Source organism: Perca fluviatilis, chromosome 7, assembly GCF_010015445.1.
Source record: "Perca fluviatilis chromosome 7, GENO_Pfluv_1.0, whole genome shotgun sequence".
NCBI lineage: Eukaryota > Metazoa > Chordata > Actinopteri > Perciformes > Percidae > Perca > Perca fluviatilis.
The window spans coordinates 31,610,941-31,862,743 of record NC_053118.1 but is presented as its reverse complement, the minus strand read 5'-3'; the positions used below and the strand labels follow the sequence as shown (position 1 = coordinate 31,862,743).

The 251,803-nt window shown below is 41.0% G+C and overlaps 4 protein-coding genes across 7 annotated transcripts; all 4 read left to right on the top strand.

The window, feature by feature from the left end:
• Positions 1-41,854: 41,854 nt before the first annotated feature.
• Positions 41,855-53,017, top strand: meox2a (mesenchyme homeobox 2a). The gene is made up of 3 exons (XM_039806452.1): positions 41,855-42,836; positions 48,332-48,504; positions 51,373-53,017. Exons 1-3 carry the CDS (start codon positions 42,272-42,274, stop codon positions 51,589-51,591), a joined length of 957 nt encoding a protein of 318 aa, XP_039662386.1. The 5' UTR covers positions 41,855-42,271; the 3' UTR covers positions 51,592-53,017.
• A 2,311-nt stretch (positions 53,018-55,328) lies between these two features.
• On the top strand, positions 55,329-132,710 carry agmo (alkylglycerol monooxygenase). The gene is made up of 13 exons (XM_039807065.1): positions 55,329-55,770; positions 61,379-61,509; positions 62,337-62,488; positions 82,841-82,944; positions 84,693-84,788; positions 94,647-94,713; positions 95,033-95,098; positions 97,332-97,411; positions 97,830-97,964; positions 102,428-102,544; positions 105,910-105,992; positions 107,852-107,957; positions 132,223-132,710. The coding sequence occupies exons 1-13, from the start codon at positions 55,651-55,653 to the stop codon at positions 132,301-132,303; spliced, it is 1,338 nt and encodes a 445-aa protein (XP_039662999.1). The 5' UTR covers positions 55,329-55,650; the 3' UTR covers positions 132,304-132,710.
• A 5,418-nt stretch (positions 132,711-138,128) lies between these two features.
• LOC120562591 (diacylglycerol kinase beta-like) lies at positions 138,129-199,759 on the top strand. 4 transcript variants are annotated; one of them, XM_039806383.1, is made up of 20 exons: positions 138,129-138,297; positions 152,153-152,274; positions 154,983-155,122; positions 165,082-165,158; positions 165,926-165,946; positions 166,657-166,804; positions 171,769-171,906; positions 181,047-181,096; positions 182,712-182,786; positions 183,020-183,139; positions 184,773-184,890; positions 186,099-186,187; positions 186,540-186,656; positions 186,945-187,043; positions 188,063-188,164; positions 193,177-193,250; positions 193,871-193,945; positions 198,086-198,171; positions 198,837-198,926; positions 199,453-199,758. In XM_039806383.1, the coding sequence occupies exons 3-20, from the start codon at positions 155,053-155,055 to the stop codon at positions 199,650-199,652; spliced, it is 1,749 nt and encodes a 582-aa protein (XP_039662317.1). In that variant the 5' UTR covers positions 138,129-138,297; positions 152,153-152,274; positions 154,983-155,052; the 3' UTR covers positions 199,653-199,758. The 4 variants fall into 4 exon arrangements, with proteins under 4 accessions (XP_039662317.1, XP_039662318.1, XP_039662316.1 ...); XM_039806384.1 differs by lacking the exon at positions 138,129-138,297 and having other exon boundaries at positions 151,927-152,274; positions 165,932-165,946; positions 199,453-199,759; XM_039806382.1 differs by lacking the exon at positions 138,129-138,297 and having other exon boundaries at positions 151,927-152,274.
• A 36,103-nt stretch (positions 199,760-235,862) lies between these two features.
• LOC120562592 (diacylglycerol kinase beta-like) lies at positions 235,863-250,308 on the top strand. The gene is made up of 5 exons (XM_039806387.1): positions 235,863-236,590; positions 237,628-237,823; positions 243,495-243,615; positions 243,953-244,013; positions 248,429-250,308. The coding sequence occupies exons 1-5, from the start codon at positions 236,402-236,404 to the stop codon at positions 248,534-248,536; spliced, it is 675 nt and encodes a 224-aa protein (XP_039662321.1). The 5' UTR covers positions 235,863-236,401; the 3' UTR covers positions 248,537-250,308.
• Positions 250,309-251,803: the final 1,495 nt, after the last annotated feature.

Here is a 251,803-nt window from a genome sequence, read left to right as displayed (position 1 = left end):
ACTAATATGTAATAAGAGGGTGCTTATATTTTTGTACTCCATTAAAACTGCTCATTTAAAACCAATATGGCATAATAAAGATGTTCTTTCCACTATATACCTTATTTCTGAAAATAACCTTAAAAAATATTCCAATTTTACCATTGACCAGATTAGACCAGATGGGTTGGAAGAAATCAATTCGTAATCAATGTTTGGTTACGCTTTACTTGAAGGTATCTACATAAGAGTGACATGACACTGTCATGAACGTGTTATAAACATTATAAACAAGTCAAACATTTATGACATAACTTTTTTTTTTACTAAGTGTCATTCGGTTTTTGTCATGACAAGTTAGGGTTAGGGTTAGGGTTCATGTGTCATGACAGTGTTCATAACAGTGTCATGTCACTCTTATGTAGATACCTTCAAGTAAAGTGTTACCCAATGTTTTAATAAAAGAATGTGACTAAAGTTGATCTGCAGGTCTGGCTGTCTGTCTGCGAGCTCACGCGTCAGTGAAGCAGCTCTAATACCACCAGACCCTGTGACGCTTTGCAGAGGAGAGAAAGCGACGGTGTCTCCTGGGTACATGTGTGTCATGCTTTTATATTCCAGAAGTTAAAATGTGAAGCTCCAACTGTCAAACACATAGAGAGGTTGGATCACTGGAGGCCGTCAGGCTTTAATCTGAGGAGGCTTCAGGGGGCACTTTATCCCTCCTCCTAGTTAAAAATGGCCACTGTTTGGTTTGGTTGATAAGAACATATCACTTGTTTGTTTTTTCTCAAATGTGTTTAATGCTGATATGTTTTTAAACTCAAATTATTTTTGCTGTTTTCAGAAGCTTATTTAACATTTTTAAATTTTAACTCTTTTGATTAAGTTGACTACCCTGGAAATCCAGAGTTCTCACGAGAGCACAATTTGAATTTGCTCAGCGAGTCACTCTGGCATTCAGTAATGATGCTCATTAACTATGCCCTTGTAGCCGAGCTGCACCAATCACATCGGATTATGTGATACAGGCGGGCCAGAGGCGAGCTAAACAGATGACGACAGTTTAATCTACCAGTTAGCTCCTCTAGTAGCTAACCGTGCGTTCATGGACATCGGAAAAACGTTTTTCCGAGTGAAAACGTCACCATTCACGTAACTTCCTTTGGGAATCAGAGGTGGGTGTCGTGAATGTCATGGCATACGTGTCATCTTGCACATGCTCAGAACGGATCGTGCCGGTGGACAAATGCCTCTGCCAATAAACATACACAGACATAACATGTTTAAAATTATTCATAAATAGGCCCATGTATAAAAAAAAAAAAACACATTATCCATGTCTTTTCCCGTTCATTGTCCTGCAGATAACACCAACAAACACCTGGCGATGTGCTGTTTGGATGCTCGCATAAGAAAACAGCAGAAAATATTTTGTTATTGTGGCCTCCATGTTTTCACACACCTGATGCTCTAGGCTACGGCCAACCGTTGGTGGCAGTCATGCAAAAAGTTGTTATGCCAAACGCCAATATAACAGAAGAAGAAGAACACGCATCCCGACCATGTGAACGGTACCAGTCGGAAAAACAACGTAACCACGGGGGCGTTATTCCGAGGTGGCATGAACGCGCCATAAACGTATGGGGCTCTGGATACGTCACCCCGTGTATTGTTGTGATTGGTCGTAGTGTTATCCAATTGCGTGCAGTGAGATTTTCAAATGCGTGGTTGGTGCCGCCCCTCGAGTTGGGCCGTTTTCATTACTCAATGCCAGACACTTGGGATTTGGGTCTGGATTTCCAGGCTGTAGACGTTTTTTAGGGTAGACATCTTGACATGTCATAGTAGGAAAAGCACAGGTGTATTTAAAACCATTACTGATGGCTGCATTCCACTTAGAGGTCCTGGTATTGTGCATGCTGACTCACTGAAATAGCTTACTGGGACACTTGATGGAATTGAGCCATCGTTAAGGTTATCAATTTCAGCTGTGCTTTTCCTACTATGAAAAGTCAACATGTCTGCTGTGAAAAAGGTCAATAAATTGACAAGAGTCCACAATAAAACGAGTCCATTGACAGACGATTCATTTCTAACCTGTTTTAACTGCTTACCTTATTTAAAATGTGATTTCTGTTTGAGTCTCTCATAAACATTTTGTCAAAAAAAAAAAAATAGAATTCACAGCCTTTTTTTCTTTGCTCTGGGCTTGATATACACTTCTTAAGCTTAAGAGGTTAGCAAGATGGATTTTCCAATTATTCTTAACTTGAGGTGCTTTTCGGAAACAAGACTCAGGACTTTTTCCAGTCATTCTCTCCTCTGGAGATCACCTGTCTGCACAGCTGACCCCCATTTACCTCAATCAGCCTCGTTCCATAAATCCAGAGGGCAGCTGTCAGCCCCTCTCGGCCAGATCGTTCATGCTGCCATCCTGTCAGAGTGCTCCAGCCATTCAGTTATTACCTGACCTGTGAAACGCCTGGCCTATACACTTCTATACAGTATATCTACTTAGAAATCTTCTTGGATTTGGCTCTTGCTTTAATTTTTTGGTTAAAATCTAATTTAGATCATGCCCAAAATGCACCAACAATAGCGACATTAATCTCATGTCTTAATTTGCAGAATAGCTATTGATTGCAGCTGTCAGAGAGATAGCTGAGTAAAAGGTGCAATATATATCTCTGTAATGTAAAGGGGGAGTTAAATTACTACACAAGTGCACTCTGTAATGTTGTATCTCTGATGAAGCACAAGTAAATGACTGTGAATATTATAAGACATTAAACTTTGCGTTGAGTGTGTCCGTACAGGTGATCATGTATTTGTCACAGGAAATGGAGGGGGGGAAGCAGTCGTGCACATCAAAGAGTCTTTAAAAGTGTTGATGCCGGAACATTCCTAAGATGGCCACAAAGGCCTCGTCGCTTTGTGTACACCTCTCACACTTCCAGGGCATCTCCAGTTTCCTGCGTTTCTCTGTCCTCTGCAGCTCAGTGGAATTCCAACTGTTGATAGAGAGCCGCCTCGGGCATCTCCAGATTCCTCTAATGAACTCCTCACAGCATACGCTTATATTTCAGGGATTGTAACCCACAGTGGCATAGGATGTGCGCTACAACAAACTAATAGTGTAAAATGTATGCAAGCATTTACATTCGTTGTGTTTTTATTCATTAATTCAGGATTTCCTTTTTAATTTGTTACCCAACTAAATGCTTCCTCCACCTTCTCTACCTTTTTATTTTTTTTTCTTCTCTTTACCTCTGGCTATGCTTTTTTTTTTTTTTAAAGGATAAAGCTGCTTTATTATTTTTCTTAGTGTCAACAAATCCCATGAAAACGTTTCAGTGTGGCCGGGTTGGTTCAGCGGGCGCACATATGCTGAGAGGTTTATGCCTCGACGCAGAGGTCCAGGGTTCGAGTCCGACCTGTGACGATTTCCTGTATGTCTTCCCCCCCCTTTCTCACATAGCTGTCCTGTCAAAAATTAAAAGGTGGAAAAGCCCCAAAAAAATAATCTTAAAAAAAAAAACATTGTCAGTCTGTCTTCAAATACCTCCTGACTCTCCTATCCTTTCTATGCCAATTCTACACACTTCTAAATCTGTAAAATTTGGGCCAAAAAGATTTTTTTTTTAAAGGGTTCAGTAATTTCCTGTAACAGCTGGTCATTGTAGTTTTTTTAGCAAAAAAGAGGAAATAGAGGCATTTGTTGGGGACTATTTTAGATCGTGGATTCATCCACGTGTGGTGCTCTAGTGAGAATTTGTGGCAGCAGGAAAAATTGATGTTTCCTTTTTGTTTTCTAAAGACAGGAACACCTGAGAGCAAGAGGAAGAAACTGAGGGAGGCTCATGTGATTCAGGTGTTTTCGACCGGCACATAAACTCATGAAAAGACCGGTTTCAGGTTACCATGGAGACTGTAACTGTTGGAGAGTCGGCCAAATCACTGATAACCTGGAGGACAGAAAAGTCTGGATGGAAGACCTTTATCAATATACTAACTGATGTCTGGATTAATGAGATAATGCATGGTGTATTTCTTTGAGTACAGGGACACCTGGTGGACATCACGGTTAATGCATCTGGTATGATGAGGAGTACATTCTTTCTCCACTAGAGGGCCATATTGGATTTGTCTATACAAGGGCTTTACCTGCTAAGTGTACCTGCTACTTTGGCAGATTTTGGATAGTGTTTTGGTAAGATGGAAGCTTCTTATGATGCTGAAACAGCCATTTTCTTTTACTTTGTCGGGGTGATATGTGGTGTAACTACACTGATTATTGTGTTAGTGAAAGGATGTAAAATACAAATCATTAACTGTCCTTTAAATATTTCGGTAGGGCAGTGGGGCTAGAAACAATAGCCCAAATTAGGCTTTATCTATTCTATTTTTCATGTATGGAAGTAAGTTTAGTTCTCAATACACTTTAAAAGACATAAGACAATCACAGAAAGAGAAATATTATATATATATATATATATATATATATATATATATATATATATGTGTGTATATATATATATATATGTGTGTATATATATATATATATATGTGTGTGTATATATATATATATATATGTGTGTATGTATATATATATATATATATATATATATATATATATATATATGTGTGTGTGTACATATATTTTTTGCTTTTTTGCAAAAATACACGTTCAAACAACAATTAAAGTTGTATTGCTTATTTAACAGCTGTTAATAAGGAACAAAAACTAGAACAAGGTAGCAATTATAGTTTTCATTTGTAAGTTGTAATTGTTATATAGGCTATGCACTCACATACCAATGCATATTTATATTTATACTACTGCCCACACTGTATATATCTGACCTATATACACTGTATTTATATCATACCTCCAGCTGTTTATATTCTCACCATTGCCTTGATTGTACTTATCTGGACTATTTAGCAGACCTATATATTGTATCGATTCATATCTGCCCATAACAGTTTATTCTACATTATTTATATATATATAATATTACTTTATTCTGCATCTTACTCTGCACTTTCACTGCTTTTTGCACTTCTGGTTAGATGCTAAACTGCATTTCATTTTCTCTGTAATCTGTGCAATGACAATACCGTTGAATGTGATCTAAGCGAGGGAAAATAAAGTAGGTAGACAAAGGTTATCCACATGATGTCTTTTTTTTAAGATAATTATTTTTTTATTGGTTTTAAATGTTAAACATACAGAACAATCACAATTGAACAAGAACAACAACCCTCTCCCACCCCCACCCTCTGTGGTCTCGAGGAAAACAAAAACAGAAATCCCACCTTGCCTAGTCGCCCTCCTCTACTTCTGGTGATGCAGAGGTCATTAGGACTGATACCTGTGCTGCTGCACCTTTCCATAGGTCTATAGTAGATGACTTGGCTTTGTTAATCCTTGCTGTAGAGAGCTCAAGCAGAACTATGTCCAGAAAATACACCAACCACTGTTTTATACAAAGTGAGTAGGGGGGGAGCCAGCGTTGAGGTATGATTTTCTTGGTCGCAGTTGAGCCGGCTAGCCAACTTTTCTTCTGTCTCCCAAGCAGGTGTAATTTAGAGTCGTCATTAAGTAAAAAAACAATCAGGTCAGGAGGAATTCGACATCCTATCGCATCAGATATTATTGATGTTGTTTTATTCCAAAACTCCTGCACCTGTTCACACTCCCAGACCATGTGCAGGAAAGTTCCAGTTTGTTCAGGTTGACAGAACGTGCAATAGGGAGTAGGAATGCCTTTGGAGATGTATCTCTTCTGAGGAGTCCAATATGTCCTGTGGCATGTTGAAGTGGATCTGCTGGTGATTTGGATTCTTGGGGGGGAAACGGTGGGAAATGTTGTCCCAAACTGTCTCCCAATTAATTACGTTCCCCTCTGGGCTCAGCTCTGGCTCCCATTTCTTTACTATTGATCTACATTAAGTCTTTTGAAGACATTCTCCCAAATGATTAGGCCAGGGTTTAATGCACTGATCCTCGATGTCTGCACATTTGAGTCTGGATGGAGACCTTTGTTGTTCTCTCTCTCTCTCTCTCTCTCTCTCTCTCTCTCTCTCTCTCTCTCTTTCTCTCTCTCTTTCTCTCGCTCTCTTCCTGTCATCTCTCCACTGTCAAATCTCTAATAAAAGCATACAAAACCCTCTGACCTATGATTGTCATCCTTCCAAGACAAAGCAACAATTTGAAATTCTCGTGAAAGTACAAATGTATTACCTTTTTCATTTCCTAAACCTGTGATTAACCCTGAAATGCTGTGGTTGTAGGTGCTGCCAGATGGTTCAATCCTGGTTGTTGTAGCTGCTGTAATGTCTTCTGTCTGAGGGCCAAGCTAGCTTAAAGCTAACCAGAGCCACGGGCCTTGGCTGATACCTCAGACCCAGGTCCTGTTTAGATAGCGCCACAGCTGGTGCTGCAGGCACAGACCAAAGCCAGATGCCACAGTTTGACTGTCTGTAGGTCTGCCAGGCTCAGACGGCACGTCGTCACCCTGGCCAGCCTGCCACAGCTCTGATTACAGCCTTAGAGTGTGTGTGTGTGTGTGTGTGTGTGTGTGTGTGTGTGTGTGTGTGTGTGTGTGTGTGTGTGTGTTTGCCTTTCCATAGATACACATTAAATGCACTTTTCCTGGGTTTTGAATGAATGTGACAACCCTAAATTTAGATTCCAGCGTCCAAGTTCATCCTGACCGAAGGATTTCCGAATCTGGATCACAATAAAAGCGGCACGTCCACGCCAGCAACGCCTAACACACTGAGAGAAACCAAAAGAAAGCACTTCTTCCTGGAGACTACAAAACAAACACAGCCTGGAGGTTAAAAAGAGCAGACGAAGAATATGAGGACTTTGGATGGGTCAGGAAGCTCCGTGAGGTGGGAATGCCAAGTACAATAAGGTAGCCCATGAATACAGGAGGGAAGGTGTTCAGGAATGTGACCCTCATGAAGTCATCGCGAGCCCACATTATCTGGTATCCTGCAGCATGAAGCTCACTCTGATTTTGTTGGACATCAATGGGATTGAGAGTCTGTTTGTGTTGCTGTAGCACAAATGATGTCAGGGTTGGATTTCCATGGATTCCCACCAGTGCTAACAATGAAAACATAAATGTTTGCAGCACTGGAAGTCTCTCGGGATTAGAGCGTCCAACAAATGGCACCTGAATTCAGACTGGAACATATAGTGCCATCTGGTGGACATTACTTTTGGATTTAAAACAAATGCTCAACAGTCTTAACCACTAAAATCTAACTAAGTGTATGCACATTTGGTGTCTCACATACAGCCACAATTGCTGCAATAAAGGGTGCTGTAAAATTCAGATTAAGCATCTACCCTAAAGCTTCATCAGACTACGACAACAGATGGATGTTGGAACGGTCATAGTGCAGAGAAGCTGCAGTGTAAACATGTTGGGAATGATGTCAGTTTGTGGAGAAATTAGTTTATACAGAATTTGGGGGGGTTAAGCTGTGATTTTGGTGGTCTGGAGGAGGTTTAGAGACCAAGTCAGTGTGGGAAAATCCAAGATGGGTAATTTAATGACACATGCTCCTCTTGCTGAGCATCCAACACTATGACAAAAGCACCTAAATTGCTGGAAAAGTGAAGAACCTCAGTGGTCTATGATAGATGGGTACATTTACTGACCAGATCAGGTTTTATGCTGCCTTCATGTGCTCTCTAACATCCCGGTGTGAGTTTAGCTTGGACTTATGTCTCAGCAGAATTTGGAAAAACTTGTCCATGCTTTTATCTTCAGTAGACTACTACTACTACTACTGTAACGGTGTCTTTACAGGTCTCCCTAAAAAAATCAATCGGACAGCTGCAGCTCGAGTCCTCACTAAAGACCAAGAGAGTGGATCACATCACTCCTGTTCTGAAGTCTTTATACTGGCTTCCTGTCCCTCAAAGAATTGATTTCAAAATACCCTTGCTGGTTTATAAATCACTAAACTGTTTAGGGCCAAAATACATTTCTGGTCTGCTGCTACATTATGAACCACCCAGACCTCTCAGGTCACCTGGGACAGGTCTACTTGTTGTCCCCAGAGTCAGAACTAAACGGGGAAACAGCGCTCAGTTTTTATGCTCCACATATCTGGAACAAACTCCCAGAAAACTGCAGGTCCGCTACAACTCTCAGTTTTTAACTGCTCTTTAATGTTTTATGTAAAGCACTTTGAATTGCCCTGTTGCTGAAATGTACTTTACAAACAAAGCTGCCTTGCCTTGCCTTGTCTTGTCTTGTGTCACTACCTGATGTGAGTCAAGTGCAGATGTGAGTTGCGCATGCGTCACTTTGCGACAGACGCAGATCTGTTTTGCTGTTAGCCACAGAATAATGACATAGGTACATTCCATTAGCCTGACAAGCCAGACCCACATCAAGATGTTGGGTCTGGGAACTCACCATTGGCAGGACTCAATCCGAGGGGCGGGATAAACGGTTGTCTTTCAAATTCCCTCTGCACGCAATAGGATAGCGCTACAACCAGGCAGAGCAACGAAGAAGGTAGAGAAGCTAGTTGAGAGATTCAACTTTTGCCGTATCAGGTCGGCAAAACTCCGAACACATCTTCCTTTTTTAAGAACAACTTCAGTGCCGTTCTTTGTTCTTTTCTCAAATAAAATCTTAACTCCAAGTCTTCCAGAAAACCGCTGTTTGGCAGCAGCAGCAGCAGCCATAAGCCTGCCCACCGACTCTATACACGATGTGATTGGCCTGACCAGAGTTTGGTTTTTCCAGCTTGCAAGCCAACGGAGAGTGCCTAGACCCCCCTGGCTGCAAAATAAATTTGCTGCCGCTAGGGTGCGTCTAGATTTCTAGGCTAACATTACATAGCAGTAATTTATTATTTAGCGTAAGGCATCACATTTTCACGGCATGATCCCTGATGTCAGTTCTAGATTAGAAGCTGAAATAGCCTACAAGAACCTGCTAATGAGAGACTTCTGTCATGTCAATACAATAAAAATGTACCTACATAACGAAGTTCGTTCACTGTTGGCTACAAGTTAGCAATCAAACACAACAAAGGCTGTCACTTGAAAGGCGTTTTGTGCTAACAATCAAACAATCATAGATAGCTAAAACGTTAGCAATCAAACAATCCTAGATAGCTAAAACATTTTTTTTTAAATGATTTCCATCTTCTGTTATTGTTTGTAATGACAAAAGTTGATTATTTTATGGATTTCACAATGCAGCCGGATCCGGATCCCTTGGCGTTATGCCGTAAACCGTTTAAATCTGAGCATGCGCAAGTCACATCTGCACTCGACTCACATCGGGTAGTGACATCTTGTCTTAGAAAAGTGTACAGTACATGCAAAATTACTTTTCAGGTCCTATAAATTGGGTGCAAATTAAAGCCTCTGAACACCCACACAGGTATTTTCAGTTATTCTGGCTGATTAGACTCTGCTCAGGTTGTATAAGTGGGCCGGAGCTTGAATGGGATTTTATTAGATCACAAATATTTCCTACCAATAAGAATAATAAAGCTGCCATTTGTCCTTCCCTAACAGGAACAACCAAGCTAACAGAGACTCAGGAAGATGTCAATCAATCAGTCTATACACACCCACACAGTCGAGGGAAGAGGGCTAATCAGATAGATTAACTGGAAACACCTGTGGTTGTTCAGGGCCTTTAACAATATTTGTGCACCCACTAAGCAATGTTTATGTCTATCATATATCTTTTTTTGTTAATGTCATCTTATAAAAAGCTGATGGAACACACACTCCTGTTGCTGCAAGCTGCTAGATTGCAGACATGAAAAAAAAGAAAGGGAGGGGAGAAAATGGGAGATTTCAACTAATTAATGCTGCGGCAGTCAAACCCATAAGTTACTACTTGTGAACTCGTACCATATCATTGTACTCCCAGTTCCAGTTTTGACGTCACACACACATAAACAACAATGTCAACCCCTGTTGATGATGTAGAGACGTCACTGATTAACAATGAGAAATAGAAATAGGCAACGTAAAGTAATTCCGCACATTGTAATCAAAACAATACACATATGATTGTGTACTACTACAGGTTATGTTTATTAAATGAAGCCCAAAATATGTCGCCGACTAGAAACGTCAACGTTAGGTAACCGCTAGCTAATGCTAGCTGACGCTAGCTAGAAGGGTTTGTTGTGACTTTGCCTGGAATGCTACCAAGTCGTGAGTCGTGACTTGAAGTCGTAACTTACGGGCTAAAAATTGTGTCTGGAACGCAGCATTAGATCAAGTTTCAGGAATCTGCCTTCTTTAGGATAAAATACAGCAGTCATCTGATCAACCGGTACAAACCATAAAAAAATACCAGAGAAATGGAAAACAACTTACATTCAAATAAGAACAATGTGTGTATTATTTGTAACACCTGTCATAAAGTTGATCTTTTCTCTTAAGAAAAAAATCTGTTTAGGAATTTGTCGACTGCTGCTTCTTGACATATAATCAGATTTTATGGGTTTTCAGTATCAGGTGTCAGTCAATATCAAAGCAACCGATCCATCTCACGTTGGGTCACATTCTGCACACATGAGCATGAGACTATTTGCTTCTCTGCTGCTGGTGTGTGTGTGTGTGTGTTTGCCTTTCCATAGATACACATGTGTGTGTGTGTGTGTGCAGTAAACCCGTTTAGGTCAAAGAAATCAAACAGTACACATTAAGTTATTAAAGTAAAGAAATGTTTAATGTTTGGTATACTGATATTGATCATTGTGGTCCTGTTACTACTTGGTATTAAATCAACAAAACATTTTTTTTGTGGAATCTTCCCTTAATTGATTTAGCCTTTTTGTAAGCTGATCAAATATAATTTGATGTTTTGTGGAGCTTTGTGAGGACTCTTACATTGCAGTGGAAGTTACTTCACATTTAAACTTTTGTTTTCAATGTCTTGGTTTTTAATGTAGGGGTTATGGAGATAAAACTGGTTGTGTGGTGAACTATTTGGAAATTTACAATAAAACAAAGTATTATAGAGCGGAAACGAGAGAAAATTAAGAAATGATCATGTCATGATTCAAATTTATTTACTGAAACTGAAATAGCAGTGGAACATAGAAATGTAAACAAAATACAGATTCTTGACACAGAATGTCAGTATACAGGTATACCTGCAATACTACTATACCTCTCATGTATTATTCATATAGTCCCAAAATCCAAAATTATCTCCACCGTTGTTTTCAAAACACCAGTAGGTAAGCTGGAGGGAAATTTGGGGATTGGGATCATATATTTTCCCACAGCACTTGAAGGCAACAGAAAAATACTGAGTGGAAAAGAGGCAGATGTTAGAAAAATGTGCCAGGGATCAACACTGTTGGGGGGAAAACTTTCATTCAGTCTTGCATGGTTGTGTTCAAATACCAAACAACTGTAGAAATTATTTACTTCTTATTGTCCTGTCTTCTCCGGCCCCCGTACCCACTCCCACATATTTCCTCCGTCCTCAACGGGCCAAATGAATTCCACATTTCTCCCCTCCTGAGCTGTCACTGGTACACACACAGCTGAGGCTCGCCTTATAAATGAGCCTCAGCAGGGCTCTCGCTGACAGCTAGGTCTGAAACAACCTGCTGAAAATGGAGATCCAGGCGGTCGACTAGCCAGCCAGGGTGAAGCCTCTTGTGCCCGCTGCAGTCTGGGAAGGGCCCCGGGGCCCATGGTGTGGGGCTGTGGTGGGCCTCAACTGTGTGGCGAGCAACTGGTGTTGAGTGGCAAAGTTGTGAAGATGTGCCGCCCACTGCTCACTGCAGACGAAGATAGGGTTTTCATTCAAATTAAGGTTTGTCTGGCCTGTGAGCAGCAGCAACACTCAGATCCACTATAGTAAAGACAAAGAGTGAGCCTTGAGACTGGCATTTATGGTTTTACATATGTTAAAGTGAACCAATATTCACAGTAACATGCATGCACTTCCAAAATCTACAGTAAAAGTTTTCATTTTGAAGATGAGTAGTTTTTTAGAGTTGGAGCAAACCTTATGTCCACTTTAATTCTTCCAGATCAGGTAAAGAATGAAAGAAAGAAAACAAGAAAAGAAAGACATTGGAAATATTTACACACATATACAACTACAGCGCCAGACAAAGTAATAAGGATGCATAGTATGTAGAAAGTAAAAAGGATTTCCCTGTGACATATAATGGAGGAAGTAGGAAGCAGAAGTCTCTTAAATTATAAATGCCAAATTAAAATACCTCAATACTGCACTTAAAGCTGCATTCATTGATTTTTGGCCACTAGAGGCTGCAATCACCTTCTAGTCTAATGTGTCAAATATAATATCTATCGAATGATAACACCTGGATACCGCGTTCGAGGCGGAGCCCCGTTCATTCCTATGAGAGTTGCTCTGTGGCGCATGAAGCCAAAAACGTTTAACATCCACATGTAAAACTACCCAGATGATCGGCGCTTCTTCCGCATTATGGGGCCCATAGAGCAGGTGCACTAGAGATGGATTTACAGACGTCTCTTTGGCCAAGTAAGTCAATGGAAAAAAAGTCTTTTTGGGCCCCATGGCATCAGGTGACGGACACGGAAGTCGCAATTCCACTGTTTGAACAGTAAATGTACAATAAAACCAATATAATGAGCTAAAAGAGGCTAAATTATTCAGTACAGTAGATTCATCTCCTTTAACATTACATGTAATACTGATATGACAATAGCCTCCTAAAAAACTGATTTTTTTAAATAAACCTCAATAATGTACCCAATTACAGTACTTTTCGCCTCTACATAAAAAAAAGTCTAACATCAGAAGCTTTCTGGTGTTGTAATCTCTGCAAACTCCTTCACTCAACAGCACTGAGATCCAAACCTTGTCTACATTACCGCTGCCAAAGAAGTGGATTAGATGTAATAGAGAGTTTAGTACAAGGGTGAGTTGGTCCAAATTAGGTCCAACAATTATCTACAATTATGGCGCGGGGAGGACACATCACAGCTGATTATTTGTGTTTGGAGGCGACCGGGTGCTGTGGGTTAATGGGTGCTCCATCATCGGTGGAGAACAGGAGGGAATGATTCATCTGAATTTGAATGTGTGTCTGTTTGAGTTTTCGACTTTGTGCTTTTTGCTGTAATAGTCTTTATAAATGGAGGATGTTCCAAAAGCACATAACTCAAGACAATTTGGAGCGTTAAGGTGAAGAAAGACTGTGGAAAACATTTATTATGTATGAGGAAAGGAAGAAGGGATCAAAAACAATGGAAGTGAGGGATGGAAAGAAGATAGGAAGGAAGGAAGGAAGGAAGGAAGGAATTAGATAACAAAGGAAAGGGTTGAGGAAAGAGAAAGAAAGGAAACAAACAAGTGAGAAACAGGCTGAAAGAAAGAAGGACATATAGAAATGAATGGAGCATAAAAATAAGAAAGAAGTTAACAAGCAAAAAAAATTGAAGGAAATGAACAAGGGAGGATGAAGCAAATAAATGGAATGGAAACGAAGGAAGGAAGACATTGAAAGAGAGAAGAAGGGAATAAAATAATCATACATACAGAAGAAAGGTAGCAGAAAATGGAAGGAAGGAAGGAGGAAAGAAGAAGGATGGAAGTGAGGGAGAAGCATAAAAATGGAAAGAAAAAAAGAAAAGTTGGATAGAGCAAGAAAGAAAGAAAAAAAAGAAAGAAAAGAGAAAAAAAGAAGCACGGTTCAGCTGCTGAACCCCTCGCTGATAGAAGCTGATAAAAAAAGGAAAATGAGATTTAGTACTAAAACACTGATGTCTTATCTTGAATTGTGAAATATGACTCTTTGTTGCCAATAAAGTTCATTGAATCGAGCTGAAACTGAGAAAGAGGAGTTAGTTGGAAGCAGCTGTGGAGTTGGCCGTCGGTGCAACATGTTGCAGCTCTGTCGGTGATTCAGACGCTGACATGTCAGCAGAGCTCAGCGTCTCCTCTCTGCATCCAGCCTGGCTGCTTTCCTCCACTCCTCCACTCCTCCACTCCTCCGCTCCTCCACTCCTCTGGCGCCGATCAATCAAAGGCCAGCTCCAGCGGGCCAGACAGGACGTCCATCCATTACAGCTCACAGCCACACAGTGAGGCACACACTAGTGAACACACACTTCTGTAAAGTAATGATCTACACCATTTCTTCATTAATAAATGTTTGATTAGCAATTCTCTGTCAGTGGTGGTCAGTCTAGTGTTCACAGTTAGGCACAAACCGTAGAAGTAGCCTATTAGCTTTTAAAAATTCAGGTTTGAAGTTTTGGAGGACATGTTCGACAGTGCAAACACCTCACCTCCCTCTTTCAATCCTTCAACCACCTTCTTAAAGAGACTGCCCCGAAAGATGACTTCTTAAAGGTACAATATGTAACATTTCTGCATTAAAATGTCTAAAAACGACCATACCTATGTTATATATTTTTATGAGTTGTGTTCTTACACTATCCCAAATGTTTCCACCAAATTTCAAACCCAGAGAAATCTGTTATTTTATTTTCATACACGGGTCGTTTCCTCTAGTCGCCCATCAGTGGCGTCAAATAACCTCTCACCCTGTAGTTACTCGTAACATCCGTCAGAACACGGTCATCCAGATGATACGTTCAGGAGTAATTGTAAATCATACAATGTCACAGAAGAAAATACTCGTAACCATAATACTGCTTTTTTTTTTTTACACACAGCATCATTTTGTGATTGATTACATGCCACTTTTTAACACTGTAATACAACAGAGACCTTATTTATTGATACATTTCAATATCGATCCAGCTTAACGTTACTACAATGTGCTGGTTGACAAGTAGCTAACGTTAATGCTAATGCTTGGTGGGTAACATTATGGGGTTACAACATCGTTCAACACGCTCATAAAGCTATTTTTAGTATGATTGTTTTGACCACGGTTAACAGCACTGGGCTAACCCACAAATAAGTTCACTAGTAACGTTAACATTAGCTTTATAGATAGACGATTAATCTAATGCTAATTTAGCCAGCTAGCACACCCCAGTCTGTCTGCCTCAATCTCCCGGCGCAGAGAGACTCAGTCGGGATGACAGCTGACAACAGCCCTGGGACATATAGCTGGCTAGTTACCGTTAGCCCCCAGTCAGCTAGCAGCCAGCCACTTTAATTACAGCAATCCACCCGGCCAGCACTTAACTCCAGTGTCTGGTGCTTACGACGCTAACGGCAGTTTAATGAAGCGTCGGGAAACAGACCATATCAGACCCAGGCACCCGAGTCACAACAGCAGCCGTCCAACATTAGCTACGTCTCCGTTAGCACTACCGGTGACTGTGCCGAAAATCTCCTCCCTGCCGGGCAATGTTTTTATCTTTGTAAACTTAAAACGGCACTGGGGCACAGGCCCCCCCTAGGGGGTACATGGGCATGCTCCCCTGTAAGAAAATGTTGGTCTGTATTTCGTGCCACTGCTAGGGGCGTTAATTTATGAACACTCCTTTGGGTCGTAAAAAATAAATAAAATAAAACAGTTTTAGAGGGTAGGAATAAACAACTTATATCGTCATATGATTTGGAGGACTTGTTGTCTTGAAAAGGGCAGCTTTGCAATAAAAAATTCTGGAATATTTTGGTTTTGAATCCGATCGTTGGTCAACATGCGCAAGTTTTGGTTTCCGTAGCGGCCAGGCGCTTGTTGTGTTGCAGCCATGGAGCACAGTAAGCGGCTCTCTAAAGTATGGCTGAAGAAGCCTGGTAAAACTGTAAATCACCACTGAATCAAAATAAAATGTTCCTCTTATTTGCGCATGTGACCCGTTTCAACTCCACCCCTCACAGAATGGGAAACAAGAATCGATAAGAAACGAAATCAGAACTGGAATCAGAATTGATCAAATCAAAACGATGCCCAACCCTAGATACAAGCGTTCTCTGTGTTTTCTTAGAATATTAGAGATCTGAGTGCTGTAGTGTGTGCACAGGGAACAGAACAACCTCTGTAAGTTTGTGCAACTGCATGCTGTGTTCACTGTTGTTGGTTGAACGTGAGCCAGGAAATGTAATACTTTCAGAATTAAAACATTGCAGGACTGCAATGGGGCAAAAACAACCATACAAATTCAAATAATACAAATTCAAATGGAATAAAATACCCAGCAATGATATAAGATAAAACAATATAATAAAACTGATAAGACATGTTGGAAATGTGTGCTAGAAGTGATTCAAAAGATGTCACTGATCCTGCACTGAATTAGCTTCTTCAGGGAATCCAATCACCCCCCCCCCCAGTCCCCATGAAAGTACTTGAGTTTGAAGGTTGACAATTATATCAGTGTTTAAAAAAACAAACAAAAAACACGTGACCAACTTCTTCAATGAGATAATATTTCGAAAAGATCAGTTTATGGGAGCAGAAATGGAAGCTGAGTGTAAATGTGAATGCCAAAATAAATGATCTGAATTACTGTGAATACATGCTGAAACTCAGCTGCCTCTCTCTCTCTCTCTCACACACACACACACACACACACACACACACACACACACACACACACACACACACACACACACACACACACACACCATAAGTACACCGTAGAGACAAATCCCCAGTTGATCTTTCCCATGAACATGTCTCCCTGACTCAGGACTCTCCCCCTTCAGCAGGCCCGAGCCTCAGCTCCCTCTGGGCCACGGTGAAGCATTGTAACTATTTTCTCCGCAACGAAAACCTCAAACACAACAACAGCAAGTTAGTCATCGCGACCTGCCATAACATCTTGATTTGTGTTATAGTGTGGGAGCTGCGATGCGTGCACACACACACACACACACACACACACACACACACACACACACACACACACACACACACACACACACACACACAGCTCTCAGCAGCACCCTTTGAGGGATCAACTCATCAGTTGTGCATGAAAAAGACTCCGGGTTCTGGAAGCTCCCTGCGTCTTTCCCCCGAAAATGATTTATGAGGCCGAATCATTCACCGCGCTCACTTCCTGTCAGTGAAATCTCCAGACGTCCTCCTCTGTTTTATACTGTCACGTCCCATCTAGATGGCTGGCTGTGGAATTTAGTGCATGGCTGGATTACTCTTGTCTGCACATGTGTTTCGCTGCGGGAAGCTCTGTACCATTTGACTGTCCTCGTTCAGTTTTAACGCCTTTTTTCCTCCCCTTCTCTTTTTTACGCACACACTCACTTTGTGTTTTCTTTATATTTCTTAATCATCTCTTTGGCAGTCAGTTAAGCATCCGTACTGACAGAAATACGGTGTCCTGTAAGACTCTCAGGCTCCTAAACTGTTCAAAACTTTGGCTTTGAATTCATGGCTTCATGGGTTGGCTTGACGACTTCCTGTGATTTCTTTTTTTTTTACAGCCTTCTGCTGAGACACTTGAAGATGCTGAAACACTTGTACAGAAGTAGACAGAGGAGAGAGAAAGTGGCCGGTAATATTTCAGTGACTTCAGCATTTATCCTGAATGACATGATCCACTTTTGCCTTTTTTTTATTGCAAATTAAGCGTTGGCCTCTAGGTAGCGACATGCTCGGGTGATATTTATTGATATGCAACAGCCCCCGAGCGCCTAATTGGCTGTTTTGGAACTGACCCGACCTGCGATGGCTCCCTCAGCTGCCAGCTCTCCTCCCAAAATGGCTGCCCCCGACCACAAGCCTTCGGTCGGCCCGGCACTTTTCATAGAGCTCAGCTGTAAATTTTCTTTTCCCGTCTCTCTCCTCTTTCGCCTCGAACGTCTTCATTACCCAAGTCGTTTTGTCAGCACACCATTGAGCGTAACAGAATACCATACTGACCAACATTTAGGTCATTTCCTGCTCTTAAGAACAGATATTGCGCTGCCGCAAAGGTAGCCATGTTGCCAGATTGGAGGCCTGGGTTGCCAGATTGGGGACCCGGCTAATCTAATTAGAGAGTGAGGGAAAGAGGCCCGAGGGGCCCGCAGGAGTGGGACTGTGGTGGAGCCAGGACTGGTTCCCCCTTTTGAAAAACTATGCACCGCAAAATACAATGTGGTAATGTCTGCGGGCCTAATTCTTCCGGAGGGGAGAGAGCCGGACTCTGTCCTGCAGACAGCCACATCCCTCGCTTCAGAGGGGGAGAAAAAGAGGAAGGAGGGGGGCAGAAAAAGAAAGACGGAGCAGAAGAAAGCAAGTCCGAGGATGATTTATGTCCTGCTGTGCAAAGGCAGAAATAAATCCAGCGACCTAGCGCAGAAGGGGGAAGCAGGCCATAAAGCACAGGATCAATTCAGAACTGGTTCCCATTTTTTTTTTTATTATTTTTTTTTTAAACCCCAAATGAGCTAAAAATCTCCTCCCACGTCAAAGCCAATAGCTTTGTTTTATGTCATCAAGGCCTTTTATGATAGTGTTGCCATTCTTACGAAGGAGGCGTGGCTGTCTGTCCTGCCGATGACATACGAGGTTCAGTCTTTGGAGTGAACTCGTGGCTCTCGGAGCTGATAATTAGGGTCTTCGGTGGCAAACGTGGCGATAGCTGTGTGGGAGGCCTCTTTTTAAAACGCACTGCTAATTTGAGCCGTAGAAGTTATTGGGGTTATTGCTCCTCCAGCTCTCAGTGGTGCGTGGGACCTGCACGGCGTCTGAGATGTCACAGTGCACCTCCAGGTGGCCCAGAGCCGTGCGTATATTTCACACCCACTCTGCTACGATCCATTTCACCTCCTCGCATGCGTCCAGTTAAGTGTGCAACTTTTACAAGGGAGAGAGGGATCAGTTTCAAACTCCCACCGAATTCCCAGCTTCTCTATTAAATGGACCTGATGTTGACCAGTAAAATGATCACTATGCTGTTTGACCTCCTAAATCTGCTCGGAGGAAACACAGGGGCAACATTTATTTGTTATAAGTTGTCTGACCGAAGTTAAACTTCAGTTATGTAGCACGTTTAAAACAATAGTTACAGAGTGACGGACAAAAGGACGTAAAGATAGAGAGAAAAACAGGGGAGTGACAATATTTTATTATAAAATTATAAAACTACAAAATATGAGTGTTAAAGTTATGCGATCTTTGAAAAACTGAAGAAAACAAGTGAATGTTAAGAGGCTTTTTAAAAATTGGAAGTTCTTTTGAAGAAGAGCAATGAGAGCAAAAACACAAACACGATTACTGTATATCTGAAACCACACCGTGAATACAGTCATCGTCCAAAGTCCCAAAAAAACATGGCTTATTTTGCCTAGTTTTACAAGAAAATGATTCACATTGTTTTATATTGTTTGCAAACTATGTAGGGAGAAAATTCATTAATGAATAATAATTATTTTGTTTCATTTTCTAAAATGCACAATTCTGGAAATTCTAAAGCACATTTGAACTTTCTTAGTATCATAGACACAGTGGAAGTAGCCTCCGTGACGTCACCCATTAGTTTGTAGAATGCCACTTTGAAGCCTCGAGTTTAGCGATACGGGCGTGACGTCGCCATCTTATTTTTTTGCAACCGGATGTGACGATTTTTGACGTGAGGTTGGAGCTGGGGGAGGATGATGTTTATGGTTGCAATGGCGCTGCTAAAGCGCTTAGTATCACTTGGAGAGCAAAAACAGAGCTAAAAGGAGCAGGCAAGGAGAGTAAATATTGGAGAAACGGTAGCCTCGCATTGCCAGACCTTCCTCCACTGCGCTGCGGAGGAGGGTCCGGCTAGTCCACACAGCATTCCGGGATGGGAGAAAAACATACTCTGGTTAATTGGCATTTTCTTTAAACCAATCACAATCGTGTTGGGCGGCGCTAAGCCCCGAACAGAATGACGGTGCCTCTGCAAAATAGCCTCTGGAAGGAACTTGTTTTGGTGGAACGTGTACGTTCAAAGGTTGTTTAGTCGTGCAACAGAAAATCAGATTGGACAGATAGTCTAGCAAGCTGTCTGGATTTACCCTGCAGAGATCTGAGGAGCAGTTAACCAGAGTCCTCAGAAATCCACCAGAGTTTAAAATGCCAACACAAAGAAAGTGGAAGGTGAAGGACATCCGGCCTAAAAAGAGGGACATTCGGCATAATTTCCAGCGGCACCCTGAACAATCCCGTAAGTGGAACGTCATCGATATAGACTAGAGAAATGGTATCAATAATGTTTCATATTGCACATGGTCCCTTACAAAATAATAAAATGCAACCTTCTGCTAATACAACTTCATAAAGTGTCAGATTTGATCTTTTCCGCTTGTTTCTGGTGCCCCCTCGCTGACAAGATCAATGAATGCAGCTTTGATAGGAACATAATATATTTGCATGTTTTATTGTTTGAAAAATTACAAGTTTTTGGTTAAGTTCAACAACTGCATCCAGTTGCATTATCTTCAGGAAAAAATCCCATAAAGAAATGAGAAAAGGGAAGATTAAACCAGGGAAGGTCCATTAGTTTGCCAAAAAATTCATTCCCCTTCAACACTGATTTCAACACCACGGAGGGGAAAACATTTCACAGACTTTGATTAAAGTGACTCCTGTAGATTCTACTTTTTTAAATTTTAAACCACACACATCCGTTGTTTTTGTCAGAAAATTGTCAGTTTGTAGTGTTGTGGATATTAATTTACTCATTATAATTTCATTAAACAGGGCCCAAAGGGAAACACATTTTCAGCAGGATACAAACACCCGCTCTTTCTCTCTCTGTCTTTCTCACACATTGTAAGTCCTGCACAAAACCCTCCATCTCCTCTGACGTTGACTAATTGTGCTTTGTTGTGATTAAAGCCACCAGATGCTCCGAAAGGAACCAGCCAAAACTTGCAGCTCTTTTTCTATGGCCTGCTCTTTCTTGTGGAGAGCAGCAGGAATGTCGGCCATCTTCCCATCCTCACGGGACGCCACATCGTGCTCCTTTTTAAAAGAGCGTGTTTACAGTGAAACGTTCCGCTGATGTGGGATAGATTTATTACTTATTTACTCTCCGGCTTGGCCCGGGCCTTTTGTTGGTCCGATTTCTGATCACTTTCGATGCCTCACGCCAGACCACGAAGTGATGGTGGCATGTAAACACACTCGACACGAGCTGGAATCCAGGAATGTGTGTGTTAGTGTTTGTGTGGGCGTGAGAACGAGGCAGGGAATCTGTGTATTTATACCCACGCCTGAGTGTGTGTAAATACTTTGTGTGTATCTTTGCAAGGGTGTGTTTTGGTGTGTGTTCATGCATTTTACAGAATGCACGTGTGTGTTACCTTTTTAGGCTATTATGTGAACAAATGTGTGTGTGTGTGTGTGTGTGTGTGTGTGTGTGTGTGTGTGTGTGTGTGTGTGTGTGTGTGTGTGTTGTGTCCAGTGGTGGGACGTAACTAAGTACATTTACTTAAGTATTTGAGTAACTTTATTTTAATTTCAAGCTACTTTATACTTTTTACTGCACTACATTTATTTGACAGCTAGAGTTATTGTACAGAACAATATTTTACAAACAAAACATATGATCAATTTATAAAATATGATACTTTGTTCAAAGAATAATCTAATAATAATAATAATAATAATAATAATAATAATATAACTCTCTGAAAGGGACCATTCTGCCCAACAAGTAATTTTACTACTTTAAGTACATTTAGCTGTTAATAATTTTTATACTTTTACTTATATATGCACTTTTTTTAAGTTTTTTTTTTTATTTGACAAAGTAGTATTGCTACTTTTACTTCAGTAAAAGATCGGAGTACTGCTTCCAACACTGTCCTTGTGTGTCTTAGTTGTGTGTGTCTTTTAATTGTGTTCCTACAAGTGTGTGTGTGTGTGTGTGTGTGTGTGTGTGTGTGTGTGTGTGTGTGTGTGTGTGTTCTGCCTCCCCCTCAGCATCGTGTAATTAGTCGGTTGTAATCAGCGCCTTATAAAGGCTCAATCAGGTGGAAGATAAACACGGCCCGGTTGTGTAACACACTCCATTAACAAGGAAAATGGAGCTGTGTGATCACAGAACATCGTTACAGTATTTACACTAACGTCTGCACTGTTTTAACACTTCTAATGTCGGAATCAAAGATCATTCTACTTTTACACTCTTTAGTTTAATCAATTTTCCAATTGGATTGTCTTAAAGTATAACTTTGATTTATTACAAATTCAAATTTGGCTCACATTTTCATAGTTTTGGCAACACAGTCTGGCAGGACAAGAAATTACTTAATTTATATTTTATTGGTCTATATTTTAGCCCTATATCTTAGCTTGCACTATTTGTTTTGTATAACTCCGATTCTCCACTGGGCACGTCTGTGCTGCGTTCCGGTTTTGTTCCGTTCTCCGCCACGCGCCATTCCACACCGGGAGCATCTCAGAAGTGGAGCGTCTTGCTGCCCGACTCGTCTCTACAAGCACTTTACAGAAAATTAAGTACTTAAGCTATAGTATCTACCTTCCACTCCAAGCACTCCTACAGTTACGCTCCATGCCCTCTCTTTTCTGGCGTTGTCCTGATAAAAAAAATCTGTGATATCGTCATATGTTATGATATGTTTTTCCACCTCCAAGATGAATCTCTCGTCATCCGTGGTGTTGTAGAGGAGTAGACCTGGGGCGTATCTTAGGCCCGTTTCACACTGGCTGCGTGGCGTGAGCGTGTCAGCTGCGTGGCGTGTCCGTTTTTATTTTGGCCGCCATGTTAACAGGCTCCAGCCGCGCCGAAAACACGTGCATGCTAGAAATAGAACCGACGCCTATTTTTTCAGGCAAAATGGAATACGAAAGATGTTCATGTTTATATGACACAAATACATTTAATAAATGACACGTTGATGTTTGAAAGTCTAAATGCAGACATAAATGTAATGTAAAAAAAATAGTAATAAATAATTATCGATTTTCAAATATTGCACCTGTCAATACAGAACGAAATATTCTGGAGCCTATTTTGCCGTCAATACTGCCGACGTTGTCTTTGCTGTAATCAAATCAGTATATATTTATGTTTAACATGAAGTATACTACTGCTGGAGTGCAGTAAAACGCGCTATTATTTCATTTTATCAATGGGAAACATACAGGTGTACAGACAAGGCTAGCAGCAGCAGCGCCGCGTCAGACATGTTTCTGGTGTGCAAAGACATAGAAAATGCAGCCGCCACGCAACAGAAACGCCACGCTCACGCCACGCAGGCAGTGTGCTTCCGGGACGCGCCGTAGCGTGGCTGGTGGATTATCAAACCTTGACTTGAATGGCTGCGCTTGCTCGTGGGGGTCACGACGCCTCCGGAACGCAGCGCGGACACGACCGGTGGTAAATAGGGGTTAGATTCAGATTTAACTTTGACTTGTGTAATTTTCTTTTTAGTTATTTAATAAGCATTGTTGGAGTTGCTTGAAGCCTACGATTTTCATTGCCAACGACTTTGTTATTGTTGTGCACATGACCAATAAAGAACCTTGAATTTTATTTTATGACCTTATAGCCATTTTATATGATGCTATTTTTTATTTGAGAATATTTCCTGCTCACATAAGACATTTAAAGAAAAGCCCAGGTGTAAATAATATAATTAATGACTCATTGTCCCGGTATTGTGCATGCAGGCTCACTGTCAATGTCATGGCTCACTGGGACGCTTAAATAGAACAGAGCCACCTTTAATGTTATTACATGTCTAAATGTCTGCTGTGGAAAAAAAAAAAAAAAAGGTCTATTTGAAAGAATATTTTTTAAAAGTTGCCCATACCAGGCTCACTGCAGATCAGTCAAGACAAGAAGAAAAGTTTCACTGCTGTCTGTAAACCTTCAGCTGTCGGCACACTGCAGTTTATGTTAGGGGAAGGATTCCAAAAAGCAGTCCATAAAAATCCCCTTTTTTGAAATGTTTATTCTCTCTTGTAAAATTCAAAGAACATGTGCGGGGACAATCGCATGTTCAAAAGCAACAAAGAGCAAAAAAAGGTTCATGGTGAATGTGTTCTTACATCACGCAAACATGTGGTGTACAGTAGAGCCTCACAATCATCTGAGACAACAGGGTTTTGTAATCAACCCTGTCTCCTACAAAGTTACGTTCCATTCAACTAAACTGCATTCTAGATTACGTTTTTATCTGGATTACAGGTCCCTGTACCAACGACAGGTGCACGTTGTGAAATGTCATAGTTTTTAAACACATGACGTGAACTGAAACAAAACTACTTGGTTTGGTTTAGAAAAAGATTGTGGTTTGGTTTAAAACAAGTTTGATTGTTACATAAATTAAAAGTCCAGTGTGTAGGAATTTCTCCCATATAGCGTTGAGATCATATATCGCAATCAACTCTCTCGCACCACGCAGTTCAAAGTACGTATTACTAGCCTTCACACTTCAAAAAGTCGGTCTCTTGCTCTTTTCAATATCCTTTTTCTTTTTCTGGACGAAGAAGAAGACTCCTGTTCCTGAAATTTGAATACGTGTGGTCGTCCATGTTTCCTTCTTCAAACTTGCCGGGGCCAGGGAAGCTACGATACCCGTTAGCAGCGTTAGCAGCGTTAGCAGCACCTGTGAGTTTATCATATGACAGCGAAAACACGAAAGGCGGAGCAGTATGTCCTGTATGTCCCTTACCGGCTAACGTATTTCAAGATGGCACATGAATATGGAGCGTCTACCCCAGTTCATGTGAATGCAAATGTAAAATTTCAAGCCAAAAGGAATACTTGGAATTGATGGTGGAGGTAAATATTCATGAAAAAGGACAAGTTTGTGAACGGGCAACACAGATTTTGATAATGAAGAACTAAACACGTTACACACTGGACCTTTAAGTTTCGTACGTCATTTAAGTACGTTACTAATGTGGCGCAAATGAAGTAGGCCTATGCTACATACGTTAAGTACGTTAGGTAAGTTAACTTACATGCGTAAGTTAAAATAAGTCAAAGTTGACTTTTGGTTTTACACAGGACACGAACAGCCGTCTGGTTGAAAGTCGCCTTTTTGTTTGACCCATCCATCCACTCCAAACTCATCCGTATGGGAACTTTAAACCCGGACTATGATTAGAAACTAATTTGTGATTTGTCAAAAACAAATGTAATCCGGGACAATTCTCAATTACGTTTCCTCGAAACATTTAGTTGTATGGGAACATGATTTTTAGGAGATAGGGCTTTTGTAATTATACAAAGATATCCACAATTTATTAAATAATGACACATTGGATTGTAAAATATCACTTTCTTTTCTAAAACAGTTAATCACCAACGTGTAGTCTGTATCAACGACGTTTCATCAACGGGATAGTTCAGGTGCTGCCGGAGATTCAGCCGGATGTCCCTTATTTTCGGTGGGATGTCCGAACCTTCCGCTTTCTTTGTGTTGGCATTTTAAACTCCGGTGGATTTCTGAGGACTATGGTTAACTGCTCCTCAGATCTCTGCAGGGTAAATCCAGACAGCTAGCTAGACTATCTGTCCAATCTGAGTTTTCTGTTGCACGACTAAAACAACTTTTGAACGTACACCAAACAAGTTCTTTCCCGAGGCTATTTTGTAGCGGCACCGTTGCTCCGTCCGGAGCTTAGCGCCCCCCAAGACGATTGTGATTGGTTTAAAGAAATGCCAATAAACCAGCGAGTTTTTCTCCCATCCCAGAATGCTGTGTGGACTCACCAGACCCTCCTCTGCAGCACTATGGAGGAAAGTCTGGCAATGCGAGAATACTATAATCACTGTGTCATAAAGAAAACTCTTCTAATAAGACACTATTATATCTGAGGCCATGTGTCATGTGCACCAACATATAACTTCTCTCTGTATTTAGTATTTGTACAGTGTAATTTTGGACAAATGGCCTGGAATATTCTTGATTTGATAAACAATCAAAATAAGCAGCTGCAGCTGTTGTTTGTACACTTGGCAAATAGCTGTGACATACGCTGCAAAAACATCCAACTGAATTTAAGCCATGGAGTTTATTTATTTAGAGTTTATTTATTCAGTTCACAGAACATTGATAACGAAGCCAAGATCGCAATAACCCAAATTTTTGTTCAACAAGATCGTACTCTTTGTCCAAAGGTGCATTATTTTCTTCAAAACACAATGATTTTACAGCTGATTTCTTATTCAATTCCGTTCCCTTACTTCTAATAAGTCTTTCGAACAGTTACGTTTGGACATCAGAGAATGACTCCACATGTGGTGTGATCTGACAGTTTCGTAGCGAAAAATCATTATCATTTTTTTTTTCCTTGGGATTATTCTCTGTTCACAGGAACATTATCTGTTTTTTTCTTTGCACAGGAAAATGTAAATATAAATCAGTTTTATGGAAAACTGTCTCTGGTCCAAGTGGCCGTCGTCCCACACCGGTTCCTGAGTGAGTCTGTTGCTTCAGACCGACAACATCCCTATTGTTTCCTGCTGGATGATGAACTGCACTAATGCAACTGTGAGCTCCCAGGTGTTGTTCTCCTCTTCGCTCTTTGTATCTTAATACCGAGTCATGTTGTGCGATCGCTCCTGAATTTCATTTTTATCTAACAAAATAACTGCAAGAGAAGGGAGTTGATGCGATTGTCTATCATCACCAATGACTCACGGATTTAGTTTCCCGTGTTGATGTTTCTGGCTCTCCCTTTCTGGCCAGCAGCATCGAGATGATATCCAACACCCTCGCAAGCTACTCATTATCCAGTTGTCATGCTCGGCGGTGCTACATATAAGCAATCACTGTTGCAACCGTAGATTGTAGAACGAATGTTCACGTAGCAATTGCCATGTCACTCTGACATAAAAACATGGACGCCTGCGGTAAAGAGTATCTTTGGCTTTCCACGAGCACCAGAAACATTAAAGTGCACCAGTTTAACCATCTAAAATAAACATGACACATCAACAGGACATATCAAATTCACAGTAAGAGAACTCGTTCTTCTCAATGTGGAGCATTTTAGCCCCTTTCAGTTAATTGTTTTGGTTTTCGGCTCTTATCAATGTTGTTTCCAGCAGCAGTTTCAGCTAACAGCTCTTATAAACCTACTCTGCACTACCTGCTCAGCAGCAGCAGGCAGACAGACAAAGTTAGAGACTACAGCTGGTAAATTGAATGAAGCATTTAGCAGCTAAAGAGACAGATATTGTTCTGGTGTTGGTGCAGGCAAAGACAGAGCTAAAAGAACTGTCTTTGTCTTCGTCACCCAATGGGTTTCTAAAAGAGCCAAAATAAAAGCTCAAAGTGGGCGACTTCGGCCGTCGCCATCTTGGTAGTGCCTAGTCTATGTCGAACGACGTTCCACTTCCGGGATTGTTCAGTTGCCGCTGGAAATTTGCAGAGCCACCGTCGCTGCATCCGGAGCTTAGCGCCGCCCAAGATGATTTTGATTGGTTTAAAGAAATGCAAACAACCCGGAGCGTTTTTTTCCCCCCTCCTATTCTGGAATGTATGTGTGGTGTAGCCAGAGCTTACTCCACAGCGCCGTGGAGATAGGTCTGGCAATGCGAGACTACTTCTGCATTTGCTTAATTTTTCAGCACCAGAGGTTGCCGCTTGCTGGAAACCTGGCTAATGGGATGTTGTTGCAGTTCCAATCGGTCACCAATAGAGGTCGGTAACGGTCACAGGTTACTTGAGGAGAGAATCATCTGGCAACCCTCTGACAGCAGGTTTAAATTGCAGTAAATTGCTCAGAATAGACGAGACAGGCTGTTACAGCACTGCTGCGTGATGGAGAACCTCTGTAATAGATACACATGATATTGCTATAATGCGACTGTAGACCTTCTGTCCACAATAAAAGTTGCAGTTCCTATGGGGTCACGGTTGGTCTGTAACGTTCCAACAGGAAGTCCCACCTCCTCCTCCTCCTTTTGTTTTAATGAAGCCCCTGGGAGGTTCTGGAAAGCCCTGGAACTGAATACGGTCCATCCCGTCCAAACCGCCGCCTCCTCTTCAGTCCCAGCGAGCTTGGACCAAACCCTTCTCTGCCTCCTGCACACGGACCCGTCGCCACGGCAACTGCAAACAGGGCGGGACAGGGTCCTGCTTAAAAAACAGGGCTATGATTTCAACAGATGTCACGACACACAGGCAGCAGAGACGCTCAGCTGTGGTCAGCTTATAGCGTGACTCTGCGTGGATCTGATCCACAGGCAACACATTTTATATATTATCAGGGTTAGGGCTCCAGATTTGGGTCATCGTTTATAGTAGCTGGCCAAAGGTGTCACAACATCAAATTCAGGATATCGACACTACACTGTATAACAACTTATCTAACCCTGTCGGCATGACAAAGGGGGGTATTTGCATCCATACAGCATGCGCCTGTATCCTCCTATTGTCCCGGCCATGCGTCATGATGTCCCGTCTCCTGATTGGGCGATGACTTGGGATTGTTCTAAACCACAGTCGGGGGAAATGCTTGGGAACTCCACTTCCCAGCGTGAGAGGAGACGGAGAGCAGAACGGTTCCCCGGAGGCGCAGCCGATGACCCCGCTGAGTGCAAAATATGCAGAGGTCACCGGATTCCTATTGGGCAAGAGCTAAATATGACTGACACCGAGCAGCAATAACCCTTGACTCCAGAGCTGCTGGGGAGACACGCTATTTATTTGCAGGCAGAAAAATGTCAAGCAAACGGTTCGGGATTTCAAACATGCCTTCAGTAGAAAACAATCTGGGATGTAAACTGAGGGAAGAGAAGAATTTCAGCTCAATCAGAGCAGCAAGTAAAAACAAACAATAAAAGAAGTTGTGGAGGAACTCATTGTAGCTCTTCAGCCATCTTTAGCTGGACATATTTATTAAAATAACTAATACATCATCACTGTATCCTCCACTTTTGGAGTTAGTTTACTTTTCTAAGTGGTGGAAAGTAACTAAGTACATTTATAAGTACTGCACTTTTACTTGAATATTTAAATATAATGCTACTATACTTGCACTCCACTACATTTATCTGAATCTGGAGTTACCAGTTACTTTACAGATTAAGATTTTACAAATGAAATCTATGATCAATTTATAAAACAATGATACTGTGCTATAGATAAAACTATCCAACAGTATATGAAAGTAGTTAAAATATGCTCCACTTTCACCAGCTGTAACATTAAAATACTGCTTACATGTTCATCAGTATAAATATTCCAATAATATAATTTATCGAAGAATACAACTCTCTGAAAGGGACCACACTGTCCAGGTACTTTAACTTGAAATACATTTTGATGTTAATACTTTTGTGCTCACTTATCTGGTGCAATAAATGTAATGTAAAATAATAGATGGATAAATAAATAAATAAATAAATAAATACATGATCTCAGATGAGGATTGAATCCAACCTCGGTATGTATATCCTGTTAGGAGACAGAAATGACACAGTGCAAACAGAAGATTACACATTCAAGTTTCAAGATAATGGAAAATAAAGACTTAAAGCCAGATTTTAATCTTGTACTTCAGTCATGTAAATACTTAACAAGTCTACAACATCTTGGCATGAGTTGAGACCATTTGACAACCTCACAAGATTATCTACAAACCTTTAGGATAATGACAAAACTGAAGCACGAAACATTCCTGAAAAGTTGACATTTGTGAGCTAAAAGTTGTTCACCTGGGAAAGATTAATACTGCATCCTTCCATTACTGCTGGCTTCTGTCACCTGTTTGGTGAAATCTTTACTGAGGACCTTGTGTCATGATATTCATAATGATTTTAAACTTAAGCAAGGAGCAGATTTTGTATCTGGAGATAAATGAGAAGTTGACGATGAACCAGTACTTCTTTTTGATTGTATCCACGTTTAACAGGTCACAGGTCGAGCAACAAAAATCTCTTGCTGCATTAGCTGTTCTTACAGGCTTGTACACATGCACGCACACAAACACACACGCACACGCACGCACGCACACAAGCAGTGTTGTATAAAGTACTAGAAAGCAATACTTGAGTAAAAGTACAAGTATCGTACTAGAAAAAGACTTTGGTAGAAGTGAAAGTTACCTTTTAGAATATTACTTAAGTAAAAGTCTTAAAGTATCTGATATATACTGTACTTAAGTATCAAAAGTAATTTTCTGATATTTAATGTACTTAAGTATTTGAAGTAAAAGTAAAAGTTTTTTTTTTTTAAAAGCAAGCGGTTAGAACTTTTATTGTGTCTTTCTTATAGTAAAGCATAAAGCATATTCAGGGTTCCCATAGCTTCTTAATCTCACTCATCAAATCAAAATCACATTCTTTTCTAGGACTTTTCAGGCACAATTCTCTGAAGTTCAAAGAACAAACAGCATATTTTTAGAGCTGACATCAATGTACAGAAACATTTCTTGCAACGCGGGTGTATGACGTTATCTTCACCACTACCCTGTTCACCGAGTTCACCACTATCGTCGGGGTGGTCGCAGGGCTCAACATTAAAAAAAAATCCCCACTGGCCCCCGGGGCCAGTCGATCAGAGTTTTGCTGGCCCCTTCTACATTTTTACTGGCCCTGAAAGAAATATCATAGGTGTGATTGTAAAAGGACAAAAAAGCAGGAAAATATACGCCGCACCTATGCTTTAGAAAATGGTTCTAACCCAGCTAGCCACTGCCACTGGATGTTGTGCCATTAGCAGCAAAGCTAGACCAGGGGTCATCAACTACATTTTTCCAAGGGCCAGAATTTTTTTAAGCAGACACTCCAGGGGCCTGACTTTCAAATAAAGAAAATAAAATTATACTTAATAGCATCATCTTGTTTGATATTTTCACTTTCTTACTAAATTAATGCTATATTTAGTTACTTAACTAGAAAATGATCTCAGATTAGTCCTGTATGCCCAATTTGAAATAAGACAATTCTGTTGCTAAATAATACAACCGGCAACATCATCAAGAATGAAGAACGCGTCATTCACGTGCATATTAAGTAGCCACATGTATTTGTTTTGGTCTTATAATACATCCATAGGTTTACCGCTCCAGCGGAGAGGATGGCTCATTTAGACAGCAGCTACGTTTACAAGAGTTTGTCCAAAGTTCAAGATTGGTCGCAAATTAAGACAAACAGTTAGACTACAAACTGACATCTTTCATTTTAAGTCGTTTGTAAAGTCGCTATTTGCAGAGTAGAGCTGTGTTTGCACAGCGCGGTGGACGAGAGTGGACAGCGCAGACTGAGATATGGTTTCTACGTGTTTCTGCCTGTAGAACAGGTACGTGGGTTATTGATAAGTATTGACTCTTTAATCATGGAGGTTTTATTGTAGGCTACCTACTTACAGTAACGAGTGTAGCGTTAGTTCATCTGCGCCATCGGCGGTAAATAATCCTCGGTAACGTTTCCAGTCAGTAGGCTACATGTGCTGCGTGAAGTAACGCACACACCAGTGACTGTGGCTGCAACTAGCCCGACATACGTTTTTACTGGCCCCGGGCCATCGGGCCATTGCTTGTGTCGAGCCTGGTCGTCTACGATAACGGGAGGTCCTCCAGTAGGTGCTCATGCTTCCATGGCGGTTTCAGTTGTGCGTCCTCCTCCTCCTTTAGCAACAAACAAGCGCTGAAATAGAGCGCGTGGCGTGCGGAGCGTGCGTAATGCAATCTAGGAGCAGTGATTCGCCAAACCTCCCTTATTGCAGTCGCACACATTTCTTCTAATTTTATTTTTTAGTAACGAGTAACGAAGATGCTTAGTGGAAATATAACGGAGTAAAAGTATACATTTTATCTAGGAAATGTAGTGGAGTAAAAGTGAAAGTTGACATAAATAGCATTTAAATAGCGAAGTAAAGTACAGATACGTGAAATTTCTACTTAAGTACAGTAACGAAGTATTTGTACTCCGTTACATTACAACACTGCACACAAGCACACACACACACACACACACACACACACACACACACACACACACACACACACACACACACACACACACACACACACAATCACACATCCCTCTCATCGCCTACCAGTGGAGGTCACTGTTCTCCTGCTGCACACTGCACCTCCTGTGACCTCAGAAAGGGTGGTAGCAGCACCTTTAGGTGCTCAGGTCACAGTGTGGAGAGCTTCAGCAGCAGAGATAACAGATCACTGCCACAACTTCAGAAAACACCACAAGATTATACAGCTGGTCATACAATGAACACCTAGATAGAACCAGAGCGGGCAGAGGAACAACATACGGCTAAATCCAAAGCGACAGACAATGAAGCTTTAACGCAGTTATGTTAACAGTGAAATTCAATTATAGTACATAGAATTAATTGAATTTCAGTATTTTTTAAGTTTGAGAAAATGCTAAGTGAGCATTTCATTGGGTTGGGAAAGGCTTCATGTGTCAACATTTCTACCAAAGTCATTGATGGATCGTGCCAATAAATCAAGAGGTTTTCAATTTTTTTTACATCAAATATTTTCCCAATGAGGTTGAGTTTGTCGTAGTGAAAGAAGACCTTTTTCAGCAGGACGGCATCACAGAGAACAAGCTTATCACAATCTGCCAAATCAAAAAATTATCCGATCCAGAATACAACAAAACAAAGCACAAGGGAAGAAAGCTTAGGACGAGGCACACAATCCCACCCACCTATTAAATGTTAGCCAGCAATGCTCTCAGTATCTCTAAAATGTTGGTTGTCCAAAACTTACCACCAGCTAATCATGATAAATAATAATGGGTTCTGTTTTGGAGAGAAAATTAGAAAGTTTGTGGAGTCACGTTTTTAAGTAAAAATACAATCTCTTAGTATCCTGATCTGACTTCAGAAAGGTTGAATTTAAAATGAAATCCTGCAGACAGGCTAAATACTGTATATCAAGGTACCAGAGATATTCTTAAATCCTAAACACATTATTTCTAATAAAATGACTTTCTAATAATTTCAAAGTTTTGTGTCATCTGATATTCTGGGGGGTAATTTCAGTTTAGTTGCTCTATTAATTCATTATTATTAGTGGTAAGTGGTGAGTAGTTGTGGTAATAATACAGAAGCAACACAAAAAAATCTTAACAAGACAAAAAGAAAAAAAGAAAGAAATGCAGGTGGGCCTATAAAGGAGTAAAGGTCGAATCACAATCAAAACAGGTACAAAACAATTATCAACACATATTGGATTAAAAAGTACTAATAACTGTGGTTACGGACGAACATTTTATGAAATTAAATGTAATGCTCCTCACGCCCACACAGGTATTTCCAGTTACTCTCTGATTGGACATCCGCTCAGGCTGAGATCATGTGAGGGTCGTGTGCTAATAACAATGATAAAGGCGTGATTTTATTTGTTGGCCACAAAGCCAACAGGAAATCGAGGGAGGTGTCAAACAAGCACAGTCCCGCCCACACAGTCTTTAAAAGAGATTTCAATCAGGTGCAATAAGTGGAAACACCTGTGGAGGTGAACTGTGGCTGTGCAGAGCCGTTAATAAAACCCTGGTGGATATTGGCCTCACAGACAGACAGACAAACAATACAAGTGGTCTACTGAAGACTTCTGCAGGATAACAAGAAAGTTGCTTGAACCAAAGCACAGACATTACAAATTACAACCAGATATTAGATAGTATGGTTATAAATTACTAAACAGTTTTCCCAATTTTATTGTGATGAGAAAAGTAGTTGCTGGATTATGTGTAGAGGCAATGTTTTCTTTGAGTGAATGAAACGCTATATTCACAGTATATGTGTGGGAACTCTGACACCAGAGTCTGGGGTTTCGCGTGCTGAGTCCCACGTGTGGTTAAGTTTAAGCACCAAAAGCACTTTGGTTAGCAAAAGCTTGTGTTTTCGGGTTAGATAAGCAAGTTGTGTCTGAAGTCTCTACAGACTTCTTCTGTATTAAACCAGACCACAATCGAGTGCTGCTAGTGCCTATACATAAGCATGCAAAAGTTTAAAGGTGCACTATGAGTTCCTGCATGGTTTCAGAGCGATTTCATTTTTGTCTCAAATCGTAGGCATCTCTCCTTGATCCGATAGCTGCCTGCCCCCTGAATACACTGTGAAAAAGCCCGGTCTCGGGAGACAACACAGGGGTCGTAAACGTCAAACAAACACTAGGGGCACAGGCTGTGCACCTATTTACAACAAACCACGTTCCAGCCAATCACTGACAAGATGGTTGGGGGAGGGGGTGGGGGGTTAGTGACAATTAGTCAGTTAGTCATGACAGTTACGGAAACATGGGGGGAGGGGCGAGCTTGCTCTGTTTTGTTTGAAATTTACTTGGAACGTCAAAAGAAGTGACCATGCAGGAACTCATAGTGCACCTTTAATAATGCCATGGCCATTACGGGCAGATATTGTTTTGTAAGACATTTTGCAACTTGCCAGATATGTTATTACCATTTCCTCATTGTGTGAATGCTGATTCAACAGCATTCACATTATTGTAATCCGATTCTTTATTCTTCAAAATTCTTTGGTCACCTTTAACTTCAGTTACAAAAACCATTGAAATATCAAAATGATTAGCCTTTTAAGCACATGGTGGGACTTCTTCAAGTTCTTCCCGCTATTTATACTACTACTACTAAATATTAAGCTTTTTTCAATACTTCAGCTTTTCAGCATTCACAAGCATTTTCTGCAGGAAATGCATTTTCTAGATACAGTATGTTGATAGAAAACGTAAAGTGGGTGACATTACTTCAAAACATATTTGCTGCATATGAACATCATTTCTAGGGGACTGGTCTGCAAATTCAAACATCACTGACCCACAGTGGTATAACTGCATGACGACGCTAAGCAGAAATCAAACTGATGACGCTGAGTCTGAATTAAGTGTTAATGAGATTCACCAGCCCCAACACATTGACTTAACATTAGTCAGAAAGCAGACCGGTCCCCTGCACAGTAACCCAATGGAATAAATGCTCTGGGAATCATCCAGAAAACTCCCAGGGACCTAAAGAGAGAAGGAAACCGTAAAATCATAAAAGGTTGACTTCACTCTTCTGAATGATTCGCCTTATTGGAACAGCATGTTGAAGCTGGACCATCAGAGTGATGCAATATGGTCAGAGCTCCTCCAAAGCTATTGGACGGAGCCGGCAAAGTTAAGTGTTGTGGAGCAGGAAGTTCAGCGTGCACGGTGGGTCTGGTTGGATGGTCGGTGGGCGGGCGATCCAATCGAACAAATAAAAATCACTAATGGTGCCGTTCACAAATTGAGAAGTCTGGAGTTGTTCCCCCCGCCTGGCACCCAGAAGGGGGCAAAGTGAAGGAGGGCGTTCACAAATTTAATCTGGAAAGGAAACGGGCTTAGCACTGTGGCTGGCTGGAGCCAGTGCCGCTTTTGGTTTTTTGGCGGTTGTACCAGGTCCAGATCTAAATGGAGGTTTTAGTGTGGCGACCCCGGGCTGTTTGAGGTGTGGTCTGACTCGGTGCGAGGCCCTGCAAAGCATCAACACTCGTCTACTCAGGCTCCAATGTCTTCAAGCTGGAGGCGGAGGGGAACCATCACACCAGGCAGCTCCAACCGCCCCCCATTATAGATGATGATCTCACCCAGCTGTCCGTGGCCATTACAGACACAGAAAATGGCCACCTAAGAGCTGTACTGCCGGCTCAATGTATTAAATGACTCTATTAGAGTGGGAAATGAGGCTGTTAAGACACTGATTTTTACGAAGATATCATGAGATGAGAGCTTTCATAGCTCTGAAATATCAGCTTTTTAGAGAGAAAAACAGCTTGTTTTTGGCTTGCTGTAGATGAATATTTCTACTTTTCTCAATCCAGCCGGATAATCCTTAAATTTACACAGCAAATTACAAATATTGTACTGCAAGGTTTTTAATGATAAGTTAAAAATGGCAGCTTGTACACAAATAAAAGAAGCCAAGTGCAATTAAAAAAGAATCTTATTCTCAATTTGAATGTTTAACTGCATTTAAAAGCAAGCCACACTTTAAGGAAGACAAACTTTTCTCACAATTTTAACAACTTTAACAACATTTTTTTACTCTTATGCAAACAGCAAATAGTTGAGTCTTGTGCAATTCCCAGCAGAGTAAACACACACATGGTTTTGTCCATCTCAGGCTGCATGAAGTGAGTTTAAAAATAACAAATGCATTCAAATCTGTCAACCCTTTCCTTTATGCTTTCATGCTGACACTCCCAGTTCTCCTCATGTAATCGGGACGCAACCAGAGACAACGTTTACTGTCTCACTTCGTCATACATCACTGACATCCCACTATCGTTCATACGGACAATTTTCCTGACAACTGCTGTAAATCTGTGGCTGAAGCCTGAAAGGAAACAAGCAGTGACGACAGTTTCCTCACCGCCTGCAGATGTTCATCTCAACACTGCAACACTGTCACTGTTATTAGTCGCAGGATCGAACCAAGGAAACATGTCATTTATCTCTGGAGCTGGTGTGCACGCTCGCATATTCCAGAATAGTCACATTATAAAGAATCCCAATTAAAAAGAGTTTGTTTTTATTAATCAGTCAAATGTTGAAATTCCCTTTTGCTGCTGTCCAACAGTCCAAATATTTCCTGTTTGTATATTTCCTGTGTATTTTCCTGTAAAATGTGTCTATTCCAGTAAAAAAAAAGCAGATTACAGATATACTTTTGTCCTCAAATGCATTACTTGTAGGCAATGCTCTTTAGATGATATCCTCTATAATTTAATTCTAACTTTCACGCCAGCAATTGTTTTATTAGAGCAGACATTTGGGTTTTTCAAAAGGTGGAAATATTATATCTGAAGAGAATTTCCTTCACTTAATTGAAAATCAAATCTCTGCTGTTAAAGGTTTTGGTGCAGGTTTCTGTTTATTTACCAGAATGACATTTGCTATTATGCCGGCCATCTAATTTAGGAAATACTGGGTTTCTAATTCTAATCTTACTGTACTTGGCTACATTCTTTATATATCATGAGAGAGGCTCGCTGAGTGTTATACGCTCTGAAATGTTTCCATATTAGCAAAGAGAGAATTTAAATTTAAAAAAAAAAGAAGGAAAAAGTCTAGTAATGATTATACACACACACACACACACACACACACACACACACACACACTCTGGGCCTTTTTAAAAGCTCATATTATAGTCAGAGGCCCAGAGCTACATCAAAGCTTTCTGCTATAAAGCATAAAACACATCGGCGGCTGTTAAATTTAGGGAAGTGAGTGCACTGTGATTGGCAATGAAATGTCATCATACAGTTTGTCCAAGACTGAACATATTGTGCTATTATGCTGGTGTGATTTTATTTTTTTTATTTTGTTACTTATTATGGTTATTAATGCTTCTACTTTACTTATCAGATGCTGTTTTTTAAATGTAATATCTATGGTCTCTTTGGGTAACACTTTACTATAACCTCTTGTAAATAGTATATAAACAGTTAATATATCATTTATAACACGCTATAATGTAGTTGGAATATTAGGACATTTTAAGTGTTTATTAATACACAATATTTGTTGACAATGATAACTTCTCCCATGAAGGCATAATTGATATTTTCACAACTGTTTTACTATTGTATTAACTGTTTATGCACCAGCCTTCACTTACTGGTGCCCACAGGAGTTATAGCTGTTTAAAGATAATTTTTTGGGCATTTTCAGGCCTTTATTCGACAGGACAGCTGAAGACATGAAAGGGGAGAGAGAGAGAGAGAGAGAGGGGGAATGACATGCAGCAAAGGGCCGCAGGTTGGCGTCGAAGGAGTAAACCTCTATATATGGGCGCCCGCTCTACCAACTGAGCTGTCCGAGTGCCCATGGAGTTATAGCTGTTTAACCCTCTGAGGACAAAAGACGCACCGGCGCGTCCGAACAATGTTTGACAAAACTCCTACTCAAAAAAAGCGATATAACAAAATTTCATTTCAGACATTTATTTACTATTTGAATCATATATAACCTAAGACTTTTGGGAAACTCATTTCAAGCACAGACAACAATTCGTACAACACAGCATAAGTTAAGGGTTGTTTTCAAATGAGAGTTGAGAAAATTTCAAAAAGCCAACATCAACGTTTCAGCTTTAGCGGCAAATTATCTCTTTTTTTTACACACGGCTCGAGAAAAAAAATGTGGGCCTCACTGTATGGAAAGCTGAGTTTGTTCTGAACATTTTGATATGAAATACATGGGGATCGGTTTTATGCAAATACCTTAAAAAGGTCAATTTAAGAAGATGTGTGCAAATGCCCTTAGACCTCAGAGGGTTAATAAACACACTTACATACTCACATACATTCTAATGCATTATAAACCATTCATAAATGTTTATAGTCTGCTTATGAATGCAAAATGAAGGGACTTAAAGTAAAGTGTTGCTGTTTGTTTCATGTTTTAGGAGCTTTTCAATACTCCTGTGACACATTAAAGCCAAGGCCGCACTACTTTTTCTGTGGTTTTATCTTTTTCTTAAGCTCTATCGCTGCTGTAAAAGGATTACATCTCCGCAAAAAAAAAAACTAAATCCAGGAGTGCATGTTGCTTATTTTCCAAAGAAATCCAAAGCGTGCAGTAAATGACAGTGTAAACTTGATCTTCATGTGAGAAACAGACTAAAGTGGCAGTTGCGTGTTTGTTTTGGTGACAGTGGCACTGAGCTGTGTTCGCTGTAACCCTTCCTGCCTGTGTGACTGACAGCCACAGGTTGAGCAGCAGGTCTACCTTCAGTTTCTGTCTACTGCGGTGAAAAACGCGCCGGCCCGTCCTCGCCATCAGAAACACATAGACACCGGGCGGCCTCTCCTCTCCACTAACTCCTCTTTCATGAGTTACGCCTACTCGCCGCTATAACCTCTCCTCTTCATATGACATGCCATTTACATCACACTTTTAACACTCAAGTTGTCCTCGGGTCAAATTTGACCTGTTTTCATAGTTTCCATTTCAGAAATATGGGATTCCTTCGACCACACTGCCCAAAAATAACATTAAAACTAATCAAATGTATCCTGACAAAACTTGTCTGCGATAATCCATCAACATATATTCCTCTTATCTTGACTACTACTTTTTTTCTTAACTCAGAATTAGGTATGATTTCATATAAATGAGGTTTGGTGACCATGAATTCCAAAAATAAGTGTGAAACTAGTGGTACAAAGTTGGAATGAAGTTGGCTTAGGAGATGTTACACAGAATTGGGTGATAATTTATACTTTATGAACAGACAAAACAGACATTTTGGGCATTTGGAGGACAACAAGTGCATGGTCGAAGGAAAGACAACACAAGGGTTAACAAAGATGTTCTTTTTAGGCCAATACTGTACATGTAGAATTATGTCATTGATGATTAGTTCACATTGATAAGATATTCACAACATCTTCAAATTCGACCATTTTAATGTCCAAATAAACTGTTTCCGAATGGATTCTATTCAATCCAGACTGTGAAAAGCTTCTGAAACAGCATTTACACCGTAGAGGGACCGTGAAACTCTTCACTGAATCTGAAGTAATGACGTTTATTTTGGGATTAGCAGCTCTTAAAGGAACCACTTGTATTCAGTGGTAGGGAAGACATACAAGGATTCACTAACATGACAAATAAATATCCCAAATTAAATTAATAAAATGTGTAAAGAAAATAAAATGTAATTGTTGGATGTTATGTGCAACTTCAAAATGACTGAGTGACACCGTGTTTTTTCACAATAAAAGTCCAGTTTCGGCCCCATATATGTAGTGTAAGCCACACAAACACATGCACACACACGCACACACTTATTCACACAGTGGGATATTTTGCCTCATATAGCCCACGAGGGGCGAAGACTAGGATTGACTGAAAACACCCACCCCACAGGCCATCACTGCTGCGAGACCAGCGACAGAATTGGAAACACGTGTGTATTAATACCTGCTCAAGGCCCTGAGAAATATATAGCCTCGGCTAACCTGCTAATAGCCTTAATTTGTAAGGTAAACAGTAGAAGAGTTTGACACTCACTCACCTAAGGTGGCTTTCCTCTGCTGCGCTGCCTCTGCTGCCTTCGGAGGCTTTGGAGGGACTGGGGGTGGGGGGTGGGGGGCGGCAAAGTTACAGCCTGCCTCCACCATGATATCTGTTAAAGTCATTTTCTCTCAAAGAGGAATTAATTTCCTTTCTCAGGCGGCCCACGCCTGTGGCACAGCCTGTCGTCCCCCCCCCCCCACCCCGGATCCCCAGAGTGTGGAGTTATTGTGACTGTCCATTTGTAAAAACCTGCCTTGAGCCACGAAAACGCTGCAACGGCTACACATTTATATTTTGAGGATATATTTGATATGTTTGATTTTAAACCTGAACTGTTTGCACTTTTAAATCTGTGCCATACACACTGTACAGTATTAGTCACATTGTTGTTTGGGATTTTAGAGGAATTGAAGGAAGAAAATGTGCGCGTGAATGCATATTTACCTTTTAAATTTGAAAGGAAATATGTATTTACATTACCTTAATTATGTTGTCTGTATAAATAAAATAAATGAGATATTTTAATTGCAAAGACAAAACAAATGTCCTCATAATTTTCCCATTAAATGCCACAGACCATGATCATTTCTCATATTTCATGAGAAGATCAGAAGATATATAACTGAGTTTAAGGGAAAATACATCTTTAGTTTTATTTGAGCTCATAATAATAATAATAGTAGTAGTAATAATAATAACAATAATAGCAATAACAAAATTAACAATAATAATAATAATATTAATAATAATAACAATAACAATAATAGAAGCAGAAGCAAAGATGACTCCCTTCTTTCACTCCCGGCTGTTTATAGCTTTTTTTTTTATTCCTACTTCACTTCTGGAAAATTACACTTTTATGGCCAAAATGATTTAGTGAGACAGTGACAATGTGTGATCAGTGTTTGATGTATGTGGAGGTTGAAGAAGGTTGAAATATTTCATATTATACAAACTCATAATCCATTTCCGGGGGTTCATTTCTGGTCACTCTCGAGGCTGCCTAAGATATACTGTTTTCGGTCTTGTTTTCTTATTTTCAATAATGATAAAGATTAGCCAAAGGTTTTGGTTCCCTTAAAGTATTATGCGTGTTGAATGCACTGCTCCGGTAATTCATGTTCATTTTAAATTAAAGGGGACGCTGTTCTGAACCAAAATGAGTTAGTTAGTTCAGCTTCATGACCTCGTATTAAGGGTCAAACTCGCGTCGGCGTATTTGGATTTGACGATGTGAGGTGTTTCATTTCAAAATGAGATAAAATCACATGCACAAAAAGAACCCCCCGCTCCTAAAAAAAAAAAAAAGATTGGTTAAATTAAATGAAAGTGTGGTTGTATTTTTTTTAAGAGTAGTAGGTAACTTTCTCGGAGGATAAAATGTACAGACTTGAATCCTTTATGCATTGCAATTAATGCTTTTTTTTAAAAGTTTCTGATGGTTATTTCGTAATAAAACTTGTCCTTTAGAAGTGGCGGAGAGTCAAAGACGTCGAAGTAAAGCTGAGGCCGACGAAAACAATGTGCAAAGGAAACCATTAGAAGCATTCTTTCAGAAGACAAGCATTTAACAATAACAGTATTTTAAAGGGTCAGAACTGGCAAAGACAGGGTGACACGCTGAGTTAACCCCTAACACCTCGCCCACGTATCTCTCCACACTCCCACACTACCCCTAATACCCCCCCACGCCCCCCCACCCACCCACCCACCCTAGCCCCACCCATGAACCATTAGAGCTGTTTTCTTGCAGGGGGAAAAAAAAAAAAAGATGGCCACCGGAGGTCAGATCCAAGTCCAAAATAAATTGCCCCTCTTTCCTGAGGCTCAGCCATTTTAATAGTACAGATTTATTGTGCTGTGCTTTTTGGAGGGTGATCATATGTATGTGGTCAGTAGCGCGTATGCAGTCTGTGACCCAGCCTCCCTCTCACGTTACACCCTATTTATAACATCCCCTCCGCCGGCTCCCCTCGTTCTGCAGTTCCTAGGAACCACCTCCTGCTTCCAGCCTCGAGCTCCGGTCCTCTGCTCCTCCTGACATCTGAGAGGCTCTGCTGCAGCTTATCCTGGGCTAACTGTTTATCCTGTATAGCCTGGCAACTGGCCGCACGCTCCGGATTACCACAGGACACCCATTTCAAAACACACTTTTGCTTTCTGCTCTGACTAATCGAGAGTAGACTATTTGCATTTTCCTTTAAACTGGAGGCAAAAGTTTTGGGATAGTCACAGGAAAAGAGAGAAAGCATCTTGGATATGTGCTTGTGATCTTTTTTTTATTTTTTTTTCCTTCTTTTTTTTGGGGGGGGGTTGATTTAGTAACTTTACCCTCTTTTACTTGCCCTTCTCACCTTTCCTGGAGGGCCGTGTGTGCTTGCACGCGATGGATCACACACTGTTCGGCTGCCTGCGGAGCCCCCACGCCCCGGCGCAGGCCCTGCATCCTGCCTTCACCCAGTCCCCCCTGACTCTGCACGGACGCTCCGACCACGTCTCCTACCCTGACCTGGCCTCTTCGTCCTCCTCCTCCTCCACCTCCTCCCCTTCTCCCTGCATCATCTCCAGCTACCCGGTCGACGACGGCCTGTTTCCCGGGCAGCACCACCACCATCACCACCACCCTCACCGCGGCCACCTGCCCTCCCAGCAGCATCACCACCCGCCTCAGCACCATGCATCTTGGCATATCCCACAGATGCCGTCGCCTGGCGGTAGCACACGCCACAACCTATGCCACCCGCACTCCCACTCGTCATCCCATGACAGCGGGACAACACCCCCGGACCTGGGCCACCCTGGTGGGCCAAGCGTGTGCGCCAGCACCCCCAGTCTGGGCATCGGCAGCACCCCTACAGGGGCCTCTTGTGTGCCTGCCGACTTTGGCAGACAGACTCTGTCACCTGCTGAGGCTGAGAAGAGGAACGGCAAAAGGAAAAGTGACAGTTCAGGTAAGAGGCACTGAGATCAGAGATTTTTTTTACTTCAGTTTCTAGAGCCACTACTCTCTAAATGGCAGAGATTTTATCCCTGAGATATTACTTTCACACATATTATGAATAAATAAGCCGTGTGTGACTAAAAAAACGTCATGTAACATTCTGTGGAGACCTTTCCAATGTCTCTTTGTTCAGTCGTTTTGTAAGATAAATATCAGCGTTTGAAGGAATTCCACGCAGGAGCTCTAGAATTACACAAACATCTGAACGTGTCATTCTGAATCTTTCAACAGCTCATAAGTGTTGAGATTTGTGCAGCTCTGATAGGAAAACAAAAAAGTGTCCGAGAAGCAGTTTGTAGGTGTCGGCTGACACGCGGGGAGGCTGCTGCAGCGGGCGAAATGAAGCGTGGAGCAAAGGCCACATCGTAACCAGTGTGGGCACATCTGACTACTGCCATGTTTTGTTTAAAAATCACATCTGGTTTGTTGCGACGCTCTTCAGAGGGCAGAAAATGAGGCACACAGTAAAGAATTAATGTCATGGATTGTAAAAGCCTACACCGGCGCCTCGCGCCACACTAAACACCCGACAGACGCAGGCTTTTCAGCCTTTTTTCTTAGTCTAAATCTGGTAGGAAAAATAAATCAGTCAGGTTTCCTGAAATAAAACAAAGTGATTGCAAAGGTCCATTTCAAGTATCTGTGTACTAATAGGATGTGATATTGATTTTATTGATTTATTTTATCTATAGAATAAATGCATCTTTTTTTATTACAAATTATTTTATTACCACAAGTAAACCCTAATTATGCCATGTTTACTTGTTGCTCTGAAATACAGATTCATACAATGGATTTATATTTGCATAAATAGTCAACAGTTGTACTGTATGCTCTGTACAGCGAAGTGCACCAGAGCTGTAGGCTTCAAGGCCACTTTCTTTTTTTTTAGGAAATTTGTGACTTTGTAAAATTTGTGACTCGGCACTTTGAGGCGGGTGCTGGTGTTCTGATCGTAACCTCTTAAAAGTCACTGACCACTGTGTAAGGTTTTTGAAGATAAACTGTAAAGTATGAAGCTATATTTAAGGCTTTACACTGCCCTCAAATTATATAACCTGTAAATGAATGATGTAGCCTACACACATTCGAACCAACAGAGAAAACTTTATTTTTTTGCACATTTATGAACAAATCCCTTATTTTTCTGACTGTACTCAAATAGGTAACACCTTCCTGATGACCTGCGGGACATTTCCAACCTGCAGTCACCACAATAATCAATCACGCCGTGACAAACTGCCGGGGTCGGGTCGTGGGAGTTCTCGCAGGGAACGTGATATTAGTGAGAGTTCTAAGTTTTCCAGGGAAAGTGTGCCCGCCGTTCTCTCTGTCCATTTGAGGATTGTGGGCCCTCAGCGACGCTCCCGTCTTCCCTTTAAAGGCCTCTTTGTATGCACAGCGTACCACCTGCACTTGACCACTGACTGATATTCCTGCATGTGATTAGTTTTCGCTCAGGATGCTGGTGGTCGCCTCAGAGAGCGTCTATCCCCTCTGACAGGCCGGCTGTTGCTGCAGTTTACAGCCACAGTGTGCACAATATTCAAGGACTGTCTGTAATTAATAGACAGTGTAACTGCACTGGAAACATGTATTTGTAATAATTCATGTTATGATACCAAATACTGGAAAGCGCAGTTCAAATTTACATTACTCACTGATTTAGCAGGAACTCCAGATGTCGTGGTTAAATTAAAGATTCCTCCAACACCGTATATGCCAAAATGGTGTAACACATCGAGCCTTTCAAGAGCTCTTCTTTGTTTGTTTTATAGTTCTGTCTGCGCTAAATGACTAATATGGCTAATATTATCCTCATGCAAAATGTTGCGAATAGTATATTTAAAGGAGAATTCCGGTCGGTTTTAACACGTAGCTCTGTTGTTTGTAAATTTGGAGTGCTGTCAGTAGCGAGAAAAAACGAAAACAATCGGTGCTGCCTACACCGTGTTTATCCTCCTGCTACAGTTTGAACCCAGGAGACTGAAACCAGCTTTTAGCCTCTTAACAAGTTTAAAATGTCATTAAAAGTGCCTGTCCATGTGAAGGGATTCCTTCCTAGTGAACACAGTGAATCTGACTGCAGTAGATGTGAAAGAAATGCATAAAAGTCGTGCTTATTCAGCTCTGATTTGTTCCGGTGTTGAGACGGCAGTAAGAGAGTGCTTAGGGACCGTCTACAAACTACAACACCGAAAAGAGATACAACAATAATATGTATTCATTTAATGATTAAATAAGGTGTCTCCAAACTTGCCTCAATTATAACTTGTCTCCTGCTAATTGTACTACAACACTTACTTAAAAAAAATAAGCAAATGCGTATTTTTGAAAACATTTTTGTATCTCTTTTCGGTGTTGTGGCTTGTAGACGGTCCCAAAGCGCTCGTCTTATCCGTCTCAACACCGGAACTAAACAGAGCTGAATAAGCACGACTTTCATGCATTTCTTTCACATCTACTGCAGTCAGATTCACTGTGTTCACTTGGAAGGAATCACTTCACATGGCCAGGCACTTTTAATGACATTTTGAACATGTTAAGAGGCTTAAAGCACGTTTAAAACTTGCCCGGTTTCAGCCTCCTGGGTGCAAACTGTAGCAGGAGGATAACACGGTGTAGGCAACACCGATTATTTTCGTTTTTCTCGCTACTGACAGCACTCCAAATTTACAAACAACAGAGCTACATGTTGAAATCGACCGGAATTCCCCTTTAAGCCACAAATTCAACGCACCACCTCCTATTTCCTTTCCTCCTTTGTCAAATCATTTGGAAACCGAAGCCTCTGTCTCCAAATCCCATTTCCCCTGTAACAATACTTTACTGCATACTCATTACATATGTGCCGTGCATTCCCTCCACGCTAACACCAATCATGCTGATTATTGGGCCTAACTATGTTGCTGACTCAATCAGCTGTCTAAATATCACACCGCTGCCAGTTGCATGTGATATAGAGCCCCGATCAGGTTTCAACCATCTGGACCAGAAAGTTGAGCGAAACCTGCATTCAGATACAGAAATAATAACAAAACCTGAGAGCTCATTTCCATGCTAGGTTTAGCTCAAATATGAAGCATCTCAACTTTCTGTGTCTAATACTCGGTTGTGATTGTTTCCTCAAGGAAGGCCGCAGGGTGGGCTAATGAGATGAGCCAGCTCCTTGGTATTTCGGGTGTCTGGTTTCTGGAACCGGCTCATTTTTTGTGGTCAAGCCGGAGAGTTTTAGTCCTATACAGTGTCGGTTGGTGCACTTTGGCTGAGTTCACGGGTTATATTTGCATATACTAATGCTGTCAAGGGAGCGGTCGTCCTTTTAAAAAGTTACTAGGTTTTCTGCGTGGAACAATAAAAGGTGCTTGAAGTCTTATTTTGTTGAGGCAGTGTTGTAAAAAAGGAGGAGCGAGGTGCTGAAGGCCTCTCGCTGGCAGACACTTTTTTTTCCTAAAAGAAGCTTTAGAAAAACATTGCGGATGTGTCGGTGGATTTGACTTCATCCTTGTGTGCGCCGCCGCGATATTATTTTACCAAAGGAAAATAAAAGAATCACAACTTTCACTGAGGGAAAACAACTAGCACGCAATTTTTCCACCATGAGGGGAAGAAGAAAAAAAAAAAGAAGTCCCATTTCTTTCCGTCCATTCTTACTTTCTTAAGAAGAAGACATCATTTTTGACAGGGTCCCGTTCGCACAGAGCTCAGTTCATTTGGGCAAGCCTTAAATGACGTGCCCCGTCTGGCTGCGTGTATTTTTCTCATATTATTCCTCCTTTTTTGTGGAGAGATGAAAGTTACAGCGGGGACCTAATTGCTGTGGTGTAGTGGCTGTGTCATAAAAGCCTGCCGCTCGTTTTAACTTCAGGCCTGCTGCTCTGAACCAGCTGGTTGTGTTATTCTTTTATTTCTCTCTACACAATGTCTGTGTTTACCAGAGAGAGAGAGAGAGAGAGAGAGCGGATAAATACGTCTTAAGGCCCGCTTCAATCAGCCACACTCTGTTTGGAGCACTCGGTTTGAAATTACAGGGAGGGAGGGAAAGGCAAGGTCAAGGGGGAGCTGGACACAGGCTGCGGGTCAAGCAATGATCTGTTTCATTTCATAAAATTCATGTGGGAATTCTTGCAGTTTATATACCCGTTTGTCTTTGGCTCTACAACGGCGCAAGTGCCACACAAATATAACTTTTGTAGAGCAGTTTCAGTTCACCCCTCATCTTCTCATCAGCCTCTCAAGGGAGCCATTTTGTTCAGAAAAAAACACACACTTAATTAGAAGGAAGATCCCCTTTCTGGTAGAAAAACAGAACTGACAGGGGTCCCCTGCCTGCGGGGTGGAAATCTTAGGTGAAGAGATAGTTGTTTCTCTGACGTGGCTTCAGGCTTCGCACCATTTGTGAGTCTGGCTCTGGGCTGCAGGACTATTTACAGTTTGGCTTGACGCAGGCCTGCTGGATTAACACACACTACGGAACAGGACCACAGATGAATTAGCATGCAATCGCTGCTGCCTTCAAGTGCAATGTGCAAGTGAGGCGAGTCCAACAGAGAAACCACAAAGGCTGCTCACAATAGGAACGTTTCGGAGGGCGAATTAACCGTGCGTGTTTACTTCGGAAAGTTTGTGGAAATAACAAAACTAAAAGTACTTTTTTCTGGGGTGATGAGCAGAAGTGGAGACAACACATGCTGGGGATTTTTATTAACTTTATTTTTCCAATATGCATTTACCACATTTCTGTGAAGAAAATGCACAATATGTTGCAAGTACCAGCCTTGCATTTGATGCTCACACGGTTTTTTAAATGGTAATACATCATTAGATTTTCCCCAGCATTCTATCTATGACCCTATTATCACATTTAATGTTATGTAGGCATAGCTCTTTCTTTTCCTGCAATTTCCCCATTTAAAAAATGACTGTACGAAATGTATAATTTTACTGGCGTTCCGACATCTGCAGCGAAAATGTGAATCAGAAGACACAAAGCTGAAAAAGGAAAGAAAAAATAGTGGTACTTTTGCCACCAAATGAGGAGCAGCCTGTGAGTTCTAAAATAAAAAGAAACTAGGATATATATCATGTATCCTGCAAAGCTGCTTTGTTCCATTTGCTTGGTTGCAGCAGCAGATTCCTTCAAGACAAATTAAACCCATGCTGGCAGTATAAGGGCCAGCCTATTGTAACAGCACAGCTGCCACAAAGTCAGACACACATGTGTGTAGCCGCCCGTGAGTCCTTCCAGCCACTTAAAGTGTTCATAAACAATGAGTGAACAATAAAGTGTGATTGACAGCTCCCATTGTTTCTCTTACCTCGCCTCTTTTTTTCCCCTGCTGACTTGCACCTGCCACATAACATTCGCTTTAATTTAATTTTTATTTTTTTTCTTTGCATATAAATCTGAGTGGAAACAGAAACCTGTGTGGTGTTTGGTTTCAGAGTCCCAGGATGGGAATTACAAGTCAGACGTGAGCAGCAAGCCCAGGAAGGATAGGACGGCGTTCACCAAGGAGCAGATCCGGGAGCTGGAGGCCGAGTTTGCCCACCACAACTACCTAACCAGACTAAGGCGCTACGAGATCGCCGTCAACCTCGACCTCACTGAAAGACAAGTATGTTCCTACCCTCCGCAGCTTTGTTTCCCCCTGGGTTCAGATAATATAACCCCCATTAGCACATTAATGCCATGTTGTGAAAACAGAGGCGGCCTCGGGACGACAAGGAGGCTTTTCAGCTCGCTACTGTGTTTTTGTAATTTCGGTGCGAGGCCTATTGTGCTCCAGATGTGGCTGTGTGACGGGACTATCATATTCCAGATGTGCCTGTCTATTCTTTCAAGCAGGCCACAGCCGAGGCAGGGAGAAGGGTTTGAGGAAGTGCTGTCTAGCAAGGCACTTCCTCTCTCCCACTACCCCTGCGTGCATAAATTGGTCTCTGAGCGTGGGCCGGTTGCTGTAAAATGCAGGCACATGAAATAAATAACAGGAGACAAATGGTTGGGGGAAGGAAACGGATTACAGCCTGTTGTTCTCTGACACCCGTTTGGAAGCTGTAAGTCACACTTAGTTGACACCTTGCCAGTGATATTTGCAGTGTGATACAGTGTGGATTGAATGTAAAGTACAGACGGGAGTGAGAAACGCATAGAGAGCTCCAGGTGGTGCCACAGATGTAAATCACAACTTAAGATCCCAAAGATATACATGTGTGAGCCTTAAAGATCATGTTTATGTAGATCTATGTATCTTATGTCACGCTAAACAAAAAACTATACAGATTGCATGAGTACAATATATGCAAAACTACAAAATGTGCTGATGACCTTTCTCACTGTGGACATTTTTGATTTAAAAAGAAGAAAAAAGAACAGGCTCCATCCCATTTAGTACCAGGGCCCTGTTTTTCATTGTGCATGCTGGTTCTTACTGGGACACCTAAATGGAACAGAGCCATCATTTATTATTTTGTTATTAGCTACACCTGCTTTTATGGCAATCACATACAATGTCTGCCATGAGAAAGGTCAACAGGCCTTAAATGTCTCAAAATAAAATCTGTGGTATCTCAGAAACTAAAACCATTCTGCTGAAGCTGAGAACGTCAGTAATGTTGCCAGGACCTGGTTCAATTCCCACTCGGCTACCCATGCTAAAATTGTTTAGTACCGTCTAAGGGGTTTCAGATAAAAGTGTCCATCTAAGGAATTCTTCCCAGTAAATAAAAATGTCTGCAAGTGTCTTTTGAGAGCCTCTCAAAGTAATGCGAGTTGTAAACCCACACAGTCACATTTAGGTTCTTACTCAATCTGAGAGCAACTGGAAACGTGTGACATGTAAAGTGATAAATGTGTCAGAAATTGTGTAAGTAATGCTCTGCTTTTGCTTCATATTACAAAAGGTGTAAAAAAACCCAAAAAAAACATTGAAGGGCTCGTTCTAAATTCCCCCATGTCAGGCAAAAGCCCATTTAACTCCACAGAACCACCAAACACAGAGTTTGCCATCGTAATTCCACTTCAGCCTTCTCCCAGACTGTTGCACTTAATCTTTTTGTGCCTTGAAGCGGCATAAAATGTGCATGAAATTTCTTCGGCTCATGCAGCATTAGTGTGACCTCAGTTTTGTCAGGGAAAATATACAGCAGGAGATACTGAGGCAAATATTGGCAATACAAACACTTGGCCACAGCCCTTGATTTATGCTGCATGAGCTGTTTGGAGAAATGCGATGGGTGTTTTATGTCTTTGTGGGCCTTGACACCTGGAATAGGTTCAAAGATGGCAGAGTTGGAGCTACAGGGCCGAAACTTTTTGAACGTTTGGAGTTTACAAAAGCATAGGAAAGGAAACAATTCTTTTTTTGGGGGGGAGGGGGGATGAACAGATCGGTAAGCAATCATTTTACGATGTGTAAAAATATAGCGCGGTTTTAACCGAAATGTATCGACATCTTTTGACTAGAAATGGAATCACACCAATTCAGTGCTTGTTGTATTATTTTAAGCATGTATTTCACTTCATATATATATTACACATCACATATATATTTCATATTTCATTATCAGTAGTGTGTTATGTTTCAAGCTCTAAATGTGAAGGAGACGAGCGGCCCATTAGTGCGCTGAAAATGCCTAAACGAGCCGTTTTGAATCAGTGGATCTGCAGTTCCTTGAGCCTGTCAAATGGATATAACTGGACGCTGAGGTCAGGACTCCTTGGTGCAATGTGTTGTGATGAGTGTCACTATCGGTGTAATGTCAAGCAGTGCAGGTACAGTGCTTGTGAGTGAGTCTGAATAAGTGTGTGTGTGTGTGTGTGTGTGTGTGTGTGTGTGTGTTTGCACTTAAGCCTTGAGGATCACATGTTTGGTTTTGACATTAGAGCCTGGCGTATATAAATGAGCCTTTGCTGGACCCCGGCCCCCTCTCTCTCCGGCTCTCAGAAAAGGCCCTGAGGCTCGTGAAGAATCCGAAGTGATACTCAGCACGCCGTACGCCCCTGACGTTTAAGACAAACGTTTATGCTGTCAACTAACTTCCTGACCATGTGACCGCTCGGTCCCCTCGGAATGACACTCCCCAAAAATAAACCCACCCTGCCCTGCGTGACAGCGGCGGGCCTCCCCCCCTCCTCCTCCTCCTCCTCCTCCTCTACCTCCCTTCAGGCGCATGTGTCGACACTCAGGGGGCCTCTGCTGCTACTTGACGTGTAAACCGTTTTAAGCAACAGCTTAATCATCAATCTGAGAGACGTAAATACGGTTGAGGCTGTTGAGTCAGGGAAAAACAGGTAGACGCCAAGTGGCAGATGGAACAGTACATCCACACATTATTGCTGCTGTAGAAATAGCTGCCAAACGTTTAGAGAAAGTTGCTGTTAAGCAGGAAGGCTTCCGTAATTGTTTCTTGATTGTTTAACTTTTTGTTCTCACCGTAAGAGCAATGAATTTGACATTTTCTGTCACTCCCCCCCACCCTCGTAGGTGAAGGTCTGGTTCCAGAACAGGAGGATGAAGTGGAAACGAGTGAAGGGCGGCCAGCAGGGGGCAGCGGCTCGAGAGAAAGAACTGGTGAATGTGAAAAAGGGGACGTTGCTGCCGTCAGAGTTCTCTGGCATCGCAGCGCTCCACCAGTCGACAGACTCCTTAGCCAATGAGGACAGTCACGAAAGCGACCAGAGCTCCGAGCACGCTCACTTATGATGCACACACACACACACACACACACACACACACACACACACACACACACACACACACACACACACCCCTCCCCATCAGAGGATAGGCCCTGCTCTGCCTCAGGACCGTCCTTAGAAGGACTGCTGTTTGCTGATTCGCCATCGTCATACAACGATGCTAAATAAGTGTACAAATATACAGAGGAATGACGCGTGGTAGATAATGGAGCCATCATGCAGGCAAAATGTAAATTTCAACAACTGAGCACATATAGGAGGATGTTGACATAGTTTTTAAAGCGCCATTGGTTAAAAACTAAACTTAAGCGTTAATATAAATGTTGAAATGTGATGTTTTGGCTACACAAATTCACTGAATATTGCATAACATTTTGGAAATCATACTTTGTCAAAACGTTGTAAACATTCCATGTTGTGTGCCTTGAGAGAAGCAGGCTTTGATTTACAGTCTGCACCTCAGTCAGTTTCTACTGTATAAAATGTAAATTACGATGTAATTGAGTTTTTGATCAAATCAAGTGCCAGGAAATCAAATTTGCCTAGCTAATATAAATGATCTGTAAATAATTCTCTGTATTGTCTTACCTTAACAATAATTTTATACCCACACTATTCAGCTCAGCAGTAATAAACACTGACAGTTCTTTAGTCAACACTTTTCTGCCTGGAGATGACATTTTGTAAACAAATCTAAAAACCTGAAAAAAGTTGCAGATTGAATCAAATTTAACCAGTGGTAAATTGATTTCAATATGATTCAATAACTTCTTTTTTTCCATCTAGCCTTTACGCCATCCATCCATACGTGTGTTGCATGAAGTGAAGCTGAAATGAATTAAACATAGCAGAGAGTGAAGAAAGCTGGTGATGGGGTTGCATGCTAAATTCACCTTAGCCTCGGGGCAGGGTCGGGACTCCTGCCAAGACTCGGAGAGAGAACCCACAAAGGATCAGATTCTCTTAGAAAATCCAGTTGAAAATTATTTCTTGACTTGATCTCGTCTTTCACCACGTTGTGATTGTGCATTCTAATTTTTTGAGGAGGCACTTCACATGCCGTGTGAGGTTTTTAATTTTCTTTTTCTTTCCCCTCCACAAAGCAAACCGCAAGATGAATGTGATCTTTTTTTTTTTTTTTTACATTGCAACTTGCAATGTATTCACAGTTATTTACAGCACACTCACCTCCAAATACAGTCTTCCCACTTCACCTGCAGTGATCAACTGCTGTCTGACTCCTGATTTTTGACTGTAAAAAAACAACAGAAAAGTAGGCACATTTAGCCTAAAAACCTTCAATATGTGCATTTGATGTAATGTGTGAAGAGAGAAACAGCTGTCCTGCTTTAACTATTGACCTACTACAGGCCAGTGTCAGAGGGCCTAATGTATTATAACAGTATGCAATAAAAAAAATGGGCTATGTTCTCTGTCTTTATGAACTCCATATGATCATCAAAGCCATTAATGTTAGCATTTTCTCCTAAAAGTAAATTGACCGTTAACAATCCACATGTGCCAAAAAATGGGTGAGCATTTCATGATGTTTGCTCTTTGGATGCTTTTATATAGACCTTAGTGGTCCCCTAATACTGTATCTGAAGTCTCTTTCCCGAAATTCAGCCTTGGTGCAGAATTACAGCCAGTAGAGCCAGTCCCACAATGAGCTTTCCTTAGGATGTGCCATTTCTGTGTCTGTAGCTATTGAGGATGAGAGAGAGGGGGGGGGGGGGGGCAAGGTGGAGGGTGGGGTGTGTGGCCTTGACCAACTGCCACTTTGCTCATTTGAAAGCCATGATGTCTCTCTCTCATGGGTGGGCCAAATTCTCTGGGTGGGCAAAGCAGAGAAAGGGGAGGTAATCTTGCTCCTTATGACCTCATAAGGAGAAGATTCCAGATCGGCCCATCTGAGCTTTCATTTTCTCAAAGGGAGAGCAGGATACCCAGGGCTCGGTTTACACCTATCACCATTTCTAGCCACTGGGGGACCATAGGCAGGCTGGGGGAACGCTTATTAATGTTAAAAAACCTCATAAAGTGAAATTTTCATGCCATGGGACCTTTAAGCCCTGCAGGGTGTATCAGGCTGTGCCATCATAAATTTATAATAACAGGTGACACACTTTCTACCCCTGACCTATTGTACCTTAAAACTGTCCTTGAATCGGACCCTCACCCAAACAAACAAACCAGGCCTCATTGCTTTATTGTAGTATCTGCTTAGGCTAATCTACTGTGCAGAGGCCTAACTTACTGTATGGGCAGATTCACCTTAATTCCTTGACCTGTACAAAAAAGGTTTTCAATATGAAGTTCTGTGTGTGAGTGCAGGCATGTCTACAGGGTCACATTATCAGGGCACCCTCTCAATAACTGGTGTGAGTTTCCCGGGACCACCTCTTTCTTTACCTGCACCGTAGATGTATGATGAGCTGGATACGACACCGCCACTCAGCCTTGCAGACAATTTTGCCCAGTGGCCACTCATGCAAAATCATCCTGCAGCCCAGAAAACATTTTCTCCATTGACCACCATTGTAAAAGAGACATCTGTAAAACTGTCGACAGGACACCTCGAACTGCAATGTCGGTTATGAATCTTTCTATTAGGAATATTTGATCCACGGAGGTTTTAAATTTGTAAAACTTTCATCTAGCTGAGAAAAGTGATTTAAAAGTCTACAGGCCGAGCGAGAACTCGCGGGCGGGGCCAGCGGTAGAAACACTAGAATAATACTTTGTAATATGTGTAATACTTTTAACAGAACAAAGTCACAACATGCTTCACAAGAGTAAAATTAATGCACTACTGCGCATAGTCAGTCGGCCTCATACCCTGGAAGTAAACCCAGAAGCTAAAAACTTTTTTTGGCGTATGCAACAGGTGAGCAACTCTCATTGGACTGAATCGGCGCCATCTTTGGGTCCGGTATCCAGTTCGTATTATACATCCATGACCTGCACCCACTATGGCACCTACACACTCTACACAGCCCTCTGAAGCAAGCTAACACTGTTTGGCTAAGACATGCTACTGCTAGCACAAGGCTTCAACTTGCAAGTCATCAAAGCAAGTGAACAGGCTTCACACGCCCACAAACATGTCAAAAACATTGCTTTGACTTGGATAAGCAATCAACTAATATAGAACCAAGCTAACCAGCCTAGCTAAGTTAACTACAGTAACATGCTAGCCAGGATATTGCAAACACTGGCAGCATGCAGCCTAACCAACCACAAACCAAACCAGGCTCCTCTGCTACTAAGCATAAACCTCTGTCTGTAACATCAATGGCTAACAACATCAGCTAACAAATATTTTACATAACTGTTGTTGGTCAAAATCTGGCATCTCAAAATGTTTGCACAACTTTACAGTAACTTTGGAAAACAGCCTTGTTTTGGCTCAATAACATGACCTTTAGTCATCAAATACAATTTCCAATAGGCTTAAAAATACCTTTATTTTGGTGATTTAAAATGAGACATCCAGTGGGGAGGGTCAGGGGGAATTCCCTGTTGAGTAGCCTACATTTTATTCTTTTCATACTCAAGCAAATCTTACATTTGAATAATTTATGAACAGCACACAAAACAGTAAGAGTGTGTGACCCTGGATAACTGGCTGCCAAGAAAACATTGGCAGTGGCACTGCACTCTGCAAAACTTGTGTGCAAAACACACAAACAGCTGTCACCACAGAGTCTCGCGAGATAATAAAAAAAAAAAGCGACACGAAGTGGGACACCTACCTACCAGCCTGAGCTAACCTCGCCTGCTGTAAAACGAGGCAGGATCTGTAGGTAAATGTATCACAGTAACTGTATCCTGTAGCTTTAATCTGTCACGGACTCGGTTTACTGTATGAAGTTTCCTCCTCAGCTGGCAACGCTCTCCATTTCGCAACTGACTGACCTACTTAACTTACAACAGAGAAAAACAAAGTTCCTAAACGGCGAATAGAGAAATTCAAAGGAACGCCCCTCTCCCGTGAGAGCTAAATACCTGCACAGGTACACACCACCGACCGGAGCAGCGGTAAACACGGTGCTGTCTGCCAATGGCTGGAGCTGTGGTGCCCGGCTCGGTGTCCGCGGGGCTCCGGGCCATGTTTCTCATGCTCACACCGAACGAATCATCCTTTCAGAAAGTGGAAGATGTTCCCCAGTATGTGCAGCAGGTGGGTACAGCCTCGGTGTCACTGACTTCCATCAATATGTGTGATCATGTGTTGTGTTGTGTAAAAGTCTGACGACTTGGAAGAATAACTGAACGCCTTAGTAAAACCACATAAGAGACATACATACAAGTGCTGCATTCAAAAAGTCACATCAAATAAGTACTCAAGTAGGCTATTAATTAGAGCTTCAAAGATTACAGAAGCAATTTGTATACATCTCTTTAATCATCGCTTCATTTTTTTATTTTATTTTTAGACAAAATCGATAACATTGAATATGAAAATAGCCTAATCGTTAATTGCAACCATTGTATCAACAGTTAGTCTGCTAATTATTAAAAAAATCCCAGTGCCATGGAGTGGTATGAAAAAGCCCCACACACACACACACACAGACGCACAGACGCACGCACGCACGCACGCACGCACGCACACACACACACACACCATAATTGGAGATACAAGGATTTTGAGCGAAGAAGAGAAAAACCTTGCATCTCCAAACAGAGCTGTAATGATTTTTTACAGTATTTACAATATATATTTATATATATTTATATTTATTTATTTATTTTTTTACCCCTTTTTATATGAAATGTTTGTAACAAAAAGTGTTTTGTCTGACTAACCAAACCAAATTCAGTTAACAATACAATGATATAAAAAAGAGAAAAGCAGCAGATCCTCCCATTGAAGCAGCTGGAACCAGAAATGTTTTACTGGAAAATGCCCAAAATGATTACAGTAATTGGTTATCAAAATAGTTGCATATGAATAATCTGGCAGCAGACTAATCTACAGCCTTTTTTCCAGACATCCTGAAAAATTTAAATGTTGGCGATACAATTATATTATATAACGATATTATTATATAGGTTATTATTCATTTGCTAACTTTGGTAGGTTAAGCTTTATAGTCTTATTGAGATTAAGATATCTTCAAATCTAAACAAATCACATATGGACTCTGACAAAGACACACTCATTAAAACAGTAACAGATATCAATTTATGTAAATATCTTGGGGATATCATCTGGGGATTTTGACTATGTTTTAGATAACAGTCTGACTTCAGATAGACATCTAAATGCTCCTGAATGATTTCCCACTTCTACGTAATGCACAATTTAAAAAGAAGTTTGGGGTTTCTTCTTCTTCTTACTGACAGTTTACAGTGTCTCAGTTGCCAATTACTTAGGTTTACCAGCACATGTTTGTTATAAGGTTTTATGAGGCACATCAGGGCAGGAGAACAATTACCCCCACAGCAGGAGTCCGTATAATCCACTACCAAATGTGACTAAACAAATTTGTTTTCTGCAGGGCTTGATGGTGATAAAATTTTGCATGGGTGCGTGTGACTTAGCACTGTTTACAGTATGTGATGTGTCATTAATTATTTTGTTCTCTGATCCCAACAGCCCAAATTAATTAGAAATAACAAGACACAATCTTCTAATTTTAGAGTTGTTCGGAATTATGGGTTTGTTTGTTGTTGCCAGGTCTCTCAGCGATTCAGTAATTTGAATGCAAACAGTTTTTGTCAGACAGCAGTGAGAAAAGTGTATTGTCAGCCTGTATGTTGTCAGCCAACATTAGTCATCCGTGACCTTATAAAAAAAAAAAGGCTGTTTGGGGAAAATGCAGACATCTGGTTTGCAAATGTCATCTTCCATGTAAGGCCCACATTCAAAACGAAAAAAAAATCTAATAATTAGATGCCACAACAAACGGTCTACACAGGATGTAAGTATGCTGCAGAATAAAATAGGCTTTATTTTGTGTGATTTTAGGTTTATTTGCAAAAAGATAAACACAATTTTCTTGCATGTACATTTTTTGTGCAAGCAAGAGGAAAAAGCGAACTATTTAGGGGAAAATATCTCACCGAAACAAAGGAAAAACAAAGATGAATGACAAATTACATAAACTAAATGAAGAGACATGAGCAAATAAAATGTAGACAGTGTTGAAAGCAAAGACAAGCCTTTGTGCCTTGCCTTCCTTTTTTGCACAGCATGAGAATCAACTTGCCTTGCCAATTAATTTAGTCCCGACCCTGTCAAAAAACGTGGGGCTGCAGAGGTAAAACTATCTGCTAGACAGGAGAGGAAAAAACGAAGGGAAGGTTTTAGACTGGCGTCCAGAATGATAATCTCTCTCTCAGCGGGTTTGGAGGAGGTCTGCCTGCGCTGCGATCCCATTTGTTGGCTGCAGCTCTGCAGTCTGCTGCCAGATGTTGGGAGCATTGCGTGTGATCGCAGGTCCCTGGTGGTGCTCTCGCCTCTGCTTGTGCACACACACTCACATCACACACCTGCATGTTAAAGTGGAAGCATTCACATGTGGATATGCACACACATGGTTATACACATGTACTCTCAATTCTATACACACACACACACACACACACACACACACACACACACACTTCCTCCCTCCCCACCTGCAGATGTGCGGTCTCGTCACGCCCTTCATTCCTCGCTCATGGCGGGGCCATGTGTCCCAGTTACGACTGCAGTCACTTGGTCAATGAGCGCCTTCAAGCTAAAGCTAACCAGCAGGTCCAACACGCCGCTGAGTCGTGACCTGTTTGCTAACCCCGTCCCTCACTAATTTGTTCCATGTTTGACAGACCCATTAAGAGGTTATTACATGCTTCCAGCACAGTTAGAAAGAGAGGTCTGTCACTGTCTGTTTGCTTAGTGCTTACCATTTGTTTTCTCATAACTAGTTACTAAATGTAATCCATTCATTACAAGTGTTGGAAAGTAGAATGTTGTCATTTGAACTTTTGTTTTCGCCAGAAAAAAAAAAGATCATGTAGCATCTTGTGTGCAAATAGCTGCTAATTAAAATTAAAAACATCCTATGCATGTTTTATTGGAGCACACATTGGTCAGCCATATTGCGCAGCATGTTGGAAATACAGAAAAAAATCTTATTTTTGACAAAGAGGAACTTCTTAATTCACTTAAATTAAAGTAATGATCTCAAAGATTTTGTATTTATATAAATGTCTGTTAAGTCACTATCTAGCCTATTACTGAACTAGGTAACACAATGGCGATATGGCCCACTGATGAAAGCCCTTGCATTTGCAGTATTTCAAACTGGGTGTCAACTTTAGATGCCCGACATGTGTCGTCATCCAAAGTTGTCTCTGCAGTTTAATGGGCATTAACTCTGTCTGTTAAAGTGATGGTTCGGAGCAATTCACCATAGGGTCCATTGCACCATGACCTCGAGCCAAACACCCCCCCAGAAGCTTTTTTCACCTGGGTCTAACATTGGGAGAGTTAGCGTAGAGTAGCGTTATCAGCTGAATAGCTTAGCGCAGGGGCTAACGGACCCACGTTTGTATCTCGTAAATTACCCCACTAATAATGCGCGAGAAATGATACCAAGCGTCTACAAAGGTGATACAAATAGGTTATGCTCCATAAAACGATGGATTGGAAAGTTTGTAAGTACACCAGAAGTTTATATAAATAACACTTGCCTGCTGGCTTCTGCTCTCTGCTGTTGTTGCTGCTGTAAGACGAGTGCTTAGGGCCGTCGACAAATTACATCACCGAAAAAAGATGCAACAAAAATATTTATTAATTTAACTTTTTTTTTAAAGTAAGTGCTGTAGTATAACTAGCAGGAGACAAGTAATAATTGAGGTAAGTTTGGAGACATTACCTTATTTAATTATTGAATTAATAAATATGTTTGTTGTAACTCTTTTCGGTGTAGTAATTTGTAGACGGCCCTAAGCACTCCGTCTAACTGCAGGTAGCAGCAGCAGAGAGCAGGCAGAGGCCAGTGTTCAACTTCTGGGTCACAAACTTTCCAATCCATCGTTTTTATGCGTTTGGTATCATTTCGGATTAGTGGGGTAATTGTAAAACATGGCGTTAACCCCTGGCTAAGCTATTCGCTTTTTCTATCTACCGACGGAAGTCTGGTGTTTCTCGAGGTCATGTTGAAAAGACCTCTAGTAATATTACTCCGAACCATCACTTTAATTAAACACTTCATTTCCTGCATTCTGGTGAATTTGTATGCACCTAGTTCTACCTTTTTCTGAATCAATGTATGCTGCAAATATCTCCATGTAAAGGGAAACAGATTACAATCCAAACATAAAAACATAATGGAATATATTGAAGTAAGGCTCTGAGGCATTCTGTATTGCTTTCAACTATTTATTCTCCTTTGGATGAACTTTTCTAATTATATCTGAGTCAGCACACATGTAGCCTAGGCATCATTTACTCCTTCCTCCTGTTTTGCGTCTTTTGTTGTTAATGTATTAATAAACCCCTGGACTGTAATATTTCAGATGTGTTTGAAACATGTCCAAAACTTTGTGCACATTCAAAATACAGTATATCTGTGTTCTCTGTGATTTGGAGCAGTTGTGATATTTTGAGAAAAATAAAGTTATAGTAGGCTATTACAAGAATAAAGTCACTATATTTCAAAAAATAATCTATAGGCTACATGCACCATAGTCTGCTGTGCATTATGTGATTGCTCTGCTGATAAGGTAGATCTCAGACCTTCTGACAGACACAGAGCCCCGCTTCGGTGTCTGAATGAGACAAATAGTTTAGCTAGGGAAGTGGCTGTACGCTGCTATACATCGGATGTGGAAACCCGAAACTACTGCAGAAATACACAGAGCACAAATGCAACACATCTACTCAGTGACAAGCAATTCAAAATCGGGACTGTCCCGGTCAAACCGGGACGTCTGCCCTATGCTAACAACAACTTTAAGCTGAGGATTAAACTTTAGAAACCTGAAAATACATTCAGCAGTTTTAAATCGGTGTAGTTTCGAGTTAGATGAATTTGACAACGTTGCCGCTGCATTTTGTTTTGTTCCCAATTTGAATGACAAAGCATTCTGAATTTGGTGGCTGAGGTTCATGCCATTTCAAACTTGCAATTTGGAAGAATACTTCCAGAATTTCAATAAGCAGTGTGCCAAGCGTAACAGCCCCAGCCTTCTGGAACAAAAAAATGGTAATTAGCAAACTTGCACAGCAGAGAAGGACCTCTAAGTAAAAAATAAATAGAGATTTTTTTCCTTCTTAGATTTAATCATTCTTAAAAGGTCAGCTAGCAAGCTTTACCTGCTAGCACAACGTCATTTTGGCTACTTAAGCTAACAGACTAACTTAACGCTATCTCTATTACTTTGTTTTGCTGTACTTTATCAGTGAACATCAAGACAACTAACTTTCATAGTGTGGTTTGTTTGCACTGATGAGATCATTTCTTCCACCAGTGCAGTTCTGCTCAGAAAAATGTTTGTGATCGCCAATACGCTGTGGCTTGACCAGTTGCTCCAGTCTGGTACAGTGAAACAAACAGCACGGATCACAAAACATGAAAGTCCTGCAAGCTTTTAGCTCATCTGCCAAGACAAATATCCAAGCTCAACGCAACTGCTAAAAGCAACAGTGGACTTGAAACTGTCTTGTTTTCACAGTTTGTTATAGTGCTGAATCATGATTCTTTGTGTGTGTGTGTGTGTGTATGTGTATGTGTGTGTGTGTGTGTGTGTGTGTGTGTGTGTGTGTGTGTGTGTGTGTGTGTGTGTGTGTGTAGGCCACTCCTTTCTTTGTAGGGCTGATGGTGCTGGAGCTAGTGGTGGGCGTGCTGAAGACAGGAGCCTCAGTGGTCACCATCAGTGATGGAGTCACCTCAATATCTGCTGGAATGATCTCCAGACTCCCACTGTGAGTGTTTAGGCAGCTCATAGTCGGGTCATACTTTATAAAAAAATAAAAAAATAAAAAAGTAATGTGCTACTTGATTTGATCTTTTTTTATCACACATTTGTGTCTTTATCGTAGCTGCCTTTCCTGTTTCCAATAAAAAATAAATGGCATCCGCGTGATTAGTGTAGATCAGAAACGCTTTTTTTGATTGTTGTAACTGCTGTTAAAAGGACCATAACCTTGTCCATAGTGAGGTGATGTGATGTCACCAAGTACATTGTACATTGTGTTATTCAGTTATAGTAGCATTATTGTGGAAAGCACCATAACCAATTTCATCATAATTTGTTATTTGCTGGTATGATTTATACAGTACGTATGCAGGAAATAGCATACTTAAATGTGTGCTAGAGCTGCAAAGAATAATCGATAAGTTGTCAACTATTAAATTAATTGCCAACTATTTTGATAATCGATTCATCAGTTGAGTCCTTTTTTTATAATTTCTTTTTTTTTTTTACATTCTCTGATTCCAGCTTGTTAAATGTGAATACGTTCTAGTTTCTTCTCTCCTCTATGACAGTAAACTGAATATCTTTGAGTTGTGGACAAAACAAGACATTTGAGGACGTCATCTCTGATTGACATTTTTCACCATTTTCTGACATTTGATAGATCAAACAACTAATTGATTAATCGAGAAAATAATCAACAGAATAATCAACTATGAAAATTGTACGTTAGTTGCAGCCCTAATGTGCTACAGTACAACTGTAACATGAACAGCATATTGTACTAACACACTGTAGACTGACATAGAGCTCTGACTGTCCCTCCCCCCTCAGTTTGTTAATGAGAGGCTGTGAGCTGACTGGTTACATGTACTTGTGGAACTATTACCGCCTGGTGGAGCTGCCGTGGGACTCTGCCTGGACCTGGTGGTTCACCTTCCTTGGCACGGACTTCTGCTACTACTGGGTCCACCGCTTTGCTCACGGTACCAGCACAAGACACTCACACTGATGTACACAACCCACAAAGCAGGATATAGGTATTCACAGCAGTAGTAAAGTATCAGTCACTGTGTGGTTTATGCACTGCGTATTAAGCCCAGTTCAGACCAAAGATTTACGTCGAGACAAAACCGTTTTAAATGATGCAGGGAAAAGTTGCAGCGGTCTGAACCGGCCCGTCTCAGCTCGACTCAAGCTAGCTGATGGTGTTGCTTGCGACTCAGCTTGTCGAGTCACCAGAGGCTGGTTTTAGAACGTAAGGGACGTCACCTGTTTCAACAGCCAATAGCAAAGTCAGCTGGTAAAGTCAGCTATTAACCATAGAAATAAAATGATCCATAATCCATCGTATTTCTATGTTACAAACCGTCAACTGGTTGAAATCGTAGAGTTTTAGACGGAGGCTCAATGAGCGCCCTTGAGCAGGGTATGTGGTTAAGCGAGCTAGAGAGTGATTAAAGAGAGGGAGCGACGTTAGAACAAAGCCGTGAAGGACTTCCGGTGGCAACATGATGGAGTAAGTCGCATTTCCCCTCGCTCCCTTCTTCTTAATTTTTGACCTTCTTTACAGTCCAGCCAAAGCGCTGCAACTAGCCATTTATATTTTACTATATTTGGCAACACCTCGCCACGACGAGAGGATGTCCAGCAAGTCGAAGAAAGACGACCCAAAGAAGGGTGATTCGCTGCCGATCGCTGTGGTATCAACGCTAACGGCTATGCTAGCTGAGCACAAGGCCTCACTTTTGGCTGAGTTCAAGTCTTTCTTCCAAGCCAAATTCAACATGGCGTTTTCCAAACTCGAGGCAAGGCTGGATAATATCCAGACTACTATATTGGATCACCAACAGTATATTTAATCATTAGAGACATTCGCCAACACCACAAGCCAAGACATGAAACCGTGGAGGCCGAGCTAGCTGCGGTGTCTGAGGTGAACGCTTGGCTACAAGCTAAACTCATCGATCTGGAGAACAGAACCCGTCGAAACAACGTAAGAATAGTCGGCCTCCCTGAAAACAATGAAGGTTCTCAACCGATGGCTTTTTTCTCTCAATTTCTAGTTGAGGTTCTTGGCAGATAAATACTGGAATCAGCCCCGGAGCTGGGCCGAGCACACTGAGCGCTAGCTCCGAAGCCAGGCCCAGGCGGGAAGTCCCAGGCTGTCGTGATGCGGTTCCACAGATTTCAGGTCCGGGAGTTGGTTGCACGTGAGGCTCGAAGGCTTCGGGGCAAGCTGAAATACAAGGGTTCTCCGAACCACATGTTTGAGGATTAGTCCACCGAGGTGGTCGAGCAACGCTCCGCATACCGAGATGTGATGAAAGAACTCTACAACCTGTGCCTTAGCCCCTCTCTGGCCAGGCTGTTCATTAGGACCGGAGAAGGGCTGAAACGCCAACTCACTTCCCCTAAGGCTGCTCAGGATTTCATCTCTTCTCACTAACACTGGCCCCACTAAGAGCGACAAGATTATGGCCCACTTGCAACAGCTCAAATGTGACGGATTTTTTTATCCAAGAGACCCACCTCCACAACAGGGAGGTCACACGGCTAAAAAGGGGCTGGGTTGGGGCCAGGGGCACCGCCATTGTGATTCGCAAAAACGTTATGTTTGAACCAGGAAAAACGGTGTCGGACCCTGATGGTCGCTTTGTTGTAGTCGCCGGCAAACTGCAACACACACCTGTCATTTTGGCCAGCGTCTATGGCCCCAACTGGGGTGACTGCTCATTTGTATCCAAATTTTTCACATCGCTCCCAAACATCGAAAATCACCATATCATTGTGGGTGGAGACTTTGATCTGGTCCAAGATCCTATACTGGACAGATCGTCGAATAAACCGTACTCTTTAACTAAATCAGCCAAAACTCTGCATGCTTTTGCCAAACTGATCATGGAGGCACATGTTTCCCACGGCTAAAATCATTCTCTTTTTTTCCCATGTGCTTCACACCTACACTCGTATAGACTTTTTCCTCCTAGATGATAGGCTGCTCTCCAAGATCAAATCCAGCGATTACCACAGTATCGTAATATCAGATCACGCAGCAACCTCCCTTGATCTCTACTTTCACACTCAGTCTTACCCATTCAAGCAACGGAGGTTTAATTCCTCTCTACTAGCGGAGGATCACTATAAGCAATTCCTACCCTCCCAAATCACTCTATTCTTTGAGTGGAATGACTTGCCGGACAAAAACAGGTGTACTATGGGAGGCTTTGAAAGCCTATATCAGAGGACAGTTCATCTCCTTTGTCTCTTAATTTAAAAAGAGTCGAAATGTTCAGAATGGCGGACTTGCTACGGAAAATTAAGGACGGCCCGGACCCCACCCTTTACAGAGAAGGTCTTAGGCTGCAGGCAGACTTTGACATCTTATCTACGAATAAATCCAAGCTTTGTCTGATCAAATCTAGACAGCGCTTTTTTGAGTCAGGGGACAAAGCTGGGAAGCGCTGGCTCATCAGGCCAGAGCCGAGGCAACCGCATGGCTAATTCCTGCCATTAGAGCTAACTCAGGCAAGATCCACACTGATCCTGATCCTTGCAGAAGACACGCTTAATGATATAACCTTTCCCCCAAATAGACGTTGAATCCGTGAATGGCTTGGGTGGCCTTATAACCATGGCTGAGGTTCTAGGAGCCATTAACTCGCTAAAGAGCTGTAAATCCCTGGGGCAGGATGGCTTCACTGTAGAATATTATAAAACATTTTCTGCTCTCCTCGCGCCAGTTCTAAGAGATGTGTACAACAAGGCTTTTCATCATCGTCGCCTACTGGGCACCCGGTCGAAGGCCACTATCTCCCTAATTCTTAAGAAGGGGAAAGACCCCTCGCTTTGCGCCAGTTATAGACCAATCTCACTTCTCACTGTGGACCTCAAAATTCCCTCAAAGGTTATCTCACTAGATCAGACAGGGTTCATGCCTGCCCGACAGTCCTCCCACAACACTAGACGCCTACTTAACATCATCCACTCAAGTAATGACACCCCAGAAATCGTGGTGTCCCTCGACGCCTTCGACAGGGTCGAGTGGGGGTACCTGTACGAGACAATGGACAGGTTCGGCCTGGGCGACAATTTTATCCTCTTGGTCAGATTATTATATTCATTACCGATGGCCTCAGTTCAAACTAACGACACAATGTCACCCCTTTTCTCACTCCAGAGAGGTACCAGACATTCAGTTCAGTATGTATTTTGGCTACAAGCTCAACTTCCAGAAAAGCGAGCTCCTACCAATAAACTCTTTGGCTAGGCAGCTCCCACGCTCTTTATCGTTGTTTAAGTGGGCAGAGGAATGATTTTGCTACTTTTTTTTATTACTACGGCCGTATCAAACATGTTCCGCAAAAACTTCTTACCTCTGGTTGAAAAATCTGAAAGAGATTTTTGACCGCTGGTCGGTCTTACCACTCTCCCTCGTGGGCCGGATAAATTTGATTAAGATGGTTGTCCTCCCCAAATTCCTTTATCTTTTCCAACGCATCCCTGTACTAATCTTTTTTCGACAAGCTGGACAGGGCAATATCTCGATTTCTATAGGGCAGCAAACCTGCTAGGATCCAAAAGGCGATATTACAGTCGCCAAAGGCTGAGGGGTTCTGGCGCTCCCTAACTTCAGGCGATACTACTGGGCAGCTAACTTGCATAAGCTCCTGTACTGGATGAGCGACGAGTGTGCCTCGCATTTGGAAAAGGCCGGGTCGCGCCTTACGCTGTGATCGGTCCTTTGCTCTCAGCTCCCTCTGCCTCTAACATCAGTGGGCGCATGCCCGATTGTATCCCTCTACAGAAATTAGCTACTTTTTGGAGGAGCATTTTGACACCCTGATTAGAGTCTATGATTGCACTATCCCCCCTGACCCTTTGTCAGTCATTTCCTCTGACACTGACCTCCCTGTTGCACTAAGGCGGGCCCTGGCATTTACATCACTGCTAGCCCGGAGATTGATCTTGTTCAACTGGAGGCTACCATGCACCCCCCCCCCCCCACACACACACCACCGTTGGATTAAAGAGGTGCTCGACAATTTGAAGCTTGAGGAGCTCAGATATTCTCTGAAAGGCTCTAACGCGACATTCCTAAGGACATGGAACCCTTTCCTAGAACTCGTTGTCTCCCTCAGCCTATCTCCTGACTTGGAGGACTGAGCTCCTTCTGGACTGCTCTACTTGACGCCATCTGACCCCCCTGTACATCTCTTTTAATTTCTCTAACTTTTTCACTTTTATCTTTTGATGTTGTGTGCCCTTAACTGTTTGTCTGTGTGTTTGTCAGTGTGCATGGGTCTGTGTTGTGTGTCCCCATTTGTTTTGGACCTGAACTGGGTTGGTTTGTGGGTGGTAAGGGAATTGGAAGGAAGTGACACACTGTTTTCACTATGCTTTGTTCACCATGGACTGTGCTGTGTGTCACTTACTGTGAAAAATTTAAATAAAAACAAATCACTACTATAAATGTAACTGTTTCTTGCTATCACTATCCTCATTCATATTTTAGGACGCTAGAAATTACATCTAGCTGAAAAGTCGGAAGTAAGAACAGAAAGTACAGAGAGTCGATGCTATGGAGACGATACACTTGCAAGTTTTACTCGTCTTATCGCAAATCATCGGTCTAAACTGGGCTTTATATAAAAACAGGTAGGCACCTCCGGAGCTTTAGTAGCAAACTCAAACATTTCAAGCATCAGCAATGTAACTTTTGTAATAAACGCTTTTGTTCCTGGAAATAGCCTGGTCCCAAATAGGTACCTGTTAGCAAACGACGTGTATACTCTGGCATTGCTAGGGGACACAACTATGTCACGGCAGGTGTATTGCTCAGGAGCAAAGGAAGCCCAGTGTCGAGCGTGAAGTTGTTTGCATGAGAAAAGCTGCAAGCAGCAATTACATGGGCCAAGCAATTGGACCGTTGTGAACAGACCTGTTTTGAACAGGAATGACACTACTACTAACAAAAAACTACAAAGCCAGCTGATGATAAATGGTTGCAAAATCTTGATTTAGTTGCCATCCCTGCAGGGAGGAGCACACAAGATAGCACACACATCATGCTGTCTTGGAAGTTGCGGAGGAAGCAATTATTTTTGAGTTACATGCAGCTGGTTTCGAGCTGTGCAGATGTGAGAGGCCGTGGTCTCCAGAGGGCTATGGTCTTAACCCTGAGCTCTCACAGCAACAAGCTGTATATAGTCACCACTCTAAAGCAGCGACGTCCTGCAGCATCACTATAAAAGCAGGAATAAAAAATATATACCGGATACAGTATTTTGACAGTAGTAGCTCGACATCTTTTAAAAAGCACTCTTCCCGTGTGTGTTGGCTTAACTGATGCAGGTGCCAGATGCTCGACTGCCACACAGCACACCGGAAGAGAATTATTTATTTGTTGAAAATGTCTTTATTAGGAGTAACCCCTTGAGATGCAGCATCTCATTTTCGACGGGGGCCTTAACAGTAAATAAATAAACAGTACAATCATGATTAGACACAACAAAATGAAAACAGACAAAAAAAAAACCATCATAATCAGTCATAATCAAGTTTGAGGCAGAGTAAGAATGAAACTGGATATTCATAATATTAGAAGAGGTGTTATCATGGTATCGTAGAGGATTACGGACAGGTACAGTTGGTACTGTAATAGGAAATCAGGGCATTTTTAAAGGAGTGGAGAGATAGAATGGATTGAATGTTTACAGGTAGATTATTCCATTATTCCAATTTGGGGCCTGCACTGATGTTTATTTGTGTCAGTGGCACATCAAGCCAGAAGCTAAACAGAAGCTGTGTGTTTAAAATGTCTCGCCAAGAACTGCCCGACATGATTTTGAGGTGACTGAGAACATTGCGTCAGGATGCTCTGTGAGTTGGAGCCTCTATAGAGAGCCGAAGGCCCTCCTCTACCAGTGGACCACCATGGGACTTTATTTCAGAAAAATATTTGCGGTAGGGAATAGGGAGAGAAAAATAATTATATTGATCCAGTTTGAATAGAGCCATGGATTACACATACTGTATGATGTTGGCAATTTAAAAGATAATTATGCAAGTGAAGGAAGTAACTGTTTGTCTTAAAACTGTGGTAATACGTAATTGAAAAGACAACACATTTCAAAGTCCCATGGGTGACATCTCCCACAAGCTACAATGTCTGTGTGTTTTGTACCGGGGATGTAACAGTACTCACACAAACAACAGATCTAGCTTGTTCTTGATAAAAAGATGCTGGATAGGGGCGGCCTGGAAACTCACTTTGTTGAGCGTGCGCCCCATGTACTAAGTCTCGGTCCTTACTGCAGAGGCCCGGGTTCGATTCCGATCCGTGGTCCTCTGCTGCATGTCATCCCCCTCTCTCTCTCCCCCTTTTCCTATCTTCAGCTGTCCCATCAAATAAAGGCCAAATAAGCCCAAAAAAGATTCTTAAAAAAAAAGAAAAAGATGCTGGATAAAACACATCAAGTAAGATAACTTTACATGTGGAACGTAGCTAAGCTAGCTAACTAGCAAACAAGCCGAGCATCAAGCGGGGGGACGTAAATTGCACGAGACGAGATACAGTATGTAGTTCACTGAGCGGTTTCACACAAAACTAAGTGGTACTGTGTGATAAACCTACGACAAACTGTGACTTTCTTCACTTGCAAAATGTTCTTTTCAATTGACGGACATTGTATGTGTTCACGGCTCAATTCAAACAGGATCAGGGGCGCTCCTCCTGTGTCTCTGTGCTGGCCTGGTAATGTCCTTATATGTGTGTATGTGCAAGACAAAGACCAAGGACAGTGAATGGATCACTTGTCGTGCATTGGCATTAACAAATCAATACTTGTAGCTGTGCGCCCTTGAAACCAAAACTAACTGAAAGTAAACTCAATATGAACTTTATCGACTTTTCGACAAATAGTTTCAGCCATAATCAAAATAAAAAAAAAAGATGCCAATACATTGAAGTCGTTGTTGCTAGAATAACTTTTTTTCTTACAACAAACATTTTTCTATCAACAAATTTTCCAATTAAGAAGAAGAAAATCCCTGTACTTCCTTTTGCTTATTTTGTTCGTTTTCTGTATCTGCATGTCTTTTTGTTTAATATTAGATGTATTTTTTGTAGTTTTCTTGGTGAATATGTCAAATTGTGTAATGTCTAGGTCGTTTTGTGACAGAATCAAACCAAATGAAAGCCAATACCTCAGTTGGAAAAAAACTTGGCATGCTGCCGTTGAAGCAAACTGGGGTGGATCCCTTTTTGTTAGTCATCCGTCATTAATTTGAGTCTGATTAATCATGTAAACAAAGCTCCAGAGTTTTGATAATCTAGGAAACCAGGCTAGGCAGCACACATTGGTTTTCCATGTGTGTGACCTTATTTTTAGAATTCCAGCTGTAATGTGTGTCCCAATGAAGCGTGTGTTCCTGCCATTCCTGCCCTCATTGTCTGACGATGCAGAGGAATGACGCTCACAGTATCACGTATCCGCTCGGTTTATTTGGTCGGAATTCTTTTATTTTTGAACTGCAGAATCATTTTTACATCTCAAAAAGAAAAAAAAAAAAACGTTCCACTTACTTTCATTTCCTCTCCTTCCAGCCCTTTGCCGTTGTTATTATGGAACGTTTTGGGCTCGCAGATAATTGTCTGGTGCTGAGTGCCCGCAGCGCTCACTCAGGATATAAGCTTTTCCCCTTGTTACCAAACTGAAGCGGTTCTCCCAGAACCGCAGGACGGGCTCAGCACGGTCTTCACTCGTCACTCTGGTCAGCCGAGGTCACATCGGTCAACTTGATTTTGACCTCCGGCTTTTTCTAGAGCAAGGTTCAACCAAAACCTTCCAGTGTGTGGGATGGATGTTGCTTATACTGAAGCACTGAGGAATGAGGCAGATGTAGGATGAGGGTAGAAAGTATTTTTCAGCAGTTTAATGAGTGTCAAATTGTCATGTAACGCTGCTCTAGGAGTCTTATTTTATTGCACTCATATCTCGGAACAGTTTTACAAGCTTGCCGGTTTTTGCCTCAAAACACGTGTTATAAATCTTAAAATTGCATAATAAGGGAAGGATTACAATAGAAAACTGCAAAAAGAGGCAAAAGTGACATCCTCTGCTGGGAAATACGAGCCCTTATTAGCCTCAGTGTAGAATATCATTTTTAGTTTGACCAGTTTTATGGCCCTTTGTTTCCCTCTCATGACTTCCACATGAAAGGACAGCTCGAAGATAATTAAGTGGAAAGTGCTTTGAAAGGTCGTCAGCCTGTGCAGATGCCATCTACACGGAGGAGACATTACCGCTTGGCCTTGCTCTTGCCAGACGCTGTGATCTTGGAGATAACAACAGATTGAAAGGAAAGAGGGCTGCCCATGTCTGCAGGCTTTTGGATGGAATTCAGGATTCTGCATTGACAGAAATATTAGCAAAAAGCATGTGAATACACCATATTTGTGGCCTTTGTTTGGCATTAGGGTCTGCATAGACAGACACCAGAGGCAAATGAGGCTCCACACTTCAAACATTCGAATGATCTTTGTGCACACAGAGGCAAATGAAATGCTTGTTTATCTAACCTCTTTATATCAGTAATTGCTTAAACTCTTATCACTGGTGCATGTCTCAGAATCAATAAACTGCAGCTTTAGTGAGTCCTACTTTCATAATGATCCTTTGTTGCTGCGTTTTTTTTCAAGTTTTCATTTTGCTGACAGATTGCTAGAAAGTGTATCTCCTCTAACCCCTGAAATAATATGACCCTTGCTCGCATTTAACCACCACTTAACCACATATTCTAAACACAGTGGTTCAATAACCTGGTGACTGACGAAAATAGAAAATAAATTTCGCCCACATTTTGTCTGCTGCCTTCCCTGTCAGACAGACTATATATGTCCAAAACTTTCCTATTCTGAACCGGTCTGGAACCAGATGGTGAGCAGGAGGCCGACTTGGTTCGGATGCGGCCATGTTGTTGACAGGCCTGTTGATTCTGTTTATTCTACCCTCATATCGCAAGCGCCACTAATAGCAGCTCTGCTCTCGGGCGGCATCTATATCCAGGCATGCCAGCCAGGCTGAGGCCATTAATCAACCAGTCAGCTGTCCGTACTCTGATTATATGTGAGGTAATGCAGTTACGGTGCAGTCGTCTCCCCATGCTGACTGCTGCTGCTCTGTGTTACACTTATAGCTCAGATTCATCAGAGAATCACTTAAAGGCTAGGGTTGGGCATCGTTTTGATTTTAACAATTCTGATTCTAGTTCCGATTCTTCCGGTGGTTTACAGTTTTACCGGACTTTTTCAATGTAAAGTAAAGCCACACTAGAGTGCCGCTTACTGTGCTCCATGGCTGCAACACAACAAGCCTGGAAATATGGTGGCTGCTACGGAAAACATGCGCATGTTCAATTTGGAACCCATGATCAGATACAAAACCATATTTTCCAAACAATTCCAATAAATAAACGATTCCATTGAAATCGTAATTTTTGAAACGATTCCAAGATGGAACCGGTTCTCGATGCCCAATCCTATTAAAGGCCCTGGGAAATGGTAGCATTACTTCCTTAATGTGATGTGTTGAAACTGGATAGTGAGGGATTGATTTTAAGTGTAAACCAATCAGCTGCTAGTTATTGAGAGTTAGGCAGTTTGATCCGACTGGAAAGGCAGAAATCTGAGATTGTTGAAAGATTTGTGATGCCGTTTGGTTTTGCTTTACCCGTCAGTGCAGATTGTTGACGGTCATGAGAGGAACATGGAGAATTCTTTGGACGACAATCAAACACTGTGGTCTAAGTTTGTACTCGAAGACACATCGGCCAATTTAGAGCTTCAGCGATCAAACCCAGCAACATTTTAAACCAAAATCCCACACTGACTGCTGCTATGACACATTTACAAACCGACCAATAAGAATACAACATGAAATGATCCAGAATACTCTGGAAGTTGGCATAATGCTACTTCTAAAAACATTTTCCCTCTTTTCTCGCAGTGACGTGCTCCATACGTCTCCTCATCCCCTTTTAAGACTCCTCAAAGCATAGCAAGGCATCGCAAGTGCCAGCGCTATAGCCAGTGTTGGGAAAGTTCACTTTCTACATGAACTAGTTCAAAGTTCAGTTCACAAATTTTAAAATGAACTAGTTCTGTTCATAGTTCATACTTCAAAATTTTCCAAAAAATTAACTAGTTCATAGTTCTTTTTTTCCATCAACCCATGAACTATTGTTCAATGAACGCGTTCAGGCACAACACTGGCTATAGCCAACACTTATTGTTTCCCTACATTTTCAAAACACGGAAGCAGTGCTGATAGATGACTCCAGTTGATGTCTCTGTTTGAATCTGGGTATTATTTTTCGCATCGCTACAACAGATTATTTGACATGCCTCAAAATCTATATCGTACAGTCCGAAATTGTTGTTATCGCACAGTCTGAAAGGGCCTTTAATTTAAAATTTTTGGTATCGTGACACCCCTATTACATATGTAATAGGGGTGTCACGATACCAAAAATTCAGTAGTCGGTGCCAATACCAGTAAAATAACACAATTCTCTATGCCGATTTCAATACCACGGTACTTTAACTTGAAACATGAACTTCTTTATTAAAATATTTGAAAAATATCAAAATGTCATAACAAGACATAGAAAACATGTGCAATAGAGCATAGAATAACATAATAAAGTGCAATGAATGGTCATAGTGCAACAACTAGTATCCCCAGACACATTCCAGACTTCCAGGCATCTTTTCAAAAGGTACTGTGCAAAAACTACAACAGTGTTTCTAACAGTTGTGTGACCAGAGACGTTACAAACCCCGCCTGAAGAACAGGTAGCTAAGCATTAGCTTCAGGCTAATTTATCACGGCTACAAGGGACGGCCATTTTATGTCATTTCAACATACTCACATTGAATTATATAGATAGAGTACCCGAGTTGTTACTTGCAAAAACAATTGAGACACTGCCAGTAAAGTGATCCCGACTGGTCCTGGCTAACCGTGGCTAACGCCGCCATGCTAACCCTGCTAACGGCTAAAGTTACCGGCTAAAGTTACCACGGCTGTTTACAGCGTGTAGCCTGTTCAGCGGCCGTAGCCGACAACGGTGAGTTATTTGAAGCCAAGAGAGGGGGGCTGTAAATCAGGAAGAGAGGACCGTGAGTTTGCAGTGAACATGCCGTTTTTTAGGTTGGGTAGAGTCGAGTTGACTCTCGTATGTACCGGAAGTAGAAAGACATGACTTCGGCCACTCGTCTCCTTCTTCTGATGGATCGACTGGAACATATACTAGCAACGATGCTGCTAACACTGGCATCGTTGCTAACGGTGCCTACGGTGCTTCAAAAAAGTGGCCATCGTCGGTGTTTTGTAATTTTAGAACCGGAAGGTATCTGTAGTATCGGTTCTCATGACATCCCTAATATGTAATATATAAATGTATTATATATTGATATATTCGTGGGAATATGCAGTTTTAAATACAACAATATACAATAATACAACAATGAAAATAGAAATCGGGAAGGTGGCAGCCAAAGAAATGAATATAGGGCTAATATATAATATAAGTGACATCAGTGGCTCCCCTTCTTTCAGAATACTAGCTCTGTATATGATATGTGAATGAGTTAAAGTTAATAACAGTTGTGTGACAGTGGTAAAATAAGTTGTTTTGGGCAATATAAAAGTATATGAAAACATGTATGGACAGGAAGTTCCTTCAAAAGTTTAAAAACTGTAAAAACAGAGTTTTTTTGTGATTGTTGCGGGCAAAAATCCTTGATTATGCGGCACGTTTTCTTAAAAAATGCGATGGAATATGCTGGATATTTATGAAATTTTATGCGATGAAATTGCGGGAACTTGCAAAAAAATGCGGGAACTTGCAAAAAACTGCGGTTTGATGAAAAAGAGAAGAAAAAGTGATTCCCCCAACACCCTGCTTTTTTTAAACTTAATTTCCAAAAATTGTTTACGGATATTCAGTCATTGCAATAAGTAAACAAATAAGATACAAAAATATATACAAATAATATAATATTAAAGTAAAAATAAAAGTAATAGTCTAAACAGAGGGAAATAAAAGATACAAAAGAGACAGACTTTCAAAAATCGTTAATAATATAGACAGCAGGAGCACTTAAACAAAGAAATTTGAGTAGACATTAAGATAGGTTTCTTATTGGATACCAACTTAAGAGACTCAAAGTACAACATGTCAAATTCAACCTCCAACACCTGCTTTTCGATGATGTTCACGTGGCGTAATTACGTCACTTCATAACGTTCCCATGGCAACAGGGGAAAATGTCTGAACTTGTTAGTAAATGCGAAGCATTTTTTCAACTTTCTGCTAAGATATATGTGACTTTTTTGCAACGAAAATGCGGGGATTATGAAATCATGCAAGCACCGCATATTTTGCGCGGAAATCTGCAATTTATGCGGCGAAAGTGCGGCATATTTGAAAAAATGCGGCCCCCACATGAATATGCAGACTTTGGCTGATTATGCATTGAATTATGCGATCGCATAATCGCGTTTTTCTGGAGGGACTGATTCCAAAAATTGGAGCAGAAAATAAGGTATACCCACAGAAGTTTTGGAAATCAGTTTGTCCCTGTTGAGACGACCCTCAGCTCCCTCATGTCCCCCTTTTTTAATGCTATCTAGCACCTTACTATATCCTCTATATCTGTTTGCTGATGTGTCCACACCCCTCCCAGTCCTTTGGCATTGCAGACAGCAGCAGTTATTAAGACAAACAGATGTGCTCAGCACTCCTCCGCTGTCCTCCGTCCCCGAGGAGACGCAGACGATGTGGATGTTATTGTTTAAAGCTCCTCCCGGCTGTGTGGCAGGGCGGAGGTGGTGGTGGGTGTGGGGGGGGGGTTAACCTGCCCCCGGGCGGCCGAGGCTCCATAAATCTTTACCGTGACGGCGAGTTCCTGGCCCGGTGCAGGTTGCAGTGCCGACAAAAGAATCCGGGCCCCCACTGTTGTTGCTGGTTCTGTCGGCATCGTTGGGTCAGGATGTGGGGTTCTCGCTCACGGCAGCAGAAGAGACCAAGTGAAAGGCCTCATGGGAGGCAGAGATAACATCAACGGTGATCTATAGGTCACTGTGCTCTCACTCTCTGTCTGCTGTGTGTGCGATGAAAGAGAGAGAACGTCTACTGAGAGAGAGAGAGACTGGTCTGTTTGAACCTAGACCACCTATGTCCACAGAGCCTGCGTGCACTGCATTTAAGCAAAGTGTAGAAAAGAAAAGTGTGTTATGATCGTTGAGAGGGTCGCTGAGCTCAGCAGAGGCCGCAGTCCGGCTGTCTGCTGCCCTCGTGTGCTCCCCTCGCTACACGGACAGACTTCCCTCTGTCAACAGCTGACAGACGGACAAACCTCCACTGATTGGAGGGAGGAAGCGTGAATATGAAGGATGAATATGAGTGGCAATGCCTCACGTGTGGATTACTTTAAGTTACACCGGTTTTTTTTCACAACCTGGGTGTCTGTTCACACCATTCATCATTTAACCTTTTTATTAAGCAATGTTAACTGGTGGGATCTATGGACGAGGTAGCACTGGTAGAAAGGAAGTTCAATAGGTCAAGGAATTATCACAAAGGTTGTAAACCAGTCCCCAGTTTTGCCAATAAAATTGGAAAATGTAAAATTACCATCAAACTATCTTTTGTAAACCTCTTATTATTATTTCTTGATTTTGCAGAGCTACAGTACTTTCTGTTACTGTAATTGTTAGAACACGATTGCACTATTGTACTGGATGTTTTGGGTGTGACATTAAGCCGAATTTTGAAACCGAAGTAACTATCTTAAAGATTCCTTATTTTAGACTTTAGACTAATTTCTTTGGTGTTTCTAAACATCACTCTCCTGTACCACTGTGTACTATGACACCTTTCTCCTTCCATCTTCTTTTTGTGAATTTTGAATAGTTTCTGTGGTTTGTTCCGTTTGTTTTGTCTGTTCAGCAGAGAGGTTGCTGCCCATACCGACTACCTGGTTCTTTTCTTCCATATTCTAACTACTGCTGGAGTATGAAGTAAATCTGTTTATTTTTTATGTTTTCGATTAGTTATTTAATCTACCCAAGAAAGACCCACTTAAAATCTATGGAAGATTTAAAATGCCTAAATAAAAACAAATAAAGTGAAATAGAAAACACTGTTATATGTTCATTTCATTTTACATATGCATTTACTGTGCCATAAGTTGTTACAATGGGTGTTGTTTTTCACGTTATTTCTTTGTTTTTGTTTTTATTTAGGCATTTTGAATCTTCCATAAACTCACATAAACTGATTGCTTCTTTGTCTTTGCAACAGAGAGCAATAAAAGAGAATAAAACCGTTTCATATCCATGAGTGATTTGGATTTCAGTAGGTTAGAATTATTATAATGGTTAGTGATAGAATGTTGTTTATATCAAAATATAATAGAAAAAGGCCATTTTACGTCACTTTCTATACATAGTTTTTAAACCCCTGTTTGTGAGAGCTGTAAGTGGGCCTGACCAGGGTTAGTGTGTTTAGTTTAGTGTGTGTGACTGAGCTGTGTGGACAGCATGAAGTATGGCAGCGGTAGAGGGGAGTTGGCCGACTGTCCCACCGAGTCCAGCGCGCGCTGTTTGGGTTGGCACCTCATCCAAGAGCCCTCCAATCCAAACACTGGAGGGCTGTTCACAGGCCATTAACGCTGTGATTGACAGGGCGGCCCACCACTCAGAGGGCTGCACATGAAGGACACCGTGTGTCAGTGCCAGGAGTTTGTCGCTGAGGGTGATGATTTGGCAGCTGATTGATGTAAATGTAAAAGCATTTCATTAGCTTTTGGTGGCTAGAGAGAGTGGATTTGAACCTTCTTCTATGCTGATTATTTTTCTTTTTCACAAGTCATACTTTCTTTTTATGGCAGCATTATCAAGGCACAGATTGATCATAATCGGCACTCACTGTACTGCAGACCCACTGGAGCTGAATTTATGGAGCTCAATAGGACTTTGCTTTCTTGCGTTTATATGACTCTGGTTATGTAAGCACTGCTCCTGACAGGGTTGAGGTGGACGTAAACAGACTCTGTTAAAGTCTAACTCAGTCACGTAACATGACTGATGATGACTTATAGGCCTTGATTATGTGTCATGATATAATTCAGCAGTTTGACCTGAAGTCTGCTGCCAGACCTCTTCTCGCAGCATGGTGAATCCTGGCGGTGAATACCGGAACAACATAACCAGTGGTGGAAGAAGTATTCAGATCCTTTACTTAGGTAAAAGTACAAATATCACATTGTGAAAATACTCTGTTACAAGTAAAAGTCCTGCATTGAAAATGTTACTTAAGTAAAAGTATGTAAGTATCATCAGGGAAATGTAGTTAGTAAGTAATTATTAAAAGTAAAAGTACTAAATGCAGAAAAATCCTCACATTTTAGAAACTGGAAACAATCCAAACAGTTCTGTCATCAACCAAGTATTTAATCGTCTAATCATTTCAGCTAGTTTATTTATAATAAAACATAATGTTTTTAAAAGTACATGTGTTTTGTGTTTTTTTCAACTCTATTTTCCTTTGTTTTTGTGTCTAAGTGACTGATGGGAACAACAATCTTTGACATTGGTCCAGTATTAAGCGAGATCGCTGCAGTTGGCAGCAGAGAAACAAGCTACAATGTAAGTTAACAGGGCAATTGTCCAGCTTGTATTTACCTTCACAAAAGTGCTCGTTTTGCCGCTGACAGGCTCAGATTAATATTCTAAGTGTCTGACAACATTATGGAAAGGATTTCTAGGGAGGTCGACCTTTCTATTAAAGAGTAAGATCCTTTTTTAAAACATGAAAAACCTTCGCAAAATTGCGTACGCTAAACCCACCAGATTCCATGTAAATAAACAGTCATTTTAGCATCATAAAATACACTTCATTCAAAATTGACAGAAACAAAATAAAACTATGAAAAGCTGTTTTGGGTGGTCTTTACACTTTTCCAACCATCACAACTCTAGTTTGGGTTGGAATAAACACAGTTTACCGATTTACATGTGAAAATATGTTGGCTCTGTACACACTAAAAGTATTGCTTTTCTGGTGGGTTTAGCGCTAGCGACTTCAGAGCTGTTTCTGGTTAAACAGAAAGGTCTCAAAGAGGTTTTAAAGGTCTATCTCTGAAGGGATCCTGTCCATAATGTTGTCAGACGCTTAGAATATTAATCTGAGGCTGTCAGTGGCAAAACGAGCATTTTTGTGAAGATAAATACAAGCTGGACAATTGCCCTATTAACTTACACTGTAGCGTGTTTCGCCACTGCCGACTACAGCGCTCTCGCTTAATACTGGACCAATGTCAAAGATTGTTGTTCCCATCAAAAAACAGTTGTTACCCTTTAAGTACAGTATTTGAGTAAATGTACTTAGTTACATTCCATCACTGTACCTGACAATATACAATGCTTATACTACAGCCATTTACCATAGGAAATTGTCATCCAAATTACCCTAAAGGTATCTGCCCATGCTGGTATTTTTGGTTTATTAGTCTAGGTTTTGAGATATCTACCTTCACAAAAAGTGTGGAGGAAATAGACGCAGCTGTACAGGTTGTAGTAAGTTGATTTACATAAATATCGACCCTTAAAACTGACCTATTTTTTCACTGTGGAAAACAACTACAACCTCAAGCACAGCTTCTGTTTCAAATGAAAATAACGTCAGCTGGACACACACATCGCCTGCTACTGATTTGGTTACTGGATACTAGATACCCAACATTGGTTTGGATAAAACAAAACAAATGACCTCTCATTGAAAGTGAAGTGAAACAAAAGAGCAAGACAAAGAAAATTCCAGGATGTTTGTTTTATCCTAAATAGTTTGTCAGTGATTCACACGGCTGTTTTCCGATCTGCCAGCACTATGGTTACAATCTGGTTGTTCAGGCACACAATTGGTAGGAAATTAAATGAGAACAGAATCCTCTAATGTCAAAGTCGCATGCACTGACCTTCTCCTGAAAAGGTTTTGCGTTGCTAAAACAAGGTTACCGCTACTTCCACCTTTGTTCCAGACAGACAACAGTCATAATTCACACAACCACTTGAGGTCCTTATAATGTAAACATAAATATAGTGTTTTAGGGATTTGAATAATCGACTAATGCTGTCGTTTTTATTATCAGAAGGGTCTCATATAAGAAGTCATAACTGTCTACCACCTGATTAGCGTGCACTCATGCTTGTTATTCCTGAGAAGGAGTGATTTGAAGCTCGCTGGAGGCCAGATGGAAGTGCCGTCCTCAGCGTTTCTCTGCTCTTGCTGGGAACGCGGACTCTGTGGCATTGGTTCTCACCATTAACGGGGCTTCCCTTCTGAATAGGCCCTGCCAAACTATGCAGTGTCCCGCCGAGTCCAGAGATGAGGACATGGGCTTGCAGTGAAGCCTAGCGGTTTCTACTTCCTATCAATGACATGAAGCATCAATCTTAGCCGCCCTTAGTCCTGGATCCTGCCAAGCACGATTCCAGTGAGAAGTAAAAAAGCAAAAGACTCTGTTGGAATTAAACAAAGGGTGGATTATCCCCGCAATATGTCTCTTAGCAGGACAGTTCATCTCTGAATCCCCCATGGTTCAGAGCGGAAGAAACGTCATCATTTTAGTGCCTGACTGCTGCAGATGCAGTCAGTCTTCTTTTGTTTTTACCCCTCTCCTCTCACACTCATGCCTTGTCTGCAGACCCTGTTGCTTCCATTTCCCCTCAATCTAAAATACACCATTTGACACTGGATGTGACACTTCCAAAAGCATTCCCTGTGACATTTATTCTCTCACACCCGCTGAAACCCAGCAATAACACCGTTAAATAAGCAAGGTGTGGAGTATATCTCTGGAGCAGTAGTTTGCTCTTGGAGTTCCTCGGGGTTTCCCCCCAAACACTTGAGGAAGTCCACCTCAGTTTCACTGATTGGAAATGTGTCCAGACAGATTGTGGTGCTCCTCTGCTGCTCACACTGCACACCTTCAGTTCTCAGCAGTGTGTTTGTTCAGGTGCAGTAGACCATCGGCCCATCGGGTCCGTCGACTGCCTGGCTCGATACAGTTCACAAGTTTATTAAACGGCAAGAGAGGAGGAGTTTGAGATTGGGCTTTTGAATGATTTTCTCAAAATAGCAAGGAGTAATCCCACACTGGGCTAAGCTGTGTGTGTGTGTGTGTGTGTGTGTGTGTGTGTGTGTGTGTGTGTGTGTGTGTGTGTGTTCTTGTCTAACTATATTCGTGGGGTCCAAAAACCGGGAATACAGTATACTTGTGTGGTCCAGACAGCTTTGTGGGGCCAAAATGCTGGACCCCACAACTTTAAAGGGCTGTTTGAGGGTTAAGACTTGGTTTTAGGATTAGGGTTAGAATTAGGTTATGGTTAGTAGGGGTGGGGGAAAAAAATCGATACAGCATAGTATCACAATATTTTCCGTGGCAATACTGTATCTTTACACAGACGCCAAGTATCGATCTTTAATTATATATGTGTTGGTCAGTTTGTCTGCTTGACAATCCCATTTCGCAGCAACACAATTGAAGTGAGATGAACAAACAGAGAAATGTATCTTTTTATGTAAAACAGATGTTGACAAAGTTTCCTTTTTCCCTAATTTGAAATTGGGAAAAATTTGAAGTTGGAAATAAGGTAATTAATTGCAATATATCACAGGATATTGCAATATGTTTAAAATCGCAATAATATCGTATCGTGACATAAGTATCGTGATGATATTGTATCATAAGGCCTCTGGTGATTCCCACCCCTAATGGTTAGGGTGGTTCGGGTAAGGGTTAAGGTTAGGCATTTAGTTGTGATGGTTAAGGTTAGGGTAAGGGGCTAGGGAATGCATTATGTCAATGACGGGTCCCCACAAAGATAGTGCCACGCACTCTGTGTGCGTGCGTGCGTGCGTGCGTGCGTGCGTGCGTGCGTGCGTGCGGTAGCCTGACTCCATCCAAAGGTGACAAAATCAGCTAATTTGCGCCTCTCAAGCTCACTAATTAATCAATAGTAAACCATTTTTTTTCCCGTAAAATGTAAAAACGACAATTCATTGTGTTCCAGGGGGTTATTGGCAGTTGCCAATCAACCAGTGGATAGTCGAGGAAGTAACAGAACTCGGCCAAGAAATAATCTGGCACATAACCTCCCGCACATTTTTACTTTTGTGTTTTTGTACTTATTGAACAAACAAGATTGGACAGAGCTAGGCTGGCTGTTTCCTAATGTTTTCAGTCTTTATGCTAAGCTAAGCTAACCGGCTGGTGGCTGTAGCTTCATATTTACCGTACTTGCATGCTCTCCTTCAGAAACCGAATAAGCAAACTTCCCAAAACTTCTCCTCTAAAGCAAAAGACACTTGGGATGATAAAAACCTCATCATCAAGCTAACACACATTCATGCATGCCATGTGTAATAATAGAAGTTTAATTGCTTGATAATTGACCCCTTAATCACAAATCCCATCACGCATCAAGGCTGCTTCATAAAACTTAAGCCTCATTTAATAACTTGGGCTACTTTTATTATAACAAATACATCACTATACATAGTGTATATGGAACTTTGTGGTTCTGCAATATTCAAAGGTTACTGTTCTCTCTTGTACGGCTGCATTGGCCAAAGTGGACGGGAGGTGCCAAAAAGCACAGACTAGACGGGGTGGTCCGGAAACAGCCCGAGATCCAGTGAAACTTAACAAGCATGTTCCCTTTGGATGTTAAAATGAAGTGTAACACAGATATTAATGTAGCAAGTATCACAACACAGCAGAGGAATGTAAACTGGAGCACTGGGACATCAGGCTGGACGCTAACCAGCTGCAGCCAAATACCCCCTCCGTCATAACAGCCCCCTCCCCCTTCTCCTCGTCCAATGGCCAGCTACACTCAGCCTCAACTTTTCATCACGGCTGGCCAGGAGCGGGACCCAAATGACTCCTTCTGGGGATGAAAGTATCTAGTTACTCATGTGGGGAGGTTGATTTTTGAGATAAATCACTTGCGGTGATGTAAAAGCAGCTGAATGTGTGTGAGGGTTCAAGGCCTGTATATATTGTATATGAACAGTTACATGGCTGCTGTTAGATCTGCAACACATTAATAAGTAGGTGAATGGAGTGATAACCTCAGATGAGATTTGGACTTGTGGACTCCTGTTTTATGTTAGATCTGTGTGTGTGTGTGTGTGTGTGTGTGTGTGTGTGTGTGTGTGTGTGTGTGTGTGTGCGTGTGTGCGTGTGTGTGATTTTTCTCCAGAGGTGTCCATCCTTTGGGCTGCTCACCAGGTTCACCACAGTTCAGAGTACTACAACCTCACCACCGCCCTCAGACAGTCCGTCACGCAGCAGTTCACATCATGGGTAAGATATTATTCATTCTCTTAAATGATAAGTCTGTTGACATATTAATGGGAATAATTCGTAAATTACTCCTACTACCAAGTGTTGTGTCAGTGTAGCCAAAGACTGATGCATCTTATTCCTCTGTGCCTAATGCCGGGTTCAGATTACACAACATTATCCCGATAATAGCCCAACCCGACAGACGTAGGGAGTCAGAAACAGAAATGGACAAACAATTTAATTCAAGACCCAACAATTTCCCCAAGAGCATGCATCATAGTTGACGACTTAACTAGTGTGACAAGTTCCACAACACATCCTCTGACTTTGTCCAATAGGGTCAGACGCCATTGTTTGTTTACATTCTTGTTCCCAGCAGTCGTTCCCTAGCAACTCCTTCCCATTGACGTAAAGCTACGATTGGTCAGAGACCAACGTGTAGTCTGTCATGTCTCTTGGCTGAGTCACGCTGAGTACCACAGACAACGTAGGACATTATTGAGAGACGGACTAATACATTGTTTGTTTGGCTCTTTCCATGGGATTTGGTGACCAAAACAAAAATATGAAATATTGCCAGCCTTATCCTTTAAATGTACTCTGTTGTGTATTTTTTTTAAAGATTATTTTTTGGGGCTTTTCCCTTTATTAGATAGTGACAGTGGATAGACAGGAAAGCGGGAGAGAGATGGGGGATGACACGCAGCAAAGGGCAGCAGGTTGGATTTGAACCAGCGCCGCTGCAAAGGACTCAGCCTACATGGGGCGCACACTCTTACTGGGTGAGCTAGAGGCCGCCCCTCTGTTGTGTTTTTGGCCACTAGTGGCGATGTAGAGCAATGTTTTGATGAGTAGTTTTGAAGTCCCCATGTTGTTCCTATTAGAGCCCGACCGATATATCGGCGGGCCGATATTATCGGCCAATATTAGGCATTTTTTTAAATATTCATTCATCAGAATCATTTATAATGACAAATAAATGATTCTGATAAATGAATATTTAAAAAATTAAATATAAAACAGAGGAAACGCCCTTCAACCATGTTCTGAGTGTTGGCATGTATAGTTTGTCCACCAGAGGGCGCTCTACAACGTCCCTGTTGGCAACAGTCTTGATTTTTTTTATTTTTTTTTATTGTGTTTTTGTTCAAAGGACTTTAAGTTTCATATCTTAAGTTTGTATTTTTATACATTTTATTTATCAGAACTAATATATTTTGATGTTCCTCTGTTCTGTTGTGACAATAAAACAAACTGCATTTAAACTGCATTGTCATATTATTTTAGTGAGGACTCATAAATAACTACAAATCACTAATGTAAGGGAAATCTGTTTGTTTTGTTACACGTTTCTGGATTTTTTTTTTTTTTATATATATCGGCCGATATATCGGAATATCGGATTTTTAAATCACCAAATATTTGTATAGGTATTGGCCTTAAAAATCCTTTATCGGTCGGGCTCTAGTTCCTATCAAGTGCTCTGATCATTTCAAAGTCACATTTCTTACTTGAGATTGTATATGAAAATCAATCTCATAAACTTGCCTGATAAAGGCAGGATAGAACATGTGTTCCATCAGCATGCACACACTGTACTAGTGATGGTTTTAGGTTTGTACATCAAAGTTAAGACTTTTAGGACTGGAAACGACCTACCCGCTGCACATAAAATTGCTTGGTGTGTTCACATTTTATTCAATATGTTAATAAAAGAGGACTTTGTCAGATGTGTACTGCATTTACTTTTCTCCTCTCCTCCTCAGATTTTCTACCTGCCCATGGCTCTGGTTGCACCCCCCTCGATTTTTGCCGTTCACATACAGTTAAACCTCCTCTACCAGTTCTGGATCCACACTGAGGTAAATATTTAACCACATGTTATATATTCTGTAATCCATTTGTTGTGAAACACACTGAAACAGTGACTGGATCCTTAAAAGAGGAGACAAGGGTCAATGTTGGAGGGTGTATGGACGATAATGGTTTATGTGTTAAAACATTTGATTTGTTGGACCCATGCAGTTAAACTGTCCCCTAATTTGCACATTGCATTGTGCCTTTGAGTGAAACGCTGATTTTTTACCTGCATGTGGAGTGTCAGGAAAAGGTTACGATAATGTGCAAAAAATGAGCAGTTACAGCTTCTCAAGTGTGTGGATTTTCTTGATTTTCTCAATTTTGTGATGCTTTTAAATTTGAATACATTTGCTTTTTTTTTGACAAATCAAGACATTGTTTATGGCTCGAGTAACTTGTGGGCATTTGCATGCGTTTGCCATTTTTCATGCATCTCTTTAAACACTAATCTAAAAAAAAAAAAAAAATCTAAATCTCTTGGAGCTATTTAAATATATATATTATATATATATATATATATATATATATATATATAAATATAATTGTATAATCAGTCAACATGTAGCACATGTAGCTGTGTATTAATCTACTCTTCTATTTGCTGTTGCTGTGCAAAGTTAAAAGGTTAATCTGACTGAAGAAAAGTCTGTAAAGTTATCTTTCTCTCTGTGCCAATACTAATGCGTCTGCTAAGTCGAGCCTTTGTGGACTCAGTGTTGCAGTGGAACCTGTATTCAATAAAAAATAATGAGATTTTATGAAATATTCCAAACAGAAGCATGCCCACTCGCTCTGCCTTTAAAAAGACTGTGAGTATCACTTTTACAATCCCCACAATCTTTAGAGGGAATGAATGGATTTGGAACGCCTTCCATATTTTAGTGCACTATTAGTGATCGTAATAGTCACAATTTTCTGAAGGGATGTAATTTATGCCTCCTTTATGGGCTTTTTTTGATGTCCTGTAATTTATTGGCACGCTATTTGCTGCGCTGCTCCAGCCTCAGAGCCGGAGTGAAGTGGTGGAGACCCTTTTCATTCAAGATAAAACTCTCACGCTCGGCTGCCAGACGCAGCCATTACGTGGAAATAATGAATCACTGAGAAATTCTGTCCAGCCGTGCACATTTCTCCAGACTGAGAGGTCTGTCGTATCAAACATCAAAATATCTTAAAGTTGAAGCCCAAAGAGAAACATGAACTGTGTGAAATATGCTCTGTGTGACCTCTGTAATCTTTAATGACTTCACTGTTGCATCTGTTTGATATCTAAAAGAGAACATCATTTTATAGTTTATAGTTTTATGCACAAGATGTACTCATGATGCATTTAACTGCATCGATGTTTATATCAGACTAGATGTGCATGTTTTCTGTATGTGTGTGTGTGTTAATTGGTTTAACATTATCAGAACTGTTAACATCTCTGCTCTTGGCACTTTTTCCTCATCCTACCAGTCCATGCATACTGTTCTTCATTAAACAATTGAACTCGTTTGAGCCCTAAAATTAGGGAATCAAACACAAATATGAATATTTAGAAATGTATGAAGGAGATTTGGACAGCTCACTTTTTGACACCTATGAACTAAAGTGATATAACTAAAACCGTGAAACAATTCAATTCAATTTTTCTATTTAAGTCAAGACCCAACAATTTTCCTAAGAGCATACATTTGGTGCAACAGAACACAAGGAAAGCCCTCCTTTTAACAGGCAGAAAACTCTTGTTGGGCTGCCGTCTGACGCAACTGGTTGGGGGGGGGAGAGAGATACCTAAATACAATAAATACAGAAATATGGCAATTTTAGCAGTGGGTAAAATAAAAAGACATGATGAACAGTGGCAATTATAGTAATAGTGAAGATAATAGAACTATGACTAATAATAATAATATTAGTAGTAGCTGTGGGTGGCGAGCCAGGTGCAACCACAATCCAGTACAAGTGTCCCAGTAAAGTAAGTGTCCCAGAATGCATCCTTTCAACGGTTATCCATGGTAATCTTTGCTTTTTGTTTTTGTCTCAGAAGGTTGGTCAGCCTAACTTTGGTACAAAACAAGATATGATCTGAAATGATAGTCGATCAACTGGTCTGACTCACAGGATGTAGGCCGCCTATTCAAGACGAAATTCTCTTCCACTATTTTGCAAGGGCACCATCGCTGCATCCTGGGCTCAGGGCAGCCCAAGACAATTGTGATTGGTTGAAAGAAATACAACCGACCCAAAAAAAAGGTTCACTTAATGCGGGATTATGATGCTTTCAGCCAGACCTTTCTCCAGCGCTGGCACAGCGCTTAAACAACGTGTGGAGACAGGACTTGCTATGCGAGACTATCGATCAATAGACATTTAATCGTTAACTAATTTCGGATTGTAACTATTGATTAATCGCTCAAGTCAGAAATTTTCCCTTCTCCAACATTTTTTCCAAAAAAATAAAAACTTTTCCTATTCCATTTTGGACACATGGCCTTTCATTTTGTACCACCACCAGGCCAAAATGTCAATTCTGCACATATTATATCTCATAATCTATAAATCAAGTTGTCATGCCACTTGAAAATGTGTACTACTTTGTTTCAGCAGTTCAGTATGGTTTGTTTAGCTTTGTAACCATAGCAACGTAGTACCAGTGCATGTTGGGAAACAGGAAGTAAAATTGCCATGTGGTAATCAGCTACAAGAATGTGTGAGCTCTACCAGCTGTCAGTTTCTGAGTCGCTTTTCCTTCTCCCTTTTTGCTAAGGCAACGTCTGTAAGTATTTCTCATTGTGTAACATTAGGTTACTGCTTATTTTAATTTAGTAAGATTATTGAGACGGCTAAGAAGCTAATTTGTTTGTGCTAGGCTAAGTTAGCTTTATGTTTATTACTGCTGGTTGTTTTTACTAGCTTGATTGTGTTTATCATATAGGCTACACTGCTATGTTAGCTAGGCGGTACTATTTACACTGTTGATGTGTATTTGGGTTTAATTAATAATATAGACATCTCATTGTACTGTATTGCAGTTTCACAAAATTCCCAGTAAACTTCATGGAAATGTATCAGCCGTGTCCTGGAGTTTCTTGGGAGTGTTTAAGCTGAATGGAACATAGCCCATGACAGTGAAAAGACGGCAACACAGCTAACGAGGGACACAAGGAATGCCATCCTACGGAGCAACTCAATACCAAGAGATAAGCGGCTAATGCTACAGCTTCATGTCAGCTACTCACTAGCTTCCTTCTCCTGATATTGAAAACGCAGTGAGTCACAATGTCACAACGTAGCGACAGTAAAGAAGGAAATGAAGATAACCAGTCTCAGACTGTGCGCTCGAGAAGCAGTCGCTCATCTGGTACATCGTCCAGCTCGAAGATTAGCATGGCCGTCGCCATGGCAAAGGCAAAAGCTGAAGCAGCGCAAGCTAGAGCGGCACATGCCCAAAAGGAAATTGAACTTAAAGTGGAGCAGGCACGAGTTCAAGCTAATCTTGATGCATTAAATGATGAAAAGAAAAGAAAGATGCTGCCATAGCAGAGGCAAATGCTCTTGTGGCTGGTTTACAAGATATGGGCTTTGAAGTCGCGGTGAGCTTAACAGCCGGTCCCACATCGGTCACAGACCAGCGCGTGCCGCCTGCTGTGTCGGCACAAGCCAGCCTATGCAGCAAGGGTCTAACTGTCAGAAGAGAGGGAGATAACTATGCGTCGCCATCTCTTCATCCTCCACACCCTCAACCAATCAATGTTATCCCTTCAACACAACACCCACTCAATGCAAGTCAAACCCAAGCTGCTGCGTCTGCCGACATTAAGCCACACCAAGTTCCTCAGGCCCCCAGACTAGTGAGGCACCGCCACAACAAAGCTTCAATCAGCCTCCCAACTCCTCTTCAGGTCCTCAGCTTGGTGGGGATCGTCCGCCCAACAGAACCTCAAACTGGATTCCTCATCTCCTGCGCACCCGCCTGCTCACAGGACACCTTATGGAGCTAGCTACGACCATTCTACGTCCACTGGAGACCTCATCAAATACCTTGCGCGGCCGTATGGTGACTTCAGGCCTCACTGCATATGATGACCAGCCAATGAACTATTGGGCCTGGAAAACATCGTTCCTGAACGCTATCGCTGATCTAGACTTGTCTGCTGCAGGAGAACTCGACCTCCTCACCAAGTATCTGGGAAAAGAGTCAGCAGAACAAGTAAGAAGAATAAAAACAGTCAACATTAAGGACCCAGCAACCGGACTGCACATGGCATGGGGGCGCCTGGATGAAATATATGGCTCGCCAGAGGCCGTCGAACAGGCTCTGTTCAACAAACTAGAAAACTTTCCGAAGGTCACAACAAAGGATCCACAGAGACTCAGGGATCTAGCCGACCTGTTGTCAGAGCTACAAGCCGCCAAGGAAGATGGATACCTTGCAGGCTTGTCGTACTTGGATACCTCCAGAGGAATTAAGCCTATCATTGAGAAACTCCCATACAACTTACAAGAAAAGTGGCTTTACTTTGGTACAAGCTACAAACAGAAACATTTTGTTAGCTTCCCACCTTTCTCCGTGTTGGTAAACTTCATTGCCACGGAGGCAGGCGCAGCGCACACTCGACCCCAAGCTTTAACCTCTTCATGCAAGCCCCAGCAGAAAGAAAGAGTAAGTGGGAGAGGCCTACAAAGACATCCGTATATGTTCACAAGACGCAGGTTTCAGGGACTGCTAAGGCAGAGTGTAGAGAAGGTACGGAACGAATCGACCCAAATAAACATTGTCCTCTGCATAAGAAGCCCCACCCTCTGAGGAAATGCAGAGGCTTCCGTGAGAAGAGCATAAATGATCGCAAACAGCTTCTGAAAGAGCATTACATCTGCTTTCCGCTGTTGCTCCTCGGAGCATCTGGCAAAGAACTGCACCGCTGAGATAAAATGTACAGAGTGTGAGAGCACTGCTCATGTGACAGCGCTTCGCCCCCCCTCCCCCCTACCTGGAATTCTAAGTCGTCCCCTTCCACTTCAGAGGATGGCGGGCAGGAGGACAGAGCAGACATCCAGGAGGTCAAGTCGACGTGCACAACAAGTATGTGGTGAAGGACTGAGTGCCAGAGCATGTGCTAAGATCTGCCTCGTCAGTGTGTTCCCAAACGGATGCAGGGAAAAGTCCAAGAGAATGTACGCCATACTGGACGAGCAGAGCAATCGCTCCCTGGCGGCGGCGGAGTTCTTCGAGGTTTTTAAAAGATCTCCGGAGGTTCTTACTCATATACCCTCAAGACCTGTGCAGGTCGTTCAGAGACAGCGGGGAGGAGAGCCAGCGGTTACACTGTGGAGCCAGTGGACAAGAAAGTAAGCATTCCCCTGCCTACACTCCTCGAGTGCAACCAAATCCCTAACGTTCGGCTGAGATTCCCTCGCCAGACGCAGCCTACCATCATGCCCACCTGAAGCGCATCGCCGACAAGATTCCGCCTCTGGATCCGGAGCCAAAATACTCCTCTTACTGGGCAGAGACATCTTACGGGCGCACAAGGTCCGAGAGCAGATAAGCGGCCCAGGAGATGCACCGTTTGCTCAAAGGCTTGACCTGGGATGGGTCGTCGTCGGTGATGTGTGCCTTGGAGGTGCTCACAGACCACTTGAGGTAGGGAGTTACAAAACAGCCATCTTAGAGAATGGTCGTACTAGTCATCTTCAGCCATGCGACAATCAAATCAGAGTGAAAGAGTTGTTTGGTCAGGTGCCTAAACATCAACATCATCCAGCACCAACCTCCAACCGTGACTCAATGATGCTCAGCGTAGACTGCTTGGGGCAGACTGTCTTTGCTTGTACTCCCGACGACCACAGAGTCGCTCCATCCATGGAGGATCTAGAGTTTCTGAAGATAATGGAAGCTGAGTGCTACCAGGACAGCTCCAAAAGTTGGGTTGCACCTCTACCCTTTCGGTTCCCGAGACAGCGCTGCCTAACAACAGGAAACAGGCTTTTGACCGTCTTGTCTCACTCGGGCGCTCATTGGAAAACGACCACAGATGAAAGCTGATTTCCTAGAGTTTATGGAGAAGATGCTCAAGAAGGCACATGCAGAAGTTGCCCCACCAGTGCAGCCTGGACAAGAGTGTTGGTACCTGCCTCTGTTTGGCGTGTATCATCCTAGGAAGCCAGATAAGATCCGTGTAGTCTTTGACAGCAGCGTCATGTGAAGGTGTGTCGCTCAATGATGTCTTGCTCACTGGCCCTGACCTTAATAACAGCCTGCTAGGTGTTCTCATGAGGTTCAGGAAGGAACAGGTGGCAATCACCGCCGACATCGAGCACATGTTCCACTGCTTTGTCGTTAAGGAGGATCACCGTGATTTTCTCCGCTTCCTGTGGTACAGGAACAACGACCTTACCTCCAACATCGTGGACCACAGAATGCGGGTTCACCTTTTTTTGGGAACAGTCCCTCGCCTGCCGTTGCGCGTATGGTTTGCGACGGGCAGCAAGGAAGCAGAAGCCGACTATGGCAGTGATGCAAAGCAAATTCATCGACCGCGAGTTCTACGTTAGCGACGCCTTAAAGTCCTTCAGCTCCGAGGAAGAGGCCATCAGCGTCCTCGAGGCGGGCACAGAAGATGCTTGCAGCTTCTAACCTCAGGCTGCACAAAATCGCTTCCAAATCGACCGGCAGTCATCGAAGCATTTCCATCCGAAGATCGCACCAAAGGACGTCAAACAGCCTAGATCTCTTTGTTGGTGATCTGCCCATCCAACGTAGCCTTGGATTGTTCTGGAACATGCGCACGGACACCTTCATGTTTGAAATCAAAGATGACCAGAAGCCATTCACTCGCAGAGGGGTACTCTCAACCGTGAACAGCCTCTACGATCCTCTAGGGTTCCTCGCACCCATCACGGTTCATGGAAGACTGATACTCAGGGAACTCACCACGCAAGCAGAGGACTGGGACTCACCTCTTCCCAAAGACATGGAGCTCGAGTGGACTAGATGGAAACAGTCACTCCATGATCTAGAGGGGCTCCAGATACCACGCCCTTATACATCCTTCTCCACCGCAGGCGCGCTAAGAAGAGAACTCTGTGTCTTTGCAGACGCATCAGTCAAGGCAATAGCAGCCGTAGCCTACATCAAGGTGACAAACCACCAAGAACAGACTGAGATTGGCTTTGTCTTCGGGAAGGCAAAGTTGGCCCCCCAGCCTGGCTTGACTATCCCGAGACTTGAGCTCTGTGCGACCGTACTCGCCGTCGAGATCGCCGAGATGGTAGTCACAGAGATGGACACAACATTCGACAACATCACATACTACACAGATAGCAAGGTTGTATTGGGATACATCCAGAACCAGTCAAGGAGATTCTATGTCTACGTACACAACAGGATCCAACGTATCCATCAATCACCTTGTTCCGGCCAGTGGAAGTACGTTCCAACGCACCTCAACCCAGCTGACATTGGGTCAAGAACTGTGGCACCAGCCTTGCTTAGCAGCACAACTTGGCTCAAAGGACCAGCCTTTCTACATGATGCATCTTCGCATTCACCTGAGGTTCAAGAGACTTATAACCTTATTGACCCTGACACTGACTCTGAAGTGCGTCCCCAGGTGGTGACAAGTCTCACACATGTTACCAGGAATGTGGTACACCCACAACGCTTCGAACGTTTCTCCAAGTTCAGCACTCTCCTCACAGCCATAGCGCACCTCATCCACGTGGCTCGTTCCTTTGCCCACTCCACTCAGGATGAATGTCAGGGGTGGCACATCTGTCGCTCTACAGAGGAAGAGTTGCTGAGGGCCAAAGTGTGTATCGTGAAGAGGCTGTAAAATGAGTGCTATACAGAGGAACTTAAGTGTATCAACTCAGGATCCAACATCCCATCGTCAAGCAGCCTGTGGAAATTGCACCCCACCATGGACCAAGATCAACTTCTTAGAGTGGGAGGTCGGATTGGACAGTCAGATCTGAGCATGAACGAGACTCACCCCATCATCATTCCTGGCCGGCATCATCTTGCAACTCTGCTTGTGTCTCACTATCATGAAGCAGTGAAACACCAAGGAAGACATCTTACTGAAGGTGCCATTCGAGCGGCAGGGTTCTGGCTGGTGGGAGCTAAACGCTGCATTAGCAGTCTGCTTCACAGATGTATTACTTGTAGAAGACTGAGAGGAAAGACCGAACATCAGCGGATGGCAGCTCTGCCAGCAGAACGGCTACAAGTAGCACCTCCCTTCACCTATGTAGGTGTCGACGTCTTTGGACCATGGGACATCGTCTCACGCGGCACAAGAGGAGGAGTCTCCAACTCTAAACGATGGGCTGTGATGTTCTCATGCATGTGCTCAAGGGCAGTTCACATCGAGGTTATTGAAGCAATGAGCACCAGCAGCTTTATCAACGCCTTGAGGAGGTTCTTTGCAGTCAGGGGCCCTGCAAAGCAGATCCGCTGACTGCGGAACTAACTTCATCGGCGCCTCTCGTGAACTAGAGATGGACAAGACCAATCCAGGCTTCAACAGTGTGGAGGAGTACCTGGACACACAGAGCTGCACCTGGGTATTCAATCCGCCCCACGCGCGCGTCTCATATGGGTGGCGCGTGGGAACGAATGATTGGCATTGCCCGCCGTATTTTGGACTGCATGCTGCTTGAGGAGAGGAGGTCTCACCTGACACACGAGGTTCTGACCACACTCATGGCCGAGGTAGCTGCAATCATGAATGCTAGACCGCTCATCCCAGTGTCATCGGATCCGGAATCGCCTCTCATCCTCACCCCAGCAATGCTCTTGACTCTTAAGACAGGCTCTGCACCTCCTCCTCCGTCAGGAAGCTTTGAGGAAGCGAATCTCGTCAGAGAGGAGTGGAAGCGGGTTCAGAGCCTAGCAGACATGTTTTTGGAACAGATGGAAACATGAATACCTCAAAACATTGCAGCTCGGCACAAGTGGCAAGGAAAAAGGCCGAACCTCCAAGAAGGAGACATAGTTCTCCTGAAAGACAATCAGGCAAAGAGAAATCAATGGCCTAAAGGTATCATCGCAAGAACCTTTCCAGGAGAAGATGGATTGGTCCGGAAGGTTCAAGTGGAAGTCGTCAAGGATGGAACCAGGGGAAAATTTTTCTCGGCCCATTACAGAAGTGGTCCTGCTTCTTTTCAAAGACTGATTCTGTTAGTTAATGTGGGCTCTTTAAAAGACCCAAGCGGGGAGTGTCATGCCACTTGAAAATGTGTACTACTTTGTTTCAGCAGTTCAGTATGGTTTGTTTAGCTTTGTAACCATAGCAACGTAGTACCAGTGCATGTTGGGAAACAGGAAGTAAAATTGCCATGTGGTAATCAGCTACAAGAATGTGTGAGCTCTACCAGCGCTGTCGTTTCAGTTTCTGAGTCGTTTTCCGCTTTCTCTTTTGCTTGCTAAGGCAACGTCTGTAAGTATTTCTCATTGTGTAACATTAGGTTACTGCTTATTTTAATTTAGTAAGATTATTGAGACGGCTAAGAAGCTAATTTGTTTGTGCTAGGCTAAGTTAGCTTTATGTTTATTACTGCTGGTTGTTTTTACTAGCTTGATTGTGTTTATCATATAGGCTACACTGCTATGTTAGCTAGGCGGTACTATTTACACTGTTGATGTGTATTTGGGTTTAATTAATAATATAGACATCTCATTGTACTGTATTGCAGTTTCACAAAATTCCCAGTAAACTTCATGGAAATGTATCAGCCGTGTCCTGGAGTTTCTTGGGAGTGTTTAAGCTGAATGGAACATAGCCCATGACACAAGTTGTGATAGGATTTACTGAACACATATATGAAGTATAAATGTTATCGTATTGCATTTTATTATTATTCTATTTCAGCTGATCAGAGACCTTGGACCTTTGGAGTGGGTCTTTAACACCCCAAAACATCACAGAGTTCATCACGGTAAAACAAGCTTTATTCTATAAAGAAGACTGACAATCTAATGTTCTTATTTTAGTTTAAGTTTTACGGATATTTATTTTTGCCATGCGTAAAACTTTACATCAACATGTCCAGCAAGAGCAACATCAAACATGTGATAAACGGTTGTATCTGATGATATTTAAGTTTAATTTTGTCTGCTCAGGTTATCTTTGTGCAGATTAGTTAGAGATAATGCAATGAAAAGGGTATCTGGGGTCAGAGATGTTTTTTTTCTTTCTTTTTTTTTAAAGAGTTTAAATGATTTCTATGGTCATCTCACAAAATATTATCCCAACAGGGAGGAATATTTACTGCATTGACAAGAATTACGGAGGGATTCTCATCATATGGGACCGATTATTCGGTAAGCTAAAAGTTTCAATGCCTAATTTTAGTCACTGCTAGCTGTAGCTAAAGATACAGTATGTGCTTATATTGGTGTGTGACAATGTTCTTTACATGGCATTAGATCAGTGAGTTAGTGCTGGCCAGATCAATACTAATAGTATCGCTACTGCTGCTGCTACTATTGATCTGACTCTTTACTGTATGAATATCACTATTTTGTAAAAACATACGCTGCCTCTCTCTTCTTTGTTTTGCATAAAATAACTTTTCCTTTAATTGAATTAACCAATATAGTAGTACCATTTACTACTGTCATAGTAGAAGTACTAAACACTTGAACTCTGCTCACATGTAGCCACACAGAACGCCAAAGTTATGTAACTTAAATGTTTCTGTTTCTGTAATTTTTCATCTGATGATCATAAATGACCTGTAACAGCAAACTTAACAGTGAAAACAACGCTATTTTTATATAGTTTTTATTAATGGCTTTGCCCTGGTCCGATTTTTCCCGTGAAGTCACAAAAGTATTTACGGCAGATAGACGGGGCTACAGTCACACATTCTGATGGGTCACAGATTTTGGCGAAACACCAAAAAAGCCTTGGTTAGGAGATTTCTTTATATAGGCCTAATTGTATTTTAGAAGTTATTGTAGTTATGGCTGATACTGGGGCAGGACCATCACAGGAAAGAAGGAAATTAACCAAGAACGACTAAAAGCTAAAAGGGAAAGTGAAAGACGACGGGCAAAACCCGAGTAACACTCAGACGGGCTTTCAACAGATGGAGACAATTGCGGGATTGAAAATGATTCAAAACCGACCCTGAATTAGCCCTCAGGTATGTATCTATTTCATTCATAAAATAACTTTAGACGCGGACGTATTAATCCTTTTAGTCCGTGTTTGTGTGGGCTTACTATTGTTTTTCCCTTGTCCCCCTGTACTTGTGTAAAGCGTCCTTGGGTTTTTTGAAATGCGCAATATTAATCTAATTTATTATTGCGTTGGTTGCTACAACAAACTCTTATTTCTTCGGCTCGTGACACAGTGACAGACAGTGATAACGTTACCCGGTTTAGCTCACGAGACATCCAGGTGACCGTATGCAACACGTAAAATGCAACGATGTATCCGTAACATATTCTCTTATTGTAAATTAATGATTTTCTGTCTGAGCAAAACATTCATCGCTACTATATGACCTCCCGGTTACGCTAACTCAGTAATGTACAGTGGGTAATACAGCACCGTAAAGAAAAGACCTTTACGACAGCAGGTGTGGTAAAAACACTACCGATGTTGTCCAAAGGGGCCGCTAGAATCAACACAAACTGAAAGTTACATATAGCCACTTTAAGTGAAAAGAAAGTTACATATAGCCACTTTAAGTTGTACAGTGTAAAAATGTATATTTTTTGTTATTACTAATGTTTTGAATCACCTTTATATTAACTTTTGCATAGAGTGTTCAGTGCGTAAAACATTGATGACTCAAAGAGATATTAGCAGCCTGTGATATCAAAGGGCTCCTTAATTGCACAGGTACAAGTCTCACTCCAAATTTATTTAACAATCTTACAATCCTGTGTACAATTAAAAATTGCTGTTTTTATCTGTACTGGTGTCTGTGATGCCTGCCCTCTGATTACTTGATATTGAATGGAAACCACTCACAACAGAACGAAGGGAAACAGTGACTTTATAAACTGTAGGTTTGCCTTTAGCCTTTTTACTCGACTCAGCAACTTTGCACCAAACGTCAGCGAGAGGTAACTGATTAAATTTTGAGGTTTACGCTCTCTCTCTCTCTCTCTCTCTCTCTCTCTCTCTCTCTTTGTGGCTGCAGACAGTTTTAAGAGGTTGATCCCAGAAGCTGTGATCCCAGCTTTGTTAATGTTCTTTTGTCGCACGTTTTATGTTTTACTCCTCAGAATATTCTTTTTTGAGTTTTTATGTCACCAAACGTCGGGCAAATGTATATGCTTTGATTAGCTACAGCCAGATATTTCCCCTCATGAGTTGGTGGAGACCAAAACAGAGCTAAAAGTAGAGTGAATATTTGACTTATAATTGGCAGGTGGACACAAACAAGACTTCAGGTGAATGATAATGTTACAGAGTGTCGGCTGGATGTGTCAAGATGTTGTGTTTACAGCTTGTAGTGCTGGACCCAAGTGTCCAAGTCCGAGGGATTTATTCATATAATTTAGTTTTGCAAATAAAAACTGTACATCTCCTTCTCAGGTACCTTTGCTCAGGAGACAGACAAAGTGGTGTACGGCCTGGTGTTCCCTATCGAAACCTTTGAAATCCTCTACGTTCAGGTTGGTCCTATCTTCCATCGATGGCGTGGCCACCGCCATAAGTCTCACCTCCATCCGTCAGAGTATAAACACCTTTTTAGTAGATGAGGCGTGAGCTCATATTTCCCTTTTGCTGGCTGAGTGGCCATTTGGTAACCATAACATTATTACTCTACTCCAAACAAACTGCCCAGCTGAGATGAAGGAGGCCAACGAAGTGAAATGCCAGGAGGTGGATGTTACGATTATTTTTGCTGACCCCGCTGTTGGCAGAGCACAGCGTGAGCAACGTCCTGCCCAATGAAAGCAGAAACATTTCTATACTCATGATTAGTTATTGCAGCTTCATTAACATTGATCAGTTAAATGTACTGTAGCGTTTTGATTGTGTATTGATGTTTAACTTGTGTTTTTTTCTTTCTTTTTTTCTCTCTTTAAGTTACACTACTATTGGTATTTGTGGCAAAAGTCCAACACTTTCGATGGTATCAGCGACAAATTGTCAACTTTCTTCAAAGGTCCGAGTTGGAAACCTGGTAAACCTCGGCTAGGCGACCATGTCGACAACCCCAAGGTTGGCAAAAAGAAAATCTTGTTGTTTTCATAATTTTATTGGAGGCATATTTTCAGAGCAAGGCCCTCAGGCTTCATTACCCATCATTTTGACACACGGAAAACACAGGCCTAAATGACTCAGAGCATTCCTTATTGAAGGATTCACATATTCTACAACTTTTACAAGGAACTGCCACATCAAATAAAATCTGCAAAGCCTTTGTAGAGGGAACACAATAAGTTCATTTTCACCGTCGTCTTTAAACGCAGTCTGCGGATTTAAAACCGCATGCAGTTGAGTGTGTGTGTGTGTGTGTGTGTGTGTGTGTGTGCGTGTGCGTATGCGTGTGCGTGTGTGCGTGCTCAGAAAGAAAGACAGGCTCCAGTTGAAGGCCCCGGCGGTTAGCTTTGAAATAGCGCTGATGGTGTCACATATTTAGTTCCCTCATGCTTCACACAAAAAAAAAAAACTCCCCTTTGCCTTTGCAATTAAATTGGCCCCTTAAACCCAGCGGGGCGATTCTAAACACGGACAGAGCTGGAATTGAACCGAAATATCTTAAAAGGCTTGGTGTAGACGGCTGCTCGTTGATATCTGCCGGTGAGGGAAAGAAAGGAAAGAGAGGGGAGTGAGAGAGGACAGAAGGTTGAAAGTGTGTCAGCTCTTTGAGAATAAGCAGAGCAGCGTGCTGGAATACCTACAGGCCTGGGGATGGGATGCGGGGGCAACCCACATGTGGTGGTTCGGTTCCTCGGGATCCTGGGAAACCCCCTGAATGAGAGAAAGGCATCTATGATTGGCCTGTTTTTTTGTACTTCATTAGCAAAAAGGATGCAGTTTCCAACACAAGGCCCTCAGGCGTAATTACTCATCGTTTAGAAGCAGACAAAAACAGGTCAAATGACTCAGGCTTTTCTTACGAAAGGACTCATATATTACTGTGTGTTCGGGGGAAAACGCTACACCCAATAAATACTGGATGACTTTTTAGATGGAACACAACAAACTAACTTCCAGACCGAAGCAACAAAAGGCTGTTTTCTTACGAAGCAAATCAACACATAAGAAGTAGAAAGGATTTGAGAAGAGAGAAGTTTGAACATAACTTTTATGAGTTCAATTATGGCATTTTATGTTTATTTTTAAAGGCCCAAAACATTCTCACTGACTCACTTTTGTTTTCTGTTGTTTTTTTTCCATTTCCATTACTTCCTGTCATTAGGCCGGGCTTTGACTCCGAACTTTGTTATTCAAATAAAATTTGAGTATTTAAAAAAATAATGATATTCGAACGAATATTAGGCAGCCCTTAATATTTGAACCTGTTATGGGCATTATTTTTTGTAAATGTGTTTGCTTGTAAACGTTGTTTTCAATTCAGATTCCGAGGCTTTTTCACGTGTGGTGTATTTTGTAGCGATGCTGCATTGCTGTGTGGAAAGGAATCCGTCGACACTGTTTCTTGATTATAAAGGTTTATTTACATCAAAGAAATCAGCATCAAATTACAAGCTCTGCAGAGCTCGGAGAGCGACAGCTACCCAGATTCTCAAAAGTCACTCTGCCTTTTCTTTGTTTGGCCATATACCTCACACGCATTTCAAAATGTAACTACATGTCGCGGCGACGCACGTCATTCGGCCGTGGCCATTCCTGCTACAGATGTCTCACCGTGGTCAGAAAGAACAGGGGAGACGCTTTGTTCCTCTGACTCTAGAGTCGCTACTCGCTCTGAAGCTACCGGTAATCACCGTCACTCTCTCACTCTAACACCCACTCCCCCCCCCACACACACACACACACACACACACGCCGGCTTGACGCACACACCAGCGCACAAGTATAAACTTCAGACCACTTACGTAGGCTACGGTGAAAGCTCCAAACTTCCTGTCGAAAGCATACTGTTTGTGTTTAATTCAGGGTCTGACTTTTAATAAAAAAAACAGTTGTGGCAGTGTAGCCTGACAAGCCAGACCCACATCCAGATGTTGGGTCTGGGAACTCACCATTGGCAGGGCTCAATCCGAGGGGCGGGATAAACGGTTGTCTTTCAAATTCTCTCTGCACGTAATAGGATAGCGCTACAACCAGGCAGAGCAACGAAGAAGGTAACGGAGCTAGTTGAAAGATTCAACTTTTGCCATATCAGGTCGGCAAAACTCCGAACACATCTTCCTTTTTTAAAAATGATTTCAGTGCCGTTCTTTGTTCTTTTCTCAAAGAAAATCTTAACTCCAAGTCTTCCAGAAGACCGCTGTTCCCAGCAGCAGCAGCAGCAGCAGCCATAAGCCCGCCCACCGACTCTATACACGATGTGATTGGCCTGACCAGAGTTTGGTTTTTCCAGCTCGCAAGCCAACCCCCTAGATTTCTAGGCTAGTGGCAGTGTGTTTTTCTGAAAACATCATTGCCTGCCTATTGACATTGAATGATACACTGCCCTCTGGTGGACAGAACATCTACAACTTAAATATAGGTCTTACTGAAGGCATTTCATGGTCAAAATATTATTACGGTAATAAATATTTGAATATTAATTTTAATAAACAAACGAACTTCGAATGTGATTTTTGGGCAAAAGTCAAAGCCCTATCTGTCATATAGTCTTTCATAATATCAAAGTCCATTCTTCAATACTATTTATAAATATATATATATCTTCAATACTATATACTATTTTGTTCAGCAATCAGCGTAGTTGCATTTTGTCTGTATAGAAGTTTTTTTTATTGTCACATGGGATTAAAGTTGTGTGTCCAAGCACAAGAGATTCACAGGGCGGCATGCATGCACATTATTTTGGATTTGGAAGAGAAAGTGTAGTTTTTGCTTCTTTATTCCTCTTTATTTAAAATGTGCCATGATGAATTCTCTCAGCTCACAGTTTATGTGGCTGCGTTGTTAATATGTACACCTGTTGCTCTTCTTCTGTTGCATTTCTGACAGAGAAGACACTTCAGGTGTGTTTGCTGCCCACAGCGGTCGATAGGTGTGTCCTTTCAAGCTAAACTCTGAGGACCTGTGTTATTAAAATGCACATGCCGTCAACCAGGGCTAAAATCTTGAGGATTATAATTTAAATGTGCTTGAAAGGCAATCATTAGCCATGTTTCCATTCACATATTTTGATATGTAGATTTAATTTTGAAGTATTGCATTAGATTCGTTGAATTGAAATGGCAAAATTCGATAAAACTTCCTTTATAGGGGAACTATGCAGTTTTTTTTAGCTTAATTTACCTTAACTGAACAGCGTCGGAGTCATTGGAATGGTTATATGACTTTTTTCGGGTTGAATGGTGGTCGTCTCGCTTCCCCTAGTGCCTGTGAGCGGAAAAACCACTCTCGCAACTTTCGGCCAGGGAGCCTCAGAAGTATGGCGTGATATCAGGTTTCGCGATGTAACAAATTGCTTCACGGCACTGCACGCATACAGGAACCGGCTAGCTATAAGAACAAGGTAGCGATGGAGTTTTTCCCACTATCGTCATGGCTGAGCCGGCAAAGAAGCAGAAAGCTAGGAAAGCATTGTCGGAGGAACAGAGAAAGAGGAAACGGCAGACTGACCGAGTGAGGAGTCAGAGACAAGTAAACATAGGAGCTGCCAAATATCTATCCGAGCGTGGGGGCTCTATAGAGAAACCTGTGAGCAAAAACTGCATCGCACCCCTTTAATTGCAAAAGCGCAAAAAGGTTTTCATGCTCGCTTGAGGTGGTTTTTGCTTTTGTCGAAAAAGAGTTGATGTGCTAAATGCGATATTGAAACGCCACATATCCACATATTTTTATTTTGGGAGGAAAGTAAACAAATGAGATTACAAATTGGTGTGAGGCTGATTCTTTGTTTATTTAGTGTAACAGGGCACAACTCCCACCATCCTGAGTCAAGTGTAAAACCTGAAGGCCACCTGCTGCGTTGATAGTGTGTGGAAAAGTGAGAGGTTGAAATACTATAATATGTATTTATATGCATTAATGGTTCATTAAAGCTATAGTGCGTAGTTTCTGTCACCCCCATGAGGAATTCTAACCCTCACATTCCACCAGGCGCGTCTGCGCTGCGTTCCGGGCACGCCGCGTGCCCTGCGAGCAATCATGGTCATTCAAGTCAATGTTTGATAATCCACCAGCCACGGCGCGGCCCCAGAAGCGTGCGTGAAGCGGCTCTGCGCTCCGCTAAAGATACGCGCCAGGACACGGAGGATTAAAAAAAAAAAAAAAACATGATGGACTCTTCAGAAGAGCTTATTATCTTCACTCGAATTTCTGTGCGCGAAAGTCGCCGGACGACACCATCTTCTGATCAACCATACTGTCAAACTTCCGTTACTATAAACATGAGGTTAAACTTGAAGGAGTCGTCGTTATGTAAGCGCAGGCACACTGTCTGGTGTGAGAATCTGTCCAGAAACTTACTCTCCTTACAAAAAAAAATAGAGGGATCTGGGAATTGAACATGTTTTATTTTCCACATGCAGGTTACCGGACAGGAAGTGCCTCATGATCCCAGCTGGTCGCTGCCTTTACAAGTTTATGTGGTCATACATTTTCTGCTGGCGCTGGGGACTTACCATGATCTGTTTGAAAACAAGATGGTATGTATGGGTTACATAAGGAAAAACTGTAAGAAGAACAGAGGGTTTGTGTTTTATTAACTTTATTGGAAGGCTTACTGCCTTGCTCCGAAGCACCCTGACAGTCCATCTGAAGGAGGGAAGAGCATTTTCAGTTCAGTTCAGTTCAATTTTATTTATATAGCATGTTTAAAAACAACCATAGTTGACCAAAGTGGTTAACAAGGTCCAAAAATCTAAGAGATAATATACACAAACAATACACAATATACAGAACAGTAGAAAAAGGTCAAGATTGAACAACTTGAATTGAAAGCCAATGCATAATAATGGGTCTTAAGCAAGGACTTGAACGTTTCAATTTTACATTCCTATAGGGTTGAAGCTGTTCAATTTTGAAGGTCACACGCTGGCTACTGTTATGTTTAGGCTACCGTAATCGCTCATATCATGTACGACAAGGTGGTCCAGGGCTCTTAATTTAAGACTGAGTGCTGCGTGTTTGTTTGCCAACATTATTTCACCCAATTATGCAGTTTGTTGTGGCTGGTCCATGGTCGAGCAGAGTCCTCTACTTAGCCAGCAGGAAAAGACTAGCTCTGTCTAACATCATGACAGAATGACTGATCGGCATTCCCCTTTAGAACAACCTTTGTCTATTATTTTCCACTCCACGAGCCAAAAGACCCCCTTCCTCCTCCCGTCAGAAAAAAAAAAGAGAAACAGGTCTCCTCAGCAGTTATCTTTGGAAGCCTTTTTTCCCCACGCATAGTTTTGGTTAGCCAAAAAAAGTGCTGTCACGCCCAGCCCCTTCAAACTCCCAAATAAAATGGTCGGTCTTTTTCTGATCGCTACCTCCGTGGTGCTCCTTCAGTTGTGGTCCCTCTCACACACACACAACACACACACACACACACACACACAGACAGACACACACACACCTCCCCACCAGGGTCGAGGGTTCCCCTCCCTCTCGACGAATGAAACACCAGCTGGTGGTCCAGCAGTGAACACAAACGCCTTAATTGTCGAGTCAACCATTTCCCAACCCAAATAGCCTTCAGGATGCAGCAATCAGGACTTGGAGGGAAAATAACAAAGTGAGCGCTCAGACCCAACAATATATCATGTCACTGTTATGTATTTATACCCACATGTTCGCTAGGCGGTTATTTGGCTTGACAATTGATGATACACTGCCGGGCAATTTATGGGCTCTGCGTTAATTTCGAAGCCATGAAAACATAAAGTGAAGCTACTCTTCAATTACGTCATCAGCAGGCCAACGTGTACGACTTATTATAGGTTTGCAGTTACGGTTACTATTGGAGGCAGAGAGTGAGACAGAGTCGTCAAGTCTTATCTCAGAACAACTTTCCATGAGTGTGTTTATGATTGCAACATTTAGACTTCAGTATGTGTTATGATGTAAGAGCAACAAAAGACCAAACATCACTCTGAAATGGGCCATTCAGCATAATAAGTATTTTTACTTTCAGTATTTTAATGCAAATACTTTTTTATTTAAGTACAATCTTTAATGCAGGACTTTTTAAAGATTATTTTCAAGCCTTTATTTGACAGGACAGCTGAAGACAGGGAAGGGGGGGAGAGAGTGGGAATGGCATGCAGCAAAGGGCTGCAGGTCAGAATCGAACCCGTAGCCGCTGCTATAAGGACTGAGCCTTTGTACATAGGGCGCATGCTCAACCAGGTGAGCTACCCAGGCGCCCCATGCAGGACTTTTACAGATAGTAAGTTTACACATGGTATTGCTACTTTTAAGTAGTTCTTCTTCCACCCTTGAGCGGTGGGGGACAGAAGCAGCAAAGATTGCACAGATATGTGATTGAATTATGAAATAATCTGAAATAATGCCAAACTTTCTGTTCAAGATGAATACACATGTATAGTTTTTTGAAACAGATTTACTTTACAAATTATGAATAGTATAGGATGTGTATTTTCTTTGTAACTTACTGTAACATTTCACCACTGGTGTATTTGCCCCCAGCAGTAACTGTAACTGTCCAACGAGCCCTCATGAACTTCATCATAATACCGGCTGCAATAATGAGTTAATCTGCTTTGTCTCCAGGGACAACAGAATAACACAACCAGTGTGCTGCCACCAGATGTTAACTTTTATTTCTGTCCTCCGCTGTTATTGCTGCAGTTTGACACTTGATCACGTCCACAAAAAAAAATAGCACGATGAAAGAAGCTCGGAACATTTCCCCTTTCCCCCTTTTGTTTTAAAAAACGTTCTGTAAATGGGACTCCACCTGACGACTCGGAGGGATTTGTGGAGGATTTTCTCTCGAGCGTAGCGTCTCTGATAGTCAAAACAAAAAAATGATCCCGTGACCATGTGCGTCTGGTCCCGCGGAGGCCCCTGGGTCATTGAACACAGATAAGTTCACATAACCTTTGATACCAAAATAATTCTGCGCTCATTACACCTCTTACTAAAAATAACTGTATCTGTAGCCTCTGAACTCTATTGCAACAATCATACAGCTTTAATACACTCTGACAGTCTTGTTCCTTCACTTTGATTCACGGAAAATATAATCATATCATCCCTCTATGTTCCCATGTGAGAGCTCAGATAATATAGTTCTTATGGGGGGTGGCTTATGGATTCCAACTCTTGGATAAACATAAAGACATACGTTTTTATTGCATCCTGTTGATGGGTTGATTTGATGTTTACTATATATGGCCTTCTGGGTCGGTACAGTATGGGAGCAGTTAGTGAGATTTGGCTGTTAGGCTCTGTATTGAGTGTCGGAGAAATATAAACCTAAGCTGACAGCCCACGGCATCCTCGGGAGACACTAGGCTTCCAGTTTCTGCCATCAGCCAAGTCCGTAGGATAGAGAACAGGAATTAGACCGTACATCACGTTCTGTAATGTTCTGTACGGGTCTGTTTTTTTTGTGTGCATCCCAAATAGCTCTGAAAAGGTCAGCGAGAGTCTGCATGGGATTTCTGCTCCGATGTTGGTTGTTTTGGCTCCGTTTAGGGGCTATCGGGATTCAAACTGCAGTCTCTTCTACTGTGGTCAAGTCCCCCTTCAAGACCCATCTGGGATGATTAGAGCATCTACGTAAACTAGACATGTCAGTGTAAAGTAACACGCAAATTACATTTGCTGCAGGATACTGCAATGTGCCAGTACACTTATTCTGAAGGCCAGACATGTTTTGGTTGGCATTGCCAAGTAAACAGTCCAACAGCCGTGCGGTTTATGACTGCTCTCCCAGTAAGGTCTCCTGTGATCATAACTTAACCAGCCATGATATTAATTTAAGGTTTGGATTGTAATATATTTTTTCCCTGAACAGATTTCTCATGGCATGCGTACGTATCTTGATTCCTAGATGCTGTCACAGTTAACCATTCTGGGGATGGCCGGCTACATTCTGCTCACTCTCACCTCCCTGGGCTTCCTCATCGACCAGAGGTACAGTACTGACGTTTGCTCATGTATTGGTTTTATGCAAATATTTGTGATATTTAATTAAACAGACTAAGACACACAACAACAACAAAAACCTTCGAAAACTGCGTCCTGCGCTTAGCGCCGCCCAAGACGATTGTGATTTGTTTAAAGAAATGCCAATAAACCAGACCACGTTATTCTCCCATCCCGGAGCGCTGTGTGGTCTAGCCAGACCTTCCTCCGCGGCACTGTGGAGGAAGTTCTGGCAATGCGAGACTAGTCTAGCTGTATTAACAAGTGTATACCTTGACGGACAGGAAGCGGGTAGAGACCACAGTGACACAGCGTTGTTATGTTGGTTGTCCCACAGCTTTTCTTAAGCACATCGACCATGTTTGTGTAATTACTCTCAGTGCAAGAGGGGGGAGACAAATGTTCAGCTTTAACAAGATAAGAAATAATAAAAACAACAGACTTCTGCTGCTAGTGCTGAACTTATTGTTAGTCAATCAACAGAAAATTGACAACATATTTGAGTGACTCATCAAGCAAAAATGCCAAATATCCTTTCCAGCTTCTCAAATGTGAAACTTTGCTTCCTTATAACATTGTAAATTAAATATTTTCTGGTTTGTCATATTTGCTCTGGAATAATTGTAATAATTGAATTCAACATTCTAAGTGTATAACTGCAACAGTCAGTCTGTTTGCTATCTTTGTAAAATGCATCTTCCTTGTAACATTAGCTTGACATTTAAGCGCAGGTACTACAAAAGAACAGTATGCACTCAGAATCCGGATTTACTGGCACGCTGAGACAAAAAGCAGCTAGAACACGCGTAGAAGCGCAGGTAGGGAGGTAATCTTAAACTACCTGAGGTAGTGTGGCTAGCATGCTCACAACAGCACCCTACAAGTTGAAAATGAAACTGGCTGAACATTGGAGAGCCACCCAATTTCAAGTGTCAGATGTGAGTTAAATCTGCGCAAAGGAAACAAAATGTTGGCAAATAATTCTCGCACCCCTCCTCATAGAAATGAATGGGCAGTGACATCTGATGTAACGGCAGCCAACGTCTACTTTAGGATACAGCTATATCGGTTGTGTTTGAATTAACTCAAACAAATTACATGTTAGTTCAAATTAGTTCAAATCAGACTTTCTGTAAGTGACAGCCCTGCTTTTGGTTCTGAATTGTAGCCTGAAAATATAAAGGCCTACACAACATTTCTCACTATTTTCTTACATTTTATATATTACATGATTGATAGATATTATACATAGAGAGAAAAGTTAGTTGCACACAATTTTTTTTTTTGGAGAAATACAGTATAGATCCATCTCTTTAGGCTTTTAAAGATTACACAACAATCTGAGAAAGCAAGTCACTGAAATGCTCACAAATTTGTAGAAAAAAAAAACAGGTCAGAGTCTTGATTTGGACAGTCAACTGAAATGTCTGTGTGTTTAAAAAAAAGTAGTATTTAACAAGAGGGAAGGCAGAATATCTGACATTATAACAGAAACTTAATGAAAATTAAAATATACACTTAATGAAAAGAAGAAGCATGTAATAAAACATGTAAATAAAAGAGGCATGTAATATTAAAACCACTTTCACCCATCTGCATGGGGCTTCAACATCTCTTGCTGTTGTTATATATTTACCATCTAGCAGTGGCATAATCAATGCCAGGGCTCAAATCTATTTGATCTCAATCAGCTGTGGAAATTGAACGTTCCCCTATTAAATTATTATTCCTGTAACATCATCACAGCAAAAATGGGCCCTAGAGGAGATCTTCAGGAGGGCGCTAAAGGTAGAGGTATCCAGCTGAGATGTTGTTAAGCCTCTGTGTTGTGTCGTCCTCATGTTCAGGCCAACGGCGGCTGTCTTGGAGATGCTACGTTGCGTCGTCACGGTGACAATGCAGAGGTACGGCTTCATGAAGCCCCTGCTGCCTTTCCTGGCCGTGCCCACAGAGGTAAGACGACCTGTAGCGAGTTACAATGCAGTTTAAAGTGTCGTGATGACAGTCTAGTTCATCCATTGACAAATAGACCTATATATATATATATATATATATATATATATATATATATATATATATATATACACACATTTTAAGATTCAAACTATCATATACTGTCCAACAATTTGACAGTCAGTCTTTCTAAATATAGCCCTGAAGTTGAGGGCGTAACTTTGGGTTCAACATTGAGATCTCCACTTTTGAGCAAAGATGAAATTTTAAACATATCAAACACTTCATTTCCTGCATTCTGCTGTTGTTGTTTTTTTAACAATTTATGCCTTTTCTGCATCGAGTTATGGTGCAAATTATTATCAGATATTTGAGGGGGTTGCACTGGCCATCTTTGATGATTATATTTCATCCCACCTGTAAATTACGAAGTGACATAAGAACCTAAACACCCTTAAATGACCGTTTAAAACCAGTTCCAAATCATTTTTTTATGTAATGTGTCACATAATGACAAAAACTGTGGAAATCATTTGTTCATTTGGGTCAACACTGAGTATGGCCTCTGCCCTTCCACACTTCATTAAAATATTGTTGAGCGTGAGCCAGACAACCAATATGTGTCTAAAATACAACGTGTGCAACATTGAAACTGTCTTTGTATTTGGTAACCGTTCAAAAACCGACAAAAACAACAAGAACTAATAAGCCTGCTAGTAGCCCAAGAGTGTAGATTGCATACAGTATGTATGTTGGGCCAATTACTGAATGTATGCCTTTTTGTAAAAACATATTGGAAAAAACATTTCACATCTTGGTAACTGTGGTAATTAGATAAGTTCTGGAAACTGAAGGAAATATGAAGAATAATGCATGTATATGGTGGTAATAAGATAACTCAGTGATGCCAGTAATCATTGTTTGGGAAAAACTGTGTCGGAAACGTGTATATGTAAATCTTCATATGACAGCTCATGTTTCCCCAGTGTATGTGTGTGTGTGTATAGCCTGTGATCGTGTGTGTTGTGTGGTCTGTTTTGTTGGTGTGAAATGTGTGTGAGCTGGGTGCTAAGTCCAGCCCTGCAGCCCTGTGATCTATGAGTCCAGATGCGTCGCCCAATTGACCATAAAATTGGCATGCCTTTCAGGCTCTGGCAGCCCAACTGTAGATGGCGGCTGACCTCTCATTACTTGCCCTCCCTCCCTCCCTCCCTTCAACTGCCTCCTTTTTTTTTTCTGCCCGCCCTCGCTGCTTGCCATCCCAGCCAGCGTGAACGAGAGCAACACTTCTGGAACCAATTAGTGCCGTCTGCCGCTAACTATAGCAGGCTGATGAGATTTGCACGTGAGCGCTGAATCGCTGCTTTTATTGTCCTCTAACTCCACATCTGTGCTGCTCAGGTGTTCAGAAGACAACTCGAGGCTTTCCCACCTTTTACTTTTTTTCCCACCATGAATTGGAATAAAACTGAATGAATGATATATCTCTTGAAGCTGTGTCTAAAGTGAAGTGCATATCTAATGAGCTTCAGACCAAAAGACCGTCTTGATTTATGCTGCACGCGCTGCGCGGCTGTGTCACTTTGACAACACTGTAAGTTTAATGCAGCCGTGTCTTTAAGTGAATCATTAGGCCTCATTTCAAGTCGCAGTACATCAAGGTTGAGCTAAATAAATGTCTCGCTTGCAGGTGGGGCTCATTGAAAATCCTTCAAATGTACTTGAATTGGATTGAATTGGACATATTTGTGCCCTTTTCTCAGAACTTCAGCAAAGGGGAAAAAAAAAACGTGAAGCCACCCCCAAACTTTTAAGCTACTTTAATGATATATGGGTCTGACGCTGGAGGTGAACGGCCAGCTCTTTGTTGCAGTGGTGGAAGGGGGGTGGGGTGTTTTGAAGTCGGGCCAATCAATTAACAGTCACTCGAAATGGAGGAGGGGAAATTCACATTTAATTGTATTCAGGCTCATGCGACTGTACAGTTGGAAAAGCGGGGGGGGCACTACAAAAAAATACAAAAACTAGGTCGGTTTGTGGTCCTTCAAACCCAGTGGTGTGATATACTGCACCCTTAAAGCTCTCAGTGGTATTTATAGTGGCTCTGGAGATTTCCCTTGTAAAGCTGCAAGCTTGACCTGTAAACCAGGGCTGCCTCTCGCTCCCAGCCGCCCACTCGCCCGCCCCAACCCCCCCACCCCCCTCTGTGCAACTCGCATGAAGACCTCGCTGGTTCAGACGAGACGAAGCCGGTGACCGTCTGTGAAAGAGCTGGGGGCGGGTTGTATGTGGTAATAGCTCTCTATGCAAAAAGCATGTGTGTGTGTGTGTGTGTGTGTGTGTGTGTGTGTGTGTGTGTGTGTTTGTATGAGCATCTGTATGTGTGCATAGAGGAAGAGGGCTACATTGGGATTGGGTCCCCCCAACACAAATCTCGCGAGATCGGGCGGTGTGAACTTTGAACGGGCGGCTAAAAAAAAACACTGAGGGATCGGGATGTAGCCTAGCGACAGGATGGAGTCAATAAATGATGTGGAAAAGAACCTCAAAGGTCTTTTGAGGTCTTTACAACACAAGAACAAAGCAAGGCTAGTCTGACATTTGGAGAAGTTTCTCAATTGTTTGTGACAAAGATGGAAACGAACTGGACTTTGTTCATTGTGACAAATGTGCAAAAATACTAGTCTACAACGGACACAAATCCGGCACCTCTGGGTTGAGGCGACACAGCTGCTCTGTTCTCACCGGTCAAAGTAAGCTGCTTTTTTTTCTCATTATTATTAATAGCCTATAAAATGACATGTTATCTTATGCGGGACGGGAGAAGACACAAAAACAATGGATCTCGATTATTGTGCGGGCATGAATTCTCAGAGTTTTGCGGATGCGGGCGGGAGTGGACATACACATTGAGGGAGTGTAAAGGCCGTTTTACAGTCGCCATAGCCGAGCTGGCGCGCGCCAATGTGACGTCAAAATGGCGTAGATCTCGCTGGCGCGCCAGGATTTTGAGTGCGCACGACTCTATTTTTTTCAGCGGCGCACGACAAAGCGGAAACAGGAAGCATGAAAGAGCTCGAGGGTAACCGGATGCCAGGGGCCTGTTTCACAAAACCAAGATAAGGGATTAAGCCGGGATTTCCCAGTTATCCTGGATGAATTAAGCCTTGATTCGGTTTCACGAAAGCGAGACACATAAATCACCATGGAGATTTATTCTGTACAGCTAACCTGCTCCTGACCAGGCTAACAGTCAGGATTTATTTAATCCTGGAGCCTTTTCTGATCATCCAGCAGTGGTTTTACCCTATTGTTATTATCAGCCTGGATTAAAATACAACAGGTGCATTTTGCTGTTTATTTAAGTACTGTTATTATTTAAAGTTGTGACCATTATTTTTTTATTTATAATTATTCATGTGACAGTCATTGTTACTGTTATATTGCTGTATGAAGACTGCTGTTCATATTGTTGTTAGAAGTTTGATGAATATATTATGGCAGTTGTTGAGATAATTAGAAAAGGCTGATAACATTTCAAATGTGTTTTAAATGAAGTCTGTTACTAAGGGCAATACATACAATGCTGTACTTTTCTATAGTTGACCAATGCACCTTGAATTATTTTAGTTGATTAATTTTTTTTTAATTCTTTAACAATAAGGATCGTGTTTGTTCCACTTCCATGTGCATTGTATTTGGCATTCTTAGCACACAATTTATGTTGTCCAGTAAACTGGGACTATAATTTGGGAGGATTGTACAATTTAAGAACATATCCTAATTGTACAATCCTCCCAAATTATAGTCTTAGTTCACTAGACCAGTAACTATCTAGTGATGTAGGCTACTGTACATTCATGTAATAACAGGGAGAGGACACCTCAATGGTTTTTGACCTTATATATTGCTGGGGGGAAATAACTGATGAATATCACTCTGTTCCATTCATGTTTACAGTGTGCATGGAATTTATCACTTAATTATCTTCATAGCTTCTAGATTTTAGAGTCCAATTTCTTCAGTGTCTTTATTTTCTATGTCCATACATACGAGGGAGCAAGGCATATAATATGTAGGGAAGGAAACTCGGCCTCTATAAAAAAATGAAACGCGAGAAAAAGCGTGGCAGATAATAGCGGAACGACTGAATGATAGTCTAAAAATATACATTTATGAACTACTGCTCTTAACTGAAAGCATTCAATGAGTCACTGTCATTGCAAAAACGAACAGTTGTACACTTTGCATTAAAAGCGAGCAGTGGAAGTTAATATGACTTCGGAAATTTATATTGTAGCCCGTGAGAGAGAGGGAGGAACAGAGTGAAAGAGATATTTACGCATCATATTCTGGTGTTGTAGAAAATTGATCTTCATTGTAAATTTCCTGAGTAACATTATCTTCTGCTTACGTTTAAGGCAAAGAGTACAACTGTTAATTTGTGCAAATGATTAGTAGCCTAATCCTTGAATGGAATGATTATGACGGCTTCAATTCAGAGCCGTGGTCAGTTAATATATTTAGGCTACAATTACGCATTCAGTCGGTCCGTGATCGTCTGCCTCGCTTTCTCTCGCTGTTTCATTACAGCGGCCATGTTTCTTTTCTTTTTATACAAATAATGTGTTTCACGTCATCATACTTCCACAAGAAGCTGCTGCTCACTCTGTATAAAGTATGTACAACGCGTATTCTCCATTTTGGCATCAGTAAATCTGTGATCGACCTTGCGGTCTTTTGAGGAAAGCCGTGGACGCACATCTATCTGAATGACTTCAGCCTGGCTCGACCTAGTCGCTCCTCCTCAGCCTGGCTCGGCCTTCGTGAAACGCACCAAGTCAGGATGCACAGATTAGACTACGTCAAGCCTCGCTTTATCAGTTATCCTGGATTTATATATTCTGCTTTTGTGAAACAGGCCCCAGGACTCTCAGAGTGACTGCAAGTCTCTCTTGTAAACTTACTGGGTTAGGATGAGTTCTTTTATGGCGAATGAAAGGCTTGATCCGACCAAGTAGGTCATTGAATCAAATCGAAGCATTGACGTCAGTGCTGCTGCCAGTTCTGCCGTTGTTTACCTTTTTCTTCTTCTTCTAGTCCGTAGAAAGAGCAAAGTCGGTAGCCTTTCCTCATTAGTGCCACCTCTGTTCAGGAGAAGACTGCAACTAGTGTCGCGACCACGTGCGAGTATGAACAGTTACGGAGCTCCCATGACGTCACACTGGCGCTCGACAGGTCGGCTGCGGCGAGTATACCCCACATTTAACACACATGTTGCGGGTGCGGGCGGTAATGGTCAGAAATTTGGCAGCAACGGGATGGAGAAAACAGGGCTCTACTACCAACCTCTGCTTGTGTCGTCATGGAGAATTGAATGCACACAACACAAACGATATTAGCTTTTTGGTGCAGATACTGAGATCGATATTTAAGAGTTAGTAAATCTAATATTGATACATTAGCCAGTTCTTTTTTTCTTTTACCATAAATACATAAGATGAAGAAACATTTTTGTGACCAAGACATACAGAGTGGGGACATTTAACAGTAAAAAATAAACTTGTCAGCTCTCTCTTGTGCACAAACTGTGTAATGGGGACAGATTCTAAATAAGTTGCTGTACAGCAATTGTTACTTATTGGCCAATATATTCCAATATCCATAAATCAGTGATATGCAATTATCGGCTTGGCCTATTCATTGAAACGTTTAAAATTTAAAACTTTTGTGGCCATTTAGCTCAGTTGGTAGAGCAGGCGCATATATACAGAGGTTAGTTCCTCAACGCTGAAGGTCCAGGGTTCAAATCTGACCTGTGACAGTTTTCCTGTATGTCTTCCCCCCCTCTCTCTCCCCTTTCATATCTCAGCTTTCCTGTCCAATAAAGGCAGAAATGAAAAAAAAATGTAATTTTAAAACATTTAACGTTATTAAACCAATGATTGATTTGATGTGGCCATAAATGTATTTGCTGTATGCGTTACATCTTGGTTAACTACTAAATACACTTTGGTACAGTCTTGGTACAGTCATTCTACTTTTAGTTATTTACTAGTTTATTATTAACTTCTAATACTGTTCATATTTTTGCAGAGGTGTAACAATTAAATTGCCTATTCATTCATTCCAGTTCCTGTTGTATCAGTGACGTTATACTGTCATACTGTTTTTTTTTTTTTTTTTTTTTTTTTTTTTTTTTTTTTTTTTTTTTTATTTTTTTTTTTTTTTTTTTTTTTTTTTTTTTTTCTTTTTTTTTTTTTTGTTTCAGTGACTGTGTTCAGGAACAACACAAGATTATGTACTTCAGTATTTTGTTGAGAATTGCTCTCTAAACAAGGGTTAATACAGCACCTTAGTTCTTGTTTGTACAGCATTTTGGTCAGCTTAAACTGTGTTTAAATGTGTTCTAGAAATAAACTTTACTTACTTTACAAGAAACAGGGTTTAGAGAGCAATTCTCAACAAAGTAAAGGGAAGTACATAATCCTTGTGTTGTCCTTCGGGTCACTGGGACCCAAAGGACCACACAAGGGTTAATAAAGTGGTCATTTATAGTAAGTAGCCTACAAAGATATCTTGGTTATTTATAGTTGTAGTGATACATGCTCAGTTGCCAGCTTGTGAACTTTTATCACTACATTTAACAACTTTTTAGACCTCGACATCAATTCTCTGAGACCAAGGACTGTAGCACATATCTACAAATGACTGATTAATTGCTTATTAAAATAGTTGATCTTCAACATGGCTGACAGAAGATTAATTATGTCACTTTTAAGCCCACCTCGATGTTAACCAGTGTGTATGTGGGGTTTACAACATAACAGGAACTACAAGCTCAGCAGTTACTTAAATCAGCACCTTTCTGACAATGTGTCAACAACACATCCGAAACATAGTTTTTATTGCAGGGCTGTTGTCCCTGATTGCATAATTATAATGTCTGTTGGTTTACCCGCTGTCTTTGTGTGTGTGTGTGTGTGTGTGTGTGTGTGTGTGTGTGTGTGTGTGTGTGTGTGTGTGTGTGTGTGTGTGTGTGTGTGTGTGTGTGTGTGTGTGTGTGTGTGTGTGTGTGTGTGTGTGTGTGTGTGTGTGTGTGTCCAAAAACATGTATTTCTGTGTGTTGAGTATCAGGGGGGCGCTGTTGCAGTTTGGACTGTAATGATGTAACACATGGTTGTATTACTGTGTGGGCCCCCTGTTTGCCTGAAGGCACAGGGAAACATGCTGCGGAGCAGAACTGTATATCCCAGAGTAATTAAGCAGCTCTTCTCTCAAAACGGCCACTAACTGCTGGTGAAGTCAGTAATTTTAGAGGAGAGCTCATAAAAATGCACCTGTCTTTGGTAGAGAGAGAGAGAGAGCGCTTCCTGTTGCCTTGAGTAGAACCCGTTTTAGACTTAACTTTTTGGGTTAAAATCCACATAAAGAAAAGTATACATGCTATCCCTTTTTTTTTCAAATTCTTTCTGTCAGTTTTACGTTTTTGTAGTTATGGGAAAAAGCCAAAAATCACCCAAACAGAATAATAAAAAGCCTGAGTACATTGTCTACTTTGCTTTTAGTTTACAATATGACTGGGATGTGTCCTTGTAATAAATGAGTTCAAGAAGTGGTACATTGGCTCATGCAAGTTTGACACTTGAGAAGCAAATCTAAATCTGTGTAATCCAGTCGAATCCAAAATATAAAAAAACAAACAAAAAAACCCCATTTGTTTTAACACCCCACTGGATTTTCCATCTTTTCATCCCTGCGCTGATAGTGTTTTTCAATCTGAAAAGAGCCCTTTTCTGTCGGACTTTCAATGGAAAAATAAATGCTCCATGGCCAAAAGAAGAGGGCAGAACAATATTATGAATTTCCCACACAAAGGCACAAAGTGGCTTTATCTTGAACACATCACCTGATTTGTCTGCCAACATTGCAAATCCACCCCGTTTCCCGCTCTATGCAGCCGTGAGCCGGCAGATAAGACAGCAAAGGGTGAGAGGTCTACGTTATCTGAGAGCGTCGTTTCCAGCCGCCAAATCTCAGGTGCGAGAGTTCAGCTGCCTTTTATTTGAAGCAGGAATGTGTGGTAGCAAGAAGCCGCGCTGAGGTTAACAGGATTGTTTGGAGCAATGGAAACTCTGTGAGCATGACATCATCTGAGAGCTCGCAGGAATGGAAAGGAAAGGAAATCTCCTCCCAGGGAGAAAATGGAGGGATTTGAAAGAGAAACGCTGGGTAGGACTGTTCCGTTGGAGTAAACAGCGGGGTGGTCGACTGTACACAGTGTGAAATATTATCACTCAATGTGCAGGGGATCGTGCCCGTCAAAGAGTAACCGCTTGGTTTATGTTGTCAAACCACTTGCCAGGTAAAGCTATGGAAATCTAACAGCAATTGGCCCTCTGGGGGTTCTCTAGCAGTGTTTAGTTTGGCTTTTGTGGGCTGTCTATGTGGCCAACATTGACTTTCTTTTGAATTTGTCTTCCTATTTGTGCTTTAATTCATGGGTGAAACACAACAGTCATCCAGTTTATGATGCAGCCGCAGAGCCAACACGTGAACCTGATTTAACCTGAAGGATGGTATTTCTTTTCTTACAATATTATTTCTCCCTCGCATTACACTCATGCGCATTACACTCATTTCACAGAACTGTAACGCCAATTTTCAAAATCCAAAACATAACAAATGATAAAAGACTTTCATAAAGTTCAAATATAAATAAGTCAAAGATTGTAACTGTAAAATCTATCAGAGTAGTTCTGAATGAAGGCTCGCCGTATTCATTTAGCTATCTTTATTGCAGTGCAAGCTTTCATCACTCTCCACTCAGTTTATTAATCTCTCCCTCCGCCACGCTCATTGGCTTACTGGTTAACAATCACACGTCTGATATTGTAGTTAAATGAAATTCCTCGTGGTCCTTTTCCACAACATTTCGTGCTACAGTATCTGGCCTGAAGTGAGCTGGAAAATTTCTCTAGCTGCCAGGATTTGTGAGCAGTAGGGGGTTTGGACAGACTGCAGATCTATGCTTGCAAAATTGGATATGGCCACTATTACATCAATGATAAAATGTTTTTACATTGATAAAGAATCGATTGATAAGTCCTAATAAGAAGGTCCAAATCACATATTTCTTGGGAGGACTTCTGATCTCCTGATCCAGTACCTAATCGTAGGGTCGATAAGGAGTTTTTCTGTCCGAGCCCCAAGCCTGGTGGTCGTCCACCTCCTCTCCACATGTCGGGGTATCCTTGAGCAAGACACTGAACCCAGCTGCTCCTGATGGTTGGGCCAGCGGCTTCCAATTTAAAAGTACCTTGACTTATTGGATCTTTAGATTATTCTTCCCCAAGTTACATACACAACCTTCTCATCTCCGTTGCGTCGTATCTCTGTTCGATGCCCATCGCTAGCCTAGCTTAGCGGCAGTAATCGGCTCCATCTAGCCTACTGCTCTCAATAAGTGACAAAATAACGCCAACATTTTCCTATTTACATGTTGGGATTTGTATAGTCACAGCGTGTACAAATAACAAGGTCACATGAGACACAGCCATCTTCTAACCGTATATAAACTGGGAACTATATTCTCAGAAAGGCGAAGCACTGCTACTCTCTGCTCCTCACCACGGGGCTTCTCAGGTGCTGCGAGCAAATCACTCTGCCCAAGTAGCAGTGCTTCGCCTTCTGAGAACATAGTACACAGTATACACGCTGTGACTATACAAATCACAACATGTAAATAGGAAAATGTTGGTGTTATTTTGTCACTTATTGAGAGCAGTAGGCTAGATGGAGCCGGTTACCTCCAGGATCTGTGCTAAGCTAGGCTAGCGGTGGGTGCCTCTGACAGAGTTACAACACGCACGGAGATGAGAAGGCTATGTATGGACTTATCTAACTCTGGGGGATACGGTGAATAAGCTAAAGTCCCAATAAGTCGGCGTGTTCCTTTAAACTGGATCAATCACATCATCCAACCCTAACTAAGCTCAGTGTCTGATACTGATCCAGTGTATCGATCGGTGCATTTCTAGCCTTTCAGAGACCTTCAGCTGCTCCCAGACACAGACATTTTCTTTGTGGAGCTTAATGTTGAGCTCCAGTTTTGTTTGGCCTTCTCTGCCTTTCAAAGTAGCAGAGTGTGGGATTTAGTGGCATCCTAGCGGTGCGGTTGCAGATTGCAACAAACTGAATATCTCTCCGCTCACCCCTTCCTTTCCAAGCGTGTAGGACAAAGTACTAAAAACATGAAAGGTCCTCTCTTGTCTTGTAGTGTTTGGTTTTTCTGTTCTGGGCTACTGTAGAAACATGGCACACTATGTGGAAGAGGACCCGCTCCCTATGTACTGTGGATATGGAGGGCTCATTCTAAGCTAACTAAGACACAACTATTCATAGTTTCAGGTGATTATACACTAATGAAAACATTAAAGGGGTGATAGAATGCAAAACCGATTTTACCCTGTCATAGTTGAATGAGGACAGTTCGGTGGGTAAATAGGACATACATAGAAGCTCAAAATCCCATTGACACCCCTTTACTATGAAAATCTCATATTTTGAAACTGCCGCTGAAAACGGGCGAATCCCACAAAGCTGGAAGTTGACGTCAACCTCCCAAAAACCGGAACCTTTGTCGGCCCATGGGTGTATTAAGAGAACGGTCACGCCCCAACATTTACATAGACTACACAACTGACCTGAGATCAGGTAGTCTTCTGAATCTAGCTAGGTCACACAGATCTCTGCTATTCCATTACAAAATTCACTTCTGAAACTTTTTTATGCGAGAAATCAACCATATAAAGCTCAAATATGGGCCGCTTTACGAAAATGGATGGCTAATTGCAAATTTTCTCCGACTGTGTGTCGGAGTTTAGTGCCGGTGTTGGTGCTGCCTGGGTTGCTACATCGCCGCCCTGACCGCAGTGTCAGCGAGCTTGTTACACCCGCAATCTTTTACCAAAGCCCGCAGGTTCCAGTTAATCTTATAATGGGTATGTGTGTTGAGTTATTTAAACAAACAATCGGGGAAATAAAACGCCTCTTGTCCGCGAGTCTCATTGATAGAGCCGCGGTGAGATGGAGTCCATCAATGAGAGCTAGCTAGCCTCCACTACTACAAACATATACAAAATACAATCATTGAAATCCGAAATCGGACAAGTGTTAGCTAAGCTTTGTAAGACCTTGAGGAACCTGTAATATTCATGCCGTGACGAAATTCAAACTGTAAATATACTTTAGTTATGCGAAAGTGAGCAAGCTGCGATATTTCCCCATTGTAATGAATGGGACATATAGCAAGCAGCTGCTCGTCCTACAAAGACGCCTTGCGTTCATAAAAATGCCTTAAAATCAAATCGGACACAACGGTTAGCTTTATAAGACATTGGGGAATGATGTTGTATAAGTGGCGTGACGAAATTCAAACTGTAAATATATTAGAGTTATGCCGGCAGCTGGCCGCGGAGCCCCGTAGTGCAGTATCCACAAAGGGTGACTTTGCGCTGGGTATGGAGCCCAGCAGGCTGCCGCTTTCTCGTCCGACTGTGTGGAGCTCCTAAAGTCCGACACGTCTTACCAAATTTGCAATTAGCCATCAATTTTTGTAAAACGGCCCATATTTCAGCTTTATATAGTTGATTTCTCGCTTAAAAAAGTCTCAGGAGTGAATTTGGTAATGAAACATTGCAGTGTCTGGAATATGAGATTCTGTCGCTTCTCTAATGTATGTGTATTGGGGATTCGCTCAACCAATCAGCGCGCATCTCTAATGTCTGCGTATGGCAAGTCGCTCAACCAATCAGCGCGCAGCTCATCTAAATATTCATGACCATACCATATTTGGAAGAAAAGCTCTTGTTACAAATAGGGCCAAAACACAGGGATGCATAAGGGCCAGTAAAATATCAACCAGGCCATTTTCAGCCCAACCAGTGTTACATACCCCATTAGGAGACCATAAGGAACAGTGTGAAATACCCTATATAATCATTCTATCACCCCTTTAAAATTAATATTATGGTATCGCGGTGGCCACTACAAACTTGCTTGAGTACGCTCAAAACTCTACAATTACGTATTTTTGGTTGGCTCAACATTTGAAACTTCACAATCTACAACCTAGATTGCTTTGTTGGTCCATAGTGCCCTTGACCCAATCACCTGCTTTGACCCCAGCCCAGAAACACATCAGCAGTCAGATGAACAAGGAGGCAGGCGGCAACAAACAACACACATGCTGCACAACAGCGACACGCATCCCTTGCAAAAGTTATAACAAAGAACCTGTGAAGCTGTTCTTTAACCCTTGTGTTGTCCTTCGGGTCCCAGTGACCCGAAGGACAACACAAGGATTATGTACTTCCGTTTACTTTGTTGAGAATTGCTCTCTAAAACCGGTTTCTTTTAAAGTAAGTAAGTAAAGTTTATTTCTAGAACACATTTAAACACAGAACTAAGGTGCTGTATTAACCCTTGTTTAGAGAGCAATTCTCAACAAAGTAAATGGAAGTACATAATCCTTGTGTTGTCCTTCGGGTCACTGGAACCGAAGGACCACACAAGGGTTAAGGCCAGTTACACACTGGCTGTGTGGCGTGAGCGTGGCGTTTCTGTTGCGTGGATTTTTCTATGCCTTTGTCAGGATGGTGGAGAAGGTTGAACCCAATTGCAGGGAAGGCCAGGAGACGTGGTGAGCTTGCATATTTATTCAACAAAAGATCCAGAAAACAGAAGGCGTCCACAAAAAACAGCAGGTCCATAGAAATGACGAAACAAGATGAATAGGGACCGAGGGAAAAAAATCAGGAAACAGGCAGAGAAATGCACAGCACACTGACACAGGGAATGCAAACAAACAAAATGATCTGACAAAGGAGAAGAGGAAGACAAGGACTAAATACACTGGGTAACGAGGAAACACAACACAGGTGACAAGGCTGGGAAACAGGTGAAACACATTAGGGCAATCACAAGGGAGGGCAAACACAGGAAGTAAATATGACAAGACAAGACAGAAAACCAGACCGTCAAAATAAAACAGGAAACAGAACATACAGACACACGGGAAAACAAGACAGGAACTACAGCTAGACAAGACAAGGGAGGAAACACGGGCTACAACAGAAAACAGAACAAATACACAACAAAAACAGGAAACAAGAACAGAACCTCAAAACCAAGCGAACTCAAACCCAAAACCCTGACAGTCTTTACTCACCAGAAACGTGTCTGACGCGGCGCTGCTGCTGCTATCCTTGTCTTGTATGTTTCCCATTGATAAAATGAAATAGCATGTTAAACATAAATATATACTGATTTGATTACAGCAAAGACAACGTCGGCAGTATTGACGGCAAAATAGGCTACAGAATATTTCGTTCTGTATTTTTTTTTTATTACATTTATATCAAAACCTAGAGACATGTCATTTATTAATATGTATTCGCGTCTAAATGACATATAAACATCTTTTCCTATTTTATCTTCCAACAGGCGTGTCACGCAGGCAGTGTGTAAGCTCTAAACTGTTAACATTGGAGCCGAAATATAAACGGACACGCCACGCAGCTGACACGCTGTGTGCTCGCTGTTAATTTGTCTACAGCTCCGACTCAAGTGTCAGAGAGAAATTGCACTCCTGCGTGGACAAGTACAGAATAACTGTTACAGACAGGAACACACAGGTAGAGCAAGATGCTCTACCTGACTGCTCAAGAGGCTTTGAGTTTAGGTGGACAGGCATCTGAAAGCTCAGTGATCTGTCATAGGAACCTCTCTTATATATTTCGTTCCCTCTCAGAGGTCTTGGGCTCCAGGCACAATATATAACAATAATATGGACTCCTGAGGAAACTTACTCACACTGCCTCATGTCCTCTCTACTTTGCTCTTGTGGGTCATATCCTGTGAACCTTATATTCTACCTGAATGCTCAAGACCTTATTCCCCCTCACAAAACCACCTCAAGCCTCTTCTTTCCTGACCTGCCTCTCAGAACAGACATCCTTTTCTTTTATAAGCAGCAAGATTGCTCATTTTTTATCTCTGCACAGAGTCTGATTGCTGCCTTATGGCCGCCCTCCTCAGCCCTGCACATGTCAACCAGCCTGTGGGTTGAATTATTATCTTTGGAGCAACATTTTGTTCATGAATGGGTTCACTGATCCTGTTTCACACTTTGCATTTCATTGTCGTGGTCAAATAAACATAAATTGGTATTTAGCATGTTTGTTGTTGTGCACCTTGGAACAAGCTGGCAAAGATGGCAATTCTCTTTCTCATTGCTGAGCTAATTACAGCCATACCACCTGTGCTGCATTACTCGTTGATTACTGCCTCTCTGGACTTGTCAGAACAGTTGGCTCCAGACTCCACAGTAGGTATGCAAAACGGTTAGGTATGCGGTTATATAATTTTTTATAAATATCAGTAGGTGGATGATAGGAGTCAGGGTAAAGACGCACCCCTTAATCAATATCAATACATCAGTGAGACTATTTAAATTAACATTTGCTCGCTATCTAATGGAGAGGTATACCTGTGACCATTGAGTCAGCTTTATGGCTTTGCCCTGTTGCTCATTCTCCTGGGGCCTGTTTCACAAAACCAAGATAAAGGGATTAAGCCGGGATTTCCCAGTTATCCTGGATGAATTAAGCCTTGATTCGGTTTCACAAAAGCGGAGTCACATAAATCACCATGGAGATTTATTCTGTGCAGCTAGCCTGCTCCTGACCAGGCTAACAGCCAGGATTTATTTAATCCTGGAACCTTTTCTGTTCACCCAGCACTGGTTTTACCCTATTGTTATTATCAGCCTGGATTAAAATACAACAGGTGCATATTGCTGTTCATTTAAGTACTGTTATTATTTAAAGTTGTGACCATTATTTTTATAATTATTCATGTGACATTATTACTGTTATATTATTACTGTATGAAGACTGATGTTCATATTGTTTTTAGAAGTTTAATTAATATATTATGGCAGTTGTTGAGATAATTAGAAAAGGCTGATACAATTTCAAATGTGTTTTAAATGAAGTCTGTTACTAAGAGCAACACATACAATGCTGTACATTTCTATAGTTGACCAATGCACCTTGAATATATTTGGTTGATTCATTTTTTTCTTTAACAATAAGTATCATGTTTGTTCCACTTCCATGTACATTGCATTTGGCATTCTTAGCACACAATTTGTGTTGTCCAGTAAACTGCAACTATAATTTGGGAGGATTGTACAATTTTAAGAACATATCCTAATGTCCTCCCAAATGATAGTCTTAGTTCACTGGACCAGTAACTATCTAGTGATGTAGGCTACTGTGCATTCATGGAACAACAGGGAGAGGACACCTCAATGGTTTTTGACCTTATATTTGGGGGGAAATAACTGATGAATATACTCTGTTCCATTCATGTTTACAGTGTGCATGGAATTTATCACTTAATTATCTTCATAGTTTCTAGATTTTAGAGTCCAAGTTCTTTAGTGTCTTTATTTTCTATGTCCATATATACAGGGAGCAAGGCATATAATATGTAGAGAAGGAAACGCGAAAAAAAAACGCGAAAAAAGCGTGGCAGACAATAGCGGACCGACTGAATGATTTATCTAAAAATATACATTTATGAACTACTGCTCTTAACTGAAACCATTCAATGAGTCACTGTCATTGGCAAAAACGAACAGTTGTACACTTTGCATTAAACGCGAGCAGTGGAAGTTAATATGACGGACATTTATATTTTAGCCCATGAGAGAGAGAGAGAGGGAGGAACAGAGTGAAAGAGATATTTACGCATCATATTCTAGCGTTATAGAAAATTGATCTTTATGGTAAATTTCCTGAGTAACATTATCTTCTGCTTACTTTTAAGGCAAAGAGTACAACTGTTAATTTGCGCAAATGATTAGTAGCCTAATCCTTGAATGGTATGATTATGACGGTTTCAATTCAGAGCAGTGGTCAGTTAATGTATATGTTTAGGCTACAATTACACATTCAGTCGGTCCGTGATCGCTCCCACGCTTTCGCTGTTTCATTACAGCGGCGTGTTTCTTTCTTTTATACAAATCATGTGTTTCACGTCATCATACTTCCACAAGAAGCTGCTGCTCACTCTGTATAAAGTATGTACAATACGTATTCTCCATTTTGGCATCACTAAATCTGTGATCGACCTCGCGGTCTTTTGAGGAAAGCCGTGGACGCGCATCTATCTGAATTACTTCAGCCTGGCTCAACCTAGTCGCTCCTCCTCAGCCTGGCTTGGCCTTCGTGAAACGCACCAAGCCAGGCTGCACAGATTAGACTAGGTCAAGCCTCGCTTTATCAGTTATCCTGGATTTAGATATTCTGCTTTTGTGAAACAGGCCCCTGGTCTGTGTGTTTGTTACTGTTTTGTCTAGGAGTTTTTGTTGTGTATGTTGTGTTTATGTTCTGCAGAGCAGGAACCTGCTGAAAATCAGTTTTATACTGAGTCAGGCCCGATTGTTTTTAATCTTTTCCTGTTTAAGAAAAAGAATTAAAAAAAAGAAAAATCTTCCTTTTTTAAGAAAATCTTAACTCCAAGTCTTCCAGAAGACCGCTGTTCCCAGCAGCAGCAGCAGCAGCCGAAAGCCCCGCCCACCGACGCGATACACGATGTGATTGGCCTGACTAGAGTTTGGTTTTTCCAGCTCGTAAAGCCAACAGAGAGTGCCTAGACCCCCCTGGCTGCAAATTAAATTTGCTGCCGCTAGGGTGCGTCTAGATTTCTAGGCTAGGATGTGTGCCCACTGCTCTGCCTTCCATGTTTCTGCCAACTAGTGCGCTCTTCACCAATCGGTCCACCATGGCCACCCAGGGAATTGGGGGTCTGCTGGGGTCTGAAGTGAAGTAGATGGTTACTCTTAAGGGTTTGTCTTGTGTTTTCAGTGTGGCATAATGGTCTGAAAGAGTCGTTGTTGACCTTCCAGCAGACACATGGTAAAAGAGAACAAACACCAGATGTGAAAAGGAAAACCTCTAAACAACTATCATTCTAAATTGGCGTATCATCAGACCGCTTTGTGTTTTGCTACACTTTCACCGTGCAGCAACTGCTGTTTCACATGTGTTTTTTGCGTGGCTGGACTGTGTGTGTGTGTGTGTGTGTGTGTGTGTGTGTGTGTGTGTGTGTGTGTGTGTGTGTGTGTGTGTGTGTGTGTGTGTGTGTGTGTGTGTGTGTGTGTGTGAGACGCCGATATTTCACATGGCTGTGCTACAGAGCAGGCACTACGCTGACTCTCTGGTGGGACATTAACCTGCTCAGCGTATCCTTCCTGAGTCTGCTCAAACAACCCGCGCACAGAGACTGAATATCTGCTCATAATGAACAGACAGGAAGTCCTCTTTGTGTGTGTGTGTCTGTGTGTGTGAGTTTGTAACATACATATGTTCCTGTGCATGTGTGCATGTATACTTGTGTAGGATTGTGTGTCAAGTGTTGTGAGTGTGTATGATGTGTGTGCTGGTGCACCTGTGTGCTCTTAATGCGCATTACAGTGTTAACTATCTGTGGCTGTACATGCACGTGTGTGTGTGTGTGTGTGTGTGTGTTTGTGCATGTTCTTTTTTTACCTGTACTTGTCTGTTTATTTATTTAAATAAGGCTTACCTTTTTTAAAGGAGGAAATAAGTTTAACTGATTTCCAAACTTGTTGGTAACTACTGTACAAAACAAATGATTCCTTTATCTTTTACAGTAGAGGGTTGTCACACAGGAGCTCTGAATATGTTTCTGTGAACAGAATGGTAAAAGAAAAATAGATAGTAAACACTAAGAAATTGTTTAATAAGCTGCTGATCATCCAGATTCTCTTAAAGAAATGTAATAGTATACAATCAGTGAAACTACAGACCGGTGCTACTTGGTACTTTATTGTCACAGTGCTGGTGTACAGATACAGTAAGTGAGCAGTGCAATTTTCTGTCACTGTCTCGCTTAAAGTAGCTCCACGTTGTATCTTTGGATCAAACACCATAACTTATATTTTGTATGGTTTATTTTCACCAATTTAGTCCTGATGCAGTGAACTCAACCCACTCTGGCTCTGCAGCCAGGTTAAAACAAAAAGTTATTTTCCATCACAGTTCAGTCCAGGTCTGGTGGACTGTAGGCAGCCATATGGAGAGGGAGCTCTGGAAACATCCCATTACAGGTCATATATCACACGTCTGACAGCAGCCATTCTGCCTTGTTTTCATTTCAATCACGAGTGCAGCTGCAGCTTCAGAGCAGCGAGGCTCTGCCATGTTAACCCGCTGAAGGCTGGAAGATAGAAGTCGCCAGGGGCACCACAATGCACTCTGGGTGTTGAATGTTTCTGCTTGATGCTTTTTATCCATCAACAGCACACACAATGACTCAGTTCAGTGTGGAGTTGACCAGTTATGTTCTAAAGGTCATTACATATATTTTTATGTTGGGGCTGCAGATGGACGTTATTTGATATTTTTATATTTGACCATGTTTTAAATTACTGTGGATGCCCTGAAAGCCAAGGAAAAGATTTAGAATGGTGTTGACACCATCTTGGGACCCTAAAACTTTTTGTTTAGATAAACTAGTATTTTTTGGTATTGGCAATTCAACCATCAATTTGGGATTGAGGATATATGAATATTACCGTATATTAGGCTTGAAATGCCTTTTAAATGTCAAATCTGAATGTTCATTTTAAAAAGGGGAAAAAACTTTGCTGTTCTAAGATCTAGAGCACGGCAATATTGCAATATAATTTAAAAAATAAGTTTTCTCAAGCTTTGCAGTGATTCACTTTTTTAATCGACAAGACAAGACAGTTGAGCAGGGCTGTCATCGTTTCACATGTTTGAAAAATGGACTGTTAGTACCAGATGCTTCAACTGAGTAGAGCACAGACATCCACTTGAATAATCAGCTTCAGCAAATAGAACAAAAACGCCCGCACACTAATTCATCTGCTTCTGCTGTTTGGGTTTCTTGACATCAGCCTGAGATCGTCAGACAGCTAGCTAGCTAACATTAGCTATCTGAACACATGCATGGACAGACACCGGCTTCATGTCTTGTAAAAGATATGATAACTCATCAACAACTACAAAGCGAGAGTCTGTCCCTCTCGTAGATGGTAGATAGCCAGAGCTAGCTCACCACCTGCAGTCACAACAGTCCTGTAAACTGTGTGCAAACAGTGCATCTATTCTCGTCACAGTTTACGGGACTGTTGTGACTCCAGTCACCTAATATAGCCAGCCAGTCGATTTTTTTTTTTACAATGTAGAAATGTTACACTTACACTCAATGGAATTAATTTGATACATCCAGTCCTACGTGGATCTTTACCATTAGTGGGATGAAAAAACATAGAAGTTTGGCCTAAGTGTGGCGAAAAGCACAGCCAGTATCCTGAAGAATGATGTCCATATTGGACGATTCTGAAAACTCACGATTTACATCCAATGCCAACATGCAGAAAGTAGTGTGCCGTTTATGGAGCGAGGCAGAAAGTGGAGGTCTGGGTGTGGATGGCTGTGTAGTACTTTCATTTAGGAGACCAAAGTGTGCGTCCCTTCACAAACCTGCAATTAACATTTGCCTTCTTATTACCCGTAATCACAATCACTCCCTGACTTTGACCCAGTGTAGAGTCCTAAACATCTTTTACTTGCCATAACTAACACCTTCCCCCTAACCGTGACCACACAATAGTTGCCATCCGCAGGTATTGTAGAAAGGGAGAATATTAAGAACGTTGGTATTAGACTATATTGATGTTTTTGTCTGGCAAATAGTGTTGATGACCTTAGTGAACTTTGAGCTTAATTTGAATCTCACATGCTACCATGTTAAAGTTATTTAGAAGAAGTGTTGGCCAGTGAAAGAGCTGTCTCCCCTGAATCAATAAAGCTCGACAAAGAGTCAGAGAAAATCTACAAAAGCCACATGTCCGTGGCTTTTTGTATTAATACTCTTAACAAAGTACCTACTACCCAAAACAAAGTGAGTGTGAGTCGATTTGCTGAGATCTCTACTTTGGGAGCCGCTGCTGTCTGGCCGTAGTGCTTATTTGTAGATGATCAAACCCGCTTCCTTCCACTATGTAATCTGTCCCACATGGATTTCCTACAGCGTCCATTAAAATGCAGTGCAGTGGGACTGAATGAGGAGAGATGGGAACAGAGAAAAATAGGTGCCCTTCTTTTGCCTCAACATGCGGCTTTGATAGAAACTTCTGTCATGTTTCGGTCTGTTTGAGTGAATTGTGATTTGCGAGGTTCCTGCCAAGCCTCTCGATCCCAATCCGTCTCCAAGATAGACGCAATGCAACTTGGAGCATTTGTAATCTTCCATCTGGTTTTCCTCCAATGAATTAAGACTTCTAGCCATCATGTTTAAATTGCATTGAGTGGATTTACCAGGAGCAGCAGGTTGTGAAACGACTTTATCCAGTAAGTTCCAGTAGAAGCCAAATGTCAGTGGGATGTTTACTTTGGGTCTTAGTCCTGATTTTCTTGTTAAAAAACTATACTACCCACAAACCCTAGTAAACCTGTTGGAAAGGTTAATGTTACCAGACTGTAAAAAACATTGAATAAAATTAATAAATGTCGCCTCACTTTCTGCTGGTTTCAGTCTAAACCAGATTCTCAACTGGTGGGTCGGGACACAAAAGTGGGACGTGGACCCTTTCTGGGTGGGTCGCGGACAGCTGGTCAATAAAAAAAAAAAATTCAATACACATCTGATTTTGGACTTTTATTTTATTTTGAAAAAACATATTCTGACGGACATGCTTCAGATATGTGCTGCAGTCTAGCACCGTAGCCATGGTAACCATCATTTGATCAACGTTCAATTTAAGTTTGTGTTGATGTTCAGAGGCAAGATGGCGAAGCGCAAATATGACCCGGAGTATTTCAAATGTGGATTTTTGTACATTGAGGATAAAATGAATGTCTTATTTTGTGCAGTTTTGATATTTCATTTATTTTAGTCACTTTTGTCCATGCAGTTGTCATGTTCCTCCTCAATTTCTTATTAATGTGCTCTGAAATGCACTTTGCACATGTAAATATGTCTATTTATGTTTTTTTTAAAAGATGACCTACACGTGTTTTCGAAGGATATTTTTTGAATAATGGATTTGCTTGGTTTGAATTCTATAAAAGTGGGTCGCGACCCCTGGTCTAAACAACCTTTGTCGGGTATATTAACACGTGGAGTTGTAAAATGGATGTTAATTGAAATGCTCTTTTTTATTAACTCTGAGATAGTGAAATTCACATTCATGATGAATATTGAAAAAAGCTCTGTTGTTGCTTTTGTGTCCTGATCTTTCGCCATTGTAGTTTTGTTTAAGAAAAGATGCTTCATTGCCTTATTACATTACTATCAATGTGTGTGTGTGTGTGTGTGTGTGTGTGTGTGTGTGTGTGTGTGTGTGTGTGTGTTTTCTCTGGCATTGGAAGAAGTATTCAGATCCTTTACTTTAACTTTAAGGAGCAATACCAGGCTGTACAAATATTAAATTGACAAAGTCCTGCTAATAAAAAAGTGTGTACAGTATCATTTGCAAAATATAGTTAATCTATCAAAATAAAAGTACAAAAAATGTAAATATAATTGAATTATTAACGATTTAACATTTTTAGGTTGTTGCAATGTTGTGGTTGAGGTAACTATTTGTGCAGTTTATTCCATTACGTGTTGCTTACTATTTCATAAGCTCATCATATTTTTATATATGTGAAAAGTAACTAGTAACTATAGCTCTCAGATAAACGTAGTGGAGTAGAAAGTATAATATTTTCCTATAAAATGTAGTGGAATGGAAGCAAGGAATACAGAGACTAATATGTAATGGGAGTCAGGAGGGATGGAAAAACTTACAATAATAAATATAGTAATACTGTACGTAATTACTACTGGATGGTTATGGGATCAGCAGTTAATCTCTTTGAAAGTATTAAGGACACCGGAGTTCATTGTTATTTTGCATCTTTTCTATTGTGGAAAAAAGTATTCAGATCCTTTTCGTTAAGTAATCAATACCACAGAAACATTCTCAATTTCAAGTAGAAGTCCTGCATTTAAAGTGTATTAAAATGACCAGTAAAGTCTATTTAAAGTATTACAAGTACTCTTGATACAAGAGGATGTCATTGTTATAATGTTGGATTATCATCAACGACTGTGTAAGCAACATGTTAATGTTGTAGTTTGGCTGGCTGGCGTTTTTAACTGCTTTATATGGGCGTTGGGTAGTTTGGTAGAGAATACACATTTTCTATACGCATATTTCTTTTACGTAAAATCTCAATCTGTTAAGTAAGCTGTCACAGAAGTAGTGTTGTAAATGGTACAATATTTTTCTCTGAAATGTAGTGAAGTAGAAGAACGGTATAAAGTATCATCAAAATGGAAACACTCAAGTAAAGTACAAGTTCCACAAAATGTCACTTGTGTGCAGTACTTGAGTAAATGTACTTTGTTACATTCCACCACTGATCTAAATACTCTGGATACTATTCAATATCTGGCAACAGTAGAAAGAAATGTAGGTACTTTAAGGATCAGGGCCACTAAAAAACACCCTTGATAAGTTGTTTTCTTTGTCTCTTTGGGGGAGGCGGTTGTCAGGTAGTGTGAGGTAGAAATGCAGAGCAAGGTCTATGCTCTCTCTCTTTTTTTTTTTTTTTTTTTTTTTTTTTTTTTTTTTTTTTTTTTTTGTGTCTCTCTCAGAGGAAAACAGCTGCCATGTCCAGGAGGAAACGTTGCTTTTTTTTCCCATCAGGCTGTTCTGCCTGTGATGGACAGCAGTCTGTTTTTGGCTTGGGCCGCGATGTAGGATGCAGTTTATGGGCCAGAACGCAGGGAGGGGTGGAGGCCGAGAACGGCTTCTGGCAGAGCACCCCCTTCTCTCCCCCGATGACAGTGACCCTTTTGACCCCGTCGTGAGAGCATCATGGGAGAAGACCTGCCCATTAACCCCTGAGTCCACTATCTAGATCACCCTGAGACTGAAGGCGCTCACTGTTTTCTTTCAATTAGGGATTCACTTTCACTTTGCCGTTCACCAGGCGAACATAAAACCTATTTTTGTTTTTTTTAAGATTATCATAATCTATCTCACTTTTGCAACCTACTAATTCGAGTAGGCTTCTGTAGTCGACCCAGCAGCTGATACTGAGGAGGACAAGTATCCGATCAATAGTGCCAAAATATTCATATCATACAATATGAACATGACGGAGGTCAGATCTAGAGGTTTTCAAATTAAAGTGAATATCTAATGTAATAAATCTAAGTGAAGGAAACGTTTAATTTTATTTTAGGAAATGTCAAGAAGCTCCTAAAGTCAGGGTGAGCCTTCTCTCTGGGATAAATCAGGCCTTTAATCAAATACCTATTTTGGGAAACAATCGATATAATTAAATGGTTCCACAAATGCAAGAAAAAAAAAGTTCATGTTTAAAAAGCTACTGTTCTGTAGGTATAATACGTCACTTATCTATGTTAAAAGTGGTAAAAGTTAAAGATATCTAGAATTGAAACAATTAGTTGATTAGTCAGAGAGGTAATCAACGTTTTTCATAATCGATTGTTATTTTCTTAAGCAAAAATGCCCAAATTTCCCTGGTTCAAGCTTCTCAAATATGAATATTTGCTGGTTTATATGATCATAAACTGAAAATCTTTGAGTTTTTTTTTACCTGGACAAAATAAGCAATTTAAATATGTTGACTTGTGCTCTGAGAAATTGTTATGGGCTTTTTTTTTTATTTTATTTTTTTTTTACTATTTTCTAATATTTTATAGATGGAACGATTAATTGGTTATTTGGCAGATTAAATGGTATTGAATTTTAATCTAAATATATTCTCAAAACATTGGTTATTCAATATATTGACAGAGCATTGTCTACCTTTGTACTCGAGCTGTCTGCTCGTTAACACTTCAACATCTTCTTCTCATCAGATTTTCAGCCTCGCCCAGAGAACAGAGCCGCTATTGTCGGCTTTTAATGCTTAAAACAACACTTAGTGTAACTACACTAACACCTCAGCTTGTATATCTTTTATTCTGAGTCTCTACATGCTGTCACATCCATCATTATGAAAGACATACTGTATCTGATCCTAACCCCTTCTCTCTCTCTCTCTCTCTCTCTCTCTCTCTCTCTCTCTCTCTCTCTCTCTCTCTCTCTCTCTCTCTCTCTCTCTCTGTCGGTGTTGTGCAGGCCTTTGTCTCCCTCTCTCTGCTGTACTGGGTTCTGCAGGGCTTCTCTCAGCTGCTCAGCATCAAGAGGAAGGCCGACTGAGTTGAGACACAGAAAGAATCATCACACACAGTCATAATTGTTGACATAATTCCATAGTAACACATTTGAATCACCTAAATATTGTGTACAAACGCATCTGTCTGTGGCATCCATCAACGTCTGCTGTTTTCTATTGAAGATAAAGCCGTTATTATAGCTTCTGCTTGATTCACTTTTTTACTGTTTATGTATGAAGTCTGTTCATGGCTGATGCTTAATCATGTAAATCAGCCAAAGGACATGGCAAGGTGCTTAACAGGTGCTCCATCAAGTGATCCATTTTACTCTTTCTTAATGTTTTTTTGTTTTTACTGTTATAACAGAGCTAGTCTATATCCACCACCTTCCACTTCCGGGATTGCTCCGTTGCAGCCTTTCTTTGTGTTGGCATTTTAAACTCCGTTGGATTTCTGAGGACTATGGTTAACTGCTCCTCAGATCTCTGCAGGGTAAATCCAGACAGCTAGCTAGACTATCCGTCCAATCTGAGTTTTCTGTTGCACGACTAAAACAACCTCTGAACATGCACATGTTCCACCAAAACAAGTTCCTTCCCGGGGCTATTTTGCAGAGGCAACGTGGCTCTGTCCGGCGCTTAGCGCCACCCATGACAATTGTGATTGGTTTAAAGAAATGCCAATAAACCAGAGCATGTTTTTCTCCTATTCCGGAATGCTGTGTGGAATAGCCTCGCAATGCAAGACTATAACAGAACTGATGCAGTGCTAATTAAAGTCCTAATGAATTAACATTTTTTATCTATCACTTAAACCTTAAATTCTTTTCTTTGAACGTACCTGTTATAAAACAAATGGTGCTTATACTGATGCCTTTCAGTTTTACTTTTGACTTGCACAACCCTGTACAGTACATTCTTCATTTCTCCTTGCAATAAAACATTTTTAATGTTGTTCTAAATGTCTCCATTTATGATTTGTCTATAAATGCACACAGGCCAGACAGAAAGTAAAGACAAAATGAAACCCTGAATGTTTGTGCAGTGTGTCGTATGGATTCTTCCTCCAGATCTTCAATCCACAGCAGATGGTGCTGTTATCAACTGCCAAAAAGTCTTTTAAATCAACATGTTGTTTACAAGCGGGACCTGTGCTCAATAAAACTCACACATCAGCGTACTTGAGAGACATTAGGACGCATGTTGAAGTACTGAGGTCGAGCAAAAACAAAGGAGACAACTGCAAGAAAATCTCTTCTGAAAAATTAACGGATTATTGACAGGGTAAGATTTAAGTGCCATGTATAAAGCAACAAATACAATTCTATGTAATTTATGTATATTTTAATATAAAGTATTGAGTGTGAGATCGCTCTCCACACAAAGCATCACAGCGTCTTACAGAATGCACCTAAATACAGTGGGAAAAAAACTGCAAGGTGATGTACAGTAAAAATATAAATAAGATGATTTTGTGGAAATATGGAAAAGCTGTTTAAATGTTTTTACTTTGCAAAATTTTATAATGTAAAATTTATAGTTTAGAGAAAATCCCGCACACTGACCATTACGCAAGCAATAATTTATTAAGAAGAAAAACACAACGTTTTGGTCTCAGACCTGAAACGTTGTATTTTTCTTCTTAATAAATTATTGCTTGCATAATGGTCAGTGTGCGGGATTTTCTCTAAACTTTTTGATCTGCTACTTTTGATCATATCCTACACACCTGCCCGACAAAAGAAGTGTGCAAAAAAGCTTTCCTACGTTATAATGTAAAATGTAAAAATATGTATATCAATGTGACCTATAGTAATCATTATGAAAACATTGCATTATGCAGAATATATGTGAATATTCATGATGTGTCTTATTAACAGGTCAACAGATGGCATCACTCTACTGTACATATGTGCAGCACACTCATGGTGATTTCAGAAATACCAGACATCTTATCAAATGTGTTCACTTGGCAGATGCTCATAACATCTGTGAAGAACAGTCCACAGAATGAGATAATTTGTATATGTTTGCCATTTAAATAAAAACAAGTAAAAAAGATATCACATCCACAAAATACAATCCTGTGGCCAGGTTAGCTCAGTTGGTAGAGCAAGCGCACATATATAGAGGTGTACTCCTCAACGCAGTGGCTGTGGGTTTGACTCCGACCTGCAGCCCTTTGCTGCATGTCATTCCCCTTCTCTCTCCCTTTTCATCTGTCATGTCTGACCTTCTGCTGGCATATGGCATCGAAATTGAAGATTTAATAGTATTGCCGCAGAATCCTTTATTATCAGACCATTTTTTAAAGGTCCCATGACATGGTGCTCTTTGGATGCTTTTATATAGACCTTAGTGGTCCCCTAATACTGTATCTGAAGTCTCTTTTATATAGACCTTAGTGGTCCCCTAATACTATATCTGAAGTTTCTTTTAAATAAACCTTAGTGGTCTCCTAATACTGTATCTGAAGTCTCTTTTATATAGACCTTAGTGGTCCCCTAATACTGTATCTGAAGTCTCTTTTATATAGACCTTCCCCTAATACTGTATCTGAAGTCTCTTTTATATAGACCTTAGTGGTCCCCTAATACTGTATCTGAAGTCTCTTTTATATAGACCTTAGTGGTCCCCTAATACTATATCTGAAGTTTCTTTTAAATAAACCTTAGTGGTCTCCTAATACTGTATCTGAAGTCTCTTTTATATAGACCTTAGTGGTCCCCTAATACTGTATCTGAAGTCTCTTTTATATAGACCTTCCCCTAATACTGTATCTGAAGTCTCTTTTATATAGACCTTAGTGGTCCCCTAATACTGTATCTGAAGTCTCTTTTATATAGACCTTAGTGGTCCCCTAATACTGTATCTGAAGTCTCTTTCCCGAAATTCAGCCTTGGCGCAGAATTACAGCCACTAGAGCCAGTCCCACAATGAGCTTTCCTTAGTATGTGCCATTTCTGTTTCTGTAGCTATTGAGGAGGAGAGAGGGGGGGGGGTGCAAGGTGGAGGGTGGGGGTGTGGCCTTGACCAGCTGCCACTTTGCTCTTTGAAAGCCATGATGTCTCTCTCTCATGGGTGGGCCAAATTCTCTGGGCGGGCAAAGCAGAGAAAGGGGAGGTAATCTTGCTCCTTATGACCTCATAAGGAGAAGATTCCAGATCGGCCCATCTGAGCTTTCATTTTCTCAAAGGCAGAGCAGGATACCCAGGGCTCGGTTTACACCTATCACCATTTCTAGCCACTGGGGGACCATAGGCAGGCTGGGGGAACTCATATTATTGTTAAAAAAACTCATAAAGTGAAATTTTCATGCCATGGGACCTTTAATAACGTTCAAATTCTTACTACCCGACTATACAAAATTAGATAAAAGCTTCTACACTAGATGCCTATCTGACAGTGCTATAGCTAAATTTAAGGAAGCTATTCCAACAGCATTGAACTCAATGTCATGCTTTAATATAACAGAGGACCTTTATGTTAACTTTAGTCCCTCCCAAATTGATAATTTTGTGACGGTGCTACGGACTCTGTTGCTCCCCTCAAAAAGAAGATGACGAAGCAAAGGAAACTAGCACCTTGGTATAACTCCCAAACTCGCAAATTAAAACAAACCTCGCGAAAACTTGAAAGTAAATGGCGTTCTACCAAACTGGAAGAATCCCGTTCAGATTGGCAAGACAGTCTGAAAACCTATAGGAAGGCCCTCAGAAATGCCCGATCAGACTATTACTCATCATTAATAGAACAAAAAAAAAAAAAACCCAATGTTTCTTTTCAGCACTGTAGCCAGGCTGACAGAGACTCACAGCTCTACTGAGCCATCTATTCCTATAGCTCTGAGTAGTGACGACTTCATGAGCTTCTTCAATGATAAAATTATAACAGTTAGAGATAATATTCACTTCTAACGCAGGACCGCTAGAAAGAACGACAAGACCTGACATATACTTAGGGCCCTCTCTTGCACTCAGCGCAATTGCCTTTGTACACCGACGCATGTATCATTCCTATTTTGCACCCGACGCACAGTGGACTTTTCCCTCCACAGACGCACGTCGGTAAATTAGGGAATGTATTTGCGCTTCCGGGGGCGGTTCAGCAAAAGGTGTGGAGGCGTGTTCCGGCGCAAACGTTACCTGGTGCTATTTTGCAGTTTCAGAAAACAATTCCGCCACTGACCAGGAAAAACCTGGTCTAAAGTCAGTGGCGCGTTATTCAGATGCTATTTTAGGGGCTCATGCTTGGCCATAATGTAGCGTGAAAAAGAAAAATATTACTGAAAATGCGCTTTGGGGAATGTGAGATGACGCACTGATTGGTTATTTTCACGTTACGCCCAAACCACACCTAGCAACTTCAGACCAACCCATTTTAGATTTGCGTCGGGCGCAAGAGTCATTTATTCCGCCGGTATCATAGCAACAGCGCCCGAGATCCACCCACAAAGTTACTTGCGTTTCACGTTTGATACTTGCGTTTCAGATCGTTAAAATAGGGCCCTTAGACTGCTTTTACCCTATAGACCTTCAACAACTAATGTTAAAGGTCTCTTCAGCTAAGCCATCTACCTGTCTCTTAGGCTGCTTTCAGGCTGCAGGCAAAAGTGGCCCAAATCCTGATTCAGCATGTTTCCTTGAACTAGGGTGGCACCTAAATCATGGTTGCAGCTGTCCCGGTGGTCCTGCTCCGCACCCTGCTATGCCCTGCTACGCTCTGCAGTGCCCTGCTACGTCCTGCTACGCCTTGCTATGCTCTGCTGTGCCCTGCTACGCCCTGTTATGCCCTGCAGAGCCCTGCTATGCCAGGAACTACTACAACTATTATTTCTGGTCATTTTTCCAGTATCTTTATTGTGACTATTATTGCCATTGTTCATCACACCCCCAACTGGCACCGTCAGACACCGCCTACCAAGAGTCTGGGTCTGTCCGAGGTTTCTTCCTAAAGTGAGTTTTTCCTCGCAACTGTCACACTAAATGCTTGCTCCTGGGGGAATTACTGGAATTGTTGGGTCTTTGTAAATTATAGAGTGTGGTCTAGACCTACTCTATCTGTAAAGTGTCCTGAGATAACTCTTGTTATGATCTGATACTATAAATAAAATTGAATTGAATTGAATTGAATTGAATTGAAAATTGAAATTGAAATTAAAGGCCTATACAATACAATATACAATATCCGTTTGAGTGCGCCTTTCCTACATGGAACTGAAGCAGTTGTATCGCTCTTTTCAAAGCCACCACTCTTTAGACAAAAAAACAGTAATTTTACCTCTCAGAACATGAAAGTTGCTGCCTTGATCGGTTAGTTTGTTTGTTAGTTTTGTAATTTCCTAACCCTTTTAAAACACAGAAGTCACACAATAAGACAAACTAACTAATCGAGGCAGCGGTAGACCAGCAACTCCCTTGTTCTGCAAGGTAAAATTACTGTTTTTGTCAAAGGAGTCTGGTGGTTTTGAAGAGAGCATAGAACAGAGAACAGAGACAAAGGCTTCAGCTCCCTGTCAAAAAGGGCTGTCTGACGGCAAGGTAAAGTGGTGAAAAGATTCTAAATATACCTAACACTTGAACAGATATTGATTTTTTTAATGGTCCTTTTTTTAGGTGGCTAAAATCCATTTAGCTGCTGCCCCAGTCAACAGCAATAAGCTACATTGCTTAGCTTCGGTGTCAGTACTCGTGCCTGCTTCTCCAAACTGGAAGCATGCTGACTGTTATCTACTGTAAGTAATACACTGAGTATGGAAAAGTACCTCATACAAGCCCACTTTAAAAGAACTGAACTATCCCTTTAAAATCCAGCAACTGTTTAAACCGAACACCTGTTGTGACATCACTGATAAGGGTGTGGCCAGACATTCAACATGCTCCGAGCTCAAATGTTTGAAACCATGAGGGTATCACCAAAGAATTTCTAATAAGACCGGCTTTGACTGTATACATAGAAAAATGGAGTAAGAGTTGGAAGTGTTTTCTCCCGCCCAGCTTGTTTCACCAACAGAGAATACCATTAAACGGCATCACGATGTGAGTATCATGACTGAAATTACATTTCTGGTAAGTTTGCTCCTTTGTGTCTTTGCTAGCAGCACTTGCTAATGACATTAGCTATACATGCTAATGAACAGACCAGAGGCAGATTATGTGTTTGCCTGGTGACAGTAACATGTAGAATCTGTCTCATGCTCCTCATGGTTTCAGTATCATAAAGAGCAAGAGCTCACTGTGATTCAGTGTGGACTTGCCCTTCCCATACTCATTTTTTGGTAGGAGAAATTGGGCCTTTTGAATAGAAAAGTTAATTTAAACCACTACTCTAAATTGATGAACACAACATAAAACTTAATTGCAGGTCACCAAAGGATGCTTCCAGCTCATTTGTCTGATGCTCCTAATGGTTTCAGAGACAATAAAGAGAAATGCAGTAGCAGCTTTCTGCTCCGTGTGATTCAGAGTGGATTCAAGGCATAAAGACCTGAAACTTTGGGGAGACATTAGTTCTTCGAATAGCAAGTTAAAGGAGCAGTATGTAGGATTTAGGCGGATTTATTGGCAGAAATGTAATATTATGATATTCATAATTATGTTTTCATTAGTGTATAATCACCTGTAACTAAGAATACTTTTTGTATGATATACAGTTATGGAGTTTAGGGCCTTGCTCAGGGGCTGTTTGGCAGCAAATAGTTTATAGTCAACCGTTCAAAACGTCAACCCGAACAGGGTTATGAGTAGAGTCACAAAAAGAAGCTTATACATTTATCATATTCCAATATCAATTCTGATTGGCTGTTCGTCTGCAATTATTATGAGTTTTCTGTTGCACGACAAAACAACTTTTGTACACGTAAGGTAGACATGTTCCACCAAAACAAGTTCCTTCCCGAGGCTATTTTGCAGAGGCACCGTGGCTCTCTCCGGAGCTTAGCGCCACCCATGACGATTGTGATTGGTTTAAAGAAATGCCAATAAACCAGAGCACGTTTTTCTCCCATCCCGGAATGCTGTGTGGACTTGCAGACCCTCCTCTGCAGCGCTTTGGAGGAAGGTCTGGCAAAGCAAGACTAGATGTAGGATGACACTGTTTACACCTGTATCTGTTAAAGGGGAAAAGTTTGTGCTCATCACAAATCTTAGTTTTAAGGTATAGGCACATGTGGAGCACGTTCACATATGAGCAGGATTTGTGAGATCAACTGCTTTGTACAAAGATCAACATAACATAACATGAGACACAACCATCTTCTAACTGTAAACAAACTGGGAACTCAGATTCTCAGAAGGCGAAGCTCAGGTACTCCTGCTACTTGGGCGGAGTGATTTTGCTTTGCAGCAAACCTTTCTGAGAATATAGTTGTCACTTATTTGGAGCAGTAGGATTGTTGGAACCAGTTACCTGCATGTTCTGTGCTGGGCTGCTACCAGTGGAGCAGTCAGACAGAGTTACAACACACATGGAGATGAGAAGGGTATATATGGACTTATCTAACTCTGGGGGATACGGTGAATAAGCTAAAGTCCCAATAAGTTGGCGTGTTCCCTTAAGCCAGTTGGTGTTCAATATGCAACTTACAAGTGAGATGTGGAAACCTTCAGTGTCCATTCTTAGTGAAGCATTGTGTCCAGTAGTTCAAATTCTAAGACTGCATAGCAGTCGTGCACTTCCAAATACCATTGAAGGCAGGTGCCGGACCCCAATTACTTCTAGAACTAATTACTGTATATTTCAACATAATACTATTGTATTTTACATATTTGATACCAAAAATTGTTTAAAGAAATTAGGATGGCTCTAAAAATACCTAAGGTATGTTTTTTTAAAAGGATAAGTTCAGTCTTTCAAGTCTGGCTTAATACAATTCTCACATTTTTTGGTTGTTGTAATTATTTCTCCTGTTCATACTGACCATTAAGAGATCCTTTCCTAATACACTTCCAGTGTAAGTGATGGGGTACAAAATCCACAGTCATCCCTCTGTGGAGCCCTTTTCTCACACTGGATGCTCAGTTGACTAACCGTATTAACTCCTTGATATTTTCAAACTCATTATCTGCAGTCCATTTATTATACCATGACAATTTTATCTGTGACCTGTTTTTCTAAATCTTCTTTGGCAAAGATTAACAGCACTTCTCTGTGCTGCTCTGCCCATATTCTCTGCTTTTTAATGATCGGTTGGGTTATTGAAGCGATCCAATGAAAGGTTGACAAGCTGACATACAGTATTGATCTAAGTGTGGAAGGATATGGCCTTCACCTTTTACATGAAATCCTGCTAATAGGCAGTGAGGGAATTGTGCCCAGGTCTCGCTTAATGGAACGAGGAGATGTAGCTCAAGAAAGAATCAATGAGACAGTCAGTGTGAATTAAATTGCGCTGTAATATAAAATGGAGCCAAAACAAACCAGCAGTTATTTCATCCTGGGCAGCTTTTTAACAACCTCTGAATCATCTGAAAAAAATTAAATAAAAAGAATAATCATCTTAACATTTCCTCTAATTAACATTGTCACTGTCACATTAGTCTACCGATACTTTCCGACTTCTCTAACCTGTCAGTGGCACTCAGGCCCAAGCCCATTGGTTCCTAACAAAGACAGAATTATTTTCAGCTACAGGCTATAGTAGAGCTGCACGATATGAGGAAAATATGCGTATTTGAATGTCTCAGTTCTGCCTTTCTTCTGCTTTCGGTATTCTGCTAAAACACGGGAAATTGCTTGTTGAATTTAAAAGAAAATCATTTCCAACATTATTTTATTGAACAAATTGAATTGAACATAAAATGCACCACTAAAAAAGAATGAAAAGTTTAGTTTTCTACTGGTACTCAATTTATCTAACTCAAATCTCTAAGTGTCTTTTGCGATATGTCGCAGTCTTTCGTTTCGTTTTATTGTGCAAGTGGATATCGTGATAACGCTAAAAAAAAATCAATATATTGTGCAGCCCTACTATAGAGACCAAAAACATTTTTTTGTACCAGGCTGTAAACATGTTTATTTCTGCTGTAAAATTGGGCATGTCAATGTGAGGGTCTATGGGGATTGACTCCCGTTTGGAGCCAGCCTGAAGTGGCCACTCGAGGACCTGCAGTTTTTGGCACTTCTGCATTGGCTTCTTTTTTAGCAGCGGAGGGTGCCATTTGGTTTTAACTCAACTAATGTGTTCATTGCAGGGGTGCTGTGTGTGATTGATTAATACACATTTGATGCTCTAGTGAGTATTTGGGGCAGCATGTTGGTGTACTGTTTGTGGGATTGAGTCAAAATAAACTACAGTGTGTGTGTGATGATTTTTCTGACTTTCCCTTTAGCGCCACTATGAGTTTCACCTTTGTGATTTTGAGTGAAATGTCTCGGCAACTATTCAGTCTGTAGCTAGTCTGGATCAACAACGGTTTATTTACTGGATAATCGCTGGATGTCCCTTGCCTTTCAGGAAATCGACTTTAAGCTAGAAAGTTACAACCTCAAAATGGCAAGTTTTGATGAAAATTTGGATCATGCAAAAAGGCTGGTATGCTTGTTTCTTTTGGGGAATGGTTGTAAAGATTTACAAGAATGTTTACGTAATTTACTCTCTAACTGGAACATTTTGGGACTGAATAGCGGAGACTTGCTATGGACAAAATACACACTGCAATGCACTGGTAAGAGCAAATTACATTTAACCATGTATGCAGCTAATTTAAATAGCTCACGTTACTGTATTGTGTGACGATTAACTTAATTTAATATTTTATGGCATTTTCTTTTGCGGTGTATATGTTCCACCGAAACAATTTCCTTCCCGAGACTATTTTGCAGCGCCACCATCTTTGCGACCGAAGCTTAACGCCACCCATGATATTTGGTATTGTTTTAAAGAAATGCAAACAACCCAGAGCGTTTTTTTTTTTTATATCCAAAAATGTATGTGTGGTGTAGCCAGACCTATCTCCACACCACTGTAGAGCTGGGTTTTGCAATGCGAGACTAGCATGTAGCTAACCTGCTAAATTAAGATGGTGTACATTGTAAATATCATACCTGGTACACAAACACCATGCCAATTGTCATTGTGAGCATGTTGCCCTGCTAGTGTTAGCATTTAGCTCAAAGTACAGCCTTACAGAGCTGCTAGCATGGCTGTAGACCAGTCTTGTTAATAGTTCTTGGATAACAATGGAGATTTATGGCACAGAGGAATACACTACTAGGCTTTTGATAGACAGGCAGTAATTTTGGTCTTTTCATTAGATTTGTTGACAATAACAAATGTGGAATGTCACCACACAAACACACAACACTCAAATTAGGAATGGAATAGTGTCACTGTCAAGAAGATGATGGAAATTGAAATGAAAGAAAAAATATTCAAAGGCCTCTCTGTTTTCCTTCACACAGAGAGAGACCGAGGAATACGGTGCCTCTGCTGCTCCCCACGAGATGTGAATGAAGACATTCGCATGCCAGTTTGATATCATCACAGCACTTGCGCTAGCGTAAGAATGTGTTCTGCTCACTGGGTCGAGTACAAATCACATCAGCAGTGGTCAGGAAAACCTGCAAACGCCTGAATGAACCAGACAACCACCAATATCACCTTTCATGTGCTTGCGCCTGCTACAATAGTGTAAATGCATGATTGTGCTTCCCCTCATTAGTAAATCTGCTATCAAGTGCATCTACAAGATTTTGATGTGAGGTGTCTTTGAGATAAAAGCTTTTTTAGAGATGTGAATTAGTCATGATGAGTTGGAGGGGCACACTTTTTTAAATCTCCGTTTCATGGTTTATATTTACTTTGATATGTTGTGAATGATCTGCATATAAACACTGATTAAAATAAATTATCTGTCCTTGTGCTCCTGGATCTCAGTGCCGCCTTTGACACCGTTGACCGTCAGATTTTATTGCACAGATTAGAAACATGGGTTGGCCTGTCTGGTCCAGTCTTAAACTGGTTTAGAATTTACCTGCTGGATAGGCAATTCTTTGTGTCCATTGGGGATTTTGTCTCGGTCAGAATGGCCATTATGTGTGGAGTTCCCCAAGATTCAGTTCTTGGACCATTATTGTTTAATCTCTACATGCTCCCACTTGCACATGTTATAAAGAAACACAACATAAATTACCATAACTATGCAGATGATTCACAGCTGGACATATCCTTATTAATTGTATTTATGATATCAATATGTGGATGTCAGAACTTCTTACAACTAAACAAGGATAAAACAGAAATACTTATCTTTGGTGCTAAGGCTCAGAGACAGACAATTGTGGCTCATCTCAGTTCTCTCTCTGGAGAGCAAATGCGAAGCTAGAAATCTGGGTGTAATTTTAGCCAGTGATTTAAATTTTAAGCGTCATATCAATCAAGTCACAAAATCAGTTTTCTACCATCTTAAAAATATTTCTAAATTAAGGGGCTTTCTGACTCTGAAAAAGTGATTCACGCATTTATAACAAGTAGATTAGATTACTGTAACGCTCTGTTCACCGGCGTCCCGAAATCAGCTGTGCAGCGACTAGAATTAATTCAAAATGCGGCTGCACGCGTTCTGACTGGAACAAAGGAGTTTGAACATATTACACCTGTCCTTAGACTTTTACACTGGCTCCCAGTAAAGGCTAGCATTGATTTTAAGGTTCTGCTCCAAGTATATAAAGCTCTCAATGGCCTTGCACCTCAGTATATTAGAGACATGCTCGTTACTTTTACAAAACAATATTATCTCAGGGTACACTTATCCATAGTCTCACCTTGCCAGACCCTCCTCCAAAGCGCGCTAAAGGAGGGTCTGGCAACTACACAGCATAAAACATGCTCTGGTTTAATGGCATTTCTTTCAACCTGTAAAGTCCAACTGAAATCACATTGAGTCGTCCGTCTATGTCGACATGATTTTTTTAAATGTATTGTTACTTCTGAAGTAGAAGATGAAGAAGAAGAAGAAAACAAATGTTTTTTTAAATGTTTTATGATTTCTAGGATTTAATTATACACACATTTTGTTGAGACTCCACAGGTGCCTCGAACACACGCTCATACTGTATCACCACCAAAGCTGACAAGAAAAAGAAAAGAAACCTAAAGAAACACCAGCTACAGAAACTCATACTGCATCAACAGAAATCCCAAAGAAAAGCATATCAGTCCCGCCCCCACCTTGTTTGATTGACAGGCGAGCTCTGGGAAGTGCAGTGCAGCAATGAGCATTTTAGCAGACATTTAGCAGATTATCAATTAAACTTACTTTCATCTTTATTTTAACTCTGTTTAATCTACAGCCCACATGTGGGATTTTATCTTTGGATACACAATTAAACTAACTTCACACACTAGCTAAAACATCTTTTTTTTCCTGTGCTCCTTTTTCCTCCTCTTTTCCTCATTACATGGCAGATGGGAAGAGCAAACAAATGTGATTTGCTCCCTCAGAGCCACAGAATGTTCCAGTGACTCATGCTATGGTAATATAGTCCAACGCTCTGCTCCAACTGTCTGCATGGGGACAGAGGGGAGTCCCACTACACACACATGCATAAATGCATAAATATGGGTACATGCAAGCACACACTAGACAGACATACATGCTGTATGATGCTCTATGATTGCTGCATTACCCTGTATGCTCAACTGTCTGAACCAGTGGATGGTGTGGATGATGGACATAAATTAAGTAATCCATCTTTCATCTGAGAAATGGGTGAAAATCTCGTTATTATAGGTAACTTCTAGGAAAGGCCCACCCTACGAAGCAGCTCGATTGGTTGGGGTTAGGCATTGACCTCGAGTGGTTAAAGGTCCCATGGCATGAAAATGTCACTTTATGAGGTTTTTTAACATTAATATGCGTTCCCCCAGCCTGCCTATGGTCCCCCCAGTGGCTAGAAATGGTGATAGGTGTAAACCGAGCCCTGGGTATCCTGCTCTGCCTTTGAGAAAATGAAAGCTCAGATGGGCCAATCTGGAATGTTGCTCCTTATGATGTCATAAGGAGCAAGGTTACCTCCCCTTTCTCTGCTTTGCCCGCCCAGAGATATTGGCCTGCCCATGAGAAAGAGAGAGACATCATGGCTTTCAAAGCATTGCAGTTGGTCAAGGCCACACCCCCACCCTCCACCTTGCCCCCCTCTCTCCTCCTCAATAGCATTTAAATCTACAGACACAGAAATGGCACATACTAAGGAAAGCTCATTGTGGGAGTGGCTCTAGTGGCTGTAATTCTGCACCAAGGCTGAATTTCGGGAAAGAGACTTCGGATACAGTATTAGGGGACCACTAAGGTCTATATAAAAGAGATTTCAGATACAGTATTAGGGGACCACTAAGGCCTATATAAAAGAGACTTCAGATACAGTATTAGGGGACCACTAAGGTCTATATAAAAGAGACTTCAGATACAGTATTAGGGGACCACTAAGGTCTATATAAAAGAGATTTCAGATACAGTATTAGGGGACCACTAAGGCCTATATAAAAGAGACTTCAGATACAGTATTAGGGGACCACTAAGGTCTATATAAAAGAGACTTCAGATACAGTATTAGGGGACCACTAAGGCCTATATAAAAGAGACTTCAGATACAGTATTAGGGGACCACTAAGGTCTATATAAAAGAGACTTCAGATACAGTATTAGGAGACCACTAAGGCCTATATAAAAGAGACTACAGATACAGTATTAGGGGACCACTAAGGTCTATATAAAAGCATCCAAAGAGCACCATGTCATATGACATTTTAAGGTTAGGATAGCCGATTGGTCAGGGGATAGGACCTGAACAAATCGGGTTACGTTTCCTTACGTAAGCATGGACGCCTGGCCAATAGTAGTGCGTGAATGCCATTGAAGGGCGGGCCTTTCCTAGAAGTTGCCTGGGTTCCATAATAACGCCTCACTGACAAGTATCTTGTATTGTGTATCGTGTGACCAGCAGTTGGCACCAAAGTTGAGAATTTTTTAAATCCTACACACAGTAGCTTTAAGTACAATCTCATCAGTACAACTTAAGTGGTTTCAAATGAATGCAACTTTAGTGTACCAGATCTGAATGCATAAAAAAGTATACTTAGCAAGTTTTGGTTTAGTGTCATGACCAAAGAAACTAAGAGAGGAATCAGAACACTAATTGATCAATCAGTGAGTCCACACATGGTGGCTTTAATCTTCCGCCTCTGACTTACAAATAACATTTTAGATATTATAATGAAACTGTTACTATGTAGGTGAACAGCCTTGGAGCTAACACATTTTCATTAAGATTGAAGGCAGCAGTTAGTCTTTGAGGTTTAATGAAAGTCAAAAATAATGTCAACATGTTTTAAATGTGTTGGTAGTATTTTTTTTTTTTTTTTTTTTTTTATGAAGAAAAAAGGCATTTTGGGAAATGTCCTTTTCATCTCAGCCTACTACAGGGGTGTTTTGGTGTCTGTTTGATCGACAGAGGCTGGCAGGCTGAGCCCCGTCAGGGGAATGAGAGAAAAAGTTAAACTTGTGTTCAAGCCACACCAGCATCTAAATGGACCAAAGGGATATTTTCAGGGACGTTTACATGCGGCAGCTGACCAGCTAAGTAGCCTGCAAACTGACATTAGCAGGCCACTTTTCCCTTGTGAATGTTTGGTGAAAATGGGGGGGTACCATCATGAAACAAAAAAATATCAAATATTAATTTTCTTCATTTATATTTCTTGAAGGATTATGCAGGACATGTGATTTATACAGAAGACAAATGCATTTTAAGTTCAGGTGGACTAAATATTTAAAAAGGACGCTGGCTTAAAGCTTTGCAACGATTTTACTTCCTAACCTTACAAAGTGTCTAGCAGCCTAATCGTAGCCAACCAAAACACATTTCATCCAAAATATATTTCCAAAAGCAAATAATTTGTGTATATGATTGCAGTCGGTGGAGTCTGAGTTGTGTAGGAATATGTGCTTTACCTCAAAATACAAAACATTTGTCTTGTACGTGTAGCAATCTGGAATGAAAATGATTAGTACTCCCAGTACATACAGCACAAGACATTTCCTGGAAATGGTAGAAGCCTACAGGCTACTACTGTATGAAGTGTTTGTACATTGATGTCAGTCTTTCTGTACTCCTGAATGCTCTTTTGCTTTGTCCCCGGGATGTATAGTAACTAAGGGAGACCCAGCTGTCTGTCATCTAGCCAGCATCAGTGGGGTCTTTTCCCCATGGGAAGGAAGACCCAGAGTCAGCCTGTGTGTTGATGCACCGGACAGGGCCTTACATAATGGTCCCATTATGATACATTGTGTTCTACACTAGATTCCACACTCAGGCTGCTATTTATAGCACAGAGGGCTAGTAGTGGGGTAGAATTGATATATGTGCTACGGGCTGCTGTCACAGTCAGGGGGGTCATGGTGGTAACAGAGTTGCCAGCTCTCTTCTGAGCAACCGGGTGATTTGATTGGATCTTGGAAGTTGGATGTTGATTACCATCACAGTGTATTTATTCTACAATCCATCTGCCGCTCACAGGGTTCAGGCTGCGATATGTACTGTATGAGAAGTGCTGTAATCATCAGTGCATTAGTATCAGCTCTGGCTAATGCTTAGGGAGTCAACACTGTGAGATGTAGTAATCATGTTCTGAGGTAATAATCTCTAACATACACAATTTTACATTCCAGTTACACCCAACAGTGCCTGCTCTCTGAAAAACCTTTTCAACTGCCTGAATGACATCAAATGTTGGATGGCAAGAAACTTCCTTCATTTAAATGGAGACAAAACTGAAGTGATCATGTTTTGGCCCTTCGAGCTCTGTCAGCATCCTAACCAATGAGCTTGGGCCCCTTTTTAAAAATCTTAAAGTGTCTTCCTGGACACTTCATTGAATTTGAACTAACAAGTCAGTCGTGTTGTGAAAGGGCAGCTTTTATCAGCTTAGAATGTTAGCCAAATTAAAGCCGTTTTTATCCCACCAGGACCTGGATCCATGGTTATCCATGCTTTTTCACCTCTCGGCTTGATTACTGTAATTCCCTGTATTTTGGGACTGTAACCTGACCCACATGCACAACAAAACCCTCAGAAATACAGAGCGCTGTCTTTTAGGTCATATACAGCACATATTAATATCCCACATGATAAGTGTCTGGTGTCTGAGGGTCATGTTTTATTCCCTAAATGTAGAAAATAAATGTGCAACAGTGGTATAGCAATTAGAAAAAAGTATTCAGATTGTATTTATTTAGACATTCTAAAATATACTGACTGATCTCCATTTATTTTAGGTGTTTGTTATTGTTATACCACTGTACTGTATCTGTCACTAAAATACAGAATTCATTAAAATTGAAAGGCCTTTGCTCATAAATGTTAAAAAATGCTGACAGCCGAACTTAAAATATGATACATAATATAAATCAAAATAGAAGAAAACAAAACATGCCACAAAAAGTAAGCAACATATAAATTATATATAAAATAATGATTATAAAAATTGAACAAATAATCTTGAAGGATGTCTCAATTCCTTAACTGCATCTGGAGGAGAGAGGAGGCTTGACGGAGAAGCTATCAGTGAGGATGCACAAGGATGCAAGTGTATCCTTTTGCAGAAGTACTTTTGGCACTGACGTAGAAAAGACGATATATCATATTTAATTGACGTTGCTTTAAAATGACAGCTCCTGAGCACAGATGTCATTTTGTGAAGTGCTTGTTGCCTCGACTCCTATCTCCTCGTGTTTCTTCCTTAGGAGGTAGACGTGAGGAGGCGAGGAAAGGAATCAAGGATTTTTCAAGAAATGATACGAGGGGATAGTCTTCCTCAGTGGATGGAGTTTGCTCAAGTTAGTCTATATCCTTCGTGTTCCACTTCCGGGATTGCGCCGGTGCTGCAGGAAATTCAGCCTGATGCACACTCCCGTTTCCTTCCGCTTTCTTTGTGTTGAAATTTTAAATTTGGTGGATTTCTGAGGACTATATGGTTAACTGCTCCTCAGATCTCTGCAGGGTAAATCCAGACAGCTAGCTAGACTATCTGTCCAATCTGAGTTTTCTCTCGCACGACTATTTTGCAGGGGCTCTGTGCGGAGTTTAGCACCGCCTATAACGATTCTGATTGGTTGAAAGAAATGCCATTAAACCAGAGCACGTTTTATGCTATGTGGAGTAGCCAGACCCTCCTTCAGCGCGCTTTGGAGGAGGGTCTGGCAAAGCAAGACTATGGATAAGTGTACCCTGAGATAATATTGTTTTGTAAAAGTACGGTTTCAAAGTTCAAGAATAAACCTTAATATTAATCATATCATTTATATTTTAATATTAAAGCTGCACTAGTCAATATTTTCATAATAACAATACTTCAAATGACTACATGTAATGTAAAAGGGGTCACCCGTAATGACAAACGCACAGATAGTTTTCACCCAATCGGCAGTTTCCCTCCGCTTTAAGGAGCAGTTTTGGTGGTGTTTAGCCCAAATGGAGCTCAGCGTAAGTTCTTACGGGAAGACTTCATATTCCTTTTTTCATCAATCCTAATTGATCAGCTGTTTCATGGCATGTCACTTGTCAGTAGTCAATCAGATTCAGCTGTGTCGTTGTTAGTCAAACCAAGCAGTCGGCCATTTGTCACAAGCCTATCACGGCATGACATCCTGTTTTAAATCTGCTCTCTCCCCTGCGGTTGTCAGATGTCGTTTCAGGAATGGAGTGCGTCCCGCCTCCTCCCCTTCAACCACCGGTGGTCTCGCCCACGGCCTCGGGTATCGTCAGCGCTTGGCTATTGATTGGTTCCTATGCACCTTCATCACCACCTCCAGTGTCTGGACTCCATCGGGGGATATGTTTGGGTTTCACTACCCCTTTTATGACATGGTTTCGATGGAGTCCAATCCCCAGAGACTTGTTACATTTTCATGTTTGTCTGTACAATAAATATGTTCATATTTGCAAGGAAGTCTCTGCTGATTGAAATGCCCTGTAATTACCCACTGACAGTCACATGTGAGGGACATGTCAATACTTCAACTCCTCTGCCTCTCTGATACAAATGTAAACTACACATCCAAATGACCTACATGGACAGCTCGGAGGCAGCACTAAAACAAAAACCCACACATGCCCCCCATATCTGGGTCATTGTTTAGTGATCTTTCATTAAACTCAATCCATGCTGAGGCTCGTGGGTCAGATACAGTAAATGGTGGTTCCTGTAGGCGGAGGGCTACGTAAAAGGTGGGAGCAATGTAAAGGTTTCTAAAGGTGGGCTGGTAAATGAATTGAAGACATTAGGTCTGTTCCAGGAAGCAGAATGCTTATAGCTGAGTCCTTTTTATCTTTACAGTCTAGTCTGAAAGGCAGAACAGCAGGGCAGAAAATTGTTATTGAGTAACCTTTATGTCTCCTGCAGAAGGGTTTTGCTGTGACTGTATGCTCTACAAAGCCATTTATATTGTACTGCAGTTTCACTACTGTGGCTGAAGGTGAAATGTCTGGCTCATGATCTTCTAGACAGTAGTCAATGTGGAGAATATTACTTATTTATTTTCAATACTGTCCTCTCCAGAAAATTAATTATTATTTTTTATTTTTTTCAACCAAACAACCAAACATGTTCAAGGTCTAAGGACCGAAACTTATTTCTAAATAATGGTCTATTGCAAATAAATAGGACAGTGTGTGGGGAATTTTCTTTTCTCTCACATATTATGGTGATAAAAGATGTGATTCAGACGACGAAACGTCTCTCAAAACAGTAGTATAAACAGTATATTTACAGTACGGGTGTTTAAATTATTGTGCGGTTATATAATTATTTGTATTGATTTGTTTTCTGTGTTATTGATCTACTTTATGTTAATGTGAACTGTGCTGTAGGTGTGCGCCTTTTTTATTAAAAACTGAGTTGAGTCCAAATTTCTAAAATGCTGTGGGATTCTCATTTTTTCCTTTGTTCTTATTACTTTGCAATTTTTTTAGTCCGTATGATCATTCTGCGTTAACTTGTAAGATTTCTTACATCTCCTGCGATGCTGTGGCTATTGGTGTTAATTTCGTCAGACGAGACTAAATAATGCAGCCAAGGTTTTTGATTCCGATACTGTAAAGATCTAGAACAGAGATGTCTGCACATTTTTATGAATTTTTTGATAAGTGTACAGCATATACAGGTATTTGAGTGTGCATTCTCTGTATAGTGCTTTCAAATCTTCATGTCTTTGCGTCCCCAGAAAACAAGACGGGAAAACTAAATGAAGAATTTGTCACACAACTGCAGCATATTCATCCTCTTTCTCTCTCTATTTGTCCCTATTTGTCATAATTTTCCCTCCGTGTGCTTCAACCCCCCAGCCTCTCCTCCCTCTCTGTCTTCGTCGTTCTCTTTTTCCCGCCTTCTCTCAGGGTAGCCCACAGGTTGCTGCACTTACCGCCTGTCGCGTTGAATGCTAATGCGGCCAGCTGAGGCGTGCCACAGTGACCGGAGTAGTAATGGCTTGAAAGGAGGAGAGAGATGAGAGAGACGGATAGAAAAGAAGAAAGCAAGAAAGCTCAGGACCTTTTTTTTTTTTTTTATTCTTTGGAGGGAGGGGAAGGTGAGGACCTGAGTGATTGGGGGGAGGGATGGAGGGATGTGACGTGAGAGAGCGGGAGTATGGAAAACTGATCATTGCAGGCAGAGCAGTGTTAAGGGTTAATTCTGCTCTCCCTCTTTCCCTCTCTCTCTCTCTCTCTCTACTCCACTCCACTCCACAGTTCCGGCGATGCTGCTCTTACCAGAGAAAAACAAACACAATCCACATACTCATACACTCACATGCAGCGGAGAGGGCTGCTGCTCCTTCGTCTCCTCTTTCATACACAGATACTCTGTCTAATTACAAACAATCCACTTCTGCCTCGCAGTTGACAGAAGACCCGGAGGAGGATACAGCAGGAATGTGACTGAGGCTCTTCATCTGAAAAACATCTGCCCGGAGGACTCCTCCCTCATCCTCTCTTGGTGGTTCCCTCTAGCTCTGCAGAAGGTGAGCTTCATGTTGATGAAACATCTCATTCATGTAGCCGTATGTCGCAGTGGCCACTGCCTACTGTATCTGTGTGTCGTGGCATCAGTGGTGTCTTAGCGCAGGTCTTCTGTCAGTGGGCTGCATAGCGCATGGATCCACGCTGAATATCCTCACTGCATCACCGGAGGACAATGAAACGGATCTGATGACATTTGTGGAAATGGATTTTGATTGTTGAAAGGATGCCCAGCGAGTCTGGGTTGCAGTTAGGCAACACCAGAAAGAGAAAGAGGACAAGGATTACAGCGTAGTGCCCAGCAGGGATATACTGCACACATCAGTGCTGTTTTAAGAAATGGTATCCCTGTGTTGGGATTAGACTCATTGGAGATTTAAGATGAATAACAAGACTTCTATCAGCTCCTTTTTTTCTGCTGTCTGTAAAAAAACATTAAATGAGACCTTGCAGCGTTTGAGTGTTTTTCTAGTTTCAGCTCCAGCAGCAGATCAAAGTTTATGCGAGGGAGGTTGATTCCCACGCACCCAGCGTGTTCACACACAAACACTGGTTGCTGCACATTGTGTTGACTGCTGCTTTCCCTTTACTTTCCCTTTGCTTGTGGTCTACGTTATAATAATAATAATAATAATAATAATAATAATAATAATAATAATAATAATAATAATGATGATGATGCTCCCTTCATAATTTATATAGCTTTTGTTTATGTAATTGCCCTTTCATGCTGTGGTTCTTCAAGGTAAAATGTATAGCCTACCACAAGGGTACAAGTTCCTGCACATGTATTCACACATGGCTACACACACACACACACACACACACACACACACACACACACACACACACACACACACACACACACACACACACACACACACACACACACACGCATACACACAGTCACACATAGACACGAGTCCAAACAAAATTAGATGGATTTAACCTTCACTAAAAAGCACATCAGTGTATATTATTTACATACATGCATTCAAAAACACACATCCGTCCTTCACATGAATGAACATTACCACTTGTTGATGCACAGTATCAGTAATTGGGGCAAACGCTCCACTGGCGATGTAACACACACAACACCCACACAGATGCCTGATCGACATCTTCACAAACATACAATTACTGTACGCGCGCACTCACAAGAGGGAAAACAAGGCCATATAAATTCCAACAGAAGGTTAGGTTGTATAATCTAATTGGTACAGCTCTTATGGTGGCAAATATTAGTGAGGCATGTTAACAATCCTTTTTACATGACGGAGAAACGGTTTCTCCGTCTCAACAGCTACATAATACAAACCTGTAACACAAATTCACTTGATTGATGCTCTTGTATTTTTTCTTTGATAAAGTGCATCATTCTGTCTTAAACATTGGCTGCAAATCTGCTGCTAAAATATTTAGTTTCTCCGTGATGGTCTAAATTTTGTTTTAATAGGTTCAGTCAAAAATGCTCTTCTAGCAGGAACACTTGCAGCTTCTAATTTACCTCCAGTAAAACGCTAGATATAGGACTCGGTTCAATAATATAAGTACGGGCCTGTAAAAAGGCGATTTAGCTTAAACTCGATCGTATTGTCATCATAGCAACCAGTCAGGCTGATGCAAGGTAATTTGGAAAGCAGCACCAACGCAGCTTTGAATGCCCAAATTAGGCTTTTATTTTCACACAGGGACCCTTCCACTTCCCTTCTACTTGTTGCAAACATTTCTATGATGCTTCTATCTGAGCCAATTAGTTGAACGGACATGTTTTAGTTTTCCCCACGAAATGAAACGGGTACTTCACACTCTCATATCTCTTTTCTTATCAATCGCAAATCTCTATGTATACCATAAATGGTCTGGATAGTGTTAGAGGTGCTATAGAAGATTAGATTACTTGAAAAACCAAATGTGAATGGGATGGTGGGTAATATTTCTTTTTTTTTCAGCTGTTGCAATGACATTTCTAATGTGACATTAGAGCGTAGCATTAATATTGCAATTCCTAGGTTTAGGGTTTTATTCTCACTCGAGCAATCAAATCAAATAAACAGTTTAAAAAGTTTTTTATTCTAATTTTAAATACAAAATGTTGCACATACATCTGGACATAAACATAGCCTCTCGATACATAATAATGAATACACGTAAATAAATAAAAAATTTATGTGTATATATAGTCAGTTGTTATTTCCCTCGTTATATTTTTCTCAAACACTTTGCTGACATTTGTTTCCATCTATAAAAAGCTCTCCATCAGTTTCTAATTATGGTAGATGCTGTACTCTGGCTTCATCCTAAACTGGCTGACAAACATGATTGCCTGAAACGTCAAGTCTTTTGCAACTACTCTGAGAAATACGGCGATCAGGATACAAAGGACCATTTGGCCAGCGTTGAGATGACAGCTGCGGAAGAAAAGGCAGGAAACCTGGGAAATATGACATATCGGTGTTATGGGAATTGAGGCAAAATGACATTGTTATATCTTTAATGTAGTGACATACAGTATATCAGTATTGCTGACCTTTTACAATGCAGAAACAACCACAGCTTCTAATTGCAAACCAGCGTCTCCAGCTCCAATCCAGCCACATATTTGGTGCATTTAACGTGCTTTGTCATTTTCACAGCAATTAAGTAAAACGAGATGTCTGCAGCTGTGAATGGGGCAGGCGATCTGATGTCTGCTGTTGTTTTCCAGCGTGTGACGCCCCGCTGTGTGTTGCTGCCCGGGGAATGCTCAGAGGACGGATAAACGAGGTCTGAACACAATGAGCAGCCAGGACAAATGGGTCACACTGACCCCAGCTGAATTCGCCCTGCTACAAGAATACACTCAGTGTGAGTAGTAGAGGTACTCTCTGTTTGTGTCTGACTGTGATAAGGAGCGTCTCTATTTTTCTAGGTGTCTCTCTGTACGTGTGATGTGATCTTGTTATTTAAGAACATTTTAGTTCTTTTCCAGAGGATATGACACGCTAACTACTCCTCTTCTTCTGGATGGCTACATTCTTAAAGCTGCACTAATCAACACAATGGATCAAAACGTCATGTGAAAGTGGTCACTTGTAGTGACAAACCCTACAGAGAATTATCAGATAAATCTGCAGTTCCGCTCAGCTCTACGGAGCGCTTTAGGTTCTTTCAGCTCATTCTTTTGGTTTTGCGGCCCGTTGCGTACCGCGTACTGTTTCTAACTGGTCGGCTCTGTTTCCAGCAGCAGCAGGCAGCTGTTTTTAACAAGAAAACTCCAATAGCCTACACCAGCTGTACGCTATCTGCCAAAACGGTGGAAAACGGCCGCCAGACAAAGTGACAAGTCATTTAAATACTTGTTGTTTCCTCAATTATCACATTTTTATTACGAAATTAACGAGGAGTCTCTGGGCTTGTCGTACAAGTCAGGCCAGATAGTCTTCCTTTGACCTAACTATACTATAATGCTGTAATCTGAATGATAGTATAGTATAGTTGCTGGGGAAATCACACTCCAGCAGCTGCCTCAGGATCTTTACACAAGTTGCTGTCCAGGTGAACATCCTCCATTTTAACACCTGACAGTGAAACATCGCCTACTCTCTCCTTGTGCCGCTTGACCTTTTTTCCTCACGGATTGCCAAGTTCATGTCAAACCACTAAGGGCGTTGACAGCTAAAGCTGATTTTCTCATTTCTCGTCCAGCCTCCAGAATCTTTACTCGTGGGCGGCATTTCTGTAAGTAAAACATGCCCCCAAATGTAATGAAACAGGTATCTGTAACTTTGGGGGGGCGTTGATTGTGTGAATGATCAAATTTTACACGTGTGCACCTGCTCATGAACGGATGGCATCCATCAAGTTGATAAAAGCTTATTTACCACGGTTAGGAGAGTTCGTTGAGTCTGAGTTGGTGCACTCCTACAAGCAAACCTCCAAATAAAGTAAGAGGTTTAGGATAAGATTACAGAAAATATTTTGTATTTCAGACTTTTGCATTGTTGGTTATTTTAGCATCAGATCATTTTCTACTGTTTTCATCGCTGCTTAGTGCCTTTTTTGGTTGCCCTCATTGTGTGGGTCAGGGAATGATTCCTTCATTGTGGAAAAAGGTCAAACTGGATTTGACTTTTCACCTGCAGGATAAAAGAGATATTCAGACTTAGACGAGTAGCTCCTTTCACTGTGTGAGGTTATGTTGTCCTTAAAACAACTCTAAACTCTGGTGGATTTATGAGGACTATGTTTAACTGCTCCTCAGATCTCTGCAGGGTAAATCCAGACAGCTAGCTAGACTATCTCTCCAGTTTTCTGTTGCACAACTTGAACGTACAATGCCAATAAACCAGAGCACGATTTTCTCCCATCACGGAATGCTGTGTGGACTAGCCAGACCGTCCTCCGCAGCACCTTGGAGGATGGTCTGGCAAAGTGAGACTAATTTACAGGCAATACCAGTTCTCATAACCGTATCACAGTTGGAGCAAATACACAGAACTACGTAGTTCATCTTCCTTTGAAAAATAGCATTTTGTGAATTATACTTGTTTTTGTTTGAGTTTTTTGACTGGAGGCAAACTTTCAATTCATCAATTTTGGAAAGTTGCCATGACTCGGATCTCTGCTTTCATATCTTCAATAATCCTCACTTTAACAGAAGGAGTAATACATTCTCTCTGATAGCGTCAATCCACTGAGTTAACAATACTAAGAATGTTCCTCTGTCTGCAACTGCACTATGATTCAATTCACTGTGGTTAGATCAAACATCCCTTCTTTGTCTAATGATAAAATCTTCACATTGTAATTGCAGACTGCATGTCCGTCTTGCTGATGTACGAAGCTCAAACTGCTCAAGCATTTAATCTGTGTGGTGCCGCTTTGGCTCTGAATCATTCATTCGCCACCTAACAAATGGCTCCCCTGCTCACCAGACTGTGCTCTGGATGCCTGGAGTTTATGTTACACTCCAAGATGTTGACACATTTCATCATTTGAGTTGGTACCAGGGATGGAAAATATTACGATGCCTGGCAGGCTAACTGCGGGATGTTGCTCCCCACCCACACATGGTTTTGGACAGACTTTGAAAGTACAAGTCACAGTAAATCGTTTGTAGTCGGACAATGGAACAAACTGTGGAGAAGAAATGGAGTCGTTAGGTGTCTAACTATTTTTGATCCTAAGTGCTTTTTGTATCAGGTTAGACAAAGAGCTGGAATATATGTCAGAGCTATTTTCAGTGTCAAACACGACATCTTCGAGCCAACCGCTGCACCAAGCATGAATCTTAATAATTAAAGCGTTTCACCCAGGATCTCTTGTTCCACCAGTTTCACATTGTAATGACATTTCCCCCTTTAATTGCTCTGTGCCTGGTGACATTGTTTCTTACTCCGAGGAGCTCCCCTGCTCTCTCCGGGCAGATGCTCAGGAGCCAATCAGGTTCTGGCTTTTGTTTCTGTGTTTTATCAAATGTTTGCTTTGTGTGTGGCTAAGGAGTTGTGGTGTTCAATTAGCAAGATGTTTCGTGGACCGTGAGGTTTAACAATGTAGTTTAGAATGAAAATTGGGTGGAAATAAAAGGCAGAATGAAAAAAAGCAAAGCAACAAGAGAGAGCTAAAGTGTGCATGTGTGCGTGCAGGCAGCGTGTGCACGCTAGACAGATTTGGATAATGTTTCAACGAGCTCCGGGCGACTCTTTGTGCACTTTGCAGCCACAGGTCATAAAATATCCCATTCTCTGAGCAGCAACAATGGGCATCACCTTCCCTCCTCATCTCGCCCTTCATCTAGCCTCCTACTGTAGCTCTCCCTACCTTCTCATTAAAGTGAGCCGAGCACACTTTCATAACATTTTAATAGCTGTGAGCTGAGTCAGGCACCTAAGCTCTGACGCACAACAATTAGAGTTTCTCTTTATGTGATATAATTACTAATGTGCGTAGAGTAGCAGAGTGCTGCTTACAAAGGGGAAAATACTCTTAAAGGTAAAGAAGTGTGTTTATGACCCTAAATAAACATGAAATGACTCATGTCATCAGATTACTGTGTGCCACACAATGGTTAAATCATTAGCCTGATTGAGAAAATACATTGTACGAATGTGACAGGCAATCAATAGATACGTAATCACTCAGGGCATGCTAATAAAGGTGGTCAATAATGTTGACACACGCTCAGTCCAATGTAAAACAGTTATTTCCAGTCACTGTTGGTAAAATACATCATGAGAAAATCAAAGGTCCAAAGCCATTAGTGCAGGAGGGGACGCACTGTATAAAATAGGTTACAATCAACAAACAGCTGTCAGGAGGAGCTCAAATGCACATTTTTAATCAATACAGAGTGAGTATTGTGTTAAAGTTATTAATGGTCAGCCATTACATATAATTACACTGTAGGATTCTCGTAGGGTACAGATTTGATCATTGGCAAATTATCAAAGATGTTTTATCAATATTAATAAAGTTATGAATATGGTTATTAATAACTTTATCAAATCGACAAACAATCAAAACGGGGCACTACCCTGCAAGTCAGGGACCAATAATCAAACTGTGGAACTGACTCATTTCTGTGGTAATCCTTTTAAAAGGAAATAAAGGAAGGGGTGAATCCAAGCACGGACCTGATCGACCAGCGATTATTACAACAAGTACACAAATAATCACAAGCAACTGCTAATTAAGTATAATAAGATTTATTAACGTCACAATTATCAGTAGCTAATCAATAATCCTTCAATAATAAACTTGTATATCTTTTACCATATCACAACCAAAACAAAGCAAAAACAAAGCAGCATGTGTCATGGACACGTCTGTGGGTGTGTGTGTGTGTGTGTGTGTGTGTGTGTGTGTGAGCGAAAGAGGAGGGGAGGTGTCAAAATGTAGTCCTAACACAAAAACCAAACTGGCTACTCCTGTGAGCTGCACAAAACTATTTAGCCTCAAGAGGGCGGTAGTGGTGCTGCGTGCACAGGGAGGGGCTGAAGAAGCCGAGGGGGTTGCTAGGCAACGCGCACGCTTAGCCTAGTATGCTAGGTCAATGTGGTCATGTGTTAGCTCTGTACAAGGTGATGCCGACTCCACGTGTGAAACTAGCCCCGTTAGCTTGGGAGCTACAAGCTAGCTTGTGTCCGTGTAGGTGTATGTGTGTGTGTGTATAATTAGTAAAAGGAGACAGGGGAAAGAAGGGAAAACACTCTGATCTTAGTTATCGATAATGACCCAGTTCCCCTCAGCCACTCAGGTCTGGGCTAACGTGTAGTTAGGACAGACTTTGAGACTTTTTTTTTGCTGAGGAAAACGTCACTATAACCACTCCAGTGGCTAACAGCTGATTTTCGCGAGTTTCTCGCCGACAGTAATTAAAACTCCGTGAAAGGAGTGATTAAGCAGGTAGCAATTACAGTTATACCCAGCTACTTAACACAACATCAACAGTACCATGATCTATTGATACATTCACAGAAAAAGATTAATAATCACGTATAGACCAGTACATAATTAAAATCATAGATCACATTAATGGCAACAAGTGGTAGCGAACCCTTTGCTCATTAATAAAACACACTACTTATCTCTGCCCAGACGTAAGCCTTCTTACGGTGTGTTCAGTCCGTTTATTCCTGTCCATAGATTTCCACAGAAATTAAACAGAGCAGGTCCCTGGCGCTCGTCAGCGGCCACGGAGAAACTTCCCTCCAAAAAGGCAGCAAGGGGGCAAGTTTAGTCGACTTTGAGAAGAAGACGTCGTTTTCTTCTCACTGCAGATATGAAAACACTGGTGCGTTTTCAAGGATCCACCGAAATAAAATCCACTTTCTCCAGAAAATGGAAGTTTAGCACAAGTGCTTGCGCGCCTCCTTTCAGCAACGGGAGTTGCAGGTGAAGACGAGGGAGTTTCCTAGGATCAGGTTATTTATAGGTTAAGACCCCCTGCTGTGTTTATGGTCCCGCTGAACCAATAGGAAGACTTGAAACTCTTGAAAGGGTGAAGACTACAATCTTGTAGTTCTTTGACTTCCTGCCAGTTGTGAGGCGTTTCCCTTCTGGCTGGCACTTTCGCATAGAGGTGTGAATTACCCCGGCTTTGGGGTTTACATGCAGGCCAAGATTCCTTTGTCTTGGCCACATGTTCCTTTGTCTCTGAGCACATGTGTGTCCTGTATCCAGAGGTCAGTTTAATCTGAGGCCTTTTGGTTAAAATCAGGTTTAACCAGACTCTTGGTCCCCAACAACACTATATAATATGTTATATTACAATAACATTACACAATACTCACACAGCTTGTCTACTAACTAATGGACCTATAAGAACAGATACATCTGTATAAAGTCTGATATTTTTGGGTATTGTAATGTAATTGTTTTTTCTCAGTCTTAGATAAGACATAACGTACTGTAACATATATATATATATATATATATATATATATATATATATATATATATATATAATACAGTTTTATCAAGTTTGACTGGTTTTGAGAAGAAAAAAATCCAGTAACTACACTTTTGTTTTTGACGGCGAACACACTTGCTGATTGTCAATCAGTGACATGTTGAGGGGTTTCGTGAACAGCAACTTTACCTCAGGGTCCCTGGCTGCTCTATGTAGATAATGGCAGGTTGGAGTTAGCAGAACTGCTCGAGAAGAAGACCTCATTTTATCAACGGTAGGAGTCAAAGATCCAAATTTTCTTGTGCAAATTAAGCCTGTGAAAAGGTGAGAGCCAAGGTAGCTAGTATGACACACTAACTTAAGCGAGTATCTCTGTAAAAGATGAACCAGGCCCTCCAGTGCATATGAGAAAATGGTTCTTCTAATTAACTTCTGTAACACAGAACCTGGTATCTGTGGCGCAGCAAATTGATTTAGCAGCAATGCTCATAAATGCTCTGCAGCATGCAGTAATTATCACAGCAAATCTCTGTCTGATCAAGTTATTTTTGTCTATAACTGAGTGGTAAAACCACCCCCTATTTCCTTAAAACGCCAGTGTGGTCATATTATTTCCACCTGTTTTTGGTACAAATCTAAATCCATTGTTTCATAGATTTTTTTTCAAGTAACACTTGTAAGATCATTCTTGAAACAAGTAAGTTTGTAGACCTATTTTTTGGATTTTAACAATAATAAGTTAAAAGAGATCAAAAATAGAGCTAAAAAGGAGAGTGAATATTGGACTTATATTTGTCAGGTGGCAGGAAACATGACTTCAAATGAACACTTTAACTGCTAAATGTATTTGCTAAGTTCACTGTATCCGTTTAAAAGATGATAATCTGTCAGTGTTGTTTTTTTCTGTTGTCCCCAAGTTCAGTCAGTTATTGCAGGTTTAAATGCAGTTTCATTTCGCTAGGTTATCCCAGTTAGTTAATCCTAGGGTTAGTAGTTGGCCCAAATTCAAATTAGCTGCATAGCTATAGTTAGCTGTTGATCAGTGCCATGTTGGTATTTTTGTCTAGTTCAACATTTTGGGCAAGACACATCCGATAATTTTCAGAGAGTGAAAAGATTGATATCATCAATATCATCATCATGTGTTATGTACGGAGCTGGAGTCGGGATGGAGTTAGCCTAGGTTAGCATTAAGACTGGGAGACTTAATCCTACTTCTGTGCAGCTGTTGCCGTGTTGCCAAATAGTCAATTTTGGTCTCTACAGGTTGAACAAAGTATGAGATGCAGTGTGTTAATTAATGAGCTGTAGAGCTATTGGTCTGTGTTTAGTTTTTCCCCACTTTGGGCAGAGCCAGGCTAACAATAGCTGTTTACCTATGCTTTCAGTCGTTAAGCTAGGCTAACCATGTTCTGTCTCCAGAGTCCTGTACTACGAAACTAGATTTAGCGTTAATGAGGTAACTTAAGGGTTCAACCCAGGGTGTTGTGTATCACAACGGTGGATCACTTGTTACCGGGTTAAACCGCTGTGGTAATTTATGCTGAACACCAAACCTGAGGCCTGTAATACGAAGCAGGATTTGGCGTTAATGAGCTAATTTGTCATACCTGACAGATAGAACTTTCTCTGTAGAACTGGGTACTAAGTCCTCCTCTCCAGTGGGTTTTAAATTCGGCGTCCCCCAAGGATAAGTTCTTGGCCCCATGTTATTCTCCCTTTACATGCTGCCCCTTGGTTCTATCATTGAAAAGCACAACCTAAATTACCATTGCTACGCTGACGATACACAACTGTATTTACCCATCTCCCCTGGTTGCACTTCATCAATTAATAACATTTTTAGCTGTTTGGAGTACATTAAATCCTGGATGGCAGCAAATTTTCTCCAGCTAAATGACAAGAAAACTGAGATGATTTTATTTGGATCCCCCACCTCTACAAAAAACCTGAGCAATGCCCTTGGCCCTTGGTCACCAAATTTACAGTGTGAGGTCAGAAACCTAGGTGTTCTCTTTGACAGCTCTCTTAATTTTGATAAACAAGTCAGCTCTGTTGTTAAAAGTAGTTTTTACCAGCTTGGAACAGTAGCAAAGCTGAAATACTTTTTATCTAAGAAGGATCTCGAGACAATCGCTCATGCCTTTACTACTTCACGCCTAGATTACTGTAACTCACTGTACACTGGCCTAACCCAACATAATTTGAACAGACTCCAATTAGTCCAGAATGCTGCTGCTAGACTCCTCACTGGCACCAAAAAGTACGACCACATAACTCCCGTTTTAGCTGAGCTTCATTGGTTGCCAGTGAAATTCAGAATTGATTTTAAAGTTTTACTTTTTGTTTTTAAAGCATTCCATGGTCAAGCCCCTCCGTACATTTCCGATCTCCTGTCTACTTACTCTGCCACCAGGGCACTCAGGTCCACAACTCAACAACTCCTCGTCATCCCCTGGACACGCCTAAAAACCAGAGGGGACCGAGCCTTCTCTGTAGTAGCCCCCAAACTCTGGAATTCCCTCCCACCCCATATCAAATCATGTAATACAATTGCTAGTTTTAAATCTAATCTCAAGACGCATTTTTTTCTCTCTTGCTTTTAACTCTCCTTGATTCCTAGTTTTTTTTTAGTTTTTTTACAAACATTGTTCCTTTGTTGTTTTATTCTATGTTACATTATTAATTCTTTCTTTGCCTATTTATATTTATGGTACCTCGCACATATGATTATGTATTTTTAAGGCATATTGTCTCTGCCTTCCCTGTTCTACCTGTGAAGCACTTTGGGTCAACTGTTGTTCGTTTAAATGTGCTATACAAATAAAATGACTTGACTTGACTTGACTAATTTATGGTTCAACCCAGGATTTTCTGTACCACGACGGTGGATTAGTTGTTACCGGGTTCAATCGCCGTGGTAACTTATGCTGAACACCTAACCTGGTCAGGAGCAGGTTAAGTTGGAGATCAGAGATCAACCGGTGTTAAAGCACCGCCTACTGACCAATCAATACTTGATTGGTAACAGCGTCACTGTTCTTAGAAGATCCGGTGGAGCTTGGTGCACAGAGAGAGAGAGAGAGAGAGAGAGAGAGAGAGAGAGAGAGAGAGAGAGAGAGAGAGAGAGAGAGAGAGAGAGAGAGAGAGAGAGAGAGAGAGAGAGGTGTGCTCATAAAAGTTAAAAATTTAGACACCGACAACCCCGTTAACATTCCCTGATGGGTATTTTTATGAAAGATTTTGAGCGGAGGGAATTACGTAGGCTATATAGGCTATTGCGCACATCGGTTTGAGTTATGTTTTTATATTGTTTATTTGCTCAAACGATCGCTTACCACTGCCAGGGTTGCAACTGAAATAATAGGCTAAAGCAACGACAGTTTATGGAAAGCCCAAGTGTAATTATGGTCAGATCTTGTACCGGACTGATGGGGAAGTGATATTGATAAGAGTTGTGATTTACGCATTTACAGCGTTGGCTATTTTCTTTGCCAGCTTTCCTTCCTGTTTTAGGAAGCAGTGACTGTATTGCGTTTTGCCTGTAAAACCGGGTCTGTGTTCTTCATATTTATGTAATTATAGTTTGCTCTTCTTATGTAAGATATGCAGCTCTGGTAGATGTTTGGTAGACAGATTGGTCGTGCTGTGCAAACACCGCCTCTTTTATGTGAACGCGCACGTCGCTGGATTGGGAAACCCTGGGTTGATTGAACTAGTTGTTAACCACCGTCATGACACAGGTTATGCGGGACCGCGGTTGTTATTTTAGGTGAAGCCGGGTAACTGAAAGAAATCCAGGGCATGTTGATCTTGATTTATAGTACAGGCCTCATGTCTCTATTTAATGCACAGATATGAGATAAATGTCAATCTTTTCCTCTCACTCATGGAAAGAAAGTGAATAAATATTTACCTAAACTATTAATGGCCTTTCATTATAATTTGATTTCCTTTTATACATGTGTTCGCCTCTTAGCTAACCTGAGCTGCTAACAGCTATTGTTTTTAGCTGTACTTTCTGAAGTTTAAGTAAGCTTACTTATTTTCCAAGCCTCCAAAAGCAGTTGATATCACAAAAACCACTAAATGTTTGCAAGATTATGGATAATTTCTGAAGTTATGAAGTTTTATATATGAGGTCCGCCTCATTTACTGACCTCGGTAGTCAGTAGCATAGGCTACTTTCCTACAACTGGTGCTGCATCCACACACCTAATGATCCTGTCAGGGTGCATGCAGTTTCTGCAGCTCTTAGAGGTGCTGACAAAGTCCAGAAAATCCATATCAATAAATAATACAGACTGAATGTAAGCAAATCAAACTTGTACTGTAATTGAATGTTAAATATCAAATATTGGAAACATAAACAGATCATTAATACACTTACTTGGCCTCAATTTGTTTCCCTCAGACTCAACCAAGAAGCTGAAGGATGTGCTTCAGGAGTTCCATGGAGATGGTGTGTTAGCTAAATACAATCCAGAGGAGGTATGTACAGTTTATATTCTATTACATAACAGTTTATATTCTATTGAATTCAACTGTGCTAAAAGATTAGCCATCATACTTGTTTTTACAAAAATAGAAGCTTTTTCTGTTATTCTCAGAAAAAGCGTGATTTTTATGCAATTAATGAGTTTGATTTTAAACACATACTGTAGCTGCAGACGATTAAACATAAAACAATTTCACATGCGTTTGTTTATGTATTATGTACATTTTCTATTCCCTTTTTTTCACCCTGCTTTGTTCACACATTTTTCAAGAATATTTTGACAGTGCTGAACTGTAAGCAGCCATTTAGCATTCAAAGTAATTGTATATCCCCATAGTAACAGTATTTCAAGGTTGGCATTTTGTATTCAGCTTTGAATGTTGTGTGGTAGTGTGGATGGGGTTTAGAGAAGAAATATTTTTCACTACATATAACATTATTCACATATACACACAAACATACAAAAAGAATGGATTCCCAATATGTTTTTTGGGAAAAGGGAGTACATAATTACCAGGATCTCAATTCACACTTATCAATACAATGTGTTTGATCCACTATGCTTGTATTATTAATTGTTGCATGTTATAATACCCTTAATGTAGTGGAGGGTAATCAAGTAAAGACCTACATTCACAGACATGTCTTTGTGGTTTTTACATGCACATGTGTAATGTGGACATTAAGCACATTTAACTGCATGATTCATCCATGAACATGTTGGCTTTCTTTCTTTCTTTCTACAATGCTGCGGCTTTAGAAACAGGACATCCTCAGCCAGGTATTTGCTATCTCTCTCTCTTGTTTTGCTAAATGCTTACATAGTTTCTAGCTCATTTAACTAAACATTCTTCATCCATTTCAACAGTTTTTTAAAGTTGCACTGTACAGCACCTTGTAACCATGGTTATGAAAGTTGCTTTATAAATAAAGTTTGTCATTCTAACAGTGTTGAAGTAATAATAAAAGTTTTTAATGAAAAACTAAATTAAGGGCACTTCACAGAGGATATGCAGCTATTTACAGGGAAATATTACTCATCCAAAATGTGTTTGTTGAACTGGTAATAACTGTGTTCATTAGCAAAATGTAAGACAACATTAACAACTCGCATATTCAACCAATCAGCCAGCCAAAAAAATCAAAAGCATGGACAAAGCTGTGAGCCTAAATGGATAGTAGAAAAGACCACAGCACGTACACAGAACGCAAAGGTAAAAGCTGCAAAAAACATTGAAAGCACTCTAAAATAGATCTTCACCGCCCACAGCACAAACAACATTTGAGGCATCTTTCTGAGTGCAGAAATCTGCAACATGAATTCTGCAACATTTTTCGCAAACAGTCACAGATTTCCCCTTACAAAAGTGAAACATACCAACATGCTCTCTGCATATTGAAAATCAACTGTGTTTCCTTGAAGCCTTTAAGAAGACGACTGCAGCTCACCACGACAAACGACACACCCTATTTCTGTCCGTGTTTTTTTAGGAGATTGACTTTGAGGGCTTCAAGGTCTTCATGCAGACGTTCCTGGAGAGCGAACTCCCCGAAGAGTTCTGTCAACACCTCTTCATGACGTTTAGCAACAAGGGACCCAAACCCAGTCCCTCATCTTCTGACAAACCCAGAGTCTCTGGTAAGTGTAGAAAAGGAAGTCTTTACCATAACAAACCCTCATGTTGTAAACGCAGCGTGTTGGTGTTTTGTAGTTACTGATGCAGCCAATTTGTCACTTATTGCAAGCCCTCACAGCATTCCTCAGTGACTCATTCTTGTCGGTGCGCTACTTTACCTTCTTTGCTGTTGCTGATGTGTAAAAGCAGCACCATTTCTTTTTATCTGTTTTTGTGCCATCAGATAACAGATTTCCTGCCAAGTTCAGTTCGGTGGCACACAATGTAAATTGTAGTGAAGCGGCTGCCAATTGCCTTGGCAATTGTTTAGTTTGTTTACAGCATTTGTACTAATATCTTATTCTGGTGTGGTAATGAGTTACTAATATTGAAGCCAGCATTCCCCTGCACTGACGCCTGGCTTCACACTTCTTTGACTGCCTGATAACTCAGGTGAATAATAAATCCTGACATCTACTGTACCTCATTTGACCTGTGATGTAATGGGTTTTAAATATCAGCATCCTTGGACACTTGGTTGTGTTTTAGGCTATAAGAGCTTTTAACACTTTGTCCAATGCCGGCCTCTGATGAAAGCACATAAAATTAGCGGTCATGTTACAAGTGTCTTTGCATGAATAGATGATTTTGGAAATAGGACACAAGGAAGGCCTGAAAACAAAATTATCATATCTCTCAAAGGCGCATGAAAACAATCTTGGAGGGGAGGATTCCTCAAATACCTATACGCAAAACTAAAGCAAGTGTTTATATTTAGCTGAATGGAAATGGATCATACTAAATACACTAAATGCTTGTGTAGGTAAAATTAGTATCGCCTGAGTCATTAAACTGTGAGACTTCCATCGTCGGAGATGCCTGGCAAGTTATCAATAATTCTAACACATTGTAGGTTTCTTGCAAACACAAGAATCTTGTGTAATTTTTGCTCATTAGTCTGATAACTGCTGCAGGCTTAATGAGTTACAGCTGAGCATGTAGTGTCCAAACAAACCGAGTAGATGTTGATCCAGGAAAAGCACAGATACATTAACTGAAATAATGGAATTGCCTTTTTTAATGCTTTTTTGTCTGCATTTACTCCGGGGTTACTACAGCAGAGATTGCCTTGTCTTTGAACAGCAGGATTAAAAGACTGTATTATAAAATAATGTTCCCCAGTTGCTGGCAGCAAATTGAAGAAACTTCCTTGAAGGGATTGAGCGGTACTGAAGCACATTTGCAGTAGTCTATATCCACGACGTTCCACTGGCATTCTAAGCTCTGGTTGATATACAGTGTGAGGACTCTGGTTAACTGCTCCTCGGATCTCTGCAGGGTAAATCCAGACAGCTAGCTAGACTATCTGTCCAATCTGAGTTTTCTGTTGCACGACGAAAACAACTTTTGAACATACACGTTCCACCAAAACAAGTTCCTTCCCGAGGCTATTTTGCAGCGGCACCGTGGCTGCGTCCACCGCTTAGCGCCGCCCATGACAATTGTAATTGATTTAAAGAAATGCCCTTCTTTAGCAGCGCTCTGGAGGAAGGTCTGGCAATGCGAGACTACGTGTGCAGTAAAAAGTGAGGTTGCTAAGTGCAACTCAAGTTAAACTTTTATTAAAGCAGTTCTTCACATGCAGTGTAGCACTGAATAATATAATCTAGAGTTGTTTCATCATAAATGCAAGTAATCCATTTATAAATCCATCATTTGGACCAATTTGATCAATTTAAGAATTTGAATTTGATTTAATTAACTTACTAAATCATTATTTTAAAACATTAAACATTATATCCAGAAAGAATTTACATGCAAAGCAGGTAAGTTTAATTACAACGACACACAAAAGACTGTGACACCTTGATATTTGCTTGACAAGCACGAAAGTGACAAGCAACTTTCTATTTTTTCTATTATTTATCTTGGTGAAAACTATTTAATGTATACATGTGCATATTTTCATGAAAAGTAAGATACCCAAATATTCTATGCATTCAATGTAAATTGAATTTAGCAATCTAATATCAGACTAAAAGCTGCAAAGCCTAATGATTCGATGAAAATGCGGGTAAACTAAGGACATCAGCTCACACAATGCGTCCTCATGTAGCAGGTTCTCTCATGTGCATTAAATATTTAATGCACATTATTTTCCGCCAATTGCCTCATAGAGCATGTGAAGTACTGAATCAGTGAGCCTGCTATACCCTCCCACCACCCCAGATCCTCATCGGAGTACAGATAGGAGAACTAACACATCCTGGCATTCACCATAAACTGCTGCCGTCTGCACACCGGAGCCTCTGTTTTATAACATTATTCCCCACACAAGTACTTTTAGGAGCAAACGGCATAATTACTTGTTTGAGAGCAGAGTTTATGGCTGCTGTAGCTGGATGTATATTGTACACTGACTTTATGCATAAATTACCATGTGGTGCACGCCAAGGTTTTCATAAGTATGCTGGCTTGTACCATCTCATAAATTAGAAATAACTGCTCAGTTTCCGAAATTTAGTATAGTAGTATATATTTATACTCCATGTCGTTGTCATAGATGTTAGGCCAATCTTCCATCCATCCATCCATCCATTTTCCAACACTACCTAGCATGTCCTCCAGCTGTTCCTGGGGGATCCTGAGGCATTTTCAGGCAGGGTGCAATACATAATCCTTATCGCACCAGCGTGTTCTGGTTCTGCCATTGGGTCTCCTCCCAGTTGGAGATGCCTGATTTACCAAGGCAAAGAAGAAGCAGCTCTACTACGAGCTCCTTTCAGTTGTCTGAGCTCCTCAAGGCATTTCAGAGGAAGAACCCCAGCCAACCATCCGGTGAAAAAACAAACACATTTGAGTTGCTTTTATCCACTTATCCATTTATTGTCATTCTTGTCCTGATTACCCAAAGCTCATGACCATAACTTAGGGCTGGAAAGTAGATCGACCACTAAATCCACACCTACGCCTTCAGTGTCAGCTCCGCTCTTCACCATAATGGTCTGCACTGTTTATAGATGCAAAACACTTGCAAAAGCACCCAAAATAAAACTTGCATTCTTATTGTCAGTTCACCATGTGTTGTGGCCTGGAACACAGAATGATGGTAGAACATTCAGGTTATTTGTTGTGTAATTGCCACATTGGTCACGAGAGGGTTAAAATTGCTGCAAATTGTCAATATGTAGCTCTATACCAATTTACTTTGGATTTTAATTGCCTTAAAGCGCCCATATTATGCTCATTTTCAGGTTCATAACTGTATTTTAAGATTTTACCAGAATAGGTTTACATGGTTTAATTTTCAAAAAACACCATATTGTTGTTGTACTGCACAGCTCTCTCTCACTGCTGCAGATCCTCTTTTCACCTGGTTTCTGTTTTAGCTACAGAGTGAGACCTCCTTTCATCTTCTTCTTCTGTACTATCTTTGATTGCACTCGCACATGCGCAGTAGCTCAGATGTAGAGCATGTCAGCTAGCTAACTCTAGAGACAGTAAAAGAAAGCCTGTTTCTCCAACTTTGGTCAGTTACAAGGCAGAATTAGCTGGGAGACTTCTAAATGAGGGCACACATGTAAGTAGTTCTTTTGTAGATTATGGTGAACTTGTGTGTGTTGTGCGAGCAGTGGCTTTGAGAACGAGGTAGCATGCTAGCGTTAGCGTTAGCCGCGCTGCAGCTAGTAGCCGGCTAACGCTAACGCTACGAGCTAACGGTTGTGGTTAGCCAGCTCATTTCAGACTGTGACATCACAGTCCGAGGCCGATTTTGAACAGCTCACTAGGAGACTGAAAGCAGGACACATTCAGAAACCTGTATCTCACTCAAAACAGCATGGATGGATTTTTTTCAAAGTTTGTATGTGTGTGGAAGCACCAGAGACACAAAAGAACACCCCAAATCCCAGAAAAAGTGATTTTTTCATAATATGGGCACTTTAAATTACTAACTTTGGCTGACATATAGCATCCATGCTTGGTGGATTTCAGGCACTTCGTTAGTGCCCAATCTGATATACAGTATATGAGCTTCCAGAAAAATCCTAGTTCCCTAATCGGAATTACTACTAAAATTTTAAGTTAGAAGCAGGTGATTACCGTAACTCCCATCCCAGCTAGGACTGCTAGGCTAATGTTTTAGCATGCCAGCATGTGTAAGTGCTACCTTGTTCGTGAGAAAGAGAAAAAACATTTGCGTACAGCATGTACCACTGGACTGGAGGTGCTGGCAACTGCAAGATGGACATGTAATTCTCTTGAATTATTTTAAATGTGTTTTGCTATTTTGCCATTGCTAATTGCTATACAGTACAACTGTTTTTCCATATTTAAGTAATTTAAGGCCTGTTGCATGTTTTCATAAGCCTGATGAAGTGCTTGCTCTTGTCCTTGTTAATAAAAACATCCTTGAATATATTGGAATGGGTTGAGTTTGCAGTCTCTATACCACAAATACTTTGTGATACCTTGTGTTGGTCTTACATTACATGTCATTTAGCCAAAGTGAACTTTTTTTATTGCAAATGTGAGAACACAGTATTTCATATACCAAAGAGCAAACCGAGTGGCCACAGTGCCACTGAAAACGCTGCATGTGGTATTGAGCTAGAAACTTTTGCTGACAACTAGCTGGTTGGCTGGTTATATCAGCTCACCAGAGTGGGGAATCGATAGCGGCAGCGTTAATGACTTTACATCATGTATTGATATTTACCGTGCTTTATTTTTTTTAAACCAATGAGATAAGGTTGAAACACTGTAGTAGAGTATAGATGTTTAATCCATTTAAATCACTTGCAAGAATACAAGATCTTTGATAAAAGGCTTAAACTGGACTATTTGTTTGTTCTGCTTTTGGTGAACTGGACACCACCCACCATTGATCAATCCGACTGTTTGACTAATGTCAGGTCAGCTTGTTGTTGGGCTAACATTAAAAGTGTTCTGGGGGATGTTTTGACCTTTCATCTCCATCTCCCTCCAGGGCTGAAGCTGATCAAAGGCAACGCAACCCCTCTGAAGACGGCCGCGTTGCCCCAACCTCTGGATACGGTGCAGCTAAAGGACATTGTGTGTTACCTGTCGCTGCTTGAGGGCGGGCGTCCTGAGGACAAGCTTGAGTGTGAGTGTCATCCCTAGATCACATAATTTGTGGCTTCTTTGTTCGTATATTTTATGCTCTACATATTTTAATGTATTGTCCTGTTTTACAAGGACTTAAAGCAGTGACACACCAACCAACCAACACTAACCCGGAAATGAGGAGAGGGATGAACGTGACTAAGCCTCTCAAAATCTGACGGAAATCTTTTAAACCGACCTTTGTCGATCTGAAATGAAGACAGATTCAGCAACTGCATGGCCTATTTCTCGCTTTAAATTATTTTAGTAAAATATGAGATCGTATTCTGAACGAGCCGCTGTGGCAGTCTGGCTTTGAGTTTCCGGAGAAACCAGACCCACGAGACTCGTCCAATCAGTCCGACTGCCTTTTCTGCCAACGGTCGGCCGTCGGGTTAGTGTCTCAGGGGCTTTAAAGGATGTACTTTATACTAAAACGCCCTCTATTTATGATGATTTCTTCTTGCTGGATGATTATGAAAAACATTGAGTTGTGCTTCGAGAAGGGAACCTTTTTTGTAGCAGATTTCATTTGCCAAGCTTGGGAGAGAAGACAGAATATTTTGTTTAATGTAAAATAAAATGTTTGAACACTGCAACTGACATTTTGGTGTCTTATAAACCCATGAGGGTTGGGCACTCTGGGTGCAAGGCACGGATATCAATCAAAATCAATCAGTTGATATAGAACAAGCGTTTAAGACCCTGTTTACGCTTGGTTTTAAAATGTGTCTTGGGATATCGAATCACAAGTGGACAGCGTGTTAGTGTGAACGACCACTAAGACGCATTGGGATCCGATCACTCAAACCACTTCGTCCCCGGTGGTCTGGGACATATTTGACCACATATCTTTTGTAATGTTAACGCTAATGCGTCCTGATGCGTCCGTGACATGGACGTAACAGAAAAATAACTCGGCCATTTTACAACAAGTTAGATGAAGTGTTGCGTGGCCGTCCATCGTTTTGCCTGTTGGAAGGAGATGCGTTGGACAGATATGTCAAGCTTTACCGACGCAACCGCTAACAAGACTGGCAAGAGTGTGGACGTAATAATGTGCGCGGGGCCCTTTGACCTTCTAGCGGAAGTGACATAGTCAGTAACAAAATCCGAACACAAATAGTCAGCTGGAGAAGCATGATAGGTGTGAACGGCAGTGTTTCTCAGCTGTCCACTGTGTTCAGATCACCAAAACCAATTGTAAACAGGGCCTAAAATGAATGAAGAAATAAATAAAAAGAATAAAAAAGGATAAAGTACACAACCAGCCAACTGAGCCACCAAGAGACAGAAGCAATGTCTCCAGGCAGTTTTTCAGGATCAGTCAGACTGAAGTCCAGTGAAAAAGACAAAGGGTAAGAGAGGACAAACCATGAATCTTTGCTCTGCTGCTTTGTGGGAGAATGCATCATGCCACAATAGGTAGCTGATCTTTCAAGTTTTAAATAACCATGGTAGCCTTTAACTGTCTCTGTAAGCTAATCTAAGAGCTGCCTCTTGCCCTCTTTTTGTTTTAGGAAAAAGCCAAATATGCAGATTTAAGAGTCATTCGGAATGGATTTATTTCTCTAGTTTTAGCATTACCTCTGATGGTCAGTGATGTTAATCCCGCCCGGAGCATCAATGTGGGTAATTTTTCATTATTACCTGTTGTTTTTTTTAGCAAACTTGTCTGGATGCCAATCTCTGCAGAAAAGCTGTTTTTTCCTTCTACTTTCCTTCTTTTAATTAGCTCAGTGTGAAATTGGAGGATGTCGGAAAAAGGTTTTTGCTAAACTGATAGACTGAAACATTACGGCAACGTAAAAAGCTCCATGAGCAAGAGCTTGCTGAAATGTCAGCTACTGGTTGGTACTGGTATTGTCTGTTGGCTAGTCTTGCAGAATAATCACATCTACTAGAGACCACATAAATTAAATTACTGAGGAGCACAGTGATTTTATTCCTCATCTCACCCCGTAATATTAATCTGGTCCAAATGGGGTTTTAGACAATTGAGGTGTTACTGGGCGGACAATAGATCAATAATATTTAAACTAAGATCTTTATCCTCACTGGAATCCTTCTTCTTTCTTTGCATCAGTGCAACAACGCCCACTTCTTATCTGTTTGATGTTTAATGTAAGAGATAAGACACGATGAATAATCCTGATTAGAATAGCTGAATCGATGACCGAGTCGATGACTAACGATTAGTCGCTCCAGTTTTTCAGATGTAGATTTGCTGCTTTTCTCTTTTGTATGTGATGGTGAACATAATATCTTTTGGTTTTAGACTGTTAATAGGATAAAACAAGCAATATCAATAGGCTCTGAGAAATTGTGGTGGACATTTATTACCATTTCCTCACATTATCTGGACAAAACGATACATTTCTGAATCAGCAGGTTATTCAAAAATGAAAATAGTTGTTTGTTGCAGCCATGATAGTCCTGATGTGCCGAGGTTATAAATGAGGTGGAAGCTGTTAGCTGTGCATTCTTTTCTACATTGGGAAAAGTTTGTTTGTAGTTTAACTTATGGTTGCGTCGGTATCATCTGGTAATGCAGTGTCGAGCAGATCTACTGTTGCTATGGTTACCTGCAGTATTGCAGCATTGGAAACACCTGCTTGTCTCGTCTTTGTTTAACATGTCCTGTTACACTATAGACAGCTGCCAGCCAATCAGAAGCAAGTATTGTCCATGGCTTTATTTACTATGAGAGATAATTTTCTGTAATTGTTGTAGAGATATCCTGACTGATCTGACCGGACATTCATAATGGCCATCTCACGTTACGCTTTAATCTGCATCAGTGCTGAGTCTGAGTCCAGATGCATAGGCGTAATTTAAACTGGGGGATGGGAGGGGTAACAACCCCCCTCCAATAAGCAAATCTGGCCAGTGCAACCCCCCCCAAAAACCTTTTTATAATTTCCCTTACATAAATAAAGACATTTGCATAAAATGATGCAGAAACATTTACCAGAATGCAGAAAATGAAGTGTTTGACCTTTTTAAAATTTCAATTTTGCTCAAAAGTCTAGATTAGCTCAGTTGGTAGAGCAGGCGCACATATATGGAGGTGTAGCCTATACCTCGACGCAGAAGGTCCAGGGTTCGAGTCCGACCTGAGACGATTTCCTGCATGTCATCCCCCTCTCTCTCCCCTTTCATATCTATCTGTTCTTTCCATTAAAGGCTGAAATGCCCCCAAAAAAGACAACTCTTGATCGCAACCTCCCCAATGTTGAACCCAAAGTTATGCCCTTGCACAGAGGACTCTCAACCCTTCTTTATCAATCAATCAATCAATCAATCAATCAAATGTATTTATATAGCGCTTTACAAAAACCATCATTCATGGAAAGAATGAACATAGAAAATAGTAAAATCAGAAAAGGTTACACAGAAACAAAAGAATGAAATTGTCACACCACTGCTACGTATTAAAGGCCAGACGGAACAGATATGTTTTGAGTTTGGACCTAAAAAGAGCTACATCTGTGATAGTGCGAATATCAGCGGGTAACTTGTTCCAGAGTCTCGGGGCAGCAACTGCAAAATCCTGATCACCCCAACGTTTATACCTTGACCTAGGCACTTCTAAAACTTGCTGATTTGAAAAAGACAAGACACCCCGGTTGTGCTCTCGCAAGTTAAAATTTCAGACAAATACTTCGGGGCCAGACCATTTAAGGCCTTAAAAGCAAACAACACAATCTTAAAATCTATTCTAAAACGCACAGGGCCGGTAGAGTGTAGAGAACGGGGAGTAATAGGTGCACGCGTCTAGATGTATTTGTTAAAACCAGCGCAGCATTTTTGCTACAAGTTGAAGACGTGAGATGGAGGTTTGATTCAGACCAATATAAAGAGCATTACAGTAATCCAATCTTGAACTGATAAGAGCATGGATCGCCTTTTCTAGATCATGCCTGTTCAGGAAATGCTTAACTTTAGCCAGGAGGCGAGCTGGAAAAAGCTCATTCTAACATTACTGATCTGCTTGTCAAATTTCATGCTGCAATCAAAAGTAATACCCCAAGTTTTTGACAGATGACCTAGTGTAGCAGATGCCAGAGCTCCCAGATTCAAAGCTTGACGGATCTTAGCGCCCGGAAGCACTGAAAATAATACACTCTGTTTTATCTTCATTCAATTTAAGAAAGTTTTCTGAAAGCCACAACTTAATATCAGCGATACAACTAAGCAGGGAATTTAGTGAAACACTGTCATTAGCTTTCATAGGCAAATAGATTTGCAAATCATTTGCGTAACAATGAAATGACAGGTTATGCTTTCCTATAATAGCTTCTAAAGGCAACATGTATAAAGAAAACAGAATGGGGCCAAGAATTTAGCCCTGGGGTACCCCACAAGAGATAGGAGCAGCTGACGAGGAGAGCTCACCAATCATGACAGAAAAGCTCCTATTTGCCAAATAGGAGCTAAACCATTTAAGTGCCGAGCCTCTGATGCCTACACAACGTTCAAGGCGAGAGAGGAGGACTGCATGGTCCACTGTGTCAAAAGCTGCTGTGAGGTCTAAAAGCACTAAAACAGTAGGATTCCCGGCATCTACTGACAAGGCAATATCATTGTGTACTCTCAACAGTGCAGACTCAGTACTGTGACGTGATCTAAAACCAGATTAAAAATTTTCAAACACAGAGTTCTGCTGTAAAAAGGCTTGTAACTGTATAAAAACAACTTTTTCCAAAACCTTTGACAGAAAAGGCAGATGAGAGCCTGGTCTAAAATTGGACAACACTGTGGGGTCAAGATTAGGCTTCTTAAGTAGGGGCCTGACCACAGCATGTTTAAAGGCAGCTGGGACAGAGCCTAAACTAAGACAAGAATTTAAAAAAGTAAGAAGACTCGACCCAATGGTGCTATTAAAAACCTCCTTCACCATTCTGGCGGGAACAATGTCTAAGGGACAGTTGGTAGGTTTCATGTGTTGTACCACCTCACTAAGTAACGTCAGAGAAACTGGCTTAAATTCCTCGAACACAGCTGAATGTGCAGGATAAGCAGATAAAAACAATTTTAAAATTAGCACTGGCGTTTTTTCTGACAGATGCTATTTTGTCAATAGAATAACAAAGAAATTTCTCACATGTCATGATTGAATATCTGTCAGAGCAGAGGTAACATATATATATATATATATATATATATATATATATATATATATATATATATATATATATAAATATATATATATATTTATATATATTTATATATATATATATATAATATATATATATATATATATATATATATATATATATATATATATATATATATATATATATATATATATATATATATATATATATATATATAAATAAATAAATAACACTCTGGGTTCATGGCAACTGCCGGATATGACAGAGGAGAGATGCTGCATCTTTGCCACCTTCACAGCCTTCTGGTATGTGGTTAGACTGACCCTTAATAAACCCAGTGATACATGTAAATTGTCCTTCTTCCATCTTCGTTCAGCTTGTCTGCAATGTTGCCTAAGGGCCCTTGTGGTATCATTTAGCCAAGTGTCTGCCTTAGGTTTAATAGATTTAATCCGATGAGGGGCAACAGAGTCTAGGATTTCAGTGCATGTGGAATGGAACACAGAGAGAATGTTATCTGGGGAGAAGGGAGATACCAGACCATTCTTTACATAAAACTGTGAGTCCACAAACGCAGAAGCAAACTCGCCAGCTGAAGAGGAGGTGATGCAGCGGCGCCTAAAAGCTGAGGAGACAGGCTTAATAGCGGGTGGTGGAACACTGATCTCGAACCTGATGGGGAAGTGATCTGAGATACCAGTTTCTGTTATTTCTGCAAGTGAAACTGAAAGCCCATAGGAGATGATGAGATCCAAGGTGTGGCCAAGATGATGTGTCGGCCCTTCCACACATTGATTAAGGCCAAAAGGGTTCAAAAGTGTTTTAAAATCAAGAGCCAGTGGGTTTGAGGGACAACACACATTTGGAGCCGTAATTGTCTCTGCATCAGGTACAAAAGAATAAAAGGACATGAATTAATGAGATCTATGAATCATTCATTTATTAATCTGATCATCTATGTTGACCTTAGTTCTCCACTTAGATTTAACTCAACCAATTTGATTATTTATGTCTGTTTCTCCAGCCCTCCTGTCTGCGAGGTTAACATGACATCAGTCTGAACAAGCACAAAGCCCTGATAATACAGAGTGCCTATAGTAGCCTCTTCTCAAGCCAATGGCAAACAGATACTGGGTTTTCTATGAGAAATGCAACATTGTATGTCCTATTGATATTTATTTGCCATTTAAATATTTGCCAGGTATCTTCTTCTCTCTGTATCTCAGTCTCTGTGTGTGTTTTTCTCTCAGCTTTTTATTAAAATCAGAGTTTTCTCTGGTGTATTAATTGGCTACAAAGCACATTCAATCCATCATTGGTGTCATCTTATTCTTTCCCCCTGGTGAAAATTAATACCTGAAATAAGCTCTTTCAGCTTTCAGCCAAAGTTAGTATCCATTTTTATTCAATCATCACAATTTCTACTCTTCTTTTCCTGCTTCATCACTCTTCTTTAATTATCTTTTCAGCTCCCATAAAGCTTCTCCGCTGGGATGCTTGATGCCTCATGGTCGCAGTTTATTGACATGTCTTCCCACATCTCTTAATTGCATTTATCACATCAAAGTTACATTGCCTAATTGGAAATATTTTGTCTGTGTTGATGTAATTCTCATCCATCTGCTGAATTATTGAGTAGAGTAGCACTCATTAAGCACAAAGAAGACTAAATAATTCAACTGATGCTGCCTGTGTGTGAGCACATCATGGATTTAACTATGGATGATGTCTTATGAGCTCTTTCTCTCCCTCTGCCTGCATCCCTGTCTCTCCCCAACTCTGTGAGCCACACTGTTGTCATTTCTCAGGTGGATGCTTCCCTCTGCTGGTTAGTTTAAGAACCGCTCTGGTTTCAATGCAGCTTGTTTCTGAGCTGATGGTTTTCTTTGGTCAGGATCATCTAAAACGAGCACATTTTTGCAAACTTGCACAGTCTGATCTGCAAAAAACATTTCTTAATCATTTAAAAAGACTCTTGCTCCAATGCAGTTTCCCTTGTTTCAGTTTTTTTTTTTTGTGTAAAATGAGTAACAGTGTCTTCATTGAAACAACAGAGAATAACTACGATATTCAAGACCATTCAACAAAATAGTAACAACATGGACAATAATCCATAAACCTTATGAACTTGTATGTATAAATGACAACACCATAAGCCCGTCATTCACATCTCTCCCCAGCATAAAGCTTCTTAGGAGCCCTCCAGAAAGCTCACGTGCTTTCCCCATTTTCTAGTACAAACATCCAATCTGGCAACCAATCCAACTGTTTATATGACATTTTTTCGAACGCCATCCTCTTAAAATAATAAATGTATTTTTTTTAACACTTTAATGTCCTGTTAAGATTATCTTATTTGATTTTTTTTTTAACCAACATAAGGTGTCGCTGAGAAGAGAAATCTCACTAGAAATTTGCTTGAACACATTTATGGAGGATGATATGTCGGTGTTAAGCAGCCATAACTAGTTTCAACAAATCTGTCTTATCAAGCTCATAAATGGGTTTTCATACAGTTAATAACAGTTTACAAAACACCTGGAAATTGAAAATGAAAGGATGTGAGATGTTGAAGAACAAAATAAGATGCATCTTGAAAAGTAATTAGGTTAAATGGCAAAATGAAATTGGAAACTAATGAGCACAAAAAAAGAGGAAATCCACAAAGATTTAAACAGCTTACCAGAATAATCCAATAGGTATTATCATAGTGTTATATCAATCTAGAAAGACTTCACATTTATACTAATATTCTGTCAATAGTTCACTGTACCAAAATACATTTTGATAATCATGAGTTTATATTTAACTACCAAGTCAGTAAATACTAAATACAGACAGTCAGTTGGCTTTTACTTGTGCACACGTTTGCATTTGTTGGTTGTTTCCATCTTTCCTGAACCACAAAGACATCAGCCCTAAAATGAAGTCTAAAACCAGCCTCTGAAATGTGATATGAGTTGTCTTCATATCAATGTTCTCTTGATAGCAATTTGTGTAAAAATATTGGACTATCTAAATAAAATATGAGCGCTGTTTATCCCAATCCATTTCACAGGAAAAGGATCTCTTAATTAGAACCCATCAGAAGACTACTGGTTTTCCCTGAAACTATTTTTGGAACTTTCTTATTATTATTAAAAATTCATAAACAATCATTTCAATTTGATTCAATACAACTTACTTAAACCCTGCAGAGACAATGTTATGTCTATTTAATCTCAGTTATAAGGGAAATTGTAAATCTCTTCCTAAAATGATTTTTTTTTTTAGAGATTTAGGTGATTCAGAGGTTTTTTTTCTTTCATGAGTCATAGTCACGGAGGAAATTGTACAACCCATTTGTTTTTCATCATCTTTAGCACTTCTTTACCTCCTGTGGGACCTTTTTGGGTCACCACAATCACCTCCTTTTGACACCACCAGCCTCCGCCCAACACCAGCATCACTCCACCCCTCCCTTTCCCCCCTAAAGACCACACCCCCTCAGGAAACTGGCACTTAGCTCCTCATAAGTGGCCTGACGAACCGCCATCTGACGTCAACCCGCCCTCTGCTGCACCTCGACCACGCTCATATGGTAGGCCCGTGGGTGGGGGCGGGGCAGCGGTGGGTTGGAGCACCTCTTAAGTATAGACATTTGTAAGGATATGATCTGCAGTCGGGTCACGTATTTGTTGTTGTCACGATTCTGTTACGTTCAGACGCATTACCGTGACGTAAGAGGAAGAGCCAATCTCCACTGTGATGTGGGAGCTGTCTGTTTCCATGGCGACACCTTTGAGTGGTAATTGGGGGACACTTAAAGTTGCAACAATCAGATGCTCCCAACTGCCGAGATTCAGGTTTAGCTTTGTATTTGCATGCAGTGAGGTACACAGTGAAATAAATGGAGCAGCGAGTGCTCTGGCCTCTGCTGCCAATAACTGCGTTTAATGTTCACTTCAAAGGATGGGAAGGGTGGAGAGTGCAGGGTGTGAATGCTGTAGCTTGACATTTAGTTTTTTTTTTCTCTCCACAGTTATGTTTCGCCTCTATGACACTGATGGAAACGGGTCTTTGGACAGCTCGGTAAATATTTCCCCTCTTTAAGAACAACTTCCCCCTGAAATTCTTTGTTCAAAAAGGTAGAATTGAAGCTGATAGCACCCAAAGATATGTTGCTCAAGTCTTTTTTACTGTTTAAATATTTCAAAATCACTAATAAGTCTTTTCTAATGAGCTTTATTTGTATGTGTGTACTCGAGACACAAAGTACAGGTATGAGGAGGTATAATCCTGTCTAACTAACTAACAGTTGTGCTTATTATCTGATGATTATATTCTAGATTAATCAATTAATCGTTTGAATTATAAAATGTCAGAAAACCGTAGAAGATGCCGGTCAAAATGTCCTAAATCCTAAGGTATTATCATCAAACTGTTTTATCTGACCAATATTCACAACCCAAAGATATTCTATTTCTTATCCCAATTGAGGAGCTGAAACTAATGTTTTCCTTCAACAATTATTTAAGTGATTAATCAATCACCAAAATTGCAGATTATTATTCTGTCGATCGGTCACTCGTATCAGCTCCATGTGTTTGTGTACTTTTTATTAAGCACAATATACAAAGTAGTTGTTGACTATACTAGTTATTGTCAAGTTCAATATGAAACCTACACAATAAGACATGAGGACATGCGTAGTAATAATAATGGGTAATACTTTACTAAAGTGCTGTACCAATGTACAATTTTGAGGTACTTTACTTGACTCTTTCCATTTTCTGTCACCGTATACTGCACTTCTGCTTCGCTACAAATCAGAGGGGAAAATTGTTCTTTTTACTTCACATTTATTTCACAGCTACAGTAACTTTTAAGATCACATTTTAGGTAAACATTTGCTCAATTCATGAAATATACACACAGTAGGTATTGGTTAAATTACTATAAACTTCAAATACAGCTCTACCTTGACAACAATGGGCATTTTGCATAATAAGTAGTTGTATATTAAATGCTTTAGGTACATCTCTCTAACTACTGTATGTATTCTATGTACTGCATGTAAGTATATTAGGGGTAAATAATACAAATGTATTGGGCGTTGGTATATTTATGAATGAAAGCCCACTAGTGCTTATGGGTACATGCATGGGAGGGGGTGGGGGGTTGGAATTAGAGGGGCAAGGGTGGAGTGGGTGGAGGAGTTTTGTAATGTATCCCATTATTAATATCCCATTATTGACTGGGAGAGGGAGAGCAAGGAAAAGAGGACAGAGAGCATACAAAAAAGCACATATTAATTTAGTGTGACCCAGATTTCAGAAAAAATAAAATGGTTGGTAATTTAAGTGTGAATTCTTGATTTGTTCTCAACATCTTAAATAAGTCCAAAGTGCATTATAGTGATTCAGTATCCCACTGGATAATAATATCACCCCTCTATCCCCCCCCCAAAAAAGCAACCATTGTAATTAAACCATCAGCCTCAGTGCGCTTCCCACGCTGCCTTTGTTTTTCTCTGCGCAACTCTTCTGTGCGGAAGAATGACATTCCCAACCTGTTATTACACACCGTCTATCAGTCTATTCAGGCCAAAGACACTTAGCGACATCAGCTTGTAAGGCTGCAATATACAGAAAGGTAAATACAGTATTTTTGTGCCTGTAATTGACTGTCTGTGGTCTCACCGCAGGAGCTGGAGCACATTATCTCCCAGATGATGCATGTAGCCGAGTACCTGGAATGGGATGTGACCGAGCTGAAACCAGTAAGAGACATTTCACCTAGTTAACAGAAAGGATTTGAATTTAATAGAAGCAACCCTCTTGGCTTGTTACCAGACACGGGGTTGTTTTTCCCCCACAATGATGACACTTCTGTGGCTGTACTTTAACACTAAATGATGACCCTGAAAGAAATTGAAGATGGGCCTGAAAATTCAGTATTACAATTAAGATTGTACACTTCTTATCTTGATGTCTGTCCTTGTTTTTACTGTAGATCCTCCAAGATATGATGCGGGAGATCGACTACGATCATGATGGCACAGTGTCACTGGGGGAGTGGATCCAGGGAGGCATGACCACCATCCCCCTGCTGGTCTTGCTGGGCCTGGAGACGGTGAGTCCACAGAGACACCACTTCCATTTTCTGGTGACACCGGCCGCTTGTAATGCTCCTAGAAAGAAAGTTTTCGAATGGAAATTTCAGAGAAAAACTGGAGCACCTTAATTGATTTGCTTCAGATTTTGACACTACTGTTTCTTTAACAATCACAATGAAAAAAGGCAGAAATATCATACATGTATAGTCAACCTATGATATATGTGTACATACTCAACTTGTGTGTAAACAATAGTTACCATATTCACATACTCAGTTTACCATTTTAGCAACAAAAGCTGATGAGAAACATAATTATTTCTACAGGTATTTAGTTTTAAACAGAAGTATTGGACAAATTAATTTTTTTTTGCACTACATGAAAAGTCAGGGGATCGCTTAAGTTATTCACAATTCATCCTGACTGCGGCACGACTGTATGAACCAAATGCTATGGCAATCCATTGAATATTTGTTGAGACATTTCACTCAAAAACACAAATGTCAACCTCTTGGTGGCACCAGATGAAGTCAGAGTTTGACTTTAGGATTGATCCTCCGGGCATCATGAACAGCTGTACATAATGCCATTGCAATCCATCTGATAGTTCATGAGATATTTCAATGTGGAAGTGACAGACCAACATTTCATGCCATACTTAGAGCCCAGTGTGGCTAAAAAAGTAACACTACTCTTAAAGTAATCCAAGTCTAGGTTATCCACTTAAGGTTGCGTTCAGTGTCTAAACGTTTTACAAAAGCACATCTGCTGGACAGAAGAACATAAAAAATAAAGTCTGCACACTAGATAATGCTTCCATGATTGCCATTAGATAGGTTTAAAACGTACCTGATGATGTCGTCTTGTGTGATTGTCTTGAGGTCTGGTTCCCCGAACCATTTGGAGAAATATCACAGGAGGAAAATATCTGAATTTCTGTCCTTGCTTAACAACTGCCACACTTTACGTGTATTGTGTTTTAAAACTAAGGGGTAAAGTGTGATGCTGACGATAACGACGCTCTCTAACAGCTCACTATGAATGACTGTGGTTCATACTATCAGCTAGATTACTAAAATTTCAAATGGGAATGTATTTTTCCTTCTGGGCTGTGCTACTGCATGTTATAATCAGAAAAACACTATAGGCAGTGAATATAAACAAAAGACATTCCTCATCATTACTAATCAATTTTCTGCTATTCATAAATGATCTCAGAACAGCTCACCCACTCCCCAGCGGTTTCCTGAGAACAGCCTTACACGTGTGTGTATCCCCGCTGCTGCTTTGTGATCCCCAAACTAATAAGAGCGCCATCAGTTCTGCCTTCAGTTCGTCTTGCTTCCACTAGATGGAACCATTTGACCAGCTTCAGCAGAGATCCCTACCAAGTGTCATTTTTTTTATGAATGAATATTACTAAAAAGAGAAGACAGCAAAACGTGTCCTCAGTCTTTTACTGCATTTGGAAAACACAGCTGGAAGAACCGAAGTAAAATACAGACACAAATAAAAATACAACTAGTGAGACAACCATCGAGCCAACTCAGTGAAATGATTAGCTGATGATTCTCCCACCAGAATATAAAATGATTTAATGAAGCAGTTAAATTACTCAATGAATCATTTGATGTGTTTCTGTGGCTGCAGAATGTTAAAGATGACGGGCAACATGTGTGGAGACTGAAGCACTTCAACAAGCCGGCCTACTGTAACCTGTGTCTCAACATGCTAATTGGACTAGGGAAGCAGGGACTGTGTTGCTCATGTGAGTAATTCACTTACCATTAAGGGTTCCACAGATACTTTGATTTGCACAGACAGATAACATACAGACACATCAACTGGGCCGGTGTTGTCTTTTCATGTGTTACAGTGACGATATTATGGATGTTACTCTGGGGTCACATTTACAGTGAATACACCCATGCTAAAGTTGACTGAAAAGAGGAATAAAAAATCATCCAGGATACTATGCATCCTGATAAAGTTCCCTTGGCCTTTGCAATTAAAATAGCCCCACATCATCACATACCCTTCACCATACCCAGAGATTGGCATGGTTTTATTTCAGTTAGCCTAATAGCTGGTTTGATTTGCATTGAGAGATGATTTTATGGAAAGTACCCCATGCCAATCTCTAGGTATGGTGAAGGGTATGTGATGATTTGGGGCTATTTTAATTCCAAAGGCCAACGGAACTTTATCAGGATCCATCAAATAACTGGCCTTTAAAAATAAAAATCTGCCTGCCTCTATGGGAATTTAGCATAGGGGTGTGTACTATGGGAATTTAGCATAGGGGTGTGTATACTTATGCCCCCTGTATTTTAAGGAAGCACATTTATTTATTTACAATACATTATTCATTCACAAAGAAATTGGTGTCCTTAAAGGTTGGATTGTTCCTCATTTATTTTAATTAAGGCATTAAGATCAATTTCCAACAGATGAGTTTTTATTCCTCTTTTTAGTCAACTTTAGCATGGGTGTATTCACTTATGCTAAGCACTGTATGTTCAAATATTGCCGTCTTATTTTCCACCTGGCCATATAAAGAAGTATGTACTGTAATTAATCTGAGGTTTAGCCAAGAGTTTCCAGTGTCAAATGATGGTTTTAAAAGCTGTTTTAAAGAGGCTTTTTTGATACGTAATGCTGAAAAAGCAAACCGTGTATCAGCTGTGAAAAAAGATAACCAACTACCACAGTAGTAAAATAGTAGTTGTAGTAGTTACATTTAAACATTCTGAAACTATACATTTAACTTGCGTTTTAGCTATAATCCTTTTTTTCAATAGTGCACTAACTCTACACTCTTCACAGAAGCTGTTTTTCACAACATATTGGCAACAAGCACCTTCAGTACAGCTTGTGTATATCCCTTATAATTGTATGAAAAGTCTGTATTTTCTTCCCTCTGTGATCTGTCTTTTCCTTGTTGAAAGTATTAAATTGCATTTTTTTTTCTCCCAGTTTGCAAGTACACAGTCCACGAGCGCTGCGTGGCTCGCGCTCCGCCGTCTTGCATCAAAACCTATGTCAAGTCCAAGAAAAACACAGAGGTGCGTCCAATTGGAGTTTTTACCAGTCAGCACGATTGGATCAGCGATGCTCCACAGGGCTTAGGATGAGGGCTTCTCGTCTTCTAATGAAATTAAAACAACTCAATCCGCTACTAAGCATTGCTAATTACCATGACAAGCCTGGTTTAAAGACACAGGCGGCATCATTTGCTTGGCCTTTCTGATTCTCTGCTGTGCTTCATTTTTTTCCCTTCTTGCTTGTTTTCTTTCCATCTTGCTTTCTTTAATTGTTGTGTCACTTGTGCCTTTGTATACATCTTGTTTTTCTGCACCATGTTTCTTTTCTCACTTCTTTTCCCTCCCTGTATGCTGTCTCTCCCTCTCTCCGCAGGTAATGCATCATTTCTGGGTGGAAGGGAACTGCCCCACCAAGTGTGACAAGTGTCACAAAACCGTTAAGTGTTACCAGGGCCTGACTGGGCTCCACTGTGTGTGGTGTCAAATCACGGTAAGCCGCCACCTGAGGAGAGGCAGCCACCTTCTCATTATATTCCCACTGCTTCTTGTTTTTTTTTTTTTAGGGTTTCGTTTTAGCACCTCGGCTACCTCACAAGTCATCCCACCAATTTACACCCAGAAAACACTTGTTTGGGTTCGCAGGTTAATAGAAAATAAAACCGAAGCCATGACATGTGTAATGCAAATAATGCCTGAGCATATAGCTGAAGATGTGCACCTTAAAATGTACTGTTGCTGTCAAAAGTTGACTGTAAATAACGACTTCCACCTCCTCCAGCTCCATAACAAGTGTGCCTCCCATGTGAAACCTGAGTGTGACTGTGGACCCCTGAAGGATCACATCCTGCCCCCAAACTCAATCTGCCCCGTCGTCCTGGTAAGACTTCACTCCTCTCTGGTCAGCGGTCCCGTGGCTGGGTGAGGCTAACCTTGTTTGACACCGTGTTATCTGAGGATGCAATCATCAGCCTGTGTTCTCCCACTGAGCTCTGAAATGGAAAAACTTTATTTTTCTTTTACCAGATTTAAAAAAAGAAAAATCGTACTAAGTCTATTTCATGAGAAAAGACTGCACCTAAAATTGCTCATTAAGTAACTCTAAAACATAGATTAGCCACGGTGAGTAATCGTTTTGACTGACTAAAGTTGCCTGGTATCATCATATAGATCGGGAAAAGGTTTCATGACATTTTTTTTCAGACATGGCAAAAAACGCGGCATGCTACAATCAGGGCTAAACGCAAATTGTCTCTTTTTTTTTAAGGATGTATTCATTTAGTGGAATATAGCAGATCTATTATATTTTCTGCAACTTTTATTTAAACAGAGCAGAAAGTCCTCTGGAAATCAACATCTGCTCACGAACTAAACTGTAATTAAACCCAGAGTCTCTGAACTTTCTCCATTTCACTATAATTGCAGTTGCACCATGCAGATCAAATAGTTATTTCCCAGTAACTTTCTGAATCATTGAATTATTGGGAAATTACAGCCCCATAAAACAAAGTGATTTACTTTCCAACATGATAGTCTTAATGCTGTTTTGAAGCCTTTGTCACGCTGCTAGGGATGACATTTGGTTGGAAAGATATTAAATCATTTATTTATTTGTTAATTTTTGTTGACCTGAAAGTAATAGAAAATACCAACATCAACGGTACGCAGCCCTGTTTACAACAATAACTACTGTAACACGTGACAAAAAAAGCATGAACAATATACTGTTTAAATACAAATGCACATATTTGAGTTTTCAGAATAAGCCAAATGAAGTAAAAGCAGGAAAAAGAGTTATTAAAGTACCATAACTTCCTTTTAGATTTCTCTCATAAATCATAAAAGTGGAAACCACCCTGGATCCTCTAACACCCTCGCTGTTTGACCTTTGACCCCCAGGAAAGGCAGTCGACGCTCAGGAAAGACTCCCGGTCCAGCCAGTCGAGCCGGGGGAAGATGCAGAGAGCCAACTCGGTCACAGTGGACGGCCAAGGACTGCAGGTGAGTCTTTTTTTTTTTTTTACCTCTGTGTAGTATTCTCCTGCTTTAATGTGCATGGATACGTTATATCTGTACCGTACTGCAATGCTCCACTGTACACACAGAGATCACTTACATTTCATCCAACCAATATTAATCTAAATATGTTTTCTGGTGGGAAAAGAATCGGCAGCTTGGATTTCAGAAACAACTTTTTAAAATTTCCAAAAACGTTTAGATAAGATAACATTTCCTAAATTGATGTACAGTCTGGACATATTTCACCAGATCTTCTTACGTCTCTCGATTCTTAATTCATACATTTACGTTGGAAGCACAAGTTGTAAAATGAGTCACAACTTCTTCAATATGCCATGGTTGGTTAAGTAAGTAAGTAAGTAAGTAAGTATGTAAACTTAAAACCAGAGTAACGAGGTGCTTCACAGGTGCTCACAAGGTACCGTAGAATACAACAAGAATCTCAGGGATTTAGATGAAATGTTTGAAAGCTTGTTAAAATGCGGTGCTGACTCAGATGCCCTGACACTGTCCCTAAAACAGTAAAAACACGACCCACCTTTTGTCTTAAGCCTGGACTTTTCACAATATCTGATTGTCAGATGTGAAGCGTCTTGTTGCAGAATAAAGGGTTAAAAGATCTAAAGATGTAAAGTGAAGCCAGACCATGCAGGGATTTAAAAGCATTCAACAGAATCCTAAATTGAGTTCTAAAACGTATATGGAGAGTGACAATGACTGGAGAGATATGCTGGAGGCCTTGCTGCTGCATTCTGCACCAATTCTAAACCAGCAGCCTTAACAGTTATTTTTTAGAGAGTATCCATGCATCAGACCTTTTATTTTGAAATCAACCTCTGCAGTTGGTCTTGGGGCATATGATAAGGCTCTGCAGGCCCTGCTGGTAATCAGTATTATACAGCACAGCCCCGTCCCCCCCGATCCTCTCTAATATCTGTCAGCCAGCATGCTGGCGATGGAAACCTGCCGCTGTCTGTGGCGACTGCTCGTCTACGCGTGGCTGGGAGAGAAATATGATGAATCATATCCCAGGCACATCCATCTATGCCTCTCGCCGGCTAACCAGCATAATAATCAAGATTATTATTTATAATTACAGGAAGTAATGGATCACTCTGGACTGGACAGGGAGCTCATTAATTCACCCTTGGCCTGCTGGGATAGCAGACAGGGGGAGTTAAGCGCTTCATCTGTGTCAGGGAGAGCACGGGGCGAGTTATCGCAGACGAACTGCACAAGGAGCGATTCAGACAGGGGGCCGCTGGATTAGAGCCTGTTTATAGAGCCTCTGTGAGTTTGGCCTCCGGCACGGCAGGTTGTGTCTGTCCACAGTCTCACTGCCGCTCTCCGAGAAAATCCTTTACCCACGTCACACGAGACAAACTGCCCTGCCAATTAGGAAGCGGTGACAAATAACTATTGTGACTGAATTGGGATTCATGATTTATCTGGTTGAGAGTACACTGTAACAAATTTCCCCTTTAAATTACAGTAAAGAGCTGGCAGCTACATTTACCTGCTTTTTACTGTAATGTTACAGTGTACCTACTGTTTTTTATAACAACAGTTTATTACTGTAAAACATTTTACGGTGCTGCGCTGTATAAATAAGCTTTACAGTAAAATACTGGCAGCTACATTTACCTGCTCTTTACTGTAATTCTACAATATACCTACTGTAATTTATAACAGTTTGTAGCTGTAACGTTTTTTATAGTCCTGTGCTGTATAAATAGAAAGCTTTACAATAAGATAATGTCATCTATTTGCTTGCCATTATACTGTTATTTTAGTGTTCCTATCTCCATTATCGACTTATTACTGTAAAATGTATTTTAAAAGCACAATTGAATGTGATTTTTACAGTATAACACGGCTAAAACTTCTACAAATTCTACATTTCAAAATGAAAACCCTTCATTCAAAATTGCTTAATATAAAAAATGACTTAATCAAGAAATGGCCTTTGGCTGTATTAGGCTTTTATTCAAGCCAATCAACAATCAGACACAACTCATACATATAAAGAGAATGTATGAATGAAAATTAAATCCATAAATACCATGAATATTACTCAGGCTTATATCGCCATACAAAAATACATTTGTTAAAAAACACATTCAGGGGACGGCCTCTGGCTCACCCAGTGGGAGCGTTCACCCCATGTGGGCTGGGTCCTGCAGCGGCGCGGGTTTGAATCCAACCTGCTGCCCTTTGCTGCGTGTCATCCCCCCTCTCTCCCCCTTTCATGTCTATCCACTGTCACTATAATAATAAAGGGAAAATCCCCCAAAAAATAATCTTTAAAGGTCCCATGGCATGAAAATGTCACTTTATGAGGTTTTTTAACATTAATATGCATTCCCCCAGCCTGCCTATGGTCCCCCAGTGGCTAGAAATGGTGATAGGTGTAAACCGAGCCCTGGGTATCCTGCTCTGCCTTTGAGAAACTGAAAGCTCAGATGGGCCGATCTGGAATCTTCTCCTTATGAGGTCATAAGGAGCAAGGTTACCTCCCCTTTCTCTGCTTTGCCCGCCCAGAGAATTTGGCCCACCCATGAGAGAGAGACATCATGGCTTTCAAACGAGCAAAGTGGCAGTTGGTCAAGGCCACACCCCCACCCTCCACCTTGTCCCCCCCTCCTCTCTCCTCCTCAATAGCTACAGACACAGAAATGGCACATCCTAAGGAAAGCTCATTGTGGGACTGGCTCTAGTGGCTGTAATTCTGCACCAAGGCTGAATTTCGGGAAAGAGACTTAAGATACAGTATTAGGGGACCACTAAGGTCTATATAAAAGAGACTTCAGATACAGTATTAGGGGACCACTAAGGCCTATATAAAAGAGACTTCAGATACAGTATTAGGGGACCACTAAGGTCTATATAAAAGAGACTTCAGATACAGTATTAGGGGACCACTAAGGCCTATATAAAAGCATCCAAAGATTACCATGTCATGGGACCTTTAAAAAAGACACATTCAGATAATACATTTTATTTAATGGAACAATAATTCAACAACTAACCTGGAACTGCACAATTTGACTGCACAGAACTTAACTGAAGAACATGAACATCTTATGGCGATGGGTTGTCGGCTACATGAAGCCCCACTCCAAGTCCAAGAAGTTTTTGATGAGAGTTGCCACACGGGGATTCACACTAGCTGCCATTTTATTTAGTGCCGTCCTCTTTGACACCCACCTTCCCCTGGGTGGCCTTTGTTCAACTCTCGGGGTTGATTCCAAGGAGGCCCCTAAAAAATTTAATAACAGAGAAACCATGTAAGATATTAAATAATCAAAGTAATTAAGACTTGGATATTCATTTCTTAGCCTTTGGCAATAAAGATCAAATAATTCGGCATGCGACAGTGGTAACACGGTTTAGCTAGCCTACTACCTAACGATTAGGGTGCATGCTTGCAAAATATTTTTTTTTTAATAAACAGTTAATACGATGCAAATTCAACCCGCAATAGCAAACCAGGGTAAAGCTGAATTTTATAAGAGCACAATGACCTTGTTAAGTTACCTTTAGCAGCAGGATGGCTGAGGATGTGCGATGTGTAGTATGTGAGCCAAGTAGGTGATGCGTGCCGTCAACCTCTGTGCTGGCCCGGCAGAGTCACTCACTATCGGGGCAGAATTTCTCTCGTTTCTCTCTTTCTCCTCTTCTTATTTTTTGTACTTCTTTGAATTAAATCTCTGGTATAATGTTATATTTTTCCAATTACTCTCTTCATGAAGTGGTGGGGACTTGATGATTTTAAAAGAGTTGTGGGCGGACTCAACCTGGCTACTGAAAAACAAAAAAATACCGTACTGTAAAGTAGCTTGATGTTAATATTTAGTTCCTCAAATGGCTCAACATTTACAGTATTGCACTGTATTTAGGAAGAACGGCGTATTGTATTCTATTATAAAATCCTGTATTTTTACGGTAATTTATATATTGTATCAGTGTATTGATTGGCTGAGAGATAGATGGGTTGTTTTACTGTACTGTATACCCATGGCTGTCTACTTACTAAAACCAGGCCTGCATCTAATATTATCAACTAGAAATACCTTAATATCTGGTAAAAACTGGAGCAAAAGAATGATATTATTGATTTAGTGTGATACATTTTGCTGGCAATATTCTAAAATTTTTTCTTTTTGTCAACAATTGATCATACAAATAGTATTGTATGTGTCTATCCAAAGCCTGATATATCTTCTCCCACTGTATCAGAGAGATCCATTGTTGTCCAAAAAATTATTAAACACACATCAATGAGCCACACTGTTGCACTGGGTGACATGTTCCTTCATTACCGTGAACGCAAACACTGTACTGCAGTTTATCTCGAATCACACGCACCGTCCTGCTGCTGTAAATACCCACCAGGGCACCAAATATATATTAATCCGCCACTTAAGTCCCCAACAAATGTACATTTACTCTTGTTTGAGTAAGAGAGAGCCTTTTAAAAAAAATATATATATATTTGTGATCTGTTTTTACAGATATGTGTCTTCACTAAGAATGATTCTGGAGATGAGAGCAGGGTAGGGAAGTCAGAAAGTATTGACGTACGGACTGACAAATGATTGGTTTTGGTCTTTTCATGAAATCCTTTTAATATGCTTGAACCGCTGATCAAAAAAATCAACTTAAAGGGAACATTTATGTGATCTTAGCAATACATTTTCTTGGGGCTTCATCACTGTTCTGCTTTATAATTAGATATTATAATTAACACAAGATTAAATTTGGACTCGGGCAAAGAATTGGTGAGCGCCCACACTTTGCTGTATCCAGGTGCCACTTGTGCACCTCTGCAATGAAACAGGAAAACGATGAAATGGAATCCGATGACTGGCATCGCTTGAAAGTGCAGTATAGACTCGATAAAACGTCCGAGGGATATGGCTTGAAAGTGAATTCCTGTGAAGCATCCTGCAGTCTCCAAACACCAACGGTTTGTTTTGACATCTCCCATTCAGATCACAACAATAGAGGGCACTCATCCTCTGTTAGTGTTTGTCAATCCGAAGAGCGGGGGGAAGCAAGGAGAGAGGTAAGTACACACTCTGTCTCAACATGCTACAAGAGGCCTCTGAAGCCCGGCTCCTCAGCCGCAGAGGGAAGGAGGCAGCGCGGCCTCTGGCTGCCAAGTGCTTTAGGCTTACTTCGTCAAATAAAAAGACAACAACATGAACCTAAAGCGCCGACCACCTTCGCCGTCCGCTCGTACGTCCCCCCTCTCTCCTCTCCACAAGACACTCTCCTCGCTGGTCCCTGGCTGGTCCCCCTTCTTTAACCCAGGGCTAATTGGGTTATTACTGAAACATATTCATTCACTTCTTATTACGCCGGCCCTCATTTGTTTAAATTATGAGATCAAAATATGACTTCAGCCAGTTGATATAATGAAATTGAAATTAAAATGAATTAGTCTTTCTAATGGTTTTTCCTCGAGGGGACTTTGGGTATGTCCCACCCCCCGCTGCCCAGTCCACCGCCTTGTCACGCTCTGATTGGACGCCGGTCTGCGTCGGCGCTTACAGGACAAAAAGTCTGACCCTGAATCCACATTTCTACATAATCTGTGATATTTGAATTACATGTTTGCATTGTGAGTTTACCGTTTGTTGTCTCGATGTTTTATCTGATCTCTCTGCGTGTTCACTCCTGTAGGATTTACAGAAAGTTCCAGTATCTTCTGAACCCGAGACAAGTGTACAACCTTGCCAAGAATGGACCCATGCCAGGGTAGGTCCTGTGTTCACCCCATAGACCGTATGGTTCAAACAGGGAAAGATCACTTCAAGGATAGGTTTAAAACAATAGTCAGGTGCACATATATACATTAATAAAAAGTTTGTGCTTGCTGTAATCATTCCTCCTGTTCATACTGTCAATCAAGCAGTTCTCATGTCTTTTAATTAAAGGCACAGTGAGTATGATTTTCCCAAAAATAACAATGTATACAAACGATCGTTTTAAAATGAGATTGAATCTGGGATTGGCTTTCACCCGCTGGCGAGGACCTTAACCTACGTTGAGCCAGGACACGAACCCCGGTCTCCTGGGTGAAAGTCCTGTGTTTGTTTGACCCATCCACCACCACAACCTACCTCCTTACTCTGAAAGTTGACGCTCTATCGGTATCGGCTCCGCTACTGCCTAAAACACTGGTATCGGTGTTCGGAAGTACTGGAGTTTATGCACCGATCCAATACCACGTAATAAACCCCTAAAGAAAATCTACGTTAAATTAGTTTATTTATGTTCTTTTTCCGTTATAACTGACTGTCAAACTGGAGAATAAAAGAAAGTTAGTTTGTACATGTTCATTCAGGCAGTGGTGGCCTAAAGGTTAGAGAAGCGAGCTTGTGACCGGGAGGTCGTCGGTTCAATCCCCAGACCGACAGGATAAAAAAATCTGGGTGGGGAAAGTGAAAGAACAGCGCTTGTCCCTAAACCTAACCCAGCCGCTCCAGTGGAGCTGCTCAGTGGCCAGCAGATCAGACTGTGGTTGTACTGGGCAGCTTCCAGGTATGAATGTGGAACTGTGTGAATGTGACAGGTCGTCGTTGCAAATGAGAAGTTGTTCTCAATTGACTTACCTTACAAAGAGTTCAACCTGAGCCAGACCAACAACAAAGGATCCATCCATACAGGGATAGTAGTATACAGCTGTTAAAACATAATAAATATATGACACACTGGGATCGGATCAGTACTCTGTATCGGCCGATACGCAAGTTCAGGGAAGCAAAAAATGGTATCGGGCCATCTCTAGCTCTTGTACTGCGTCACCTTACTTCCTGCTTTGCTCCCGTCATAACTGCTCGACCGCTAGAGACTTATGTCGCCGTTTCTTCAGGGGAGGACAGTCACCATCATGGCCGCTATGAACGGGATAAATTGATTACAGCAAACCAAAACAGTTTTAAAGTTTAAGTACTGTTTTTAAAATGGACTAAAAAAAATGTGGACCGATCCTAAGTTTATCTGAGTTGACAAAAAAAATGGTGTTATGGATCAAATTCATTACTGCTTATTGACAAATGTGTGTGTGTGTGTGTGTGTGTGTGTGTGTGTGTGTGTGTGTGTGTGTGTGTGTGTGTGTGTGTGTGTGTGTGTGTGTGTGTGTGTGTGTGTGTGGAAAACAAAACTTCAGTTAAAAGATACTTATTTTCTCAGTGCACTCTTTGGAGATGCATGTTACACACTACATCCAAAATACATTTACATTACATTTCCTATACCTTATTTTACTTTATCTAAAATCACACAAACCAGTGTAGAAATACACTGCAAAACAAACTGCAATTTATTAGGTGGCAAGATGAAAAATAAGTTTAAAAATGAAAAATGTATCTTCAAATGTGACAATTTTGAGGCAGAATTTTTACATAATTCTGATGTTAATTGTTGTAAACATCGAAATAGAAAGAAAGCCAAATCATACAGTATCTGCTAATCATCTTCTGTTCACAAATAAGGCTGTTGTTGCTCTCATATAATAGCCACCATCACATGCAAGAGAAGCCTTTTTAATATTAGAGCCTTCACTCGCCTTCCTCACACAGCACAGACACAAATGAGGTGAGTTCACACATAACAAATCCTGGAGACGACAGTATCATGCTGTAGCCTCGGACGAGCGGCGGCTCCGTATGCATTAGCGTGTATGTGAACGGGCGAGCCGGGGACGCAGATGACTGACGGGTGGAGAGGGGTGAAACTCTCACCATACCACATGTGATCACGCATACAGACGAGGAGCTCTGTGCAGGCTGTAGGTGCAGGCTGCATCGGGTTTCCTATGGTTCACATCTGTGATTAAGAAAATGAATGGATCGTTTACATGCATAAGGCTCCTTCATCACTTTGGTGGTACATAGCATACAGGAATGCCTCTCCGCCGTGCCGCCACGTTGTTTGGCTTTGATTAGATCTGAAAAACAGACTATTTGTGGCTTATAAAAAATAAATACACAGCGGCACACGCAGGGTGCCACAAAAAAAAAAACTCCACAGGGTTTTCGACGGTCTGGGCGAGAAACTGGCGCAACACATTGTGCCAACGCAGCTCCCAAGTTTTTGGGGACTGACCTCATGTCCACTGTGTTGTCTCTCTTCTCTTGATGTCCCTGCACGTGGCCTGAAACCTCGCCTGGAGCTGAACCCAGAGCTTCTCCTCAGAGCTGACAGCATTCCAGATAACCTTGCCCCGCTGTAACCTTGTTAATATTTAGTCAAGTGTGCGCACGGCCGCACACATTAGAGAGGTGAGCGGTCAGCGTCGGACACTGCAGGCCGAAGCAGCCGCACGCACTGCTGTCAATTAGCTGCCTCACTAATGCAATTACAGCAAATTAAGTGTTTGTTTCTTGGTATTTAAACATCCCCAAAGTTGCCTTTCATGTTTGCGGCCGTCTGTTTTGCGTCTAATATGGTTTGTGGTCCCAGTTGGAGAGTAATTGAGCGAATCATTTACCCGCCATACGAGGCTCGGAGGCTGGCTCATTCAGTTAGGGCTTTGTTATTGTGAAGGAACGGAAGAAGTTGGACTGAACATTGCCTGTCATGATCCAATTAACCCTCGAACAGGCAGGCTTGTTCGCCGAATGAATAATTGTCGATGCGACATGTGTTATTTTGTGGGATTAGAGGGGGTTTGCAGTGTTCAGTGGCAGTGGGCTCAAAGAAATGCTCATGACCGCGCACAGATCTATTATGTGAACACTTAACACTTTCTTTTATTGTCAAGAAAGTCTGAGAAAAGATGGAATGTCCTAATTAACCTCAAAAACTAAACAAATCTTTCATTTTAAAATGTTTGTTTAGGGCCAACTCATGCCTTGTCATAAAATGTGACTTGAGAGAGCACAACAACTGTAAATACTTGAAAAGGAAGCAGGAAACACTTCACGATGATGGGAATGCAGCGCAGAATTTATTTCATAAAGTGACATTTCAGCAGCAACGTGCCTTCTTCAGAGCTTAAAAGAGCAACACTGTGATTTTAACTTTTGAATCACTTCCAGAGCGACCAGATTTACAAAAAAAACTCAAATGAATGAAGAAACTATAGGTTTATTTTTAATACAATTATATATATATATAAAAAGTCCCAATCCTAACCCTGAACAGCTCAAAAACAAACTCAAAATGTTATAATATTGCTTTTAAACATGATCCAGTACAGAAAAAGAATCATTACTTCTGTTTTGGAGTCTCAGAGGGTCCCCGCGTAAAAACATATATTATTAAGATGGATTGTCATATGCTCCATATGTCCAGTTGATGTTTGAGGGGAGTCTGTTGTTAGTTTTATAACAGTTGGTTACCTGTAACAAACTGTGTCTGTGAATTTCTTTTTGAGAAACAACTGAAATATATATTTGTTTCTGCGTAGCCCATAGAACATATACAAGAGAAATATTCCCTTATCTGGTGTAAATAACAATGCTTTTATTTTCATGTCTGTATTTTGTCGCCTTCATCAAATGCGTTAAGTCAGTTTGTGATAGAGAAGAATTAACACGCAAATACATCTCTACATATTGGGTCCTAATACGGTCAATAGAAGAATTTGCAATATTATTATTATTATTATTATTACAAACACAATAGTGTGTGCGTCTGTGAGACTCCAAACAATGAGGAAGTAAAGCTAATGTCAACAAAACGCAGGGTTAAACCCTTCAACCTTCTAGGCAGTATATAGTACATTTCAGGCGCTACTGAAAATAGCTAAACATAGAGCTAAACATGTGATGAGAATTTGTAAATCTGCATGAAATGTTTCAAAGAAGACGGCTTATCGTTCCATATACAGTTAAACGATAAAATACACACTGAAAGGTAATGTGCAGCGCATACTGTGTTTTTTTGCAGGCTGAACTTCTTCAGAGATGTTCCAGGCTTCAGAGTGCTGGCCTGTGGAGGGGACGGCACCGTGGGCTGGATCCTGGACTTCATAGGTACAGCGTATATTATGCATTTCATAATATTTGGTGTTATCACAACATAATCAAGAATCTGGTCCCATTTAATGATTTTACTCATTACAATCCCCCAACCCTCCTGGGGTGCTTTAGTATATTTACTCATACAGTCTCCTGGCGCTGATAACGTGCAGCAGACTACTTAAACACTCCATTTCCATTTTTTTTTTTTTGTGGCAAAATTGAATTTGTTTTTATTAGTTTTCAAAGCCAGCAGCAGCTCTTGTTGTTCAGCCTGAAATGGTAAAGCGTGTTGTATGGTTTGTATATAAACACTTTTCTTACGTCTGAGCCTGCGTATTCAAGGGTGGTAAAATGGGATGATTACGCGAGTTGGAAAACAACATGCTAGTCATCATTTGAGGGGGTGGGGGGAAATCACCTGGTTTCTCTATTTGGTCTTGAAGATGTGTTACTTGTTCTGGCTCTGAAAAATTGCCTCAATTTTTTATCAATCAAAACAAAGAGGTAATAACCGTGTCTTGAAATAGACTGTACAACTGGACGCTCATATTGACTTGGAGTTTTAACAAGTGGAGCTGCAAAATGGATGCTTTCTTTTCCAAGTCTTTGCAGTGAGTTTGTTTTCTTGGTTTGGCCTTGTTTCGCATCGTGTTGTGATATTTGTCCCGCTGCTCCAGATAAGGCCAACCTGGACAGGAACCCCCCCGTGTGTATACTTCCTCTTGGCACGGGCAACGACCTGGCAAGATGTCTGCGATGGGGAGGAGGTACTGACAGAAAATAGATGCATTGCAGTGAAATACATGGCTTTAATTCACCTTATTACATTCACACATACACTAAGTATACTACTGTATACTATAACCCTTTACTATAATCTGCAGATTGTTTTCTAGATTGATTGTCTGTAAAATGCCAGAAAATAGTGAAAATGTTTCCTCGAACTCAGTTTCCCAGAGTACGAGGGGACATCTTCCCAAGTCTTGTTTTGTCCAACCCAAACTCAAAGATATTCAGTTTACACTCATTTAAAACAGAAAAGCAGCAAATACTCACATTTGAAAAGGTGCAACCAGAGCATGTTTGGAGTTTTTGCTTTTCTGTAGCTTTGACTTGAAGCATAAATTGGATTTAAAATAAATAAATAATACCAGTCCAATAAATCAACAAACCAAGAAGAACTTGGAGGTAGTTTTGCACTGATGTTATCGTAAGTCATTAAAAGGCATCAGCCGAGTAGTACAAGCTCTCGACCCATTGTAACACACAACTTGTGGTTTTTGTTTTGCTGAGGCTATGAGGGCGAGAGCCTGCTGAAGATCATGCAGGACATCGAGAACAGTTCAGAGGTGATGCTGGATCGCTGGAAGTTTGATGTCACACCCACAGACAAGGAGGAGCGAGGGGACCCGGTGCCTTACAGTATCGTCAACAACTACTTCTCCATTGGAGTGGTGAGTCACACTTACAGTCAGTATTCGTGGCACTGGTGAGGCAGGAGAACTAGGGAACGGGAATCTTGAGTTGTATATACTGTATATTATATAGTCCTTGGTTGAGAAAGTGAAAGATCATACCAAGGGCTAGGTACCAGTTTCAATACTTTTTAGGCAACGGCCGAATTGCCTCTAAAGTCTTGAGTATTGAAAAATGCCTTGTTAGGGACCGTTCGGTATGTATGGAATGGACCACCGGAGGAAAATAGGGGAGGGTCATGTCTTTTTATTCTTTGTTGAGGGGATGGTCACCCAACAATTTTTAGTCTAGGGCGGGGGGGGAGGTCACCCAACTTTTGTATTCATCATACATCATCATAAAACAGCTAAATTTCAAAGTGGCTTGTTTGGTGCATATTTTTCCATGTAGCTCTTAGTCTCGAACCTCATTCGCTACCAGATGGGTCTGACCCATGAGTTTGTCTGTGGGGCACGGGGAGCACTGCCCCCCCTGGTGGCTGAAACGGGTAATTGCATTGTTTAAAAAATGAGTGGAATAATTACGTCTCGCATTACCAGATATTTTATAAATCTATTAAATAACACAAAACTAAATGTTGGTAGGTAATACATCTGATTTCATATACTGCTTTAGTAAAAAACGTATTACCTGGCTGACGGTGGGAGCAGCAGGACGTAAAAAATTAAAATTACTGTTGCACTATGTCTGGACACCTTGCCATGCCAAAGTTAAAATAAAGGTTTCCTAAATGCCATGAATATACATTTGATGTCATCTTACTAATTGATTGGGGGTTTTGTGTTTGGACTTTTATACGTTTATTCCACTTTGTTTAAACGGCGAAGTGGAGAGGCCTCGTTCACCTGTTTGGAGCTGGCTGGTGAACGTGACGTGCGTAGTATAGGCCGTGCTGGATACACCGTGACCCTTTTTGTGGATCTACTGATCTCTATGGATTACTTTTTTTTTCTTGTCATTGGATTACTGCAAAATACGGATATTTTTTCTTAACATTTTATGGTGTGATTGAGCTTGGTTTCTGCGTTTGGAGAGGCATCTCAACAGACTGTAGGTCGAACACTCATTGTTCACTGTTACATTTTAGTTGAATTTAAGTGTCGGAGCATTCTGCCACCGTCTGTCTATGGCGTTCCAAGACAGCCATGCCGCGATTGGATTTCATAAGGGCAAATTTTTAAATTGTTACAATGTAATTTAAAATCTGCTTTAAAAATGAACATATATATTTTAAATATAATGTTCAACTTCGGCAGCTTTACCTATGTGCTAAAACATAGAATGACTGAGGAAGCCTAGTGACGAGTCCATAGCAACTAGTGTTGAATTTATTTCCCAGTGTCCTTTGCTGAATGGTCTGAATGTTTTATTGTGTCATTTCACAAAGAAGGTGATTTTGGTTAGTCATAAACTGATTTGTTGTTGTGCTATCTATGGAACTAAAGCAGTATAGCTGGAGTACCTCTTCTTGCAAGTCCCACACTTATTTTTAACATGTATTTAAAGCTACATTTAATGCCAGATTTCAACTCTTGGTATCATATAACTAGGGCTGGGCATCGTTCAAAATCTTTCGATCCGGTGCCAATTTCGATACCTCAGTTTCGATGCCGGTTCCTAACGATACTTTTTTCAATACCATATGTTTTAAAATCATTATAAATCAAATCAATACATTAAACACAAAACTTTTATTTTCCACCTTAAATGTTAATCAAAACAGTTATCTAAATGAAAAAATCTGGTAAAACTGCTCACTCAGAGTAACATTATTAAAAGTGCCTTGCCTTACAACCTCAGCCTGTCAGTCAGTCATCAGGGCAGAGAAACCACCGTTGTGCCTGCTTGTATTATTGTATTAATATCATTTAATATCATTAATTCACGCAAACACTGTCTGCGTGAAGTTTTGAAAAACTGTAACCACACTTGAAACCACTTTATCAGCATCGCCGTGACTCTCTGTGACTTCAACAGAGGTGTCAAAAGTATTCACATTCATTACTCAAGTAGAAGTATAGATACTAGGGTTTAAAACGACTTCTGTAGAAGTTGAAGTATCAACTCAAGCTTTTTACTCAAGTAAAAGTGTAAAAGTACTGGTTTCAAAATTACTTAAAGTATAAAAGTAAAGGTAATGTAAGGGGAAAAAAATCCCATTAAGGACAAAAGCTTAGCCCGCCCCACAGGGGCCTATATTGCACTACCCCACCTATACAAAAAACAATTTTCTGAAGGCAATAATGACTTTGTTATATTAAAATCATACCTGCAAACTCAGAAGGGCTGAAAAAGGTGACACATCTCTTCTCTCTCTCTCTCTCTCTCTCTCTCTCTCTCTCTCTCTCTCTCTCTCTCTATATATATATATATATATATATATATATAAAGGAGCACCTTGTTCAATTGTGTCTGTTCTGTATGTTCAAAAATATAAAACAATTAAAAGATCCAAATTAGAAAAAAGGAGCACAAGGCGACATTAAAGAACGGCTTGTGTATTGCTAAGGACACAGGGTAAAAAAATTAAATGATTTATTATAAATGTAATAACAATAACTTAGCTATAACAATAACTTATTTCAGGCTGAGTCTTTTTCAGACAACGGCAGCTACAGTCTGGTGTTAGAATCCTCTCCAGTGAAATACAGACACACTTTTACACCGTTTAGCTGTCAGCATTTTAACCGTGTTTACTCCAGCTGCTAGCTAACTGTAGGCTAACCTTACCTGCTGTTGAGTGTAGTGTTGACTAGCGTCCCGTGCAGCGATGTTTCAGTTCAGTCAAACGTCCGTTTTCGGAGCATCAGAGAGAATAAGGCACCGAAATCCGCGTTGCTATTCGGTCCGGTAGATAACGGTCGTTAAGGCACCGGTGCCGTATTAGCACCAGGTCTGTGCAGGTGCAATGGGTTCGCGTACAAACCAATAGGGTGTCAGAATGGTATATGTTTATACTTCTCATCCAACCACAATCAAATTCACTCTCTTCGGATGGGGTGATTTATCTGGATATTTGTTTTGTGTGTGTGTGTGTGTTTTTGACCATTGATAAGCCGGAATGAAAACAAGCCAAACTGAAATAGGAGTAACGAGGCTATTTTTAAAATGTAAGGAGTAGAAAGTACAGATAATTGCGTGAAAATGTAAGGAGTAGAAGTAAAAAGTATGCTGTAAAATAATTACTCCAGTAAAGTATAGATACCCAAAATTTCTACTTAAGTAAGGTAACAAAGTATTTTTACTTCGTTACTTGACACCTCTGGACTTCAACAAAACTACAGACAGTTTACTCCGTCCGCACCTCTCCGCGTGTGTGTGGTTGTGTGTAGGTCGGAGCTCCGCTCTGTGTCAATATGCAGAGAGGACAGATAAGCTTACGCTTACGCGCTCAGACGCTTTTGGAACCGAAATTTGACACTGAAAGATAAATAATTTTTCGATACTCATAGGACTGGAGTTTTTTTGGTACCATAAAAGTATCCACGTTCGGTACCCAGCCCCCTTGCAGGATTTTTAAAAGCACACTGGTATCACAAACCATACTTGACTGTGACTGCAGGGTTACACTGCTAGTGGAAGAAGCATACAGTATGGAAGCTTTTCAAACTGTTCACACCAAAGTTACGTTTAATCATGGTGACAAAGATTCTCAGTCGCAGAATAACAGAGGTGCCAGTGGTCCGTGTACTTTTTCGTTCATTCGATTTTCATTTCATAAACAGACTTAAAAAACAAAAAACGAATGGTTATTTGATTTTCGTTTTAAAATACAACAATTGAAATTGAAATACAAGGCATTTTTTTCCTTTTCATGGTCAAAAGGGGATGGGAGAAATTAAAAATATGCTGTGATTTTCATTTTCTAGTTCATATAACAAAAATAAAATCACTCGGAAATAGAAATGAAAAAAGGTTTTTTTTTTCATATTCAGAGACCGGATGTTGTCATTTCCAAGGCAACAGCGCCAGCATAGTCTACCAGTGTTGCTTTCAGCCCAGGCTAAAATTACTTTGGAAACCTGTGCTATTTATTCCCCTCTCTCCCTGCCTCCCTCTGACTCTCTGTCTCTACCCGCCGCAGACAACTTCGCCCCAATCGAACCAGCTGAGGAAACAGACTTTCGGTTCACGGCTGCAACGTTACCGTTACGCCACCGTTAACAATCCCAGCAAACTTTCTGTTGCCGATCTGGCAGAGAGTCACCGGCGGTTCGGGATCAGATTGCTGGGATTGTTAACGGTGGCGTAACGGTAACGTTACAGCCGTGAACCGAAAGTCTATTTGCTCCGCTGGTTCGACTCTCGTCGGGCGAAGTTGTCTGCGGTGGGTAGAGACAGGGAGGCAGGGAGAGAGGGTAATAAATACATGTGACATTATGAAATAAAATTCCCCCCAAGGATTATCAAGAGTATAGCTAGCTAGGTTTCCAAAGTAATTTGGCCTGGGCTGAACACTGGTAGGCTAGGCTGGCGCTGTTGCCTTGGAAATGACAACATCCGGTCTCTGAATATAAAAAAACAAGCCTTTTTTCGTTTCGGTTTTCGAGTGATTTTATTTTTGTTATATAAAATAGAAAATGAAAATCACAGCATATTTTAAATTTCTCCCATCCCATTTTGACAATGAAAAAGAAAAAACGCATTGTATTTCAATTTCAAATGTCATGTTTTAAAACGAAAATCAAATAACCATTCGTTTTTTGTTTTTTAATACCTGTTTATGAAATGAAAATCGACTGAACGAAAAAGTACACGGACCGCCAGTAAACAGCTTAAACCAAATACAAACTTGAACATAAAAAACAAAAAAGAAGGATGGACTGACGTACTGACAATTAAATTCCCTCTGTCAATAATTCTTGGTTCTGTTATTAAAGGTTGAATAAAAACACAATACACAGTACCTGCAGTAAGTATAATCAGTCAATTTATTTGTTTTGATCACATTCTGGTTAGGCCTTTATTGAGATGTGCTCAAGCCTCAACCACCTCTGATTGATAAACAAGCCTTGTTGTGTCTTTGCATGGTGTTACGCAGCCGTCCCCCACGGTCCATCTCCACCATAATGACACTGATTTCACGTAGCTCATGTTAGCCATTACTGATAAATGTCAGGGGGAAATATGGTAATTGACATTTGCAGGTGGCAGAGGAGGGAGCCACTCGGTGTTGTGCGATTGGTACAGACTGTGGCAGAGACATAAGTGATGCATGGCCTTACAAATGTTAGTTGAATAACACCTCCAGCCTGGGCCCCTAATGACAATGTTGGAGGATATTAGAAGACAGGTCTTGTTAACATTGTGATAGAGGAGAACAATGGCTGTCATCTGTCTACAGAGCTGAATATATGGTGTTGTGTACAGGGGGAAGCGGTTACAGTGTGAAATAAATCTCTCAACATTCACCCTAATGTTTGAGTGCATTCATTTCACAGTATAAATGTAAAAAAAACACACAAAAAAACATGTTTCAAACAATATTTCTTAAAAGGATTTAGTACATTTGTTGTGGATAAAGAACGAAGAGCAAGAAAGTAAGCGTAGGATGGAGGTCGGGGTGGCCGGATGGGTAAAAAAACACAGGACTTTCATCCAGAAACAGCTGTTCGTGTGTCATGTAAAAGCAAAAGTAAACATTTACTTATTTTAACATACCTTATTACACAACTTATATACTTAACTAATGCCACGTACGTAAATTATACATATGTACTATTTTAAAGTAACTATGAGAAACTTTTAAATGTTTCTTAAACTGTTTAATTTTCCATCTGATGATCATAAATGACCTGTAACAGCAAACGAGAAAACGGTGAAAAGAGCGTTATATCAGCAAGATGGCGCTGTGTCGTGCAGTAGCCTGTTGCAGCCATAGACAGTATATAAACTGGACCAACAGATCCTGTTGCTCTGGACGGAGACCAGTGAAGGATATTAGAAGCACTTTTCCGGTGAGTGCTGAGCGTTACTGAGCAGCCTCCAACTGAGAGAGACGATGTAAATGTGACGTGAGCAACACGTCTGAAAGTTTTTATTGCTAACTAAAATGCTAGTTAACATTAGTAATTAAACTTAAACAGCTAATGTAAGTCGAAACTGCGAGCTTCTCCTGTACTATAAGGTAATTCCTCTACTATGCGACAGTAAGTCGCGTGGTTGTGACACAATCGTTAGCCTATTTTTACAAAAACATCTGCTACGGAGCCATAACGTGAGATACAAGGTAATGGAGCCTTTTATACATTGTCATGTTTCTTTAGAAATAAACAATGGACAAATAGAGTCTTTAAACGCTTCAGATGTAAAGTTATTCACTGTCAAAATGAATGGCAGTCAATGGAATGCTAACGTCAGGTGATCGTTTGGTAGCATCAAAATGGCGCCATAGGTTCGAGTTCTGAAGTAAAGCTTACCCCCTTGGTTGCAGCAGCTACAGATGTGTATTTTTTGTGTTTTTTAGTCACTTATTGGTCTTTAAGTGCATTTCTTTTTTTATGGTCACTAAGAACATCTGTGTTGAAATGGCTTCTGTCAACTTTGGAACTTATCTCTTAGTTCTATTCTTACTTTTTTTGTTTTTTGTAACTGCGAGTTACGCCCAAGGCAGCGGGACTATTGTTTACACACGCGATCAGCTGATAGGGCTGTGTCGACCTGTGCTGCTGCCGGGGGCCAAGCCTGAAATCCCGAAGGAACTACAGAGGAGACGCCGGGGTTGCAGACGTGGATTAAAACGTAAGGCAAAGCAGAGAAAACATAAGCCTGCTGTCCCATCGATCATTTTGGGGAATGTACGGTCTCTGGGAAATAAGACGGACAAACTTGCGGCGCTCATTAAGCCCCAGAGGGAGTTCCGCGAGTGCAGCATACTGTGTTTTATCGAGACATGGCTGCACTCGCACATCCCGGACCATGGTGTTGCGGTACACGGCTTTTTGACTGTTGGGGCGGACAGGCATGTTATAGAAAGCGGTAAGAAGAAGGAAGTGTGGGTTGCACTGTATGTGAGGTAAAACTGGTGCAATCCCGGACATGTGCATGTGAAGAAACGTCTCTGTAGCTCGGACATTGTACTGCTGGCTGTGGGGTTGCGTCCGAACTATCTGCAGAGAGTGTTTACATCCGCCATAGTGATCGCTGTTTACATTCCACCATCTGCTGATGCGGAGGCAGCTGCTGATGTCATTCACGCCACTGTCACACGACTTCAGACGCAGCAGCCCAACGCATTTGTGGTTATCACTGGATTTTAATCATGTTGCACTGGACAAATCGCTCCCGGACTTTCAACAATGTATTAACTGCCCCTATAGAGACAATAAAACTCTGGACCTCCTGTATGCAAATGCCAAGCATGCATACGGTGCCACTATGAGGATGTGGACTCATGAGGTTGAGGAGGCACTGCAGGACTGTTTTGAGTCAACCGACTGGGACGTGCTCTGTGAGCCACATGGGAAGGACATCAATAACATGACAGACTGCAGCACAGAATACATACAATTCTGTGAGAACATCTCCATGCCCTCCCGAACTGTACGCTGCTTTCCCAATCACAAGCCATGGATCACCAGTGACCTGAACGTTCTTCTGAAGGAGAAGAAGAAAGCTTTCAGGTCATGGGGCAGACAGGAGCTAAGGAAAGTACAGCACAAACAGCGGGAGAAACTGAAGGCTGATTTATGCTTCTGCGTCGAATCGACGGCGTACCCCCGCAGAGAGGTCGTGAACCCCCCTCCGAGCCCTCCGCCATAGCGCAACGTGCACCTCCAAAGATTTTGAACTTTGCGCTGGGGCGACGCAGACCGCAAGGACTGTGATTGGTCAACTCGTCCTGTGTGTTGATTAGGGTTGGGTATCGTTTGGGTTTTTACGATTCCGATGCCGAGCCGGTATTTTTAAAACAATTCCGATTCCATAACCGATTCTTGAAAAGCTGAAAAATGACATCAAAGAAAGGCTTTTCCGTCCGTTTTGGTGAGCCCAGAGGGAAAATTTGGCATTTTAAAAGTAGCCTACATTTACGGTAGCTAGCTAATGGTAGACTACAGAGAGAGTGTGATATTTTTACGTCTGTTTCGAAGCGACAGAGTGAAAATATTTCAGTCGACACATTAGGTGGAACCAAAATGAGGAACCGAAATTTGCGTTCTAATCCTGTCTGATTCCTACTTAATGGAACCGGGTTTCGGTACCCAACCCTTGTGTTGATAGTCGATGTTTCAAGCAACCTACTGTGGGGAGTAGCAACATGCTAGTTCACTGAGATAAGCTTAGCAAATAAATTTTGGTTACAATGACGGGGTTATCCGTTTGTAAAGTGTCTATATGTCAGTAATGTTTTGAAATTAGCTCTTTGCCAGCGAGCAGTACTTTGTGGGCACTTGTGCTAAAGGTTGCTTGCTAACATAACGTAAACTGGCTGGCAGACATCTCGCAAATAACCTCAGACTTATCGCCCCCTAGCGTTATGGTGGTGAAATGCAAAGCAATCCCGACGCAGAACTCCGAAAGGGTCACAACGCCGTAGGAGCGATGGCGTAGCTACGGCGTGGAGTTGACGCAGAAGCATAAAACAGCCTTTAGGTAGTGTAAAGACTCCTACAGGAGGAAGCTGGAGGCCAGACTGCAACTGAACAATATCAGGGAGGTGTGGACGAAGATGAAAGAGATCATCGGCCGTGGGGGTAGAAAAAGACAAACACCAGGGATCCGTGAGAGAGCAAACGAACTGTTAAACGAGACGAGCTGAACTGTTACTTCACAGGCATACCCTCCCTCTCTTGCTCCCACACCTCCCCCCTCACTCACCTGTGGTCTGCCCACTCCCCCCGCCACTACAGCACATTTCATCTCCCCCCACAGACACTTTCAATCACACCTGGCCAGGTGAGGAGACAGCTGGAGAGGCTTCACCAGCGCAAGGCTGCTGGCCCGGACAGCACCAGCCCCAGGGTCCTGAAGACCTGCGCCAGCCGGCTGTCTGCTGTTCTCCAGCATCTCTTTAACCTGAGCCTGAGCCTGCAGAGGGTGCCGCTGCTGTGGAAGACGTCCTGCCTTGTCCCGGTCCCCTAGAAGTCGTCTTCACCTGGCCTCAAGGGCTACCGCCCAGTGGCTCTCACATACCATGTGATGAAGGTGCTGGAGAGGCTGGTCTTGGCCTACCTGAGGCCGCAGGTGAGATCTTCTCTGGACCCTCTACAGTTTGCCTACCAGCCTCGTCTGGGAGTGGACGACGCTGTCATCTATCTTCTGCAGCGAGCTCATTTGCGCCTGGATGGCGGTGGCGGCACTGTGAGAATCACATTTTGGGATTTCTCAGGTGCATTCAACACCATCCAGCCCTGCTACTAGGTGAGAGCTGCAGCTGATGGGTGTCGGTGCGCCCACAGTCTCCTGGATCACTGACTACCTGACAGGCAGACCACAGTTTGTCTGTCTGGACCGTGTCCTGTCTGATGTGGAGGTGAGTGGTACGGGGGCTCCACAGGGGACTGTGCTGTCTCCTTTTCTGTTTTTATACACCGCAGACTTTCAGTACAACTCAGAGTCATGTCACCTACAGATGTTTTTCTGATGACTCTGCAGTTGTTGGGTGTATAAGGGATAAACAGGAGGAGTACAGGGTGCTGGTGGACAACTTTGTGGAGTGGGCTGGTAAGAATCACCTGCTGCTGAACGTGCTTCGATGTCACACTGACCGCTACAAGAAATCATTCCTACCAAAGGCAATACAACTTTCTAACACTTCATCACTGAGTGTTAGATAATCACTATACATCACAACTGCACTAAGTGCAATATGCACAAACATAGGTTTACTTACATCTTTATTTTTAATTTATATTTTTGTTATCTTCATTGTCTAGAATATTTGTTCTTGTATTCTATCCTATTTATTATTTCATGTATATTGTATCCTATTATTTCATGTATATTCTGTATGTGTGCTGTGTGTGGAATAAATAAAAATCTATCTATTTTTTTAATAGTTTTAATTAATGCCTTTGCCCAGATTTATCCGGTGAAGTCACAATATGATTTACGGCAGGCAGACCGGCTCTACTGTAACACATCCTGATGGGTCACAGATTTCGGTGTAACACTTGAAAAATCTGTGTTATCCAGACAGGTAAAAGGTAGCAGGAGATTTCTTTCAATCAATCAATCAGACTTTATTTATATAGCACTTTTCATACATAAACATGTAGCACAAAGTGCTTCATACAAACCCAAACCACAATATTTCCCTAAACCTACTGGAAGTAGTTCTGTTACCTAAACAACAGACTTGATGCACAGATGCTGTGATTGCTTGTGTTACTGGACATTCGTAGGGTAAAGCTCAAAAAAGTGTGCTTAACATTTCATACAAACAAGATATCATACAAACCATTGTATGAGGATATGTTGAGAAAATATTTTTTATTGCAAACGTTTTATGAGGAGGGAAATGTATTCAGCACATAAATTATTTAGCGTTAGAATGTAAACAAAACGTTTGTCTATTTGGACATCGGGATGACCATTCAAGCTTGTAAAAACAAACAAATTGTACAAGAATGATAGAAAGAAGGGGGTGAATTTATAGATCTAAGACAAAGGAGACAGAAGATGAAATGCATTGGTATTATAAGTACTTTTCATTTTACTATTGTTGGCTCGTCCCCTGTCTTTGTTTGCAAAACTAATGCAGTTAACTGAAACGACGATACCCTAAAAAAGAATGCCTTCATGGGCCCGGTCGATTCCTTCTTGCTGAACCACAGAAAGCAGCTTTGGCCCGGCTGGTTCATAAAGTCAATGTAACCCCTACGGCCTCTGCTCTGTTAGTGGGATTAGCACCTAGCAGGCGTGATGATGACAAATGAAGTTGTTTGTGGGGATTAAGAAGATTTTGAGCTCTCTATAGATTTGAGTGTGATATAATATTTTTGCATCAATTTTTTTTTGCTTTCCGTTGAATGAAAAAAGAATTACAATAAAGATTACGCGACAAGTCAAGCTCATAATTACCTCCGAGATTATGCAGATGGGGACTAGATTGTTTCTGTAATGACACTGTCAGAATCAAAAGATCAGCAGTTGCCGAGTGTGACCAATGTGTGCTTGAATCTGAAGTCATTTAAAGAGAAGTTCTTTATATCTTTACAATATTTGATTGCGCTCATACCTCTCAAATCATTAGTGTCGGCAGCTGAGGAACAAACTGAAACATTCATTTCAAGTCATTTCAGTCCAAGAACTCAGGTGATTCTCCTTCAAAGATCTTTTTTTTTTTTTGGTAAATTCATCCAACCTAACCTTCTGCTACGGCCCAGTTGGACTGAGAATTAATGGTCGCCATTCCTTTGGGAGGATGTGGAAGTGACGTGAAGTGTAATGATCTCAATCAGGGCCAGGGGTGAGAGACAGAACTAATCACTGAGCGCGCTCCACTACCATAATGCAGTCAGTCGCCCTAATGACCCCGGCGCTCCTGTCAAAGCCATTACTCTCCCCCGTAGTGAAAGGCACATCAAACCGCTGGGGCCCACTCATAATTGGACTAAACTTTGAGCTATGAGAGGACATTACACATGTCCTGTATTAATTTGGGTGCCAGATTTTTACATTGGTAATTATTTGAGGGCAGCTAGGGGGAGAGAGAGAGAGAGTGAGTGAGCTGACGGCGTCCGACTGCCGCGAGGGGATCAAGGCTCCAAGATGTGAATGTGTCCGACGTGTTGATGGTGCGACTGACCTGTCCTGTTATTTAGCTTTTACAATTGTGTTTTCAAATAAGGCTCCAGATGAGAGTATGGTATTTAATGATTTGACTTAAAAATATGTATAGTTATTGGCCACAAAGGTCCATTTAGTAGATATTTTGAAGCTTTCAATCATACCACATACTCTTCATCAGCAGATGGAGATTGCCCAGTTATGGAATTGCAAAGCACCTGAAGGACTTTTTATCCATGTTGGCTTAAAGGTCCAATGTGTAGGAATTTCTCCCATGTAGCGTTGAGATCATATATCGCAATTAACTCTCTCGCACCACGCAGTTCAAAGTACGTAATGCAGCTACGGCAGCCTTCACGCTTCAAAAAGCCGGGCTCTTGCTCTTTTCAATATCCTTTTTCTTTTTCTGGGCGAAGAAGAAGAGTCCTGTTCCTGGAATTTGGATTTTGAATATGTGTGGTCCTCCGTAGTTCCTTCTTAAAACCTGCCGGGGCCGGGAAGCTACGATACCCGTTAGCAGCATTAGCAGCACCTGTGAGTTTATCATCCGGCTAACGTATTTCAAGATGGTGCATTAATATGGAGCGTCTACCCCAGTTCATGCGAATGCAAATGTAAAATTTCAAGCCAAAAGGAATACTTGGAGTTGATGGTGGAGGTAAATATTCATGAAAAAGGACAATTTTGTGAACGGGCAACACAGATTTTGATAATGAAGAACTAAACATGTTACACACTGGACCTTTAAAAGCTGAGATTCAAAGGTCATTCTCACCCTTCAAAGGAGCAGTTAAGACTCGCCAAAAGGTCCATTTAGTAGCTGTTCTGGAGCTCTCACTTATACCATATCATCTTCTTCAGCAGATTCTCAAGAGTGAATTTTGAACCTCAGCTTGTAAACCAACATGAAAAGTGGAGTAAGGACTGATAATTTAAAATCTACAGATTGCATAGTGTGATCAAAAACTCCAGAACGGTTACTAACTAAGACCTTGTGGTGATATTATTTTCTCAACTGCTGTTTTCCAGGTCAGTTATAAACTTTGAACCTGATAAATGTTTAGTAGTCATATTAAAAATGTATTTATTTTCTTGATTTGAGGACCAAATTATCACAATACTGGAGCCTGATAGACCAAAAGCAGCAATGTATCAAACTGAAATGTGGTCAAATCTTTTCAGTGGACAATGTCAAATTCTACAATCTGGCCTGATTGGACAAAGGTTGGTACATCTTTAGTGAAGAGACTCCGCATGTGTTCTCTCCTTGGAGTTGAGGAATTTCGAGAAAATTAAATAATTACAGTCACTCTAAAAAATGTAACATGCCTAAATACTTGGGATCACACATGTATAAACATGAAAAATAATATCCTGCTTCAGAGTTTCTTTCTTTGAAAAGCTCAGTATCACAAATTTCAAGTCTGCACCTCTAACTACACCTAATGATGTCACGATGTACCGACACACCCTGGAGTACACCTCTGTACTCTGCACTTCTATCACTGCAGCAGGGTGAGAAGTTAAGCAACTGGAGGAGAGAAATAACACTATTTTAATTGCTGTCGGGATGTTCTTTATCATGGAGCTGACAAAAATTTTTATAATTTAAATTAAATAAAAGATGTACCACTTTTTTTTTTATATATATATATATAAAGATGTACCACTTATTTTATATATATATATATATATAAATAAGTATATAAGTATATATATATATATATATATATATATATATATATATATGTATGTATGTATGTATGTATGTATGTATGTGTGTATATATATATATATATATATATATATATATATATATATATATATATATATATATATATATATATATATATAAAATAAGTGGTACATCTTTTATTTAAATTAAATTATAAAATTTTATATATATATATATATATCACAATTAAGTTTGGGGGGAAAAGTTATTTTTGTTATTTATATTTATCTAATTTTTCTCTAATTGTTTTAGCTTTTTTTCTGTGATATACTCATCACTCATTGTGTGGGCTTCTAATTCCAAGCACATGGTAATTAAAAACTAACTAAATAATTTTTTTTCAAAATGGATAGAAATTGATCAGTTTTATAATTGTATAAGTAATTTTGCGTATCTGCCATGTTTATGGATATATATCCATATTGAAAGAAAATCATAAAATATGAATAATCTTTGTGACGTTGATTTCAGCTACATAGCAGTGTTAGGCTGGTTTATTTGAAAGGTTTTACCACTTAAAGCACATAAACGCTGCATCAATGTGACTTGAAATCGCCGTCTACTGTTGCAAAAGCCACAGCTCCACTTGTACAGATCTCAGATAATAGACCCCAAACCAAATGGGAGACAACCTCTCCTCGCTTTTGCACCTCTTGTTTGCAGCTATTGTCCTGTTTGTAAGAAAATCAAGTTACACTCTCTCACATATATCCATCATCTCACCTTTCTGGCTCGCGTTGGAAGCGTGAGGCGAGTCTGCGGGGAACTTGAAGAATTCTTTTGGTCTTCTGCTTACAGCGTCTTGAAGAGACATCAAGAGAAGCTCCATTGATTTTTTTTTTCTTCTTTTTTTCCTCTTTTGGCTTCTCCTAAATTTCTGTACAGAGAGCTAGCAGGGGGTCCTCCCTGTAGGTGCTGTTTCAATAGTGCCACTCAAAATGGAGTGGGTCAAAACAGATTGCTTCAGTGGAGGGGAGAGGGGGAGAGGAACAAGCCCAAAAAGTTTACAGCAACTTTCCTGAGATGTTTTCAGAGCCGGACAACTTTGTCAGAGTTTGGTCTGTTTTTCCACAAAGGCCTTGCCAGCATTTTTGTATATTTTTGTAAATAAAAGGGTCAATTAAAGGAAAATTTCTCCCCGTAGTTCACAATCTGCATATTGACATAATTGATCTCATATATATTTAGTTTTCATGTTACTGTAAAGCTGGGGTTGACAGTTTTTTGTTTGAAAAACATCTATAATAATCTTGATAATCTTCAAGATTAATTAATAATAATTAATAATAATATTCAGCATATTGTAACTCTAGTGTGCTGAAAGAAAACTAGACTTCTGCCCCTCTCTTGGCTCGGCTTTTAGGCTTTAGGAAATCTAGCCCGTGACAGGAGACTTTGACCAATCACAGGTCATTTCAGCAAGAGGCCATTCCTATTGGCTGTTTCTACAAACGCAGATGCTTAACTAATACGTTACACCTGCTTTGTTATTCACCTGGTAATGTAACGTGGATACATTACAATGATATCTGATCACCTGGTATTGACTCTGGCTGCATTTTGATTTCATATTGTTGCCATGCATTTTTCAAATAGGTTATTTGATGGATTACTTAGCTTCAGAAATTATGTGATTTATCTCAACCCAGAAAGGAACACTTAAACAACAGTCAGGCGCCCCTATATGTAATCATCCCTCCTGTTCATACTAGCTAATTTTGCTTGAGATGAGCAGGAAGAGGTCAAGTTAGGTGATCTTGTCTTTGCTGACCTCCAGTGGGTTAACTTCAGACCCTGTTGCTACGATGTACAGATCTACTCCAGGACCACACCCATCAGTGGTGCTGGGTGTGATCAGAAGTGAAATAGGCTTCAAAGCTTCAACCAGAGAGGGCAGTGAAACATGCTGGTGTTAAATTACTATTTAAGAACTGCTCAGATTGCATTTATACCTGGCTGATATCAGGAGGCGAGTTTTTCTGAGTGTAAACTTCCATAAATCCTCAGTGCAGAGCTGAGGCTGCCGTGTGGCATGGCTCAGTACTTCTGCTATCTCATCAGTCAAAATCGGGATAGTTATTTTGGACAAATATAAAATATAAACTGATTGACGGTGTCCTCACTGCTGCATATTTCAGACCTGTTCTCTTAAAAAAGTATTTCCCTTCTCATCACTCGCTCCACAACATTGTAAGCAAACCACCAAATTATGAGCCATGGTTTCCTCGTTTTTGTCATCCGGTGCCACTGGTCAGCCTGGTACCGTGGAAACAATCTAACACCGCGGACCAGTCTGAAATATCTTTGTGAAACCTGATCACGACGCGAGCCCAACCATCCATGCAGTCTGCGTGCATTTACACCTCCCTGCCTGATCCCGATCACACGGAAAACATGTAAATAAGATGTATACATCTATGTGTAAACTACAGCATTTACTCTAAATTTACTTTACTCTGTAAGTTAACGATTGAATACGAGATCAGTCTTACCAGACTGAGATGGTGTTAATACACTGGTGAAGTGTCTCTGTCAGTCACACCATCCTAACATATGTTACATGGAGAGAGAGAGGGAGAAAGAGGGAGAAAGAAAACAACTTGGTTGCCGTGGTGTCGGCAGCATCCTGTAGGTTAGCTGGAAGCTGTGATTACTCACAATGTGTGTTTAATTAATTAGCCTGTGTGGAGAGAGCATGCTGTTCATCAGGGTTTCTGTCAATACGTCTCCATCCCAGGCTCAACCCCGCTGAAACCTGCTGCACACAGCGTCTTTCATCCTATAGAAATACTGTATGCACAAGGGACATGCAATGTACAACTGCGCTGTTAGAGAAGTTTGGGAAGTTGGTTAATTAGGAAGTAGTTGCCTTGGATGTAGTCTCCGTCCACAACGCTGCTGGAGGAGGGGTCTGGCTAGTCCACACAGCATTCTGGGATGGGAGACAAACGTGCTCTGGTTTATTGGCATTTCTTTAAACCAATCACAATTGTCTTGGGCGGCGCTATGAGCCGGGCAGAGCCACGGTGCCTCTGCAAAATAGCCTCGGGAAGAGATTTGTTTTAGTGGAACGTGTGTACATTCAAAAGTTGTTTAAGTCGTGCAACAGAAAACTCAGATTGGACAGATAGTCTAGCTAGCTGTCTGGATTTACCCTGCAGAGATCTGAGGAGCAGTTAACCAGAGTCCTCATGAATCAACCAGAGTTTAAATATCCAACACAAAGAAAGCGGAAGGTAACGGACATCCGGCCCGTAAAGAGTGTGATCCGGCGGATTTCCCGGCAGCAATGGAGCAATCCCAGAAGTGGAACGTCGGGGATATAGACTACCTTGGATGTAAAGGCAAATAGTTATACTTGTGTTGTGGCTGGTGAGTAGCTGGTAGTAGACAGATATTTAATCCCAGATATAAAAAAACCACATATTTCACATAAACTAAAAACAGCACATTGTAAAGCTGCAACGGGAGCTCTACATTTAACACCAGGATCTAGAGTAATTTGGGAAGGATGCCCAAACTGCAGACTTTTAGTTTGAGGGATATAAAAAAAAAAAAAGTTGATATAAAATAATATTAGTTAATAAAGGGATTTTTTTTTTTGAGGTTTTTTTTTATTTTTTTTTTTTATAAAAAAAAAACAAGCGGAGATTCAACAGCAGGTAAGTTTGTGTCTGTTTGCTTTCAGTTTAGAATTAGTTATGTACTAACCCAGTGGTTCCTAGCTGCTTTAGCCTCAGGTACTAGCCTGACAAGCCAGACCCACATCAAGACGTTGGGTCTGGGAACTCCCCATTGGCAGGGCTCAATCCGAGGGGCGGGATAAATGGCTGTCTTTCAAATTCCCTCTGCACTCATAGCCAACCCCAGCAACGCTAGTTGATAGTTTAAACTTTTGCCGTATCCGCTCGGCAAAACTCCAAACACGTCTTCCTTTTTTTAAGAACGACTTCAGTGCTTAAGCCGATTCGAAAGACCGCTGTTCGCCAGCAGCAGCCATCTTCTTTGTTTTCAAGTAGCAGGGAATTCACGCGGAACCGGCGCAACTCTGTCATCCTTATGTTAAGCCCGCCCACCGACTCTAAACACGATGTGACCAATCACACAATCACACAATCACACAATCGGAACCAGGATTTGTTTTTTCCAGCTCGCAAACCAACGGAGAGTTGTTAGACTGACCCTGGCTGCAAATCACATTTGCTGCCGCTAGGGTGTGTCTAGATTTCTAGACTACTCGGGCACCATAAAACCATAAAAGAATTGCATTAGGAGCCTGATTTAAACAACACATTCTCATTCTCAACTCGTCAAATACTAATGCTTGGTCAGGACCCCTTCCCTTTTTAACACTTTACACCTTGGTGTAATTTTTCAACGCGCAGGGTAGAACCACCTAGTAAGGGTTAGGAAAAGATCGTGGGTGGGGTTAAAAGACGTACATTTAAATACATGAGGGGCACGAAAAGGACAAGAACCTCGGTTTCCTGGGTCAATGTCCTGTGTTGTTTGAAACATCCACCACCCCAACCTACCTCATTATGTGGATTTTCGATCTTTTATACTACTCCCATTCTCGCTCTTCATTCTACGTTATCTTACAGCGCCGCGGTCGAGCTGCTGCTCTGCCCGGTGCGTCCCACACAGACGCTAAAGGTTGCCTTGTGCGTCGGTTTCTGCCACTGAGGGCCACTGACCAAGCGTCAGTAGTTTTTGAGTTGGGAGTGAGAACGGGAAGGTTAAAATAACCAGACAAAACAACTACAGCTGATCTACATATGTACCTAATGACTTGCTTTAACATCTGTATTCTTGTGCCAAAACATGCAGCTTTTCACACAAAAATGTAACTTGAAGGGGCACGTTTTGGTAATTTCTCATGTTTTAGGACATCAGAGTGGCCCATTAAGAATCTGAAATCTTCCACCTTTGTGGCTGATGTTGGTACTGGCTTTGGTCCAGATAAACACCACTTTTCCGGTGGAATTAATTTTTTTCTTCAGAGTTGAGTGTATGTCACTGAATATAATGCTGGGTAATCCTTAGGATCCTTGAATGACGTTAATTCCCTTCCTTTTTATTTTGAAACCAACGACCATGATGGAAATGAGTCTACATTTTAAAAAATATGAAGAAAAAAAAAAAGTACTCCCAGTCTAAACAAACCTACAGTGCATTTGCAGACGTTCTGCTTGTCCCCTTCATGACAACAGACAGTGTAGCTGCTCTGGAGCTCAGCGTGACAAATGGACCGGCTTCGTATTTAGCATTTGTGATTACCTTCGAGGAGATGCGTTCACCTTTGGAGATGAACAAATGTGGCATCTATGTTTCCATCAATATTTAACGTCTCCCATACGTCTCCACTAGCGCCAGGGAGTAATTGCAGGCCTAATTGAATTTGCTTGGCTAGTTTGACATCATGGATCAGTCAGACTGATGACACACGGCCTCCTAATATTCCCATTTGTACTCATTATCATATTTTACCCTGGTCTTAGTACAACATTTAGCCAACTCTCTTTCTGCTGCTTGTTGCTCGATCATGAAGATATGCCAGCGGAATGGTCCAAAGGGAAGTGGCAGGGGTTACAAATAAAAGCAGGCCTGTCGTATGATGTTTACCGATGGTTACGAGGGATTTGCCAATTGTAACATTATTGACTCTTTCTTCTTCTGGCTAAGCAAAAAGGGTGTTCTGTTGTCATTGCCATGTTATTACTCCAACATGTCTGCACATCCCTCTTACATGTTGGTAACCAATTTCCCTGTTTTCATTAGTGTTTGTCACTCACAATTAGTCACTTTCCAGATCTAAATGCAGGACACACAGACTGCATTTCTGTTGTTTTACCCCCATTTTAAGGCTCTTGTGAAAAATGATTTAGATATTTTAAGAAAATGATTCTGTCTGTTATTTGAATTCAATTAATAATTCAGGAGGGGGAATGGGTTTAGGATCTCTCTATTACACACTATCCTTGGCAATTCAATAATGCATGATTATAGTTTTTCAAGGTAGCATAGATTTTGTTAGATTTGTCCAAAGGGCTCATGTCCATTGGAAGTGTATTGCAACTTATCAAAGAGTCATTTTCCTGCACATCAAAGCTCTTTCCCAGGAACTTCAGTGACAATGGAGGCAGCGTGTCTCTGTGGGGGGAAGATTTTATTACACTTTTAATTTGCAATAAGTATGTTTTTGTCAAGAATGAATGAAATTAATCATTTTTTGATGCATTTTTAACCAGCTTTAAGCACCATAAAACTCACTTAATAAAAATTATAAATAAAGAAAATAACACAAATATCCAAGCTTTTCCGTAAATTGAATTACATTTTATTTACAGTATCAAATCATAATAAGAGTTATCTCAAGAGACTTTCCAGATCGAGTAGATCTAGACCACACTCTATAATTTACCAAGACCCAACAATTTCCCACGAGCAAGCATTTGGTGCAACAGTGGCGAGGAAGAACTTCCTTTTAGGCAGAAATCTTGGACAGACCCAGGCTTCTTGTCACTGCCGATTTGAACACTGACACAAAGAGGCCTGTAGACCGAGACTTACATAATATCAATTAAAACAACAATGGTGACAATAATGATAATTCTTATACCACCTTGCAAACATTTTTTGTCCAGAAACTTCCGACGAGTTGCAGAATATAGAAATGAAATCAACAACATAAGATGATGAAAATTCAGTTATATCTTAAGGAGGAAATTGTTGAGTTATCCTGCATTTTGAATACATTTTTTCTCGCAAGAAAAACATAGAACAGATATGAAACAGCAATATCACAGCAGTGACACCAAAGCAAATTATAATGAACAGCTTTTTAACATTAGCCCTTGTTCCTTTTCCAGATGTGTAATATTAATGTTAAAATTGTTTCAATGGCAAACGGACCATGGATTTATCTAATATTGTTTATTTTTTGAGCTAATAATGGGAAGTGAAAAGATGACCGTCAATGTATAAGCTCATTGTAAGGTCAATTTTGAGCTATTTTTGCACAAAAAGTTTATCTTTCAATATATTTTTTTTTATTGAGATGATTACGTAGGCCTATTTTAGTTTGTGATTCTTCAAGTTAATTTCTGGATGACTAATCTACATTTTCTCAGGCAATTTAACATCAATTACAAGTATTTAATGCAAATATTTTACACTCTCTCCACACCTTAAGAGGGATGGCAGTAGCTCAGTCCACAGGGAATTGGGTTGGGAACCGCCGGTTCAAGTCCCCCGTACGGACCGAAGTACCCCCCCCCACCCCCCAACCGCTCAGGGTGCATGTTCAGCAGTTGCAGCCCACTCTCTCTGACATCTCTTCATTAGTGCATGTAAAGGACCTGAGCGTGTGTGTGTGTATTTCAGGCCTGTGTGTAGTGTGTATTATAACAACAGAGTGTACATTGTAATTTCCCTATTGGGGATCAATAAAGAGCATAAATTATGAATTAATTAAATTATAAGAGATCCACCTGACTCTCTGACAATCTCTGCATCGGACAGTTATTTTAATATCCGCTGTTAGATGTTGGATATCTCTCTCTGAGTGTGTTCACAGTGTGCAAACCAAATCCATTTTGGAATAACAGCCAGTGTAGAATAAAATATTTAGCTTTTTTTCATTGATTAAAATTGCTTTTTTTATGTATTGTTATAGTTCTAATGAACCTGTGTACTTTTAAAACCTTTCTTTTGCTCTTGAACATGTTTCAAGGTTGTAATAAATAGATAAACATGTAAGATTTCAGTACGACTTGGAAAAAGAAAAAATGTCAAATTTTGAATGATTATATTTTTGAATATCTGACAGCAGTAATGGCTCTTCACTTCCTATATGTACCAAATCTATACATTCTGTCACTGGTGTGACCTTAAAGAAGCTGAATATTTAATGAGCTGTAATTACCAACCAAACATCATGTAGCTTGTTGTTAATTATGAAATGAGGGGATTTTGTTGATGAAATGCAGGGGTCATACACTCTCTCTTCCCCCCCTTCATTCCTCTCGTCCTATCCATCTTCTGTATTTGCACCTTGGGGTGATTACCATGGCGAAGGTGTGAAGATTTGACACTCGGCAGATAGATTCATTTACTGCCACTGCCGGACCTGGAGGTGATAATGAGGTTGAGGATTAAAAGCAGACAATCAGTCGGCCCGTGACGAGGGCCGCGCCACCTCCTCCCCCATCGCCACTCCTGCTCCACCGCCTTGTTAAAATATACTACTCCCTTTTTTTTCACCCCGTTTTTTGCTGATCTCCCATGTAATTACACACTAATCTCTGACTCTGAGGGAATGGGATAGTGAGAGAAATGAGGAAAGAGAGGTGGAGCAAATTAAGAACTTTGTTCTGTTATATAGTTTCATTCTTATATACTTATAAAAATGAATATATATATATATATATATATATATATATATTTTATTTTTTTTATTGCCCTCTGATGTTCAGATTGGTAGGTTGTAAGCCACTTATCAGATTCCTCTTTTTCATACCGTTTCTAACCAATTCTCAGTTTTGTCATACATAACTAGCAGAGTCACACCACCTCTAAGATTTTTGGGACATTTACTCTACAGCAGGGGTCACCAACCTTTTCTAAACTGAGAGCTACTTCATGGGTATTGAGTCATACGAAGGGCTACCAGTTTGATACACTCTTCTGAAATAAATGTGCTCAGTTTGCCTTTAGTTATATATGATTATTAATGATTAATGACGCTCATCTATGTGAAGACACTGATCACGTTAATGATTTCTCACTATAATTATCAACAATGACTTAACAAGGTGGGAAACAGATAATATCAATTCAGTTTTCATTTTTAGAACAGGCCTGAGGGCTACTTATGTGGTCCTTGGGGGCTACCTGGTGCCCGCGGGCACCGCGTTGGTGACCCCTGCTCTACAGTGTAGTCTCGCATTGTCAGCCTATCTCCACAGCACTGTGGAGTAAGGTCTGACTACACCACACATACATTCTAGTATAGGAAGAAAAAAAAACGCTCTGGGTTGTTTGCATTTCTTTACACCAATCACAGTTGTCTTGGGCGGCGCTAAGCTACAGGCACAGCGACGGTGCCTCTGCAAAATAGTCTCGAGAAGGAACTTCGTTCTGGTGGAACATTTGCACCCTGCAAAAGAAAACACCACATACAATATTAAATGAAGTTAACTGTTCACACAATACAGTAACGTGAGCTATTTAAATTTGCTGGATACATGGTTAAGCGGCATTTGCGCCATTTGCTGTTACCAGTGTATCTCCGTGTGTACTTCGTCCATAGCAATCCCAATCAGTCATAAAACATATTCTTACAGCGAAAGGTGAGGGAGATCCGGCGCGTGGCTCACGCATGGCTCAGGCAGTTATCATGGAAATGTACTTCTGTTGAGCCAGACTACTCTACCGTGTAACTCGTATCCAATACAGTGACATTAATTTTAGTCAGTGGGCAGAGTAACAGTAACAAAAGACATAACTTCTGTATTTGCATTTGGATTTATTGTGCAAAATTGCGAGACTTCAGTTTGTATATTTCCAAAACTATCAAATCAACCATTTCACTTTCTTTCTCATGTGTCGGTCTGTTTGTTAGTAGTAGGATGTCTTTGATCAGATAGCAAGTAGTAAATCTACTCTCTCAATATAGGCAATACCCCATTTTGGCAAAGCAAAATTTCAGCTATTTTGAATTTTCTTAGATTTTTTCACAATCATCTTCACCAAATTGTTTACATAATATAGAATGTTAGCTTTTTCTATGATTTTAAAAAAAAATCTAAGGGTAACCTACTTGAAATGAACTGTCATAACTCTTAAATGCATTGTGCAACTCCAACGAAATTTAGATATTGAGTGCTCATATCAACCTCACGTAAGCCTGCGTAATTTGATGCCATTCTGCCAATAGGTGGCACTAGCAACATGACAAATTTAAACAATCCCATCGCCAGACAAGAACATGGATTTTGGAAAATTCTGGAAAATCCCTGCAATGTATTCTTTTCTTTTTTTTCTTTTTTTTTACATCCAATACCAAACTTTTTAAAATTCTCACTTTCTACAATATCTGCACATGGCAGTTATGGTATGGTTAAAGTTTGGGAAAGATGGATACGGTGAGGGCGTAAACCATGTAACCACAACGGCCCCCGACTAATTTCTGTGGACCATTGTTGCATCTCTCCCCATGATTCCTGTCTGCCTCTCCACTGTCAACCGTCCGATAAAGGCGATCTTTCTTTCATGAAAAGATTGCTGTTATAGTAAATACGTTAATCATTAGGTGTGGAAACAATACAATATGGATGTAATTCATAGGGCCACTGGGGTGATATAATGCACATAACTCTCATGAATCTGTATCATTTATATATTTTTTTTATTTATTGTAGGACAATGTATTCTTATACAACGCCTTTATATTCCTGCAAATATAAAAAAAAAGCCAATATCGCTGATACAATTCAAAAGGAAAGTATCTTTTACAGATGTTGAAATAAGGAGGAGCAGCAAGAATACATTAACTATAATTTAATGATATTAATAGCCATTTCTTCAATGGTTATTAACCCACATTTATTCTCTGTTAATTTGTAGCTGCATCAGAATCAGAATCAAAAGGGTTTATCGTCACAGTACGTTACACTTATGTGGAATTAGCCTTAGTGTTTGTACTTCTATGTACATGTAACAGGGACATTCAAATCCTGACTGCCTCCTGTGCCACTGTACAAATTCAGTTGGGATGTTACTAATTTACAGCTGCTCTCCAGACGACGTGAGATCTGTGAGGGGAAAACGTCTGATTTGGGACGTTTGTTTATTCTGTGGCATCAATCATGGTGCCTTGATGTTCCCATGATATTTGCGCTGCATACCCAGATCTATTTCTGGTCCCGAGACATCTAACACCGTCACGGCGCTCCTCCAGAGCCGCTCTGCCCCCGTGCGCCCACAGCCTCTCGCTGTGCTGTGTAACCATCCCGAGTTAACCTTTCCTGAAGGCACAGGGAAGCCCGGGCATGGAGCACTCTTTAGCATAATGAGTATGTTCATCAAAGCCCTGCCATGTGCTGGATGGGGCTGCCGGAATCACCAACACACGCACCCATCAACACACCTAATGCTAATGTGCGTGTAGGCATGTACGTGTGTGCGTGTTTCCTGCTGAGCTGGGAACGGGGCCACAGGTGTTGGCGCTCTAAATTACACATGCAGACACACTCATTTATACACACACACACACACACACACATGCATGGTGGACCTCAGTAGCGGCTGCCCTCAGACCTCATTTGAGGATGAAATCGTTTATGTGACCAAAGTGTCATTTATAATTAATGACCACTTGTGTGTAATTTAGAGGGATCTCACCTGTGGCCCTGTCCCAAGCTCAGTGGGAACACACACACACACACACACACACACACACACACACACACACACACACACACACACACACACACACACACACACACACACACACACACACACACACAAACACACACAAACTCAAGTCGACTAACACACACAAGACTCTGCACATGCAGTAGTACGGCTGAGCAATATGAAACAAATCATCACTATAAATTCACAAGTTTACCTTGATAATGATAAATTGAAGGTCCGCTTTTTAAATATATAAAATTATTATTTTTAATAACATCTACTGTACATGTGTGCTTAAAATAATCTGTTAAAAGACTATGATTTAAGTCGATCTGCAGTTAAATTACTTAACTTACTTAATAGTTTATTTTTCAGCAATTACCCGTGTCTGTGCATATACTGGTCCAAGTGCTCTTGTTTCTTTATCTAAGTGGACAGAGAACTCATTTGGATAAAGCCAATCAAATTATTGATACATGACTTATTTGCAAGGGCAAAATAGGTTTCAAAAGTGGGGGCCACACAATTGTTTTGTAAAGAAAAACTTCATGGTTTTCTTACCAGTACTTTTTCCAGAGTAATGTCTGCAGCTCTTCCTCCCAGGCTGCGTATGTCCCTAACAACCACCGCCAAGAAGGCAGCCTGACTAAGCCATTGTAACACAGTAAACTGCTTAAAAACATACCTGCGAATGTCCAGATTAGTCAGTTTAGATGCTAAATGTTATGATCGTTATTCTTTAACAACAACACTGGTCCTTGGCTAAGATTTACGAGGGATTTCTCTGATAAAATTATGAAATGATGGGCACCCAGATAGCTCAGTTGGTAGAGCGGGTGCCCGTATGTAGAGGTTTACTCCTCGACACAGCGGGCCCGGGCCCTTTGCTGCATGTCATTCCCCCTCTCTGTCCTGTCAAAAATAAAGGCCGAAAATGCCCATAAAAATAATCTTTAAAAAAAATTATGAAATGATTGAAGAATTAATGTTCACACTCATTCTGCTACATGCTGCTTTTATATATATATATATATATATATATATATATATATATATATATATATATATAAAGAAGAAGAGTGAAGCATGTCAATGATGGGTTTTTTAAGGGACAAATTTCCAAAGTTAATGTGGAATGAAAATTCTCTCCATTGCACTAAAATCAGACTTCCTCCCGCAGATGTGTTGCTAGAGGTGTCATAACAGATAAACATGCTGCTATAACGCCCCAAGCCTTGTAAACAATATGAATAATTATTTAATTCTTTCGTTAATTAACAGCATTGCTTTGTTAAGGTAATTGCAACAGTTCCCAAAATTAATGGTTCTGCGCTGAAACAGTGTCACAAATGAGATTTTGTGTTTCATACCAGCTTTTACATTATTATACTTGTTTTTAATTGTTCAACAGCCCTTTCACAACACACACGTTAAATTCAGGTACAGGAATACCTTTAACATTCCCTGCCAAGATGTCAACAGCCAGGGTGACCGGGAGTCGCATTTTGGCTCTTCGGAAACCTATGGGTTACATCAAAACTAGTTCCAACAATCCTACTGCTCCGAATAAGTGACAAAATAACGCCAACATGTTCCTATTTATATGTTGAGATTTGTATAGTCACAGTGTGTACAAAAAAACAACGTGACATGAGACACAGCCATCTTCAGACAGGCTTGCTGCAAAGCAAATCACTCCGCCCAAGTAGCAAAATTCTTCTTAGAATATAGTTCCCGGTTTGTTTACGGTTAGAAGATAGCTGTGTCTCATGTTACATTGTTTTTTTTGTACACGCTGTGACTCTACAAATCACAACATGTAAATAGGAACATGTTGGCATTATTTTGTCACTTATTCAGAGCAGTAGGATTTCTGGAACCATTCACCTGCATGTTCTGTGCTAGGCTGCTACCGGTAGAGCCGTCAGACAGCGTTCCAGCACGCACGGACATGAGAAGGGTATGTATGGACTTATCTAATTCTGGGGGTTACGGTATATAAGCTGAAGTCCCAATAAGTCGGCGTTTTCCTTTAAACCACAGTATTCATTATAAAGTTAGCATAAAGGTCCCATGACAATTTAACAATTTAACTTTATGAGGTTTTTTAACATTAATATGAGTTCCCCCATCCTGCCTATGGTCCCCCATTAGCTAGAAATGGCGATAGGTGTAAACCGAGCCCTGGGTATCCTGCTCTGCCTTTGAGAAAATTAAAGCTCAGATGGGCCAATCTGGAATCTTCCCTTTATGACATCATAAGGGGAAAGGTTACCTTCCTTTTCTATGCTTTGCCCCCCCCAGAGAATTTGGCCCACCCATGAGAAAGAGAGAGACATCATGGCTTGCAAACGAGCGAAGCATGGCAATTGGTCAAGGCCACACCCCCACCCTCCATCTTGCCCCCCCTCTCTCCTCCTCAATAGCATTTAAAGCGACAGACACAGAAATGGCACATACTAAGGAAAGCTCATTGTGGGACTGCACCAAGGCTGAATTTTGGGAAAGAGACTTCAGATACAGTATTAGGGGACCACTAAGGCCTATATAAAAGCATCCAAAGAGCAGCATGTCATAGGACCTTTAAATATAAAAACAGGAGCACTAAGCATTAAACTTTGTAAAATTATCTTGTTTTCAATCTAACTTCTTTCACACTGTCACCAACTGATGAAACACTGCAGCTGTTTGCAAAACTAAACTTTGTGTTAAAGAAAAATACTTGAGCTGTCAAGCTTATCAGTTCACTTGTGTCATTTTAGCAGTTCAGTATTTGTTCCTAAAGATGGATGTTTTTTTTACCAGTATCTGTAGTTTTGGTATAAAAAAAGCACCTTGGAATCATTGCAGTGCAACAGAAAGAAATACATTTTTCAAACTGCTCGCTGCATCTCTGAAGGCAAGACGATACAACTCAGGTCATTTCTCAAACTGCCAGTCGGAGTCGGAGCGCTCTAGGCGGTGTCATGTTAAACAAAACAGTGCATTGATGCAATGCACAAAGAGCTGGTTATGTCAATGCGATATTTATCACCTCTGATCAAGAAGAAATTAGTGTGAAAATAAGGTCGTAGATCATTGTGGGTTAGATTAAGTGTCAGAGGGGAAGGAAATCAATAGCTCTGTGCCTGGCGTTCAGTGTGGCCGGTAGAAAGTGCATCTAAAGGTGCTGTGGCCTCAGGACAGCGACGCTGCACTGAAGCTTATCGCCTCCGACATCCTTTAATATGTTGACCCAACCAGTGGACGGGTGATGAACACGGTGTATTGTTCAGATTCAGGCCATTTGAGCTACATTTGTCTTTCTGTTGCTCACCTGACTTTTTTCCCTTGGTATTAGATGTTTTCATGAAGCCATTTGTGTTTTTCTTTTTCCTCGGCCACACATTTTGTATAGGTCCTCTTCTTTCAGTTTTGTTTTATGATTTGTTTGTGCAAATGTAACGACACCTCAGTAGCTCTGGAAACCTGAGCCACTGTTTTCTTTTGGTAAGCCAGCTGTGACTACTACACTGATCTCACATGCACACCGCTAAAGTTATTATTGCAGTACACTTTGCATCGATACACTGCAGCTACAATCACAGCAGAGGCCTTGCGGCTACTCTGAGAATTGGAAACCTGCTACAGTACATACTTGCTACTGTAAACACAAATCGCTCCCACAGGGAAATATAATGATGTCATTTCTGAAATGATCCTGGAAGGATGCAGGAGCTTAAAGTCAGTCAACAATTTAAGGAAATGGGCACTTTAGGTTCACATTTATTGCACTTACCGTAGTGAGAAGTCCTCCTAATTTACCTTAAAAGTATAATCTTACTCAAATGGACTCCCTATTAATCCTAGCACAGGCTGGATCCTGTTGAAGTCGCTCGTCACAGTCGATCTGTCAGAGAAGTCCGGTGTTTAGCATCGGTCGGCAGATAACAAACGACAATCCGATCAAGCCAATGGGATGCTCCTAATTACCTAATGAACAGGGACATGAGGTGATTTGTTGCCATGGTGCGCTTGTTAGGTTAAGTGGTGGGAATCGACAGGATGGTCAGATGTTGTCTCTTACTGTATCTGTTCTTACAGTGTGTCTTTAGTTTTCTGCATTTGGCTCCAGTTGTCCTGAGTGCAGTTTGGAGCTGCTGTACTGTAAACAAAATTAAAAAAAACAAACCTAGAGGTCTCTGTTTAGGATGTTGCTGTTTAGAAGATGTGGCCATGTTGTAAAATTTGAGGGAAATCAGTGGGTTAGTAGAGCTCCTTTGAATTTGAAGTAGGTGATTCTTTCAAGTATAAAGTCATAACAAATGTCCATCTAATGAATGATGTAGCAGATCAGAGACCGCACATTTTTCCCTGAAGAAATAATCTAAATTGATGGAGCAGAACCAGAGATATCTTTTTTTATTACACACATTCCTCTGGTGCCTACATTACCCCCAATGCAACTTGACCACCTACAGTTTGGTTGGATATTTGGGTATGTTATGTTATGCTAGTAGTAGCTGCTTGTCGAAGGTGTATGTGTGAGGAGTGTGTCTGAGTTTATCTCTACCACAAACCTGGAGTTTGTTCTTTCTTACATTTCTCTAGTTTCTCCTTCCCTCTTGTCTGTACATTCATGAAGTGGAGTCATGTAGCTGTAATTGGGATAAGTGAACATTAGTCTTCCTTGAAATGGTTTCAACTCGTACAGATGCGTCTTCACCTCAGTTTGTGGCACCTAGAGAGAATCCATGTCTTTTCACATCCGCTCGTGACTTTTCCCCCTCTAAAACTTGCTTTGTGTTCATTTTAACCCTTGTGTTGTCTTCCCATCAACCTTGAAAAAAACACTTTTTTTCCCAATGTTTTTGACACCTTTTTTTCACAGTTTGTTTTTGCTTTTTCCTACATTTTCAATTGTAAAAAATGTTCTTCTACACATTTTCAGCGCTTATTTCTACATCCCATATTTAATGATATAAAAGAAAAATTGAAAACGGATCTATTTGACCCGAAGTCAACACAAGGGTTAAACACTGTTTCAGATATCAGAGGGTCTTGAATGTGACAAAAACATACCAAAATCAGCTTCAACAAAAAAACGAAGAGTCCAAAACATTCCATGTATTGTATCTGGCTTCATTCTCTTCACCAATCACTGACCAGGAGTTTTGAATATGCTTTTGGAAGTAGCCACCTTCATTTGTTTGTTTGCAAAATTGCCCAGGCCTGTGTTCTTGGTTTTGACTACTGGGTTTACAAACTGATGATGATGATGATGATGATGATGATGATGATGATGGGGGAGATGTAGGGATGTGTTGTTGTGGAAAGCCTCTCAGCGTGGCCCTGTCGCCCTCCTGCCTCTTCCCACCTCCCTCTGCTCCCATCCCTCTTCTATTGACCATGTTGCACATTATAAATCAACTGTGAGTTGGGCTACCTTGCAAGTACCCTAATGAAAGCTCATTTATAAAGTGGCTAAATGGTCCTGACAAAAGTCCTAATGAGGAAATCAATAATTCAGTGATTGTTACTCTTCTTATACTAATACGTTCCTCTTGTAGCGCTGTGATTCCAGCTAAGAGAAGGCCATTTTTTACTGTGTTCAGTTCTGCGTGTCAGCACTGTTGCAGGTTTTTTTTTTTCTGTCCTTGAAGCTTTGTGATAAATTGCGTGTTGTTGTCTGTTGTTTCTTGGAAAGATGAAAAGGCTTTTTTGCGATCTGTGGGATGCTGTGACGCCGCTTCAACGCTGTGATGCTGCTTCCCCTGACGCATATTACTGTGATTTCCGTGACCGCTGGCTAATCTTTCTTCCCCCTTCTACTCTGTTACTCTAAGTCTGTAGAGTAACAGAGTAACGTTTTATTTTCAAATCTTTCTTAGCATTAGGGTTATAGCTGTTTCTGCCTTGTTGGCTTAGCTCAAAGCCAATCCTAGCCTAGCCCACAGCTAATGCAACATTACTTTTCTGTCAACTGTTCTGTTTTTACAGCTCATCTCTGCTAACGTTACCTTAGCTGTCACAGGCCCTCGAGATAGCCTCAGCCACAGGCTGGACAGCAGGCTTGTTAGTGATAGCACTAGCATAGCCTCGTCAACAGATAATGCCAACAAGTCCTCAAAACCATACAACAATATAGGTTGTCTAATACGACCCACAGGAGCGTTTTGTAACTCAGTGCCCATAGCAGTGGCAGGAAATACGACACACACGCGTTTTCCATCCTCATAACTTAACCAGAGACTGAACGGTCGTGGTTTTAAACACGTTAGTGTGGTGAAACGGTAACAGTTTGGTTAGGTTCAGGCACAAAAACTACTCGGTTATGTTTAGTCACCAAAACTACTTAGTTCATTTTGCAAAAGATTGTGGTTTGGATTTAAATAAGACGTTACTTCACTTCTGGTTATGTATGTGACGCTGAATGTGACATGGCCCCAATTGTGCCATAAAGTAAAAAAAAAAAAAAGAGAAAAAAATATATTTTCAAACAGGACACGAACGGCGGTCTCCTGGGTGACAGTCCAGTGTTTGTTTGACCCAACCACCACCCCAACCTACCTCCTTCCGCAGAAATTTGGCGCTCTTATACTTTGTCACCTTACTTTTTTTTTTATTTATTTTTTTTGTTTTTGTCTTGGCTCTCGACGAAGGCGGTCGCATTTCTCTCCCTCTCCTCCCGTTGCCTACCCTGCTTTGCTCTCGTCTAGTCTTTGTCTCTGTGTACTTTTGAGAGTCTCTCTTTCTGCACTGCTCCAAAAAAAACAAACATAAACAACCAGGAATTATGGATTTGATCAACGGGTCTCTCAGCGCAATTGACACCATCTTCTCGACGAGGAGCCTGGGTTCGGGGGAACCTGACTGCCCGATGGACGCGTGGGAGAGGTGGCGGGTCATGTGTCTGGCGGCTCTTTCCGTGGAGGACATTGAAGATATCTACCTATTCGGAACCACGATAGCAGGTATTTTGCTGATTGGCTCAGGCATTACCCTGGTTTATCGAGAAATTAGGAAGAAGACGGGAGCCGAGCAAAGTACGAGGCTGCCCGTCATGGTGGAAGCTGTGGGCAGAGCTGTCGGAACTCAGATTGTGACTATATGAACACTATGAACCACAACTTGGATACCATCTTGGTGAAACTGACAGCTTTGGAAGGTCTGGACAACATCTTGGAGAAACTCGCGGCTTTACAAAGGAAAATTGATCAATTCGGAGACCAGAATGGACGTTTTAGAGAAGACGTGTGTAACTAAATGCGCCTACTCGCCCTAAGACAAAACAAATTCCAATCTTATCTTTCGGCTCCCCTGCACCAGCGCTGGCCTTGGCCGAGGCCGGTGTTGTACAACACCTCCCCCTGGAAGCACTGCAGCGAGACACACTCTTGCGTTCCTTACCCGACTCCCACAGACACCTGCTGATTGTTGACTCGGACTGGGTCCTGTTCAAGGTTGACTCCAGGGCAACCGGTTGTGTATCGCTATGACAATCGTGCGGACTTTGACAACGTGATTATGGGGCCAGACGTAGTTTGACTACACGGGCCTACACACACACGAACCCTTACATATATACAGATATGCAATCACCCACCACACCCCGTATCTCGCCTTCGCCGCTTTGTACCCCCAGTCAGGCGGGCAGGTCTGTGACCAGCGCCTTTGTTTTGGCTGCAGGACCAGATGGCTGCTTGCCTGTGCTGGACTACCTGCACCCCAACACTCTCCTCCCCCATTGCGTGTGTTGTGTGCTCTTGTATTGGTTTTGTGCTTATGTTGCTGAGGTGTTTTTTTCCGGTTCCCACACTGTACTCCTATCGGGGGCATAGTCTGGGTGTAATGGTTCAGTAGTTTGATTTGGTTAGGTCTACCCTTAAGCACCCTCTTGTGGCGAGGATCGTATTTGGTAACTTCCGTTTTACTTACGTTAGAGTTGAGTTCATTGTAAAGTGTCATGGCTGAAGAGCGGCTCGCGTGGTGAAGTCGTGGCCCGCATAAGGTTGTAAATGTGCTATAAACGAAACGTAAAGTGCTTGTGTAATCCGTGATGAAAAGTGATTGTGCAATACATGGGCAGTAGTTAGCGCCGTATGCTAGCGACCTTTTGTTATGTTAATTAGGCTTATTCGGATTCCGTGATTTCAAGCTATTTCCTAAAACAAAGAATATAATTATCAAATGTACAAGAAAATGTAACGTTTAATGCTCAATATCTTGATTTAATGTTTCAATTAAGTGCTTTATTTAGGCAGTAAATACTGTTCAGTCAGCTATGCACTTTGAATAATGTGTACAATTCTAATTGCTGTATTTTCTTTGTGTTTACAGTTTTACAATGTTAAAGATCAATGAGAAAAGATTCATGAGATTAAAAGCCATGAATCAACATCTCGCCTGTTCACTGTCTGTCTAGCTGGATAGGGAAGTGACACGTCTAGCGAGGACAGAACACTGGGAGTTGTCTTTTTCTCCTCGTCTCTCCTCATGTCATGCTGTATTTTCTTTACCCCATTGTATGTTTGTATGTACCTTGTAAAGCGCTTTGTGATTTTTATCTGTGAAATGCGCTCTATAAATAAACTTTGAATTGAATTGAATTGAATTACTGTACCGTATTACTACGGCCACCAGAGGACGCCACCATTACAAACGTCAATATAAAAGTCATAATTGCTGCATGGACAAACAACTTAGGAGGGCGTTTTTTGGGCAAGGATAGACTCGATAATGCAGTTTGTCCCTTATCAACAGTGTGGAAAGGTGCGCAAGATCAATTAAATTCAATTTTATTTATAGTATCAAATCATAACAAGAGTTATCTCGAGACACTTTACAGATAGAGTAGGTCTAGACCACACTCTATGATTTACAAAGCTAGCCGCTTGTGTTGCCTGTACTGACCCTCAGGAATAGACGCCTCTATTTTGTCCAGGAATATTGACAGGTGTTTACATCAAGTTTGACATTAGGGACTTAGCACTCGGCAGGTCGCAGGTGACTATTAGAGAGCCTTCTAGGCTCTTAGTGCGTATTTGGAGTCCACTAGCTACTTCACACCTTTACAGACATTATTCTCTGTTATTCTCTATTGTTCTCTGTGGACCACCTGGCCCTTATTCCCAATCTTTAGAAGAATTTGGAGAATTTACCTCACACATTGTTTCTCATTCTGATGAGATTTTACTTATTGATGACCTTTGATCCTCTAAGTAAAACCTTCCTGGCACTATTTGATACTTTCTTGCAGTGGCAACACCTTGACTTGGTTTCTGCTCTGTCTCTCCTGTCACATCCTTGGTGTCAGATCACTGTCTTATTAAATTTGAAGCAACATTAGCCTGTCCTTGTAATGTTGATGCTGATGTATTCATAACAGTCAGTTTTAAAGGGGTGCTTTTGGCAATTTTTGGCTTTTTGCTCACAGGTTTCTCTATAGAGCTCCACCTACAGCTTCGGAATAGATATTCGGCAACACTGTGTAAAAACTCGCTCGGTCAGTCTGCCGTTTCCTCTTTCTCTGTTCCTCCGACAATGCTTTCCTAGCTTTCTGCTTCTTTTTTGCCGGCTCAGCCATGACGATAGTGGGAAAAACTCCATTGCTACCTTGTTCTTATAGCTAGCCGGTTCCTGTATGTGTACAGTGCCTAAAGCAATTTGTTACATCGCGAGACCTGATATCATGCCATACTTCCTGGCGGTTCGCCGGCCAAAAGTTGCAAGGGTGGTTTTTCCGCTCACAGGCACTAGGGGGAAGCGAGACGACCACCATTCAACCCGAAAAAAGTCATATAACCATTCCAGTGACTCCGAAGCTGTTCAGTTAAGGTAAATTAAGCTAAAAAACTGCATAGTTCCCCTTTAACTGCACTTGGTGAGGGATTGCCTGTGGCCCAGGCTACCTTTATAGTGTCCTGGATTCAGTTGCACCTATTTCTACCAAAACAAGATCATAAAGGAGATCTACACGGTGGTTTACTGAAGGAACACGCTCTTAATCAGACCTGCAGGAAATTGCAACACAATCTGCACTAATATAATCGATAAGTAAAGTATTGAAGTTCTGTGATTATAACAATAGAATAAATAAAAGAAAATGACAACTTTTCATGTCTGTTATCTCATAATATAAGACTAATTATTTCATTTATGCCCCCCTTTTAAGGCTCTTACAATTGCTAAATTGTCTTTATGTTATTTATGACAGTTATGGACTTGTACAGTCTCTAGGGGCAACTGTATGTGATTTGCTTCGGTTTACACTGCCCAAATAACAAAGTGGACAGATGAGTAGTTTTTTTATTGGACATTTATGGTCACCTCTTTCTTTTGGCAGCAGGGAGGAAGTCTTTATTTCTTACTCTTGATAAATCAAACCATTCTCTTTAAAACGGACAGAGCGGGTGCTGCTACCCTAGTTTAAATGGCATTGTTATCAACTGGCCATATAAAAACAAGTGCAAAATCCAATCCATAATTACCCCTCATGGCCTTAATTTGTGGAGGTGACCAATTTTAACTCTTGTTCCCTTGTGTACATGATTTCTTTTCTATTTTTAAGGTTTGGTTTGCACTGTAAGATGTCTGCTTGCATGATTAGCATGAAGACTACACAGACTGCTATCTATCATAAAGGCGGTGGTTGTTTTTGGAGCAAAAGAGGAATGATTGAAAGTGAGCACTCAGCTTCAATCGACAATGTTAAAAACAACGGACAAAGCCAGACATCTTTCATCTTTCAACAGCCAAATTAAAACAATAACAAAGTCAACCTATTATCACCTTAAGAATATATCAAGGGTTAAAGGACTTATGTCTCAGCAGGATTTGGAAAAACTTGTCCATGCTTTTATCTTCAGTAGACTCGACTATTGTAACGGTGTCTATACAGGTCTCCCTAAAAAAATCGATCGGACAGCTGCAGCTGATTCAGAACGCTGCTGCTCGAGTCCTCACTAAGACCAAGAGAGTGGATCACATCACTCCAGTTCTGAAGTCTCTACACTGGCTTCCTGTGCCTCAAAGAATTGATTTCAAAATACTTCTTGTGGCCAAAATACATTTCTGATCTGCTGCTACATTATGAACCACCCAGACCTCTCGGGTCGTCTGGGACAGGACTGCTTGCTGTCCCCAGAGTCAGAACTAAACAGGGGGAAGCAGTGCCCACATATATGGAACAAACTTCCAGAAAACTGCAGGTACGCCGCAACTCTCAGTTCTTTTAAATCAAGCCTGAAGACCTTTCTTTTTGACGCTGCCTTTCTTTAAATAATTGTTTATTTCTTGGACTGCACTGTAACTTTTATTCTCATATTTTATCGTTTTTTATATTTTTAATTGTTTTTAACTGCTCTTTAATGTTTTATGTAAAGCACTTTGAATTGCCATGTTGCTGAAATGTACTATACAAACAAAACTGCCATGCCTTGCCTATAACAAACAATGAATACTCCAATACAAAAATAAATTATTTGTGTAGTCATGAGAGAATATAATGTACCATAGCAGTATGCGGACAGATGGTAACTCACCCCTGCCAGGTCATTGATCATCAGCCTTAGCTATGGGAGTGTGTGCTGTAGGAAGCCCAGGGAGCAGCACCACAGTCCTCTGTTAATTGCAGGGGCAGTTAGATTACCCTCTTACACCCCTCACTGGGCCTTAATGTTGGGCATGGGTACCCACTGGCCACCCCATGTGTTCCCTCAGTAAGCCACATTATGCATTTTTTGGAGATGAATGTGTGATTTTGGTCAGCGGTAAACAGAGGTATATTTCCTGTGTAGTTTAGAAAATCCTTTTTTCAAGCGTGAATCAAACACACCTTTACAGAGTGGTCTCTTTTTCCTAAGCTCAGCACATAAGAGACAGAAGAGAAGAAGAGAGGCTATGACTTTACAAGCTTCAGATTTTGATGTGGGGAAAACACTCCTATGTTTCCTCTTTTCTTGGTCCCTTTGTAGTTCCCTTTGTCTTGTTTCTTTCAGAACAAAGAATAAGCTGTGGTACTTTGAGTTCGGCACTTCGGAGACCTTTTCGGCCACATGTAAGAAGCTCCACGACTTTCTGGAGGTTGAGGTAAATCAAACCACATACTGTATGTTTGGCTTCTTGAGCCCTATAGAAAAGAAACTAAGGCAAAGATTTTTGAAAGTCACTACTTTTGTTAAATTCTTATTTCATAAACTCTTCTATGTGAACCCCAAGCAGTCATACATTCTCTGTTTAATTAGAAATAATTGATAAAACCATATGGGTACAAGTGCAGATAAGTAATCGTGTAAGAATAATGGTGCTTGTTAAAAAATATTCCGGTCCTTCCTTGTTCAAGAAGTGGCACACATTTATACCAGTTTTAAATGAACCCAGACAAAGTGTTGATGTGGGATGGCTATCTCTGCACCTCCCCACCCGCTTCTCACTGAACATCAGTTCAACACACAGGTAATTAGCCCTACATGACCCTGCTGTGTGTGATATTGAGTGATAATGAAGATGGTGTCTATGTAATTCATCTTCCCCCTTCTCAGAGCTATCCACACAGTGCAGAGGTCTTCATTAATTAGTGCTCAATAAGTACCTACAGTACAGGAGTAGGCATAAAGATCCATACTGGTATAAAAATCCCCTATGTAGGGTGTTACTGGCCTTTTTCAGCTTAATCAGATCAAATTGACAAGAGGAATGGTTCTAGACACAGACCCTGGCTCAGCTCAAAAAGAAAGGCTCATGTTAAGATAGAAAGAGGGGACTCAGACGGAGGAAGACAGATTCAGGCTTAGACAAAGAGAAAGAGAAAGAGAAATTTTTAGACTGGGTCAGGCTCAGACGGAGAGACGAGTCCATGTTCAGACAGACAGACAGACACATATAAGCTTTCGCTTGGACCGAGGGACAGATTTAGGTTTAGGCTGAGAGAGGTCCAGGCAGAGATGCAGAAACATACAGTATCAAGACTCTAACCTCTGAACAGTTCAGTGTTTTTTTTTTTAGGTTTCAGTTAGCCTGTCACTGCTCAAACTCCAGTAAAATGCAACGTACATTGCTAGCCTATCATGAAAGTGTGATCAGCCAAATTTAGTCTTTTCCCTCCGTTTCTTTCTTCCTTTTAAAAGTGCGATGGTGTCACTCTGGACCTCAGCAGCATCTCCTTGGAAGGCATTGCCATTCTCAACATTCCCAGCATGCACGGCGGCTCCAACCTTTGGGGCGAGACCAAGAAGAGGAGGGGTAACCGCAAGGGGGGCAAAAAGAGCCAAGACAAGAGGACACCAGTGCTCGACCCCAAGGAGCTCACGTTTGCAGTTCAAGGTAGCTTTGACAGCATACAAATTCATACATTTCTGACAGTTTTATGGTTGTCTCTTGCTATTAACCTGCAGTTAACAGCCTATTAGAGCAGAGATAAACTTGCTTTGAAATGTCTGAACATTGACAATAATATGAATCCAACATATTTATAGTAACGGTAAATTGGCTAAATTTGTTGGGAAAAAAACTATTCAATTTACACATTGATGATAAGCTTACTAAGGTAGCCAGTTAATCTCAGGGATTTGCTGTGCCTTCCACATGTGTTTAACATTAAAGTATTATTACGTATAAATAATATTTTAATTTCCATTCATTTTCATCCATCCACCCAGTTTAATATGCAACTTAATGATATACAATATATGTAGTAGGGGTCCCTACTCAATCTCTCTTTCAGCTTAGGGGTCCTTAGGGGGCCTAAAAAACATTGAAGACCCCTGCATTAGAGCACATATCCAACCCTAAAACACAATTAGAGAGATATCATCATGGAAAATACCACTACAAGATGTGCTTTTGTTTCACAACAGAGTGTGTTTAACCCATGTAAAAATGGGTCTTGGGATATCGCCAACCCACATCTCACATTTCCATTGTGAACTTTGTGATGCTAGCATTTAGCTCAAAGCTTAAAGTACAGCCTCACCGAGCTACTAGCATGGCTGTAGACTCTTCATCTTGTGTTGTGTTTTTAAAAAGTGAGAAAACGTGACGCAGTTAGGTCATTGGTGAGTCATCAACAGCCCTTTCAAAAGCCCTGCATATACTGTACTATGGATCGTGATTGATTTGTTACTAGACAATAATACTGCACGTTAAATAGGTTTGACAGTGTGGGAGGCTCTTTCCCCCGAAGCCCACATCAGACACAGACAGCCTGTGTCCTTGCTTCTATCAGATAGATCAAAGACTAAACTTTCGACCAAACTTTTTTTCCAAGCGCATGAATATTTCACAGATGACAAGGTGAATCATAGCTAGCAGGTTTTGTTTGCAAAGAAGAGGTACAATCATGTCACTGTTTGGAACTGTCACTTGTGTATTAATGGCCTGTGTAGGCTCCAGTGGGCAGGCTCAGTTAATAGGAGCGGACTGAGGGGGGGGTGTTGGGCTTACCCCTGAATCCATTTACGTCAAAAGGAAGCCTGCAAATGGGGATGTATGAATGAACGAAGCAGAATGAGTCAGCTGCTTTGTGGTAACTGCTGAAATGGTGTGAAAGGACTTATTAACAAAAAGAAAGAAAATACCCAGAATGCTGTGGTAGAAGTAATGGCAATGGCAATTTTATTTATGAAGCACCTTTCATTACACCTATTCCAATCCAATTTGAATTATTAGTATAGTATCGTATTAATGTTGATCAGGATATTGTGCTCGCTCCAACCAAGACCAGACTGAAATCTATGGGATTAGATTACAGTTAAATTTAGTACACCACAATCATGGTGCCCAGAGGATTAATCAAACCTACTTAAATTATTCAATTCAATTCAATTTTATTTATAGTATCAAATCATAACAGAGTTATCTCGAGACACTTTACAGATAGAGTAGTATTGCAATCATAGTCAAATAAGTTTAGTGTTGATCAGGATTGTGTGCCAACATCCCCTCAAAGTTTTCATTTATTCAGAGAAAATATCTCAACTGTTAGATGGATTGACATGAAATTCTGTACAATGAAAACGTGTATTTTTCTCCTCACAAATGAGCTATTGCCATGAATTCTGGATTTTGTGTGTGTGTGTGTGTTTTATTCCCCATCGTATTTAACTCCTGCCCGCTCAGGTGTGTTTTTAGGATTCATTTTGAGATGGTGTGTCCGTGCCCGGGGATGAACTGGATGTTCCAATCAGCGTCTGGCTTAAAACATGCGGAGACAGTGAGGATCTCCAGACATGGCTGCTAGAGATCCCTTATGAGACTTCACCGATCAGAACATGACTGGTGGAAGAAGAAAAAGCTGTCTATGAAGCTTTATTCAGGTTTTTTGTCCTGACGTGATTTCATTTTTTGTTTCCTATTGGATTTCAGTAGTTTTAACACCTTCAAAGTAAAGCTTGTTAACAAATTAGAGCCCAATTTACAGTAGCAGCATTTACTGTACTTGTGATAAAAGGAAAAGTTGAGAGAACAAGAGAAATTACTGTTAATCACAGCAGGGGTGGTGAGGGAGCTCGGTCTTAAAATAATCAACCCAGTCTAAACAGATGTTCTCCTAACATGTGCTGCTGAATACTGGGAGAGCTTATAACTTTCCTAATGTGATGATGGGACGGTTAGGGTAGGTGGAATGCAGTGCTGTAGTCGAGTCACCAACTGTCGAGTCCGAGTCAAGTCTCAAGTCCCCAGCGTCCGAGTCGAGTCACGAGTATGGAGAATAGCGACTCAAGTCCAGGACTCAAGCACTCCATCACTGCCTATTACACATGAAAGTAGTCCGAAACTTCATCCAACTTCCGAGGCTTATTTCATAAAGCCTCGAGTCCGAGTCCAAGTCATCAGTGTGCGAGTCCAAATCGAGTCACGACTCCAGTCGGACTTGAGTCTGAGTCCAGGCCTCGAGTACTCCATCACGAAAGTGCAGTGTGGCACACACTGTGAGGGAGATAGCTGATCAGTTCAAAGCCCAACTTTGCTACAATGAACACTCCATTAATCCCTGATAAAAAATCAATCAGTGCGTTAAAAAAAATATATAAAAAAATAAAAGAAAATGCCACCGTCTGAACCTGGAAAAGCACTTAGTGTGAGTGGAGAGTGTGTATTTGCGTGCCACTACTTCTCTGTGTTTGTGTCCATTTGTATCTGTTTGTTTGTTTGTGTGTGTGTGTGTGTGTGTGTTTGTGTGCCCTTGTGGAAGGTGCCCTCGAGGTGAGCAGCCTAACTTGTCAGATCAAGAGAACGACGTATTTAGAGGTAAACACAGGAGTGCATTAGCCCAGAGGGGGCACCGCCGAGCACGATGCGCCGATCAAACTGTTGGCAGGGATTAGTGTGTGTGTGTGTGTGTGGAAGGTGGCTGCGGGATAAAAAAAAAAATAACCTGACCTTTCGGGAGCTGTTAAATCGTCCCACTGGTGACGCCAGGAGACAAGCCCCTCAGGTGGAAGGGAATGGCTGCAGAGTGAATTATTTAGAATGAGACTGAGGTTTTTGCAGGGGAGGGGGCATGTGTGGGTGGAGGGGTTGATACATGGGACTGATGCCCCGTGACAAACCCTGTGACAAGCCCCATAAAGCTGAAGCTTTTATTGGAGGATCAGCCTCTACACACCCTCCTCCTCCTCCTCCCTCCATTCCTCTTTAGTTCAACTTTCAGCCGATCGGCTGCTGGTCCTGCTCTGCTCCCTCACCGTCTCTCTCTTTTATTCCATCCGCTCTCTCCCTGTTGCTCCACATGTGTCAGTGCAGCCACCAGCCTCGGCACGTACCGTATAGTTGTTTGACACTGACAAGGACAGCATTTCTTATTCCCTGACACTGACGGGAAGACATGGCAGCTGAGATTAAAGCCACAGCGCTGCTTTTTTAAATTCTCCCATATGGACTGTTTCACTCAGTCTGTCCCCCTCAGTGCCTGTTTGTTTATCGCAGTCAAATATTGCCTTTAACACTCGAGTGGGGCACATGATGTTGATTGTAGGCTACGTAAGGGGTGTTTCAGTTTTTACTTGGCCTCAGGCTGCTTATCATGTGTGTTAATATTTCAACATCCTTCTTGTGTAAACAGATGACTCCATTTCTCTCCCAGTTTATCTCTGGGAAGTAAACATGATGGCTTTTTTTTTTCTAAATGTGGCAGAGTCCACTTGTGATTATTGTTCCAGATATTTCATTTGCACCTGATATAAGCAATAATGGTTGGTGATTCAAAATGAAAATGGAACTTCACCAGTAAATCATAGTAGATTAAATCTGACTGTCACTTAATTTTGAAATCATGTGTCTGCAGTTTATTGAGATGTATTGTCTCAGATTTTGCTTAAAACAAGACAGTATGTGGCATCTTAAAGGAGTAGTTGGACATTTTGGGAAATACGAACTGAGGTGTAAAAACAACAATTTGTTGTTTTGCGGGGGGGGTTATGTGGACTACTATTTCTTCCTTTAATGTTTTTGTGAATGGTTTAAAAAATCAAGATATAAAATGTTTATTAGGCATAACACCTCCCCGCTTCCAGTCTTTTTGCTAACATAAGCTAACAGAGTGGCATTGATGTTCTCATCTAAATCTCAGCAAGAAAATGTCAAACCACACCTTTTAATTAGCTTCACATGCCGATTGTGACTGTTAATGGTGTTTTTGTATCAGTAATGTCTTCAAATAGACACAAAACTAGTTGTATTCTCAGTTCGGATTGGTTTAAAAATTCCTCTCCAGGTCATCTAGGAGTTAATGGTTTTACCCAAAAAATGCAGGTCAAATATATTTTGTTGTGTTTTTAGTAAACACCTGGTTGTACAGAGTCCCCCTGACCTTGTTATATTTAGCAGAAAGGCTCTATGATCTTTCCAACAGTACTCTTGGCACCCTTGGGAATACAGGATATTTGTAGCCCCAGGCAACAAGGAATCCCTATCACTATGGTGACGCTGTCCATCATACGTGTCAGCGCGGACCTGTGTGAGCCGTTTGCATTAACGTGAGAAGTCACAATGGGGGTGGGGGTGGGGGAATCAGCTTTAAAGCCTGGTGTCAGCAGGTCAACCTGCTGGGTATGTACACACACTCTTCCACTCCGACCCTGGAAAGCACTTGCACTCACCGTCCGGCCCCGAGATAGGGGCAGACGCATGTCCATCACCATGGTGACAGCTGGACACCACAGCTCGGCAGCGACAACAACACCTCGGGACAACTGCAACATTACCCACGACACTCCTTCAGGAAACCGGGTAAACATGACAGCGATGGAGCAGCATCGGTCGCACGCACCAAAGCGCCTAAAAATGGGTCTTAGTTTCAATTAGTGTCTGTATGCTCCCAGCAGCGAGGCAGCAGCTTCTTAATTTGTGGAGGGACGAGTCGATGGAGAGTCGGAGGCAGAACGGGCCGCCGAAACAGATGGGCCCTGCGTGACACTGGGCTTCCAGCAGGGGCAAAATCAATGCTCATAACTGCAAAACAACAGAGAAATTAATAATTATAATATCACAAGATTTGCATTGCATTGCCGGTGCAATCTAATTAATAGCTGTTTTGTTTGTAGCTTGTTGTTCTTGTTGCCTTTTTTCCTTTTTAACTGAATGTATAAATGGTTCTGAAGTGAGAAACATCACGTCATGTCTTTGCCTCTCATTTTCTTCTTTCCTTCCTCACTTTCTTAGCAAATGTCCTTAATCCCTCATTCTTCTTCTCCCTTCGTGTGGAAGTCTATTGGTTTTAAGATGACATCAGCAACATTTACTGTAGGGGCATTGACTAGATGTTGAATCATTTATTTAAACATTCTAGCATATTTAGCAGCCTAAAAACACTACTTCATAGCTACTGAAAGGGTTCAACTTTTACAGTTTGTGCATTCAGTAACAAACGTACGATGCAAAGAAGAATTTTCTCATTTTCTAGTTTTTAAATATTAATCGGCAGCCATGCCAGCAGCTGCAGCTCTGGTTGATTGGACTTTAAAGTATTTTTAAAGATGTGTTCTTTGTGTTTTAGACCTGTCTGACCAGCTGCTGGAGGTAGTGGGGCTGGAAGGAGCCATGGAGATGGGTCAGATCTACACCGGCCTGAAGAGCGCTGGGAGACGCCTGGCACAGTGCTCCTCCGTTACCATCAGGTCAGTGTTCAACTGGACCACTACTCACTTTTATTTGTCATGATTGTGTCCCTTTTTAGGGAAGAGGATTAGGGCCACATGTGAAAAAATGTATAATACTGAGTTTAAAGTCTTAATTCTTAGATTAATGTCAGAATTCTGAGAAAAACGTCTGGATTCTGACTTTAAACTCAAAACTCATAATTTTTTTCACTCGTGGCCCTAATCCTCTTCCGTACATTTTGCTGTTTTGATGTCTTTTTTTTTTGTTAGCATCTCTGCTAGATTTTGTTGGTGCAAAATTTTACGGTTAAAACGTTCCCAAAGTTTAATTGTGACATGTTTTCTTCACTTACAGAACCAGTAAATCCCTCCCCATGCAGATTGATGGGGAACCTTGGATGCAGACTCCCTGCACTGTAAGTCATTACAAGTCTGTAGCACCTTTGACGACACCCATCTTCCATGTTTTGTGTCATCACAAGTGTGATCTGTCTGTTACACCTGTAACCACCATGTAAGGGTGACGGTGATGGTGGTGGTGTACTGAGTGTACTCCACTACATCGCTGCAAAAAGGTGACATCAGGCAGACAGCAGTTCTTCATAACAAAATAAAAAAAACTAGAGATCTTTTTTTTATAGCCGACATATTTCACCTTCTCGAGCAGATCAACTGATCATGGCGAAATCCACTGGAATTTTTTGAAATTGCAGATATTTTCGTATTCTTTCCAAGCCTTTAGAGGGGAAGTTTGGTAACCTCAGGTGATTTTCATCAGATCTCCACCTAACTTGAAACTGATTAGAGGACAAATCAGCCAGAATAACTGAAAACACCGGTGTGGACGCTATCAAGAACCTTTACAGACATGAGTGTATAATACAGAAGGAATTTACTGTACAGACTTTAAGAAATATGATTGTCTTTGTATTACAAATTCAGCCTTGAAAATTATTTTTGAGATGTTCCATACAATTGTCCACATTTATTTTGTGACGGATATTAAAACTTGATCTCACCTTGCATCGCTTACTTTACTTATTTTTATGGGACACTGCACTATATTTGACATCACTATGACGTTAATGCCGGATTTGACCCCAGTTGCTAATTTTTATCTGCAGTTCTGCAGCAGGTTGATGTTAATAATAAGCAACAAACAAAGAAAAAAGACACACATTCAGTTGCGCAATACTGCATAAATGATTTCATTATACCACAATAATAATAATAAATAAATGCACCATCTAATAAGGTCTCAAAGCACTGGTTTCAAAATCAAAAGAAAAATTGGTATCTAATGCAGTATCTGTTCTTTCCGTTTCTCCTACAGATCATTGCTTGGTGTTTTTTGTGCAGTAATTTATATCAAATGCAAGTCTACTTCTTCTAATTTGCTTCTCAAACATGTGCTTCGACGAGTGTTTGCCCTCTGTCAAAGTCGATCATTTTTCATAATGAAACTCCTCAGTTTGCGTTGATTATGCTTGTGTTTGGCTTTAATTACAACGCCACTGCAGATGAAGTGCTGCCGAGATTTACATATGGATTGCCCAGGCAAAGCTCAAAAACCCATTGCATGACCAAACAGGTAGCCTGCAAGTGCTCTTGTGTCTGCTGGCACAACTCCACAAAGCAAAGTTAGGATCTGACAATCAATAATTGTGCTGCAGTGATTTCCACGGCGAGTTACTCATACTGTATGTCAGAGCTGAATTTGAATCAGTCAACCTGTCAAATGCTTATAAAAACACCACAGTTCAAATGGGATGTTAACCCACTAATTATTAACAACAACAACTATGCAAATTCATCTCAGTTCCCCTGCATGCATAACATATTTAACACCATCCAACCATTTGCATTTTGAAGCGACATATGACATGTATCACTGTCTCTACGATAACTAGGTCTGCAAACTGAAATTTTACTAAATTTCCAGACGTAATTCTGGTGAAATGCCACTGTGTTAAGTCTTAAATATAAGACCCTTTTCTGTTTTCGTAGTTTGGATGGTTTTTGATGGCCAGGGAGTACAGTACATTACATAGATAATTTGTTCTAATTGTTTTTATTTTCTAAGAGCCACATTCCTCTGTAAATGGGGCACTTGATGCATATAAATGCTTGATGTTGCATCTTTAAAACAGAGCTCAGTTACCCTCCAAATGTATTACAGGTATTCTTTTAGATCCTTCTCATGTGACCAATGTTGTGCCTAAAAAAGGCTATCATTTTGTAAAGTACATCAGAAACATTAAGCTCAATCACGTTTAATGATAGCCTACAGAAGCTGGTAATTGCTACTGAGTCAAGTACAACAAATGGCAGCTTTCCTTTTGAAGTGAACGTGGTCCCTTTAATGCAGATGGTAGCATTTCCTCTCCCCATTACTGAGTTTAGACTTTTAGTGCAACAATATAATGATATGTGCTTGATATGACAACCCTTGATGGTTGATATTTGTTGTTCCATTGATCTACAATTTCAACCTTTAACAGAAATGGCACCATTGTTGGGAAAGAGAATATTGTCAGATATAATACCCATGAAGACCATACTTTACCATAATCCAGCATAACGTATGTTGCCATTCTTTATAAGAGACATAAACCCCAGGGATTCTCAATGCTTGTCACATTAAGGACCCTCAAAAGTGCACTTATAAGCCAACAGCCCCCATTTGACAAGAATCCATATGGACACACAGTTGTGGCTGCATTATTGAATGTCATTATGTGGGAAATTGACAATCATCATTATTTAATAGGGATACATTCTAGTGATTTAAATTACAGGTGAAATGATTAAAAATGATGTTCCTCATAATGCTTAGAACTCCATAAAGAAACCACTGATTGCTGCATGCTACATTCGTTAATTCTGTAGCAATGCACCGACAAAGGCCCTTGCCTGGGAATAGCGTGAAATCACAGACAGGACTATTGTGTCAAGTGCATGCATGCCTGTCGAGTTTGAGAACATTCCTGCTGTCAAGGGTCTTTTGACTTTGAGTGCCACCCTTAGGAGAAAGTTTACATTTCTAGTCCCCCTAATGGTACAGCTCGGAACGGTCCAACTGCCAAGTCTCTTGATACTTCTACCGAAGGCCTTTAGACTTTTTGTCTTGTTTAAATAATATATACTGTAGATATGAAGGTACCCTACAAACATGGATTAAAACTCAACAGGCATGCATGCACTTGCCACAATAGTCATGTTGATCATTGGAATAGTGTGAAATCACAGACAGGACTATTGTGTCAAGTGTATGCGTCCACAAGATACTAACAGAACAGGGAACTGTTCTTAAAAGCATTGCTCCACAGCACCACTAGTGGTCAAAAACTCCTCAGGGTACCTTTAATATACCCATCTAAAACATAAAGGTGGATCATTTCTGTGTTTGGAGACACTCCACATTCTGCAACTGAGAAAGGTTAATCAGTTTGTCAGGTCACACCTCTTCTGAGTGAAAAAAAATGCAAATAAATCTTTATTCACATGAATCTTGTATTTTAAAGATCTTAAACCGAATTAACGAATGTAGCATGCAGCTATCAGTGGTTTCTTTCTATTAAATAATGATAATTGTCAATTTCCCACATAATGAAATTCAATAATGCATCCACAACTATGCGTCCATATTTGTTCTCGTCAAATGGGGCCTGTTGGCTTATAAGTGCACTTTTGAGGTTCCTTAACGTGACAAGCTTTGAGAATCCCTGGGGTTTATGTCTCTTATAAAGAATGGCTACATACGCTATGCTGGATTATGGTAAAGTATGGTCTTCATGGGTATTATATCTGACAATATTGTCTTTCCCAACAATGGTGCCATTTCTGTTAAAGGTTGGAACAACAAATATTAACCATCAAGGGTTGTCATATTGAGCACATATCAATATACTGTTGCACTAAAAGTCTAAATGCAGTAATGGGGAGAGGAAATGCTACCATCTTTTTTTTCATTAAAGGGACCACGTTCACTCAAAGAAAAGCTGCCATTTGTTGTACTTGACTCCGTAGTAATTTCCAGCTTCTGTAGGCTATCATTAAACATGATTGAGCTTAATGTGTCTGATGTACTTTACAAAATACAAAAAAATGATAACCTTTTTTATTTTATATAGGGATGAGTATGTAGATTAGACCTATGCCACACACCACAGCATTTATAGCCTAAGCTAATTTGCAATGCACGTCCCTAGATGGACCCTTTTTTAAATACAATAACTCAAAACTTACATTTGCTTGTCAATACATTTGGCTATATGTGGAAATATTTACCCAAGGGTGTCACTGAAAAATACTTGGAATGGACCCATTGGTTTAATGAATTTCCATACCAAATTTCATGGTAATCTGGATAGTACAGTAGATGTTGAGCTATCTTGCTACGACCAAATTGGTAGATCAAGGGAAGGATTGACCCAATAGGCCACATTGTGGATACTTGCTTTTGCCTAACGAATAGAATTATCATGAGTTTATACTGTGGCACACTATAACCCTGGCTTATTAATGGATTATCAAAATTGCCTGTCTATTGAATAATCAATTAATATAATCAAAGGAGGAAAGAAGGATCTGCAGGCTGGGAGGAGAGTGGCCTTTGAAAGCTCTACTGAGGTGCGATCTATAATTCTGATTAGATTAGAGCAGGTGGTTCATTAAGCCGCAGTTTCCTGAACCAAAGGAGGAAAATGAGCACAGAAAACAGGAAATGGTACCCAGACAACATTAGATCACTTATTTCTATATATTTCTTTGTAATGCAGCAAGCAGCACTAAACTAAATCTTAGCTTCTTTGCTTCTCTCCAACACCAGATTGAGATCGTCCACAAGAACCAGGCTCCCATGTTGATGGGAGCGCCACAATGCCGAAGCTTTTTCTCCTCCGTCATCAGACGAACACGCAGCGAGAGCAAAGACTGATCGGTTCAAGGCCTTTTCGAGTCCTCACAAGCACCTGGAGAGCAGCGAGCCACAAGTTGATCATCACAGCCCGTTAGTGAAGGGGGACTCTTTGACAGCCCAGCGCAAAGTAGCAAACTGTAGGTTCAGTATGTACCTCCTGCAGGGTGGAGACGTCACTGAGTAGCCCTTATTTAATGCAGAATAAGGTGTGTTAAGGAATGATGCTGAATGAGTCAACAGTGTGTAGAGTAGTTTAGCTCCAAAAATACTGAGGCTATTTCGGGAAGTCCAATTTTATAAAAGTCTGTTTTTATTTTTGCTGTTGTGATCTGTGCCATGTGGACAAAACCCACAGATGAATGTGTTTTTTGGGGATATGATTTATTTATTTATTCATATTTTGCTGCTATTGATGTTTTTTAACAGATTTTTGCATTTGCATACCCCTGATGCATGATGGACAGTGAAAGAGGTTGCTGATGTTGAAGCTGACATATCTGGAGCTCGCAGACGATCTTAGCCAAGCGTTTAGTATGAAGTGAAGTTTCTTTGCTCAGCATTTCATCAGCGCTTCACTCATGAATGGCTTCACGTTGTGAAAAGACAAAGAATCACTTTTGCTCTCTTTTAATGGTTCCTGCAAGTCATCCTTGTCATGTTTTTGATCTGCCGTGTTGCTGTTCCGTCAGTGGAAAGATTAGGAATGATTATTGACCTTCATAAAAAATGCATGACCCTCTTTGTTTTACGTCGCACGAGAGATTTCCAGACAGTTTTAATAATTGTGCGCACACTTTGTGTTGCATGAGTGACCAAGATCGGTTTTGATACTTGTGGAAATTGATTGCTTTTTTTAATCTATGTCTAAATTGCTGCTCGGTTTAACCATATCATACTTTACAAGATGGCTGCATTTTTATGAGATCCTGTGTTTGTTTGTTTTTTAACAGGTACACATGTACTTTTAAAGTTTAAAAAAAAAGCAACAGAAAAGAGCCTAGTGTTTGATCAGACTGTATGTTGGTACAGTGACTGTAGAGTTGGATCTTCACAAGAAGCGGTTTGACCTCTGGTCATTGATTTGTTCTGATGTCTACGGTTGAGTGTTTACAGTCCGCTGCGTATAAAAGCGTGCATTGACCAATTAAAGTCTAAATACAAAATGACTATTGACATTTATAGTACAAGCTTGATTTAAAGAATCAATACTGAAAATCAATCCCATCCAATAATTACAGTTTTCAGAGGCATTTTACAGCAACTGACGTGCACATGCCATCTATAAATTATTTAATAATGCACTTTTCATTCATTTTAAACTGCTTATTTCATTTGAGTGTCCTGTTATATGATATTATTCTGGATGGTAATGGCAATGATTGAGTAGGCTACATTTCTACATTTTAATAGTATTTATCTCATTCAGTCTCACCAAAGACAAATTTCAAATTTTGGGTGATTTTTTACAGATCTACCAGCGTGACCAACACCTGATAAATGTGTTGTTATTAACTGAATTGCACGCCTGCTTCAGTCTTTAAAAGTGCCATACGCCAGTGGAGACTGAGGTCTGATGAGTCTCCCATCTCATTGTTTTGTACGGTGCTGCATTTGTAGAGTGACGTTGTATTTTTGTACATAGTATTTATTTATTTATTTGTCCGCTTACTGCTTTCACTCTAGAACTCACACCATGTTGTTCTGTCTAAAAAAATATTCTGCCTCCCAATGTTAACTGGGAAAAGTGATATTAGAAATAATAATAATAAAAAAAATCTTTTGTTGTTTGACACATTGTTCTGGTGTTCTTTGTACATTGACCTTTGACCTCTTAATGCACATTATGGTACTTAAAGGCCAACTAAAATTTGAATTCTACTCACTTTTTGTGTGAGGATGTGTAATGAAACTGCAGCTATTGTGCATATTTTTCTATTTTTCAAAGAGGAAAAAGAATGTTTTAGGACTTTTGTAAGTTATTCAAACTTTCCACTTACTTATATAGCCTACTAACCTAGCAGCATGACTCTAAAGTCCGGGATAACAACCCCCCTCCGACCCGATTTTCCCATTTTGCTTCTAACGTTACGCTTACATCAGACCTCTTTAAAATCTAACTTGAAATGTGTTATCTTGAGGGAGAAATGTAATCCCTCATTTGTCTGGTTAAATACACTTATGATGACACATTGGATTTAGTAGCATTTGTTGACAATTACTTTGCTGGGTGTTTTTACCGCATATTTAAAAAACGGGGGCCCGACAGGACCCGACGGGTTCGGTCGGGTTCGGGCTTAATTTCTATTATTTTTCACGGGCTCGGGCCGGGCTCGGGCTTGCGCTTCGGGCTGCATGGTATATGAGCGGTCAGCTGATGCGTTTCGATTAGCGTGAAAATGGATCCTGAGGAGGTGAAACGGAGGCTGGTCTCTGGAGGACTTAATTAATTTCTATGTTCTAACTTCCAAGTGGCCTATAGCCTCCGTTATTCATGAATAAATGATGTTAAAACATGTATAAATGACTCATTTTTTACGAAAGAGAAAGGAGCTTTGTGCGTGCGGCACAGTCTCTTTTTTCTTTCTCTCCCTTTTCCGCCGAGTGGTGCGTGTGCCCGCTCGCGGTGCGAAGCGCGTGTCCGACACTCTAATGATGCTAATAGACGGCCTTTACAGTCGGGCTGTAAACGGGTTCGGGCTTTTAAAAGCTGTCAATCAAAATGTAAGTCGGGTCCGGGCCGAACTGGTCGGGCTCTGCGCCTTTTCGGCGCGAACTTTAGCGTCCTAGGCCGCAACTTAGTCCACACACAGCATTCCGGGATGAGAGAAAAACTTTGTCTTTAAACCAATCACAAACGTCTTGGGCGGTGCTAAGCCCCGGACGCAATGACGGTGCCGCTGCAAAATAGCCTGTGGAAGGAACTTGTTTTAGTGGAACGTGTACGTTCAAAAGTTGTTTTAGTCGTGTGACAGAAAACTCAGATTGGACAGATAGTCTAGCTAGCTGTCTGGATTTACCCTGCAGAGATCTGACGAGCAGTTAACCATAGTCCTCAGAAATCAACCTGAGTTTAGAACGCCAACACAAAGAAAGCGGAAGGACATCCGGCCTAAAAAGAGGGACATCCAGCAGAATTTCCAGCGGCACCTGAACAATCCCAGAAGTGGAACGTTGTCGATATAGACTACTCTACGGTAGACCCTCTACTGTACTGATTAGCTGTCTAACTGTACCGAACAACAGCTAATTCATTAGCTATAGTAGAACCCCAACTGCAGCTAGCGA

What these genes read in the sequence shown, in the direction of transcription:
- LOC120562592 (XM_039806387.1), top strand. Translation starts at nt 236,402, where the DNA reads ATGACTTTACAAGCTTCAGATTTTGATGTGGGGAAAACACTCCTATGT. An exon ending in ACGACTTTCTGGAGGTTGAG is followed by an intron (nt 236,591 to 237,627) that starts GTAAATCAAACC and finishes TCCTTTTAAAAG; the next exon opens with TGCGATGGTGTCACTCTGGA. An exon ending in TGCTCCTCCGTTACCATCAG is followed by an intron (nt 243,616 to 243,952) that starts GTCAGTGTTCAA and finishes CTTCACTTACAG; the next exon opens with AACCAGTAAATCCCTCCCCA.
- LOC120562591 (XM_039806383.1), top strand. Translation starts at nt 155,053, where the DNA reads ATGAGCAGCCAGGACAAATGGGTCACACTGACCCCAGCTGAATTCGCC. An exon ending in GCTACAAGAATACACTCAGT is followed by an intron (nt 155,123 to 165,081) that starts GTGAGTAGTAGA and finishes TGTTTCCCTCAG; the next exon opens with ACTCAACCAAGAAGCTGAAG. An exon ending in TGACAAACCCAGAGTCTCTG is followed by an intron (nt 166,805 to 171,768) that starts GTAAGTGTAGAA and finishes ATCTCCCTCCAG; the next exon opens with GGCTGAAGCTGATCAAAGGC.
- agmo (XM_039807065.1), top strand. Translation starts at nt 55,651, where the DNA reads ATGGCTGGAGCTGTGGTGCCCGGCTCGGTGTCCGCGGGGCTCCGGGCC. An exon ending in GGTCCACCGCTTTGCTCACG is followed by an intron (nt 62,489 to 82,840) that starts GTACCAGCACAA and finishes ATTTTTCTCCAG; the next exon opens with AGGTGTCCATCCTTTGGGCT. An exon ending in CATATGGGACCGATTATTCG is followed by an intron (nt 95,099 to 97,331) that starts GTAAGCTAAAAG and finishes TCTCCTTCTCAG; the next exon opens with GTACCTTTGCTCAGGAGACA.
- meox2a (XM_039806452.1), top strand. Translation starts at nt 42,272, where the DNA reads ATGGATCACACACTGTTCGGCTGCCTGCGGAGCCCCCACGCCCCGGCG. An exon ending in AAGGAAAAGTGACAGTTCAG is followed by an intron (nt 42,837 to 48,331) that starts GTAAGAGGCACT and finishes GTTTGGTTTCAG; the next exon opens with AGTCCCAGGATGGGAATTAC. An exon ending in TCGACCTCACTGAAAGACAA is followed by an intron (nt 48,505 to 51,372) that starts GTATGTTCCTAC and finishes CCACCCTCGTAG; the next exon opens with GTGAAGGTCTGGTTCCAGAA.